Source organism: Notothenia rossii, assembly GCF_949606895.1.
Source record: "Notothenia rossii genome assembly, chromosome: 8".
NCBI classification, from domain to species: Eukaryota; Metazoa; Chordata; class Actinopteri; order Perciformes; family Nototheniidae; genus Notothenia; species Notothenia rossii.
In genome coordinates this window covers 66,467,249-66,755,606 of record NC_136906.1, presented here as the reverse complement: position 1 = coordinate 66,755,606, position 288,358 = coordinate 66,467,249, and the positions used below count along the sequence as shown (strand labels likewise).

General features: G+C 40.3%; 10 protein-coding genes across 15 annotated transcripts; 3 read left to right on the top strand and 7 right to left on the bottom strand.

Annotated features, from left to right (window-relative positions):
- Positions 1 to 137,680: 137,680 nt before the first annotated feature.
- LOC307016251 (uncharacterized protein) lies at positions 137,681 to 140,136 on the bottom strand (the record flags this gene model as incomplete). Its single annotated transcript, XM_079645289.1, has 4 exons — positions 137,681 to 139,117; positions 139,334 to 139,406; positions 139,512 to 139,653; positions 139,758 to 140,136. 4 exons carry the CDS (start codon positions 140,134 to 140,136, stop codon positions 137,681 to 137,683), a joined length of 2,031 nt encoding a protein of 676 aa, XP_079501415.1.
- Positions 140,137 to 146,297: 6,161 nt separating this feature from the next.
- On the top strand, positions 146,298 to 193,870 carry LOC307014246 (disheveled-associated activator of morphogenesis 1-like). Of its 3 annotated transcripts, none has more exons than XM_079642103.1 (26): positions 146,298 to 146,451; positions 171,792 to 172,082; positions 174,223 to 174,312; positions 178,680 to 178,751; positions 178,879 to 178,973; positions 179,351 to 179,684; positions 179,787 to 179,897; positions 180,018 to 180,121; positions 180,884 to 180,950; positions 181,052 to 181,169; positions 182,025 to 182,163; positions 182,346 to 182,404; positions 182,514 to 182,701; positions 183,328 to 183,636; positions 183,719 to 183,826; positions 184,690 to 184,719; positions 185,017 to 185,114; positions 185,952 to 186,036; positions 186,647 to 186,753; positions 187,435 to 187,523; positions 187,812 to 187,980; positions 188,184 to 188,291; positions 189,083 to 189,143; positions 189,275 to 189,406; positions 190,932 to 191,102; positions 191,518 to 193,870. In XM_079642103.1, the coding sequence occupies exons 2-26, from the start codon at positions 171,897 to 171,899 to the stop codon at positions 191,728 to 191,730; spliced, it is 3,243 nt and encodes a 1,080-aa protein (XP_079498229.1). In that variant the 5' UTR covers positions 146,298 to 146,451; positions 171,792 to 171,896; the 3' UTR covers positions 191,731 to 193,870. The 3 variants fall into 3 exon arrangements, with proteins under 3 accessions (XP_079498229.1, XP_079498231.1, XP_079498230.1); XM_079642104.1 differs by lacking the exon at positions 146,298 to 146,451 and adding an exon at positions 161,095 to 161,440; XM_079642105.1 differs by lacking the exon at positions 184,690 to 184,719.
- Positions 193,871 to 195,758: 1,888 nt separating this feature from the next.
- l3hypdh (trans-L-3-hydroxyproline dehydratase) lies at positions 195,759 to 199,106 on the bottom strand. 3 transcript variants are annotated; one of them, XM_079642107.1, is made up of 6 exons: positions 199,031 to 199,106; positions 197,510 to 197,989; positions 197,272 to 197,441; positions 196,445 to 196,567; positions 196,235 to 196,372; positions 195,759 to 195,928 (listed from the first exon to the last, which is right to left on the bottom strand). In XM_079642107.1, the coding sequence occupies exons 2-6, from the start codon at positions 197,985 to 197,987 to the stop codon at positions 195,803 to 195,805; spliced, it is 1,035 nt and encodes a 344-aa protein (XP_079498233.1). In that variant the 5' UTR covers positions 197,988 to 197,989; positions 199,031 to 199,106; the 3' UTR covers positions 195,759 to 195,802. The 3 variants fall into 3 exon arrangements, with proteins under 3 accessions (XP_079498233.1, XP_079498232.1, XP_079498234.1); XM_079642106.1 differs by having other exon boundaries at positions 197,510 to 197,994; positions 199,031 to 199,105; XM_079642108.1 differs by having other exon boundaries at positions 197,272 to 197,466; positions 197,619 to 197,994; positions 199,031 to 199,105.
- An 870-nt stretch (positions 199,107 to 199,976) lies between these two features.
- LOC307014697 (voltage-gated delayed rectifier potassium channel KCNH5-like) lies at positions 199,977 to 217,344 on the bottom strand. The gene is made up of 13 exons (XM_079642790.1): positions 217,221 to 217,344; positions 215,668 to 215,805; positions 214,262 to 214,385; positions 213,555 to 213,661; positions 213,310 to 213,438; positions 212,123 to 212,238; positions 211,442 to 211,834; positions 211,253 to 211,339; positions 210,315 to 210,747; positions 206,233 to 206,432; positions 205,058 to 205,310; positions 204,600 to 204,796; positions 199,977 to 202,511 (listed from the first exon to the last, which is right to left on the bottom strand). The coding sequence occupies exons 2-13, from the start codon at positions 215,738 to 215,740 to the stop codon at positions 201,339 to 201,341; spliced, it is 3,285 nt and encodes a 1,094-aa protein (XP_079498916.1). The 5' UTR covers positions 215,741 to 215,805; positions 217,221 to 217,344; the 3' UTR covers positions 199,977 to 201,338.
- Positions 217,345 to 217,649: 305 nt separating this feature from the next.
- On the top strand, positions 217,650 to 226,383 carry LOC307016707 (sphingosine-1-phosphate phosphatase 1-like). Its single transcript, XM_079645955.1, has 3 exons — positions 217,650 to 218,732; positions 223,750 to 223,839; positions 224,546 to 226,383. The coding sequence occupies exons 1-3, from the start codon at positions 218,082 to 218,084 to the stop codon at positions 225,095 to 225,097; spliced, it is 1,293 nt and encodes a 430-aa protein (XP_079502081.1). The 5' UTR covers positions 217,650 to 218,081; the 3' UTR covers positions 225,098 to 226,383.
- Positions 226,384 to 228,344: 1,961 nt separating this feature from the next.
- On the top strand, positions 228,345 to 236,490 carry abcd4 (ATP-binding cassette, sub-family D (ALD), member 4). Of its 2 annotated transcripts, XM_079646294.1 has the most exons (19): positions 228,345 to 228,746; positions 229,024 to 229,142; positions 229,465 to 229,592; positions 230,111 to 230,250; positions 230,431 to 230,547; positions 231,331 to 231,456; positions 232,056 to 232,106; positions 232,367 to 232,461; positions 232,557 to 232,678; positions 233,323 to 233,414; positions 233,696 to 233,785; positions 233,963 to 234,168; positions 234,438 to 234,529; positions 234,654 to 234,690; positions 234,938 to 234,987; positions 235,173 to 235,225; positions 235,328 to 235,404; positions 235,581 to 235,696; positions 236,261 to 236,490. In XM_079646294.1, exons 1-19 carry the CDS (start codon positions 228,706 to 228,708, stop codon positions 236,354 to 236,356), a joined length of 1,848 nt encoding a protein of 615 aa, XP_079502420.1. In that variant the 5' UTR covers positions 228,345 to 228,705; the 3' UTR covers positions 236,357 to 236,490. The 2 variants fall into 2 exon arrangements, with proteins under 2 accessions (XP_079502420.1, XP_079502421.1); XM_079646295.1 differs by lacking the exon at positions 228,345 to 228,746 and having other exon boundaries at positions 229,470 to 229,592.
- A 153-nt stretch (positions 236,491 to 236,643) lies between these two features.
- Positions 236,644 to 250,336, bottom strand: acss1 (acyl-CoA synthetase short chain family member 1). The gene is made up of 14 exons (XM_079646293.1): positions 249,184 to 250,336; positions 248,264 to 248,360; positions 247,976 to 248,175; positions 247,039 to 247,214; positions 246,101 to 246,253; positions 245,246 to 245,393; positions 244,622 to 244,759; positions 244,059 to 244,151; positions 240,886 to 240,998; positions 239,651 to 239,777; positions 239,435 to 239,562; positions 239,153 to 239,216; positions 238,915 to 239,036; positions 236,644 to 237,082 (listed from the first exon to the last, which is right to left on the bottom strand). Exons 1-14 carry the CDS (start codon positions 249,494 to 249,496, stop codon positions 236,906 to 236,908), a joined length of 2,049 nt encoding a protein of 682 aa, XP_079502419.1. The 5' UTR covers positions 249,497 to 250,336; the 3' UTR covers positions 236,644 to 236,905.
- A 4,421-nt stretch (positions 250,337 to 254,757) lies between these two features.
- Positions 254,758 to 260,824, bottom strand: LOC307016964 (visual system homeobox 2-like). Its single transcript, XM_079646355.1, has 5 exons — positions 260,319 to 260,824; positions 259,724 to 259,814; positions 258,947 to 259,070; positions 256,545 to 256,725; positions 254,758 to 255,727 (listed from the first exon to the last, which is right to left on the bottom strand). Exons 1-5 carry the CDS (start codon positions 260,755 to 260,757, stop codon positions 255,405 to 255,407), a joined length of 1,158 nt encoding a protein of 385 aa, XP_079502481.1. The 5' UTR covers positions 260,758 to 260,824; the 3' UTR covers positions 254,758 to 255,404.
- A 16,116-nt stretch (positions 260,825 to 276,940) lies between these two features.
- eif2b2 (eukaryotic translation initiation factor 2B, subunit 2 beta) lies at positions 276,941 to 280,107 on the bottom strand. The gene is made up of 8 exons (XM_079641677.1): positions 279,797 to 280,107; positions 278,651 to 278,771; positions 278,123 to 278,274; positions 277,827 to 277,990; positions 277,633 to 277,728; positions 277,418 to 277,555; positions 277,270 to 277,336; positions 276,941 to 277,135 (listed from the first exon to the last, which is right to left on the bottom strand). Exons 1-8 carry the CDS (start codon positions 279,966 to 279,968, stop codon positions 276,978 to 276,980), a joined length of 1,068 nt encoding a protein of 355 aa, XP_079497803.1. The 5' UTR covers positions 279,969 to 280,107; the 3' UTR covers positions 276,941 to 276,977.
- Positions 280,108 to 281,222: 1,115 nt separating this feature from the next.
- tmed10 (transmembrane p24 trafficking protein 10) lies at positions 281,223 to 287,176 on the bottom strand. Its single transcript, XM_079644714.1, has 5 exons — positions 286,912 to 287,176; positions 285,784 to 285,904; positions 285,404 to 285,477; positions 283,113 to 283,239; positions 281,223 to 282,647 (listed from the first exon to the last, which is right to left on the bottom strand). The coding sequence occupies exons 1-5, from the start codon at positions 287,086 to 287,088 to the stop codon at positions 282,526 to 282,528; spliced, it is 621 nt and encodes a 206-aa protein (XP_079500840.1). The 5' UTR covers positions 287,089 to 287,176; the 3' UTR covers positions 281,223 to 282,525.
- Between the last annotated feature and the right edge of the window lie 1,182 nt (positions 287,177 to 288,358).

Below are 288,358 nucleotides of genomic sequence, written 5' to 3'. Positions count from 1 at the left end.
TCAGTATGAATCTATAGATGCCTGATATTTTCTTAGATATAATACAGGCAGACACTTTTGTCATTTAGAAACAGGAGCTAAACTGATAGAGAATAAACTTCTTATAAACATTCAAGGAGGTTTTTTCCCCAAGGGATCTCTGAATGTGATTTCTTCATTATAAACTTCACAGAATGTGGAACATTTTTACCATTTTCAGAGAACCTTCAGAGAGCGATACCTGAATGTGTGGTAACCTATTTGATAATGTTGTGCGGCAAGGATAATTAGAATGACATTAAGACAAATAAAATATATACAAATGAATATAGCCTATGAATGAACAGATGAAGTTCGATATCCAGAACTTTAACAAACTCAGTCTTCATCTCTTCAGCAGCTGCAGTGTTATTTCCCGCCACTAGATGCCACTCCAGTTTGCTGCTTGATGACGTCACATTTGTCGAATTCAAAAACCCTATGAGCAAGACTGTTTCTCGCCGGGTGCAGTGGCGCGCGCCTGTAATCCAAGTTACTGGGAGGCTGAGGCTGGCGAAGCGTTTGAGCTCAGGGGATCTGAGCTGCAGCGGACTATGCCGATCGGGTGTCCACACTAAGTTCGGTATCGATATGGTGCTCCTGGGGGAGCTCGGGACCACCAGGTCGTCTAAGGAGGGGTGAATCGGCCAAGGCCGGAGACGGAGCAGGCCAAAGCCCCCGTGCCGCTCAGTAGTGGGATCGCGCCTGTGAATAGACGCTGTAGAGCAGCCTGTGTAATACAGCGGGACCCAGTCTTTTTAACTCAAAAATAATATACTACAACAACTCAGACATGCAAACATTATATTTTTCCACCACACAGCAGCTTGATCGCTGCCTTTTGTTATCTTCTTATTTTCATGAAAAACCCTCGAGAAGCAGCTGATCTGCCTGTCCTACACGGCCTCCACCTGGAGGGAACCTGAAACTACATCAACAACACTGATAGTCAACTGTAGCCTACATTCAAAAATGCTGCAGCAGGACATACTTGTTGGTGGTTTATTATACTGAAATGTGGCACTGTAAAAACTATAGTCTTTGTTAGTCAATACGTAAAGTGTTTACACATTTCTCATCTGATTGTCTTCATCTTGTTCTTTATTGGGGCTTCAGTTCTCTGTAATCTGTGTGTACAATGTGGCTCTATTGGAAAAGGTACTTTGGTGAAGTGGCTCATGTGATCACAATTGCGCGGGTGAACAAAGTTCATGCAGAGCAGGAAACTAAATGAACATATCCGGCTTTTAAAAAAAACCTCATTCCAGTTTTGTATTGCTTTTAGCATATGTTAAGCTGCATTAAAATGAGTTTCAAAGCCTCTACGTGTAAATCCCGTCCAACCTATCGACAGCTTTACTATCACTGGTAGCAAGAACTGTAAAAAACAATGTTCCATAAATGTCTTGTTCGTCACTGCTGTGCTTCTTCTCTGTCTCTTCGGTTGCATTTACAGAAAGAGGCTCAGGTCACCATTATTCCTTTTTAGATTCTTTATTTCTGTCTATCACGTAGGCCTATACAAGAAGCTGCAAGCTCCTGGGTGTTAATAACTGTAGGTGCCAAATGAAAGTGCGTTTATCATCAGCATCACTTTTACAGAACATTTCATATTTCATGATGATTGTATTGACCTGATGCATTCCACTACTTTTCCTTTTGATTTTAGTGTTCAGTAACAACTGTCATGATGCTAAAATTAAACTCTTTATCTTTTGGTTTTAATTTGTCTGTCAATGGTCCACTTTAGTCATTATGTATCATTCTTCATCAGTAGCATGAACGTTGCTCTGTGACATGTAGAATCTTACTCAGTATAGCACCTTAGTAATGTTAACCCAACACTAGTCATTATTTATTGATTAACATAACAATTGATTAGTCTTATAACAAAACATCATCATTTATTGCATTTAAAACAACACAAGCAAGATATGAACTGTTTGGGACAGTACACATACAGTAGCCTTCATTTGAACATTGTAAATAGATGGGGTGGATGTGAAACTTCCAATTTCTTTACTGATATCTTCATTTGTTCTGCAATATAACATTTTCTGTCATTTCAGTATGAATCTATAGATGCCTGATATTTTCTTAGATATAATACAGGCAGACACTTTTGTCATTTAGAAACAGGAGCTAAACTGATAGAGAATACACTTCTTATAAACATTCAAGGAGGTTTTTTCCCCAAGGGATCTCTGAATGTGATTTCTTCATTATAAACTTCACAGAATGTGGAACATTTTTACCATTTTCAGAGAACCTTCAGAGAGCGATACCTGAATGTGTGGTAACCTATTTGATAATGTTGTGCGGCAAGGATAATTAGAATGACATTAAGACAAATAAAATATATACAAATGAATATAGCCTATGAATGAACAGATGAAGTTCGATATCCAGAACTTTAACAAACTCAGTCTTCATCTCTTCAGCAGCTGCAGTGTTATTTCCCGCCACTAGAGGCCACTCCAGTTTGCTGCTTGATGACGTCACATTTGTCGAATTCAAAAACCCTATGAGCGAGACTGTTTCTCGCCGGGTGCAGTGGCGTGCGCCTGTAATCCAAGTTACTGGGAGGCTGAGGCTGGCGAAGCGTTTGAGCTCAGGGGATCTGAGCTGCAGCGGACTATGCCGATCGGGTGTCCACACTAAGTTCGGTATCGATATGGTGCTCCTGGGGGAGCTCGGGACCACCAGGTCGTCTAAGGAGGGGTGAATCGGCCAAGGCCGGAGACGGAGCATGCCAAAGCCCACGTGCCGCTCAGTAGTGGGATCGCGCCTGTGAATAGACGCTGTAGAGCAGCCTGTGTAATACAGCGGGACCCAGTCTTTTTAACTCAAAAATAATATACTACAACAACTCAGACATGCAAACATTATATTTTTCCACCACACAGCAGCTTGATCGCTGCCTTTTGTTATCTTCTTATTTTCATGAAAAACCCTCGAGAAGCAGCTGATCTGCCTGTCCTACACGGCCTCCACCTGGAGGGAACCTGAAACTACATCAACAACACTGATAGTCAACTGTACATTCAAAAATGCTGCAGCAGGACATACTTGTTGGTGGTTTATTATACTGAAGTGTGGCACTGTCAAAACTATAGTCTTTGTTAGTCAATACGTAAAGTGTTTACACATTTCTCATCTGATTGTCTTCATCTTGTTCTTTATTGGGGCTTCAGTTCTCTGTAATCTGTGTGTACAATGTGCCAACTCAGTGGCTCTATTGGAAAAGGTACTTTGGTGAAGTGGCTCATGTGATCACAATTGCGCGGGTGAACAAAGTTCATGCAGAGCAGGAAACTAAATGAACATATCCGGCTTTTAAAAAAAACCTCATTCCAGTTTTGTATTGCTTTTAGCATCTGTTAAGCTGCATTAAAATGAGTTTCAAAGCCTCTACGTGTAAATCCCGTCCAACCTATCGACAGCTTTACTATCACTGGTAGCAAGAACTGTAAAAAACAATGTTCCATAAATGTCTTGTTCGTCACTGCTGTGCTTCTTCTCTGTCTCTTCGGTTGCATTTACAGAAAGAGGCTCAGGTCACCATTATTCCTTTTTAGATTCTTTATTTCTGTCTATCACGTATACAAGAAGCTGCAAGCTCCTGGGTGTTAATAACTGTAGGTGCCAAATGAAAGTGCGTTTATCATCAGCATCACTTTTACAGAACATTTCATATTTCATGATGATTGTATTGACCTGATTCATTCCACTACTTTTCCTTTTGATTTTAGTGGTCAGTAACAACTGTCATGATGCTAAAATTAAACTCTTTATCTTTTGGTTTTAATTTGTCTGTCAATGGTCCACTTTAGTCATTATGTATCATTCTTCATCAGTAGCATGAACGTTGCTCTGTGACATGTAGAATCTTACTCAGTATAGCACCTTAGTAATGTTAACCCAACACTAGTCATTATTTATTGATTAACATAACAATTGATTAGTCTTATAACAAAACATCATCATTTATTGCATTTAAAACAACACAAGCAAGATATGAACTGTTTGGGACAGTACACATACAGTAGCCTTCATTTGAACATTGTAAATAGATGGGGTGGATGTGAAACTTCCAATTTCTTTACTGATATCTTCATTTGTTCTGCAATATAACATTTTCTGTCATTTCAGTATGAATCTATAGATGCCTGATATTTTCTTAGATATAATACAGGCAGACACTTTTGTCATTTAGAAACAGGAGCTAAACTGATAGAGAATACACTTCTTATAAACATTCAAGGAGGTTTTTTCCCCAAGGGATCTCTGAATGTGATTTCTTCATTATAAACTTCACAGAATGTGGAACATTTTTACTATTTTCAGAGAACCTTCAGAGAGCGATACCTGAATGTGTGGTAACCTATTTGATAATGTTGTGCGGCAAGGATAATTAGAATGACATTAAGACAAATAAAATATATACAAATGAATATAGCCTATGAATGAACAGATGAAGTTCGATATCCAGAACTTTAACAAACTCAGTCTTCATCTCTTCAGCAGCTGCAGTGTTATTTCCCGCCACTAGATGCCACTCCAGTTTGCTGCTTGATGACGTCACATTTGTCGAATTCAAAAACCCTATGAGCGAGACTGTTTCTCGCCGGGTGCAGTGGCGCGCGCCTGTAATCCAAGTTACTGGGAGGCTGAGGCTGGCGAAGCGTTTGAGCTCAGGGGATCTGAGCTGCAGCGGACTATGCCGATCGAGTGTCCACACTAAGTTCGGTATCGATATGGTGCTCCTTGGGGAGCTCGGGACCACCAGGTCGTCTAAGGAGTGGTGAATCGGCCAAGGCCGGAGACGGAGCAGGCCAAAGCCCCCGTGCCGCTCAGTAGTGGGATCGCGCCTGTGAATAGACGCTGTAGAGCAGCCTGTGTAATACAGCGGGACCCAGTCTTTTTAACTCAAAAATAATATACTACAACAACTCAGACATGCAAACATTATATTTTTCCACCACACAGCAGCTTGATCGCTGCCTTTTGTTATCTTCTTATTTTCATGAAAAACCCTCGAGAAGCAGCTGATCTGCCTGTCCTACACGGCCTCCACCTGGAGGGAACCTGAAACTACATCAACAACACTGATAGTCAACTGTACATTCAAAAATGCTGCAGCAGGACATACTTGTTGGTGGTTTATTATACTGAAATGTGGCACTGTAAAAACTATAGTCTTTGTTAGTCAATACGTAAAGTGTTTACACATTTCTCATCTGATTGTCTTCATCTTGTTCTTTATTGGGGCTTCAGTTCTCTGTAATCTGTGTGTACAATGTGCCAACTCAGTGGCTCTATTGGAAAAGGTACTTTGGTGAAGTGGCTCATGTGATCACAATTGCGCGGGTGAACAAAGTTCATGCAGAGCAGGAAACTAAATGAACATATCCGGCTTTTAAAAAAAACCTCATTCCAGTTTTGTATTGCTTTTAGCATCTGTTAAGCTGCATTAAAATGAGTTTCAAAGCCTCTACGTGTAAATCCCGTCCAACCTATCGACAGCTTTACTATCACTGGTAGCAAGAACTGTAAAAAACAATGTTCCATAAATGTCTTGTTCGTCACTGCTGTGCTTCTTCTCTGTCTCTTCGGTTGCATTTACAGAAAGAGGCTCAGGTCACCATTATTCCTTTTTAGATTCTTTATTTCTGTCTATCACGTAGGCCTATACAAGAAGCTGCAAGCTCCTGGGTGTTAATAACTGTAGGTGCCAAATGAAAGTGCGTTTATCATCAGCATCACTTTTACAGAACATTTCATATTTCATGATGATTGTATTGACCTGATGCATTCCACTACTTTTCCTTTTGATTTTAGTGTTCAGTAACAACTGTCATTATGCTAAAATTAAACTCTTTATCTTTTGGTTTTAATTTGTCTGTCAATGGTCCACTTTAGTCATTATGTATCATTCTTCATCAGTAGCATGAACGTTGCTCTGTGACATGTAGAATCTTACTCAGTATAGCACCTTAGTAATGTTAACCCAACACTAGTCATTATTTATTGATTAACATAACAATTGATTAGTCTTATAACAAAACATCATCATTTATTGCATTTAAAACAACACAAGCAAGATATGAACTGTTTGGGACAGTACACATACAGTAGCCTTCATTTGAACATTGTAAATAGATGGGGTGGATGTGAAACTTCCAATTTCTTTACTGATATCTTCATTTGTTCTGCAATATAACATTTTCTGTCATTTCAGTATGAATCTATAGATGCCTGATATTTTCTTAGATATAATACAGGCAGACACTTTTGTCATTTAGAAACAGGAGCTAAACTGATAGAGAATACACTTCTTATAAACATTCAAGGAGGTTTTTTCCCCAAGGGATCTCTGAATGTGATTTCTTCATTATAAACTTCACAGAATGTGGAACATTTTTACCATTTTCAGAGAACCTTCAGAGAGCGATACCTGAATGTGTGGTAACCTATTTGATAATGTTGTGCGGCAAGGATAATTAGAATGACATTAAGACAAATAAAATATATACAAATGAATATAGCCTATGAATGAACAGATGAAGTTCGATATCCAGAACTTTAACAAACTCAGTCTTCATCTCTTCAGCAGCTGCAGTGTTATTTCCCGCCACTAGAGGCCACTCCAGTTTGCTGCTTGATGACGTCACATTTGTCGAATTCAAAAACCCTATGAGCGAGACTGTTTCTCGCCGGGTGCAGTGGCGTGCGCCTGTAATCCAAGTTACTGGGAGGCTGAGGCTGGCGAAGCGTTTGAGCTCAGGGGATCTGAGCTGTAGCGGACTATGCCGATCGGGTGTCCACACTAAGTTCGGTATCGATATGGTGCTCCTGGGGGAGCTCGGGACCACCAGGTCGTCTAAGGAGGGGTGAATCGGCCAAGGCCGGAGACGGAGCAGGCCAAAGCCCCCGTGCCGCTCAGTAGTGGGATCGCGCTTGTGAATAGACGCTGTAGAGCAGCCTGTGTAATACAGCGGGACCCAGTCTTTTTAACTCAAAAATAATATACTACAACAACTCAGACATGCAAACATTATATTTTTCCACCACACAGCAGCTTGATCGCTGCCTTTTGTTATCTTCTTATTTTCATGAAAAACCCTCGAGAAGCAGCTGATCTGCCTGTCCTACACGGCCTCCACCTGGAGGGAACCTGAAACTACATCAACAACACTGATAGTCAACTGTAGCCTACATTCAAAAATGCTGCAGCAGGACATACTTGTTGGTGGTTTATTATACTGAAATGTGGCACTGTAAAAACTATAGTCTTTGTTAGTCAATACGTAAAGTGTTTACACATTTCTCATCTGATTGTCTTCATCTTGTTCTTTATTGGGGCTTCAGTTCTCTGTAATCTGTGTGTACAATGTGGCTCTATTGGAAAAGGTACTTTGGTGAAGTGGCTCATGTGATCACAATTGCGCGGGTGAACAAAGTTCATGCAGAGCAGGAAACTAAATGAACATATCCGGCTTTTAAAAAAAACCTCATTCCAGTTTTGTATTGCTTTTAGCATATGTTAAGCTGCATTAAAATGAGTTTCAAAGCCTCTACGTGTAAATCCCGTCCAACCTATCGACAGCTTTACTATCACTGGTAGCAAGAACTGTAAAAAACAATGTTCCATAAATGTCTTGTTCGTCACTGCTGTGCTTCTTCTCTGTCTCTTCGGTTGCATTTACAGAAAGAGGCTCAGGTCACCATTATTCCTTTTTAGATTCTTTATTTCTGTCTATCACGTAGGCCTATACAAGAAGCTGCAAGCTCCTGGGTGTTAATAACTGTAGGTGCCAAATGAAAGTGCGTTTATCATCAGCATCACTTTTACAGAACATTTCATATTTCATGATGATTGTATTGACCTGATGCATTCCACTACTTTTCCTTTTGATTTTAGTGTTCAGTAACAACTGTCATGATGCTAAAATTAAACTCTTTATCTTTTGGTTTTAATTTGTCTGTCAATGGTCCACTTTAGTCATTATGTATCATTCTTCATCAGTAGCATGAACGTTGCTCTGTGACATGTAGAATCTTACTCAGTATAGCACCTTAGTAATGTTAACCCAACACTAGTCATTATTTATTGATTAACATAACAATTGATTAGTCTTATAACAAAACATCATCATTTATTGCATTTAAAACAACACAAGCAAGATATGAACTGTTTGGGACAGTACACATACAGTAGCCTTCATTTGAACATTGTAAATAGATGGGGTGGATGTGAAACTTCCAATTTCTTTACTGATATCTTCATTTGTTCTGCAATATAACATTTTCTGTCATTTCAGTATGAATCTATAGATGCCTGATATTTTCTTAGATATAATACAGGCAGACACTTTTGTCATTTAGAAACAGGAGCTAAACTGATAGAGAATACACTTCTTATAAACATTCAAGGAGGTTTTTTCCCCAAGGGATCTCTGAATGTGATTTCTTCATTATAAACTTCACAGAATGTGGAACATTTTTACCATTTTCAGAGAACCTTCAGAGAGCGATACCTGAATGTGTGGTAACCTATTTGATAATGTTGTGCGGCAAGGATAATTAGAATGACATTAAGACAAATAAAATATATACAAATGAATATAGCCTATGAATGAACAGATGAAGTTCGATATCCAGAACTTTAACAAACTCAGTCTTCATCTCTTCAGCAGCTGCAGTGTTATTTCCCGCCACTAGAGGCCACTCCAGTTTGCTGCTTGATGACGTCACATTTGTCGAATTCAAAAACCCTATGAGCGAGACTGTTTCTCGCCGGGTGCAGTGGCGTGCGCCTGTAATCCAAGTTACTGGGAGGCTGAGGCTGGCGAAGCGTTTGAGCTCAGGGGATCTGAGCTGCAGCGGACTATGCCGATCGGGTGTCCACACTAAGTTCGGTATCGATATGGTGCTCCTGGGGGAGCTCGGGACCACCAGGTCGTCTAAGGAGGGGTGAATCGGCCAAGGCCGGAGACGGAGCATGCCAAAGCCCACGTGCCGCTCAGTAGTGGGATCGCGCCTGTGAATAGACGCTGTAGAGCAGCCTGTGTAATACAGCGGGACCCAGTCTTTTTAACTCAAAAATAATATACTACAACAACTCAGACATGCAAACATTATATTTTTCCACCACACAGCAGCTTGATCGCTGCCTTTTGTTATCTTCTTATTTTCATGAAAAACCCTCGAGAAGCAGCTGATCTGCCTGTCCTACACGGCCTCCACCTGGAGGGAACCTGAAACTACATCAACAACACTGATAGTCAACTGTACATTCAAAAATGCTGCAGCAGGACATACTTGTTGGTGGTTTATTATACTGAAGTGTGGCACTGTCAAAACTATAGTCTTTGTTAGTCAATACGTAAAGTGTTTACACATTTCTCATCTGATTGTCTTCATCTTGTTCTTTATTGGGGCTTCAGTTCTCTGTAATCTGTGTGTACAATGTGCCAACTCAGTGGCTCTATTGGAAAAGGTACTTTGGTGAAGTGGCTCATGTGATCACAATTGCGCGGGTGAACAAAGTTCATGCAGAGCAGGAAACTAAATGAACATATCCGGCTTTTAAAAAAAACCTCATTCCAGTTTTGTATTGCTTTTAGCATCTGTTAAGCTGCATTAAAATGAGTTTCAAAGCCTCTACGTGTAAATCCCGTCCAACCTATCGACAGCTTTACTATCACTGGTAGCAAGAACTGTAAAAAACAATGTTCCATAAATGTCTTGTTCGTCACTGCTGTGCTTCTTCTCTGTCTCTTCGGTTGCATTTACAGAAAGAGGCTCAGGTCACCATTATTCCTTTTTAGATTCTTTATTTCTGTCTATCACGTATACAAGAAGCTGCAAGCTCCTGGGTGTTAATAACTGTAGGTGCCAAATGAAAGTGCGTTTATCATCAGCATCACTTTTACAGAACATTTCATATTTCATGATGATTGTATTGACCTGATTCATTCCACTACTTTTCCTTTTGATTTTAGTGGTCAGTAACAACTGTCATGATGCTAAAATTAAACTCTTTATCTTTTGGTTTTAATTTGTCTGTCAATGGTCCACTTTAGTCATTATGTATCATTCTTCATCAGTAGCATGAACGTTGCTCTGTGACATGTAGAATCTTACTCAGTATAGCACCTTAGTAATGTTAACCCAACACTAGTCATTATTTATTGATTAACATAACAATTGATTAGTCTTATAACAAAACATCATCATTTATTGCATTTAAAACAACACAAGCAAGATATGAACTGTTTGGGACAGTACACATACAGTAGCCTTCATTTGAACATTGTAAATAGATGGGGTGGATGTGAAACTTCCAATTTCTTTACTGATATCTTCATTTGTTCTGCAATATAACATTTTCTGTCATTTCAGTATGAATCTATAGATGCCTGATATTTTCTTAGATATAATACAGGCAGACACTTTTGTCATTTAGAAACAGGAGCTAAACTGATAGAGAATACACTTCTTATAAACATTCAAGGAGGTTTTTTCCCCAAGGGATCTCTGAATGTGATTTCTTCATTATAAACTTCACAGAATGTGGAACATTTTTACTATTTTCAGAGAACCTTCAGAGAGCGATACCTGAATGTGTGGTAACCTATTTGATAATGTTGTGCGGCAAGGATAATTAGAATGACATTAAGACAAATAAAATATATACAAATGAATATAGCCTATGAATGAACAGATGAAGTTCGATATCCAGAACTTTAACAAACTCAGTCTTCATCTCTTCAGCAGCTGCAGTGTTATTTCCCGCCACTAGATGCCACTCCAGTTTGCTGCTTGATGACGTCACATTTGTCGAATTCAAAAACCCTATGAGCGAGACTGTTTCTCGCCGGGTGCAGTGGCGCGCGCCTGTAATCCAAGTTACTGGGAGGCTGAGGCTGGCGAAGCGTTTGAGCTCAGGGGATCTGAGCTGCAGCGGACTATGCCGATCGGGTGTCCACACTAAGTTCGGTATCGATATGGTGCTCCTTGGGGAGCTCGGGACCACCAGGTCGTCTAAGGAGGGGTGAATCGGCCAAGGCCGGAGACGGAGCATGCCAAAGCCCACGTGCCGCTCAGTAGTGGGATCGCGCCTGTGAATAGACGCTGTAGAGCAGCCTGTGTAATACAGCGGGACCCAGTCTTTTTAACTCAAAAATAATATACTACAACAACTCAGACATGCAAACATTATATTTTTCCACCACACAGCAGCTTGATCGCTGCCTTTTGTTATCTTCTTATTTTCATGAAAAACCCTCGAGAAGCAGCTGATCTGCCTGTCCTACACGGCCTCCACCTGGAGGGAACCTGAAACTACATCAACAACACTGATAGTCAACTGTAGCCTACATTCAAAAATGCTGCAGCAGGACATACTTGTTGGTGGTTTATTATACTGAAATGTGGCACTGTAAAAACTATAGTCTTTGTTAGTCAATACGTAAAGTGTTTACACATTTCTCATCTGATTGTCTTCATCTTGTTCTTTATTGGGGCTTCAGTTCTCTGTAATCTGTGTGTACAATGTGGCTCTATTGGAAAAGGTACTTTGGTGAAGTGGCTCATGTGATCACAATTGCGCGGGTGAACAAAGTTCATGCAGAGCAGGAAACTAAATGAACATATCCGGCTTTAAAAAAAAACCTCATTCCAGTTTTGTATTGCTTTTAGCATCTGTTAAGCTGCATTAAAATGAGTTTCAAAGCCTCTACGTGTAAATCCCGTCCAACCTATCGACAGCTTTACTATCACTGGTAGCAAGAACTGTAAAAAACAATGTTCCATAAATGTCTTGTTCGTCACTGCTGTGCTTCTTCTCTGTCTCTTCGGTTGCATTTACAGAAAGAAGCTCAGGTCACCATTATTCCTTTTTAGATTCTTTATTTCTGTCTATCACGTATACAAGAAGCTGCAAGCTCCTGGGTGTTAATAACTGTAGGTGCCAAATGAAAGTGCGTTTATCATCAGCATCACTTTTACAGAACATTTCATATTTCATGATGATTGTATTGACCTGATTCATTCCACTACTTTTCCTTTTGATTTTAGTGGTCAGTAACAACTGTCATGATGCTAAAATTAAACTCTTTATCTTTTGGTTTTCATTTGTCTGTCAATGGTCCACTTTAGTCATTATGTATCATTCTTCATCAGTAGCATGAACGTTGCTCGGTGACATGTAGAATCTTACTCAGTATAGCACCTTAGTAATGTTAACCCAACACTAGTCATTATTTATTGATTAACATAACAATTGATTAGTCTTATAACAAAACATCATCATTTATTGCATTTAAAACAACACAAGCAAGATATGAACTGTTTGGGACAGTACACATACAGTAGCCTTCATTGGAACATTGTAAATAGATGGGGTGGATGTGAAACTTCCAATTTCTTTACTGATATCTTCATTTGTTCTGCAATATAACATTTTCTGTCATTTCAGTATGAATCTATAGATGCCTGATATTTTCTTAGATATAATACAGGCAGACACTTTTGTCATTTAGAAACAGGAGCTAAACTGATAGAGAATACACTTCTTATAAACATTCAAGGAGGTTTTTTCCCCAAGGGATCTCTGAATGTGATTTCTTCATTATAAACTTCACAGAATGTGGAACATTTTTACCATTTTCAGAGAACCTTCAGAGAGCGATACCTGAATGTGTGGTAACCTATTTGATAATGTTGTGCGGCAAGGATAATTAGAATGACATTAAGACAAATAAAATATATACAAATGAATATAGCCTATGAATGAACAGATGAAGTTCGATATCCAGAACTTTAACAAACTCAGTCTTCATCTCTTCAGCAGCTGCAGTGTTATTTCCCGCCACTAGATGCCACTCCAGTTTGCTGCTTGATGACGTCACATTTGTCGAATTCAAAATCCCTATGAGCAAGACTGTTTCTCGCCGGGTGCAGTGGCGCGCGCCTGTAATCCAAGTTACTGGGAGGCTGAGGCTGGCGAAGCGTTTGAGCTCAGGGGATCTGAGCTGCAGCGGACTATGCCGATCGGGTGTCCACACTAAGTTCGGTATCGATATGGTGCTCCTGGGGGAGCTCGGGACCACCAGGTCGTCTAAGGAGGGGTGAATCGGCCAAGGCCGGAGACGGAGCAGGCCAAAGCCCCCGTGCCGCTCAGTAGTGGGATCGCGCCTGTGAATAGACGCTGTAGAGCAGCCTGTGTAATACAGCGGGACCCAGTCTTTTTAACTCCAAAATAATATACTACAACAACTCAGACATGCAAACATTATATTTTTCCACCACACAGCAGCTTGATCGCTGCCTTTTGTTATCTTCTTATTTTCATGAAAAACCCTCGAGAAGCAGCTGATCTGCCTGTCCTACACGGCCTCCACCTGGAGGGAACCTGAAACTACATCAACAACACTGATAGTCAACTGTAGCCTACATTCAAAAATGCTGCAGCAGGACATACTTGTTGGTGGTTTATTATACTGAAATGTGGCACTGTAAAAACTATAGTCTTTGTTAGTCAATACGTAAAGTGTTTACACATTTCTCATCTGATTGTCTTCATCTTGTTCTTTATTGGGGCTTCAGTTCTCTGTAATCTGTGTGTACAATGTGGCTCTATTGGAAAAGGTACTTTGGTGAAGTGGCTCATGTGATCACAATTGCGCGGGTGAACAAAGTTCATGCAGAGCAGGAAACTAAATGAACATATCCGGCTTTTAAAAAAAACCTCATTCCAGTTTTGTATTGCTTTTAGCATCTGTTAAGCTGCATTAAAATGAGTTTCAAAGCCTCTACGTGTAAATCCCGTCCAACCTATCGACAGCTTTACTATTGTAGCGTGAGACATTTCTGCAGCACGTTATATCAGTCACCAATGTGGTTAGCTAGCTATATTCACGGAGAGAAATCACACACAACCATCATCTCTTTGGTCGGAGTTCACAAGACCGTTTATTGTGCGCATGCTCGCAACAGCATCCCAGTGTGCCCAGTGTGCACGCAGGCAACACATGTTCCAAATGTAACTAATGTGATTGGCTTAACATGGCTTTGTCATATAACTAAATATGCTCAACACTCCCACTCAAAGACATGTGTATAGCTCTCTATAATGGTAAATAAAACCAAAAATACAAAAACTCAAAAAAAAAATAAAACATTTGGCATACTGGCAGTGTTCTTAAGACTTCAAAACATTTACATCTGCCAGTTCACATTACTCTCCAAACAAATATCCCTTGAAACTCTCAAACTTAGCCTTTGTCACTGGCTTGGTAAAGACATCCGCTACCATGTTTGCAGTAGGACAGTATTCTATACATATTTTCCCTTCTGTGTGTGCAGACCGTACAAAGTGATACTTTATGTCAATATGTTTGCTTCTCTGTCTGCATACTGGGTTCTTAGATAAAGCTATCGCCCCCTGGTTGTCCTCATATATCTTGACTGGTACATGCTGGTTACAACTATCTATTCCTCTTAGTAGTTGTACAAGGTACATACTCTCTTGAGTAGTGGCTGCTAGTGCCATATACTCAGCTTCGCAGGTGGATAATGCCACCGTTGGCTGTTTCCTGCTCTTCCACGATATAACTGGACCATTCTCAGTTAAGCTGAAACAGTATCCAGTTGTGCTCCTCCTATCATCCCTATCGGCTGCCCAATCAGCATCACTGTACCCCTCCAGCTTTAGAACGCTTTCCTCACATTTCTGGTAGTGTAGCTCTTGATCTATAGTACCCTTTAAGTACCTCAGTAGGTGTTTGGCTGTAGCCCAATGCTGCTGCTTTGGTTCTGCTAGGTATTGAGATAGTTTACTAACCACCCAGCTCAGGTCAGGTCTAGTACATGTCATAATGTATATCAAGCTACCTACTATCTCTCGGTATCCTGTTGAATCAATCACTTCACCCTCACTGTCAAAGTTTAACTTTTGCTCACATGGGGTGGATCTCGGTTTGCATTCAGACATTCCAAATTTTGCTAACATCTTCTCTATATGTCTCTTTTGAGTCATTTTGATCTCTCCATCACTCTGTCTGAAATCGATACCAAGGAAGTGTTTAAGTGGACCCATATCCTTCATCTTAAAACTTTTGTTCAACATTTCTTTGACATCAGTGAGTAAGGTGTTGTCACTCGCTGCTATGATTAAGTCATCCACCCATACTAACAGAATCACTTTCTCATTCTCAGTATTTCTGCTGTAGACACAATGATCAGCATCATTTTGCACAAAACCGTTCTCTGTAAGGTGATCATGCAGTAACATGTTCCAGTTACGTCCGGACTGTTTTAAACCATACAATGACTTGTTTAGTTTACACACTAAGTGTTCCCCTGTTTTTGATTTGATTTCAAAACCTTCCGGCTGCTCCATATATACCTCACAGTCGATTGGAGCATGGAGGTAAGCAGTCTTCACATCCATTTGGTGTAAAGTAAGATCCTCCTGTACAGCCACCTGCATTAATGCTCGTACAGAGGTCATGTTGGCTGTTGGTGAAAAGGTCTCTTTATAATCAATCCCTTCAACTTGACTATACCCCTTTGCAACATATCTGGCTTTACAAATCTCAGATCCATCTGGGCTCTCTTTCACTGCATATACCCAGCGACCTCCCACTGCTTGTTTGCCTCTTGGCAGTGGAGTCAGAGTGAAAGTTTCATTCTCGGTCAAAGAATTAATCTCCTCTTTCATCGCATCAGCCCACATTTTTGACTTCTTAGAGTCCATTGCCTCTTTAAGTGTATTAGGTACACCATAAGCTACTCTGTAGAAATAATCTACATTCTCACTTTCGTCACCATCACACTCAGCTTTACACTGGTACTCCTTAAAGTATTCTGGAGCCTTTCTCTGTCTCGTAGGGTATCTCCTTTCTCCCTCTTCTCTCTCAGTACTATCTATCTGGGTAGGACCTGCCTCAGCAGTCTCTTCACCACTGGACTCTTTACGCTCCTTAGGCTGTCCCTGTACCTGGTTGACTCTCTTTGGTGGTGTATCTGCATAACTCTCAAAGTCTTCCCCCATGTCACAATCTGTCTGAGTCTGTCTATCTGCACTACCTTTGGTGATGAATTTCACCAGCCTATGTTTTAGGACTTTTCCTGTCTCAGGATAATACACATTGTATGCTGGACTGTATTTGTCATAGCCTACAAGGATCCCCTTTTCACATCTAGAATCCAGCTTCTTTTTATCCTGCTTATATACATAGCATTCAGAGCCAAATATCCTCATGTTAGATAGGTTAGGTGTTTTTCCTGTGAAAACACAGTAAGGTGTCTGCTCTAGCCGCTTACTGTAGCACCTGTTGCGGATTTGAGCTGCTGTCTGTACAGCATATGTCCATAATTGCTTTGGGAGGTTACTCTCCAATAGCATGCATCGTGACATCTCAAATAAGGTTCTCCAACCTCTTTCGGCAGTTCCATTCTGATGAGGTGAGTAGGGTGCACTCTTCTCATGCCTTATCCCGTTACTCCTAAGTAGAGACTGGAACTCTTGTCCCGTAAACTCTGTGCCGTTATCAGACCTTATGCACTTTATCTTTCCATATGGCGCTACATCTGCTATGAATTTTTCAGTAGCTTTTGTCGCGTCACTCTTTGCTTTGATAAAGTATGGAAAAATCATCCCACTGTAATCATCAGTAAATGCTATTGCATATCTGTACCCATCTTTATCTGCTGGTTCTATACGACCGCATAGGTCTGTGTGAACTAGCTCTAACACAGTTGTAGCTTTAGCATCTGCATGCCTGTTTCTGCTTTGTGTAAATTTGCCCTGTGTGCATATTTCACAGTTTTGATTGGACATGTCATGTTTCCCTTTTATAGACATCCCTTCAACCACCTTCTCTAATTTTGCAACATCATCAAAATTGCAATGACCAAGTATCCTATGCCACGTTTGAATGTCATGACACCCATACATTTGATCAACATTTTCATCCTCTACTGTGCTAAGGTAATACAGCCTACCATACACGTCCATTTTGAACTTGGTACCATTCTTGTTGACCAGCCAGTCATTACCGTCCTTGAAGTGGACCTCAGCTCCGTTGGCTGTCGCTGCTTTGACTGAAAAGATGTTTTGTGGAAAAGATGGGATGTAGAGCGCTTGCTTGAGCCTCGTTTTCACCTGTCGTCCTTCGCTGTCCAGCAAACAGACTTCAGCGTCTCCCCTCATCTTCGCCATCCCGCTCACCTTGGATCCGTCGGCCAGCTCGATCATGTGGTCCTCGGGTCTGAAGCTCTTGTCAACTGTTTTGAACTTTGTGGCGTCGTTGATCATGTGTGCTGTGGCGCCGCAGTCGACCATTAGACCTTTCTTGTTCCCTCTCTGTGTAGGGCAGTCACTCATCCTGAAGAAACTGAAAGATGTTGGCTCTGCCTCCGTCTCTTCATCAGCTTTCTTCATATGGTCACGGCCTCGTCCTCGACTGCGCCCCATTCCTCGCTGTGGTGTGTCCCATTTTCGTTCCTCTCTTCTCACGTGGTACCCGTCAGGACATATTCTGGCCATGTGTCCCTTTTTACCGCACGTGTAACACTCAACATCAGCCAGGTCCATTTTCTTTCCTCTTCCTCGTCCTCGTGACCTCGTTGCCCCGCTAGATTTCATCACGTTGTCTTCTTCAACATTCACGTCACTCTTCCCATATTTTTCTGTACTCTCATAACTTCGCAGTTTCGTTTTAAACTCGCCAAACGTTACAGTGTCATTCGTCTGGGTGATGTGCACGACGAATGGCTTGTATGAATCAGGTAGCCCCTTAACTACCATAGCTATCTGAAGCCCATCACTAATGTGCTCTTCTGCTCTTCTCAATGACGTGAATATAGTTTCTGCTCGAATAATATAGTCAGTGACCGTTTCATTACTAGCCTTATGGACCGAGGAAAGTTCACAGTACAAACTCACCACGCGGGGTTTGTCTTTTCCTGCATAGTGCTCGCGAAGAATATTCAGTGCTTTTCTTCCATCACGTTTCGCGTCCCTCATTACTAACGACAAGCTCTTGTTGTCCAGACATTGCACTAGCTCTGCATATGCCTCACCGTTCTTGGTTTCATCTTCCGCGAGAGTTTCTTCGTCATACCCATCTATCTCCGGGTCTTCCGAGATAACTTCTCTGAGACCACGTAACTCCATGTGCGCGAGGAACCTCGTCTCCCAGAGCTCGTAACTTTTCTCTTCACCGTCGAATAAAAGTCTGAACCACCTTTGGCCTGCATGACTGGGCCCATAACCTGTAGCGTGAGACATTTCTGCAGCACGTTATATCAGTCACCAATGTGGTTAGCTAGCTATATTCACGGAGAGAAATCACACACAACCATCATCTCTTTGGTCGGAGTTCACAAGACCGTTTATTGTGCGCATGCTCGCAACAGCATCCCAGTGTGCCCAGTGTGCACGCAGGCAACACATGTTCCAAATGTAACTAATGTGATTGGCTTAACATGGCTTTGTCATATAACTAAATATGCTCAACAACTATCACTGGTAGCAAGAACTGTAAAAAACAATGTTCCATAAATGTCTTGTTCGTCACTGCTTTGCTTCTTCTCTGTCTCTTCGGTTGCATTTACAGAAAGAGGCTCAGGTCACCATTATTCCTTTTTAGATTCTTTATTTCTGTCTATCACGTAGGCCTATACAAGAAGCTGCAAGCTCCTGGGTGTTAATAACTGTAGGTGCCAAATGAAAGTGCGTTTATCATCAGCATCACTTTTACAGAACATTTCATATTTCATGATGATTGTATTGACCTGATGCATTCCACTACTTTTCCTTTTGATTTTAGTGTTCAGTAACAACTGTCATGATGCTAAAATTAAACTCTTTATCTTTTGGTTTTAATTTGTCTGTCAATGGTCCACTTTAGTCATTATGTATCATTCTTCATCAGTAGCATGAACGTTGCTCTGTGACATGTAGAATCTTACTCAGTATAGCACCTTAGTAATGTTAACCCAACACTAGTCATTATTTATTGATTAACATAACAATTGATTAGTCTTATAACAGAACATCATCATTTATTGCATTTAAAACAACACAAGCAAGATATGAACTGTTTGGGACAGTACACATACAGTAGCCTTCATTTGAACATTGTAAATAGATGGGGTGGATGTGAAACTTCCAATTTCTTTACTGATATCTTCATTTGTTCTGCAATATAACATTTTCTGTCATTTCAGTATGAATCTATAGATGCCTGATATTTTCTTAGATATAATACAGGCAGACACTTTTGTCATTTAGAAACAGGAGCTAAACTGATAGAGAATACACTTCTTATAAACATTCAAGGAGGTTTTTTCCCCAAGGGATCTCTGAATGTGATTTCTTCATTATAAACTTCACAGAATGTGGAACATTTTTACCATTTTCAGAGAACCTTCAGAGAGCGATACCTGAATGTGTGGTAACCTATTTGATAATGTTGTGCGGCAAGGATAATTAGAATGACATTAAGACAAATAAAATATATACAAATGAATATAGCCTATGAATGAACAGATGAAGTTCGATATCCAGAACTTTAACAAACTCAGTCTTCATCTCTTCAGCAGCTGCAGTGTTATTTCCCGCCACTAGAGGCCACTCCAGTTTGCTGCTTGATGACGTCACATTTGTCGAATTCAAAAACCCTATGAGCGAGACTGTTTCTCGCCGGGTGCAGTGGCGTGCGCCTGTAATCCAAGTTACTGGGAGGCTGAGGCTGGCGAAGCGTTTGAGCTCAGGGGATCTGAGCTGCAGCGGACTATGCCGATCGGGTGTCCACACTAAGTTCGGTATCGATATGGTGCTCCTGGGGGAGCTCGGGACCACCAGGTCGTCTAAGGAGGGGTGAATCGGCCAAGGCCGGAGACGGAGCAGGCCAAAGCCCCCGTGCCGCTCAGTAGTGGGATCGCGCCTGTGAATAGACGCTGTAGAGCAGCCTGTGTAATACAGCGGGACCCAGTCTTTTTAACTCAAAAATAATATACTACAACAACTCAGACATGCAAACATTATATTTTTCCACCACACAGCAGCTTGATCGCTGCCTTTTGTTATCTTCTTATTTTCATGAAAAACCCTCGAGAAGCAGCTGATCTGCCTGTCCTACACGGCCTCCACCTGGAGGGAACCTGAAACTACATCAACAACACTGATAGTCAACTGTACATTCAAAAATGCTGCAGCAGGACATACTTGTTGGTGGTTTATTATACTGAAGTGTGGCACTGTCAAAACTATAGTCTTTGTTAGTCAATACGTAAAGTGTTTACACATTTCTCATCTGATTGTCTTCATCTTGTTCTTTATTGGGGCTTCAGTTCTCTGTAATCTGTGTGTACAATGTGGCTCTATTGGAAAAGGTACTTTGGTGAAGTGGCTCATGTGATCACAATTGCGCGGGTGAACAAAGTTCATGCAGAGCAGGAAACTAAATGAACATATCTGGCTTTTAAAAAAAACCTCATTCCAGTTTTGTATTGCTTTTAGCATCTGTTAAGCTGCATTAAAATGAGTTTCAAAGCCTCTACGTGTAAATCCCGTCCAACCTATCGACAGCTTTACTATCACTGGTAGCAAGAACTGTAAAAAACAATGTTCCATAAATGTCTTGTTCGTCACTGCTGTGCTTCTTCTCTGTCTCTTCGGTTGCATTTACAGAAAGAGGCTCAGGTCACCATTATTCCTTTTTAGATTCTTTATTTCTGTCTATCACGTAGGCCTATACAAGAAGCTGCAAGCTCCTGGGTGTTAATAACTGTAGGTGCCAAATGAAAGTGCGTTTATCATCAGCATCACTTTTACAGAACATTTCATATTTCATGATGATTGTATTGACCTGATTCATTCCACTACTTTTCCTTTTGATTTTAGTGGTCAGTAACAACTGTCATGATGCTAAAATTAAACTCTTTATCTTTTGGTTTTAATTTGTCTGTCAATGGTCCACTTTAGTCATTATGTATCATTCTTCATCAGTAGCATGAACGTTGCTCGGTGACATGTAGAATCTTACTCAGTATAGCACCTTAGTAATGTTAACCCAACACTAGTCATTATTTATTGATTAACATAACAATTGATTAGTCTTATAACAAAACATCATCATTTATTGCATTTAAAACAACACAAGCAAGATATGAACTGTTTGGGACAGTACACATACAGTAGCCTTCATTTGAACATTGTAAATAGATGGGGTGGATGTGAAACTTCCAATTTCTTTACTGATATCTTCATTTGTTCTGCAATATAACATTTTCTGTCATTTCAGTATGAATCTATAGATGCCTGATATTTTCTTAGATATAATACAGGCAGACACTTTTGTCATTTAGAAACAGGAGCTAAACTGATAGAGAATACACTTCTTATAAACATTCAAGGAGGTTTTTTCCCCAAGGGATCTCTGAATGTGATTTCTTCATTATAAACTTCACAGAATGTGGAACATTTTTACCATTTTCAGAGAACCTTCAGAGAGCGATACCTGAATGTGTGGTAACCTATTGATAATGTTGTGCGGCAAGGATAATTAGAATGACATTAAGACAAATAAAATATATACAAATGAATATAGCCTATGAATGAACAGATGAAGTTCGATATCCAGAACTTTAACAAACTCAGTCTTCATCTCTTCAGCAGCTGCAGTGTTATTTCCCGCCACTAGATGCCACTCCAGTTTGCTGCTTGATGACGTCACATTTGTCGAATTCAAAAACCCTATGAGCAAGACTGTTTCTCGCCGGGTGCAGTGGCGCGCGCCTGTAATCCAAGTTACTGGGAGGCTGAGGCTGGCGAAGCGTTTGAGCTCAGGGGATCTGAGCTGCAGCGGACTATGCCGATCGGGTGTCCACACTAAGTTCGGTATCGATATGGTGCTCCTGGGGGAGCTCGGGACCACCAGGTCGTCTAAGGAGGGGTGAATCGGCCAAGGCCGGAGACGGAGCAGGCCAAAGCCCCCGTGCCGCTCAGTAGTGGGATCGCGCCTGTGAATAGACGCTGTAGAGCAGCCTGTGTAATACAGCGGGACCCAGTCTTTTTAACTCAAAAATAATATACTACAACAACTCAGACATGCAAACATTATATTTTTCCACCACACAGCAGCTTGATCGCTGCCTTTTGTTATCTTCTTATTTTCATGAAAAACCCTCGAGAAGCAGCTGATCTGCCTGTCCTACACGGCCTCCACCTGGAGGGAACCTGAAACTACATCAACAACACTGATAGTCAACTGTAGCCTACATTCAAAAATGCTGCAGCAGGACATACTTGTTGGTGGTTTATTATACTGAAATGTGGCACTGTAAAAACTATAGTCTTTGTTAGTCAATACGTAAAGTGTTTACACATTTCTCATCTGATTGTCTTCATCTTGTTCTTTATTGGGGCTTCAGTTCTCTGTAATCTGTGTGTACAATGTGGCTCTATTGGAAAAGGTACTTTGGTGAAGTGGCTCATGTGATCACAATTGCTCGGGTGAACAAAGTTCATGCAGAGCAGGAAACTAAATGAACATATCCGGCTTTTAAAAAAAACCTCATTCCAGTTTTGTATTGCTTTTAGCATCTGTTAAGCTGCATTAAAATGAGTTTCAAAGCCTCTACGTGTAAATCCCGTCCAACCTATCGACAGCTTTACTATCACTGGTAGCAAGAACTGTAAAAAACAATGTTCCATAAATGTCTTGTTCGTCACTGCTGTGCTTCTTCTCTGTCTCTTCGGTTGCATTTACAGAAAGAGGCTCAGGTCACCATTATTCCTTTTTAGATTCTTTATTTCTGTCTATCACGTATACAAGAAGCTGCAAGCTCCTGGGTGTTAATAACTGTAGGTGCCAAATGAAAGTGCGTTTATCATCAGCATCACTTTTACAGAACATTTCATATTTCATGATGATTGTATTGACCTGATTCATTCCACTACTTTTCCTTTTGATTTTAGTGGTCAGTAACAACTGTCATGATGCTAAAATTAAACTCTTTATCTTTTGGTTTTAATTTGTCTGTCAATGGTCCACTTTAGTCATTATGTATCATTCTTCATCAGTAGCATGAACGTTGCTCTGTGACATGTAGAATCTTACTCAGTATCCTTAGTAATGTTAACCCAACACTAGTCATTATTTATTGATTAACATAACAATTGATTAGTCTTATAACAAAACATCATCATTTATTGCATTTAAAACAACACAAGCAAGATATGAACTGTTTGGGACAGTACACATACAGTAGCCTTCATTTGAACATTGTAAATAGATGGGGTGGATGTGAAACTTCCCATTTCTTTACTGATATCTTCATTTGTTCTGCAATATAACATTTTCTGTCATTTCAGTATGAATCTATAGATGCCTGATATTTTCTTAGATATAATACAGGCAGACACTTTTGTCATTTAGAAACAGGAGCTAAACTGATAGAGAATACACTTCTTATAAACATTCAAGGAGGTTTTTTCCCCAAGGGATCTCTGAATGTGATTTCTTCATTATAAACTTCACAGAATGTGGAACATTTTTACCATTTTCAGAGAACCTTCAGAGAGCGATACCTGAATGTGTGGTAACCTATTTGATAATGTTGTGCGGCAAGGATAATTAGAATGACATTAAGACAAATAAAATATATACAAATGAATATAGCCTATGAATGAACAGATGAAGTTCGATATCCAGAACTTTAACAAACTCAGTCTTCATCTCTTCAGCAGCTGCAGTGTTATTTCCCGCCACTAGATGCCACTCCAGTTTGCTGCTTGATGACGTCACATTTGTCGAATTCAAAAACCCTATGAGCGAGACTGTTTCTCGCCGGGTGCAGTGGCGCGCGCCTGTAATCCAAGTTACTGGGAGGCTGAGGCTGGCGAAGCGTTTGAGCTCAGGGGATCTGAGCTGCAGCGGACTATGCCGATCGGGTGTCCACACTAAGTTCGGTATCGATATGGTGCTCCTTGGGGAGCTCGGGACCACCAGGTCGTCTAAGGAGGGGTGAATCGGCCAAGGCCGGAGACGGAGCAGGCCAAAGCCCCCGTGCCGCTCAGTAGTGGGATCGCGCCTGTGAATAGACGCTGTAGAGCAGCCTGTGTAATACAGCGGGACCCAGTCTTTTTAACTCAAAAATAATATACTACAACAACTCAGACATGCAAACATTATATTTTTCCACCACACAGCAGCTTGATCGCTGCCTTTTGTTATCTTCTTATTTTCATGAAAAACCCTCGAGAAGCAGCTGATCTGCCTGTCCTACACGGCCTCCACCTGGAGGGAACCTGAAACTATATCAACAACACTGATAGTCAACTGTAGCCTACATTCAAAAATGCTGCAGCAGGACATACTTGTTGGTGGTTTATTATACTGAAATGTGGCACTGTAAAAACTATAGTCTTTGTTAGTCAATACGTAAAGTGTTTACACATTTCTCATCTGATTGTCTTCATCTTGTTCTTTATTGGGGCTTCAGTTCTCTGTAATCTGTGTGTACAATGTGGCTCTATTGGAAAAGGTACTTTGGTGAAGTGGCTCATGTGATCACAATTGCGCGGGTGAACAAAGTTCATGCAGAGCAGGAAACTAAATGAACATATCCGGCTTTTAAAAAAAACCTCATTCCAGTTTTGTATTGCTTTTAGCATCTGTTAAGCTGCATTAAAATGAGTTTCAAAGCCTCTACGTGTAAATCCCGTCCAACCTATCGACAGCTTTACTATCACTGGTAGCAAGAACTGTAAAAAACAATGTTCCATAAATGTCTTGTTCGTCACTGCTGTGCTTCTTCTCTGTCTCTTCGGTTGCATTTACAGAAAGAGGCTCAGGTCACCATTATTCCTTTTTAGATTCTTTATTTCTGTCTATCACGTATACAAGAAGCTGCAAGCTCCTGGGTGTTAATAACTGTAGGTGCCAAATGAAAGTGCGTTTATCATCAGCATCACTTTTACAGAACATTTCATATTTCATGATGATTGTATTGACCTGATTCATTCCACTACTTTTCCTTTTGATTTTAGTGGTCAGTAACAACTGTCATGATGCTAAAATTAAACTCTTTATCTTTTGGTTTTAATTTGTCTGTCAATGGTCCACTTTAGTCATTATGTATCATTCTTCATCAGTAGCATGAACGTTGCTCTGTGACATGTAGAATCTTACTCAGTATAGCACCTTAGTAATGTTAACCCAACACTAGTCATTATTTATTGATTAACATAACAATTGATTAGTCTTATAACAAAACATCATCATTTATTGCATTTAAAACAACACAAGCAAGATATGAACTGTTTGGGACAGTACACATACAGTAGCCTTCATTTGAACATTGTAAATAGATGGGGTGGATGTGAAACTTCCAATTTCTTTACTGATATCTTCATTTGTTCTGCAATATAACATTTTCTGTCATTTCAGTATGAATCTATAGATGCCTGATATTTTCTTAGATATAATACAGGCAGACACTTTTGTCATTTAGAAACAGGAGCTAAACTGATAGAGAATACACTTCTTATAAACATTCAAGGAGGTTTTTTCCCCAAGGGATCTCTGAATGTGATTTCTTCATTATAAACTTCACAGAATGTGGAACATTTTTACCATTTTCAGAGAACCTTCAGAGAGCGATACCTGAATGTGTGGTAACCTATTTGATAATGTTGTGCGGCAAGGATAATTAGAATGACATTAAGACAAATAAAATATATACAAATGAATATAGCCTATGAATGAACAGATGAAGTTCGATATCCAGAACTTTAACAAACTCAGTCTTCATCTCTTCAGCAGCTGCAGTGTTATTTCCCGCCACTAGATGCCACTCCAGTTTGCTGCTTGATGACGTCACATTTGTCGAATTCAAAAACCCTATGAGCGAGACTGTTTCTCGCCGGGTGCAGTGGCGTGCGCCTGTAATCCAAGTTACTGGGAGGCTGAGGCTGGCGAAGCGTTTGAGCTCAGGGGATCTAAGCTGCAGCGGACTATGCCGATCGGGTGTCCACACTAAGTTCGGTATCGATATGGTGCTCCTGGGGGAGCTCGGGACCACCAGGTCGTCTAAGGAGGGGTGAATCGGCCAAGGCCGGAGACGGAGCAGGCCAAAGCCCCCGTGCCGCTCAGTAGTGGGATCGCACCTGTGAATAGACGCTGTAGAGCAGCCTGTGTAATACAGCGGGACCCAGTCTTTTTAACTCAAAAATAATATACTACAACAACTCAGACATGCAAACATTATATTTTTCCACCACACAGCAGCTTGATCGCTGCCTTTTGTTATCTTCTTATTTTCATGAAAAACCCTCGAGAAGCAGCTGATCTGCCTGTCCTACACGGCCTCCACCTGGAGGGAACCTGAAACTACATCAACAACACTGATAGTCAACTGTAGCCTACATTCAAAAATGCTGCAGCAGGACATACTTGTTGGTGGTTTATTATACTGAAATGTGGCACTGTAAAAACTATAGTCTTTGTTAGTCAATACGTAAAGTGTTTACACATTTCTCATCTGATTGTCTTCATCTTGTTCTTTATTGGGGCTTCAGTTCTCTGTAATCTGTGTGTACAATGTGGCTCTATTGGAAAAGGTACTTTGGTGAAGTGGCTCATGTGATCACAATTGCGCGGGTGAACAAAGTTCATGCAGAGCAGGAAACTAAATGAACATATCCGGCTTTTAAAAAAAACCTCATTCCAGTTTTGTATTGCTTTTAGCATCTGTTAAGCTGCATTAAAATGAGTTTCAAAGCCTCTACGTGTAAATCCCGTCCAACCTATCGACAGCTTTACTATCACTGGTAGCAAGAACTGTAAAAAACAATGTTCCATAAATGTCTTGTTCGTCACTGCTGTGCTTCTTCTCTGTCTCTTCGGTTGCATTTACAGAAAGAGGCTCAGGTCACCATTATTCCTTTTTAGATTCTTTATTTCTGTCTATCACGTATACAAGAAGCTGCAAGCTCCTGGGTGTTAATAACTGTAGGTGCCAAATGAAAGTGCGTTTATCATCAGCATCACTTTTACAGAACATTTCATATTTCATGATGATTGTATTGACCTGATTCATTCCACTACTTTTCCTTTTGATTTTAGTGGTCAGTAACAACTGTCATGATGCTAAAATTAAACTCTTTATCTTTTGGTTTTAATTTGTCTGTCAATGGTCCACTTTAGTCATTATGTATCATTCTTCATCAGTAGCATGAACGTTGCTCTGTCACATGTAGAATCTTACTCAGTATAGCACCTTAGTAATGTTAACCCAACACTAGTCATTATTTATTGATTAACATAACAATTGATTAGTCTTATAACAAAACATCATCATTTATTGCATTTAAAACAACACAAGCAAGATATGAACTGTTTGGGACAGTACACATACAGTAGCCTTCATTTGAACATTGTAAATAGATGGGGTGGATGTGAAACTTCCAATTTCTTTACTGATATCTTCATTTGTTCTGCAATATAACATTTTCTGTCATTTCAGTATGAATCTATAGATGCCTGATATTTTCTTAGATATAATACAGGCAGACACTTTTGTCATTTAGAAACAGGAGCTAAACTGATAGAGAATACACTTCTTATAAACATTCAAGGAGGTTTTTTCCCCAAGGGATCTCTGAATGTGATTTCTTCATTATAAACTTCACAGAATGTGGAACATTTTTACCATTTTCAGAGAACCTTCAGAGAGCGATACCTGAATGTGTGGTAACCTATTTGATAATGTTGTGCGGCAAGGATAATTAGAATGACATTAAGACAAATAAAATATATACAAATGAATATAGCCTATGAATGAACAGATGAAGTTCGATATCCAGAACTTTAACAAACTCAGTCTTCATCTCTTCAGCAGCTGCAGTGTTATTTCCCGCCACTAGATGCCACTCCAGTTTGCTGCTTGATGACGTCACATTTGTCGAATTCAAAAACCCTATGAGCGAGACTGTTTCTCGCCGGGTGCAGTGGCGCGCGCCTGTAATCCAAGTTACTGGGAGGCTGAGGCTGGCGAAGCGTTTGAGCTCAGGGGATCTGAGCTGCAGCGGACTATGCCGATCGGGTGTCCACACTAAGTTCGGTATCGATATGGTGCTCCTTGGGGAGCTCGGGACCACCAGGTCGTCTAAGGAGGGGTGAATCGGCCAAGGCCGGAGACGGAGCAGGCCAAAGCCCCCGTGCCGCTCAGTAGTGGGATCGCGCCTGTGAATAGACGCTGTAGAGCAGCCTGTGTAATACAGCGGGACCCAGTCTTTTTAACTCAAAAATAATATACTACAACAACTCAGACATGCAAACATTATATTTTTCCACCACACAGCAGCTTGATCGCTGCCTTTTGTTATCTTCTTATTTTCATGAAAAACCCTCGAGAAGCAGCTGATCTGCCTGTCCTACACGGCCTCCACCTGGAGGGAACCTGAAACTACATCAACAACACTGATAGTCAACTGTAGCCTACATTCAAAAATGCTGCAGCAGGACATACTTGTTGGTGGTTTATTATACTGAAATGTTGCACTGTAAAAACTATAGTCTTTGTTAGTCAATACGTAAAGTGTTTACACATTTCTCATCTGATTGTCTTCATCTTGTTCTTTATTGGGGCTTCAGTTCTCTGTAATCTGTGTGTACAATGTGCCAACTCAGTGGCTCTATTGGAAAAGGTACTTTGGTGAAGTGGCTCATGTGATCACAATTGCGCGGGTGAACAAAGTTCATGCAGAGCAGGAAACTAAATGAACATATCCGGCTTTTAAAAAAAACCTCATTCCAGTTTTGTATTGCTTTTAGCATCTGTTAAGCTGCATTAAAATGAGTTTCAAAGCCTCTACGTGTAAATCCCGTCCAACCTATCGACAGCTTTACTATCACTGGTAGCAAGAACTGTAAAAAACAATGTTCCATAAATGTCTTGTTCGTCACTGCTGTGCTTCTTCTCTGTCTCTTCGGTTGCATTTACAGAAAGAGGCTCAGGTCACCATTATTCCTTTTTAGATTCTTTATTTCTGTCTATCACGTATACAAGAAGCTGCAAGCTCCTGGGTGTTAATAACTGTAGGTGCCAAATGAAAGTGCGTTCATCATCAGCATCACTTTTACAGAACATTTCATATTTCATGATGATTGTATTGACCTGATTCATTCCACTACTTTTCCTTTTGATTTTAGTGGTCAGTAACAACTGTCATGATGCTAAAATTAAACTCTTTATCTTTTGGTTTTAATTTGTCTGTCAATGGTCCACTTTAGTCATTATGTATCATTCTTCATCAGTAGCATGAACGTTGCTCTGTGACATGTAGAATCTTACTCAGTATAGCACCTTAGTAATGTTAACCCAACACTAGTCATTATTTATTGATTAACATAACAATTGATTAGTCTTATAACAAAACATCATCATTTATTGCATTTAAAACAACACAAGCAAGATATGAACTGTTTGGGACAGTACACATACAGTAGCCTTCATTTGAACATTGTAAATAGATGGGGTGGATGTGAAACTTCCAATTTCTTTACTGATATCTTCATTTGTTCTGCAATATAACATTTTCTGTCATTTCAGTATGAATCTATAGATGCCTGATATTTTCTTAGATATAATACAGGCAGACACTTTTGTCATTTAGAAACAGGAGCTAAACTGATAGAGAATACACTTCTTATAAACATTCAAGGAGGTTTTTTCCCCAAGGGATCTCTGAATGTGATTTCTTCATTATAAACTTCACAGAATGTGGAACATTTTTACTATTTTCAGAGAACCTTCAGAGAGCGATACCTGAATGTGTGGTAACCTATTTGATAATGTTGTGCGGCAAGGATAATTAGAATGACATTAAGACAAATAAAATATATACAAATGAATATAGCCTATGAATGAACAGATGAAGTTCGATATCCAGAACTTTAACAAACTCAGTCTTCATCTCTTCAGCAGCTGCAGTGTTATTTCCCGCCACTAGATGCCACTCCAGTTTGCTGCTTGATGACGTCACATTTGTCGAATTCAAAAACCCTATGAGCGAGACTGTTTCTCGCCGGGTGCAGTGGCGCGCGCCTGTAATCCAAGTTACTGGGAGGCTGAGGCTGGCGAAGCGTTTGAGCTCAGGGGATCTGAGCTGCAGCGGACTATGCCGATCGGGTGTCCACACTAAGTTCGGTATCGATATGGTGCTCCTTGGGGAGCTCGGGACCACCAGGTCGTCTAAGGAGGGGTGAATCAGCCAAGGCCGGAGACGGAGCAGGCCAAAGCCCCCGTGCCGCTCAGTAGTGGGATCGCGCCTGTGAATAGACGCTGTAGAGCAGCCTGTGTAATACAGCGGGACACAGTCTTTTTAACTCAAAAATAATATACTACAACAACTCAGACATGCAAACATTATATTTTTCCACCACACAGCAGCTTGATCGCTGCCTTTTGTTATCTTCTTATTTTCATGAAAAACCCTCGAGAAGCAGCTGATCTGCCTGTCCTACACGGCCTCCACCTGGAGGGAACCTGAAACTACATCAACAACACTGATAGTCAACTGTACATTCAAAAATGCTGCAGCAGGACATACTTGTTGGTGGTTTATTATACTGAAATGTGGCACTGTAAAAACTATAGTCTTTGTTAGTCAATACGTAAAGTGTTTACACATTTCTCATCTGATTGTCTTCATCTTGTTCTTTATTGGGGCTTCAGTTCTCTGTAATCTGTGTGTACAATGTGCCAACTCAGTGGCTCTATTGGAAAAGGTACTTTGGTGAAGTGGCTCATGTGATCACAATTGCGCGGGTGAACAAAGTTCATGCAGAGCAGGAAACTAAATGAACATATCCGGCTTTTAAAAAAAACCTCATTCCAGTTTTGTATTGCTTTTAGCATCTGTTAAGCTGCATTAAAATGAGTTTCAAAGCCTCTACGTGTAAATCCCGTCCAACCTATCGACAGCTTTACTATCACTGGTAGCAAGAACTGTAAAAAACAATGTTCCATAAATGTCTTGTTCGTCACTGCTGTGCTTCTTCTCTGTCTCTTCGGTTGCATTTACAGAAAGAGGCTCAGGTCACCATTATTCCTTTTTAGATTCTTTATTTCTGTCTATTTCGTATACAAGAAGCTGCAAGCTCCTGGGTGTTAATAACTGTAGGTGCCAAATGAAAGTGCGTTTATCATCAGCATCACTTTTACAGAACATTTCATATTTCATGATGATTGTATTGACCTGATTCATTCCACTACTTTTCCTTTTGATTTTAGTGGTCAGTAACAACTGTCATGATGCTAAAATTAAACTCTTTATCTTTTGGTTTTAATTTGTCTGTCAATGGTCCACTTTAGTCATTATGTATCATTCTTCATCAGTAGCATGAACGTTGCTCTGTGACATGTAGAATCTTACTCAGTATAGCACCTTAGTAATGTTAACCCAACACTAGTCATTATTTATTGATTAACATAACAATTGATTAGTCTTATAACAAAACATCATCATTTATTGCATTTAAAACAACACAAGCAAGATATGAACTGTTTGGGACAGTACACATACAGTAGCCTTCATTTGAACATTGTAAATAGATGGGGTGGATGTGAAACTTCCAATTTCTTTACTGATATCTTCATTTGTTCTGCAATATAACATTTTCTGTCATTTCAGTATGAATCTATAGATGCCTGATATTTTCTTAGATATAATACAGGCAGACACTTTTGTCATTTAGAAACAGGAGCTAAACTGATAGAGAATACACTTCTTATAAACATTCAAGGAGGTTTTTTCCCCAAGGGATCTCTGAATGTGATTTCTTCATTATAAACTTCACAGAATGTGGAACATTTTTACTATTTTCAGAGAACCTTCAGAGAGCGATACCTGAATGTGTGGTAACCTATTTGATAATGTTGTGCGGCAAGGATAATTAGAATGACATTAAGACAAATAAAATATATACAAATGAATATAGCCTATGAATGAACAGATGAAGTTCGATATCCAGAACTTTAACAAACTCAGTCTTCATCTCTTCAGCAGCTGCAGTGTTATTTCCCGCCACTAGATGCCACTCCAGTTTGCTGCTTGATGACGTCACATTTGTCGAATTCAAAAACCCTATGAGCGAGACTGTTTCTCGCCGGGTGCAGTGGCGCGCGCCTGTAATCCAAGTTACTGGGAGGCTGAGGCTGGCGAAGCGTTTGAGCTCAGGGGATCTGAGCTGCAGCGGACTATGCCGATCGGGTGTCCACACTAAGTTCGGTATCGATATGGTGCTCCTTGGGGAGCTCGGGACCACCAGGTCGTCTAAGGAGGGGTGAATCGGCCAAGGCCGGAGACGGAGCAGGCCAAAGCCCCCGTGCCGCTCAGTAGTGGGATCGCGCCTGTGAATAGACGCTGTAGAGCAGCCTGTGTAATACAGCGGGACCCAGTCTTTTTAACTCAAAAATAATATACTACAACAACTCAGACATGCAAACATTATATTTTTCCACCACACAGCAGCTTGATCGCTGCCTTTTGTTATCTTCTTATTTTCATGAAAAACCCTCGAGAAGCAGCTGATCTGCCTGTCCTACACGGCCTCCACCTGGAGGGAACCTGAAACTACATCAACAACACTGATAGTCAACTGTACATTCAAAAATGCTGCAGCAGGACATACTTGTTGGTGGTTTATTATACTGAAGTGTGGCACTGTAAAAACTATAGTCTTTGTTAGTCAATACGTAAAGTGTTTACACATTTCTCATCTGATTGTCTTCATCTTGTTCTTTATTGGGGCTTCAGTTCTCTGTAATCTGTGTGTACAATGTGCCAACTCAGTGGCTCTATTGGAAAAGGTACTTTGGTGAAGTGGCTCATGTGATCACAATTGCGCGGGTGAACAAAGTTCATGCAGAGCAGGAAACTAAATGAACATATCCGGCTTTTAAAAAAAACCTCATTCCAGTTTTGTATTGCTTTTAGCATCTGTTAAGCTGCATTAAAATGAGTTTCAAAGCCTCTACGTGTAAATCCCGTCCAACCTATCGACAGCTTTACTATCACTGGTAGCAAGAACTGTAAAAAACAATGTTCCATAAATGTCTTGTTCGTCACTGCTGTGCTTCTTCTCTGTCTCTTCGGTTGCATTTACAGAAAGAGGCTCAGGTCACCATTATTCCTTTTTAGATTCTTTATTTCTGTCTATCACGTATACAAGAAGCTGCAAGCTCCTGGGTGTTAATAACTGTAGGTGCCAAATGAAAGTGCGTTTATCATCAGCATCACTTTTACAGAACATTTCATATTTCATGATGATTGTATTGACCTGATTCATTCCACTACTTTTCCTTTTGATTTTAGTGGTCAGTAACAACTATCATGATGCTAAAATTAAACTCTTTATCTTTTGGTTTTCATTTGTCTGTCAATGGTCCACTTTAGTCATTATGTATCATTCTTCATCAGTAGCATGAACGTTGCTCGGTGACATGTAGAATCTTACTCAGTATAGCACCTTAGTAATGTTAACCCAACACTAGTCATTATTTATTGATTAACATAACAATTGATTAGTCTTATAACAAAACATCATCATTTATTGCATTTAAAACAACACAAGCAAGATATGAACTGTTTGGGACAGTACACATACAGTAGCCTTCATTTGAACATTGTAAATAGATGGGGTGGATGTGAAACTTCCAATTTCTTTACTGATATCTTCATTTGTTCTGCAATATAACATTTTCTGTCATTTCAGTATGAATCTATAGATGCCTGATATTTTCTTAGATATAATACAGGCAGACACTTTTGTCATTTAGAAACAGGAGCTAAACTGATAGAGAATACACTTCTTATAAACATTCAAGGAGGTTTTTTCCCCAAGGGATCTCTGAATGTGATTTCTTCATTATAAACTTCACAGAATGTGGAACATTTTTACCATTTTCAGAGAACCTTCAGAGAGCGATACCTGAATGTGTGGTAACCTATTGATAATGTTGTGCGGCAAGGATAATTAGAATGACATTAAGACAAATAAAATATATACAAATGAATATAGCCTATGAATGAACAGATGAAGTTCGATATCCAGAACTTTAACAAACTCAGTCTTCATCTCTTCAGCAGCTGCAGTGTTATTTCCCGCCACTAGAGGCCACTCCAGTTTGCTGCTTGATGACGTCACATTTGTCGAATTCAAAAACCCTATGAGCAAGACTGTTTCTCGCCGGGTGCAGTGGCGCGCGCCTGTAATCCAAGTTACTGGGAGGCTGAGGCTGGCGAAGCGTTTGAGCTCAGGGGATCTGAGCTGCAGCGGACTATGCCGATCGGGTGTCCACACTAAGTTCGGTATCGATATGGTGCTCCTGGGGGAGCTCGGGACCACCAGGTCGTCTAAGGAGGGGTGAATCGGCCAAGGCCGGAGACGGAGCAGGCCAAAGCCCCCGTGCCGCTCAGTAGTGGGATCGCGCCTGTGAATAGACGCTGTAGAGCAGCCTGTGTAATACAGCGGGACCCAGTCTTTTTAACTCAAAAATAATATACTACAACAACTCAGACATGCAAACATTATATTTTTCCACCACACAGCAGCTTGATCGCTGCCTTTTGTTATCTTCTTATTTTCATGAAAAACCCTCGAGAAGCAGCTGATCTGCCTGTCCTACACGGCCTCCACCTGGAGGGAACCTGAAACTACATCAACAACACTGATAGTCAACTGTAGCCTACATTCAAAAATGCTGCAGCAGGACATACTTGTTGGTGGTTTATTATACTGAAATGTGGCACTGTAAAAACTATAGTCTTTGTTAGTCAATACGTAAAGTGTTTACACATTTCTCATCTGATTGTCTTCATCTTGTTCTTTATTGGGGCTTCAGTTCTCTGTAATCTGTGTGTACAATGTGGCTCTATTGGAAAAGGTACTTTGGTGAAGTGGCTCATGTGATCACAATTGCGCGGGTGAACAAAGTTCATGCAGAGCAGGAAACTAAATGAACATATCTGGCTTTTAAAAAAAACCTCATTCCAGTTTTGTATTGCTTTTAGCATCTGTTAAGCTGCATTAAAATGAGTTTCAAAGCCTCTACGTGTAAATCCCGTCCAACCTATCGACAGCTTTACTATCACTGGTAGCAAGAACTGTAAAAAACAATGTTCCATAAATGTCTTGTTCGTCACTGCTGTGCTTCTTCTCTGTCTCTTCGGTTGCATTTACAGAAAGAGGCTCAGGTCACCATTATTCCTTTTTAGATTCTTTATTTCTGTCTATCACGTATACAAGAAGCTGCAAGCTCCTGGGTGTTAATAACTGTAGGTGCCAAATGAAAGTGCGTTTATCATCAGCATCACTTTTACAGAACATTTCATATTTCATGATGATTGTATTGACCTGATTCATTCCACTACTTTTCCTTTTGATTTTAGTGGTCAGTAACAACTGTCATGATGCTAAAATTAAACTCTTTATCTTTTGGTTTTAATTTGTCTGTCAATGGTCCACTTTAGTCATTATGTATCATTCTTCATCAGTAGCATGAACGTTGCTCTGTGACATGTAGAATCTTACTCAGTATAGCACCTTAGTAATGTTAACCCAACACTAGTCATTATTTATTGATTAACATAACAATTGATTAGTCTTATAACAAAACATCATCATTTATTGCATTTAAAACAACACAAGCAAGATATGAACTGTTTGGGACAGTACACATACAGTAGCCTTCATTTGAACATTGTAAATAGATGGGGTGGATGTGAAACTTCCAATTTCTTTACTGATATCTTCATTTGTTCTGCAATATAACATTTTCTGTCATTTCAGTATGAATCTATAGATGCCTGATATTTTCTTAGATATAATACAGGCAGACACTTTTGTCATTTAGAAACAGGAGCTAAACTGATAGAGAATACACTTCTTATAAACATTCAAGGAGGTTTTTTCCCCAAGGGATCTCTGAATGGGATTTCTTCATTATAAACTTCACAGAATGTGGAACATTTTTACCATTTTCAGAGAACCTTCAGAGAGCGATACCTGAATGTGTGGTAACCTATTTGATAATGTTGTGCGGCAAGGATAATTAGAATGACATTAAGACAAATAAAATATATACAAATGAATATAGCCTATGAATGAACAGATGAAGTTCGATATCCAGAACTTTAACAAACTCAGTCTTCATCTCTTCAGCAGCTGCAGTGTTATTTCCCGCCACTAGATGCCACTCCAGTTTGCTGCTTGATGACGTCACATTTGTCGAATTCAAAAACCCTATGAGCGAGACTGTTTCTCGCCGGGTGCAGTGGCGCGCGCCTGTAATCCAAGTTACTGGGAGGCTGAGGCTGGCGAAGCGTTTGAGCTCAGGGGATCTGAGCTGCAGCGGACTATGCCGATCGGGTGTCCACACTAAGTTCGGTATCGATATGGTGCTCCTTGGGGAGCTCGGGACCACCAGGTCGTCTAAGGAGGGGTGAATCGGCCAAGGCCGGAGACGGAGCAGGCCAAAGCCCCCGTGCCGCTCAGTAGTGGGATCGCGCCTGTGAATAGACGCTGTAGAGCAGCCTGTGTAATACAGCGGGACCCAGTCTTTTTAACTCAAAAATAATATACTACAACAACTCAGACATGCAAACATTATATTTTTCCACCACACAGCAGCTTGATCGCTGCCTTTTGTTATCTTCTTATTTTCATGAAAAACCCTCGAGAAGCAGCTGATCTGCCTGTCCTACACGGCCTCCACCTGGAGGGAACCTGAAACTACATCAACAACACTGATAGTCAACTGTAGCCTACATTCAAAAATGCTGCAGCAGGACATACTTGTTGGTGGTTTATTATACTGAAATGTGGCACTGTAAAAACTATAGTCTTTGTTAGTCAATACGTAAAGTGTTTACACATTTCTCATCTGATTGTCTTCATCTTGTTCTTTATTGGGGCTTCAGTTCTCTGTAATCTGTGTGTACAATGTGGCTCTATTGGAAAAGGTACTTTGGTGAAGTGGCTCATGTGATCACAATTGCGCGGGTGAACAAAGTTCATGCAGAGCAGGAAACTAAATGAACATATCCGGCTTTTAAAAAAAACCTCATTCCAGTTTTGTATTGCTTTTAGCATCTGTTAAGCTGCATTAAAATGAGTTTCAAAGCCTCTACGTGTAAATCCCGTCCAACCTATCGACAGCTTTACTATCACTGGTAGCAAGAACTGTAAAAAACAATGTTCCATAAATGTCTTGTTCGTCACTGCTGTGCTTCTTCTCTGTCTCTTCGGTTGCATTTACAGAAAGAGGCTCAGGTCACCATTATTCCTTTTTAGATTCTTTATTTCTGTCTATCACGTATACAAGAAGCTGCAAGCTCCTGGGTGTTAATAACTGTAGGTGCCAAATGAAAGTGCGTTTATCATCAGCATCACTTTTACAGAACATTTCATATTTCATGATGATTGTATTGACCTGATTCATTCCACTACTTTTCCTTTTGATTTTAGTGGTCAGTAACAACTGTCATGATGCTAAAATTAAACTCTTTATCTTTTGGTTTTAATTTGTCTGTCAATGGTCCACTTTAGTCATTATGTATCATTCTTCATCAGTAGCATGAACGTTGCTCTGTGACATGTAGAATCTTACTCAGTATAGCACCTTAGTAATGTTAACCCAACACTAGTCATTATTTATTGATTAACATAACAATTGATTAGTCTTATAACAAAACATCATCATTTATTGCATTTAAAACAACACAAGCAAGATATGAACTGTTTGGGACAGTACACATACAGTAGCCTTCATTTGAACATTGTAAATAGATGGGGTGGATGTGAAACTTCCAATTTCTTTACTGATATCTTCATTTGTTCTGCAATATAACATTTTCTGTCATTTCAGTATGAATCTATAGATGCCTGATATTTTCTTAGATATAATACAGGCAGACACTTTTGTCATTTAGAAACAGGAGCTAAACTGATAGAGAATACACTTCTTATAAACATTCAAGGAGGTTTTTTCCCCAAGGGATCTCTGAATGTGATTTCTTCATTATAAACTTCACAGAATGTGGAACATTTTTACTATTTTCAGAGAACCTTCAGAGAGCGATACCTGAATGTGTGGTAACCTATTTGATAATGTTGTGCGGCAAGGATAATTAGAATGACATTAAGACAAATAAAATATATACAAATGAATATAGCCTATGAATGAACAGATGAAGTTCGATATCCAGAACTTTAACAAACTCAGTCTTCATCTCTTCAGCAGCTGCAGTGTTATTTCCCGCCACTAGATGCCACTCCAGTTTGCTGCTTGATGACGTCACATTTGTCGAATTCAAAAACCCTATGAGCGAGACTGTTTCTCGCCGGGTGCAGTGGCGCGCGCCTGTAATCCAAGTTACTGGGAGGCTGAGGCTGGCGAAGCGTTTGAGCTCAGGGGATCTGAGCTGCAGCGGACTATGCCGATCGAGTGTCCACACTAAGTTCGGTATCGATATGGTGCTCCTTGGGGAGCTCGGGACCACCAGGTCGTCTAAGGAGTGGTGAATCGGCCAAGGCCGGAGACGGAGCAGGCCAAAGCCCCCGTGCCGCTCAGTAGTGGGATCGCGCCTGTGAATAGACGCTGTAGAGCAGCCTGTGTAATACAGCGGGACCCAGTCTTTTTAACTCAAAAATAATATACTACAACAACTCAGACATGCAAACATTATATTTTTCCACCACACAGCAGCTTGATCGCTGCCTTTTGTTATCTTCTTATTTTCATGAAAAACCCTCGAGAAGCAGCTGATCTGCCTGTCCTACACGGCCTCCACCTGGAGGGAACCTGAAACTACATCAACAACACTGATAGTCAACTGTACATTCAAAAATGCTGCAGCAGGACATACTTGTTGGTGGTTTATTATACTGAAATGTGGCACTGTAAAAACTATAGTCTTTGTTAGTCAATACGTAAAGTGTTTACACATTTCTCATCTGATTGTCTTCATCTTGTTCTTTATTGGGGCTTCAGTTCTCTGTAATCTGTGTGTACAATGTGGCTCTATTGGAAAAGGTACTTTGGTGAAGTGGCTCATGTGATCACAATTGCGCGGGTGAACAAAGTTCATGCAGAGCAGGAAACTAAATGAACATATCTGGCTTTTAAAAAAAACCTCATTCCAGTTTTGTATTGCTTTTAGCATCTGTTAAGCTGCATTAAAATGAGTTTCAAAGCCTCTACGTGTAAATCCCGTCCAACCTATCGACAGCTTTACTATCACTGGTAGCAAGAACTGTAAAAAACAATGTTCCATAAATGTCTTGTTCGTCACTGCTGTGCTTCTTCTCTGTCTCTTCGGTTGCATTTACAGAAAGAGGCTCAGGTCACCATTATTCCTTTTTAGATTCTTTATTTCTGTCTATCACGTATACAAGAAGCTGCAAGCTCCTGGGTGTTAATAACTGTAGGTGCCAAATGAAAGTGCGTTTATCATCAGCATCACTTTTACAGAACATTTCATATTTCATGATGATTGTATTGACCTGATTCATTCCACTACTTTTCCTTTTGATTTTAGTGGTCAGTAACAACTGTCATGATGCTAAAATTAAACTCTTTATCTTTTGGTTTTAATTTGTCTGTCAATGGTCCACTTTAGTCATTATGTATCATTCTTCATCAGTAGCATGAACGTTGCTCTGTGACATGTAGAATCTTACTCAGTATAGCACCTTAGTAATGTTAACCCAACACTAGTCATTATTTATTGATTAACATAACAATTGATTAGTCTTATAACAAAACATCATCATTTATTGCATTTAAAACAACACAAGCAAGATATGAACTGTTTGGGACAGTACACATACAGTAGCCTTCATTTGAACATTGTAAATAGATGGGGTGGATGTGAAACTTCCAATTTCTTTACTGATATCTTCATTTGTTCTGCAATATAACATTTTCTGTCATTTCAGTATGAATCTATAGATGCCTGATATTTTCTTAGATATAATACAGGCAGACACTTTTGTCATTTAGAAACAGGAGCTAAACTGATAGAGAATACACTTCTTATAAACATTCAAGGAGGTTTTTTCCCCAAGGGATCTCTGAATGGGATTTCTTCATTATAAACTTCACAGAATGTGGAACATTTTTACCATTTTCAGAGAACCTTCAGAGAGCGATACCTGAATGTGTGGTAACCTATTTGATAATGTTGTGCGGCAAGGATAATTAGAATGACATTAAGACAAATAAAATATATACAAATGAATATAGCCTATGAATGAACAGATGAAGTTCGATATCCAGAACTTTAACAAACTCAGTCTTCATCTCTTCAGCAGCTGCAGTGTTATTTCCCGCCACTAGAGGCCACTCCAGTTTGCTGCTTGATGACGTCACATTTGTCGAATTCAAAAACCCTATGAGCGAGACTGTTTCTCGCCGGGTGCAGTGGCGTGCGCCTGTAATCCAAGTTACTGGGAGGCTGAGGCTGGCGAAGCGTTTGAGCTCAGGGGATCTGAGCTGCAGCGGACTATGCCGATCGGGTGTCCACACTAAGTTCGGTATCGATATGGTGCTCCTGGGGGAGCTCGGGACCACCAGGTCGTCTAAGGAGGGGTGAATCGGCCAAGGCCGGAGACGGAGCAGGCCAAAGCCCCCGTGCCGCTCAGTAGTGGGATCGCGCCTGTGAATAGACGCTGTAGAGCAGCCTGTGTAATACAGCGGGACCAAGTCTTTTTAACTCAAAAATAATATACTACAACAACTCAGACATGCAAACATTATATTTTTCCACCACACAGCAGCTTGATCGCTGCCTTTTGTTATCTTCTTATTTTCATGAAAAACCCTCGAGAAGCAGCTGATCTGCCTGTCCTACACGGCCTCCACCTGGAGGGAACCTGAAACTACATCAACAACACTGATAGTCAACTGTACATTCAAAAATGCTGCAGCAGGACATACTTGTTGGTGGTTTATTATCCTGAAATGTGGCACTGTAAAAACTATAGTCTTTGTTAGTCAATACGTAAAGTGTTTACACATTTCTCATCTGATTGTCTTCATCTTGTTCTTTATTGGGGCTTCAGTTCTCTGTAATCTGTGTGTACAATGTGCCAACTCAGTGGCTCTATTGGAAAAGGTACTTTGGTGAAGTGGCTCATGTGATCACAATTGCGCGGGTGAACAAAGTACATGCAGAGCAGGAAACTAAATGAACATATCCGGCTTTTAAAAAAAAACCTCATTCCAGTTTTGTATTGCTTTTAGCATCTGTTAAGCTGCATTAAAATGAGTTTCAAAGCCTCTACGTGTAAATCCCGTCCAACCTATCGACAGCTTTACTATCACTGGTAGCAAGAACTGTAAAAAACAATGTTCCATAAATGTCTTGTTCGTCACTGCTGTGCTTCTTCTCTGTCTCTTCGGTTGCATTTACAGAAAGAGGCTCAGGTCACCATTATTCCTTTTTAGATTCTTTATTTCTGTCTATCACGTAGGCCTATACAAGAAGCTGCAAGCTCCTGGGTGTTAATAACTGTAGGTGCCAAATGAAAGTGCGTTTATCATCAGCATCACTTTTACAGAACATTTCATATTTCATGATGATTGTATTGACCTGATGCATTCCACTACTTTTCCTTTTGATTTTAGTGTTCAGTAACAACTGTCATGATGCTAAAATTAAACTCTTTATCTTTTGGTTTTAATTTGTCTGTCAATGGTCCACTTTAGTCATTATGTATCATTCTTCATCAGTAGCATGAACGTTGCTCTGTGACATGTAGAATCTTACTCAGTATAGCACCTTAGTAATGTTAACCCAACACTAGTCATTATTTATTGATTAACATAACAATTGATTAGTCTTATAACAAAACATCATCATTTATTGCATTTAAAACAACACAAGCAAGATATGAACTGTTTGGGACAGTACACATACAGTAGCCTTCATTTGAACATTGTAAATAGATGGGGTGGATGTGAAACTTCCAATTTCTTTACTGATATCTTCATTTGTTCTGCAATATAACATTTTCTGTCATTTCAGTATGAATCTATAGATGCCTGATATTTTCTTAGATATAATACAGGCAGACACTTTTGTCATTTAGAAACAGGAGCTAAACTGATAGAGAATACACTTCTTATAAACATTCAAGGAGGTTTTTTCCCCAAGGGATCTCTGAATGTGATTTCTTCATTATAAACTTCACAGAATGTGGAACATTTTTACCATTTTCAGAGAACCTTCAGAGAGCGATACCTGAATGTGTGGTAACCTATTTGATAATGTTGTGCGGCAAGGATAATTAGAATGACATTAAGACAAATAAAATATATACAAATGAATATAGCCTATGAATGAACAGATGAAGTTCGATATCCAGAACTTTAACAAACTCAGTCTTCATCTCTTCAGCAGCTGCAGTGTTATTTCCCGCCACTAGAGGCCACTCCAGTTTGCTGCTTGATGACGTCACATTTGTCGAATTCAAAAACCCTATGAGCGAGACTGTTTCTCGCCGGGTGCAGTGGCGTGCGCCTGTAATCCAAGTTACTGGGAGGCTGAGGCTGGCGAAGCGTTTGAGCTCAGGGGATCTGAGCTGCAGCGGACTATGCCGATCGGGTGTCCACACTAAGTTCGGTATCGATATGGTGCTCCTGGGGGAGCTCGGGACCACCAGGTCGTCTAAGGAGGGGTGAATCGGCCAAGGCCGGAGACGGAGCAGGCCAAAGCCCCCGTGCCGCTCAGTAGTGGGATCGCGCCTGTGAATAGACGCTGTAGAGCAGCCTGTGTAATACAGCGGGACCCAGTCTTTTTAACTCAAAAATAATATACTACAACAACTCAGACATGCAAACATTATATTTTTCCACCACACAGCAGCTTGATCGCTGCCTTTTGTTATCTTCTTATTTTCATGAAAAACCCTCGAGAAGCAGCTGATCTGCCTGTCCTACACGGCCTCCACCTGGAGGGAACCTGAAACTACATCAACAACACTGATAGTCAACTGTACATTCAAAAATGCTGCAGCAGGACATACTTGTTGGTGGTTTATTATACTGAAGTGTGGCACTGTAAAAACTATAGTCTTTGTTAGTCAATACGTAAAGTGTTTACACATTTCTCATCTGATTGTCTTCATCTTGTTCTTTATTGGGGCTTCAGTTCTCTGTAATCTGTGTGTACAATGTGCCAACTCAGTGGCTCTATTGGAAAAGGTACTTTGGTGAAGTGGCTCATGTGATCACAATTGCGCGGGTGAACAAAGTTCATGCAGAGCAGGAAACTAAATGAACATATCCGGCTTTTAAAAAAAACCTCATTCCAGTTTTGTATTGCTTTTAGCATCTGTTAAGCTGCATTAAAATGAGTTTCAAAGCCTCTACGTGTAAATCCCGTCCAACCTATCGACAGCTTTACTATCACTGGTAGCAAGAACTGTAAAAAACAATGTTCCATAAATGTCTTGTTCGTCACTGCTGTGCTTCTTCTCTGTCTCTTCGGTTGCATTTACAGAAAGAGGCTCAGGTCACCATTATTCCTTTTTAGATTCTTTATTTCTGTCTATCACGTATACAAGAAGCTGCAAGCTCCTGGGTGTTAATAACTGTAGGTGCCAAATGAAAGTGCGTTTATCATCAGCATCACTTTTACAGAACATTTCATATTTCATGATGATTGTATTGACCTGATTCATTCCACTACTTTTCCTTTTGATTTTAGTGGTCAGTAACAACTGTCATGATGCTAAAATTAAACTCTTTATCTTTTGGTTTTCATTTGTCTGTCAATGGTCCACTTTAGTCATTATGTATCATTCTTCATCAGTAGCATGAACGTTGCTCGGTGACATGTAGAATCTTACTCAGTATAGCACCTTAGTAATGTTAACCCAACACTAGTCATTATTTATTGATTAACATAACAATTGATTAGTCTTATAACAAAACATCATCATTTATTGCATTTAAAACAACACAAGCAAGATATGAACTGTTTGGGACAGTACACATACAGTAGCCTTCATTTGAACATTGTAAATAGATGGGGTGGATGTGAAACTTCCAATTTCTTTACTGATATCTTCATTTGTTCTGCAATATAACATTTTCTGTCATTTCAGTATGAATCTATAGATGCCTGATATTTTCTTAGATATAATACAGGCAGACACTTTTGTCATTTAGAAACAGGAGCTAAACTGATAGAGAATACACTTCTTATAAACATTCAAGGAGGTTTTTTCCCCAAGGGATCTCTGAATGGGATTTCTTCATTATAAACTTCACAGAATGTGGAACATTTTTACCATTTTCAGAGAACCTTCAGAGAGCGATACCTGAATGTGTGGTAACCTATTGATAATGTTGTGCGGCAAGGATAATTAGAATGACATTAAGACAAATAAAATATATACAAATGAATATAGCCTATGAATGAACAGATGAAGTTCGATATCCAGAACTTTAACAAACTCAGTCTTCATCTCTTCAGCAGCTGCAGTGTTATTTCCCGCCACTAGAGGCCACTCCAGTTTGCTGCTTGATGACGTCACATTTGTCGAATTCAAAAACCCTATGAGCAAGACTGTTTCTCGCCGGGTGCAGTGGCGCGCGCCTGTAATCCAAGTTACTGGGAGGCTGAGGCTGGCGAAGCGTTTGAGCTCAGGGGATCTGAGCTGCAGCGGACTATGCCGATCGGGTGTCCACACTAAGTTCGGTATCGATATGGTGCTCCTGGGGGAGCTCGGGACCACCAGGTCGTCTAAGGAGGGGTGAATCGGCCAAGGCCGGAGACGGAGCAGGCCAAAGCCCCCGTGCCGCTCAGTAGTGGGATCGCGCCTGTGAATAGACGCTGTAGAACAGCCTGTGTAATACAGCGGGACCCAGTCTTTTTAACTCAAAAATAATATACTACAACAACTCAGACATGCAAACATTATATTTTTCCACCACACAGCAGCTTGATCGCTGCCTTTTGTTATCTTCTTATTTTCATGAAAAACCCTCGAGAAGCAGCTGATCTGCCTGTCCTACACGGCCTCCACCTGGAGGGAACCTGAAACTACATCAACAACACTGATAGTCAACTGTAGGCCTACATTCAAAAATGCTGCAGCAGGACATACTTGTTGGTGGTTTATTATCCTGAAATGTGGCACTGTAAAAACTATAGTCTTTGTTAGTCAATACGTAAAGTGTTTACACATTTCTCATCTGATTGTCTTCATCTTGTTCTTTATTGGGTCTTCAGTTCTCTGTAATCTGTGTGTACAATGTGCCAACTCAGTGGCTCTATTGGAAAAGGTACTTTGGTGAAGTGGCTCATGTGATCACAATTGCGCGGGTGAACAAAGTTCATGCAGAGCAGGAAACTAAATGAACATATCCGGCTTTTAAAAAAAACCTCATTCCAGTTTTGTATTGCTTTTAGCATATGTTAAGCTGCATTAAAATGAGTTTCAAAGCCTCTACGTGTAAATCCCGTCCAACCTATCGACAGCTTTACTATCACTGGTAGCAAGAACTGTAAAAAACAATGTTCCATAAATGTCTTGTTCGTCACTGCTGTGCTTCTTCTCTGTCTCTTCGGTTGCATTTACAGAAAGAGGCTCAGGTCACCATTATTCCTTTTTAGATTCTTTATTTCTGTCTATCACGTATACAAGAAGCTGCAAGCTCCTGGGTGTTAATAACTGTAGGTGCCAAATGAAAGTGCGTTTATCATCAGCATCACTTTTACAGAACATTTCATATTTCATGATGATTGTATTGACCTGATTCATTCCACTACTTTTCCTTTTGATTTTAGTGGTCAGTAACAACTGTCATGATGCTAAAATTAAACTCTTTATCTTTTGGTTTTAATTTGTCTGTCAATGGTCCACTTTAGTCATTATGTATCATTCTTCATCAGTAGCATGAACGTTGCTCTGTGACATGTAGAATCTTACTCAGTATAGCACCTTAGTAATGTTAACCCAACACTAGTCATTATTTATTGATTAACATAACAATTGATTAGTCTTATAACAAAACATCATCATTTATTGCATTTAAAACAACACAAGCAAGATATGAACTGTTTGGGACAGTACACATACAGTAGCCTTCATTTGAACATTGTAAATAGATGGGGTGGATGTGAAACTTCCAATTTCTTTACTGATATCTTCATTTGTTCTGCAATATAACATTTTCTGTCATTTCAGTATGAATCTATAGATGCCTGATATTTTCTTAGATATAATACAGGCAGACACTTTTGTCATTTAGAAACAGGAGCTAAACTGATAGAGAATACACTTCTTATAAACATTCAAGGAGGTTTTTTCCCCAAGGGATCTCTGAATGGGATTTCTTCATTATAAACTTCACAGAATGTGGAACATTTTTACCATTTTCAGAGAACCTTCAGAGAGCGATACCTGAATGTGTGGTAACCTATTTGATAATGTTGTGCGGCAAGGATAATTAGAATGACATTAAGACAAATAAAATATATACAAATGAATATAGCCTATGAATGAACAGATGAAGTTCGATATCCAGAACTTTAACAAACTCAGTCTTCATCTCTTCAGCAGCTGCAGTGTTATTTCCCGCCACTAGAGGCCACTCCAGTTTGCTGCTTGATGACGTCACATTTGTCGAATTCAAAAACCCTATGAGCGAGACTGTTTCTCGCCGGGTGCAGTGGCGTGCGCCTGTAATCCAAGTTACTGGGAGGCTGAGGCTGGCGAAGCGTTTGAGCTCAGGGGATCTGAGCTGCAGCGGACTATGCCGATCGGGTGTCCACACTAAGTTCGGTATCGATATGGTGCTCCTGGGGGAGCTCGGGACCACCAGGTCGTCTAAGGAGGGGTGAATCGGCCAAGGCCGGAGACGGAGCAGGCCAAAGCCCCCGTGCCGCTCAGTAGTGGGATCGCGCCTGTGAATAGACGCTGTAGAGCAGCCTGTGTAATACAGCGGGACCCAGTCTTTTTAACTCAAAAATAATATACTACAACAACTCAGACATGCAAACATTATATTTTTCCACCACACAGCAGCTTGATCGCTGCCTTTTGTTATCTTCTTATTTTCATGAAAAACCCTCGAGAAGCAGCTGATCTGCCTGTCCTACACGGCCTCCACCTGGAGGGAACCTGAAACTACATCAACAACACTGATAGTCAACTGTACATTCAAAAATGCTGCAGCAGGACATACTTGTTGGTGGTTTATTATACTGAAGTGTGGCACTGTAAAAACTATAGTCTTTGTTAGTCAATACGTAAAGTGTTTACACATTTCTCATCTGATTGTCTTCATCTTGTTCTTTATTGGGGCTTCAGTTCTCTGTAATCTGTGTGTACAATGTGCCAACTCAGTGGCTCTATTGGAAAAGGTACTTTGGTGAAGTGGCTCATGTGATCACAATTGCGCGGGTGAACAAAGTTCATGCAGAGCAGGAAACTAAATGAACATATCCGGCTTTTAAAAAAAACCTCATTCCAGTTTTGTATTGCTTTTAGCATCTGTTAAGCTGCATTAAAATGAGTTTCAAAGCCTCTACGTGTAAATCCCGTCCAACCTATCGACAGCTTTACTATCACTGGTAGCAAGAACTGTAAAAAACAATGTTCCATAAATGTCTTGTTCGTCACTGCTGTGCTTCTTCTCTGTCTCTTCGGTTGCATTTACAGAAAGAGGCTCAGGTCACCATTATTCCTTTTTAGATTCTTTATTTCTGTCTATCACGTATACAAGAAGCTGCAAGCTCCTGGGTGTTAATAACTGTAGGTGCCAAATGAAAGTGCGTTTATCATCAGCATCACTTTTACAGAACATTTCATATTTCATGATGATTGTATTGACCTGATTCATTCCACTACTTTTCCTTTTGATTTTAGTGGTCAGTAACAACTGTCATGATGCTAAAATTAAACTCTTTATCTTTTGGTTTTCATTTGTCTGTCAATGGTCCACTTTAGTCATTATGTATCATTCTTCATCAGTAGCATGAACGTTGCTCGGTGACATGTAGAATCTTACTCAGTATAGCACCTTAGTAATGTTAACCCAACACTAGTCATTATTTATTGATTAACATAACAATTGATTAGTCTTATAACAAAACATCATCATTTATTGCATTTAAAACAACACAAGCAAGATATGAACTGTTTGGGACAGTACACATACAGTAGCCTTCATTTGAACATTGTAAATAGATGGGGTGGATGTGAAACTTCCAATTTCTTTACTGATATCTTCATTTGTTCTGCAATATAACATTTTCTGTCATTTCAGTATGAATCTATAGATGCCTGATATTTTCTTAGATATAATACAGGCAGACACTTTTGTCATTTAGAAACAGGAGCTAAACTGATAGAGAATACACTTCTTATAAACATTCAAGGAGGTTTTTTCCCCAAGGGATCTCTGAATGGGATTTCTTCATTATAAACTTCACAGAATGTGGAACATTTTTACCATTTTCAGAGAACCTTCAGAGAGCGATACCTGAATGTGTGGTAACCTATTGATAATGTTGTGCGGCAAGGATAATTAGAATGACATTAAGACAAATAAAATATATACAAATGAATATAGCCTATGAATGAACAGATGAAGTTCGATATCCAGAACTTTAACAAACTCAGTCTTCATCTCTTCAGCAGCTGCAGTGTTATTTCCCGCCACTAGAGGCCACTCCAGTTTGCTGCTTGATGACGTCACATTTGTCGAATTCAAAAACCCTATGAGCAAGACTGTTTCTCGCCGGGTGCTGTGGCGCGCGCCTGTAATCCAAGTTACTGGGAGGCTGAGGCTGGCGAAGCGTTTGAGCTCAGGGGATCTGAGCTGCAGCGGACTATGCCGATCGGGTGTCCACACTAAGTTCGGTATCGATATGGTGCTCCTGGGGGAGCTCGGGACCACCAGGTCGTCTAAGGAGGGGTGAATCGGCCAAGGCCGGAGACGGAGCAGGCCAAAGCCCCCGTGCCGCTCAGTAGTGGGATCGCGCCTGTGAATAGACGCTGTAGAACAGCCTGTGTAATACAGCGGGACCCAGTCTTTTTAACTCAAAAATAATATACTACAACAACTCAGACATGCAAACATTATATTTTTCCACCACACAGCAGCTTGATCGCTGCCTTTTGTTATCTTCTTATTTTCATGAAAAACCCTCGAGAAGCAGCTGATCTGCCTGTCCTACACGGCCTCCACCTGGAGGGAACCTGAAACTACATCAACAACACTGATAGTCAACTGTAGGCCTACATTCAAAAATGCTGCAGCAGGACATACTTGTTGGTGGTTTATTATCCTGAAATGTGGCACTGTAAAAACTATAGTCTTTGTTAGTCAATACGTAAAGTGTTTACACATTTCTCATCTGATTGTCTTCATCTTGTTCTTTATTGGGTCTTCAGTTCTCTGTAATCTGTGTGTACAATGTGCCAACTCAGTGGCTCTATTGGAAAAGGTACTTTGGTGAAGTGGCTCATGTGATCACAATTGCGCGGGTGAACAAAGTTCATGCAGAGCAGGAAACTAAATGAACATATCCGGCTTTTAAAAAAAACCTCATTCCAGTTTTGTATTGCTTTTAGCATATGTTAAGCTGCATTAAAATGAGTTTCAAAGCCTCTACGTGTAAATCCCGTCCAACCTATCGACAGCTTTACTATCACTGGTAGCAAGAACTGTAAAAAACAATGTTCCATAAATGTCTTGTTCGTCACTGCTGTGCTTCTTCTCTGTCTCTTCGGTTGCATTTACAGAAAGAGGCTCAGGTCACCATTATTCCTTTTTAGATTCTTTATTTCTGTCTATCACGTATACAAGAAGCTGCAAGCTCCTGGGTGTTAATAACTGTAGGTGCCAAATGAAAGTGCGTTTATCATCAGCATCACTTTTACAGAACATTTCATATTTCATGATGATTGTATTGACCTGATTCATTCCACTACTTTTCCTTTTGATTTTAGTGGTCAGTAACAACTGTCATGATGCTAAAATTAAACTCTTTATCTTTTGGTTTTAATTTGTCTGTCAATGGTCCACTTTAGTCATTATGTATCATTCTTCATCAGTAGCATGAACGTTGCTCTGTGACATGTAGAATCTTACTCAGTATAGCACCTTAGTAATGTTAACCCAACACTAGTCATTATTTATTGATTAACATAACAATTGATTAGTCTTATAACAAAACATCATCATTTATTGCATTTAAAACAACACAAGCAAGATATGAACTGTTTGGGACAGTACACATACAGTAGCCTTCATTTGAACATTGTAAATAGATGGGGTGGATGTGAAACTTCCAATTTCTTTACTGATATCTTCATTTGTTCTGCAATATAACATTTTCTGTCATTTCAGTATGAATCTATAGATGCCTGATATTTTCTTAGATATAATACAGGCAGACACTTTTGTCATTTAGAAACAGGAGCTAAACTGATAGAGAATACACTTCTTATAAACATTCAAGGAGGTTTTTTCCCCAAGGGATCTCTGAATGGGATTTCTTCATTATAAACTTCACAGAATGTGGAACATTTTTACCATTTTCAGAGAACCTTCAGAGAGCGATACCTGAATGTGTGGTAACCTATTTGATAATGTTGTGCGGCAAGGATAATTAGAATGACATTAAGACAAATAAAATATATACAAATGAATATAGCCTATGAATGAACAGATGAAGTTCGATATCCAGAACTTTAACAAACTCAGTCTTCATCTCTTCAGCAGCTGCAGTGTTATTTCCCGCCACTAGATGCCACTCCAGTTTGCTGATGGATGACGTCACATTTGTCGAATTCAAAAACCCTATGAGCGAGACTGTTTCTCGCCGGGTGCAGTGGCGCGCGCCTGTAATCCAAGTTACTGGGAGGCTGAGGCTGGCGAAGCGTTTGAGCTCAGGGGATCTGAGCTGCAGCGGACTATGCCGATCGGGTGTCCACACTAAGTTCGGTATCGATATGGTGCTCCTTGGGGAGCTCGGGACCACCAGGTCGTCTAAGGAGGGGTGAATCGGCCAAGGCCGGAGACGGAGCAGGCCAAAGCCCCCGTGCCGCTCAGTAGTGGGATCGCGCCTGTGAATAGACGCTGTAGAGCAGCCTGTGTAATACAGCGGGACCCAGTCTTTTTAACTCAAAAATAATATACTACAACAACTCAGACATGCAAACATTATATTTTTCCACCACACAGCAGCTTGATCGCTGCCTTTTGTTATCTTCTTATTTTCATGAAAAACCCTCGAGAAGCAGCTGATCTGCCTGTCCTACACGGCCTCCACCTGGAGGGAACCTGAAACTACATCAACAACACTGATAGTCAACTGTAGCCTACATTCAAAAATGCTGCAGCAGGACATACTTGTTGGTGGTTTATTATACTGAAATGTGGCACTGTAAAAACTATAGTCTTTGTTAGTCAATACGTAAAGTGTTTACACATTTCTCATCTGATTGTCTTCATCTTGTTCTTTATTGGGGCTTCAGTTCTCTGTAATCTGTGTGTACAATGTGGCTCTATTGGAAAAGGTACTTTGGTGAAGTGGCTCATGTGATCACAATTGCGCGGGTGAACAAAGTTCATGCAGAGCAGGAAACTAAATGAACATATCCGGCTTTTAAAAAAAACCTCATTCCAGTTTTGTATTGCTTTTAGCATCTGTTAAGCTGCATTAAAATGAGTTTCAAAGCCTCTACGTGTAAATCCCGTCCAACCTATCGACAGCTTTACTATCACTGGTAGCAAGAACTGTAAAAAACAATGTTCCATAAATGTCTTGTTCGTCACTGCTGTGCTTCTTCTCTGTCTCTTCGGTTGCATTTACAGAAAGAGGCTCAGGTCACCATTATTCCTTTTTAGATTCTTTATTTCTGTCTATCACGTAGGCCTATACAAGAAGCTGCAAGCTCCTGGGTGTTAATAACTGTAGGTGCCAAATGAAAGTGCGTTTATCATCAGCATCACTTTTACAGAACATTTCATATTTCATGATGATTGTATTGACCTGATGCATTCCACTACTTTTCCTTTTGATTTTAGTGTTCAGTAACAACTGTCATGATGCTAAAATTAAACTCTTTATCTTTTGGTTTTAATTTGTCTGTCAATGGTCCACTTTAGTCATTATGTATCATTCTTCATCAGTAGCATGAACGTTGCTCTGTGACATGTAGAATCTTACTCAGTATAGCACCTTAGTAATGTTAACCCAACACTAGTCATTATTTATTGATTAACATAACAATTGATTAGTCTTATAACAAAACATCATCATTTATTGCATTTAAAACAACACAAGCAAGATATGAACTGTTTGGGACAGTACACATACAGTAGCCTTCATTTGAACATTGTAAATAGATGGGGTGGATGTGAAACTTCCAATTTCTTTACTGATATCTTCATTTGTTCTGCAATATAACATTTTCTGTCATTTCAGTATGAATCTATAGATGCCTGATATTTTCTTAGATATAATACAGGCAGACACTTTTGTCATTTAGAAACAGGAGCTAAACTGATAGAGAATACACTTCTTATAAACATTCAAGGAGGTTTTTTCCCCAAGGGATCTCTGAATGTGATTTCTTCATTATAAACTTCACAGAATGTGGAACATTTTTACCATTTTCAGAGAACCTTCAGAGAGCGATACCTGAATGTGTGGTAACCTATTTGATAATGTTGTGCGGCAAGGATAATTAGAATGACATTAAGACAAATAAAATATATACAAATGAATATAGCCTATGAATGAACAGATGAAGTTCGATATCCAGAACTTTAACAAACTCAGTCTTCATCTCTTCAGCAGCTGCAGTGTTATTTCCCGCCACTAGAGGCCACTCCAGTTTGCTGCTTGATGACGTCACATTTGTCGAATTCAAAAACCCTATGAGCGAGACTGTTTCTCGCCGGGTGCAGTGGCGTGCGCCTGTAATCCAAGTTACTGGGAGGCTGAGGCTGGCGAAGCGTTTGAGCTCAGGGGATCTGAGCTGCAGCGGACTATGCCGATCGGGTGTCCACACTAAGTTCGGTATCGATATGGTGCTCCTGGGGGAGCTCGGGACCACCAGGTCGTCTAAGGAGGGGTGAATCGGCCAAGGCCGGAGACGGAGCAGGCCAAAGCCCCCGTGCCGCTCAGTAGTGGGATCGCGCCTGTGAATAGACGCTGTAGAGCAGCCTGTGTAATACAGCGGGACCCAGTCTTTTTAACTCAAAAATAATATACTACAACAACTCAGACATGCAAACATTATATTTTTCCACCACACAGCAGCTTGATCGCTGCCTTTTGTTATCTTCTTATTTTCATGAAAAACCCTCGAGAAGCAGCTGATCTGCCTGTCCTACACGGCCTCCACCTGGAGGGAACCTGAAACTACATCAACAACACTGATAGTCAACTGTACATTCAAAAATGCTGCAGCAGGACATACTTGTTGGTGGTTTATTATACTGAAGTGTGGCACTGTCAAAACTATAGTCTTTGTTAGTCAATACGTAAAGTGTTTACACATTTCTCATCTGATTGTCTTCATCTTGTTCTTTATTGGGGCTTCAGTTCTCTGTAATCTGTGTGTACAATGTGCCGACTCAGTGGCTCTATTGGAAAAGGTACTTTGGTGAAGTGGCTCATGTGATCACAATTGCGCGGGTGAACAAAGTTCATGCAGAGCAGGAAACTAAATGAACATATCCGGCTTTTAAAAAAAACCTCATTCCAGTTTTGTATTGCTTTTAGCATCTGTTAAGCTGCATTAAAATGAGTTTCAAAGCCTCTACGTGTAAATCCCGTCCAACCTATCGACAGCTTTACTATCACTGGTAGCAAGAACTGTAAAAAACAATGTTCCATAAATGTCTTGTTCGTCACTGCTGTGCTTCTTCTCTGTCTCTTCGGTTGCATTTACAGAAAGAGGCTCAGGTCACCATTATTCCTTTTTAGATTCTTTATTTCTGTCTATCACGTATACAAGAAGCTGCAAGCTCCTGGGTGTTAATAACTGTAGGTGCCAAATGAAAGTGCGTTTATCATCAGCATCACTTTTACAGAACATTTCATATTTCATGATGATTGTATTGACCTGATTCATTCCACTACTTTTCCTTTTGATTTTAGTGGTCAGTAACAACTGTCATGATGCTAAAATTAAACTCTTTATCTTTTGGTTTTAATTTGTCTGTCAATGGTCCACTTTAGTCATTATGTATCATTCTTCATCAGTAGCATGAACGTTGCTCTGTGACATGTAGAATCTTACTCAGTATAGCACCTTAGTAATGTTAACCCAACACTAGTCATTATTTATTGATTAACATAACAATTGATTAGTCTTATAACAAAACATCATCATTTATTGCATTTAAAACAACACAAGCAAGATATGAACTGTTTGGGACAGTACACATACAGTAGCCTTCATTTGAACATTGTAAATAGATGGGGTGGATGTGAAACTTCCAATTTCTTTACTGATATCTTCATTTGTTCTGCAATATAACATTTTCTGTCATTTCAGTATGAATCTATAGATGCCTGATATTTTCTTAGATATAATACAGGCAGACACTTTTGTCATTTAGAAACAGGAGCTAAACTGATAGAGAATACACTTCTTATAAACATTCAAGGAGGTTTTTTCCCCAAGGGATCTCTGAATGGGATTTCTTCATTATAAACTTCACAGAATGTGGAACATTTTTACCATTTTCAGAGAACCTTCAGAGAGCGATACCTGAATGTGTGGTAACCTATTTGATAATGTTGTGCGGCAAGGATAATTAGAATGACATTAAGACAAATAAAATATATACAAATGAATATAGCCTATGAATGAACAGATGAAGTTCGATATCCAGAACTTTAACAAACTCAGTCTTCATCTCTTCAGCAGCTGCAGTGTTATTTCCCGCCACTAGATGCCACTCCAGTTTGCTGATGGATGACGTCACATTTGTCGAATTCAAAAACCCTATGAGCGAGACTGTTTCTCGCCGGGTGCAGTGGCGCGCGCCTGTAATCCAAGTTACTGGGAGGCTGAGGCTGGCGAAGCGTTTGAGCTCAGGGGATCTGAGCTGCAGCGGACTATGCCGATCGGGTGTCCACACTAAGTTCGGTATCGATATGGTGCTCCTTGGGGAGCTCGGGACCACCAGGTCGTCTAAGGAGGGGTGAATCGGCCAAGGCCGGAGACGGAGCAGGCCAAAGCCCCCGTGCCGCTCAGTAGTGGGATCGCGCCTGTGAATAGACGCTGTAGAGCAGCCTGTGTAATACAGCGGGACCCAGTCTTTTTAACTCAAAAATAATATACTACAACAACTCAGACATGCAAACATTATATTTTTCCACCACACAGCAGCTTGATCGCTGCCTTTTGTTATCTTCTTATTTTCATGAAAAACCCTCGAGAAGCAGCTGATCTGCCTGTCCTACACGGCCTCCACCTGGAGGGAACCTGAAACTACATCAACAACACTGATAGTCAACTGTAGCCTACATTCAAAAATGCTGCAGCAGGACATACTTGTTGGTGGTTTATTATACTGAAATGTGGCACTGTAAAAACTATAGTCTTTGTTAGTCAATACGTAAAGTGTTTACACATTTCTCATCTGATTGTCTTCATCTTGTTCTTTATTGGGGCTTCAGTTCTCTGTAATCTGTGTGTACAATGTGGCTCTATTGGAAAAGGTACTTTGGTGAAGTGGCTCATGTGATCACAATTGCGCGGGTGAACAAAGTTCATGCAGAGCAGGAAACTAAATGAACATATCCGGCTTTTAAAAAAAACCTCATTCCAGTTTTGTATTGCTTTTAGCATCTGTTAAGCTGCATTAAAATGAGTTTCAAAGCCTCTACGTGTAAATCCCGTCCAACCTATCGACAGCTTTACTATCACTGGTAGCAAGAACTGTAAAAAACAATGTTCCATAAATGTCTTGTTCGTCACTGCTGTGCTTCTTCTCTGTCTCTTCGGTTGCATTTACAGAAAGAGGCTCAGGTCACCATTATTCCTTTTTAGATTCTTTATTTCTGTCTATCACGTAGGCCTATACAAGAAGCTGCAAGCTCCTGGGTGTTAATAACTGTAGGTGCCAAATGAAAGTGCGTTTATCATCAGCATCACTTTTACAGAACATTTCATATTTCATGATGATTGTATTGACCTGATGCATTCCACTACTTTTCCTTTTGATTTTAGTGTTCAGTAACAACTGTCATGATGCTAAAATTAAACTCTTTATCTTTTGTTTTTAATTTGTCTGTCAATGGTCCACTTTAGTCATTATGTATCATTCTTCATCAGTAGCATGAACGTTGCTCTGTGACATGTAGAATCTTACTCAGTATAGCACCTTAGTAATGTTAACCCAACACTAGTCATTATTTATTGATTAACATAACAATTGATTAGTCTTATAACAAAACATCATCATTTATTGCATTTAAAACAACACAAGCAAGATATGAACTGTTTGGGACAGTACACATACAGTAGCCTTCATTTGAACATTGTAAATAGATGGGGTGGATGTGAAACTTCCAATTTCTTTACTGATATCTTCATTTGTTCTGCAATATAACATTTTCTGTCATTTCAGTATGAATCTATAGATGCCTGATATTTTCTTAGATATAATACAGGCAGACACTTTTGTCATTTAGAAACAGGAGCTAAACTGATAGAGAATACACTTCTTATAAACATTCAAGGAGGTTTTTTCCCCAAGGGATCTCTGAATGTGATTTCTTCATTATAAACTTCACAGAATGTGGAACATTTTTACCATTTTCAGAGAACCTTCAGAGAGCGATACCTGAATGTGTGGTAACCTATTTGATAATGTTGTGCGGCAAGGATAATTAGAATGACATTAAGACAAATAAAATATATACAAATGAATATAGCCTATGAATGAACAGATGAAGTTCGATATCCAGAACTTTAACAAACTCAGTCTTCATCTCTTCAGCAGCTGCAGTGTTATTTCCCGCCACTAGAGGCCACTCCAGTTTGCTGCTTGATGACGTCACATTTGTCGAATTCAAAAACCCTATGAGCGAGACTGTTTCTCGCCGGGTGCAGTGGCGTGCGCCTGTAATCCAAGTTACTGGGAGGCTGAGGCTGGCGAAGCGTTTGAGCTCAGGGGATCTGAGCTGCAGCGGACTATGCCGATCGGGTGTCCACACTAAGTTCGGTATCGATATGGTGCTCCTGGGGGAGCTCGGGACCACCAGGTCGTCTAAGGAGGGGTGAATCGGCCAAGGCCGGAGACGGAGCAGGCCAAAGCCCCCGTGCCGCTCAGTAGTGGGATCGCGCCTGTGAATAGACGCTGTAGAGCAGCCTGTGTAATACAGCGGGACCCAGTCTTTTTAACTCAAAAATAATATACTACAACAACTCAGACATGCAAACATTATATTTTTCCACCACACAGCAGCTTGATCGCTGCCTTTTGTTATCTTCTTATTTTCATGAAAAACCCTCGAGAAGCAGCTGATCTGCCTGTCCTACACGGCCTCCACCTGGAGGGAACCTGAAACTACATCAACAACACTGATAGTCAACTGTACATTCAAAAATGCTGCAGCAGGACATACTTGTTGGTGGTTTATTATACTGAAGTGTGGCACTGTCAAAACTATAGTCTTTGTTAGTCAATACGTAAAGTGTTTACACATTTCTCATCTGATTGTCTTCATCTTGTTCTTTATTGGGGCTTCAGTTCTCTGTAATCTGTGTGTACAATGTGCCGACTCAGTGGCTCTATTGGAAAAGGTACTTTGGTGAAGTGGCTCATGTGATCACAATTGCGCGGGTGAACAAAGTTCATGCAGAGCAGGAAACTAAATGAACATATCCGGCTTTTAAAAAAAACCTCATTCCAGTTTTGTATTGCTTTTAGCATCTGTTAAGCTGCATTAAAATGAGTTTCAAAGCCTCTACGTGTAAATCCCGTCCAACCTATCGACAGCTTTACTATCACTGGTAGCAAGAACTGTAAAAAACAATGTTCCATAAATGTCTTGTTCGTCACTGCTGTGCTTCTTCTCTGTCTCTTCGGTTGCATTTACAGAAAGAGGCTCAGGTCACCATTATTCCTTTTTAGATTCTTTATTTCTGTCTATCACGTATACAAGAAGCTGCAAGCTCCTGGGTGTTAATAACTGTAGGTGCCAAATGAAAGTGCGTTTATCATCAGCATCACTTTTACAGAACATTTCATATTTCATGATGATTGTATTGACCTGATTCATTCCACTACTTTTCCTTTTGATTTTAGTGGTCAGTAACAACTGTCATGATGCTAAAATTAAACTCTTTATCTTTTGGTTTTCATTTGTCTGTCAATGGTCCACTTTAGTCATTATGTATCATTCTTCATCAGTAGCATGAACGTTGCTCGGTGACATGTAGAATCTTACTCAGTATAGCACCTTAGTAATGTTAACCCAACACTAGTCATTATTTATTGATTAACATAACAATTGATTAGTCTTATAACAAAACATCATAATTTATTGCATTTAAAACAACACAAGCAAGATATGAACTGTTTGGGACAGTACACATACAGTAGCCTTCATTTGAACATTGTAAATAGATGGGGTGGATGTGAAACTTCCAATTTCTTTACTGATATCTTCATTTGTTCTGCAATATAACATTTTCTGTCATTTCAGTATGAATCTATAGATGCCTGATATTTTCTTAGATATAATACAGGCAGACACTTTTGTCATTTAGAAACAGGAGCTAAACTGATAGAGAATACACTTCTTATAAACATTCAAGGAGGTTTTTTCCCCAAGGGATCTCTGAATGTGATTTCTTCATTATAAACTTCACAGAATGTGGAACATTTTTACCATTTTCAGAGAACCTTCAGAGAGCGATACCTGAATGTGTGGTAACCTATTTGATAATGTTGTGCGGCAAGGATAATTAGAATGACATTAAGACAAATAAAATATATACAAATGAATATAGCCTATGAATGAACAGATGAAGTTCGATATCCAGAACTTTAACAAACTCAGTCTTCATCTCTTCAGCAGCTGCAGTGTTATTTCCCGCCACTAGATGCCACTCCAGTTTGCTGCTTGATGACGTCACATTTGTCGAATTCAAAAACCCTATGAGCAAGACTGTTTCTCGCCGGGTGCAGTGGCGCGCGCCTGTAATCCAAGTTACTGGGAGGCTGAGGCTGGCGAAGCGTTTGAGCTCAGGGGATCTGAGCTGCAGCGGACTATGCCGATCGGGTGTCCACACTAAGTTCGGTATCGATATGGTGCTCCTGGGGGAGCTCGGGACCACCAGGTCGTCTAAGGAGGGGTGAATCGGCCAAGGCCGGAGACGGAGCAGGCCAAAGCCCCCGTGCCGCTCAGTAGTGGGATCGCGCCTGTGAATAGACGCTGTAGAGCAGCCTGTGTAATACAGCGGGACCCAGTCTTTTTAACTCAAAAATAATATACTACAACAACTCAGACATGCAAACATTATATTTTTCCACCACACAGCAGCTTGATCGCTGCCTTTTGTTATCTTCTTATTTTCATGAAAAACCCTCGAGAAGCAGCTGATCTGCCTGTCCTACACGGCCTCCACCTGGAGGGAACCTGAAACTACATCAACAACACTGATAGTCAACTGTAGCCTACATTCAAAAATGCTGCAGCAGGACATACTTGTTGGTGGTTTATTATACTGAAATGTGGCACTGTAAAAACTATAGTCTTTGTTAGTCAATACGTAAAGTGTTTACACATTTCTCATCTGATTGTCTTCATCTTGTTCTTTATTGGGGCTTCAGTTCTCTGTAATCTGTGTGTACAATGTGGCTCTATTGGAAAAGGTACTTTGGTGAAGTGGCTCATGTGATCACAATTGCGCGGGTGAACAAAGTTCATGCAGAGCAGGAAACTAAATGAACATATCCGGCTTTAAAAAAAAACCTCATTCCAGTTTTGTATTGCTTTTAGCATCTGTTAAGCTGCATTAAAATGAGTTTCAAAGCCTCTACGTGTAAATCCCGTCCAACCTATCGACAGCTTTACTATCACTGGTAGCAAGAACTGTAAAAAACAATGTTCCATAAATGTCTTGTTCGTCACTGCTGTGCTTCTTCTCTGTCTCTTCGGTTGCATTTACAGAAAGAAGCTCAGGTCACCATTATTCCTTTTTAGATTCTTTATTTCTGTCTATCACGTATACAAGAAGCTGCAAGCTCCTGGGTGTTAATAACTGTAGGTGCCAAATGAAAGTGCGTTTATCATCAGCATCACTTTTACAGAACATTTCATATTTCATGATGATTGTATTGACCTGATTCATTCCACTACTTTTCCTTTTGATTTTAGTGGTCAGTAACAACTGTCATGATGCTAAAATTAAACTCTTTATCTTTTGGTTTTCATTTGTCTGTCAATGGTCCACTTTAGTCATTATGTATCATTCTTCATCAGTAGCATGAACGTTGCTCGGTGACATGTAGAATCTTACTCAGTATAGCACCTTAGTAATGTTAACCCAACACTAGTCATTATTTATTGATTAACATAACAATTGATTAGTCTTATAACAAAACATCATCATTTATTGCATTTAAAACAACACAAGCAAGATATGAACTGTTTGGGACAGTACACATACAGTAGCCTTCATTGGAACATTGTAAATAGATGGGGTGGATGTGAAACTTCCAATTTCTTTACTGATATCTTCATTTGTTCTGCAATATAACATTTTCTGTCATTTCAGTATGAATCTATAGATGCCTGATATTTTCTTAGATATAATACAGGCAGACACTTTTGTCATTTAGAAACAGGAGCTAAACTGATAGAGAATACACTTCTTATAAACATTCAAGGAGGTTTTTTCCCCAAGGGATCTCTGAATGTGATTTCTTCATTATAAACTTCACAGAATGTGGAACATTTTTACCATTTTCAGAGAACCTTCAGAGAGCGATACCTGAATGTGTGGTAACCTATTTGATAATGTTGTGCGGCAAGGATAATTAGAATGACATTAAGACAAATAAAATATATACAAATGAATATAGCCTATGAATGAACAGATGAAGTTCGATATCCAGAACTTTAACAAACTCAGTCTTCATCTCTTCAGCAGCTGCAGTGTTATTTCCCGCCACTAGATGCCACTCCAGTTTGCTGCTTGATGACGTCACATTTGTCGAATTCAAAAACCCTATGAGCAAGACTGTTTCTCGCCGGGTGCAGTGGCGCGCGCCTGTAATCCAAGTTACTGGGAGGCTGAGGCTGGCGAAGCGTTTGAGCTCAGGGGATCTGAGCTGCAGCGGACTATGCCGATCGGGTGTCCACACTAAGTTCGGTATCGATATGGTGCTCCTGGGGGAGCTCGGGACCACCAGGTCGTCTAAGGAGGGGTGAATCGGCCAAGGCCGGAGACGGAGCAGGCCAAAGCCCCCGTGCCGCTCAGTAGTGGGATCGCGCCTGTGAATAGACGCTGTAGAGCAGCCTGTGTAATACAGCGGGACCCAGTCTTTTTAACTCAAAAATAATATACTACAACAACTCAGACATGCAAACATTATATTTTTCCACCACACAGCAGCTTGATCGCTGCCTTTTGTTATCTTCTTATTTTCATGAAAAACCCTCGAGAAGCAGCTGATCTGCCTGTCCTACACGGCCTCCACCTGGAGGGAACCTGAAACTACATCAACAACACTGATAGTCAACTGTAGCCTACATTCAAAAATGCTGCAGCAGGACATACTTGTTGGTGGTTTATTATACTGAAATGTGGCACTGTAAAAACTATAGTCTTTGTTAGTCAATACGTAAAGTGTTTACACATTTCTCATCTGATTGTCTTCATCTTGTTCTTTATTGGGGCTTCAGTTCTCTGTAATCTGTGTGTACAATGTGGCTCTATTGGAAAAGGTACTTTGGTGAAGTGGCTCATGTGATCACAATTGCGCGGGTGAACAAAGTTCATGCAGAGCAGGAAACTAAATGAACATATCCGGCTTTTAAAAAAAACCTCATTCCAGTTTTGTATTGCTTTTAGCATCTGTTAAGCTGCATTAAAATGAGTTTCAAAGCCTCTACGTGTAAATCCCGTCCAACCTATCGACAGCTTTACTATTGTAGCGTGAGACATTTCTGCAGCACGTTATATCAGTCACCAATGTGGTTAGCTAGCTATATTCACGGAGAGAAATCACACACAACCATCATCTCTTTGGTCGGAGTTCACAAGACCGTTTATTGTGCGCATGCTCGCAACAGCATCCCAGTGTGCCCAGTGTGCACGCAGGCAACACATGTTCCAAATGTAACTAATGTGATTGGCTTAACATGGCTTTGTCATATAACTAAATATGCTCAACACTCCCACTCAAAGACATGTGTATAGCTCTCTATAATGGTAAATAAAACCAAAAATACAAAAACTCCAAAAAAAAATAAAACATTTGGCATACTGGCAGTGTTCTTAAGACTTCAAAACATTTACATCTGCCAGTTCACATTACTCTCCAAACAAATATCCCTTGAAACTCTCAAACTTAGCCTTTGTCACTGGCTTGGTAAAGACATCCGCTACCATGTTTGCAGTAGGACAGTATTCTATACATATTTTCCCTTCTGTGTGTGCAGACCGTACAAAGTGATACTTTATGTCAATATGTTTGCTTCTCTGTCTGCATACTGGGTTCTTAGATAAAGCTATCGCCCCCTGGTTGTCCTCATATATCTTGACTGGTACATGCTGGTTACAACTATCTATTCCTCTTAGTAGTTGTACAAGGTACATACTCTCTTGAGTAGTGGCTGCTAGTGCCATATACTCAGCTTCGCAGGTGGATAATGCCACCGTTGGCTGTTTCCTGCTCTTCCACGATATAACTGGACCATTCTCAGTTAAGCTGAAACAGTATCCAGTTGTGCTCCTCCTATCATCCCTATCGGCTGCCCAATCAGCATCACTGTACCCCTCCAGCTTTAGAACGCTTTCCTCACATTTCTGGTAGTGTAGCTCTTGATCTATAGTACCCTTTAAGTACCTCGGTAGGTGTTTGGCTGTAGCCCAATGCTGCTGCTTTGGTTCTGCTAGGTATTGAGATAGTTTACTAACCACCCAGCTCAGGTCAGGTCTAGTACATGTCATAATGTATATCAAGCTACCTACTATCTCTCGGTATCCTGTTGAATCAATCACTTCACCCTCACTGTCAAAGTTTAACTTTTGCTCACATGGGGTGGATCTCGGTTTGCATTCAGACATTCCAAATTTTGCTAACATCTTCTCTATATGTCTCTTTTGAGTCATTTTGATCTCTCCATCACTCTGTCTGAAATCGATACCCAGGAAGTGTTTAAGTGGACCCATATCCTTCATCTTAAAACTTTTGTTCAACATTTCTTTGACATCAGTGAGTAAGGTGTTGTCACTCGCTGCTATGATTAAGTCATCCACCCATACTAACAGAATCACTTTCTCATTCTCAGTATTTCTGCTGTAGACACAATGATCAGCATCATTTTGCACAAAACCGTTCTCTGTAAGGTGATCATGCAGTAACATGTTCCAGTTACGTCCGGACTGTTTTAAACCATACAATGACTTGTTTAGTTTACACACTAAGTGTTCCCCTGTTTTTGATTTGATTTCAAAACCTTCCGGCTGCTCCATATATACCTCACAGTCGATTGGAGCATGGAGGTAAGCAGTCTTCACATCCATTTGGTGTAAAGTAAGATCCTCCTGTACAGCCACCTGCATTAATGCTCGTACAGAGGTCATGTTGGCTGTTGGTGAAAAGGTCTCTTTATAATCAATCCCTTCAACTTGACTATACCCCTTTGCAACATATCTGGCTTTACAAATCTCAGATCCATCTGGGCTCTCTTTCACTGCATATACCCAGCGACCTCCCACTGCTTGTTTGCCTCTTGGCAGTGGAGTCAGAGTGAAAGTTTCATTCTCGGTCAAAGAATTAATCTCCTCTTTCATCGCATCAGCCCACATTTTTGACTTCTTAGAGTCCATTGCCTCTTTAAGTGTATTAGGTACACCATAAGCTACTCTGTAGAAATAATCTACATTCTCACTTTCGTCACCATCACACTCAGCTTTACACTGGTACTCCTTAAAGTATTCTGGAGCCTTTCTCTGTCTCGTAGGGTATCTCCTTTCTCCCTCTTCTCTCTCAGTACTATCTATCTGGGTAGGACCTGCCTCAGCAGTCTCTTCACCACTGGACTCTTTACGCTCCTTAGGCTGTCCCTGTACCTGGTTGACTCTCTTTGGTGGTGTATCTGCATAACTCTCAAAGTCTTCCCCCATGTCACAATCTGTCTGAGTCTGTCTATCTGCGCTACCTTTGGTGATGAATTTCACCAGCCTATGTTTTAGGACTTTTCCTGTCTCAGGATAATACACATTGTATGCTGGACTGTATTTGTCATAGCCTACAAGGATCCCCTTTTCACATCTAGAATCCAGCTTCTTTTTATCCTGCTTATATACATAGCATTCAGAGCCAAATATCCTCATGTTAGATAGGTTAGGTGTTTTTCCTGTGAAAACACAGTAAGGTGTCTGCTCTAGCCGCTTACTGTAGCACCTGTTGCGGATTTGAGCTGCTGTCTGTACAGCATATGTCCATAATTGCTTTGGGAGGTTACTCTCCAATAGCATGCATCGTGACATCTCAAATAAGGTTCTCCAACCTCTTTCGGCAGTTCCATTCTGATGAGGTGAGTAGGGTGCACTCTTCTCATGCCTTATCCCGTTACTCCTAAGTAGAGACTGGAACTCTTGTCCCGTAAACTCTGTGCCGTTATCAGACCTTATGCACTTTATCTTTCCATATGGCGCTACATCTGCTATGAATTTTTCAGTAGCTTTTGTCGCGTCACTCTTTGCTTTGATAAAGTATGGAAAAATCATCCCACTGTAATCATCAGTAAATGCTATTGCATATCTGTACCCATCTTTATCTGCTGGTTCTATACGACCGCATAGGTCTGTGTGAACTAGCTCTAACACAGTTGTAGCTTTAGCATCTGCATGCCTGTTTCTGCTTTGTGTAAATTTGCCCTGTGTGCATATTTCACAGTTTTGATTGGACATGTCATGTTTCCCTTTTATAGACATCCCTTCAACCACCTTCTCTAATTTTGCAACATCATCAAAATTGCAATGACCAAGTATCCTATGCCACGTTTGAATGTCATGACACCCATACATTTGATCAACATTTTCATCCTCTACTGTGCTAAGGTAATACAGCCTACCATACACGTCCATTTTGAACTTGGTACCATTCTTGTTGACCAGCCAGTCATTACCGTCCTTGAAGTGGACCTCAGCTCCGTTGGCTGTCGCTGCTTTGACTGAAAAGATGTTTTGTGGAAAAGATGGGATGTAGAGCGCTTGCTTGAGCCTCGTTTTCACCTGTCGTCCTTCGCTGTCCAGCAAACAGACTTCAGCGTCTCCCCTCATCTTCGCCATCCCGCTCACCTTGGATCCGTCGGCCAGCTCGATCATGTGGTCCTCGGGTCTGAAGCTCTTGTCAACTGTTTTGAACTTTGTGGCGTCGTTGATCATGTGTGCTGTGGCGCCGCAGTCGACCATTAGACCTTTCTTGTTCCCTCTCTGTGTAGGGCAGTCACTCATCCTGAAGAAACTGAAAGATGTTGGCTCTGCCTCCGTCTCTTCATCAGCTTTCTTCATATGGTCACGGCCTCGTCCTCGACTGCGCCCCATTCCTCGCTGTGGTGTGTCCCATTTTCGTTCCTCTCTTCTCACGTGGTACCCGTCAGGACATATTCTGGCCATGTGTCCCTTTTTACCGCACGTGTAACACTCAACATCAGCCAGGTCCATTTTCTTTCCTCTTCCTCGTCCTCGTGACCTCGTTGCCCCGCTAGATTTCATCACGTTGTCTTCTTCAACATTCACGTCACTCTTCCCATATTTTTCTGTACTCTCATAACTTCGCAGTTTCGTTTTAAACTCGCCAAACGTTACAGTGTCATTCGTCTGGGTGATGTGCACGACGAATGGCTTGTATGAATCAGGTAGCCCCTTAACTACCATAGCTATCTGAAGCCCATCACTAATGTGCTCTTCTGCTCTTCTCAATGACGTGAATATAGTTTCTGCTCGAATAATATAGTCAGTGACCGTTTCATTGCTAGCCTTATGGAGCGAGGAAAGTTCACAGTACAAACTCACCACGCGGGGTTTGTCTTTTCCTGCATAGTGCTCGCGAAGAATATTCAGTGCTTTTCTTCCATCACGTTTCGCGTCCCTCATTACTAACGACAAGCTCTTGTTGTCCAGACATTGCACTAGCTCTGCATATGCCTCACCGTTCTTGGTTTCATCTTCCGCGAGAGTTTCTTCGTCATACCCATCTATCTCCGGGTCTTCCGAGATAACTTCTCTGAGACCACGTAACTCCATGTGCGCGAGGAACCTCGTCTCCCAGAGCTCGTAACTTTTCTCTTCACCGTCGAATAAAAGTCTGAACCACCTTTGGCCTGCATGACTGGGCCCATAACCTGTAGCGTGAGACATTTCTGCAGCACGTTATATCAGTCACCAATGTGGTTAGCTAGCTATATTCACGGAGAGAAATCACACACAACCATCATCTCTTTGGTCGGAGTTCACAAGACCGTTTATTGTGCGCATGCTCGCAACAGCATCCCAGTGTGCCCAGTGTGCACGCAGGCAACACATGTTCCAAATGTAACTAATGTGATTGGCTTAACATGGCTTTGTCATATAACTAAATATGCTCAACAACTATCACTGGTAGCAAGAACTGTAAAAAACAATGTTCCATAAATGTCTTGTTCGTCACTGCTTTGCTTCTTCTCTGTCTCTTCGGTTGCATTTACAGAAAGAGGCTCAGGTCACCATTATTCCTTTTTAGATTCTTTATTTCTGTCTATCACGTAGGCCTATACAAGAAGCTGCAAGCTCCTGGGTGTTAATAACTGTAGGTGCCAAATGAAAGTGCGTTTATCATCAGCATCACTTTTACAGAACATTTCATATTTCATGATGATTGTATTGACCTGATGCATTCCACTACTTTTCCTTTTGATTTTAGTGTTCAGTAACAACTGTCATGATGCTAAAATTAAACTCTTTATCTTTTGGTTTTAATTTGTCTGTCAATGGTCCACTTTAGTCATTATGTATCATTCTTCATCAGTAGCATGAACGTTGCTCTGTGACATGTAGAATCTTACTCAGTATAGCACCTTAGTAATGTTAACCCAACACTAGTCATTATTTATTGATTAACATAACAATTGATTAGTCTTATAACAGAACATCATCATTTATTGCATTTAAAACAACACAAGCAAGATATGAACTGTTTGGGACAGTACACATACAGTAGCCTTCATTTGAACATTGTAAATAGATGGGGTGGATGTGAAACTTCCAATTTCTTTACTGATATCTTCATTTGTTCTGCAATATAACATTTTCTGTCATTTCAGTATGAATCTATAGATGCCTGATATTTTCTTAGATATAATACAGGCAGACACTTTTGTCATTTAGAAACAGGAGCTAAACTGATAGAGAATACACTTCTTATAAACATTCAAGGAGGTTTTTTCCCCAAGGGATCTCTGAATGTGATTTCTTCATTATAAACTTCACAGAATGTGGAACATTTTTACCATTTTCAGAGAACCTTCAGAGAGCGATACCTGAATGTGTGGTAACCTATTTGATAATGTTGTGCGGCAAGGATAATTAGAATGACATTAAGACAAATAAAATATATACAAATGAATATAGCCTATGAATGAACAGATGAAGTTCGATATCCAGAACTTTAACAAACTCAGTCTTCATCTCTTCAGCAGCTGCAGTGTTATTTCCCGCCACTAGAGGCCACTCCAGTTTGCTGCTTGATGACGTCACATTTGTCGAATTCAAAAACCCTATGAGCGAGACTGTTTCTCGCCGGGTGCAGTGGCGTGCGCCTGTAATCCAAGTTACTGGGAGGCTGAGGCTGGCGAAGCGTTTGAGCTCAGGGGATCTGAGCTGCAGCGGACTATGCCGATCGGGTGTCCACACTAAGTTCGGTATCGATATGGTGCTCCTGGGGGAGCTCGGGACCACCAGGTCGTCTAAGGAGGGGTGAATCGGCCAAGGCCGGAGACGGAGCAGGCCAAAGCCCCCGTGCCGCTCAGTAGTGGGATCGCGCCTGTGAATAGACGCTGTAGAGCAGCCTGTGTAATACAGCGGGACCCAGTCTTTTTAACTCAAAAATAATATACTACAACAACTCAGACATGCAAACATTATATTTTTCCACCACACAGCAGCTTGATCGCTGCCTTTTGTTATCTTCTTATTTTCATGAAAAACCCTCGAGAAGCAGCTGATCTGCCTGTCCTACACGGCCTCCACCTGGAGGGAACCTGAAACTACATCAACAACACTGATAGTCAACTGTACATTCAAAAATGCTGCAGCAGGACATACTTGTTGGTGGTTTATTATACTGAAGTGTGGCACTGTCAAAACTATAGTCTTTGTTAGTCAATACGTAAAGTGTTTACACATTTCTCATCTGATTGTCTTCATCTTGTTCTTTATTGGGGCTTCAGTTCTCTGTAATCTGTGTGTACAATGTGCCAACTCAGTGGCTCTATTGGAAAAGGTACTTTGGTGAAGTGGCTCATGTGATCACAATTGCGCGGGTGAACAAAGTTCATGCAGAGCAGGAAACTAAATGAACATATCCGGCTTTTAAAAAAAACCTCATTCCAGTTTTGTATTGCTTTTAGCATCTGTTAAGCTGCATTAAAATGAGTTTCAAAGCCTCTACGTGTAAATCCCGTCCAACCTATCGACAGCTTTACTATCACTGGTAGCAAGAACTGTAAAAAACAATGTTCCATAAATGTCTTGTTCGTCACTGCTGTGCTTCTTCTCTGTCTCTTCGGTTGCATTTACAGAAAGAGGCTCAGGTCACCATTATTCCTTTTTAGATTCTTTATTTCTGTCTATCACGTATACAAGAAGCTGCAAGCTCCTGGGTGTTAATAACTGTAGGTGCCAAATGAAAGTGCGTTTATCATCAGCATCACTTTTACAGAACATTTCATATTTCATGATGATTGTATTGACCTGATTCATTCCACTACTTTTCCTTTTGATTTTAGTGGTCAGTAACAACTGTCATGATGCTAAAATTAAACTCTTTATCTTTTGGTTTTCATTTGTCTGTCAATGGTCCACTTTAGTCATTATGTATCATTCTTCATCAGTAGCATGAACGTTGCTCGGTGACATGTAGAATCTTACTCAGTATAGCACCTTAGTAATGTTAACCCAACACTAGTCATTATTTATTGATTAACATAACAATTGATTAGTCTTATAACAAAACATCATCATTTATTGCATTTAAAACAACACAAGCAAGATATGAACTGTTTGGGACAGTACACATACAGTAGCCTTCATTGGAACATTGTAAATAGATGGGGTGGATGTGAAACTTCCAATTTCTTTACTGATATCTTCATTTGTTCTGCAATATAACATTTTCTGTCATTTCAGTATGAATCTATAGATGCCTGATATTTTCTTAGATATAATACAGGCAGACACTTTTGTCATTTAGAAACAGGAGCTAAACTGATAGAGAATACACTTCTTATAAACATTCAAGGAGGTTTTTTCCCCAAGGGATCTCTGAATGTGATTTCTTCATTATAAACTTCACAGAATGTGGAAAATTTTTACCATTTTCAGAGAACCTTCAGAGAGCGATACCTGAATGTGTGGTAACCTATTTGATAATGTTGTGCGGCAAGGATAATTAGAATGACATTAAGACAAATAAAATATATACAAATGAATATAGCCTATGAATGAACAGATGAAGTTCGATATCCAGAACTTTAACAAACTCAGTCTTCATCTCTTCAGCAGCTGCAGTGTTATTTCCCGCCACTAGATGCCACTCCAGTTTGCTGCTTGATGACGTCAAATTTGTCGAATTCAAAAACCCTATGAGCAAGACTGTTTCTCGCCGGGTGCAGTGGCGCGCGCCTGTAATCCAAGTTACTGGGAGGCTGAGGCTGGCGAAGCGTTTGAGCTCAGGGGATCTGAGCTGCAGCGGACTATGCCGATCGGGTGTCCACACTAAGTTCGGTATCGATATGGTGCTCCTGGGGGACCTCGGGACCACCAGGTCGTCTAAGGAGGGGTGAATCGGCCAAGGCCGGAGACGGAGCAGGCCAAAGCCCCCGTGCCGCTCAGTAGTGGGATCGCGCCTGTGAATAGACGCTGTAGAGCAGCCTGTGTAATACAGCGGGACCCAGTCTTTTTAACTCAAAAATAATATACTACAACAACTCAGACATGCAAACATTATATTTTTCCACCACACAGCAGCTTGATCGCTGCCTTTTGTTATCTTCTTATTTTCATGAAAAACCCTCGAGAAGCAGCTGATCTGCCTGTCCTACACGGCCTCCACCTGGAGGGAACCTGAAACTACATCAACAACACTGATAGTCAACTGTACATTCAAAAATGCTGCAGCAGGACATACTTGTTGGTGGTTTATTATACTGAAGTGTGGCACTGTAAAAACTATAGTCTTTGTTAGTCAATACGTAAAGTGTTTACACATTTCTCATCTGATTGTCTTCATCTTGTTCTTTATTGGGGCTTCAGTTCTCTGTAATCTGTGTGTACAATGTGGCTCTATTGGAAAAGGTACTTTGGTGAAGTGGCTCATGTGATCACAATTGCGCGGGTGAACAAAGTTCATGCAGAGCAGGAAACTAAATGAACATATCCGGCTTTTAAAAAAAACCTCATTCCAGTTTTGTATTGCTTTTAGCATCTGTTAAGCTGCATTAAAATGAGTTTCAAAGCCTCTACGTGTAAATCCCGTCCAACCTATCGACAGCTTTACTATCACTGGTAGCAAGAACTGTAAAAAACAATGTTCCATAAATGTCTTGTTCGTCACTGCTGTGCTTCTTCTCTGTCTCTTCGGTTGCATTTACAGAAAGAGGCTCAGGTCACCATTATTCCTTTTTAGATTCTTTATTTCTGTCTATCACGTAGGCCTATACAAGAAGCTGCAAGCTCCTGGGTGTTAATAACTGTAGGTGCCAAATGAAAGTGCGTTTATCATCAGCATCACTTTTACAGAACATTTCATATTTCATGATGATTGTATTGACCTGATTCATTCCACTACTTTTCCTTTTGATTTTAGTGGTCAGTAACAACTGTCATGATGCTAAAATTAAACTCTTTATCTTTTGGTTTTAATTTGTCTGTCAATGGTCCACTTTAGTCATTATGTATCATTCTTCATCAGTAGCATGAACGTTGCTCGGTGACATGTAGAATCTTACTCAGTATAGCACCTTAGTAATGTTAACCCAACACTAGTCATTATTTATTGATTAACATAACAATTGATTAGTCTTATAACAAAACATCATCATTTATTGCATTTAAAACAACACAAGCAAGATATGAACTGTTTGGGACAGTACACATACAGTAGCCTTCATTTGAACATTGTAAATAGATGGGGTGGATGTGAAACTTCCAATTTCTTTACTGATATCTTCATTTGTTCTGCAATATAACATTTTCTGTCATTTCAGTATGAATCTATAGATGCCTGATATTTTCTTAGATATAATACAGGCAGACACTTTTGTCATTTAGAAACAGGAGCTAAACTGATAGAGAATACACTTCTTATAAACATTCAAGGAGGTTTTTTCCCCAAGGGATCTCTGAATGTGATTTCTTCATTATAAACTTCACAGAATGTGGAACATTTTTACCATTTTCAGAGAACCTTCAGAGAGCGATACCTGAATGTGTGGTAACCTATTGATAATGTTGTGCGGCAAGGATAATTAGAATGACATTAAGACAAATAAAATATATACAAATGAATATAGCCTATGAATGAACAGATGAAGTTCGATATCCAGAACTTTAACAAACTCAGTCTTCATCTCTTCAGCAGCTGCAGTGTTATTTCCCGCCACTAGATGCCACTCCAGTTTGCTGCTTGATGACGTCACATTTGTCGAATTCAAAAACCCTATGAGCAAGACTGTTTCTCGCCGGGTGCAGTGGCGCGCGCCTGTAATCCAAGTTACTGGGAGGCTGAGGCTGGCGAAGCGTTTGAGCTCAGGGGATCTGAGCTGCAGCGGACTATGCCGATCGGGTGTCCACACTAAGTTCGGTATCGATATGGTGCTCCTGGGGGAGCTCGGGACCACCAGGTCGTCTAAGGAGGGGTGAATCGGCCAAGGCCGGAGACGGAGCAGGCCAAAGCCCCCGTGCCGCTCAGTAGTGGGATCGCGCCTGTGAATAGACGCTGTAGAGCAGCCTGTGTAATACAGCGGGACCCAGTCTTTTTAACTCAAAAATAATATACTACAACAACTCAGACATGCAAACATTATATTTTTCCACCACACAGCAGCTTGATCGCTGCCTTTTGTTATCTTCTTATTTTCATGAAAAACCCTCGAGAAGCAGCTGATCTGCCTGTCCTACACGGCCTCCACCTGGAGGGAACCTGAAACTACATCAACAACACTGATAGTCAACTGTAGCCTACATTCAAAAATGCTGCAGCAGGACATACTTGTTGGTGGTTTATTATACTGAAATGTGGCACTGTAAAAACTATAGTCTTTGTTAGTCAATACGTAAAGTGTTTACACATTTCTCATCTGATTGTCTTCATCTTGTTCTTTATTGGGGCTTCAGTTCTCTGTAATCTGTGTGTACAATGTGGCTCTATTGGAAAAGGTACTTTGGTGAAGTGGCTCATGTGATCACAATTGCGCGGGTGAACAAAGTTCATGCAGAGCAGGAAACTAAATGAACATATCCGGCTTTTAAAAAAAACCTCATTCCAGTTTTGTATTGCTTTTAGCATCTGTTAAGCTGCATTAAAATGAGTTTCAAAGCCTCTACGTGTAAATCCCGTCCAACCTATCGACAGCTTTACTATCACTGGTAGCAAGAACTGTAAAAAACAATGTTCCATAAATGTCTTGTTCGTCACTGCTGTGCTTCTTCTCTGTCTCTTCGGTTGCATTTACAGAAAGAGGCTCAGGTCACCATTATTCCTTTTTAGATTCTTTATTTCTGTCTATCACGTATACAAGAAGCTGCAAGCTCCTGGGTGTTAATAACTGTAGGTGCCAAATGAAAGTGCGTTTATCATCAGCATCACTTTTACAGAACATTTCATATTTCATGATGATTGTATTGACCTGATTCATTCCACTACTTTTCCTTTTGATTTTAGTGGTCAGTAACAACTGTCATGATGCTAAAATTAAACTCTTTATCTTTTGGTTTTAATTTGTCTGTCAATGGTCCACTTTAGTCATTATGTATCATTCTTCATCAGTAGCATGAACGTTGCTCTGTGACATGTAGAATCTTACTCAGTATAGCACCTTAGTAATGTTAACCCAACACTAGTCATTATTTATTGATTAACATAACAATTGATTAGTCTTATAACAAAACATCATCATTTATTGCATTTAAAACAACACAAGCAAGATATGAACTGTTTGGGACAGTACACATACAGTAGCCTTCATTTGAACATTGTAAATAGATGGGGTGGATGTGAAACTTCCCATTTCTTTACTGATATCTTCATTTGTTCTGCAATATAACATTTTCTGTCATTTCAGTATGAATCTATAGATGCCTGATATTTTCTTAGATATAATACAGGCAGACACTTTTGTCATTTAGAAACAGGAGCTAAACTGATAGAGAATACACTTCTTATAAACATTCAAGGAGGTTTTTTCCCCAAGGGATCTCTGAATGTGATTTCTTCATTATAAACTTCACAGAATGTGGAACATTTTTACCATTTTCAGAGAACCTTCAGAGAGCGATACCTGAATGTGTGGTAACCTATTTGATAATGTTGTGCGGCAAGGATAATTAGAATGACATTAAGACAAATAAAATATATACAAATGAATATAGCCTATGAATGAACAGATGAAGTTCGATATCCAGAACTTTAACAAACTCAGTCTTCATCTCTTCAGCAGCTGCAGTGTTATTTCCCGCCACTAGATGCCACTCCAGTTTGCTGCTTGATGACGTCACATTTGTCGAATTCAAAAACCCTATGAGCGAGACTGTTTCTCGCCGGGTGCAGTGGCGCGCGCCTGTAATTCAAGTTACTGGGAGGCTGAGGCTGGCGAAGCGTTTGAGCTCAGGGGATCTGAGCTGCAGCGGACTATGCCGATCGGGTGTCCACACTAAGTTCGGTATCGATATGGTGCTCCTTGGGGAGCTCGGGACCACCAGGTCGTCTAAGGAGGGGTGAATCGGCCAAGGCCGGAGACGGAGCAGGCCAAAGCCCCCGTGCCGCTCAGTAGTGGGATCGCGCCTGTGAATAGACGCTGTAGAGCAGCCTGTGTAATACAGCGGGACCCAGTCTTTTTAACTCAAAAATAATATACTACAACAACTCAGACATGCAAACATTATATTTTTCCACCACACAGCAGCTTGATCGCTGCCTTTTGTTATCTTCTTATTTTCATGAAAAACCCTCGAGAAGCAGCTGATCTGCCTGTCCTACATGGCCTCCACCTGGAGGGAACCTGAAACTACATCAACAACACTGATAGTCAACTGTAGCCTACATTCAAAAATGCTGCAGCAGGAGTTTGTTGGTGGTTTATTATACTGAAATGTTGCACTGTAAAAACTATAGTCTTTGTTAGTCAATACGTAAAGTGTTTACACATTTCTCATCTGATTGTCTTCATCTTGTTCTTTATTGGGGCTTCAGTTCTCTGTAATCTGTGTGTACAATGTGCCAACTCAGTGGCTCTATTGGAAAAGGTACTTTGGTGAAGTGGCTCATGTGATCACAATTGCGCGGGTGAACAAAGTTCATGCAGAGCAGGAAACTAAATGAACATATCCGGCTTTTAAAAAAAACCTCATTCCAGTTTTGTATTGCTTTTAGCATCTGTTAAGCTGCATTAAAATGAGTTTCAAAGCCTCTACGTGTAAATCCCGTCCAACCTATCGACAGCTTTACTATCACTGGTAGCAAGAACTGTAAAAAACAATGTTCCATAAATGTCTTGTTCGTCACTGCTGTGCTTCTTCTCTGTCTCTTCGGTTGCATTTACAGAAAGAGGCTCAGGTCACCATTATTCCTTTTTAGATTCTTTATTTCTGTCTATCACGTAGGCCTATACAAGAAGCTGCAAGCTCCTGGGTGTTAATAACTGTAGGTGCCAAATGAAAGTGCGTTTATCATCAGCATCACTTTTACAGAACATTTCATATTTCATGATGATTGTATTGACCTGATGCATTCCACTACTTTTCCTTTTGATTTTAGTGGTCAGTAACAACTGTCATGATGCTAAAATTAAACTCTTTATCTTTTGGTTTTAATTTGTCTGTCAATGGTCCACTTTAGTCATTATGTATCATTCTTCATCAGTAGCATGAACGTTGCTCTGTGACATGTATAATCTTACTCAGTATAGCACCTTAGTAATGTTAACCCAACACTAGTCATTATTTATTGATTAACATAACAATTGATTAGTCTTATAACAAAACATCATCATTTATTGCATTTAAAACAACACAAGCAAGATATGAACTGTTTGGGACAGTACACATACAGTAGCCTTCATTTGAACATTGTAAATAGATGGGGTGGATGTGAAACTTCCAATTTCTTTACTGATATCTTCATTTGTTCTGCAATATAACATTTTCTGTCATTTCAGTATGAATCTATAGATGCCTGATATTTTCTTAGATATAATACAGGCAGACACTTTTGTCATTTAGAAACAGGAGCTAAACTGATAGAGAATACACTTCTTATAAACATTCAAGGAGGTTTTTTCCCCAAGGGATCTCTGAATGTGATTTCTTCATTATAAACTTCACAGAATGTGGAACATTTTTACCATTTTCAGAGAACCTTCAGAGAGCGATACCTGAATGTGTGGTAACCTATTTGATAATGTTGTGCGGCAAGGATAATTAGAATGACATTAAGACAAATAAAATATATACAAATGAATATAGCCTATGAATGAACAGATGAAGTTCGATATCCAGAACTTTAACAAACTCAGTCTTCATCTCTTCAGCAGCTGCAGTGTTATTTCCCGCCACTAGATGCCACTCCAGTTTGCTGCTTGATGACGTCACATTTGTCGAATTCAAAAACCCTATGAGCGAGACTGTTTCTCGCCGGATGCAGTGGCGTGCGCCTGTAATCCAAGTTACTGGGAGGCTGAGGCTGGCGAAGCGTTTGAGCTCAGGGGATCTAAGCTGCAGCGGACTATGCCGATCGGGTGTCCACACTAAGTTCGGTATCGATATGGTGCTCCTGGGGGAGCTCGGGACCACCAGGTCGTCTAAGGAGGGGTGAATCGGCCAAGGCCGGAGACGGAGCAGGCCAAAGCCCCCGTGCCGCTCAGTAGTGGGATCGCGCCTGTGAATAGACGCTGTAGAGCAGCCTGTGTAATACAGCGGGACCCAGTCTTTTTAACTCAAAAATAATATACTACAACAACTCAGACATGCAAACATTATATTTTTCCACCACACAGCAGCTTGATCGCTGCCTTTTGTTATCTTCTTATTTTCATGAAAAACCCTCGAGAAGCAGCTGATCTGCCTGTCCTACACGGCCTCCACCTGGAGGGAACCTGAAACTACATCAACAACACTGATAGTCAACTGTAGCCTACATTCAAAAATGCTGCAGCAGGACATACTTGTTGGTGGTTTATTATACTGAAATGTTGCACTGTAAAAACTATAGTCTTTGTTAGTCAATACGTAAAGTGTTTACACATTTCTCATCTGATTGTCTTCATCTTGTTCTTTATTGGGGCTTCAGTTCTCTGTAATCTGTGTGTACAATGTGCCAACTCAGTGGCTCTATTGGAAAAGGTACTTTGGTGAAGTGGCTCATGTGATCACAATTGCGCGGGTGAACAAAGTTCATGCAGAGCAGGAAACTAAATGAACATATCCGGCTTTTAAAAAAAACCTCATTCCAGTTTTGTATTGCTTTTAGCATCTGTTAAGCTGCATTAAAATGAGTTTCAAAGCCTCTACGTGTAAATCCCGTCCAACCTATCGACAGCTTTACTATCACTGGTAGCAAGAACTGTAAAAAACAATGTTCCATAAATGTCTTGTTCGTCACTGCTGTGCTTCTTCTCTGTCTCTTCGGTTGCATTTACAGAAAGAGGCTCAGGTCACCATTATTCCTTTTTAGATTCTTTATTTCTTTCTATCACGTAGGCCTATACAAGAAGCTGCAAGCTCCTGGGTGTTAATAACTGTAGGTGCCAAATGAAAGTGCGTTTATCATCAGCATCACTTTTACAGAACATTTCATATTTCATGATGATTGTATTGACCTGATGCATTCCACTACTTTTCCTTTTGATTTTAGTGGTCAGTAACAACTGTCATGATGCTAAAATTAAACTCTTTATCTTTTGGTTTTAATTTGTCTGTCAATGGTCCACTTTAGTCATTATGTATCATTCTTCATCAGTAGCATGAACGTTGCTCTGTGACATGTATAATCTTACTCAGTATAGCACCTTAGTAATGTTAACCCAACACTAGTCATTATTTATTGATTAACATAACAATTGATTAGTCTTATAACAAAACATCATCATTTATTGCATTTAAAACAACACAAGCAAGATATGAACTGTTTGGGACAGTACACATACAGTAGCCTTCATTTGAACATTGTAAATAGATGGGGTGGATGTGAAACTTCCAATTTCTTTACTGATATCTTCATTTGTTCTGCAATATAACATTTTCTGTCATTTCAGTATGAATCTATAGATGCCTGATATTTTCTTAGATATAATACAGGCAGACACTTTTGTCATTTAGAAACAGGAGCTAAACTGATAGAGAATACACTTCTTATAAACATTCAAGGAGGTTTTTTCCCCAAGGGATCTCTGAATGTGATTTCTTCATTATAAACTTCACAGAATGTGGAACATTTTTACCATTTTCAGAGAACCTTCAGAGAGCGATACCTGAATGTGTGGTAACCTATTTGATAATGTTGTGCGGCAAGGATAATTAGAATGACATTAAGACAAATAAAATATATACAAATGAATATAGCCTATGAATGAACAGATGAAGTTCGATATCCAGAACTTTAACAAACTCAGTCTTCATCTCTTCAGCAGCTGCAGTGTTATTTCCCGCCACTAGATGCCACTCCAGTTTGCTGCTTGATGACGTCACATTTGTCGAATTCAAAAACCCTATGAGCGAGACTGTTTCTCGCCGGGTGCAGTGGCGTGCGCCTGTAATCCAAGTTACTGGGAGGCTGAGGCTGGCGAAGCGTTTGAGCTCAGGGGATCTAAGCTGCAGCGGACTATGCCGATCGGGTGTCCACACTAAGTTCGGTATCGATATGGTGCTCCTGGGGGAGCTCGGGACCACCAGGTCGTCTAAGGAGGGGTGAATCGGCCAAGGCCGGAGACGGAGCAGGCCAAAGCCCCCGTGCCGCTCAGTAGTGGGATCGCGCCTGTGAATAGACGCTGTAGAGCAGCCTGTGTAATACAGCGGGACCCAGTCTTTTTAACTCAAAAATAATATACTACAACAACTCAGACATGCAAACATTATATTTTTCCACCACACAGCAGCTTGATCGCTGCCTTTTGTTATCTTCTTATTTTCATGAAAAACCCTCGAGAAGCAGCTGATCTGCCTGTCCTACACGGCCTCCACCTGGAGGGAACCTGAAACTACATCAACAACACTGATAGTCAACTGTAGCCTACATTCAAAAATGCTGCAGCAGGACATACTTGTTGGTGGTTTATTATACTGAAATGTGGCAATGTAAAAACTATAGTCTTTGTTAGTCAATACGTAAAGTGTTTACACATTTCTCATCTGATTGTCTTCATCTTGTTCTTTATTGGGGCTTCAGTTCTCTGTAATCTGTGTGTACAATGTGGCTCTATTGGAAAAGGTACTTTGGTGAAGTGGCTCATGTGATCACAATTGCTCGGGTGAACAAAGTTCATGCAGAGCAGGAAACTAAATGAACATATCCGGCTTTTAAAAAAAACCTCATTCCAGTTTTGTATTGCTTTTAGCATCTGTTAAGCTGCATTAAAATGAGTTTCAAAGCCTCTACGTGTAAATCCCGTCCAACCTATCGACAGCTTTACTATCACTGGTAGCAAGAACTGTAAAAAACAATGTTCCATAAATGTCTTGTTCGTCACTGCTGTGCTTCTTCTCTGTCTCTTCGGTTGCATTTACAGAAAGAGGCTCAGGTCACCATTATTCCTTTTTAGATTCTTTATTTCTGTCTATCACGTATACAAGAAGCTGCAAGCTCCTGGGTGTTAATAACTGTAGGTGCCAAATGAAAGTGCGTTTATCATCAGCATCACTTTTACAGAACATTTCATATTTCATGATGATTGTATTGACCTGATTCATTCCACTACTTTTCCTTTTGATTTTAGTGGTCAGTAACAACTGTCATGATGCTAAAATTAAACTCTTTATCTTTTGGTTTTAATTTGTCTGTCAATGGTCCACTTTAGTCATTATGTATCATTCTTCATCAGTAGCATGAACGTTGCTCTGTGACATGTAGAATCTTACTCAGTATAGCACCTTAGTAATGTTAACCCAACACTAGTCATTATTTATTGATTAACATAACAATTGATTAGTCTTATAACAAAACATCATCATTTATTGCATTTAAAACAACACAAGCAAGATATGAACTGTTTGGGACAGTACACATACAGTAGCCTTCATTTGAACATTGTAAATAGATGGGGTGGATGTGAAACTTCCAATTTCTTTACTGATATCTTCATTTGTTCTGCAATATAACATTTTCTGTCATTTCAGTATGAATCTATAGATGCCTGATATTTTCTTAGATATAATACAGGCAGACACTTTTGTCATTTAGAAACAGGAGCTAAACTGATAGAGAATACACTTCTTATAAACATTCAAGGAGGTTTTTTCCCCAAGGGATCTCTGAATGTGATTTCTTCATTATAAACTTCACAGAATGTGGAACATTTTTACCATTTTCAGAGAACCTTCAGAGAGCGATACCTGAATGTGTGGTAACCTATTTGATAATGTTGTGCGTCAAGGATAATTAGAATGACATTAAGACAAATAAAAGATATACAAATGAATATAGCCTATGAATGAACAGATGAAGTTCGATATCCAGAACTTTAACAAACTCAGTCTTCATCTCTTCAGCAGCTGCAGTGTTATTTCCCGCCACTAGATGCCACTCCAGTTTGCTGCTTGATGACGTCACATTTGTCGAATTCAAAAACCCTATGAGCGAGACTGTTTCTCGCCGGGTGCAGTGGCGCGCGCCTGTAATCCAAGTTACTGGGAGGCTGAGGCTGGCGAAGCGTTTGAGCTCAGGGGATCTGAGCTGCAGCGGACTATGCCGATCGGGTGTCCACACTAAGTTCGGTATCGATATGGTGCTCCTTGGGGAGCTCGGGACCACCAGGTCGTCTAAGGAGGGGTGAATCGGCCAAGGCCGGAGACGGAGCAGGCCAAAGCCCCCGTGCCGCTCAGTAGTGGGATCGCGCCTGTGAATAGACGCTGTAGAGCAGCCTGTGTAATACAGCGGGACCCAGTCTTTTTAACTCAAAAATAATATACTACAACAACTCAGACATGCAAACATTATATTTTTCCACCACACAGCAGCTTGATCGCTGCCTTTTGTTATCTTCTTATTTTCATGAAAAACCCTCGAGAAGCAGCTGATCTGCCTGTCCTACACGGCCTCCACCTGGAGGGAACCTGAAACTACATCAACAACACTGATAGTCAACTGTAGCCTACATTCAAAAATGCTGCAGCAGGACATACTTGTTGGTGGTTTATTATACTGAAATGTGGCACTGTAAAAACTATAGTCTTTGTTAGTCAATACGTAAAGTGTTTACACATTTCTCATCTGATTGTCTTCATCTTGTTCTTTATTGGGGCTTCAGTTCTCTGTAATCTGTGTGTACAATGTGCCAACTCAGTGGCTCTATTGGAAAAGGTACTTTGGTGAAGTGGCTCATGTGATCACAATTGCGCGGGTGAACAAAGTTCATGCAGAGCAGGAAACTAAATGAACATATCCGGCTTTTAAAAAAAACCTCATTCCAGTTTTGTATTGCTTTTAGCATCTGTTAAGCTGCATTAAAATGAGTTTCAAAGCCTCTACGTGTAAATCCCGTCCAACCTATCGACAGCTTTACTATCACTGGTAGCAAGAACTGTAAAAAACAATGTTCCATAAATGTCTTGTTCGTCACTGCTGTGCTTCTTCTCTGTCTCTTCGGTTGCATTTACAGAAAGAGGCTCAGGTCACCATTATTCCTTTTTAGATTCTTTATTTCTGTCTATCACGTAGGCCTATACAAGAAGCTGCAAGCTTGTTAGGGTGTTAATAACTGTAGGTGCCAAATGAAAGTGCGTTTATCATCAGCATCACTTTTACAGAACATTTCATATTTCATGATGATTGTATTGACCTGATGCATTCCACTACTTTTCCTTTTGATTTTAGTGGTCAGTAACAACTGTCATGATGCTAAAATTAAACTCTTTATCTTTTGGTTTTAATTTGTCTGTCAATGGTCCACTTTAGTCATTATGTATCATTCTTCATCAGTAGCATGAACGTTGCTCTGTGACATGTATAATCTTACTCAGTATAGCACCTTAGTAATGTTAACCCAACACTAGTCATTATTTATTGATTAACATAACAATTGATTAGTCTTATAACAAAACATCATCATTTATTGCATTTAAAACAACACAAGCAAGATATGAACTGTTTGGGACAGTACACATACAGTAGCCTTCATTTGAACATTGTAAATAGATGGGGTGGATGTGAAACTTCCAATTTCTTTACTGATATCTTCATTTGTTCTGCAATATAACATTTTCTGTCATTTCAGTATGAATCTATAGATGCCTGATATTTTCTTAGATATAATACAGGCAGACACTTTTGTCATTTAGAAACAGGAGCTAAACTGATAGAGAATACACTTCTTATAAACATTCAAGGAGGTTTTTTCCCCAAGGGATCTCTGAATGTGATTTCTTCATTATAAACTTCACAGAATGTGGAACATTTTTACCATTTTCAGAGAACCTTCAGAGAGCGATACCTGAATGTGTGGTAACCTATTTGATAATGTTGTGCGGCAAGGATAATTAGAATGACATTAAGACAAATAAAATATATACAAATGAATATAGCCTATGAATGAACAGATGAAGTTCGATATCCAGAACTTTAACAAACTCAGTCTTCATCTCTTCAGCAGCTGCAGTGTTATTTCCCGCCACTAGATGCCACTCCAGTTTGCTGCTTGATGACGTCACATTTGTCGAATTCAAAAACCCTATGAGCGAGACTGTTTCTCGCCGGGTGCAGTGGCGTGCGCCTGTAATCCAAGTTACTGGGAGGCTGAGGCTGGCGAAGCGTTTGAGCTCAGGGGATCTGAGCTGCAGCGGACTATGCCGATCGGGTGTCCACACTAAGTTCGGTATCGATATGGTGCTCCTGGGGGAGCTCGGGACCACCAGGTCGTCTAAGGAGGGGTGAATCGGCCAAGGCCGGAGACGGAGCAGGCCAAAGCCCCCGTGCCGCTCAGTAGTGGGATCGCGCCTGTGAATAGACGCTGTAGAGCAGCCTGTGTAATACAGCGGGACCCAGTCTTTTTAACTCAAAAATAATATACTACAACAACTCAGACATGCAAACATTATATTTTTCCACCACACAGCAGCTTGATCGCTGCCTTTTGTTATCTTCTTATTTTCATGAAAAACCCTCGAGAAGCAGCTGATCTGCCTGACCTACACGGCCTCCACCTGGAGGGAACCTGAAACTACATCAACAACACTGATAGTCAACTGTACATTCAAAAATGCTGCAGCAGGACATACTTGTTGGTGGTTTATTATACTGAAGTGTGGCACTGTAAAAACTATAGTCTTTGTTAGTCAATACGTAAAGTGTTTACACATTTCTCATCTGATTGTCTTCATCTTGTTCTTTATTGGGGCTTCAGTTCTCTGTAATCTGTGTGTACAATGTGGCTCTATTGGAAAAGGTACTTTGGTGAAGTGGCTCATGTGATCACAATTGCGCGGGTGAACAAAGTTCATGCAGAGCAGGAAACTAAATGAACATATCCGGCTTTTAAAAAAAACCTCATTCCAGTTTTGTATTGCTTTTAGCATCTGTTAAGCTGCATTAAAATGAGTTTCAAAGCCTCTACGTGTAAATCCCGTCCAACCTATCGACAGCTTTACTATCACTGGTAGCAAGAACTGTAAAAAACAATGTTCCATAAATGTCTTGTTCGTCACTGCTGTGCTTCTTCTCTGTCTCTTCGGTTGCATTTACAGAAAGAGGCTCAGGTCACCATTATTCCTTTTTAGATTCTTTATTTCTGTCTATCACGTATACAAGAAGCTGCAAGCTCCTGGGTGTTAATAACTGTAGGTGCCAAATGAAAGTGCGTTTATCATCAGCATCACTTTTACAGAACATTTCATATTTCATGATGATTGTATTGACCTGATTCATTCCACTACTTTTCCTTTTGATTTTAGTGGTCAGTAACAACTGTCATGATGCTAAAATTAAACTCTTTATCTTTTGGTTTTCATTTGTCTGTCAATGGTCCACTTTAGTCATTATGTATCATTCTTCATCAGTACCATGAACGTTGCTCGGTGACATGTAGAATCTTACTCAGTATAGCACCTTAGTAATGTTAACCCAACACTAGTCATTATTTATTGATTAACATAACAATTGATTAGTCTTATAACAAAACATCATCATTTATTGCATTTAAAACAACACAAGCAAGATATGAACTGTTTGGGACAGTACACATACAGTAGCCTTCATTGGAACATTGTAAATAGATGGGGTGGATGTGAAACTTCCAATTTCTTTACTGATATCTTCATTTGTTCTGCAATATAACATTTTCTGTCATTTCAGTATGAATCTATAGATGCCTGATATTTTCTTAGATATAATACAGGCAGACACTTTTGTCATTTAGAAACAGGAGCTAAACTGATAGAGAATACACTTCTTATAAACATTCAAGGAGGTTTTTTCCCCAAGGGATCTCTGAATGTGATTTCTTCATTATAAACTTCACAGAATGTGGAACATTTTTACCATTTTCAGAGAACCTTCAGAGAGCGATACCTGAATGTGTGGTAACCTATTGATAATGTTGTGCGGCAAGGATAATTAGAATGACATTAAGACAAATAAAATATATACAAATGAATATAGCCTATGAATGAACAGATGAAGTTCGATATCCAGAACTTTAACAAACTCAGTCTTCATCTCTTCAGCAGCTGCAGTGTTATTTCCCGCCACTAGATGCCACTCCAGTTTGCTGCTTGATGACTTCACATTTGTCGAATTCAAAAACCCTATGAGCGAGACTGTTTCTCGCCGGGAGCAGTGGCGCGCGCCTGTAATCCAAGTTACTGGGAGGCTGAGGCTGGCGAAGCGTTTGAGCTCAGGGGATCTGAGCTGCAGCGCACTATGCCGATCGGGTGTCCACACTAAGTTCGGTATCGATATGGTGCTCCTGGGGGAGCTCGGGACCACCAGGTCGTCTAAGGAGGGGTGAATCGGCCAAGGCCGGAGACGGAGCAGGCCAAAGCCCCCGTGCCGCTCAGTAGTGGGATCGCGCCTGTGAATAGACGCTGTAGAGCAGCCTGTGTAATACAGCGGGACCCAGTCTTTTTAACTCAAAAATAATATACTACAACAACTCAGACAAGCAAACATTATATTTTTCCACCACACAGCAGCTTGATCGCTGCCTTTTGTTATCTTCTTATTTTCATGAAAAACCCTCGAGAAGCAGCTGATCTGCCTGTCCTACACGGCCTCCACCTGGAGGGAACCTGAAACTACATCAACAACACTGATAGTCAACTGTACATTCAAAAATGCTGCAGCAGGACATACTTGTTGGTGGTTTATTATACTGAAATGTGGCACTGTAAAAACTATAGTCTTTGTTAGTCAATACGTAAAGTGTTTACACATTTCTCATCTGATTGTCTTCATCTTGTTCTTTATTGGGGCTTCAGTTCTCTGTAATCTGTGTGTACAATGTGCCAACTCAGTGGCTCTATTGGAAAAGGTGCTTTGGTGAAGTGGCTCATGTGATCACAATTGCGCGGGTGAACAAAGTTCATGCAGAGCAGGAAACTAAATGAACATATCCGGCTTTTAAAAAAAACCTCATTCCAGTTTTGTATTGCTTTTAGCATCTGTTAAACTGCATTAAAATGAGTTTCAAAGCCTCTACGTGTAAATCCCGTCCAACCTATCGACAGCTTTACTATCACTGGTAGCAAGAACTGTAAAAAACAATGTTCCATAAATGTCTTGTTCGTCACTGCTGTGCTTCTTCTCTGTCTCTTCGGTTGCATTTACAGAAAGAGGCTCAGGTCACCATTATTCCTTTTTAGATTCTTTATTTCTGTCTATCACGTATACAAGAAGCTGCAAGCTCCTGGGTGTTAATAACTGTAGGTGCCAAATGAAAGTGCGTTTATCATCAGCATCACTTTTACAGAACATTTCATATTTCATGATGATTGTATTGACCTGATTCATTCCACTACTTTTCCTTTTGACTTTAGTGGTCAGTAACAACTGTCATGATGCTAAAATTAAACTCTTTATCTTTTGGTTTTCATTTTTCTGTCAATGGTCCACTTTAGTCATTATGTATCATTCTTCATCAGTAGCATGAACGTTGCTCTGTGACATGTAGAATCTTACTCAGTATAGCACCTGAGTAATGTTAACCCAACACTAGTCATTATTTATTGATTAACATAACAATTGATTAGTCTTATAACAAAACATCATCATTTATTGCATTTAAAACAACACAAGCAAGATATGAACTGTTTGGGACAGTACACATACAGTAGCCTTCATTTGAACATTGTAAATAGATGGGGTGGATGTGAAACTTCCAATTTCTTTACTGATATCTTCATTTGTTCTGCAATATAACATTTTCTGTCATTTCAGTATGAATCTATAGATGCCTGATATTTTCTTAGATATAATACAGGCAGACACTTTTGTCATTTAGAAACAGGAGCTAAACTGATAGAGAATACACTTCTTATAAACATTCAAGGAGGTTTTTTGAATTTGATTTCTTCATTATAAACTTCACAGAATGTGGAACATTTTTACCATTTTCAGAGAACCTTCAGAGAGCGATACCTGAATGTGTGGTAACCTATTTGATAATGTTGTGCGGCAAGGATAATTAGAATGACATTAAGACAAATAAAATATATACAAATGAATATAGCCTATGAATGAACAGATGAAGTTCGATATCCAGAACTTTAACAAACTCAGTCTTCATCTCTTCAGCAGCTGCAGTGTTATTTCCCGCCACTAGATGCCACTCCAGTTTGCTGCTTGATGACGTCACATTTGTCGAATTCAAAAACCCTATGAGCAAGACTGTTTCTCGCCGGGTGCAGTGGCGCGCGCCTGTAATCCAAGTTACTGGGAGGCTGAGGCTGGCGAAGCGTTTGAGCTCAGGGGATCTGAGCTGCAGCGGACTATGCCGATCGGGTGTCCACACTAAGTTCGGTATCGATATGGTGCTCCTGGGGGAGCTCGGGACCACCAGGTCGTCTAAGGAGGGGTGAATCGGCCAAGGCCGGAGACGGAGCAGGCCAAAGCCCCCGTGCCGCTCAGTAGTGGGATCGCGCCTGTGAATAGACGCTGTAGAGCAGCCTGTGTAATACAGCGAGACCCAGTCTTTTTAACTCAAAAATAATATACTACAACAACTCAGACATGCAAACATTATATTTTTCCACCACACAGCAGCTTGATCGCTGCCTTTTGTTATCTTCTTATTTTCATGAAAAACCCTCGAGAAGCAGCTGATCTGCCTGTCCTACACGGCCTCCACCTGGAGGGAACCTGAAACTACATCAACAACACTGATAGTCAACTGTACATTCAAAAATGCTGCAGCAGGACATACTTGTTGGTGGTTTATTATACTGAAATGTGGCACTGTAAAAACTATATTCTTTGTTAGTCAATACGTAAAGTGTTTACACATTTCTCATCTGATTGTCTTCATCTTGTTCTTTATTGGGGCTTCAGTTCTCTGTAATCTGTGTGTACAATGTGCCAACTCAGTGGCTCTATTGGAAAAGGTGCTTTGGTGAAGTGGCTCATGTGATCACAATTGCGCGGGTGAACAAAGTTCATGCAGAGCAGGAAACTAAATGAACATATCCGGCTTTTAAAAAAAAACTCATTCCAGTTTTGTATTGCTTTTAGCCTCTGTTAAGCTGCATTAAAATGAGTTTCAAAGCCTCTACGTGTAAATCCCGTCCAACCTATCGACAGCTTTACTATCACTGGTAGCAAGAACTGTAAAAAACAATGTTCCATAAATGTCTTGTTCGTCACTGCTGTGCTTCTTCTCTGTCTCTTCGGTTGCATTTACAGAAAGAGGCTCAGGTCACCATTATTCCTTTTTAGATTCTTTATTTCTGTCTATCACGTATACAAGAAGCTGCAAGCTCCTGGGTGTTAATAACTGTAGGTGCCAAATGAAAGTGCGTTTATCATCAGCATCACTTTTACAGAACATTTCATATTTCATGATGATTGTATTGACCTGATTCATTCCACTACTTTTCCTTTTGACTTTAGTGGTCAGTAACAACTGTCATGATGCTAAAATTAAACTCTTTATCTTTTGGTTTTCATTTTTCTGTCAATGGTCCACTTTAGTCATTATGTATCATTCTTCATCAGTAGCATGAACGTTGCTCTGTGACATGTAGAATCTTACTCAGTATAGCACCTGAGTAATGTTAACCCAACACTAGTCATTATTTATTGATTAACATAACAATTGATTAGTCTTATAACAAAACATCATCATTTATTGCATTTAAAACAACACAAGCAAGATATGAACTGTTTGGGACAGTACACATACAGTAGCCTTCATTTGAACATTGTAAATAGATGGGGTGGATGTGAAACTTCCAATTTCTTTACTGATATCTTCATTTGTTCTGCAATATAACATTTTCTGTCATTTCAGTATGAATCTATAGATGCCTGATATTTTCTTAGATATAATACAGGCAGACACTTTTGTCATTTAGAAACAGGAGCTAAACTGATAGAGAATACACTTCTTATAAACATTCAAGGAGGTTTTTTCCCCAAGGGATCTCTGAATTTGATTTCTTCATTATAAACTTCACAGAATGTGGAACATTTTTACCATTTTCAGAGAACCTTCAGAGAGCGATACCTGAATGTGTGGTAACCTATTTGATAATGTTGTGCGGCAAGGATAATTAGAATGACATTAAGACAAATAAAATATATACAAATGAATATAGCCTATGAATGAACGGATGAAGTTCGATATCCAGAACTTTAACAAACTCAGTCTTCATCTCTTCAGCAGCTGCAGTGTTATTTCCCGCCACTAGATGCCACTCCAGTTTGCTGCTTGATGACGTCACATTTGTCGAATTCAAAAACCCTATGAGCGAGACTGTTTCTCGCCGGGTGCAGTGGCGCGCGCCTGTAATCCAAGTTACTGGGAGGCTGAGGCTGGCGAAGCGTTTGAGCTCAGGGGATCTGAGCTGCAGCGGACTATGCCGATTGGGTGTCCACACTAAGTTCGGTATCGATATGGTGCTCCTGGGGGAGCTCGGGACCACCAGGTCGTCTAAGGAGGGGTGAATCGGCCAAGGCCGGAGACGGAGCAGGCCAAAGCCCCCGTGCCGCTCAGTAGTGGGATCGCGCCTGTGAATAGACGCTGTAGAGCAGCCTGTGTAATACAGCGGGACCCAGTCTTTTTAACTCAAAAATAATATACTACAACAACTCAGACAAGCAAACATTATATTTTTCCACCACACAGCAGCTTGATCGCTGCCTTTTGTTATCTTCTTATTTTCATGAAAAACCCTCGAGAAGCAGCTGATCTGCCTGTCCTACACGGCCTCCACCTGGAGGGAACCTGAAACTACATCAACAACACTGATAGTCAACTGTACATTCAAAAATGCTGCAGCAGGACATACTTGTTGGTGGTTTATTATACTGAAATGTGGCACTGTAAAAACTATAGTCTTTGTTAGTCAATACGTAAAGTGTTTACACATTTCTCATCTCATTGTCTTCATCTTGTTCTTTATTGGGGCTTCAGTTCTCTGTAATCTGTGTGTACAATGTGCCAACTCAGTGGCTCTATTGGAAAAGGTGCTTTGGTGAAGTGGCTCATGTGATCACAATTGCGCGGGTGAACAAAGTTCATGCAGAGCAGGAAACTAAATGAACATATCCGGCTTTTAAAAAAAACCTCATTCCAGTTTTGTATTGCTTTTAGCATCTGTTAAACTGCATTAAAATGAGTTTCAAAGCCTCTACGTGTAAATCCCGTCCAACCTATCGACAGCTTTACTATCACTGGTAGCAAGAACTGTAAAAAACAATGTTCCATAAATGTCTTGTTCGTCACTGCTGTGCTTCTTCTCTGTCTCTTCGGTTGCATTTACAGAAAGAGGCTCAGGTCACCATTATTCCTTTTTAGATTCTTTATTTCTGTCTATCACGTATACAAGAAGCTGCAAGCTCCTGGGTGTTAATAACTGTAGGTGCCAAATGAAAGTGCGTTTATCATCAGCATCACTTTTACAGAACATTTCATATTTCATGATGATTGTATTGACCTGATTCATTCCACTACTTTTCCTTTTGACTTTAGTGGTCAGTAACAACTGTCATGATGCTAAAATTAAACTCTTTATCTTTTGGTTTTCATTTTTCTGTCAATGGTCCACTTTAGTCATTATGTATCATTCTTCATCAGTAGCATGAACGTTGCTCTGTGACATGTAGAATCTTACTCAGTATAGCACCTGAGTAATGTTAACCCAACACTAGTCATTATTTATTGATTAACATAACAATTGATTAGTCTTATAACAAAACATCATCATTTATTGCATTTAAAACAACACAAGCAAGATATGAACTGTTTGGGACAGTACACATACAGTAGCCTTCATTTGAACATTGTAAATAGATGGGGTGGATGTGAAACTTCCAATTTCTTTACTGATATCTTCATTTGTTCTGCAATATAACATTTTCTGTCATTTCAGTATGAATCTATAGATGCCTGATATTTTCTTAGATATAATACAGGCAGACACTTTTGTCATTTAGAAACAGGAGCTAAACTGATAGAGAATACACTTCTTATAAACATTCAAGGAGGTTTTTTCCCCAAGGGATCTCTGAATTTGATTTCTTCATTATAAACTTCACAGAATGTGGAACATTTTTACCATTTTCAGAGAACCTTCAGAGAGCGATACCTGAATGTGTGGTAACCTATTTGATAATGTTGTGCGGCAAGGATAATTAGAATGACATTAAGACAAATAAAATATATACAAATGAATATAGCCTATGAATGAACGGATGAAGTTCGATATCCAGAACTTTAACAAACTCAGTCTTCATCTCTTCAGCAGCTGCAGTGTTATTTCCCGCCACTAGATGCCACTCCAGTTTGCTGCTTGATGACGTCACATTTGTCGAATTCAAAAACCCTATGAGCAAGACTGTTTCTCGCCGGGTGCAGTGGCGCGCGCCTGTAATCCAAGTTACTGGGAGGCTGAGGCTGGCGAAGCGTTTGAGCTCAGGGGATCTGAGCTGCAGCGGACTATGCCGATCGGGTGTCCACACTAAGTTCGGTATCGATATGGTGCTCCTGGGGGAGCTCGGGACCACCAGGTCGTCTAAGGAGGGGTGAATCGGCCAAGGCCGGAGACGGAGCAGGCCAAAGCCCCCGTGCCGCTCAGTAGTGGGATCGCGCCTGTGAATAGACGCTGTAGAGCAGCCTGTGTAATACAGCGGGACCCAGTCTTTTTAACTCAAAAATAATATACTACAACAACTCAGACATGCAAACATTATATTTTTCCACCACACAGCAGCTTGATCGCTGCCTTTTGTTATCTTCTTATTTTCATGAAAAACCCTCGAGAAGCAGCTGATCTGCCTGTCCTACACGGCCTCCACCTGGAGGGAACCTGAAACTACATCAACAACACTGATAGTCAACTGTACATTCAAAAATGCTGCAGCAGGACATACTTGTTGGTGGTTTATTATACTGAAATGTGGCACTGTAAAAACTATAGTCTTTGTTAGTCAATACGTAAAGTGTTTACACATTTCTCATCTGATTGTCTTCATCTTGTTCTTTATTGGGGCTTCAGTTCTCTGTAATCTGTGTGTACAATGTGCCAACTCAGTGGCTCTATTGGAAAAGGTGCTTTGGTGAAGTGGCTCATGTGATCACAATTGCGCGGGTGAACAAAGTTCATGCAGAGCAGGAAACTAAATGAACATATCCGGCTTTTAAAAAAAACCTCATTCCAGTTTTGTATTGCTTTTAGCCTCTGTTAAGCTGCATTAAAATGAGTTTCAAAGCCTCTACGTGTAAATCCCGTCCAACCTATCGACAGCTTTACTATCACTGGTAGCAAGAACTGTAAAAAACAATGTTCCATAAATGTCTTGTTCGTCACTGCTGTGCTTCTTCTCTGTCTCTTCGGTTGCATTTACAGAAAGAGGCTCAGGTCACCATTATTCCTTTTTAGATTCTTTATTTCTGTCTATCACGTATACAAGAAGCTGCAAGCTCCTGGGTGTTAATAACTGTAGGTGCCAAATGAAAGTGCGTTTATCATCAGCATCACTTTTACAGAACATTTCATATTTCATGATGATTGTATTGACCTGATTCATTCCACTACTTTTCCTTTTGATTTTAGTGGTCAGTAACAACTGTCATGATGCTAAAATTAAACTCTTTATTTTTTGGTTTTCATTTGTCTGTCAATGGTCCACTTTAGTCATTATGTATCATTCTTCATCAGTAGCATGAACGTTGCTCTGTGACATGTAGAATCTTACTCAGTATAGCACCTTAGTAATGTTAACCCAACACGAGTCATTATTTATTGATTAACATAACAATTGATTAGTCTTATAACAAAACATCATCATTTATTGCATTTAAAACAACACAAGCAAGATATGAACTGTTTGGGACAGTACACATACAGTAGCCTTCATTTGAACATTGTAAATAGATGGGGTGGATGTGAAACTTCCCATTTATTTACTGATATCTTCATTTGTTCTGTAATATAACATTTTCTGTCATTTCAGTATGAATCTATAGATGCCTGATATTTTCTTAGATATAATACAGGCAGACACTTTTGTCATTTAGAAACAGGAGCTAAACTGATAGAGAATACACTTCTTATAAACATTCAAGGAGGTTTTTTCCCCAAGGGATCTCTGAATGTGATTTCTTCATTATAAACTTCACAGAATGTGGAACATTTTTACCATTTTCAGAGAACCTTCAGAGAGCGATACCTGAATGTGTGGTAACCTATTTGATAATGTTGTGCGGCAAGGATAATTAGAATGACATTAAGACAAATAAAATATATAAAAATGCATATAGCCTATGAATGAACAGATGAAGTTCGATATCCAGAACTTTAACAAACTCAGTCTTCATCTCTTCAGCAGCTGCAGTGTTATTTCCCGCCACTAGATGCCACTCCAGTTTGCTGCTTGATGACGTCACATTTGTCGAATTCAGAAACCCTGTGAGCGAGACTGTTTCTCGCCGGGAGCAGTGGCGCGCGCCTGTAATCCAAGTTACTGGGAGGCTGAGGCTGGCGAAGCGTTTGAGCTCAGGGGATCTGAGCTGCAGCGGACTATGCCGATCGGGTGTCCACACTAAGTTCGGTATCGATATGGTGCTCCTGGGGGAGCTCGGGACCACCAGGTCGTCTAAGGAGGGGTGAATCGGCCAAGGCCGGAGACGGAGCAGGCCAAAGCCCCCGTGCCGCTCAGTAGTGGGATCGCGCCTGTGAATAGACGCTGTAGCAGCCTGTGTAATACAGCGGGACCCAGTCTTTTTAACTCAAAAATAATATACTACAACAACTCAGACATGCAAACATTATATTTTTCCACCACACAGCAGCTTGATCGCTGCCTTTTGTTATCTTCTTATTTTCATGAAAAACCCTCGAGAAGCAGCTGATCTGCCTGTCCTACACGGCCTCCACCTGGAGGGAACCTGAAACTACATCAACAACACTGATAGTCAACTGTACATTCAAAAATGCTGCAGCAGGACATACTTGTTGGTGGTTTATTATACTGAAATGTGGCACTGTAAAAACTATAGTCTTTGTTAGTCAATACGTAAAGTGTTTACACATTTCTCATCTGATTGTCTTCATCTTGTTCTTTATTGGGGCTTCAGTTCTCTGTAATCTGTGTGTACAATGTGCCAACTCAGTGGCTCTATTGGAAAAGGTACTTTGGTGAAGTGGCTCATGTGATCACAATTGCGCGGGTGAACAAAGTTCATGCAGAGCAGGAAACTAAATGAACATATCCGGCTTTTAAAAAAAACCTCATTCCAGTTTTGTATTGCTTTTAGCATCTGTTAAGCTGCATTAAAATGAGTTTCAAAGCCTCTACGTGTAAATCCCGTCCAACCTATCGACAGCTTTACTATCACTGGTAGCAAGAACTGTAAAAAACAATGTTCCATAAATGTCTTGTTCGTCACTGCTGTGCTTCTTCTCTGTCTCTTCGGTTGCATTTACAGAAAGAGGCTCAGGTCACCATTATTCCTTTTTAGATTCTTTATTTCTGTCTATCACGTATAGGCCCCTACAAGAAGCTGCAAGCTCCTGGGTGTTAATAACTGTAGGTGCCAAATGAAAGTGCGTTTATCATCAGCATCACTTTTACAGAACATTTCATATTTCATGATGATTGTATTGACCTGATTCATTCCACTACTTTTCCTTTTGACTTTAGTGGTCAGTAACAACTGTCATGATGCTAAAATTAAACTCTTTATCTTTTGGTTTTCATTTTTCTGTCAATGGTCCACTTTAGTCATTATGTATCATTCTTCATCAGTAGCATGAACGTTGCTCTGTGACATGTAGAATCTTACTCAGTATAGCACCTGAGTAATGTTAACCCAACACTAGTCATTATTTATTGATTAACATAACAATTGATTAGTCTTATAACAAAACATCATCATTTATTGCATTTAAAACAACACAAGCAAGATATGAACTGTTTGGGACAGTACACATACAGTAGCCTTCATTTGAACATTGTAAATAGATGGGGTGGATGTGAAACTTCCAATTTCTTTACTGATATCTTCATTTGTTCTGCAATATAACATTTTCTGTCATTTCAGTATGAATCTATAGATGCCTGATATTTTCTTAGATATAATACAGGCAGACACTTTTGTCATTTAGAAACAGGAGCTAAACTGATAGAGAATACACTTCTTATAAACATTCAAGGAGGTTTTTTCCCCAAGGGATCTCTGAATGTGATTTCTTCATTATAAACTTCACAGAATGTGGAACACTTTTACCATTTTCAGAGAACCTTCAGAGAGCGATACCTGAATGTGTGGTAACCTATTTGATAATGTTGTGCGGCAAGGATAATTAGAATGACATTAAGACAAATAAAATATATAAAAATGCATATAGCCTATGAATGAACAGATGAAGTTCGATATCCAGAACTTTAACAAACTCAGTCTTCATCTCTTCAGCAGCTGCAGTGTTATTTCCCGCCACTAGATGCCACTCCAGTTTGCTGCTTGATGACGTCACATTTGTCGAATTCAAAAACCCTATGAGCAAGACTGTTTCTCGCCGGGTGCAGTGGCGCGCGCCTGTAATCCAAGTTACTGGGAGGCTGAGGCTGGCGAAGCGTTTGAGCTCAGGGGATCTGAGCTGCAGCGGACTATGCCGATCGGGTGTCCACACTAAGTTCGGTATCGATATGGTGCTCCTGGGGGAGCTCGGGACCACCAGGTCGTCTAAGGAGGGGTGAATCGGCCAAGGCCGGAGACGGAGCAGGCCAAAGCCCCCGTGCCGCTCAGTAGTGGGATCGCGCCTGTGAATAGACGCTGTAGAGCAGCCTGTGTAATACAGCGGGACCCAGTCTTTTTAACTCAAAAATAATATACTACAACAACTCAGACATGCAAACATTATATTTTTCCACCACACAGCAGCTTGATCGCTGCCTTTTGTTATCTTCTTATTTTCATGAAAAACCCTCGAGAAGCAGCTGATCTGCCTGTCCTACACGGCCTCCACCTGGAGGGAACCTGAAACTACATCAACAACACTGATAGTCAACTGTACATTCAAAAATGCTGCAGCAGGACATACTTGTTGGTGGTTTATTATACTGAAATGTGGCACTGTAAAAACTATAGTCTTTGTTAGTCAATACGTAAAGTGTTTACACATTTCTCATCTGATTGTTTTCATCTTGTTCTTTATTGGGGCTTCAGTTCTCTGTAATCTGTGTGTACAATGTGCCAACTCAGTGGCTCTATTGGAAAAGGTACTTTGGTGAAGTGGCTCATGTGATCACAATTGCGCGGGTGAACAAAGTTCATGCAGAGCAGGAAACTAAATGAACATATCCGGCTTTTAAAAAAAACCTCATTCCAGTTTTGTATTGCTTTTAGCATCTGTTAAGCTGCATTAAAATGAGTTTCAAAGCCTCTACGTGTAAATCCCGTCCAACCTATCGACAGCTTTACTATCACTGGTAGCAAGAACTGTAAAAAACAATGTTCCATAAATGTCTTGTTCGTCACTGCTGTGCTTCTTCTCTGTCTCTTCGGTTGCATTTACAGAAAGAGGCTCAGGTCAACATTATTCCTTTTTAGATTCTTTATTTCTGTCTATCACGTATACAAGAAGCTGCAAGCTCCTGGGTGTCAATAACTGTAGGTGCCAAATGAAAGTGCGTTTATCATCAGCATCACTTTTACAGAACATTTCATATTTCATGATGATTGTATTGACCTGATTAATTCCACTACTTTTCCTTTTGATTTTAGTGGTCAGTAACAACTGTCATGATGCTAAAATTAAACTCTTTATCTTTTGGTTTTCATTTGTCTGTCAATGGTCCACTTTAGTCATTATGTATCATTCTTCATCAGTAGCATGAACGTTGCTCTGTGACATGTAGAATCTTACTCAGTATAGCACCTTAGTAATGTTAACCCAACACGAGTCATTATTTATTGATTAACATAACAATTGATTAGTCTTATAACAAAACATCATCATTTATTGCATTTAAAACAACACAAGCAAGATATGAACTGTTTGGGACAGTACACATACAGTAGCCTTCATTTGAACATTGTAAATAGATGGGGTGGATGTGAAACTTCCCATTTATTTACTGATATCTTCATTTGTTCTGTAATATAACATTTTCTGTCATTTCAGTATGAATCTATAGATGCCTGATATTTTCTTAGATATAATACAGGCAGACACTTTTGTCATTTAGAAACAGGAGCTAAACTGATAGAGAATACACTTCTTATAAACATTCAAGGAGGTTTTTTCCCCAAGGGATCTCTGAATGTGATTTCTTCATTATAAACTTCACAGAATGTGGAACATTTTTACCATTTTCAGAGAACCTTCAGAGAGCGATACCTGAATGTGTGGTAACCTATTTGATAATGTTGTGCGGCAAGGATAATTAGAATGACATTAAGACAAATAAAATATATAAAAATGCATATAGCCTATGAATGAACAGATGAAGTTCGATATCCAGAACTTTAACAAACTCAGTCTTCATCTCTTCAGCAGCTGCAGTGTTATTTCCCGCCACTAGATGCCACTCCAGCTTGCTGCTTGATGACGTCACATTTGTCGAATTCAAAAACCCTATGAGCGAGACTGTTTCTCGCCGGGAGCAGTGGCGCGCGCCTGTAATCCAAGTTACTGGGAGGCTGAGGCTGGCGAAGCGTTTGAGCTCAGGGGATCTGAGCTGCAGCGGACTATGCCGATCGGGTGTCCACACTAAGTTTGGTATCGATATGGTGCTCCTGGGGGAGCTCGGGACCACCAGGTCGTCTAAGGAGGGGTGAATCGGCCAAGGCCGGAGACGGAGCAGGCCAAAGCCCCCGTGCCGCTCAGTAGTGGGATCGCGCCTGTGAATAGACGCTGTAGAGCAGCCTGTGTAATACAGCGGGACCCAGTCTTTTTAACTCAAAAATAATATACTACAACAACTCAGACATGCAAACATTATATTTTTCCACCACACAGCAGCTTGATCGCTGCCTTTTGTTATCTTCTTATTTTCATGAAAAACCCTCGAGAAGCAGCTGATCTGCCTGTCCTACACGGCCTCCACCTGGAGGGAACCTGAAACTACATCAACAACACTGATAGTCAACTGTACATTCAAAAATGCTGCAGCAGGACATACTTGTTGGTGGTTTATTATACTGAAATGTGGCACTGTAAAAACTATAGTCTTTGTTAGTCAATACGTAAAGAGTTTACACATTTCTCATCTGATTGTCTTCATCTTGTTCTTTATTGGGGCTTCAGTTCTCTGTAATCTGTGTGTACAATGTGCCAACTCAGTGGCTCTATTGGAAAAGGTGCTTTGGTGAAGTGGCTCATGTGATCACAATTGCGCGGGTGAACAAAGTTCATGCAGAGCAGGAAACTAAATGAACATATCCGGCTTTTAAAAAAAACCTCATTCCAGTTTTGTATTGGTTTTAGCCTCTGTTAAGCTGCATTAAAATGAGTTTCAAAGCCTCTACGTGTAAATCCCGTCCAACCTATCGACAGCTTTACTATCACTGGTAGCAAGAACTGTAAAAAACAATGTTCCATAAATGTCTTGTTCGTCACTGCTGTGCTTCTTCTCTGTCTCTTCGGTTGCATTTACAGAAAGAGGCTCAGGTCACCATTATTCCTTTTTAGATTCTTTATTTCTGTCTATCACGTATAGGCCCCTACAAGAAGCTGCAAGCTCCTGGGTGTTAATAACTGTAGGTGCCAAATGAAAGTGCGTTTATCATCAGCATCACTTTTACAGAACATTTCATATTTCATGATGATTGTATTGACCTGATTCATTCCACTACTTTTCCTTTTGACTTTAGTGGTCAGTAACAACTGTCATGATGCTAAAATTAAACTCTTTATCTTTTGGTTTTCATTTTTCTGTCAATGGTCCACTTTAGTCATTATGTATCATTCTTCATCAGTAGCATGAACGTTGCTCTGTGACATGTAGAATCTTACTCAGTATAGCACCTGAGTAATGTTAACCCAACACTAGTCATTATTTATTGATTAACATAACAATTGATTAGTCTTATAACAAAACATCATCATTTATTGCATTTAAAACAACACAAGCAAGATATGAACTGTTTGGGACAGTACACATACAGTAGCCTTCATTTGAACATTGTAAATAGATGGGGTGGATGTGAAACTTCCAATTTCTTTACTGATATCTTCATTTGTTCTGCAATATAACATTTTCTGTCATTTCAGTATGAATCTATAGATGCCTGATATTTTCTTAGATATAATACAGGCAGACACTTTTGTCATTTAGAAACAGGAGCTAAACTGATAGAGAATACACTTCTTATAAACATTCAAGGAGGTTTTTTCCCCAAGGGATCTCTGAATGTGATTTCTTCATTATAAACTTCACAGAATGTGGAACACTTTTACCATTTTCAGAGAACCTTCAGAGAGCGATACCTGAATGTGTGGTAACCTATTTGATAATGTTGTGCGGCAAGGATAATTAGAATGACATTAAGACAAATAAAATATATAAAAATGCATATAGCCTATGAATGAACAGATGAAGTTCGATATCCAGAACTTTAACAAACTCAGTCTTCATCTCTTCAGCAGCTGCAGTGTTATTTCCCGCCACTAGATGCCACTCCAGTTTGCTGCTTGATGACGTCACATTTGTCGAATTCAAAAACCCTATGAGCAAGACTGTTTCTCGCCGGGTGCAGTGGCGCGCGCCTGTAATCCAAGTTACTGGGAGGCTGAGGCTGGCGAAGCGTTTGAGCTCAGGGGATCTGAGCTGCAGCGGACTATGCCGATCGGGTGTCCACACTAAGTTCGGTATCGATATGGTGCTCCTGGGGGAGCTCGGGACCACCAGGTCGTCTAAGGAGGGGTGAATCGGCCAAGGCCGGAGACGGAGCAGGCCAAAGCCCCCGTGCCGCTCAGTAGTGGGATCGCGCCTGTGAATAGACGCTGTAGAGCAGCCTGTGTAATACAGCGGGACCCAGTCTTTTTAACTCAAAAATAATATACTACAACAACTCAGACATGCAAACATTATATTTTTCCACCACACAGCAGCTTGATCGCTGCCTTTTGTTATCTTCTTATTTTCATGAAAAACCCTCGAGAAGCAGCTGATCTGCCTGTCCTACACGGCCTCCACCTGGAGGGAACCTGAAACTACATCAACAACACTGATAGTCAACTGTACATTCAAAAATGCTGCAGCAGGACATACTTGTTGGTGGTTTATTATACTGAAATGTGGCACTGTAAAAACTATAGTCTTTGTTAGTCAATACGTAAAGTGTTTACACATTTCTCATCTGATTGTTTTCATCTTGTTCTTTATTGGGGCTTCAGTTCTCTGTAATCTGTGTGTACAATGTGCCAACTCAGTGGCTCTATTGGAAAAGGTACTTTGGTGAAGTGGCTCATGTGATCACAATTGCGCGGGTGAACAAAGTTCATGCAGAGCAGGAAACTAAATGAACATATCCGGCTTTTAAAAAAAACCTCATTCCAGTTTTGTATTGCTTTTAGCATCTGTTAAGCTGCATTAAAATGAGTTTCAAAGCCTCTACGTGTAAATCCCGTCCAACCTATCGACAGCTTTACTATCACTGGTAGCAAGAACTGTAAAAAACAATGTTCCATAAATGTCTTGTTCGTCACTGCTGTGCTTCTTCTCTGTCTCTTCGGTTGCATTTACAGAAAGAGGCTCAGGTCAACATTATTCCTTTTTAGATTCTTTATTTCTGTCTATCACGTATACAAGAAGCTGCAAGCTCCTGGGTGTCAATAACTGTAGGTGCCAAATGAAAGTGCGTTTATCATCAGCATCACTTTTACAGAACATTTCATATTTCATGATGATTGTATTGACCTGATTCATTCCACTACTTTTCCTTTTGATTTTAGTGGTCAGTAACAACTGTCATGATGCTAAAATTAAACTCTTTATCTTTTGGTTTTCATTTGTCTGTCAATGGTCCACTTTAGTCATTATGTATCATTCTTCATCAGTAGCATGAACGTTGCTCTGTGACATGTAGAATCTTACTCAGTATAGCACCTTAGTAATGTTAACCCAACACGAGTCATTATTTATTGATTAACATAACAATTGATTAGTCTTATAACAAAACATCATCATTTATTGCATTTAAAACAACACAAGCAAGATATGAACTGTTTGGGACAGTACACATACAGTAGCCTTCATTTGAACATTGTAAATAGATGGGGTGGATGTGAAACTTCCCATTTATTTACTGATATCTTCATTTGTTCTGTAATATAACATTTTCTGTCATTTCAGTATGAATCTATAGATGCCTGATATTTTCTTAGATATAATACAGGCAGACACTTTTGTCATTTAGAAACAGGAGCTAAACTGATAGAGAATACACTTCTTATAAACATTCAAGGAGGTTTTTTCCCCAAGGGATCTCTGAATGTGATTTCTTCATTATAAACTTCACAGAATGTGGAACATTTTTACCATTTTCAGAGAACCTTCAGAGAGCGATACCTGAATGTGTGGTAACCTATTTGATAATGTTGTGCGGCAAGGATAATTAGAATGACATTAAGACAAATAAAATATATAAAAATGCATATAGCCTATGAATGAACAGATGAAGTTCGATATCCAGAACTTTAACAAACTCAGTCTTCATCTCTTCAGCAGCTGCAGTGTTATTTCCCGCCACTAGATGCCACTCCAGCTTGCTGCTTGATGACGTCACATTTGTCGAATTCAAAAACCCTATGAGCGAGACTGTTTCTCGCCGGGAGCAGTGGCGCGCGCCTGTAATCCAAGTTACTGGGAGGCTGAGGCTGGCGAAGCGTTTGAGCTCAGGGGATCTGAGCTGCAGCGGACTATGCCGATCGGGTGTCCACACTAAGTTTGGTATCGATATGGTGCTCCTGGGGGAGCTCGGGACCACCAGGTCGTCTAAGGAGGGGTGAATCGGCCAAGGCCGGAGACGGAGCAGGCCAAAGCCCCCGTGCCGCTCAGTAGTGGGATCGCGCCTGTGAATAGACGCTGTAGAGCAGCCTGTGTAATACAGCGGGACCCAGTCTTTTTAACTCAAAAATAATATACTACAACAACTCAGACATGCAAACATTATATTTTTCCACCACACAGCAGCTTGATCGCTGCCTTTTGTTATCTTCTTATTTTCATGAAAAACCCTCGAGAAGCAGCTGATCTGCCTGTCCTACACGGCCTCCACCTGGAGGGAACCTGAAACTACATCAACAACACTGATAGTCAACTGTAGGCCTACATTCAAAAATGCTGCAGCAGGACATACTTGTTGGTGGTTTATTATACTGAAATGTGGCACTGTAAAACAATAGTCTTTGTTAGTCAATACGTAAAGTGTTTACACATTTCTCATCTGATTGTCTTCATCTTGTTCTTTATTGGGGCTTCAGTTCTCTGTAATCTGTGTGTACAATGTGCCAACTCAGTGGCTCTATTGGAAAAGGTGCTTTGGTGAAGTGGCTCATGTCATCACAATTGCGCGGGTGAACAAAGTTCATGCAGAGCAGGAAACTAAATGAACATATCCGGCTTTTAAAAAAAACCTCATTCCAGTTTTGTATTGCTTTTAGCCTCTGTTAAGCTGCATTAAAATGAGTTTCAAAGCCTCTACGTGTAAATCCCGTCCAACCTATCGACAGCTTTACTATCACTGGTAGCAAGAACTGTAAAAAACAATGTTCCATAAATATCTTGTTCGTCACTGCTGTGCTTCTTCTCTGTCTCTTCGGTTGCATTTACAGAAAGAGGCTCAGGTCACCATTATTCCTTTTTAGATTCTTTATTTCTGTCTATCACGTATACAAGAAGCTGCAAGCTCCTGGGTGTTAATAACTGTAGGTGCCAAATGAAAGTGCGTTTATCATCAGCATCACTTTTACAGAACATTTCATATTTCATGATGATTGTATTGACCTGATTCATTCCACTACTTTTCCTTTTGATTTTAGTGGTCAGTAACAACTGTCATGATGCTAAAATTAAACTCTTTATCTTTTGGTTTTCATTTGTCTGTCAATGGTCCACTTTAGTCATTATGTATCATTCTTCATCAGTAGCATGAACGTTGCTCTGTGACATGTAGAATCTTACTCAGTATAGCACCTTAGTAATGTTAACCCAACACTAGTCATTATGTATTGATTAACATAACAATTGATTAGTCTTATAACAAAACATCATCATTTATTGCATTTAAAACAACACAAGCAAGATATGAACTGTTTGGGACAGTACACATACAGTAGCCTTCATTTGAACATTGTAAATAGATGGGGTGGATGTGAAACTTCCAATTTCTTTACTGATATCTTCATTTGTTCTGCAATATAACATTTTCTGTCATTTCAGTATGAATCTATAGATGCCTGATATTTTCTTAGATATAATACAGGCAGACACTTTTGTCATTTAGAAACAGGAGCTAAACTGATAGAGAATACACTTCTTATAAACATTCAAGGAGGTTTTTTCCCCAAGGGATCTCTGAATGTGATTTCTTCATTATAAACTTCACAGAATGTGGAACATTTTTACCATTTTCAGAGAGCGATACCTGAATGTGTGGTAACCTATTTGATAATGTTGTGCGGCAAGGATAATTAGAATGACATTAAGACAAATAAAATATATACAAATGAATATAGCCTATGAATGAACAGATGAAGTTCGATATCCAGAACTTTAACAAACTCAGTCTTCATCTCTTCAGCAGCTGCAGTGTTATTTCCCGCCACTAGATGCCACTCCAGTTTGCTGCTTGATGACGTCACATTTGTCGAATTCAAAAACCCTATGAGCAAGACTGTTTCTCGCCGGGTGCAGTGGCGCGCGCCTGTAATCCAAGTTACTGGGAGGCTGAGGCTGGCGAAGCGTTTGAGCTCAGGGGATCTGAGCTGCAGCGGACTATGCCGATCGGGTGTCCACACTAAGTTCGGTATCGATATGGTGCTCCTGGGGGACCTCGGGACCACCAGGTCGTCTAAGGAGGGGTGAATCGGCCAAGGCCGGAGACGGAGCAGGCCAAAGCCCCCGTGCCGCTCAGTAGTGGGATCGCGCCTGTGAATAGACGCTGTAGAGCAGCCTGTGTAATACAGCGGGACCCAGTCTTTTTAACTCAAAAATAATATACTACAACAACTCAGAGATGCAAACATTATATTTTCCCACCACACAGCAGCTTGATCGCTGCCTTTTGTTATCTTCTTATTTTCATGAAAAACCCTCGAGAAGCAGCTGATCTGCCTGTCCTACACGGCCTCCACCTGGAGGGAACCTGAAACTACATCAACAACACTGATAGTCAACTGTACATTCAAAAATGCTGCAGCAGGACATACTTGTTGGTGGTTTATTATACTGAAATGTGGCACTGTAAAAACTATAGTCTTTGTTAGTCAATACGTAAAGTGTTTACACATTTCTCATCTGATTGTCTTCATCTTGTTCTTTATTGGGGCTTCAGTTCTCTGTAATCTGTGTGTACAATGTGCCAACTCAGTGGCTCTATTGGAAAAGGTGCTTTGGTGAAGTGGCTCATGTGATCACAATTGCGCGGGTGAACAAAGTTCATGCCGAGCAGGAAACTAAATGAACATATCCGGCTTTTAAAAAAAACCTCATTCCAGTTTTGTATTGCTTTTAGCCTCTGTTAAGCTGCATTAAAATGAGTTTCAAAGCCTCTACGTGTAAATCCCGTCCAACCTATCGACAGCTTTACTATCACTGGTAGCAAGAACTGTAAAAAACAATGTTCCATAAATGTCTTGTTCGTCACTGCTGTGCTTCTTCTCTGTCTCTTCGGTTGCATTTACAGAAAGAGGCTCAGGTCACCATTATTCCTTTTTAGATTCTTTATTTCTGTCTATCACGTATACAAGAAGCTGCAAGCTCCTGGGTGTTAATAACTGTAGGTGCCAAATGAAAGTGCGTTTATCATCAGCATCACTTTTACAGAACATTTCATATTTCATGATGATTGTATTGACCTGATTCATTCCACTACTTTTCCTTTTGATTTTAGTGGTCAGTAACAACTGTCATGATGCTAAAATTAAACTCTTTATCTTTTGGTTTTCATTTGTCTGTCAATGGTCCACTTTAGTCATTATGTATCATTCTTCATCAGTAGCATGAACGTTGCTCTGTGACATGTAGAATCTTACTCAGTATAGCACCTTAGTAATGTTAACCCAACACTAGTCATTATTTATTGATTAACATAACAATTGATTAGTCTTATAACAAAACATCATCATTTATTGCATTTAAAACAACACAAGCAAGATATGAACTGTTTGGGACAGTACACATACAGTAGCCTTCATTTGAACATTGTAAATAGATGGGGTGGATGTGAAACTTCCAATTTCTTTACTGATATCTTCATTTGTTCTGCAATATAACATTTTCTGTCATTTCAGTATGAATCTATAGATGCCTGATATTTTCTTAGATATAATACAGGCAGACACTTTTGTCATTTAGAAACAGGAGCTAAACTGATAGAGAATACACTTCTTATAAACATTCAAGGAGGTTTTTTCCCCAAGGGATCTCTGAATGGGATTTCTTCATTATAAACTTCACAGAATATGGAACATTTTTACCATTTTCAGAGAGCGATACCTGAATGTGTGGTAACCTATTTGATAATGTTGTGCGGCAAGGATAATTAGAATGACATTAAGACAAATAAAATATATACAAATGAATATAGCCTATGAATGAACAGATGAAGTTCGATATCCAGAACTTTAACAAACTCAGTCTTCATCTCTTCAGCAGCTGCAGTGTTATTTCCCGCCACTAGATGCCACTCCAGTTTGCTGCTTGATGACGTCACATTTGTCGAATTCAAAAACCCTATGAGCAAGACTGTTTCTCGCCGGGTGCAGTGGCGCGCGCCTGTAATCCAAGTTACTGGGAGGCTGAGGCTGGCGAAGCGTTTGAGCTCAGGGGATCTGAGCTGCAGCGGACTATGCCGATCGGGTGTCCACACTAAGTTCGGTATCGATATGGTGCTCCTGGGGGACCTCGGGACCACCAGGTCGTCTAAGGAGGGGTGAATCGGCCAAGGCCGGAGACGGAGCAGGCCAAAGCCCCCGTGCCGCTCAGTAGTGGGATCGCGCCTGTGAATAGACGCTGTAGAGCAGCCTGTGTAATACAGCGGGACCCAGTCTTTTTAACTCAAAAATAATATACTACAACAACTCAGACATGCAAACATTATATTTTTCCACCACACAGCAGCTTGATCGCTGCCTTTTGTTATCTTCTTATTTTCATGAAAAACCCTCGAGAAGCAGCTGATCTGCCTGTCCTACACGGCCTCCACCTGGAGGGAACCTGAAACTACATCAACAACACTGATAGTCAACTGTACATTCAAAAATGCTGCAGCAGGACATACTTGTTGGTGGTTTATTATACCGAAATGTGGCACTGTAAAAACTATAGTCTTTGTTAGTCAATACGTAAAGTGTTTACACATTTCTCATCTGATTGTCTTCATCTTGTTCTTTATTGGGGCTTCAGTTCTCTGTAATCTGTGTGTACAATGTGCCAACTCAGTGGCTCTATTGGAAAAGGTGCTTTGGTGAAGTGGCTCATGTGATCACAATTGCGCGGGTGAACAAAGTTCATGCAGAGCAGGAAACTAAATGAACATATCCGGCTTTTAAAAAAAACCTCATTCCAGTTTTGTATTGCTTTTAGCATCTGTTAAGCTGCATTAAAATGAGTTTCAAAGCCTCTACGTGTAAATCCCGTCCAACCTATCGACAGCTTTACTATCACTGGTAGCAAGAACTGTAAAAAACAATGTTCCATAAATGTCTTGTTCGTCACTGCTGTGCTTCTTCTCTGTCTCTTCGGTTGCATTTACAGAAAGAGGCTCAGGTCACCATTATTCCTTTTTAGATTCTTTATTTCTGTCTATCACGTATACAAGAAGCTGCAAGCTCCTGGGTGTTAATAACTGTAGGTGCCAAATGAAAGTGCGTTTATCATCAGCATCACTTTTACAGAACATTTCATATTTCATGATGATTGTATTGACCTGATTCATTCCACTACTTTTCCTTTTGATTTTAGTGGTCAGTAACAACTGTCATGATGCTAAAATTAAACTCTTTATCTTTTGGTTTTCATTTGTCTGTCAATGGTCCACTTTAGTCATTATGTATCATTCTTCATCAGTAGCATGAACGTTGCTCTGTGACATGTAGAATCTTACTCAGTATAGCACCTTAGTAATGTTAACCCAACACTAGTCATTATTTATTGATTAACATAACAATTGATTAGTCTTATAACAAAACATCATCATTTATTGCATTTAAAACAACACAAGCAAGATATGAACTGTTTGGGACAGTACACATACAGTAGCCTTCATTTGAACATTGTAAATAGATGGGGTGGATGTGAAACTTCCAATTTCTTTACTGATATCTTCATTTGTTCTGCAATATAACATTTTCTGTCATTTCAGTATGAATCTATAGATGCCTGATATTTTCTTAGATATAATACAGGCAGACACTTTTGTCATTTAGAAACAGGAGCTAAACTGATAGAGAATACACTTCTTATAAACATTCAAGGAGGTTTTTTCCCCAAGGGATCTCTGAATGGGATTTCTTCATTATAAACTTCACAGAATATGGAACATTTTTACCATTTTCAGAGAGCGATACCTGAATGTGTGGTAACCTATTTGATAATGTTGTGCGGCAAGGATAATTAGAATGACATTAAGACAAATAAAATATATACAAATGAATATAGCCTATGAATGAACAGATGAAGTTCGATATCCAGAACTTTAACAAACTCAGTCTTCATCTCTTCAGCAGCTGCAGTGTTATTTCCCGCCACTAGATGCCACTCCAGTTTGCTGCTTGATGACGTCACATTTGTCGAATTCAAAAACCCTATGAGCAAGACTGTTTCTCGCCGGGTGCAGTGGCGCGCGCCTGTAATCCAAGTTACTGGGAGGCTGAGGCTGGCGAAGCGTTTGAGCTCAGGGGATCTGAGCTGCAGCGGACTATGCCGATCGGGTGTCCACACTAAGTTCGGTATCGATATGGTGCTCCTGGGGGACCTCGGGACCACCAGGTCGTCTAAGGAGGGGTGAATCGGCCAAGGCCGGAGACGGAGCAGGCCAAAGCCCCCGTGCCGCTCAGTAGTGGGATCGCGCCTGTGAATAGACGCTGTAGAGCAGCCTGTGTAATACAGCGGGACCCAGTCTTTTTAACTCAAAAATAATATACTACAACAACTCAGACATGCAAACATTATATTTTTCCACCACACAGCAGCTTGATCGCTGCCTTTTGTTATCTTCTTATTTTCATGAAAAACCCTCGAGAAGCAGCTGATCTGCCTGTCCTACACGGCCTCCACCTGGAGGGAACCTGAAACTACATCAACAACACTGATAGTCAACTGTACATTCAAAAATGCTGCAGCAGGACATACTTGTTGGTGGTTTATTATACCGAAATGTGGCACTGTAAAAACTATAGTCTTTGTTAGTCAATACGTAAAGTGTTTACACATTTCTCATCTGATTGTCTTCATCTTGTTCTTTATTGGGGCTTCAGTTCTCTGTAATCTGTGTGTACAATGTGCCAACTCAGTGGCTCTATTGGAAAAGGTGCTTTGGTGAAGTGGCTCATGTGATCACAATTGCGCGGGTGAACAAAGTTCATGCAGAGCAGGAAACTAAATGAACATATCCGGCTTTTAAAAAAAACCTCATTCCAGTTTTGTATTGCTTTTAGCATCTGTTAAGCTGCATTAAAATGAGTTTCAAAGCCTCTACGTGTAAATCCCGTCCAACCTATCGACAGCTTTACTATCACTGGTAGCAAGAACTGTAAAAAACAATGTTCCATAAATGTCTTGTTCGTCACTGCTGTGCTTCTTCTCTGTCTCTTCGGTTGCATTTACAGAAAGAGGCTCAGGTCACCATTATTCCTTTTTAGATTCTTTATTTCTGTCTATCACGTATACAAGAAGCTGCAAGCTCCTGGGTGTTAATAACTGTAGGTGCCAAATGAAAGTGCGTTTATCATCAGCATCACTTTTACAGAACATTTCATATTTCATGATGATTGTATTGACCTGATTCATTCCACTACTTTTCCTTTTGATTTTAGTGGTCAGTAACAACTGTCATGATGCTAAAATTAAACTCTTTATCTTTTGGTTTTCATTTGTCTGTCAATGGTCCACTTTAGTCATTATGTATCATTCTTCATCAGTAGCATGAACGTTGCTCTGTGACATGTAGAATCTTACTCAGTATAGCACCTTAGTAATGTTAACCCAACACTAGTCATTATTTATTGATTAACATAACAATTGATTAGTCTTATAACAAAACATCATCATTTATTGCATTTAAAACAACACAAGCAAGATATGAACTGTTTGGGACAGTACACATACAGTAGCCTTCATTTGAACATTGTAAATAGATGGGGTGGATGTGAAACTTCCAATTTCTTTACTGATATCTTCATTTGTTCTGCAATATAACATTTTCTGTCATTTCAGTATGAATCTATAGATGCCTGATATTTTCTTAGATATAATACAGGCAGACACTTTTGTCATTTAGAAACAGGAGCTAAACTGATAGAGAATACACTTCTTATAAACATTCAAGGAGGTTTTTTCCCCAAGGGATCTCTGAATGGGATTTCTTCATTATAAACTTCACAGAATATGGAACATTTTTACCATTTTCAGAGAGCGATACCTGAATGTGTGGTAACCTATTTGATAATGTTGTGCGGCAAGGATAATTAGAATGACATTAAGACAAATAAAATATATAAAAATGCATATAGCCTATGAATGAACAGATGAAGTTCGATATCCAGAACTTTAACAAACTCAGTCTTCATCTCTTCAGCAGCTGCAGTGTTATTTCCCGCCACTAGATGCCACTCCAGTTTGCTGCTTGATGACGTCACATTTGTCGAATTCAAAAACCCTGTGAGCGAGACTGTTTCTCGCCGGGAGCAGTGGCGCGCGCCTGTAATCCAAGTTACTGGGAGGCTGAGGCTGGCGAAGCGTTTGAGCTCAGGGGATCTGAGCTGCAGCGGACTATGCCGATCGGGTGTCCACACTAAGTTCGGTATCGATATGGTGCTCCTGGGGGAGCTCGGGACCACCAGGTCGTCTAAGGAGGGGTGAATCGGCCAAGGCCGGAGACGGAGCAGGCCAAAGCCCCCGTGCCGCTCAGTAGTGGGATCGCGCCTGTGAATAGACGCTGTAGAGCAGCCTGTGTAATACAGCGGGACCCAGTCTTTTTAACTCAAAAATAATATACTACAACAACTCAGACATGCAAACATTATATTTTTCCACCACACAGCAGCTTGATCGCTGCCTTTTGTTATCTTCTTATTTTCATGAAAAACCCTCGAGAAGCAGCTGATCTGCCTGTCCTACACGGCCTCCACCTGGAGGGAACCTGAAACTACATCAACAACACTGATAGTCAACTGTACATTCAAAAATGCTGCAGCAGGACATACTTGTTGGTGGTTTATTATACCGAAATGTGGCACTGTAAAAACTATAGTCTTTGTTAGTCAATACGTAAAGTGTTTACACATTTCTCATCTGATTGTCTTCATCTTGTTCTTTATTGGGGCTTCAGTTCTCTGTAATCTGTGTGTACAATGTGCCAACTCAGTGGCTCTATTGGAAAAGGTGCTTTGGTGAAGTGGCTCATGTGATCACAATTGCGCGGGTGAACAAAGTTCATGCAGAGCAGGAAACTAAATGAACATATCCGGCTTTTAAAAAAAACCTCATTCCAGTTTTGTATTGCTTTTAGCATCTGTTAAGCTGCATTAAAATGAGTTTCAAAGCCTCTACGTGTAAATCCCGTCCAACCTATCGACAGCTTTACTATCACTGGTAGCAAGAACTGTAAAAAACAATGTTCCATAAATGTCTTGTTCGTCACTGCTGTGCTTCTTCTCTGTCTCTTCGGTTGCATTTACAGAAAGAGGCTCAGGTCACCATTATTCCTTTTTAGATTCTTTATTTCTGTCTATCACGTATACAAGAAGCTGCAAGCTCCTGGGTGTTAATAACTGTAGGTGCCAAATGAAAGTGCGTTTATCATCAGCATCACTTTTACAGAACATTTCATATTTCATGATGATTGTATTGACCTGATTCATTCCACTACTTTTCCTTTTGATTTTAGTGGTCAGTAACAACTGTCATGATGCTAAAATTAAACTCTTTATCTTTTGGTTTTCATTTGTCTGTCAATGGTCCACTTTAGTCATTATGTATCATTCTTCATCAGTAGCATGAACGTTGCTCTGTGACATGTAGAATCTTACTCAGTATAGCACCTTAGTAATGTTAACCCAACACTAGTCATTATTTATTGATTAACATAACAATTGATTAGTCTTATAACAAAACATCATCATTTATTGCATTTAAAACAACACAAGCAAGATATGAACTGTTTGGGACAGTACACATACAGTAGCCTTCATTTGAACATTGTAAATAGATGGGGTGGATGTGAAACTTCCAATTTCTTTACTGATATCTTCATTTGTTCTGCAATATAACATTTTCTGTCATTTCAGTATGAATCTATAGATGCCTGATATTTTCTTAGATATAATACAGGCAGACACTTTTGTCATTTAGAAACAGGAGCTAAACTGATAGAGAATACACTTCTTATAAACATTCAAGGAGGTTTTTTCCCCAAGGGATCTCTGAATGGGATTTCTTCATTATAAACTTCACAGAATATGGAACATTTTTACCATTTTCAGAGAGCGATACCTGAATGTGTGGTAACCTATTTGATAATGTTGTGCGGCAAGGATAATTAGAATGACATTAAGACAAATAAAATATATACAAATGAATATAGCCTATGAATGAACAGATGAAGTTCGATATCCAGAACTTTAACAAACTCAGTCTTCATCTCTTCAGCAGCTGCAGTGTTATTTCCCGCCACTAGATGCCACTCCAGTTTGCTGCTTGATGACGTCACATTTGTCGAATTCAAAAACCCTATGAGCAAGACTGTTTCTCGCCGGGTGCAGTGGCGCGCGCCTGTAATCCAAGTTACTGGGAGGCTGAGGCTGGCGAAGCGTTTGAGCTCAGGGGATCTGAGCTGCAGCGGACTATGCCGATCGGGTGTCCACACTAAGTTCGGTATCGATATGGTGCTCCTGGGGGACCTCGGGACCACCAGGTCGTCTAAGGAGGGGTGAATCGGCCAAGGCCGGAGACGGAGCAGGCCAAAGCCCCCGTGCCGCTCAGTAGTGGGATCGCGCCTGTGAATAGACGCTGTAGAGCAGCCTGTGTAATACAGCGGGACCCAGTCTTTTTAACTCAAAAATAATATACTACAACAACTCAGACATGCAAACATTATATTTTTCCACCACACAGCAGCTTGATCGCTGCCTTTTGTTATCTTCTTATTTTCATGAAAAACCCTCGAGAAGCAGCTGATCTGCCTGTCCTACACGGCCTCCACCTGGAGGGAACCTGAAACTACATCAACAACACTGATAGTCAACTGTACATTCAAAAATGCTGCAGCAGGACATACTTGTTGGTGGTTTATTATACCGAAATGTGGCACTGTAAAAACTATAGTCTTTGTTAGTCAATACGTAAAGTGTTTACACATTTCTCATCTGATTGTCTTCATCTTGTTCTTTATTGGGGCTTCAGTTCTCTGTAATCTGTGTGTACAATGTGCCAACTCAGTGGCTCTATTGGAAAAGGTGCTTTGGTGAAGTGGCTCATGTGATCACAATTGCGCGGGTGAACAAAGTTCATGCAGAGCAGGAAACTAAATGAACATATCCGGCTTTTAAAAAAAACCTCATTCCAGTTTTGTATTGCTTTTAGCATCTGTTAAGCTGCATTAAAATGAGTTTCAAAGCCTCTACGTGTAAATCCCGTCCAACCTATCGACAGCTTTACTATCACTGGTAGCAAGAACTGTAAAAAACAATGTTCCATAAATGTCTTGTTCGTCACTGCTGTGCTTCTTCTCTGTCTCTTCGGTTGCATTTACAGAAAGAGGCTCAGGTCACCATTATTCCTTTTTAGATTCTTTATTTCTGTCTATCACGTATACAAGAAGCTGCAAGCTCCTGGGTGTTAATAACTGTAGGTGCCAAATGAAAGTGCGTTTATCATCAGCATCACTTTTACAGAACATTTCATATTTCATGATGATTGTATTGACCTGATTCATTCCACTACTTTTCCTTTTGATTTTAGTGGTCAGTAACAACTGTCATGATGCTAAAATTAAACTCTTTATCTTTTGGTTTTCATTTGTCTGTCAATGGTCCACTTTAGTCATTATGTATCATTCTTCATCAGTAGCATGAACGTTGCTCTGTGACATGTAGAATCTTACTCAGTATAGCACCTTAGTAATGTTAACCCAACACTAGTCATTATTTATTGATTAACATAACAATTGATTAGTCTTATAACAAAACATCATCATTTATTGCATTTAAAACAACACAAGCAAGATATGAACTGTTTGGGACAGTACACATACAGTAGCCTTCATTTGAACATTGTAAATAGATGGGGTGGATGTGAAACTTCCAATTTCTTTACTGATATCTTCATTTGTTCTGCAATATAACATTTTCTGTCATTTCAGTATGAATCTATAGATGCCTGATATTTTCTTAGATATAATACAGGCAGACACTTTTGTCATTTAGAAACAGGAGCTAAACTGATAGAGAATACACTTCTTATAAACATTCAAGGAGGTTTTTTCCCCAAGGGATCTCTGAATGGGATTTCTTCATTATAAACTTCACAGAATATGGAACATTTTTACCATTTTCAGAGAGCGATACCTGAATGTGTGGTAACCTATTTGATAATGTTGTGCGGCAAGGATAATTAGAATGACATTAAGACAAATAAAATATATAAAAATGCATATAGCCTATGAATGAACAGATGAAGTTCGATATCCAGAACTTTAACAAACTCAGTCTTCATCTCTTCAGCAGCTGCAGTGTTATTTCCCGCCACTAGATGCCACTCCAGTTTGCTGCTTGATGACGTCACATTTGTCGAATTCAAAAACCCTGTGAGCGAGACTGTTTCTCGCCGGGAGCAGTGGCGCGCGCCTGTAATCCAAGTTACTGGGAGGCTGAGGCTGGCGAAGCGTTTGAGCTCAGGGGATCTGAGCTGCAGCGGACTATGCCGATCGGGTGTCCACACTAAGTTCGGTATCGATATGGTGCTCCTGGGGGAGCTCGGGACCACCAGGTCGTCTAAGGAGGGGTGAATCGGCCAAGGCCGGAGACGGAGCAGGCCAAAGCCCCCGTGCCGCTCAGTAGTGGGATCGCGCCTGTGAATAGACGCTGTAGAGCAGCCTGTGTAATACAGCGGGACCCAGTCTTTTTAACTCAAAAATAATATACTACAACAACTCAGACATGCAAACATTATATTTTTCCACCACACAGCAGCTTGATCGCTGCCTTTTGTTATCTTCTTATTTTCATGAAAAACCCTCGAGAAGCAGCTGATCTGCCTGTCCTACACAGCCTCCACCTGGAGGGAACCTGAAACTACATCAACAACACTGATAGTCAACTGTACATTCAAAAATGCTGCAGCAGGACATACTTGTTGGTGGTTTATTATACTGAAATGTGGCACTGTAAAAACTATAGTCTTTGTTAGTCAATACGTAAAGTGTTTACACATTTCTCATCTGATTGTCTTCATCTTGTTCTTTATTGGGGCTTCAGTTCTCTGTAATCTGTGTGTACAATGTGCCAACTCAGTGGCTCTATTGGAAAAGGTACTTTGGTGAAGTGGCTCATGTGATCACAATTGCGCGGGTGAACAAAGTTCATGCAGAGCAGGAAACTAAATGAACATATCCGGCTTTTAAAAAAAACCTCATTCCAGTTTTGTATTGCTTTTAGCATCTGTTAAGCTGCATTAAAATGAGTTTCAAAGCCTCTACGTGTAAATCCCGTCCAACCTATCGACAGCTTTACTATCACTGGTAGCAAGAACTGTAAAAAACAATGTTCCATAAATGTCTTGTTCGTCACTGCTGTGCTTCTTCTCTGTCTCTTCGGTTGCATTTACAGAAAGAGGCTCAGGTCACCATTATTCCTTTTTAGATTCTTTATTTCTGTCTATCACGTATACAAGAAGCTGCAAGCTCCTGGGTGTTAATAACTGTAGGTGCCAAATGAAAGTGCGTTTATCATCAGCATCACTTTTACAGAACATTTCATATTTCATGATGATTGTATTGACCTGATTCATTCCACTACTTTTCCTTTTGATTTTAGTGGTCAGTAACAACTGTCATGATGCTAAAATTAAACTCTTTATCTTTTGGTTTTCATTTGTCTGTCAATGGTCCACTTTAGTCATTATGTATCATTCTTCATCAGTAGCATGAACGTTGCTCTGTGACATGTAGAATCTTACTCAGTATAGCACCTTAGTAATGTTAACCCAACACTAGTCATTATTTATTGATTAACATAACAATTGATTAGTCTTATAACAAAACATCATCATTTATTGCATTTAAAACAACACAAGCAAGATATGAACTGTTTGGGACAGTACACATACAGTAGCCTTCATTTGAACATTGTAAATAGATGGGGTGGATGTGAAACTTCCAATTTCTTTACTGACATCTTCATTTGTTCTGCAATATAACATTTTCTGTCATTTCAGTATGAATCTATAGATGCCTGATATTTTCTTAGATATAATACAGGCAGACACTTTTGTCATTTAGAAACAGGAGCTAAACTGATAGAGAATACACTTCTTATAAACATTCAAGGAGGTTTTTTCCCCAAGGGATCTCTGAATGTGATTTCTTCATTATAAACTTCACAGAATGTGGAACATTTTTACCATTTTCAGAGAGCGATACCTGAATGTGTGGTAACCTATTTGATAATGTTGTGCGGCAAGGATAATTAGAATGACATTAAGACAAATAAAATATATACAAATGAATATAGCCTATGAATGAACAGATGAAGTTCGATATCCAGAACTTTAACAAACTCAGTCTTCATCTCTTCAGCAGCTGCAGTGTTATTTCCCGCCACTAGATGCCACTCCAGTTTGCTGCTTGATGACGTCACATTTGTCGAATTCAAAAACCCTATGAGCAAGACTGTTTCTCGCCGGGTGCAGTGGCGCGCGCCTGTAATCCAAGTTACTGGGAGGCTGAGGCTGGCGAAGCGTTTGAGCTCAGGGGATCTGAGCTGCAGCGGACTATGCCGATCGGGTGTCCACACTAAGTTCTGTATCGATATGGTGCTCCTGGGGGACCTCGGGACCACCAGGTCGTCTAAGGAGGGGTGAATCGGCCAAGGCCGGAGACGGAGCAGGCCAAAGCCCCCGTGCCGCTCAGTAGTGGGATCGCGCCTGTGAATAGACGCTGTAGAGCAGCCTGTGTAATACAGCGGGACCCAGTCTTTTTAACTCAAAAATAATATACTACAACAACTCAGAGATGCAAACATTATATTTTCCCACCACACAGCAGCTTGATCGCTGCCTTTTGTTATCTTATTATTTTCATGAAAAACCCTCGAGAAGCAGCTGATCTGCCTGTCCTACACGGCCTCCACCTGGAGGGAACCTGAAACTACATCAACAACACTGATAGTCAACTGTACATTCAAAAATGCTGCAGCAGGACATACTTGTTGGTGGTTTATTATACCGAAATGTGGCACTGTAAAAACTATAGTCTTTGTTAGTCAATACGTAAAGTGTTTACACATTTCTCATCTGATTGTCTTCATCTTGTTCTTTATTGGGGCTTCAGTTCTCTGTAATCTGTGTGTACAATGTGCCAACTCAGTGGCTCTATTGGAAAAGGTGCTTTGGTGAAGTGGCTCATGTGATCACAATTGCGCGGGTGAACAAAGTTCATGCAGAGCAGGAAACTAAATGAACATATCCGGCTTTTAAAAAAAACCTCATTCCAGTTTTGTATTGCTTTTAGCATCTGTTAAGCTGCATTAAAATGAGTTTCAAAGCCTCTACGTGTAAATCCCGTCCAACCTATCGACAGCTTTACTATCACTGGTAGCAAGAACTGTAAAAAACAATGTTCCATAAATGTCTTGTTCGTCACTGCTGTGCTTCTTCTCTGTCTCTTCGGTTGCATTTACAGAAAGAGGCTCAGGTCACCATTATTCCTTTTTAGATTCTTTATTTCTGTCTATCACGTATACAAGAAGCTGCAAGCTCCTGGGTGTTAATAACTGTAGGTGCCAAATGAAAGTGCGTTTATCATCAGCATCACTTTTACAGAACATTTCATATTTCATGATGATTGTATTGACCTGATTCATTCCACTACTTTTCCTTTTGATTTTAGTGGTCAGTAACAACTGTCATGATGCTAAAATTAAACTCTTTATCTTTTGGTTTTCATTTGTCTGTCAATGGTCCACTTTAGTCATTATGTATCATTCTTCATCAGTAGCATGAACGTTGCTCTGTGACATGTAGAATCTTACTCAGTATAGCACCTTAGTAATGTTAACCCAACACTAGTCATTATTTATTGATTAACATAACAATTGATTAGTCTTATAACAAAACATCATCATTTATTGCATTTAAAACAACACAAGCAAGATATGAACTGTTTGGGACAGTACACATACAGTAGCCTTCATTTGAACATTGTAAATAGATGGGGTGGATGTGAAACTTCCAATTTCTTTACTGACATCTTCATTTGTTCTGCAATATAACATTTTCTGTCATTTCAGTATGAATCTATAGATGCCTGATATTTTCTTAGATATAATACAGGCAGACACTTTTGTCATTTAGAAACAGGAGCTAAACTGATAGAGAATACACTTCTTATAAACATTCAAGGAGGTGTTTTCCCCAAGGGATCTCTGAATGTGATTTCTTCATTATAAACTTCACAGAATGTGGAACATTTTTACCATTTTCAGAGAACCTTCAGAGAGCGATACCTGAATGTGTGGTAACCTATTTGATAATGTTGTGCGGCAAGGATAATTAGAATGACATTAAGACAAATAAAATATATAAAAATGCATATAGCCTATGAATGAACAGATGAAGTTCGATATCCAGAACTTTAACAAACTCAGTCTTCATCTCTTCAGCAGCTGCAGTGTTATTTCCCGCCACTAGATGCCACTCCAGTTTGCTGCTTGATGACGTCACATTTGTCGAATTCAAAAACCCTGTGAGCGAGACTGTTTCTCGCCGGGAGCAGTGGCGCGCGCCTGTAATCCAAGTTACTGGGAGGCTGAGGCTGGCGAAGCGTTTGAGCTCAGGGGATCTGAGCTGCAGCGGACTATGCCGATCGGGTGTCCACACTAAGTTCGGTATCGATATGGTGCTCCTGGGGGAGCTCGGGACCACCAGGTCGTCTAAGGAGGGGTGAATCGGCCAAGGCCGGAGACGGAGCAGGCCAAAGCCCCCGTGCCGCTCAGTAGTGGGATCGCGCCTGTGAATAGACGCTGTAGAGCAGCCTGTGTAATACAGCGGGACCCAGTCTTTTTAACTCAAAAATAATATACTACAACAACTCAGACATGCAAACATTATATTTTTCCACCACACAGCAGCTTGATCGCTGCCTTTTGTTATCTTCTTATTTTCATGAAAAACCCTCGAGAAGCAGCTGATCTGCCTGTCCTACACGGCCTCCACCTGGAGGGAACCTGAAACTACATCAACAACACTGATAGTCAACTGTACATTCAAAAATGCTGCAGCAGGACATACTTGTTGGTGGTTTATTATACTGAAATGTGGCACTGTAAAAACTATAGTCTTTGTTAGTCAATACGTAAAGTGTTTACACATTTCTCATCTGATTGTCTTCATCTTGTTCTTTATTGGGGCTTCAGTTCTCTGTAATCTGTGTGTACAATGTGCCAACTCAGTGGCTCTATTGGAAAAGGTACTTTGGTGAAGTGGCTCATGTGATCACAATTGCGCGGGTGAACAAAGTTCATGCAGAGCAGGAAACTAAATGAACATATCCGGCTTTTAAAAAAAACCTCATTCCAGTTTTGTATTGCTTTTAGCATCTGTTAAGCTGCATTAAAATGAGTTTCAAAGCCTCTACGTGTAAATCCCGTCCAACCTATCGACAGCTTTACTATCACTGGTAGCAAGAACTGTAAAAAACAATGTTCCATAAATGTCTTGTTCGTCACTGCTGTGCTTCTTCTCTGTCTCTTCGGTTGCATTTACAGAAAGAGGCTCAGGTCACCATTATTCCTTTTTAGATTCTTTATTTCTGTCTATCACGTATACAAGAAGCTGCAAGCTCCTGGGTGTTAATAACTGTAGGTGCCAAATGAAAGTGCGTTTATCATCAGCATCACTTTTACAGAACATTTCATATTTCATGATGATTGTATTGACCTGATTCATTCCACTACTTTTCCTTTTGATTTTAGTGGTCAGTAACAACTGTCATGATGCTAAAATTAAACTCTTTATCTTTTGGTTTTCATTTGTCTGTCAATGGTCCACTTTAGTCATTATGTATCATTCTTCATCAGTAGCATGAACGTTGCTCTGTGACATGTAGAATCTTACTCAGTATAGCACCTTAGTAATGTTAACCCAACACTAGTCATTATTTATTGATTAACATAACAATTGATTAGTCTTATAACAAAACATCATCATTTATTGCATTTAAAACAACACAAGCAAGATATGAACTGTTTGGGACAGTACACATACAGTAGCCTTCATTTGAACATTGTAAATAGATGGGGTGGATGTGAAACTTCCAATTTCTTTACTGACATCTTCATTTGTTCTGCAATATAACATTTTCTGTCATTTCAGTATGAATCTATAGATGCCTGATATTTTCTTAGATATAATACAGGCAGACACTTTTGTCATTTAGAAACAGGAGCTAAACTGATAGAGAATACACTTCTTATAAACATTCAAGGAGGTTTTTTCCCCAAGGGATCTCTGAATGTGATTTCTTCATTATAAACTTCACAGAATGTGGAACATTTTTACCATTTTCAGAGAGCGATACCTGAATGTGTGGTAACCTATTTGATAATGTTGTGCGGCAAGGATAATTAGAATGACATTAAGACAAATAAAATATATACAAATGAATATAGCCTATGAATGAACAGATGAAGTTCGATATCCAGAACTTTAACAAACTCAGTCTTCATCTCTTCAGCAGCTGCAGTGTTATTTCCCGCCACTAGATGCCACTCCAGTTTGCTGCTTGATGACGTCACATTTGTCGAATTCAAAAACCCTATGAGCAAGACTGTTTCTCGCCGGGTGCAGTGGCGCGCGCCTGTAATCCAAGTTACTGGGAGGCTGAGGCTGGCGAAGCGTTTGAGCTCAGGGGATCTGAGCTGCAGCGGACTATGCCGATCGGGTGTCCACACTAAGTTCTGTATCGATATGGTGCTCCTGGGGGACCTCGGACCACCAGGTCGTCTAAGGAGGGGTGAATCGGCCAAGGCCGGAGACGGAGCAGGCCAAAGCCCCCGTGCCGCTCAGTAGTGGGATCGCGCCTGTGAATAGACGCTGTAGAGCAGCCTGTGTAATACAGCGGGACCCAGTCTTTTTAACTCAAAAATAATATACTACAACAACTCAGAGATGCAAACATTATATTTTCCCACCACACAGCAGCTTGATCGCTGCCTTTTGTTATCTTATTATTTTCATGAAAAACCCTCGAGAAGCAGCTGATCTGCCTGTCCTACACGGCCTCCACCTGGAGGGAACCTGAAACTACATCAACAACACTGATAGTCAACTGTACATTCAAAAATGCTGCAGCAGGACATACTTGTTGGTGGTTTATTATACCGAAATGTGGCACTGTAAAAACTATAGTCTTTGTTAGTCAATACGTAAAGTGTTTACACATTTCTCATCTGATTGTCTTCATCTTGTTCTTTATTGGGGCTTCAGTTCTCTGTAATCTGTGTGTACAATGTGCCAACTCAGTGGCTCTATTGGAAAAGGTGCTTTGGTGAAGTGGCTCATGTGATCACAATTGCGCGGGTGAACAAAGTTCATGCAGAGCAGGAAACTAAATGAACATATCCGGCTTTTAAAAAAAACCTCATTCCAGTTTTGTATTGCTTTTAGCATCTGTTAAGCTGCATTAAAATGAGTTTCAAAGCCTCTACGTGTAAATCCCGTCCAACCTATCGACAGCTTTACTATCACTGGTAGCAAGAACTGTAAAAAACAATGTTCCATAAATGTCTTGTTCGTCACTGCTGTGCTTCTTCTCTGTCTCTTCGGTTGCATTTACAGAAAGAGGCTCAGGTCACCATTATTCCTTTTTAGATTCTTTATTTCTGTCTATCACGTATACAAGAAGCTGCAAGCTCCTGGGTGTTAATAACTGTAGGTGCCAAATGAAAGTGCGTTTATCATCAGCATCACTTTTACAGAACATTTCATATTTCATGATGATTGTATTGACCTGATTCATTCCACTACTTTTCCTTTTGATTTTAGTGGTCAGTAACAACTGTCATGATGCTAAAATTAAACTCTTTATCTTTTGGTTTTCATTTGTCTGTCAATGGTCCACTTTAGTCATTATGTATCATTCTTCATCAGTAGCATGAACGTTGCTCTGTGACATGTAGAATCTTACTCAGTATAGCACCTTAGTAATGTTAACCCAACACTAGTCATTATTTATTGATTAACATAACAATTGATTAGTCTTATAACAAAACATCATCATTTATTGCATTTAAAACAACACAAGCAAGATATGAACTGTTTGGGACAGTACACATACAGTAGCCTTCATTTGAACATTGTAAATAGATGGGGTGGATGTGAAACTTCCAATTTCTTTACTGACATCTTCATTTGTTCTGCAATATAACATTTTCTGTCATTTCAGTATGAATCTATAGATGCCTGATATTTTCTTAGATATAATACAGGCAGACACTTTTGTCATTTAGAAACAGGAGCTAAACTGATAGAGAATACACTTCTTATAAACATTCAAGGAGGTGTTTTCCCCAAGGGATCTCTGAATGTGATTTCTTCATTATAAACTTCACAGAATGTGGAACATTTTTACCATTTTCAGAGAACCTTCAGAGAGCGATACCTGAATGTGTGGTAACCTATTTGATAATGTTGTGCGGCAAGGATAATTAGAATGACATTAAGACAAATAAAATATATAAAAATGCATATAGCCTATGAATGAACAGATGAAGTTCGATATCCAGAACTTTAACAAACTCAGTCTTCATCTCTTCAGCAGCTGCAGTGTTATTTCCCGCCACTAGATGCCACTCCAGTTTGCTGCTTGATGACGTCACATTTGTCGAATTCAAAAACCCTGTGAGCGAGACTGTTTCTCGCCGGGAGCAGTGGCGCGCGCCTGTAATCCAAGTTACTGGGAGGCTGAGGCTGGCGAAGCGTTTGAGCTCAGGGGATCTGAGCTGCAGCGGACTATGCCGATCGGGTGTCCACACTAAGTTCGGTATCGATATGGTGCTCCTGGGGGAGCTCGGGACCACCAGGTCGTCTAAGGAGGGGTGAATCGGCCAAGGCCGGAGACGGAGCAGGCCAAAGCCCCCGTGCCGCTCAGTAGTGGGATCGCGCCTGTGAATAGACGCTGTAGAGCAGCCTGTGTAATACAGCGGGACCCAGTCTTTTTAACTCAAAAATAATATACTACAACAACTCAGACATGCAAACATTATATTTTTCCACCACACAGCAGCTTGATCGCTGCCTTTTGTTATCTTCTTATTTTCATGAAAAACCCTCGAGAAGCAGCTGATCTGCCTGTCCTACACGGCCTCCACCTGGAGGGAACCTGAAACTACATCAACAACACTGATAGTCAACTGTACATTCAAAAATGCTGCAGCAGGACATACTTGTTGGTGGTTTATTATACTGAAATGTGGCACTGTAAAAACTATAGTCTTTGTTAGTCAATACGTAAAGTGTTTACACATTTCTCATCTGATTGTCTTCATCTTGTTCTTTATTGGGGCTTCAGTTCTCTGTAATCTGTGTGTACAATGTGCCAACTCAGTGGCTCTATTGGAAAAGGTACTTTGGTGAAGTGGCTCATGTGATCACAATTGCGCGGGTGAACAAAGTTCATGCAGAGCAGGAAACTAAATGAACATATCCGGCTTTTAAAAAAAACCTCATTCCAGTTTTGTATTGCTTTTAGCATCTGTTAAGCTGCATTAAAATGAGTTTCAAAGCCTCTACGTGTAAATCCCGTCCAACCTATCGACAGCTTTACTATCACTGGTAGCAAGAACTGTAAAAAACAATGTTCCATAAATGTCTTGTTCGTCACTGCTGTGCTTCTTCTCTGTCTCTTCGGTTGCATTTACAGAAAGAGGCTCAGGTCACCATTATTCCTTTTTAGATTCTTTATTTCTGTCTATCACGTATACAAGAAGCTGCAAGCTCCTGGGTGTTAATAACTGTAGGTGCCAAATGAAAGTGCGTTTATCATCAGCATCACTTTTACAGAACATTTCATATTTCATGATGATTGTATTGACCTGATTCATTCCACTACTTTTCCTTTTGATTTTAGTGGTCAGTAACAACTGTCATGATGCTAAAATTAAACTCTTTATCTTTTGGTTTTCATTTGTCTGTCAATGGTCCACTTTAGTCATTATGTATCATTCTTCATCAGTAGCATGAACGTTGCTCTGTGACATGTAGAATCTTACTCAGTATAGCACCTTAGTAATGTTAACCCAACACTAGTCATTATTTATTGATTAACATAACAATTGATTAGTCTTATAACAAAACATCATCATTTATTGCATTTAAAACAACACAAGCAAGATATGAACTGTTTGGGACAGTACACATACAGTAGCCTTCATTTGAACATTGTAAATAGATGGGGTGGATGTGAAACTTCCAATTTCTTTACTGACATCTTCATTTGTTCTGCAATATAACATTTTCTGTCATTTCAGTATGAATCTATAGATGCCTGATATTTTCTTAGATATAATACAGGCAGACACTTTTGTCATTTAGAAACAGGAGCTAAACTGATAGAGAATACACTTCTTATAAACATTCAAGGAGGTTTTTTCCCCAAGGGATCTCTGAATGTGATTTCTTCATTATAAACTTCACAGAATGTGGAACATTTTTACCATTTTCAGAGAGCGATACCTGAATGTGTGGTAACCTATTTGATAATGTTGTGCGGCAAGGATAATTAGAATGACATTAAGACAAATAAAATATATACAAATGAATATAGCCTATGAATGAACAGATGAAGTTCGATATCCAGAACTTTAACAAACTCAGTCTTCATCTCTTCAGCAGCTGCAGTGTTATTTCCCGCCACTAGATGCCACTCCAGTTTGCTGCTTGATGACGTCACATTTGTCGAATTCAAAAACCCTATGAGCAAGACTGTTTCTCGCCGGGTGCAGTGGCGCGCGCCTGTAATCCAAGTTACTGGGAGGCTGAGGCTGGCGAAGCGTTTGAGCTCAGGGGATCTGAGCTGCAGCGGACTATGCCGATCGGGTGTCCACACTAAGTTCGGTATCGATATGGTGCTCCTGGGGGACCTCCGGACCACCAGGTCGTCTAAGGAGGGGTGAATCGGCCAAGGCCGGAGACGGAGCAGGCCAAAGCCCCCGTGCCGCTCAGTAGTGGGATCGCGCCTGTGAATAGACGCTGTAGAGCAGCCTGTGTAATACAGCGGGACCCAGTCTTTTTAACTCAAAAATAATATACTACAACAACTCAGAGATGCAAACATTATATTTTCCCACCACACAGCAGCTTGATCGCTGCCTTTTGTTATCTTCTTATTTTCATGAAAAACCCTCGAGAAGCAGCTGATCTGCCTGTCCTACACGGCCTCCACCTGGAGGGAACCTGAAACTACATCAACAACACTGATAGTCAACTGTACATTCAAAAATGCTGCAGCAGGACATACTTGTTGGTGGTTTATTATACTGAAATGTGGCACTGTAAAAACTATAGTCTTTGTTAGTCAATACGTAAAGTGTTTACACATTTCTCATCTGATTGTCTTCATCTTGTTCTTTATTGGGGCTTCAGTTCTCTGTAATCTGTGTGTACAATGTGCCAACTCAGTGGCTCTATTGGAAAAGGTGCTTTGGTGAAGTGGCTCATGTGATCACAATTGCGCGGGTGAACAAAGTTCATGCAGAGCAGGAAACTAAATGAACATATCCGGCTTTTAAAAAAAACCTCATTCCAGTTTTGTATTGCTTTTAGCCTCTGTTAAGCTGCATTAAAATGAGTTTCAAAGCCTCTACGTGTAAATCCCGTCCAACCTATCGACAGCTTTACTATCACTGGTAGCAAGAACTGTAAAAAACAATGTTCCATAAATGTCTTGTTCGTCACTGCTGTGCTTCTTCTCTGTCTCTTCGGTTGCATTTACAGAAAGAGGCTCAGGTCACCATTATTCCTTTTTAGATTCTTTATTTCTGTCTATCACGTATACAAGAAGCTGCAAGCTCCTGGGTGTTAATAACTGTAGGTGCCAAATGAAAGTGCGTTTATCATCAGCATCACTTTTACAGAACATTTCATATTTCATGATGATTGTATTGACCTGATTCATTCCACTACTTTTCCTTTTGATTTTAGTGGTCAGTAACAACTGTCATGATGCTAAAATTAAACTCTTTATCTTTTGGTTTTCATTTGTCTGTCAATGGTCCACTTTAGTCATTATGTATCATTCTTCATCAGTAGCATGAACGTTGCTCTGTGACATGTAGAATCTTACTCAGTATAGCACCTTAGTAATGTTAACCCAACACTAGTCATTATTTATTGATTAACATAACAATTGATTAGTCTTATAACAAAACATCATCATTTATTGCATTTAAAACAACACAAGCAAGATATGAACTGTTTGGGACAGTACACATACAGTAGCCTTCATTTGAACATTGTAAATAGATGGGGTGGATGTGAAACTTCCAATTTCTTTACTGATATCTTCATTTGTTCTGCAATATAACATTTTCTGTCATTTCAGTATGAATCTATAGATGCCTGATATTTTCTTAGATATAATACAGGCAGACACTTTTGTCATTTAGAAACAGGAGCTAAACTGATAGAGAATACACTTCTTATAAACATTCAAGGAGGTTTTTTCCCCAAGGGATCTCTGAATGGGATTTCTTCATTATAAACTTCACAGAATATGGAACATTTTTACCATTTTCAGAGAGCGATACCTGAATGTGTGGTAACCTATTTGATAATGTTGTGCGGCAAGGATAATTAGAATGACATTAAGACAAATAAAATATATACAAATGAATATAGCCTATGAATGAACAGATGAAGTTCGATATCCAGAACTTTAACAAACTCAGTCTTCATCTCTTCAGCAGCTGCAGTGTTATTTCCCGCCACTAGATGCCACTCCAGTTTGCTGCTTGATGACGTCACATTTGTCGAATTCAAAAACCCTATGAGCAAGACTGTTTCTCGCCGGGTGCAGTGGCGCGCGCCTGTAATCCAAGTTACTGGGAGGCTGAGGCTGGCGAAGCGTTTGAGCTCAGGGGATCTGAGCTGCAGCGGACTATGCCGATCGGGTGTCCACACTAAGTTCGGTATCGATATGGTGCTCCTGGGGGACCTCGGGACCACCAGGTCGTCTAAGGAGGGGTGAATCGGCCAAGGCCGGAGACGGAGCAGGCCAAAGCCCCCGTGCCGCTCAGTAGTGGGATCGCGCCTGTGAATAGACGCTGTAGAGCAGCCTGTGTAATACAGCGGGACCCAGTCTTTTTAACTCAAAAATAATATACTACAACAACTCAGAGATGCAAACATTATATTTTCCCACCACACAGCAGCTTGATCGCTGCCTTTTGTTATCTTCTTATTTTCATGAAAAACCCTCGAGAAGCAGCTGATCTGCCTGTCCTACACGGCCTCCACCTGGAGGGAACCTGAAACTACATCAACAACACTGATAGTCAACTGTACATTCAAAAATGCTGCAGCAGGACATACTTGTTGGTGGTTTATTATACCGAAATGTGGCACTGTAAAAACTATAGTCTTTGTTAGTCAATACGTAAAGTGTTTACACATTTCTCATCTGATTGTCTTCATCTTGTTCTTTATTGGGGCTTCAGTTCTCTGTAATCTGTGTGTACAATGTGCCAACTCAGTGGCTCTATTGGAAAAGGTGCTTTGGTGAAGTGGCTCATGTGATCACAATTGCGCGGGTGAACAAAGTTCATGCAGAGCAGGAAACTAAATGAACATATCCGGCTTTTAAAAAAAAACTCATTCCAGTTTTGTATTGCTTTTAGCATCTGTTAAGCTGCATTAAAATGAGTTTCAAAGCCTCTACGTGTAAATCCCGTCCAACCTATCGACAGCTTTACTATCACTGGTAGCAAGAACTGTAAAAAACAATGTTCCATAAATGTCTTGTTCGTCACTGCTGTGCTTCTTCTCTGTCTCTTCGGTTGCATTTACAGAAAGAGGCTCAGGTCACCATTATTCCTTTTTAGATTCTTTATTTCTGTCTATCACGTATACAAGAAGCTGCAAGCTCCTGGGTGTTAATAACTGTAGGTGCCAAATGAAAGTGCGTTTATCATCAGCATCACTTTTACAGAACATTTCATATTTCATGATGATTGTATTGACCTGATTCATTCCACTACTTTTCCTTTTGATTTTAGTGGTCAGTAACAACTGTCATGATGCTAAAATTAAACTCTTTATCTTTTGGTTTTCATTTGTCTGTCAATGGTCCACTTTAGTCATTATGTATCATTCTTCATCAGTAGCATGAACGTTGCTCTGTGACATGTAGAATCTTACTCAGTATAGCACCTTAGTAATGTTAACCCAACACTAGTCATTATTTATTGATTAACATAACAATTGATTAGTCTTATAACAAAACATCATCATTTATTGCATTTAAAACAACACAAGCAAGATATGAACTGTTTGGGACAGTACACATACAGTAGCCTTCATTTGAACATTGTAAATAGATGGGGTGGATGTGAAACTTCCAATTTCTTTACTGATATCTTCATTTGTTCTGCAATATAACATTTTCTGTCATTTCAGTATGAATCTATAGATGCCTGATATTTTCTTAGATATAATACAGGCAGACACTTTTGTCATTTAGAAACAGGAGCTAAACTGATAGAGAATACACTTCTTATAAACATTCAAGGAGGTTTTTTCCCCAAGGGATCTCTGAATGGGATTTCTTCATTATAAACTTCACAGAATGTGGAACATTTTTACCATTTTCAGAGAGCGATACCTGAATGTGTGGTAACCTATTTGATAATGTTGTGCGGCAAGGATAATTAGAATGACATTAAGACAAATAAAATATATACAAATGAATATAGCCTATGAATGAACAGATGAAGTTCGATATCCAGAACTTTAACAAACTCAGTCTTCATCTCTTCAGCAGCTGCAGTGTTATTTCCCGCCACTAGATGCCACTCCAGTTTGCTGCTTGATGACGTCACATTTGTCGAATTCAAAAACCCTATGAGCGAGACTGTTTCTCGCCGGGTGCAGTGGCGCGCGCCTGTAATCCAAGTTACTGGGAGGCTGAGGCTGGCGAAGCGTTTGAGCTCAGGGGATCTGAGCTGCAGCGGACTATGCCGATCGGGTGTCCACACTAAGTTCGGTATCGATATGGTGCTCCTGGGGGACCTCGGGACCACCAGGTCGTCTAAGGAGGGGTGAATCGGCCAAGGCCGGAGACGGAGCAGGCCAAAGCCCCCGTGCCGCTCAGTAGTGGGATCGCGCCTGTGAATAGACGCTGTAGAGCAGCCTGTGTAATACAGCGGGACCCAGTCTTTTTAACTCAAAAATAATATACTACAACAACTCAGACATGCAAACATTATATTTTTCCACCACACAGCAGCTTGATCGCTGCCTTTTGTTATCTTCTTATTTTCATGAAAAACCCTCGAGAAGCAGCTGATCTGCCTGTCCTACACGGCCTCCACCTGGAGGGAACCTGAAACTACATCAACAACACTGATAGTCAACTGTACATTCAAAAATGCTGCAGCAGGACATACTTGTTGGTGGTTTATTATACTGAAATGTGGCACTGTAAAAACTATAGTCTTTGTTAGTCAATACGTAAAGTGTTTACACATTTCTCATCTGATTGTCTTCATCTTGTTCTTTATTGGGGCTTCAGTTCTCTGTAATTTGTGTGTACAATGTGCCAACTCAGTGGCTCTATTGGAAAAGGTGCTTTGGTGAAGTGGCTCATGTGATCACAATTGCGCGGGTGAACAAAGTTCATGCAGAGCAGGAAACCAAATGAACATATCCGGCTTTTAAAAAAAACCTCATTCCAGTTTTGTATTGCTTTTAGCATCTGTTAAGCTGCATTAAAATGAGTTTCAAAGCCTCTACGTGTAAATCCCGTCCAACCTATCGACAGCTTTACTATCACTGGTAGCAAGAACTGTAAAAAACAATGTTCCATAAATGTCTTGTTCGTCACTGCTGTGCTTCTTCTCTGTCTCTTCGGTTGCATTTACAGAAAGAGGCTCAGGTCACCATTATTCCTTTTTAGATTCTTTATTTCTGTCTATCACGTATACAAGAAGCTGCAAGCTCCTGGGTGTTAATAACTGTAGGTTCCAAATGAAAGTGCGTTTATCATCAGCATCACTTTTACAGAACATTTCATATTTCATGATGATTGTATTGACCTGATTCATTCCACTACTTTTCCTTTTGACTTTAGTGGTCAGTAACAACTGTCATGATGCTAAAATTAAACTCTTTATCTTTTGGTTTTCATTTGTCTGTCAATGGTCCACTTTAGTCATTATGTATCATTCTTCATCAGTAGCATGAACGTTGCTCTGTGACATGTAGAATCTTACTCAGTATAGCACCTTAGTAATGTTAACCCAACACTAGTCATTATTTATTGATTAACATAACAATTGATTAGTCTTATAACAAAACATCATCATTTATTGCATTTAAAACAACACAAGCAAGATATGAACTGTTTGGGACAGTACACATACAGTAGCCTTCATTTGAACATTGTAAATAGATGGGGTGGATGTGAAACTTCCAATTTCTTTACTGATATCTTCATTTGTTCTGCAATATAACAATTTCTGTCATTTCAGTATGAATCTATAGATGCCTGATATTTTCTTAGATATAATACAGGCAGACACTTTTGTCATTTAGAAACAGGAGCTAAACTGATAGAGAATACACTTCTTATAAACATTCAAGGAGGTTTTTTCCCCAAGGGATCTCTGAATGTGATTTCTTCATTATAAACTTCACAGAATGTGGAACATTTTTACCATTTTCAGAGAGCGATACCTGAATGTGTGGTAACCTATTTGATAATGTTGTGCGGCAAGGATAATTAGAATGACATTAAGACAAATAAAATATATACAAATGAATATAGCCTATCAATGAACAGATGAAGTTCGATATCCAGAACTTTAACAAACTCAGTCTTCATCTCTTCAGCAGCTGCAGTGTTATTTCCCGCCACTAGATGCCACTCCAGTTTGCTGCTTGATGACGTCACATTTGTCGAATTCAAAAACCCTATGAGCGAGACTGTTTCTCGCCGGGTGCAGTGGCGCGCGCCTGTAATCCAAGTTACTGGGAGGCTGAGGCTGGCGAAGCGTTTGAGCTCAGGGGATCTGAGCTGCAGCGGACTATGCCGATCGGGTGTCCACACTAAGTTCGGTATCGATATGGTGCTCCTGGGGGAGCTCGGGACCACCAGGTCGTCTAAGGAGGGGTGAATCGGCCAAGGCCGGAGACGGAGCAGGCCAAAGCCCCCTTGCCGCTCAGTAGTGGGATCGCGCCTGTGAATAGACGCTGTAGAGCAGCCTGTGTAATACAGCGGGACCCAGTCTTTTTAACTCAAAAATAATATACTACAACAACTCAGACATGCAAACATTATATTTTTCCACCACACAGCAGCTTGATCGCTGCCTTTTGTTATCTTCTTATTTTCATGAAAAACCCTCGAGAAGCAGCTGATCTGCCTGTCCTACACGGCCTCCACCTGGAGGGAACCTGAAACTACATCAACAACACTGATAGTCAACTGTACATTCAAAAATGCTGCAGCAGGACATACTTGTTGGTGGTTTATTATACTGAAATGTGGCACTGTAAAAACTATAGTCTTTGTTAGTCAATACGTAAAGTGTTTACACATTTCTCATCTGATTGTCTTCATCTTGTTCTTTATTGGGGCTTCAGTTCTCTGTAATTTGTGTGTACAATGTGCCAACTCAGTGGCTCTATTGGAAAAGGTGCTTTGGTGAAGTGGCTCATGTGATCACAATTGCGCGGGTGAACAAAGTTCATGCAGAGCAGGAAACCAAATGAACATATCCGGCTTTTAAAAAAAACCTCATTCCAGTTTTGTATTGCTTTTAGCATCTGTTAAGCTGCATTAAAATGAGTTTCAAAGCCTCTACGTGTAAATCCCGTCCAACCTATCGACAGCTTTACTATCACTGGTAGCAAGAACTGTAAAAAACAATGTTCCATAAATGTCTTGTTCGTCACTGCTGTGCTTCTTCTCTGTCTCTTCGGTTGCATTTACAGAAAGAGGCTCAGGTCACCATTATTCCTTTTTAGATTCTTTATTTCTGTCTATCACGTATACAAGAAGCTGCAAGCTCCTGGGTGTTAATAACTGTAGGTTCCAAATGAAAGTGCGTTTATCATCAGCATCACTTTTACAGAACATTTCATATTTCATGATGATTGTATTGACCTGATTCATTCCACTACTTTTCCTTTTGATTTTAGTGGTCAGTAACAACTGTCATGATGCTAAAATTAAACTCTTTATCTTTTGGTTTTCATTTGTCTGTCAATGGTCCACTTTAGTCATTATGTATCATTCTTCATCAGTAGCATGAATGTTGCTCTGTGACATGTAGAATCTTACTCAGTATAGCACCTTAGTAATGTTAACCCAACATTAGTCATTATTTATTGATTAACATAACAATTGATTAGTCTTATAACAAAACATCATCATTTATTGCATTTAAAACAACACAAGCAAGATATGAACTGTTTGGGACAGTACACATACAGTAGCCTTCATTTGAACATTGTAAATAGATGGGGTGGATGTGAAACTTCCAATTTCTTTACTGATATCTTCATTTGTTCTGCAATATAACATTTTCTGTCATTTCAGTATGAATCTATAGATGCCTGATATTTTCTTAGATATAATACAGGCAGACACTTTTGTCATTTAGAAACAGGAGCTAAACTGATAGAGAATACACTTCTTATAAACATTCAAGGAGGTTTTTTCCCCAAGGGATCTCTGAATGTGATTTCTTCATTATAAACTTCACAGAATGTGGAACATTTTTACCATTTTCAGAGAGCGATACCTGAATGTGTGGTAACCTATTTGATAATGTTGTGCGGCAAGGATAATTAGAATGACATTAAGACAAATAAAATATATACAAATGAATATATCCTATGAATGAACAGATGAAGTTCGATATCCAGAACTTTAACAAACTCAGTCTTCATCTCTTCAGCAGCTGCAGTGTTATTTCCCGCCACTAGATGCCACTCTAGCTTGCTGCTTGATGACGTCACATTTGTCGAATTCAAAAACCCTATGAGCGAGACTGTTTCTCGCCGGGTGCAGTGGCGCGCGCCTGTAATCCAAGTTACTGGGAGGCTGAGGCTGGCGAAGCGTTTGAGCTCGGGGGATCTGAGCTGCAGCGGACTATGCCGATCGGGTGTCCACACTAAGTTCGGTATCGATATGGTGCTCCTGGGGGAGCTTGGGACCACCAGGTCGTCTAAGGAGGGGTGAATCGGCCAAGGCTGGAGACGGAGCAGGCCAAAGCCCCCGTGCCGCTCAGTAGTGGGATCGCCCCTGTGAATAGACGCTGTAGAGCAGCCTGTGTAATACAGCGGGACCCAGTCTTTTTAACTCAAAAATAATATACTACAACAACTCAGACATGCAAACATTATATTTTTCCACCACACAGCAGCTTCATCGCTGCCTTTTGTTATCTTCTTATTTTCATGAAAAACCCTCGAGAAGCAGCTGATCTGCCTGTCCTACACGGCCTCCACCTGGAGGGAACCTGAAACTACATCAACAACACTGATAGTCAACTGTAGATTCAAAAATGCTGCAGCAGGACATACTTGTTGGTGGTTTATTATACCGAAATGTGGCACTGTAAAAACTATAGTCTTTGTTAGTCAATACGTAAAGTGTTTACACATTTCTCATCTGATTGTCTTCATCTTGTTCTTTATTGGGGCTTCAGTTCTCTGTAATCTGTGTGTACAATGTGCCAACTCAGTGGCTCTATTGGAAAAGGTGCTTTGGTGAAGTGGCTCATGTGATCACAATTGCGCGGGTGAACAAAGTTCACGCAGAGCAGGAAACCAAATGAACATAGGCCTATCCGGCTTTTAAAAAAAAACTCATTCCAGTTTTGTATTGCTTTTAGCATCTGTTAAGCTGCATTAAAATGAGTTTCAAAGCCTCTACGTGTAAATCCCGTCCAACCTATCGACAGCTTTACTATCACTGGTAGCAAGAACTGTAAAAAACAATGTTCCATAAATGTCTTGTTCGTCACTGCTGTGCTTCTTCTCTGTCTCTTCGGTTGCATTTACAGAAAGAGGCTCAGGTCACCATTATTCCTTTTTAGATTCTTTATTTCTGTCTATCACGTATACAAGAAGCTGCAAGCTCCTGGGTGTTAATAACTGTAGGTTCCAAATGAAAGTGCGTTTATCATCAGCATCACTTTTACAGAACATTTCATATTTCATGATGATTGTATTGACCTGATTCATTCCACTACTTTTCCTTTTGACTTTAGTGGTCAGTAACAACTGTCATGATGCTAAAATTAAACTCTTTATCTTTTGGTTTTCATTTGTCTGTCAATGGTCCACTTTAGTCATTATGTATCATTCTTCATCAGTAGCATGAACGTTGCTCTGTGACATGTAGAATCTTACTCAGTATAGCACCTTAGTAATGTTAACCCAACACTAGTCATTATTTATTGATTAACATAACAATTGATTAGTCTTATAACAAAACATCATCATTTATTGCATTTAAAACAACACAAGCAAGATATGAACTGTTTGGGACAGTACACATACAGTAGCCTTCATTTGAACATTGTAAATAGATGGGGTGGATGTGAAACTTCCAATTTCTTTACTGATATCTTCATTTGTTCTGCAATATAACAATTTCTGTCATTTCAGTATGAATCTATAGATGCCTGATATTTTCTTAGATATAATACAGGCAGACACTTTTGTCCTTTAGAAACAGGAGCTAAACTGATAGAGAATACACTTCTTATAAACATTCAAGGAGGTTTTTTCCCCAAGGGATCTCTGAATGGGATTTCTTCATTATAAACTTCACAGAATGTGGAACATTTTTACCATTTTCAGAGAGCGATACCTGAATGTGTGGTAACCTATTTGATAATGTTGTGCGGCAAGGATAATTAGAATGACATTAAGACAAATAAAATATATACAAATGAATATATCCTATGAATGAACAGATGAAGTTCGATATCCAGAACTTTAACAAACTCAGTCTTCATCTCTTCAGCAGCTGCAGTGTTATTTCCCGCCACTAGATGCCACTCTAGCTTGCTGCTTGATGACGTCACATTTGTCGAATTCAAAAACCCTATGAGCGAGACTGTTTCTCGCCGGGTGCAGTGGCGCGCGCCTGTAATCCAAGTTACTGGGAGGCTGAGGCTGGCGAAGCGTTTGAGCTCAGGGGATCTGAGCTGCAGCAGACTATGCCGATCGGGTGTCCACACTAAGTTCGGTATCGATATGGTGCTCCTGGGGGAGCTTGGGACCACCAGGTCGTCTATGGAGGGGTGAATCGGCCAAGGCCGGAGACGGAGCAGGCCAAAGCCCCCGTGCCGCTCAGTAGTGGGATCGCCCCTGTGAATAGACGCTGTAGAGCAGCCTGTGTAATACAGCGGGACCCAGTCTTTTTAACTCAAAAATAATATACTACAACAACTCAGACATGCAAACATTATATTTTTCCACCACACAGCAGCTTCATCGCTGCCTTTTGTTATCTTCTTATTTTCATGAAAAACCCTCGAGAAGCAGCTGTCCTACACGGCCTCCACCTGGAGGGAACCTGAAACTACATCAACAACACTGATAGTCAACTGTAGATTCAAAAATGCTGCAGCAGGACATACTTGTTGGTGGTTTATTATACCGAAATGTGGCACTGTAAAAACTATAGTCTTTGTTAGTCAATACGTAAAGTGTTTACACATTTCTCATCTGATTGTCTTCATCTTGTTCTTTATTGGGGCTTCAGTTCTCTGTAATCTGTGTGTACAATGTGCCAACTCAGTGGCTCTATTGGAAAAGGTGCTTTGGTGAAGTGGCTCATGTGATCACAATTGCGCGGGTGAACAAAGTTCACGCAGAGCAGGAAACCAAATGAACATAGGCCTATCCGGCTTTTAAAAAAAAACTCATTCCAGTTTTGTATTGCTTTTAGCATCTGTTAAGCTGCATTAAAATGAGTTTCAAAGCCTCTACGTGTAAATCCCGTCCAACCTATCGACAGCTTTACTATCACTGGTAGCAAGAACTGTAAAAAACAATGTTCCATAAATGTCTTGTTCGTCACTGCTGTGCTTCTTCTCTGTCTCTTCGGTTGCATTTACAGAAAGAGGCTCAGGTCACCATTATTCCTTTTTAGATTCTTTATTTCTGTCTATCACGTATACAAGAAGCTGCAAGCTCCTGGGTGTTAATAACTGTAGGTTCCAAATGAAAGTGCGTTTATCATCAGCATCACTTTTACAGAACATTTCATATTTCATGATGATTGTATTGACATGATTCATTCCACTACTTTTCCTTTTGATTTTAGTGGTCAGTAACAACTGTCATGATGCTAAAATTAAACTCTTTATCTTTTGGTTTTCATTTGTCTGTCAATGGTCCACTTTAGTCATTATGTATCATTCTTCATCAGTAGCATGAACGTTGCTCTGTGACATGTAGAATCTTACTCAGTATAGCACCTTAGTAATGTTAACCCAACATTAGTCATTATTTATTGATTAACATAACAATTGATTAGTCTTATAACAAAACATCATCATTTATTGCATTTAAAACAACACAAGCAAGATATGAACTGTTTGGGACAGTACACATACAGTAGCCTTCATTTGAACATTGTAAATAGATGGGGTGGATGTGAAACTTCCAATTTCTTTACTGATATCTTCATTTGTTCTGCAATATAACATTTTCTGTCATTTCAGTATGAATCTATAGATGCCTGATATTTTCTTAGATATAATACAGGCAGACACTTTTGTCATTTAGAAACAGGAGCTAAACTGATAGAGAATACACTTCTTATAAACATTCAAGGAGGTTTTTTCCCCAAGGGATCTCTGAATGGAATTTCTTCATTATAAACTTCACAGAATGTGGAACATTTTTACCATTTTCAGAGAACCTTCAGAGAGCGATACCTGAATGTGTGGTAACCTATTTGATAATGTTGTGCGGCAAGAATAATTAGAATGACATTAAGACAAAAACAATATACAAATGAATATAGCCTATGAACAGAAGAAGTTCGATATCCAGAACTTTAACAAACTCAGCCTTCATCTCTTCAGCAGCTGCAGTGTTATTTCCCGCCACTAGATGCCACTCCAGCTTGCTGCTTGATGACTTCGCATTTGTCGAATTCAAAAACCCTATGAGCAAGACTGTTTCTCGCCGGGTGCGGTGGCGCGCGCCTGTAATCCAAGTTACTGGGAGGCTGAGTCTGGCGAAGCGTTTGAGCTCAGGAGATCTGAGCTGCAGCGGACTATGCCGATCGGGTGTCTGCACTAAGTTCGGTATCGATATGGTGCTCCTGGGGGAGCTCGGGACCACCAGGTCGTCTAAGGAGGGGTGAATCGGCCAAGGCCGGAGACGGAGCAGGCCAAAGCCCTCGTGCCGCTCAGTAGTGGGATCGCGCCTGTGAATAGACGCTGTAGAGCAGCCTGTGTAATACTGCGGGCCCCGGTCTTTTTAACTAAAAAATAAAATACTACCACAAAACAACCCTCAAAGTTTCAAACATTATATTTTTCCACCACACAGCAGCTTCATCACTGCGGCAACTTGTCTCTATTCTCCGTTCTTAAACTGATTCTATAATTTAGTAGGGGAGAGCGGGGTAATGTGAGACATTTTTTACATTTGCTCTCCTGTAGGCGAGCTAAAATGATATATCAGTAAAATGTACACATTTCCCATTAATTCAGGATGTTTCCTAGCACTGGAAATGATCAGAATGTCTTCAGGACAAAGGGCAGTGAAAATATGATTGTTTTTTAAAAAGTGGTCTTGTGTCTCACTTTACCCCAGCTAAGGGGTGAACTGAGACAGACTAGAGAAATCAAGGGGGTAAAGTGAACCACTTACCTTTTCCACTTTTAAACTACCAAAACAACACATGTTGTAACAGTTAGAATCCTGACAGATAGATTGACAACCACACATTCCAAAAATAATGTCGGATGCGCAACATAATCATGGGGATTGGTCAATTTAGCACATTTTTTAAACAAAGTAACTCCAAACAAAGTCAAATACAACATAATATATTTCAAAGTGCTTTAATAAACATTCAATTAACCATTTAACCAGTTAGATTAGAACACGATATGATATGAACATCAGCCGCATATTTAAACAAGGCCTACTCTACATTCCAGCCCTGAAGGTTACAGGGAAAGGTGAAGAGTTGCTCTCTCCGTGTTGTTCCTCCAGGCCTATTAGGTTGAGGCAGCTTCTTCACCACATCACCTTTAGGAACATGTGCCACATCCTTTTCTTTCATAGCAAACGTGGGTCTCTCCCACTCTCTGTTGTTTCCCTGGATTTTTCTGAGGAATTGGGTTAGTATTTCGTCCCCCTCAACCTTCTCAACCATGCCAACATAACGGATACTTCGGTGTTTTGTGGCAAAATTGACGAGGACGAAGTCACCCACGGACAGATCTTTGTTTCCGGGGTCACTCCTCTCATCTTCAGAGCTCTCAAAATCATCCTCAAATGGGACAGGGTCATCACTCTCCTCCGAGCTGCTATCTATGATTTTCTTCTTGGGTGCCTTCTTTTTCGGTTTTCCCTTTTCTTTGCTATTTTGCTTTTTCCCTGCCAGTTTCTTTTGTCTCTCTTCATAAGCCTGTTCTATGATTTGCTTCTCTGGAGTATCTGTTAAGATGGCTGTCTTCACACGCTTTCGTTTTGTTTGTCCTCTGGGGGGACATTTTGGAAGTGGTATGATTTCCTGAGGAGACACATATCCAGGTCGTGAGACAGCTGGCGAGGCACATCCATGTGGACCATGCAAAGTGGATGGAATAGCATCAGCGAGTGGAATAGCATCTGCAGCAGGTGGTTCATCTGCAGGGGGTGGATCATCTGCAGGCCGTGGACCATCCGGATCATCTGAAGTGGATGGACCAGTGGATGCAGGCCGCAGCTCAGGGTTTGGCCGGTCTGACACCATGGATGGTGCAAACGCCTCCTCAGGGAAAATATCTCTGTTATATGGGAAGATCCCAGTGGACTTGAAGCCAGAGGTGATATTGCGTGGTGTCACTGCTGACAAGAAGGCCTCGTTCACAAATCCTGTAATCTGATAGATGGAGACTGTTTTACCAGGGTTAGATCTCATCCACCCATCAAGAGCTCGGCTGTATAGGGTCTTGAACGGGCCATACACTGTCACGTCGAGAGGCTGCAAGCGATGGGATGTGTGGGGTGGGAGGGTGAGCAGAACAATACCATTACTCTTTGCTTTCTCCACTGCCTTGAGTGAGATGTGAGCTCTCAGATTATCCAGGATTAGCAGCATGGGATGGTCAGGAGTGCACTTAGTGTGCTTTATCAAGTGATCGAGGAACTCAGGCCAGGTGTCTTCGTTCATCCATCCTGTTCTGGTGGAGGCACCTTTGGCTCCTGGAGGTGCTCCTATCATGAAGTCGTCCTTAAACCTAACTCTGGGGAAGACAAACATGGGAGGTATGGCATTCCCAGCAGCATTCACTGCACACACCACAGTCACCAGTTCTCCTCTCTCAGCTGATGTGATAGAACCAACTTGCTTTTTCCCTTTCTCTGTCACAACCTGAATCAAGTAGAAAGTTTAGAATCAATGGCATGTGCAATCAGTAGGCTACTATTGGTCTAAAGGTACATTTTATTTTGTTGCAGTCCATTCATTTTTTTCTAGTTCACAGGCTCACAACATTACTAATAGCATTAGTTTCAGCATTCTGCCAATAGCTAGCTGGTCATTATCACAAGCCACTCAGTATCAGTCTGCTGCTCTCTAGTAGCTTACCTGCCGTGGCTTTTGTACTGTAAAGACGCCTGTTTCATCCACATTGTAAATCATGTGTGGAGGAAATGTGTGTCTGTTAAAGAAGAGAGGCAAGGGAAGAACCTTATCAGAATCAAAACCAAATCTTACAGGTAAAACCTCCATAAAACATTTGCAACTAAAGAATTAATTCTGTCACCTGTCCATCACTACAGCCAGATTTGTAAAGAACTCCCCCACTGTAGTCTTATTGAAGGCTGTAGCCCTTCCCAGGGATGTTGCCTCCGGAGTTCGGACAAAGAGATGGCGACGGGCTAGAAAGCTGCCAAACCACTCTACTCCTAAAGAGTGGACAATTCGTTATTATAAGATAAGCTTTGTGGCAAGATCAGTTGGCCTAAGTTGACCTACAGAATCATGTGATCTCTTGCGCACCCTAGCCTACCTGCACATTGTTCCTCCATCCAATTGGCAGGGACAGGGATATGGTTTTTGTCTGCATATTCAAATGCCAGTTCACGGCACTTAACTGGAGCAAGGCCATGGAACTGGTCAGCCAGTTGTTTTAAATGTTGGGCAAGCTCCTCCTCCATCTCATCTGTCAGTATTCTTTTTGCCTCAGCTACTGCACCCCAGGCTACTGATTTAACTCTCCCTTTCTCTATTTTCTTAATGAATCTTTGGAGGGTTGTCTTGTCGATATTTCTTTCCTTTCCTGCTTGTCTTAAGGACTTCTTTCCTTGCATGACCTCTGCAGCTGCACTCTCCATCTCTGTGAGGGGTGTTTGGCCCCAAGCTGTCTTCCTGATGTATCGTCTTGACATGATGACTTTTCTACAATGTTTATGACATTAAAATTAAAACATATGTATTGTAATATTACACTAAAATATATATAAGACTAAACTTAACTTGTGCTTCATGTCGGGGTAAAGTGAGTCAGCGTCTCACTTTACCCCACAGCATCTGTCTCACTTTACCCCACAGCCACCATTTTAGAAAAAACAACATCTCTAGGCAATTCAGGCTAATCTTTAACTAGCATCAATCACATGGTTTTATATGTTGGAAGTTCATCAACATGTATGATATAAGTTTTTCAACCTGAATCAATTTGCTTTGATATTACAGTTGATTACGTTCGCAGTAAGAAAATTTACTTTTACATGCAACAAACACATTTTTGTGAAAAAAAATACTTACCACAGAACCAGCACCAACTTCTCCTTCATGACAAGTGGGGGGTGGGAGGGGCTTGAAAACATTATGGTCACATGACCGCAAATTTGTTTCTTTGCCTAGTTACAGCGGGTGTCTCACATTACCCGGTGTCCCACATTACCCCGCTCTCCCCTACAGTGGTTCCCAACCTTTTTTCCCAAGATTCCCCCAAAATGACTCCTGTTGGAAGTTGCGGCGGTAATTAAAGTTTCAAAGTCTCAAAAATGCTACAACTACTGTCACAAACTGGATGAATGTGAAGTATTTTGTTAAAGGAGGATGAAAGCGTAATTAAGGAGCACTATTGGAGTGACTTTGATGGTTATTTGGACTCAGGATTCATTCATTTGGATTCCCGCTTTATGAAGAAATTAAAGGACGACGCAAGTGGAAACAATTCACAAAGGGATAAACTGTTTAAAATTCATGCTCAAAGTAAGCCGGATTTTGCCGATGTGTTAATGTGGATTCAAAAGTTGTAAATAATCTACAAAATGGAGGAGACCGATCTGATCGGAGCAATTGTGACAAATAATCCAACTGAAACCGGCATGGACAATGACTATGTTTTAGAAATGCGCTTATCGTTTTCCAGACAAGCCTGGTTTGGACACTTTACGGGCAGAATAAACATTTTGCATTGCTGTCTTTTTATGCCTTTAATAGCTACTAACTTGAATTTTTATTCAAATTAATTAATCAATTATTTTTTATATTTTATTGTAATGTAGAGACAAGGCTTTTAGTGACAATCATGTATTGCGTTACAATTATATACACATTTTTTTTTTTTTTTTTTAAAGTCTAAATCTGATATTTGGCCTTAAATCATCTGAGTCCTGGCGCCCCCCCTGCGATCTTTGGCGCCCCCCGTAAGGGGGGCGCGCCCCCCAGGTTGGGAACCACTGATTTAGGGTATACATTTCACATCAACAAAACATTACAAAAAAAGTGTTCTTTCTCAATTGAACAATCTGTGGTTCAAGTTAGTATATTCCTCAGTGTAACATATCCACTAGTTGCAAATCTTAAACATGTTTTTTATTTTAAGGGAAAGGATGTTTTCACTACTCAGTTTGTCAACTGTGTTACGGACGAACTTGATGTCATTACAATAGTTTGATTAAGTCCTGCACTTCAAGTAAAATCCAATTTGAAAGGCTCTTGAGTCTATTCTACCATATATCCAATGATTTTTAAAAGTTTAAAAATTAATTGTATTAAAGTTTTGTTTTTTCATGTGATATGTTCAGCACTGCCATTAAGGATAGGGATACTTTTTATTATAAAACTACCATACAGCTCATGTTGAAACTCCAACCTGATATCAGAAGCACTATTTTAGATATTTTAAATTTGAAAAAATGAGGTGCTACATAGTTGACAATGAAAGTCAAACATTTGACGCACATAACATAGTTGACTGGACACATTATTAACCATCAGTACTATGTTCATTTCAAGGCAGAAGTGCAAAATTCAATTGATAATGATGTGCAAGTTGCTGTCTACATGTCATACAAATTGTCAACTAGGTTACCTGTCAACTAAGTTACTACAGTTATTACAGTACTGGGTAACTTAGTTGACATGTCACCTAGTTGACAATTTCCATATTTTGACTATGATTTTGACCCATCATTTCAATTGTAGGCCTTGCCTGGATGACCACATGTCATTTTCTTGAACAGGTTAACATCACATTTGAACATATAATTGAACTAAAATCATTAAACAATTGTAAACCATAACAATGTACGTAACATTGTTGATGGTCAATTAATATACTCATTGACAATGTGCTATTATACATACAATATTGTAAAAAATTTGAGAACAATCACCACAGTGTGTTCAAAATGTCTGCCAAAGAGGAACATGACATTATGTGATGCTGGTGACATGGTATTGGGACAAACCCTTTTTGAGTTAAAGGGGGGAGTTCTGTTAGTAACATAGTTGACAGAACTTTTGCGGACATTCATATATTAAGACATTTAAATTATTTACCGACTACAATAACCAAAACCTCCAAGACTATGAAAGATTTAGTATTTACTAACAAAGCTGACAGAATGGTTAAAACATACAACTTCCTGACTGGTCTTTCTGACCATAAATCTTGTTCTTTTTGCCAGGAATCTCACAAAAAAAAGGTTCATGGCCACACCTAAAACCCCTGCCTTGGGTTCACGCTTCATCCCCAAAAACCTGCAACAACATTTTATGGATGCAGTGAAAATGATTAATTGGGGGGACACTCTGTCCTCTGAAGATATTGGGGAAAACAGTGATCTGTTTATATCTCAAACTAATGATACAATGTCTTCCTTCTCAAGAAGAGGGTGCCTTAGGGACAGGAAGGTACATCTTCTTCCCTGGCTGAATCTACAGTGCAGGAATTTAATGAAATCTAGAGACCAACTATTAAAGCAGAGCTTGAAATCCGGACTATCCACTGACAGACAGAAATTCATTCATTACATTACATTGCTTTTAGCTGACGCTAAGTCACGTTAATAAGTGCGTTCGACCAACAAAATACAAACTTGAAGAAAACAGAATCATATAAGTACATCAGGTTTCATAGAGCTAAAACATTTCAAGTGCTACTCAACTGGCTTTAGATAAGCCAGTCCTTTATTAGTATATAAGTGCTTTGTTAATAATTATATCGCTCATTCATGCTCGTAACAAAGGTAACACAAACAATAAGACAGGCCAAAGCAAACTTTTTCATCAATATAATTAAAGGTGCGAAAGGTAAAGGTAAAAAAGTTTGGCAAATCTTAAATAAACTATTAGGTAAACATACCAAACAGGAAAATAATGTTCTAGAATTAAAAAATCAATGATAAGGTAACACAAACAATAAGACAGGCCAAAGCAAACTTTTTCATCAATATAATTGAAGGTGCGAAAGGTAAAGGTAAAAAAGTTTGGCAAATCTTAAATAAACTATTAGGTAAAAATACCAAACAGTAAAATTATGTTCTAGAATTAAAAATCAATGATGCCCTGATAAAAGATCCTGCAGTGTTGGCCAACTCTCTAAATTAGTATTTCATGAATAGTGCTCTGGACATTACAAAGCTCTTCCCTCCATCTGAGGTCTCACCTAGCCCGACTATGGATACACACCCCGTTTTTGACCTGGAGGAAATCACAGAGGTGGAGGTAAAACATAATAATCTTAGGGTTAAGAGGTTCTAAGGCTATATGCAGATGGTTTAGACACCAACTTTATAAAGATACATATCGACGGTCTAATAAAACCAATTACTAGTAAATCAATTTATCAGCACGAGGGAAGTTCCATCATCCTGGAAGGTGGCCACGGTGACACCGATCTTTAAATCTGGGGATAAGACAATAATGTCCAATTATAGACCTATCAGTATCCTCCCCTGTGTCTCTGGTAGCTGAGAAATGAGTGTCAAAACCAATCACCAAACATTTAGACAAAGGTTTCGCTCCACTGCCAAATGTATGTCCTGAGTTGAATGTGCAAATGTATGCCGATCATGCGGTCACCTTTGCACATGAGAAAACCACTGAAATGATCTCATCCTGTCTCTCAAATGCTTTGGGCAAGGTTCAACACTGGCTGAACAACATTTGCTTACAGTTCAATGCAAAAAAAACAGTATGCATGATGTTCAGTAAACGACCAGTCAAAATTAAAGGATCCAATGTGTTTTGAAACGGAGCAGAAATAGAACTAGTACCCCACTTCAAGTATCTTGGAGTCATAATGGACTCGAACTTGACTTATAAGAAACATATTAAGAAAGTATCCAATACCGTTAAATTAAACTTGCAACATTTTAAACAAATTAGACCCTTCTTAACTGTCAATGCTGCAAAGTTATACCTCCACTGTATGATTCTATCCCACATTGAATACTGTTTGACAAACTGGTCGTTTGCTTGTGCCACAAACCTGAAACCCATAGAACAGCTGTACAAGAGTGCTATCGAGGTGTTTGACAGAAAGCCAAATTCATACCACCATCCTTGAAAAACACAATTTCTTGAGTTTTGACAATTTTAAGTCTTTTAAAAGTATGTGATATTTTTATAAAATGTTTACATGGACTGGCTCCCCCCACCCTTAGGGGAATTCATCCACAAAAAAAACACTGGACGCTGCACTAGGACAGAAGCCAGAGGAGACTATGAAGTCCACCATAGACGGACAACTTTTGGACAAAATGTCCTCTCCATTAAAGGCAGCTCATTGTGGAATAGCCTTCCTACTGAGATACGGGATTGTCCCACTCTCAATAGTTTTAAAGGACAACTTAAAGAATGGTTGAGCAACAAACAGACGTGTAATCACCGCTAAATGCACTTTAACACAGGGGTATCTCCTCTTGCACTTTATGTAGCACTTTTATCTTATCTTGCACTTTATATATCATAGCTGCTACATTGTACTGCCATGTGGTAAATGCTTGTATGCTGCTCATGCTCTTTCTGCATGTCATGTATTTATTTTTGCTATGTATATAAATGTCATTTTCTCTTATGTTGTATGTGACTACGGATGGAAATTAGCTCAAAGCTAAAAATCCGGCTCATTTACACTTGTAAGCATTATTTAGTTTTAAAGTGTTCATCAATGTGCACTGTCCCGGTTCAAATAAACGATTAAATGAAATAAATGTAAAAGAGGAAATACATTTTAAAAATATTATTATTCTTTATTTAGACTTTTGAAATAAATGAATAATAGTTTGTATTTACTTTAATGGTTTTATTCATTATTTTGAAACCAAAACACCCTCAACTGAAAAACGGACATAGCAAAAACTGACAATTTAAGAAAGTCATGACACATTTCAAGCTATATAAAGCATAGGATGCACATAATGTTTGTGTGATATTATAACATGCTTTCCAATAATAGGCTAAATATGATATTTTTGAAGAAAATAGTTAAAATAATTATAATTATCATAAATGGACATCAATGGACATGGAATGTAATGTACCCTAAATTGTAGAATCACTAAATTAGAAAATGATTGGTATTTCTAAGGTTTATGTGAAGAGCGTTCTTGACATCCTACTACACTATGTAATTTACTATTGTAGTACTGTCTACTAGTCCTATTTTGTTACGCTACGTATTCTTCTTTCTGTTTATTTGTATGCACCATTTATACCAAAGCAAATTCCTCGTATGCTTAAAGCTAATATAACCGGTTCTGATTCAGAAGACTACTACTACCATGATGCTCTCTGGGCTAACAAATACACACCTGCACATTGACTGCTTGCTAAACGCTGTATGTCATGGGGAAAAGTGACAGTGACAAGTGTGGGAACTGTGGAGTTAGGGAAAATGTGGAACACATTTTATTACATTGTGTCCCCTATAGAGTTGAAAGAGGAAAATTAAGGGATAAAGTTTTAGAGGCAGAGAGGGAGTGTAATGTAGCTTGTATTCTTTCTGGGAACAGAAGGAGAAGGAGTAAGAGCTACCAGAAAGGCACTGTCACCTTTTTGAGGGAAACTGGGATAGAGAAAATAATCCAACAGTAGCTTAAAATAGACCATGGATGATCTTTTTTTTGTTTTTGTTTTGTTTTATTTTATGGTTTCTTAGTTTTATGTGTTTCGATATGCTGGTTTAGAGGGATGACATGATGATACACACTCGTGTACAGTAGATGGCGGTATGCAACCAAAAGCTTTTTGCGATCCGCCATTAAAAAGAGAAGAAGAAGAAGAAGAAGAAGAAGACTGCTTGCTAAAACCATGGCTAAAACCGATGACGTCATGAGCAGCCCGGACCAACCAGTCTGTTGAATCATCTCTGTGCCGTCTGGACTCTGTGGTTTTCTCCACTTTTCTACTTACCTGATGAACTCGTGCACACGATTACCGAGAACAATGGTCAACGTGACGAGGTAAGGACGATATCGTTAGGACAATAACTCTGACCATAACGACTGAAACAAAACACGCTGAATATCCACCAAACCGTCTGGTTGTGATGGTGACCTCCGTACCGGTGTGGCCGGGTCAACACAACAGCGAGTTTACGGAAGCTCTTTTGTTGTATTACCCGGTCTTCAGTGTCCTAAACCCGGGGCTGAAAGGAGACAGGAGTCGGTTGACATTTGCATCTCTTTTGCAAATTGTTTTTGTTTTGTCTGTGGGGGAAGCCGACCTGTCCACACATGGAACCGCCTGTTCAACGGCTCCTCCACCCCTGTTAAAGCCTAAACGAAGTTATCTAGAAACGGCAGTAGATACACGGGGGTCCCGGGGACCTCCAGGGTCTTCTCCAGGCGGAAATGAGACAACATTGAAGACAATATATTCACTAGTGTAGATATGAGAGGTGTGGATGGCTCACTGTTATCATTAATGTCTCACAGACTTATGTAACCAAATCTGAATCCTATCTGTTGCCAACTAGATGTTCACAAGGAATACACTTTGGTGTTATAGTAGTGCATAGACAAGAAACATAATTTGTCCAAATATTTGTTTTAACTAAGACTTATCTACAGTGTAGACCTAACTGATACAAAAACAAAAATATATATTTTTGTATAGTGTGTGCAAAAGTTACTATTAAGATTAAAACGTTTTAGTACTTTACACTGAGTTATTACATAAGGCTTGAAGGTTGGCAGAAGAGTGTTAATGTATGAAAAGATTTGCGGTTTATGGGGTTAATTTTGGAATGGTAGGGAAAGCATAAAGCTCATAAGAGTCTGAATTGTGACTTTGGTTAATAAGTAATTTGTTGACCCAGTTGCACAGCCCCACTGATACTTGATATGTGAGGTCCACCTGTGTTAATATTTGGAATTTCAAATCATTCAAAAACAACATACAAAACTGACAGTTTGAGAACTCTGACCAACGTGGTACATTTCTCACTTGAACATGTCAGTGTTTTTGAGTTGGCAACCTTTGTTACTTTGGTATTGCTGCTCTGTAATTTCTTTTACTAAATAAATGCCAACACCAACATGGCTGCATTAAGCTAATATTGTTGAATATATCTGCTTGGCACAATTTATCAGGGAAGCTGAGGCACACAGGTCCACAAATGCTTGATAACCTTTAAACAGATTTTTGTGTGGATAGCGTTTCGATTTTAGCTGTCAAATGTGCTAAGATAACCACACTTTGCACTTTTTCTCATCAAAATTGTGTTTATGTCCCTCTTTTGTCATCCATGATGGACAAATGTAGTTCACATATGCCTTTAGGACTCAAACTGCCACATTACCCTAGATAAAAGGGCCCGCGTCTGTGGCTTTCAGACATTTGATACTTCACCTGTTCTGAGTTAATATTCACTTTTATCGCTGTGCTGAGAAGTGGAATAACTCACTTGTGAAAGCCGTGAAGTTAGTGGTCAGTCAGAGAGCTGAACACAGAGATTATCACAGCATTATCATTGTAGGGGTAGGCTTATTCCCAGTTAGGCGCTTATCAGAAAAGACTTGCATTCCCGAGAATTAAAATGCTCTTAATCATCGAGGGGCCTGTACGTGCTTGTAATGGGCCGCTGCCTTGTGAGAGGGCTTACTGCTGCGGTGAGATCTGCAGACATGTTTTCACTGTAAACATTGGAGAAGCCTTACGTGATGTACCATGCTGTTATTTTGTCCACAGTGTTAATGCTCAGACAGGGAGTTGGCTGGTCACAGATCAGCATCAACAGGCCCTGACATTTCAATTGCATGCCTTGTTGTGCTGAATAGATGTACATTGCAGATAATGATTGTTTGTTGGAACTGCATGGTTTCCCATGGTATGACCTTTAAGCCTTCCTATTAGAGCTTGACATGTATATAGTAACATATTATTGGCTGATGAGTTGTATCAATATATTGACATATTTGAAGATGGTTGCCTGTAAGTTCCAAGTAAAGTATAACCCCGTTTGATGCTGTTCACACTTACAAAGCCTGTTCTGACATGAACCAGTATTCAAGTCAATATCGTTAATTCATGTAAGCCAAATATCATCAACATCAGAATGTGGCCTCAAGGGGCTTCACATTGACACTAATTATTTGTTGTGCAAAGGTTTTCTAATGGTTAACCCTTGCACCAACCCTCTTTAGGCAAAATGACGGTTCAGCAAACACAAGGCATTGCATGTAGCTTGTTGTGTTGTCAAAAAATCAATACTAAATATTTACTTATTTAAATGTATTGATACTAGGGTACTAGCTGCTCTCTATTATTGTGAACAGCAAGTTGACACACACACACAGCTATATACCTTTTTTAATTAAAATCTAAATATATATTCACTTATTATCACTGGAAAAAATCCTCATGATGTCAAAAGTGCTATTGATCAATATTTTTCAATGTTGTATCAAGTTTAAAAGCTATCCTGACAACACTAATACCTTGATAAGCTTGTAGCTTATTAAGCAACTTTACCAGTTCACTTTAACAATCATAACCACATTAATGATTGCATTCTGGCGTGGCTCTCTCTGCACAAGGACAGCCTTGGGCTACAGCTTCTGCTGCTTCACTTTGTTGGCACTGGTCATTTGTTGATATTTCTTGTGATCCTGTGCACAATCTGCTCTGCTACCGGAATCTGAGTTTGACAAAAAGTTTTCTTGGTGAAACTCACTGCAGCGTTGTGACTCAGTTTCATTTGGCACTGGTGGACAACTGGAGCACATCGATCAATAGTGTATGTGGTGATATAATCCTCTCTGTCTTCACATTTCCTCAGTGGAGACTAACATGATCCGACAGCTGATTGAGCTTAAATGACCTTAAAGAAAATGAATACATTTGAACTTAGTCATTCTTTCACATTGGCAGTAGACATTGGCTGATACAACTGGCATTAAGAGGTGGTATTTGAAGATGGTAGGCTGATATATTGGTCATTCCCTTGATCTTATCTTCGGTTCAGTTCTTGCTCCCCACAACAAAGCACCAACCCCTAAGTGGCCAGTCCATAAACGGTGTGAGTGTATTGTACCTGCTCTTCTGTCTGTCAGCACACACTGCTGAAGCTCTCAGGGAACTGGGTTAATGAACTGAGTGTTACGTTTTCACAGGCCTGGCCTCTTTACTGTGCACTGCACTGCACAGTAAAGAGTAAACGATGGCGCCAACAACAGGGGGGGAGGTATAGACTAATTATTTTTTCAATGGTAGATGTCATTAAGGAGTGGCTGTAACACAGCTGAGCCCTTTAAAGTGGGCCATATGTCAGCATGCTTTCTGGATGTGTTGGTGGCATTAATGCACAGAGGCAGGTGACGGACCACAGCTGATGACTGTTTTCCCAGTGAGGATAATAAAAATGTCCATCCTTATTTAGGCTGTCATTTGTTATGTTGGCTTTCTCTGTAGCATGCAGGGCCATTTGAGGGGTATACATTGTGTTGTAAATCCTGCACTGTTGAAACCTGATCTTCTATCTTACATGTTTGACATGTGTAATTGCTGGGGTTAAGCATTTAGTGGATGTTTACACTGCATTGTCAGCCAAAGAAAACTTATAGTATGAGAAGATAGCAAATCCAGTTAGAATACATACCATAGCTACTTCACATAGTTAACATATTGACTCACGCTGCATGTGTTACATACCCTTTATTGTATTCTCTTGAACAACATGACAAGGTATACTGTGAGATGGGGCTGCTCGATTATGGCAAAAATCATAATCTCGATTATTTGGGTCAATAATTGTAATTGCGATTATTCATTGACTTTGAAAACATCCATTTATTCGAGAAAAAAAATGTGAACAGTATGTTTTTAACAGTTGATTACCCTGAACTTTAAGTATAATTCAACTGAAAAACAAAAACAAAAACATTATTTAAAAAAGAAATAATAATAAAAAAATAATCGTTTTATTTAGATTACGTTGTTTTCGTAATCGTTGCAAGCCATAATCGTAATCGCGATTAAAATACGATTAATTGAGCAGCCCTACTGTGAGATGATGTGTGTCTGTGAAGCCATTTTAAGTCAGACCGATCCAGTGATGTTTTTGTTGATAAAGTGATCTAGAAAAGTCCTTGAATTTTTTGCGGGATGGTTCTTCCGGGTCAGTATGGTGGATCTTCATGCTTTCAGATGCATTTCTCTCTGTATGATGTGTAGGGGATCCTGTGGGATAGACGGTGGACCTGCAGCGCTCTGCTGGCCCGCCACAACAATAGGCCTGTATGACTGTTTGAATGTGCCATTCTTTGTGCGGTGTGCTTCACTTGGGCCAGACAATAGCTTCATTTAGCATCCCTGCTCTATCGAGGCTGCTCCGTCGCCATGGCACCCCTGCCCTGCCACACCCTGCCCCCAGTCTGGCCCGGCTTTGCACTTCTCCTCTCTGCCGGGACAGCTGGGCTTAGGCAGCCGTTGTTGGCCACACCCAGGACCCAACCTCACATTTTGAGGATCGTTACTTTGTGGCAGAGCTGAACCACCTCTCAGATTTACAATTTGCATGTTTGAAAAGTTGAGTAGTATAAACCAAAGGCCGATCTAGCCCCTAACTTTGCTCTTGACGGAGACCTGCAAGTATTATTTACTGTAGAGATAACCAATAGAGAGGCTAAGGATGCAGGCCACCTCGACTGAAAACAGAACACCCTCTACATTCTCTATCAGAAAAAATGAATACACTTTTTAAGAAGTAAACACTACACGCTGTAACTAATACTTCAAAGCTACATTCATAACATTGCCATTCAAATTATGGATCGACATTTGAATGCTACGTGTCCTTCTTTCTTTTGTTTTGTTTACATTAAATCACTTTATCCTATACTCCTATCACATTCTTCAATATGAGCCAAGGCCAAGACTTGGAGTGCTTACTTTATACTGCCTGCTCATTTCAGCAATAGAAAAGCCCACCCTAAACACTTGCGTTTTCAGATGGGTTTAGATGCCTACTGGACAAATGCACACTGCTTGTCCCCTCCCAGCGCCGTTGACTCTTGACCTCCCCGATTGTTGGGAGGTGAAAGGGCAGTGCGCCCTGTTTCCAGCTCAGCCACTCACTGCTGGCACATTTTTAATTAATGGGCTTATGGTTGGCAGCCCTCGGACCCTATGGTGAGTTATTGATCCTTCACAGCAACTCATTCACTCTCACTGTTTTATTAGCAGTTAAAAATGCATCACAAATACATTAAGATGTTTTGTAAAGGGCTAGACAATATATGTTATATCATTGTCGTGATGTGAGACATGTTTTTGTCATAGATTTGGGAATAAAGTAATGTATTTCCTGGTTTTAAAGGGTTATACTAGTTCAGCCCAGTCACTGTTGTTGCAGCACGGACTCATCTCCACAGAGCGGCTCCCTGCAGTACTCTGGTTCTATAACTAGAACAGGGTCACCTAGGAAATTATATTTTGGGCCAATCTGAACTTATTGCAGTTGCACAGTACAAGCTGTGCTACTTCTGAAGCCTGCAGTGATACCTCTTTTTCAAACGTTTTAAAGACAAAGATATACATTTTAAAACGCTGCACCCAGTCTTAAAAATTTAGTGAAAAGACCATTTTAAGCATATTATGTTTCTTATAGATCGTAGTTTGTTTGTTTGTTAGCAGGACTATGGAAAAAACACTGGCCCGATTTTCATGAAACTTTGCTTAAGGACGTAGATTGGGAAAAAGAAGAAGTCATTAAATATTGAAGCAGCTCCGAATCACAGAACGGATTTTAAGTTGGCTGCCTTGGCTGAGGTCTGCGCTCTCAGTGGTGCCCTGTCAGTCATTACTCGTTTTGTCTTTTAGCCAGTATAAGTGAATCTATCTTTGAAGTTGTAGAACACATCGCAGAGTTGGTAAGATCTCCAGTAAAGTTACGTAAACAGAGGAGAAAGCAATCAAGGGATTTTGCGCATACTGAGCTGTAATTTTCTCCCAAAGCTGCAAAGATGAAGTCCTCTTACTGCTCCGTCCTAGCACAGTGACGAATGCCCTATACACTCTGAGAAACATAACATTTTAGGAAATAGTCATCCTTGGTTACGTGCCGTCTCATTTGGAGTGACATAATTGTCTCAGGCTGTTACAGTATGTCACACGACACAGCCTATATTTATACTTGCTTGGTTGTGTTTCTGACTGAAGTCTTTCAATCCGGTAATACTCTACAGCGTGTGTAGTTTCTTAATGAAAAGCCTTGCTTTGCTTTTCCTGCTCTAGGGTGGCGTTAACAAAGTTAGAAAGTGAATGATCTCTCGCCAGAGCGATAGAATTAAGGCAAACCTCAGATTACCATGACAATGAGCATCAACATTAATTACTTGTGTGCTGCCTTAGCCGCAAGATGTGGAAAGAGGGTGTGTGTGTTTGTAGCCGTGCTGCGGTTCAAACAAAGGGAGCATGTGGGTCCTGTACGTGTGTGGGGGAGTCCCATAACCCGAAATGTTGGTTTGGGAGGATGGGAGGGGGTTTATGGGCCAAGTGGGATTCAAGTTTCAATCCCTGCTCGCCTCCATCCCCTTTGTCTAGGTCAGATTATCAATGCTAATTCCCATAGCAGAGACGCTAGAAATAAGATGTCTTTTCTAATGAGTTAGCAGTTTTGGAGGGTGTGACCCCTACGTGCTGTGTGTTTGTTTCAGGAGAGCTTCCAGCTGGTTGAATGCCAGCGTTTTTGTCTTTAAGAAAATGTGCGCATTCATCAGTTCAAGCTGCTACTTGTAGTTTTGGTAATAACAGCTCAATCACGGAAATCAAATGCATGTTCCTATCAAACCAACATTAATGAAGCTCAACAATACAGCCTCGTTACGGAAGCATTCCTACCGTCAAATCCAGAAGATTTAATGTAAGTGATATCTTATCGGGGCACAAAGAGGATGTATCTCAAAAGATGGTAACTGTGGCGGTATCCAGGTGCAGACTTTTCCATCTGACTTTGAGCTGCTAAACGACACTGCTTGTTTTGACGTTTATCCCAGACAAAGCTCAACGCTAACCTGATGACCTCACAACACACTGTTTTTCTAAATTCAAGCCTTGAGGGTACGTATTAACCATTTTGAAAAAAAGACATGTTAGCAGTGACTCCTGGATTGGCAGAACATGCAGTTCATCATGTTTGATTATTTTCTGTGATTGGAACAGGTCACGTGCAAACATGTTTAGCAGGTATTCAAACAGCAGACAGATATCAGATTCAGCTGCCAGAGCACGGCATGCTTTATCCTGCTCCTGAAATGCAGCCCCACCCGACAAAAAGGGCACTCAAGTTCTAACAAGTCTAACGGCAAAGCCAGAAACCAAATATGTTTATGCTACATCTTTGTATCTTTCTTTCTACCTTGAATGGATGCAACTTGATCAAATCAAGAGTTCACAAAAGCATCAGGCCACTTTAAGAGTTGGCTAGAGTTTCATTTCTTTGACCTGATCATGTTTGCGGTTAACTCCCTTTATAAATGGACTGCCTTGATTTGTCATTATCCTCTTTAGTAATGCAGGCTCGTTTAACGAATCCTCTTTCTCTTAAACTGAGATGTTATTATTTTTTTACCATGGTAATAGAATTTCCCGATAAGTGAGTTGGCGCCTCGGAGCATGTAATGTCTGTCATGCACATTCTTATTGAATGTTTGATTGTTTCAAAAAGCATCTTTGTTTCTTTGTCGTTTTTATAGTGAGGCACATTGTGACTTTTTACAATTAACATTCACAAAGTAACAGCTAAAAGTGCTGCCTTCATGCTTTCCTGATGCCGTATGCTATGTTTCTGTTTATCTAAAAGATAGCCACAGTAGCCACATACCTCCCTCCAGGAACAGAAAGTATCCTGGTTGCTTTGGGAAGTGTTTCGGGCTGCTTCTACGAGGAGCAGGTTCCCACAGTATAACATATCTGTGTGATAACATTACTGTAGAAATACCGTCAAAACAAGTATGCAGTCAGACGAAACCAGCTGCATCAACAGCTAAAATGTTCCTCGGGAGTTATTGTATTACAGAATTTTAGTGGCGACCATCGTCGGTGTCCGTTTTTCGTTCTTTTCTCTCCGTTATGTTTTATTTCCACCAATGTTATGATTTAGAGGTGATCCATTAGAACAACTGGCTCATCTTTCAGAGCTGTAACCCGTACAGTAGAGTGCCATTTGAGGGGGTGTTTGAAGCAGAATGGCGGTGATATGAGCACCACTGTTGTTTGTGTCCCATCAGTTTGCACAGTTGATAGCGGAGAGGCCGCAGGGCAGAGGCTGCCAGGTCGATCCTGTTAAACAGCAGGTGTCCTTGTTAACGTCCCCAAACATCCTCTTTCTGCTGCTTGTGTTTTGGTTTAATTTTTCACTGCCCTGCCACGCTTTTAGTTTCTGATTCCCCAGCAGATTTTCCTAGCTTTAATATTTAGTTTTGGCTCGTCTGGGCTCAGGTTGTTTTTTCCTGTCGCTGAGATTATGACACACAGATAAGCAGCTTGTAGCTCAGCCATGCAACCATGCAAGATGGCCGCCTACTGTATAACAGCTTGGTTTGACTTTAGACTTTGCCTCTGTGTCTGTCAGTCATGCGTCCATTTGGACATAAGCCAGCCTCATATCAGTGTTGGCAGTCACATATAAGGCCGAGCCCTCAGACCTTTTCATATGGATTTAGTCTGAGGAGCTCATTCTCAGAGCAGCCATGTGTGACGTAAGCTAATGGCCATGTACGATGTTTTGACGCTGTCTTCACCCTCAGAGCAGACTGATTGGATTATTGTTACTCTATTTGTTTGTTTAACATGTTACCTCTACTGTAGTACTTATGCAGCCCCTCTTTATTATCTGTGCTGAAACCACTAACCAGTGATTTCTCTGCGCATTGAGCTTGACCTACATCCGGACGGATCAACAAGTTAAGCCAGAGCCTTTTAACCCTCAAATTCTGTCAATCAAGCACGTTCACTGCAGCTTTCCACTTCATAATATTTATCCCTCCTTCCAAAGAGGGAACTCTTAGATCTTACACCACTGATTTTTGTACGAGTCAATTATGCATTTTATACTAATATTAAACATTATACATTATATTAAATGTGCTGTAGCGGCTCCAGGAGGCTTGATCATTATTCAAGGGTTGTATCATTGTTTTTTCAAGACAACAAGGCAAGAAAAGGACCCAAAACATTGGTTAATATGATGGGTAAGGCTCAGATGTCTTTAAATAATCATCATATTAAGGAACGTTTTACTAGCTTTCTTCCAGTGCGTTCATTAAATTCTCACCTCCATCCACTGAGGAAGATTGTGAAAAGCCGACTGAATAAAGCTTATTTAAGGACAACACTGAACTTTCACTCAAAAACACTCTTCATGATGTTGGTTGATCGCCATTTTAATGCTTTTAATCGATTACAGGAAATAGAGGCTTTCTGATGATATGAGTCGAGGGAACATCACACTCCATGACGTACACATTGAGGAAACCCATCCCTCCCATTAGATCAATGTTATTATCTCTACCGCAAATTAAAGTTGACCACATCTATCCTTAGAAAAACACTTCCTTCTTCTCTCCTTTTATCTCAAAGTGTTGTATCCTTACTTGGCCTTCCTTTTCATGATTGCTGCTCCTTGGCTTGGCGTTGTAGAGATAAGTGGATACAGAAAGTTGGTGGCCCCTTCTGGGATGGACTTTTCTATTCCAGGGGTTAATTACAAGCTTTCCAGAGGGTGGGTAGAGACCAATAGGATCTTTTTCAATCCTGGCATTTCGTTTGTGAAAGTTAGGGTCTCCTGAAAGGGAAGGGCTGCTTGGGTGGAATTTATGGATTACGCCCCACCCTGCAAGAAACATATGTACGGTGTGGCCCTGTTCCCCTCCACCACATGATACGAGCCGTAATATAGCGTTCCCCTTTCACACATTCCTTGGCAGCAGTCTGAGAAACAGTTTTTTCAAATTAAATCTGTCAGTCATGATTCTGCTGAAAATATACTTTTCATTAGCCCGCAGGCAGCAGAACTTTGTTTTTCCACTATTTCTATCATCTCATGTTTGTGGCATTTGACCTCATGTCTCACACTGTAAGCACAGAGTTTAACATTTCACCAAAATCCTTTTTATTTCCTGACAGTCTGTCAACAGGCTTGTAATCACAGCTGAACGGTTCAGGGTCATCCACAATCTGCAGCCAATCAGATTGCCATGTTTCCTTGTTCCCCTGCTGATGCCTTGCGAAGTGTTTCAGAGCTCCAGCAGCTTTCACCACTTCATTCTTGTCTTGAATCATTGGGGAGGATTGCAAGTTTGTGTATGATATATCATGTTTTGTTTATGACATTACACAAATTCATAAAAGTCCAAAGCAACAGAGAAATAGGTCATTTCTGTTGATAAAACAGTAAGAAAAGACTAAAGTTGAGTTTTTTTGTCTGCGTGTTCAATAATAAACAGATTAGTGCAATAAAGTTCACACACAATTTATTGCCCGAGTTTCTCTTTCAGTCTGAGAAGTTTTAATAGTGTGTCTCAGCAACACGCTCTCGTGATACAGTGGGGCAAAAAAGTATTTAGTCAGCCACCAATTGTGCAAGTTCTCCCACTTAAAAGGATGAGAGAGGCCTGTGATTTTCATCCTTGGTATACCTCAACTATGAGAGACAAAATGAGAAAAAAAAATCCAGAAAATCACATTGTCTGATTTTTAAAGACTTTATTTGCAAATTATGGTGGAAAATAAGTATTTGGTCAATAGCAAAAGTTCATCTCAATACTTTGTTATATACCCTTTGTTGGCAATGACAGAGGTCAAACGTTTTCTGTAAGTCTTCACAAGGTTTTCACACACTGTTGCTGGTATTTTGGCCCATTCCTCCATGCAGATCTCCTCTATAGCAGTGATGTTTTGGGGCTGTCGCTGGGCAACACAGACTTTCAACTCCCTCCAAAGATCTTCTATGAGGTTGAGATCTGGAGAATGGCTAGGCCACTCCAGGACCTTGAAATGCTTCTTACGAAGCCACTCCTTCGTTGCCCGGGCGGTGTGTTTGGGATCATTGTCCTGCTGAAAGACCCAGCCACGTTTCATCTTCAATGCCCTTGCTGATGGAAGGAGGTTGTCCCTCAAAATCTCACGATACATGGCCCCATTCATTCTTTCCTTTACACGGATCAGTCGTCCTGGTCCCTTTGCAGAAAAACAGCCCCAAAGCATGATGTTTCCACCCCCATGTTGACTGTTTGAGGTTGTGGACAGGTGTCTTTCATACTGATAACAAGTTCAAACAGGTGCCATTAATACAGTTAACAAGTGGAGGACAGAGGAGGCTCTTAAAGAAGAAGTTACAGGTCTGTGAGAGCCAGAAATCTTCTTTGTTTGTAGGTGACCAAATACTTATATTCCACCATAATTTGCAAATAAATTCTTTAAAAATCAGACAATGTGATTTTCTGTATTTTTTTTTCTCATTTTGTCTCTCAAAGTTGAGGTATACCTAGGATGAAAATTACAGGCCTCTCATCTTTTTAAGTGGGAGAACTTGCACAATTGGTGGCTGACTAAATACTTGTTTGCCCCACTGTATATGGCAACACACATTGCTTCTCTTTCTGTTGCTTTGTTAAGCCAAATGTTGTCAGTCCTTGAAGATAATTTTCGTAATGATATTAGCTATGTAAATAAAAAATAGTGTTGCAAAAGAAAATATGAAAACATAAGGCTGTGGCAACCTAAGAGAAAGCAAATGTAAACCATATCATACCATTGGTGAATGCAGCATCTGTTGTTATAAAGCATCTCTGCTTTAAATCTTAGTTTAAACACAGAAAGGCCCGACAACGCCTTTTTATACCTGGAGTCGCAGCATCCACAGTGCACCATACATTCCTTGCTGTATGTACCTGTGGCCTTTGAGGTCACCAAAACATCAGTCCGGCTTTTATTGACACGGATGATCAATCCCAGCAGAACAGAAGCCCTGCATGGGAATAGGACCTGTCTGTTGTTCCAGCTGCAGGACGTTCTTTACAGAGGCAGCTACCCAGGACTGCACAGCTTCCACTCTTATCCACACATGACTACACCGGCGCGGATCGCCACTGATGTCTGCAACACCAGACCTGTGGAGATAAACTGTTTCACACAGACCCCGTTTCTGGGATCAAGCTACAGTCTCAGATACGGCAATTCAGAATCAAAGCAGAACGTTTTTAAGAAGATTAGACAATTACAAGATTGTATTATTTCAGCGAGCATGACATGTTACTTGGAAGTGGTCCAGAAATGTTATGGCTGCAGGCACTTTACAACGCTGGCAGCAAGAGAGGCAGCTGTTTAAAACTTTGAAGTTTTAATTACCCAAAAAATCATGTGAAGTGACCTTAATGGTCCATAAAAATAATAATCCTTAATGGAAAGTGGTTGGTTTGTGCTTTTTGTGGTTAAGGGATGAAGCAAGGAAGCATTTCTAACACTGAGGGGTATTGAATGCTCACTCACAGCTGTTGAGGATAAGGTTTTGCTTGTAGGTTGGATTTGTGACTTTATTCTGGCAGAGCAGTGTTTCGAGTCTTGGCGAGGAGCGTAAATCCATTGTCTCTGTCAGTCTCCGTTACAGAACATTTGATACCCTACTCTGTGTTTTTGCCGCTTCTCGTCACTATGTGCTGATAGTATAATTTACAAAAAAGCACTATGATGTGTTGTTATTGTGATACCCTTCAGTAACACTTCACCCACTTCTGAAGAACAGGAAGTTGATGAGGTCTAGGTGACACTTATTCTGTCAACAACAAGACCTGTCTGGCCTGAATCAAGTAGATGACTTCTGTTTTCTTATGAGAACATGTTCTGATTTTCTCACCAAAGTAATTGGTTTGGGATGTTATAGCCTCAAGATACAAGAGTTGATTCATCACCCTCTCATGTAGTGTCAACTATACCCTTGCATTTGAAACCTCTTAATGTAGGGATGAGCGGATACTGAGTTCTTGAGATATTGTGTATTTGGTACCAACAGCAACTTAGTTACAAAAAGCACACAAAATGACATAAAAACGAACCATTTGACGACTATCCAATTCAAAACCAATGAATATGTTTACTTTAACAGGAAGTATGCGAGTCCTGTAACTAGCGTGACTCTTTCCCACAGAAGTTTTATCACACTTCTGTGGGAAGTATATAAGCACTCGGGACACTTACAGTGATGTCACAGAGTGAGGCTTCTTCAACCTCATAAACAATCTTTGGTTGGATACAGACACCGGCTTGCAGAGAGCACACAAATCCTTCAGCAGTCAAGCCTAATGTTGGCCTGCCATCAACTCACTCACAAAATAAACGTTAATTAGCGACAGCTGATATGATGTACCGCCTTTTTCCTTTTGGAGTTTCTCACAGTGAAACCTATAGTTTTGACAGTGGTTGATAATTGAGTTTTCTGTCGAGACAATAACTTGGGCCTTCTCTAAAGTACTTAGAAGAATGACATGAAATGATACTGACGGAAATCTGTCTTTCATTGTTTTTCATTGTTCATTGTTGACGTTTGGGAAATCTTGCAGCAAAAGGCCAAATTTCTGTCACTTTGGGTATATTTATTTCAAGTTAAATGCTTTTTTGTTAACCATCCTCTATAGACAATCCCTTTGCTACAGTCCCAAAAAATATCACTATGTTGCAGCGATGTTTTATGGATGCTGAGTCAGTAATTAGCTGGGATTCAGGAGTGATGCTAGGGCTGTAAATCACGAAGGAGTGTCTTGAATTGTTTAGATGAAAATCCTCTGGATATTCTGTCAGCTGTCACGTCTTCGCCAGACGGTTTGGATGGGATATGTGCAGCTCGGGCTGAAGGTTTTAATGATAAACAGGACGTGTTTAAAGGAATACTTTATTTCCAACATGTTCATTTGAAAATCAATTACCCACTCTTTGTTACCTTGAAATCATAATTAAATCTTTTAGTTTTCTTCGCATGCGTTCAAAAGATTTAAAAATGGAGAAATATCTTCAGTCTGAAGTAAATGTGGGCCGCGTTAAACAACAGCAGCATCAAAGCTCACACAACTCTTGTGGTATAGTCACAGTAAAGTCTTATTTATCAGGTCATATGTTCCATACTTCAAAAACATGCATTTTCACTACATTCTACAATTCTTCAAATGTTTCCTATTTTGGATTCTTTGTTTCCTTACCACTTGTAGGTAAAACAGGATGAGTATGTGACATACACTGACCATTTGAGGGTAGAAGTATTCCTTTAAGGTAAGAAATGGGCGTGTGCAAAACTCCTCTGTTTTTTCTCATTTTATGTTTTTGACATGTCTCCAGTTGCCTTGTCACGCTTTCACTTCCTCCCATCTATCTCCCTCCCACACCCACATTTACACATTTTAGCTTTGTTTCCCTCCTGCAACTCTCCGAACAAACCTTTTCCAAACAAACCCAAAGCAAGTTGTCCAAAGGCAGCGTAGGGGGGAGGGGGTGAGCTGGGCGGTGGCCACGGCTCGGCTGCATCCTATTAGGACTGGGAGTGTTGAAAAGGGGTGTGGCCTGCAGCCAGTAACATCTGTGCCTGTCCTCTCTGCCCCCGGCATTCTGCAGAGAAAGGCAGAGAGAGAGAGAGAGAGGTTAGGGAGGGAGTGGATATATATACGCCGAGGAGAAGTTCTCGCCATGATCTCAAACATGATCTCATGCTGTACAGCGACTTCATTCCCTGCCTGCCCCCCCTGCCATCAGAGCAAAACTGCCTTCATCTGACTGGGAGTTTCCTCTCGGGCTGATTTTTGACAGCCTCTGGGAATCAAGGTGCTTATTAGCAACGACTTTGAACCTGCGTGGATTACATACCTTCGCGCAGGAAATGCTGTTGTGTTTTTCTGTCGACGGTGCAGAAATCTGGATGCTGCAGTGAGGATATAAAGGGAATGCAACAGAGGCGAGCTGGACAGGGTAAGACGAGCTCCATGGATCTGTGTCTATCCTACCCTGTAATCAAATGAGCAAAAGGAGAGCAGGAAAAGCCGGCTGCTGATCGGAATGTGTGTGTGGACTGCATGTGACCGGCTGATAGTGTGTGTGTGTGTGTGTGTGTGTGTGTGTGTGTGTCAGTGTCACTCCCCAGCCAGGATACAGGCTGGATTCCTCTCCCCGAGACGTAGGTGATTGTGTCACGTCTGTCTTATTAGGAGGTGTCGGTGCGGAAAAACGATGTTGCCTTAGTAACCGGCTGGGGGGGATGGGAGGGGAGGATGACAGGGTGCTCCCATCAGGCCCTGGGGCTGATTTGGTGGTGAGAGAGTTGTCCTGTGTATGCTGGGAATGCCCCGTAATGACAAGGCTGGGAGGTAGGGTGAGGCGGCGGTGGAAATATGTGTTGGTGCACAGAGGCTATACGGGCTGCTACCTCCCACCAGCAAATGCAGCCCGTTATCAGGGTTAAGTGAGTGTGTGTGTGTGTGTGTGTGTGTGTGTGTGTGTGTGAGAGGATGGCATACTTTTTTCCATCATGAGGGGCGGAGAACAGATAATCAGGTCAATGAAAAGGAAAGTCACCTTGAGCAGAGAGGGGTCTGCTCGCTCACCTCGCCTCGTTTCCTGCCCATCCTTCTCAGGTTCCACTTCCCCCCCCCCCCCCCCCCCCCCTGGAGAGTGCTCTATATCGCATGTAAATACTACACACACCGATGGATTACAAAGTCTAGTCTTTGGAGCTCTGCAGGATTTCAGTGCCCGCTGAGTGACTGCAGGCTACATTTTACCCTGTAATCCTAAATGTTTTTTTGTTATTTGTTTTGTGTCCGCTGAATTAGAGGCAATCCTATTTTCTCCCCCATAAACATCCAGAGCAGATTAAAAAGGGAGGGTAACGTGCGCTTGAAAAGAGGCTTTACTTTGAATCACCAACCCAGTCTGCACCGGTCAACCCGCCGCTTCGGTTACCATAGCAACTGAGGAAGAGGTAGGGATTTTTGTTTTAAAAGGACAGACAGGCAGGGTATCTGAGGAGAGATTACAGCGCCCTCCCCGCCCCCTTATTGATGATCCGAGAGGTTATCAGTTTAACTGCTCAGAAATAGATTTGTGACTATTATGGGAGCGTGCCCAGCTGTGGGGCTCATAATGTTTACTGTTCCTATTCACATATACTCGGAGGGAGATCATGGTGATGGCTGTTAGTGCTTAATGATGCTTTAAAAGTCAACAGCTTATATCTGACATCTTCTTCTTGCTATTATTTTTCTGATATACAGCAGTGTCTCCCCTGTTTCCCAGTATTGACTGCATATTAACAGTGAGTGATGCTGATCTTCTAATAGTCACATCTTTTAATGTTGATAGTATCACAGTCCTAATTCGATGACAGTACTCTTCCCTTCCTGCTGATAGCCAAGGATTTATTGATTCTCTGCTTCAGTAGTCTCCAATTTTTTCCTGTCAGATGTTACACACACAGTCATATCAGATGAGCTTAAGTTGACCTCACTTGTCAGGTTACAAATCTGTTCATTTGTACTCATTTTTAGACGGATGTCATTTATTTTTAATACAATTAACTCTATGAGTTTTTGGGATAATTTGTCCATGTTGTATTCTGTTCTAATTCAGATTATAGAGGCAGAAGATTCAACTTTTTTCTAATTACTTTTCTATATTATGACTTTTACTGCATTACTAATACTTTTAGTTACTCATGTCTACCATTTACCCATAAGTTCGACTGTGTATCCATGACTTGTTAGCTGTGTTAAACAATGCCCTTTTTTGTTCAGATATTTCCCTTGAATTATGAAACGCATGATATGGGCTATTTTTAAACCAAACTGATCTTTTCAGTGTTTTGGATCAAAGCCAACAAACCGAATCCAGATGACTAAACTCTGGCGAAGATGTTGTCGCCTGTTTCCTTCGTTGCCCCGAGTCTAACCTCCCTCCTCTTGAAGGGTTGACCCGAGGAAGAATGCTAACACGTTTAAGAGTGGGGGGGTTGGAGAGTCTGTCTGCAGAACGAGTTTGACAACCTTGCCTATGGAAAGAGCAGCAGCCTTTAGCCTGCTTTTTAATCTCTGTCCTCCCAACATTTCAGCCACACACTCCCAAGTCCTACACGTCAGTTTTTAGTTTTGTGCTATCATTCATGCATGTAAGAATTTAAAGGAGGATACCGCTAAATTACTTTTGAAGTTGTGGAACAGTTCAGTGGCTTTTTGATAACATTCACTCAGAAGTAGTTTTTTTTTTCATCTAATCTGTCACCATAGGCAATAACATGATCATGAATTCTCCTTAGAATTTAATTTGGTAGACTTCAAAGAAATAATTCTACAGATAAGATGATTGGTTTTGGTGCAAAACTTGCTACTGTAACACACAAGCTAAAACAAACATCAGGCGGCTCTGCCAGGAAAGTGACCATCTCTAGGTTACCACACACTATTAACCAGGGATTGAATCTCTCCCAGGCAACAAAACAATTTAAGTGACAAACATGTCTTCATTAGCATTAGGTTTGCACAACCCTTTGTTCATGAAATATTGTTGTGGCATCAGCACGCGAAATAAACAGAGATTTATTCTGCTTCCACTAACCACATCCTTTATCTCTTGTTCCTGTTAGCTGAACATTTTTGACCAGATGATGAACCTCTATTGATGAAAACAGGCGCGGCTGAGATACAGAGGCCTGAGCTAATATGAGTCATCCCAGACTGATAATGTATATGTCTGAAATGTGTGAAGACCACGAGTCGGTTTAATAAGGAAGGATGTGGAAAACAATTAGATTATGTCGATGTGACGTGGATAATAGAGTTCCCTGTTTTCAGTTACAACAGACACTGCAGTGTTTGTGTGTCGGTAACAGAGAACAGGATGGTATGTAGCTTTATTCTGTAGCATTAAATATTACAGTTTTGATACTGACCCAACCATTTTATAAATGTTTCAAAGACAATATCTGCAACTTTTTGAGAAGCTGGGCCCAGAGTCTGAACTATGAATCTCCTTTTGAAATAGTTGGCCCTGTACTGAAATGCTGTAAAGTAACTTCAAACTTATTATGGTGTCATCTTAAAACTGGAATAACTACCACGCATAAAGACTCACATTAAATTCCTGTTTATAAATGTTTCGCACAACAGTCACAGCGCAGTCACTTTGTAATCCACTGTGACTAGGGATTGGCATCATTAGCATTGTATCGATACCGATACTGCGATACAGGTATTTTTCGATACTCTTATCAATACTTTTCAATAATTTGGTTACACAGAGACATTGGATTAACCGTTTTTATGCCCTTGAACACAACTTTTGATCACAAAACACTAGCAAAGGTAAGACATAATCATCATGGCTACGTAAAGTGAAGTTGTTTTCTTGCTCTTTCCTGGCTGCTAGTTCAGTGAGGTTTGGTTGTACAGTGATGAGACTTATACCAATGGAATCTGTGGAATCTCAGCGTTCATGTATTATGTCGTTTGTGCAGATAAAACGACGTAGAAAATATCGTTTTTGCCAGTTATGTGCTAAAGTAGCCATTAGCCCGTTTTGCTAAGTGTTGATTTAGACTCTTGGTGTTGGACTTCTGTTCTGTGTAGGTAAAATGGTTAATATCGTCTGTTAGCTGAGTTTATTGCATCATTAATAGGTTGTTAAATGTTAGTAAGCCTTGAGACGCTGTTTCTTGCATGATGTTGCGTCTGCCCCAGTGCGCTGTTAGGAGAGATGACGAGTGGTATTCACAGTGGCCAATCAGAGTGGTACTCAAACCGGATACGTCACACGGGATGAGGGTTCCCAACCAACCAGAATTGTTTAAACTAAGGAAGTAGCGTAATTCATATACCGATAGCAGCACCGTTTGTCAAGCGGCTTAACTGTATACCGATACCGTCCAATCCAATCGGCTACCGGTACTGATTTAGTACCGGTTCTCGATACCCATCCCTTACTGTGACTACTTCAAAGTCCTACAGCAAGATGTGAACTGTTTGAACCCCAGACATGAGACATGAAGTGTAAAATGTATCAGCTGGTGGAAGAAATGCTTCCTTTGTGTGTCTCTGCGCTCTCCCTGTATGTTAAACCTGTAATCTGAAAGCCACTTCAGCCCTTCTCCCTCAGCCATGTGACATTAATGCTCCGAAGGCGAAGCGTTTGTCATATCTCTACACTAAATCCTGTCAAGTAAATACACATAGGCACACAGAAAACTCTCCTACTGTAACTCTGCTGCTTTCGTGCTGACGGCAGTGTTGACTGTGGTCTAACTGGTTGATTCTAATCTCCTCTTTACCTGCCAGTCAGCATTTTTATCATATTGCAGTTATCTTCTGATGTGTGGCCAAGTCTGTGTGTGTTTACTCATTGTGTAATTGGGGCGCCATTACATAATTGGCAGAATGAGCATAATTATGTATGCTATCCAGCTGTGGAAGACAACACCACTGTGCCGTTTGTACCATAGCTAAACCAGAAACAATTGTAGAATGTGACATGTTCAACGTTATAATTATGAATAACATATGGCGGGTTTACTTTCATTTAGCAGTTATTAATGTGGGCTTTGAGGAAAAGCATGAGGGAGCGTTGAGTTTTCTCTATTGTGAAAAAGCTTAGCCTTTTATGCCCTGCAGCTACATTTAGAGATAGCTTTATTCCTTTTGACTGTTGTTGCCATCGAGCATTTTGTGGTTGAATCAACAGAGTTTTGAGTTTCACAGGTTAAGCAACTGCTCCGTGTCCAAACACTGGGTTGCTGATTGATTTTCAGCTGGGCAGCTCCCAGCTGAAAGGACCTCCACTATCCCTCCCTGTGTGACTCCCGGGCCTTTTGTTTGCAGCTGTCCAAATTGATCCAAAATAAATTATCAAGTGCAGTGCACACCAGTCACGGGGGTTTCCAAATGTTCATAAACCTCTTGTGTGAAGCACACTGCAATCCCTAAACAATGTTCTAATATAAAGACACTTTTGTTTAGTCAGTGAGAGAAAAACAAATATAGAGGCTTCATATGAAACTGCACTAATGTGGAGCTGAAGGGGAAAATCCTTCTGTGAGATGATCATCAAATTGCAAGTCTGATCCACCCCAAATCCTAAATCAGAAAAGAAGATTAAACTTCTGTGCTCCAAATGCCTTTCTGGTCCGCCTATATCACAGCTGCTGCTATAAACATTTTCATTTGCTTGGTTACAACTGAAACCATAACAGCACGTGAGTTATGAAGGTTTGAAAGCATGAATGAACGGGTGCTATCTTTGGTTGAAGGAACAACATGATGTAAGTTTGATAATTAATGTTTTATGTCAATTGATTGGTTCATTTTTCCATGACCAATTTTATTTTCTTTCGCCGGCTGCTCTTAAAGGTCAGGGTCAGACAGAGTGAAGTTCCTGGAGCAGGGAGGGAGTCGAGGACCTTTTTAAAAAAAGGAGATACTTCTAATTAGCGCTGGAGCCAAAGAGACTCTGTATCTGTTCTCAAAACAAATCAAGGTGACGCAACCCTTCTGCCTCAGATTTATTAAAATGACTGCTCTAATAACCACTTTCTCATTCAACGTTTCCTCTGTTATCTTTCGCCGTAGATCTTCTTTGCTCAATTAGTAGCATAGGAGATTTGTTCTGCTGGATCTTGTCCCAACATTAGTGCTGATGATGAATCAATCATTTTAGATGTAGCTATCAGAAAATAGAGTAATCCTCAGTGCCAGAGAGTGATGATAGATGCCAGCTGGTGCTGAAGAAGGTATTTCACACATCTGCTTTCAATACACTACTGTCCACTGTGTTCTCTCTCAGAGGATGGATTCCAACGGAGGTACCTTTTGGCTTATTAGCATCTGCTTTATTTGTTAGGATAAATATTATACACAAAGCCACCTATTCACAACAGCAGTAATTCCTTCGGTATAGGAACAGATCTTAATGTTTGGCAGTATTTAGTGCTTTGATTTGCGGTAATTGACTGTTTTAAGGCACCTATACTGCAAACTTGACTAAGTAGGGCCTCCTTGATGGTAAAGTTTGGGGAATTTAAGATAATATAAGGGATTAAATAAAATGTTGTTCTCCAAATGACATCTTCAAATGTCCCATTCGTTCAACAACTCAAAAACATAGTCATAGTTGAGTGAAAAAAGCAGAAAGTAATGACAAGATATTTTGTGCTTTTCTTTTTTCAAGTAATCAAACCCACATCATTTTTACTAGATTGTTCATCATCAATATCAATGCCGTTCATTGCATTGTATATTCAAAGCAAATAAGATCAGTAAAATGTACAAAAGAACAATGAAGACGGCTGAAGGAAAAGTGACAGATCATGTTTGACTTCTTGCTCTCTGTTTTTCATTCTTCTTCGCACATGTTAAGTAACGTGAGCGCCCCTCTTGTTTAGCTTAAGATGCTCCTCTCTGCTTCTGCCTTTTCTCCAGCGGACATGACACTTGTGCAGGTTTTAGCGGAGAGATCTTGGGCAGGCACCACACTCGGTCTTAGACTCACTTTACAAACACTGGGATTCTTTTTACAGTGTGGACTCACGCCAGGTCACCCGCTAAACCACATGGTCAGGAAAACAACAAGGCTATCCAAGGATAGAAATCTCGTACGGACAAAGACAGAAGTGTTTGTAGATATATGGTAGGGCGGGTTTAATTATTGGATGTGTATGAATGAAGGAGAAGGAATAGAATCTGCCTCGTGTTGTAAGCAGCAGTCCACAAAAGTCACAATGTTTCTCCAGTCCGAGCGTGGATTTATGTCAGTATAAACACCATCTGTCTTGATTATATGGAAAGTGCAGCTGTTACATGGCATTATTATCAACATGCGGACTGTTAACATGCCTACAACAAGGATAATTCCTGGAATCAACCATTTATTCAGATTTAACTTTTACTTGCCTCGACAGCTGAGGGTCAGTTTGACTGGGTGAGTCTTACATGCTTTTGTGATCCAAAGTCATTTGTGTTTCTTCTCAGTTGTGACAGGGGAAGGGGTTGTTTGTACGGGTGTTGTTCAGGGTCACAACGCTCACCTGGCTATGAAAGGAATGCCTTCTTGTTCTAACAAGTCTCTGTTGTGTTGGGACCTTGACCGTCTGACAGACAACCTCCGGGGGCGATATGTTGGAGCACTCAGGTCTCACAGGTTAACAATTACACCACAAACACCAAGTCTTAACAGTGTCACAGTCTGTGTGTTCTAACCTTAAACCCACCCTTTGTGTCTCTTCATGGCCGAGCCGTGGTACACCCGCAGGTCGCTGTAGTTGGCCGCTCTCCCACTCTGGCTCACGAGTTTATACAAAGTTTACAGCTCCCTTTAGCTAATGGAAAGATGGGCAGTTTTGTGGACTAATATGGTCAAAGGAAGGCTTTGAATTACTTCATCCTTTCATGCTAGAATAGATGGTGAGTGTGAAGCCAAGCAGCTGCTGCGGAGGCCTCTGGTAGTCTATTTGGAAAAGTCAAGGATGTGTCAAAATAAATACACTAGTCGGTGTGCAAGGAAGGGTGGGCTGCTGTGTATTTTATCCCATGTGTGGCCCTAAGGCACCTTGTCCGTGTATTTTGCTAAAAGCTCTTTATTTATGAATATCTATTTGATGTATTTATTTAGAGAAGACTGACTATTCTGGTTATGGAATAAAGTTGGCTATTTTTTGTTTTGCTTGACAGTTTGCCCAATTGTTACTAGTTTGTTGGACACCAAGAGACACGAGGTTATATTGACTAATGTCTTGTGTGTCTGACAATCTGACCATTGCAACAAACTATCATTAACACATTTACCTTGGAACAAGATGTTAGGTGATTACCGGTATATTCATTTTCGCGATTTACTTATTTTGGCATCAGCATATTAAAGAGCATTTAAAACAAAGGTTATGACAACTTAGAGGTTATATATATATAAAAAGCCAGACAGATTCAAGATCTTCTGTTGGTTGGAAAAAGTCTCCAACAGCCCTAGTTGCTTTTCCAAATTTGAAAAGTACAGCTGCTGGATGGCAGATGGACCAAAAAATGGACTAAAATGGGAAAATTATGGCATCAGGCTTTATTTAGGTAGACCACAAAATGGATTTTTAGTGTCTCTACTTAGACAAAGTTGCCACAGGAAGTGTCCTCACTTTCCCTTTTTCCACTTTAGCTGTCCACTAACCATAGTGACACGCAATCTTTGAAAACAGTCACGTATGGTTGGTGCAACATGACCAGGTTACATTTTGACTGCATCACAGAGTAAATTATATATTTAGATGTATTTAAAACGTCCTGGTTCAGGACCCTTCATACAATTCTCTCTGGGCGCAATGTCTGACTTTTAGAAAAACACTGGGAAAGGTCAAGAAAACTTGGTTATGTTCAGAGGGATGTGGGTCAACAAGAAAAGATGTCCAGAAATTCCTGCAAGTCAGCGCAGCGTCTCCGTGGTTATGATACATGGCATCAAATTGCTCGGCACATCAGGAGGAAAACTGTCGAGCAGTTTTGGTGACATGTGGCCGGCGTGTCCTTGTGGATAACTGAGCACCAGGTCTTTATTTGCCAAGCAGCCGAGAGGTCTTGTGCTCTTCATTACTCCTGCTTGGCGTGGAGCCAGCAGGTTTGAGAGCACGCACTGCAGCTGTCTCCGCTCTTACTATGTTTGTGTGAATTAGTAGTTACAAATCAAACGTGTTTATGTTTTCACTGGTCGGAATCTAGGTATGTCTTTCCTCAAACTGTAGTTTTTTAGCTTTAGCAACAAGGTAACATCTCTTTGAATGTTTGAATAGCTGTAACCAAGATGCTTTATCTAACCCCGGGTCAGAATAGAGAAGACTTGAGGGTTGTAACCATAGACTGTGTATATAAAGGTTGTAACAAGACTAACAATATACAGCCATACTTTCTGCTCTGTGAGGATGTACACGCTGTTAGCTAAAGCTAGCATATGCTAACGTGAAGATGTTTAGCTTGTTGAATGTTTACAATTTCCACCATCTTAGTTTGATTTTAACAGACTAACAGTTAGCTTATTAGCACTAAACACAACCTTAAAGGGATTTCATAATTTTGGCTATTAACCAAAGTATTACAGAAATTGAAATTCCTATCTGATGGTTGCTATAAATGAGTAGAACATTGATCAATCATCATGATTCATCCTCACAAGAACATGAATGTCTGCACAGAATGTAATCCATGTGGTTCTTAAGATAACATTGCTATGCCTAGATTTCTACTGCTAGCTTGACTTAAACCAGCCCCCAAATATTCTTTAGAAGTTTTTCCCCCACATTAGTTCTTCCCTTGGCTCAATGTGATGCGCTCAACCCTCCTCATCAATGGTGTTCATGACAGCTGACCTCTGTGTATTTGTATCTGTGATATAGAGGCAGGGCAGATGGTAGCAACAGAATCGCAAACATCTCTGACAATACTGGTGGAAATACTGCAGCTGGAGAGCTGTGTGGAATCATGTCTGCAGTCGGAGAGCCAGGGAGGGAAAGTCTGCCGCTGATGGTTATCGGGATGATGGAGGCAGTGTATGTTAGAGTTTGACATGAACTCCACATGCTGTAAATCCCACCTGTCATGGGAACAACATGCAGTCTGACTTACACTTATGAGGGTTTAACAAAGAAGGCCTGTTTCTGCTCTTTACCCATGATGACCAAGCCAGTCCTCCAAACCACAAAAGGCCCCTCACACCTCTCACCCCCGTCATTGTAAACACCCCCCTCTAATCACTCCTCTTTAGGTCTTTAGAGGAAAGCCGATGCTGAATAGGAAGGAAGGGCAGACGAAAAGGCCTGAATACACTAATCCTGGCAAATTATGTTCTCCATTTCAAACATCACACTCTCACGGGACCGTTGTATCAACAATATCATGAAAACTTTTGGTGTTTAGCCTAACTGATACAGTGCATTGTGCTTTCCTTAAAAAATGGTGACCTTACATCATTAACCATATCCCGGGCAGTAGGTTAGGTCATAACAGTGGGAAATTGTTCCCTTCATAGATGTTATGTCCTCTAGCTGCTAATATGTAACAGTTCTTGTCAGAGCCGGTTTGTCCTGGTTGTTGCTGTAGGGATTTTCATATAATGTGAAAGACGGAAGTATTCATCTCTTTGTATTCAGTGACATTTGTTGGGCATGTCTTAGTATTTGGGTACCATGTTATGTTCTATCTCTAAGAAAATGTGCTTAAGGCCAGTATAAAAAGCAGAAACCTCTTTGCGAAGACTTAACTCAAATGTTTAATGTAAAACTCACCATGTCCCCTCTCCATGTCCACAGTACTCTCTGACGGAGGCCAAACTCTGAGGTGGAGGAGGTTGTAAAGAGGCCCTGAAGGAGCCTCCCCCCCCTCCCTACCTGACCAGACGGACGCATCGGACAGCCATGGCTCCTCGGAAACGTGTCGGCGGCGGCCGCGGTGGCCTCTCCTTCATCTTCTGCTGTTTTAACAGCAGCGATCACCCGGAGATCACCTACAGGCTGAGGGAGGACTTCGCCCTGCAGGCCATGGAGCCCTCACTGCCGATGCCCGGATACGACGAGCTGGACGGCATGTTCTCCGAGTTGGTGGTAAGACTTTTTTTCTATTCTTTTATATCACTTTGCTGCTGTGAATACTCACACGATCACCAAACGTTTATTAATCTCCAGCTGAAAATAGAACCCATCAAATGTTTGTGTAATGTTTACAAAAAAACTAAAGTGCCCTAGACATTTTTACAGTTAGTTTAACAAGGTTTATGTTTCGATTTAGTTGGAGACAAGCCATCAAACACGTGAATTAAATATTTGTGTTTAAACATTCATGTTAAACATCTTGCATGACACTTCAAAAACGTATGAAGATGTCTTCTAAATATAATCTTACCACATTGTTTACTTGCTCATTTAAGACATTCCCAAACTAACCTCCTCCCAGTTTACACTATCTTGTGAGCACCGAGGCCGAGCAACTATTCTTTCTTTTGTCTTATTGTCACTTCTAATTTGTCGTGCTCTCCTCTCGCTCCTGCCCCCATTCCCCCCTTCCGTGGTTGCCACAGTAATCTAAGCATGACATTTTTGCACATCAATGGACCTCATTCAGGAACTTTTAGTGTATCGACCTCCTCCGTCTGCTAATTGCTTGTTTTGTCTCCCACCCTTTATGAAGACATAATTGAGTGAGTTGAGTGTGACTACAAGGAGGCTTTCAGTTGCTCAGTTTACCCCAAAACAGCCACATGCTTTCTCTTCCTGCCAGTATGAGCCACCATGTGCATGTATAATCAGGATTGGCTTGCTGGAAAAAGACTTTGTGGAATAAGTTGGGGCCCATGATCAATTAACCTTGACCTTTGAACTTGAGATTCATTGAGGAAAGTTTTCCAGGAAGACCTGCCTGTCCAGGTGAAGCTTCATTTGCCTTCCTACATTATAAACAACAAATCTGTTGCAGCATTACAATAAGCAATACAAACATGAATTAGTTTCCGTTTCCCTGTCAGAGATCAATAGGAGTCAACACAACCATTAATCATTGCACATATTGATTCCCAGGGCTTAATGGCTTTAGCAAAGAACATCTAGCAGAATAGTCGGGCTGAAAGATTTTGCCATCAATCTGTTGGTTAAACCACATGAACTGAATCCCCATTGAGGATAAACCTGTGTTCACACACTTCCTATTGTATTGTCCCTGATGTATTTCCTGAAAACCCTTCTTGTGATTTTCCACATGAAGCTCATTAAACCATAATTGCTTTAGGATTTGGCTAATGTGGATTAACACATGAAATGCCACCAGAGTTAAACTTTCAGCCCAAATCTATAATGACCGTGCTGGGATGTAGAATGCTTCAAATGTTGATTTCCAACCAACATTTGAAGGTTCTTTTTTATTCTTGAATTATACCTTGTTAATATGTTTTCTCTGGTATTCATCCTTCCCAGCAGCACCCTTTGTGTGCCTCCGTGTATCGTCGGTTATACAATGTGACGCATGTTGTCTCCAGATGTTTGTTACCACATGTTGAGCAGACAGGCCACGCCTTATCTCTTTTCCCATTACTCACATGTTTAAAGCCTGCAAGACATCTGATTTGACTTTGTCATATTGAAGGTGACTATGAGAACACCCGGTGATATTGACCTGATCATAAAGAGATTTAGCTCGAACCTATTTCAAACGTACAGCAGAGCTCTGGAGAAACTCTTCTGGGCACATGTTTTTGTATTTGGGGAAAAACAGAATTGATTTATGTGGATATTTTGTTACAGCATGATGATTTGATAGCTTGTCTGTACTCTGTGAGCTGAGGATGATTTTCATTTTGTATACATTGAATAGTATCTTATCCACACAAGCACAACTATTCAATTAATCGGCAACCATTTTCACAATTGATTGATAGGTTTTTATCATTCTTAATAATCTCCAAATAAATATGAGACAATGTATCCTGGTGTATTAATCTTTTTATGACTTTGAGTCGTAGACAAAACAAGACATTGGAGTACATTTCTGACTTTTTATACACCAAACGACTCATCAATATATACAGAAAATAATCGACAAGTAAATCAACAATAAAATAAATCTGTAGTTGCAGCCCTACATTTATCAACAAATGATTTTGAAGACATAATATGTGAATTGTTTCCTTTTTCCTCTGAACCCTTCTCACCCACATTTCTTAACATTAGTTTTCTTTTTTCCTCCATTTCATAGGACGAGCTCGACCTTTCAGAGAAACACAGGGAAGCCATGTTCGCTCTGCCTGCAGAGAAGAAATGGCAAATCTACTGCAGCAAAAAGAAGGTAAGAGACCCACTGCTTTATGTCGAACTCCACAACATCCTCCACAAGCTTGCTGCAGACCAGCTGAATAATATCCGCTGATATCCTGCCAAGTTTGTGTAATCGCCTCGCTCATTGATTTGTTGATACCTGATGCTGTGAGTTTTCTAAAAACAGACCACACAACCATGTACCTCTGTATTGCTCTTCTCACAACAGGCAGGAAAGTGTTTGAAATGTGGTTCTGTGTCCTTTCCATCTGTAAAAAAAACCCAATTGACCATTTCTAAACACATTTCTAACCTGTTTTACCTTGAATCTTTTGAAGAGATGTGTTGTTTTCACATAAATGTAGCAGCACACTGTAGAACTAAACCTCCTATGGTGTACTGTAATGGAAAATATCCTATTAGTAAACAAATGATACGCAGAGGATTACTTACACATGTCCACTCGAGCACCAAGAGCACTTCCTAAAGACTGTATTCCCCTGTCTGTTACGGCCCGTCCACAGAGCAGCTTTGAAAAAATCTTGAAAATCTTGGAGGTGGGCGTGTCTGAAAGCTTGGGGATTTTTTGCAAGCAACGCGACCAACAACCAATCACATGAATATCCCGCCCGGACAAACAAAGCAATAGCAATGTTAAAACGAAGTAAACTGGATTAAACTCCCCAAACAGGCGAAAACCTACAAGTTTGACCCACTGTCTCTGCCACCTCCCTCCATGCCTGGTTCCTCCGGTTTGTATCCCGGTAAATAGTTCTGGTCGTAAAGAACCGGGTGATTTGCTACCGTAATTTCTCGTTTGGAATATGAGGAAATGAACTGCGGTATGTCTCTCCCAGCTTACACGTGGTTTGATTGGCTAGCCCTTGTACTGCCAGATTTGCATAAACGGGATTTGATTGGCTGACGATTCCAGCTGAGCTTCAAAAGTTGAACATTGCTCAACTTTTGAATCCTAAAAATCGTGAAAATCCTGGAAATCTTCGCTTCGCTTCCCCACAATGCAGTTCGGCGAAAAGCGAGGCTAAGTGACGTCACCCCCATTCAAAGTCAATGGGCAGAGAAGCGTTGGAAGCGTCGGAAGATTTTTTTTAAGCTGCTGTGTGGACGGGGCGTTACTTATCTCTACCCTTTCTAAAAAATAAGTCTGTGCTGCTTCTTCAAAGCTCCCCCATGAATAACTCACCCAAGTGGATGTTACACAAGGTGGATATAAAAATAGTGATATGTAGAGGGAGTGACACACACCTTAAATCCAGCCTGTTCCATTAGATGATCCAAAGAAGGCTGTGTCATGAATTATGAGTAATGAAATATAAGACTGAAAAGACTCTTATTTCGTATTCAGTGTGTTTTCTCCCCCAGTCTCATTGTTCTATTGTCCTCCCTAGATTAAAGAGTTTGAATCTTGCGGCCTCTCCTTGTAGATAATACACCCATCAAAGCATTGGTGTAGCCAAAACATTCTGTACTCCTCTGAGTCAAATTTAATTATGTCTCTCCTGCATGATGTAAGGTCTGTCAGCTGTCCCTCCTTTCCCCTATAAATTATTTCCTCTCGTACATGCGGGAAAACGCAGATGCTTGGTCTAGTTTTGTAGCCTCCACTGCCCTCACATTTTAACAGCACTGGTTCTGAAGGCCGTGCGTATGAGTGTGTGGGATATCCTGTCCTGACTCATATGCAGGCAGGGTAAACTTTACCTACGTCCGGTTAGCAACTGGAGGTGAGGAGTGTTGGGATTTGGTGTGAGGGATGGATAGTTTGCATGTCAGTGTGCAGAACAGCTACTCAGGAAACACAGCTGCAGAAATCCATCATACATGCAAGCTGTTGCAGCGTTTATCCATTTTTGTGTTGTTTGAATTAAGCAAAGTGAGTCTTTAACTGCGCTTTTGATTTCAAATAATAGCTCCAAAGAATGTTTGGTCATCCCGAAAAATCTATGTATTATTAAAGAAATAGTTTAACATTTTGGTAAAAGATTAGGTGAGTTTAAGAAGTGTTGATAGGTCAATCTTTGGATGGAGCCATGCTAGCTTTTGCCTCTGCTAATCTTTATGCTAAGTTGTTTCCTTATATTTACCAGTCATGCGGGTGTTATAGATTTATTCTTGTAATTCTCAGGAAGAAAGCTTATTTCTCAAATAGCTAAACTTTTCTTTATAGATCCATAAGTATGTGCTGATATTGTGGATTTTAACCCCATTTTATTACAACATTTAAAATGTTTCATCAACAGCCACAATGAATTATTCCCTTTGCTGAAAACTCACTTTGTTTAAGTATTGATGCACATGCACTTATGAATTTGGCTGCGTGCAGTAGCCAGCAGCAACAAGACCAGAGAAAGTGGTGAAAATGCAAACGGCACGATGTGTGCTCCCATTTCTCTACCGTGTCCCAATTAGTGGCCTCATTACGAGTCGTCTCGGAGCCAAGGTAGCCTCGTAAAGCATTTTGAAAATGAACCCCTGAATGTTCAGCTTTTCAGACATCAGGCAAGGTTGTTTCAGTGTTAGTGTGAAGGTGGAAACAAATCTTAATGTGCCGTATCGACCCGCAGACGGGGGGAGGAAGAAGTGACAGAAAGGCATCAATATTGCTGACTCTGCAGCAGGCTTTGGCCCCAACCTGTGTGTGTGTGTGTGTGTGTGTGTGTGTGTGTGTGTGTGTGTGTGTGTGTGTGTGTGTGTGTGTGTGTGTGTGTGTGTGTGTGTGTGTGTGTGTGTGTGTGTGTGTGTGTGTGTGTGTGTGTGTGTGTGTGTGTGTGTGTGTGTGTGTGTGTGTGTGTGTGTGTGTGTGTGTGTGTGTGTGTGTGTGTGTGTGTGTGTGTGTGTGTGTGTGTGTGTGTGTGTGTGTGTGTGTGTGTGTGTGTGTGTGTGTGTGTGTGTGTGTGTGTGTGTGTGTGTGTGTGTGGAGGCAAAGGAAGCGGCCGGTTGTCCAATGCAAACAGGAAGGCTCCGCTGCAACAGGTGCAGCTTTTGTGTGTCTAGTAGCGGGGATGATGATGATGATGATGAGGAGGAAGGTGGGGTCATAAACAGGGCGCTCTGGGCGATGAGCAGGCTTTTTTTTGCCAGGGGTTGGTTGGCTTCAGAAGTCGGGCCTGGGGAGATAAGTCAGTCGGAGCAGCAAAGCTTCAGCTGTTTGCTTTGGCCGGGCACCTGAGCCGATGAAATCACGCTGCTGAGCTTCCTCCTCCTCCAACAGGCAGATTTACTGATCCGGTTGTTAGCAGAGATTTTTGCAGTTAGGCTTCAAATTTCACCCGAATAATAAACCCCTTTCATTTGTGAGAGGACAGAGCTGTAAGGTCTCTTTCAAGCAACCTCCAAATAACTTGTCTCCCTGATGTGCCTTTGATGTTCACTTTCTCGAATGTGGAAAAAATAAACCCCGAGAAAAATACACTCCCAGCTTTTCTCTCTCATCATGACCCTAAATAAACCATCAGCGTTTGAAGAGGGCTGACTTCCGAGGTGAAAGATGGACTTTTTAAGATGCAAAAGAAAGTGGTTTTCACCTCTCAGCTGCTCCTCGAATGGACTGAACTTCTTCCAGCACCCTGTTGGTCAGGCTGGCAGCAGCCATGAGAGAAACAGATCTGCTCTCAGACCTGCCAAGGCCCACAGCTTCTATCAGAGCCAAACTCTACAGGCCGCTTTATTAACTGACGCCCAATTAGTTTCTGATGGTCACAGCTCACTTGTGCTTAATGGAGCTAAAGTTCAAATGAAAGCTGGGGCCCTTTTATGTGCAAGCCAAGTTCGCGGTCAAGCCCTTTTACTCCTCTGTTTTTCCATTGAGGTAGAAAACTAAATCATGTCAGAAATGGCGTTTTTTTTCTCCACTTGATAAACAAACGTGCCTGTCAGGGGATTAATCTCTGCCATGTCCTTAATCCGCAGTTTAAACTCTCATTTGCTAATCTCAAGATTTTCTCAAGCAGCTGTTCTCTCTTTTCTGCGCTCCTCGCCTCCTGCTGAAACTCAGTGAAGCGCTCCTTAATAAAATAGGATATCCGTGCCGCCCTACTTTGAGTTCCTGCTCCATCCTTTGGCTTCTGGCTATTTACTCCCCGGACCTTGTGTTCCCCGTGTGTTTGTATGTTTCATGTCTCTCAAAGTCAATGGGTGGAAAATGCATGCAAAACATGTGATCCATATAACATCTTGTCCACCCATGTGACTTTATTAAATGTCAAAACAACAATTTGATGTAATTTTTTTAACTTCCAAACACTTAATATTCATATGTCAAACACATTTTCTTTCTAATTGACTTATCTTGTTGTTTCAATTATCATTCTTGAAAAACAATGCCTTCAATGATCACTGCACAGCGTCGTTTATGCCTGTTATTCTCTTTTCTTCCAGGAACAAGAAGAAAACAAAAGTGCAACTAGTTGGCCCGAATACTACATTGATCAGCTTAACTCAATGGCAGCTGTAAGTAATAACATTAACTACAACAAATAACATTACTTTTCATTTCACTTATTTCCTCTTTTTTATTGTGTTGGCTGTAAATTGTCAGGCTTCAGACTCTTCATGATGTCTAATCTTTTTCCGACAGAGAACGACGCTCCTCGCTCTGGAGAAAGAAGACGAGGAGGAGAGGAACAAAACCATCGAGAGCTTGAAGACGGCTCTGAGGACACAACCTATGAGGTGGACAAATACTTTATCTCCTTCGTGTCCTTCACACAAAACCTCACCCGTCAGCACATCTCCTCTCATTTGACCTCCTCTCGCCCTGCCTTTGACTCCTTATAGTTCCTCCCAGCACAGTCACTGCCGTTTTAGTTAAAGATTTTTGTATTGACGGGAATGTGCATCAAAGCATTTCCATTCCGAGAACCTTTACAAAGCAAATGTTATGAGTTATTCATGACATTTAATTAAAATGATTCGGGACTAGCAGAAGAAAAATCAGAGTCCACAAATAAAAACATATTTAGCTATTTGTTTTATGAGACGACAGTATACTTATATTTCTAATCAAACTAGTTTTCCAAACTGATACGATTTCTCTCCTCTCCTCTCAGGTTCGTGACGCGCTTCATTGACCTGGACGGTCTGACATGTATCCTAAACTTCCTGAAGAGCATGGACTACGAGACCACCGAATCGCAGATCCACACGTCTCTGATTGGCTGCATCAAAGCGCTGATGAACAACTCGCAGGGCCGCGCCCACGTCCTCTCTCACACCGAGAGCATCAATATCATCGCTCAGAGCCTGGCCACGGAGAACATCAAGACCAAGGTGGCCGTGTTGGAGATAATGGGCGCCGTGTGCCTGGTGCCCGGCGGACACAAGAAGATCCTGGAGGCCATGCTGCATTACCAACGCTTCACCTGCGAGAGGACGCGGTTTCAGGTGGGTGGGAGCAAGCCAGGTGCTGAGTTATGGTTAGAAAGTAGTTTAAAAACAACGTTGGGTGAAGATATTTAACTCCTGTAATGACCTGTCATCCTGCAGACTCTTATAAACGATCTGGACCGGAGTACGGGGCGATACAGAGATGAGGTCAACCTGAAAACAGCCATCATGTCCTTTATCAACGCTGTGCTGAGTCAGGGCGCTGGAGAGGTGAATTATACACATTAGACAGCTTTTATGATTCTCTTCCCGTCCGTAGGTCATATTGTCCCTAAGCCACTCTTTCATGCTATGCTTTCTGCTAATTCATATCTTTTTCATCACATACAGACAAGTTTGGAATTCCGTATCCACCTACGATATGAGTTTCTCATGTTGGGGATCCAACCTGTGATCGATAAGCTGCGCTCTCATGAAAACTCCACGCTAGACAGGTGAGATAAATATGATGTCTCCACCTGACGCCGATTACCGTTTATTGGTCAGAATAATAACAACATAGAATTAGAAAAAAATAAGGGATACATTTGCAAGATCTTTTTTTTAATTTATTTTTTACATTACGAACTTAAAGAAAATAACATTAGACCATTACTCAAATAGATAAATAATTAAACCAAATGTTAAATATTTAAATACTTATTAAAAACGTAGCTACATAAATAGATAGCGTATGTAGTTATCTTGTTACCCTTGTATCTTGCAATACTTAAGACATGTCTTAATTTGTCATAAAGTGAAATATAATAATATAATCAAATGCCTTCCATTTACCTTTACAAATATCAGTGATCTTCTCTAATGAGTCTCCGTATATCTTAAAAGATACAAGAAACATATGAGACACTAAGCATGGAGAAAGCAGATTTTAATTAAAGCATTTACTTTTATTGGGATAATATCTTTCCGTTGTAAAAACAACTTAGTGTTAAGATTATTTTGCGTTTGATACCTAACTCCAAAATGGTGTAATCCCCCCCCCCCCCAAACTCCCAAAACTGTGAGATTTGCATTCAGAAATAGTTTTTTCTAAATGTACATATCCATAAAAAAATGTAATCATGCAAAAACCAGCCGATCCTACCTACAACACAAACTCTATTTCAACTCTAGTTTCCAGAGAGATCTTAAAGTAAATCTGTGGGTATATAAATGCATCACTCTTGCCTCTCTAATCCATCCCTCTCCCCCCTCAGGCATTTAGACTACTTTGAGATGCTGCGGAACGAGGATGAGCTGGCTCTGTCCAAACGTTATGAGTCGGTAAGGAAACCTCTCCTGACCTGATTCCTGCATATTATTTCTGACTGAAATATTCAGCAGAAGCATTTATGGGACTTGTTGTTTCCTTTCTTCTCCTCCAGGTACATATAGATACCAAAAGTGCCACCCAAGTTTTTGATCTCATCCGCAAGAAGATGAACCACACAGACGCACACCCGCACTTTATGTCTGTCCTGCACCACTGTCTCCTCATGCCACGTAAGAGATTTCTAATCATGACTAGATTATGAAATTGAAATGTTTAGACTCATAGTCACACTTCAAAATACTTTCTGCTGTAAAAGCGATTTGTGTTTAAAATATACTGAAATATAACGAGGCTCCAGGTAGTATTAGTCCTCCTGGTTTCAGGCCAGAAAGATAAGGACTTGTTGACTTTTTCCAGGCTCTATTTTCTCACAGCTGAAGACTTTTAATATTTTGAATTCAATTTAGTTGAAAACCTTTTTTTTATGCAAAAGAAAATGCATCAAGGCAGATTACACTGAGCTAGTTTGTCTTGAAAACAAAAGGTCACCAAAGGACAAAGGATTCTTTTTCTTCAACACTTACCTCGTCCTATAAGTGGCTTTTTAATGAGACCACCCCCCGTCACTTCCTTGAGGCATTAAGAGCATAATAACCACTTAAGCCTCAAATCCACGTGTGGCCATTCTGAGTTAATAAAGTGCTAGCTTGTGATGGCACTTCATTAGAAAGAGGAAATTACTGAGCATGATGTTATCCTTGTAAAGAGGCATATCAGGATGTTTTTGATCACTTATGTATCTCAGTGTGTTTTTCCAAGCTAAATAGCATCACTAAAGTAAACATGTTGCCCCCTATTATAGATGCAGACTAACCGATCAGTAACACTGTAATGTGTAAACATGCTGTAACCATAGGTGTCTTTATGTTCTCATGAGCAGCTAGAATACTCATTTTGAACAATAATAAAAAGTCATTCATATTCAAACCATTGCTGTGGATCCACATGTTTCTGTACTTTCTGAGATATAATAGAGATACGATCCCTCTGCTCTTTAATGGGACTGTTCATTCGTCTCTCCTCAGACAAGAGAAGCGGTAACACGGTGCAGTACTGGCTGCTGTTGGACCGCATCGTCCAGCAGATGGTCCTGCAGAACGACAAAGGTCACGACCCCGACGTCGCACCACTGGAGAACTTCAACGTGAAGAACGTAGTCCGGATGTGAGTGCCTCTGAAACAGCCCATCGAGTGCTCGGCTGCCAGATTAAACAATGTAGAACAAATTGATTTTACAAGACATTAAAAGCCACATAGCTCAACGGTGCTGGCTTAAAAATAACTTTCAAAGTTCAGAGGAACAATGACTGGAGCTGTTCACTGAATATGTGTCATCCTCTCTGCAGGCTGGTTAATGAGAATGAGGTCAAACAGTGGAAAGAGCAGGCAGAGAAAATGAGAAAAGGTTTGTAACACTTAAATATATCTACCTGAAATAGATTAACATGTCAAATCAAATCATGGTTTTAGTCAACTCTTTATGGCGAACATAACTTTGACTTTAACCCCCACAGAGCACCACGAGCTGCAGCAGAAGTTTGATAAGAAGGAGCGAGAATGTGATGCAAAGACTCAGGAGAAGGAGGACATGATGCAGACGCTGAACAAGATGAAAGAGAAGCTGGAGAAGGAGAGCACGGAGCACAAGAACGTCAAGCAACACGTGTCCGAACTCACCGCCCGCCTGCACGACCTCAGCCTCGTACGTTCCCCTTCGTATTCACTGAGCCACTTTATTATATACACATGATGGTAAAGCCTGTAAATAAAACCAAAACAACCATCACTGAGTTCACATAATAGACAACGACCCAGATCAGAGTCAAAGTCAACTTTAGTGTTTATCCTTTGTGTGTGTGGTACAGACAGGCTGATGGAAATTCTGATTCTCACCATCCCAAAGAATACAAAAATATAAGAAATATATACACACACATACTAACTTAGACATAGACACATATACACACATTACGAGGTATAAATAAAAAGAAGGAACAGGAAATATACAAATATAACGGTCACTGGTGTGATGGAAATTAATTTTAATATATTACAACAGTACAAATATATACAGTATTGCAAACAGCTGTCCATAGCAGATAAAAAGCAGATATCCAACATTTGTGTGTATCATTTCTTTCATTTTGGATATTGATTTTACGTTGCTGTTGTCTGAAATAGTAGCACTTTTCCCCTTTATTGTAATTTCCTATGTTTTATATTTCGATATTGACAGTTTTTAACATGTTTAAATGATTTTAAATGTATGACGCATTTTCTCCTGTAATATTAGCAACATGTTCACATTGTGTAACTCTCTCTCTGCAGAGGCAGGCAGCGGTGGTTCCTGGAGGTCCTCCGCTCCCCCCCGGCCCCCCCGGTGGTCCCATGCCTCCCCCGCCCCTATCAGCTTTTGCGGGGCTGTGCCCACCTCCCCCGCCTGCCCCCGGGGGCATGATGCCTCCTCCGCCTCCCCCACCCCCTCCTCCGGGTGGACCCCCGCCTCCTCCTGGACGCATGCCCATGGGAGGCATCCCACCCCCGCCGGGAGGCCCCCTGGGACCCTCCCTGAAGCAGAAGAACATCCCCCAGCCAGCCAATGCGCTCAAGTCCTTCAACTGGTCCAAGTTAGCTGAGGTAGGAGCTGGATGTGTAATATTTAATGACGTAATGTTTGTTTACAACTCCAGATATTCATGTGTTGTTGTCCTCTGCTCAGAATAAGCTGGAGGGCACTGTGTGGATGGACGTGGACGACGCCAAGGTCTTTAAAATCCTGGATCTGGACGACATTGAGAAGACCTTCTCCGCCTATCAGAGGCAGCAGGTACTGAGGGCCAAGCACTTCCTCTCCACAGCAACACACGTCTTGTATCAGAGGGCGGGGGCGGGGGGGCTGGTCCAGTGGCTCAGGGCTCCTCTGCTTGTATTCTTGGATTTAGAATTGGCTTGAGATTTTCTGCAAATTCCCCCTGTTTTGCAACTTTTAAATTCTGAAGCTAAGCTGGGGAAGGGAAGAGGGGAGAGGTCAAGTAAACAAACTAAAGCCAGCTTAGTCATAAGAGTAGAGGGGGGGAATTGCCAGATATATTTGGGGGTTTATCGATGCAAAATGTTCATGCTTGAATCTTAAACGCTTTTTTCATTTGAATGGAATGCTATTTTTGTTTGTGGTTTGGATCATTTTGCCATATGTGATTGAAAATGCATGAGTGAGCTGCTCAGAATTGTCTCTTTCTTTTTTTTAAATGTTTGCAATGATTTTAGTTCTAGATATTCACAATAAATAGCGTCTTTATTAGTTGCAAACAGTGAATGAGCATGTCTTTAAAATGTACAGAAGCATGAACAACACCTATAATAAGATGTAAAAACAAAATAATTAATAATTGGAATTGTCTCTTTTCACAAACACAACATTTACTACATTTACATCCTCCATGTTGACCTGATTAGTTCAAACAGAAGTATGATTTATTAACGTGCACAGCATGTGAACTATTGGCACGTATTGATCACCCGAACACCCACTCACGTCTCACTGCTGCTCACTTCATTACTCCGTCGTCGTCTAAGTGCCGAATGATCTGTGAATCATCTGCTGTTTGTTTTGATGGGCTGCAATCACGTAACTGCTTTACTTATTCTAATGAGTGCTTACATCTTCCCTGCTTCCTGCCTGCATTTTAGGACTTCTTTTTGATCAATAACAGCAAACAGGTGAGTCCTCTTACAGTACAGTAGATTTGTGTGTCACTCCTTAGACTTTATGTATGTGTCATGTACTATTGTCCTGTGTTAAGTGAATGTGTGTCCGATAGATTGTACGGTCTGTGATTTGTGTGGGATGTTTGCATGTACTCATGAATGTCTGTTTTCAAAGTCTTGGTAGTTCTTGTTTGGGATTTAAGGTTGTTTTGTCGTCTTTGTTTTTGTGTGCCTGTGGGTGAAATGAATCGGTGCGAGTTAAAACAGCCTGATGGTGCGCTCTAACCTCTTCATTACTTTTGCTCGCAGAAAGAGGCGGAAGACGACACGCTGAGCTCTAAAAAAGTCAAGGAGCTGTCAGTCATTGATGGCCGTCGAGCTCAAAACTGCAACATCCTGCTCTCGAGGTAAGATTTCTATCAAAATCATAACACTTATATTCCCCATTGTCTAAAAATGAATACTGATTTCTGTTTCTCAAAAATATCAATAAGAGATAGGGCTGCTCGATTATGGCAAAAATCATAATCTCGATTATTTGGGTCAATAATTGATATCACGATTGTTAAAATCGATTATCCATTTACTTTGAAAACATCAATTTATTGGAGAGAAAAACTTTGAACAGTATGTTTTTAACAGTTGATTACCCTGAACTTTAAGTATAATTCAACTGAAAAAAAAAAAAAAAAAAAAGGAATTACAAAAAAAAAAAAAAGTAATAATAATAAAAAAATCATCGTTTTATTTCGATTACGTTGTTTTTGTAATCGTTGCAAGCCATAATCGTAATTGCGATTTAAAATATGCTTAATTGAGCAGCCCTAATAAGAGATGCTAAATATAAACACTTTAAAATATAAATAATAGCATGAAAACATACAAAAAATCCCATATATGCAAACAAAGCTTCAAACCAACCAAACTACCAGGGGAAATAAAGTGAAGTCAACGGTACCTAACTAAGCAGAGCAATATACAAACAGATGAGAACAAAGATATCAAAATAAAAGATGAAGATAAATACAGTTGCAAACATAAACAGGTACATTTGAGGTTTAACAACCAAGATGTCTTGAAGTGATATATCTCACTTTCACTCTTTTTTTATGACAGCCCATGCCATATTTTCATAGGGAAACGTTATGCAAAAGAAAACATGGTAATTATGTCTTAGTGAGTTTGATGATTTGAATGTGAGTAGTCCAAGATAAAGTAATGCTTATGTTTGTGTTGTGCTGCAGGCTGAAGCTTTCAAACGAGGAGATGAAGAGAGCCATCCTCACCATGGACGAACAGGAGGACCTTCCCAAAGACATGCTGGAGCAGGTACTGACGGAGGATCAAATCTGTCGTCATTTAGTGATTGGCTGCTTCCTAAAAATAGCAGCATAGGGAATTCATGACACTTTCATGTTTTTAGAGCAAGGTAACAAACATCAGCATGAGATTTTCTTGATTTTGTTTTGGAGAAAGACAATGAGATGCCAGTCGAGTTTAATTCTAGCAATTTACTTTGGAAGGCGTAGACTCAATGTGCTTCAAAATCAAAGCATGATAAAAATGCAAATCCATACATGATGAGTCATACATGATTTGTATGATAGATAAGGAGGTACAAATAATAAAAAGGATAAGATAAGAAGGCATAGAATATAATAGGGAGGGATGAGACCCTCTTTAATGGTCACACATGCAGAGCACACAGCGCACACACGGTGAAATGTGTTCTCTGCTTTTAACCCATCCTAGTACAAGGAGCTAACTATTATATTAAAAAAATAAATAAATAAAGATGATATAATAAAGGTTTTACCCAATAACAACACACTGAAAACCTAATTAAGAGCTTGCAAAAATATATAACAACTTGCTTTCACAGACAGAACAGCACAGAGGCATGTTTGAAATATTAACTGGTGTTTTCCTGCGTCATCAGCTGCTGAAGTTTGTCCCAGAAAAAAGCGACGTGGATCTCCTGGAGGAGCACAAACATGAGCTGGACCGAATGGCAAAACCCGACCGCTTCTTCTACGAGATGAGCAGGTACAGGTTTTTTCTCATTTGTTACCTTATTACATTCTGTATGAAACACATTCAGCTTTAGATCAGTGCAGCACTCTGTATATCGGCTGACCATGACCATTGTTTGCTCTGAGTCAGGGCAGGGAAATGACACATGGGTTTCCACTTACCCCAGGAACAATAGCTGAATGTGTGAATCACTATTAATTGTGTTGGTGAATACATTGCTCCGTAATGTAATAACTATAATGTGATAAGACCTGTTGGTGGAAGGAACAAAGGCAACATGTTGCAACTCAACCACTGACTGCATAAATGGCCTGCTAAGCGAAGATTGGAAAGTAACTGACGCCCCTTCAGTATAGAAACAACAGAACGTTCTGTTAACTTGATAATTAGCTGTAGTTTGCCAGTATTTTGCCATTTGGAGCTGACTGAGAGCAGTAGGACTGGAGGACAGATGTCACTGGTATTCATTAGCCGCACAGTCTATGGTTTATACGCTGAAATGTGAAACGCTGCCAAAGATAAGCGTCATTACCACAACTTTATATGTGCCATTTAGTAAGCTTGAACTTCTATTTTTCTTAAGCACAATGTCCATGTTTGTGGCTTTTGTTTAAACCGTTGGGTTTCCCTGTTTATAATCTATTACTTTTGTCTATTTCTGTTCTCCTCTTACACACATTTTCCATCCTCCAGAATAAACCACTACCAGCAGCGGCTGCAGTCTCTGTACTTCAAAAAGAAGTTTGCAGAGAGGATAGCTGAGATCAAACCCAAAGTTGAAGGTAGGGAACGTTTTGTAGTTTTATACACAACTGACATTACCTTAAACATGTTTAGTTTTGTATAAATAACTGAAAATGATATTTGTATTCTGTTTTATTTTAACCATGGAAAGCCATCTGTGTTATGTGGGATGAGCATTCTGAAGCATGTAGTCCTTCCTGTTAGACTCTTAAACTCTAATGCTTTGTATTTTCAGCTTTTCATATTGGCCTAGCTACCTAAAATAAATCCGTCAGCTCCTTGAATTACCCTCTAACATTTGTTTACTTGTTGCTTCTCTGTCCCAGCTCTGAGCAGGGCGTCTAAGGAGATTCTGCACAGCAAGAACCTGAAGCAGCTGCTGGAGGTGGTGCTGGCCTTTGGGAACTACATGAACAAAGGGCAGAGGGGCAACGCTTACGGCTTCAAGGTGTCTTCACTCAACAAGATCGCTGACACCAAATCCAGTATCGACAAGTAAGAAAAACTATCAATTGTAAGGAGAGAAGGCGCGTAAAATGCATGAAAGTCACATCAGGAAGAGGGAATGCGATATAGACAAGCGTCCATATGGTTATTTATATCGGAACGTAAATAACAAAAGCCATATATATTGCACATTTGACAAGTTTTCAGCCTTGAGAGTCGCTTTGCCTCAGTGTGTCTGTTTCTGTTTGCAGGAACATCACTCTCCTGCACTACCTGATCACCATCCTGGAGAAGAAATACCCCAAAGTCCTGATGTTCCAGGAGGACCTGAAGAGTCTCTCAGATGCAGCCAAAGTCAAGTAGGTGGAGCTGCGGAGAACCTGCTGTTTTCTCTACATGTTATATTTATAAGGGGCGCTCCATTGTTTATACCAGTGTTAAATGAATGAGCTGTATCCCTAAAAGTGACTGAGATCTTAATTTTATGGGTAATGTGGCGGCTCAATTCCCATTTCAATTTGAGTGGCCAAGAGGCTAAGCTTGGCTTTATGCCGTGATGAGGAACGTTCATACTGAAGTTTAAGAAACGGTTGATGATATTTAATAAACAAAATCAAACACACAATAACTTGGCAGGACCAAAATGGAAGTTCACCCTCTGTCATCCGCACACGATATGAAACAGGGGACCTAAATACACAAACCACGCTCATCTGACGATTGCCGGAAGTGATCAACAAATACAAATAAAAGTGACATAAAAATAATAATTATACAAATAATAAACTCAGGCTAAGTAGCATTTTGGCTCCTACAGGTAATGCAACATCAGGATTGAGTTAAACATTGCTTTCCTGACTTACAAAACTAAATAAATACATAGATATAAATGAGTAGTTATTTGTAAATTAAATAATAAATCCTACATTTTCAAAAAACCCTCTATTTTAACCTTTTTAAATGGAGCTACAAATTACTCAAACCTTAATCAGAAATTCTTATTCCACTATATAATGTAAATAAACATTTTCACTCATACCCGATCAACCTGTTGGAGTCATCCCTAAGCAGATGCATATCTTAGTAGATGTCTTGGTGTTTTGTTGCATAACCTTAAACTGAACCATTGTTTGTTTTTGTATTTTTGCAGCATGACTGAGATGGAAAAAGATATCGGCAACCTGCGCAGCGGCTTGAAAAATGTGGAGAGTGTGAGTCACAACAGATCGATTACATAATACATGTTATGGATTGGTCATGCTGTTACACAATGCTCCGAGCAGGTCTTTCTGTGCTTTCTCTCTAACCTACTTTTCCTGGCCTGGATAACTTTCTCTCGTAGGAGCTGGAATTCCAGAAGAATCGACCGCAGCAGCACGGCGACAAGTTTGTGTCGGTGGTGAGTCAGTTCATCACCGTGGCCAGCTTCAGCTTCTCCGACGTGGAGGACTGTCTCATCGAGGCCAAGGAACTGGTACGTCCTGGTCATAAAAACTGAGCGTGTGCAGACGATGAAAGCTCGCATCCCATTTCCTCTCTCTGCACATTGACCTCATCTGTCACCTCTGTAGGAAAGCTAGCAGCAGGAGAGTGTTTCAGCTTCCTGTCGCAGCACCTCTGACGCTTTATTGGTCATCCTGCTCGCTGCCATGTGCGCAGGTCAAGAGACAGAACCAGAAGCAGAGGATATTATTTTACACCACATTGTTTGACCTTTTTTATATTGGGAATATTTTCTGTAAATGCAACATACTCATACATTTTAATGTGGGTGGCTTTTGAGTACATTAGAGTCCCATTTCCTCATTGCTAAAGTGAAGTAAAAGAGGAAACAAACCTGGATTTTGCCGCCATCTTTTACTGCCAGAAACCTGAGAATATTCACCTTTTTGAGGAGCGTTTGACACCCTGAATTTATGTGTCTGCCCACATTTATTGCTGCAGGCTTTTTATCTCAATCTGGTGTTTTTTTACCCCACGGTGTGTGCTCATTGTGCTCGGCTGGTCACATGGCAGCCATTAGTTTCTGTGAATCATTTACGGTGTCCCACAGTGAAATATGTGAACGTGTTTACAGGAGTCCTCGGTGCTCATTATTGGGAGCCAGAGAACATGCTGACCCTTAAAACAGCTCTGTGCATCTGGATTGTGTGTCGCAGGGCATAAATACCAAGATGTAGGAAAAGTGACATTTTCCTCACAGAGATCGTGTTTCATTGATGAAGTAAAAAGAAATATCAAATCTGAATGCACTAATTAACTTTATAGCTACAACGATAAGTCAAGTTATCTATTAGTTGATCGACAGAAAGAATATACCTATTATTTTTGACATTCGATTCTTTTTTTAAAATAATTTTTAATGCAGAATGGCAGAACATTGAATTTCCAACATCTAAATTATGGAGACTTCCTGCCTTTCTCTGTTTTGTATTATAATAAACTTGAATATATTTAGATCTTTGAGAACTTAGGATGGCTTTTTTCACTATCTAATGTCATTTTATAGATCAACCAATATGTCTACAAAATAACCTGCTAATTATTGATATTTTAAATATTCATTAGTTGCAGCAGTAACAGATTCATAATTTAACTGACTACAAATAATTTCAGTAACTCATCATCTTTGCTCCCCTTCATGTGTCTGATTTGTTGAAAGCATGCGTCTCATGTACAAATCTCCACACATCTCACAAGGTGTATGTTCTCACATCTGGATGTTGTCCTTTTTAACTCACCGTGGAAAACCCTCCACAGACACGTTGCCTTAATTTGTGCTCTGGCTCCAGCCTCTGGCCTCGGCTGTAATCAGTAGTCGGTCAGAAATGGGTTAACACCGGCTTCAAAGCCCGACCACTGGTACCCTGCTCTTATTTCAAAGAGGGGGGACGTAACGACTCTCCTGTAAAACAGTGGAAGACGGAGAGTAACACACAGTGCTGCTGGGTCCCGCTGTAAATCTAATCCCATGTGCCCCCTTCCCTTTGGTCCCACAGTTCCTGAGGGCAGTAAAGCACTTCGGGGAGGACGCCAGCAAGATGCAGCCAGATGAGTTCTTCGGCATCTTTGACCAGTTCCTGCAGTCGTTCGCTGAGGCGCAGCAGGAGAACGAGAACATGCGGAAACGCAAAGAGGAGGAGGAGCGCAGAGCCAAAATGGAAGCTCAGGTGTGTGATTGATTTCCTGTTTCCATACGACAAACAGAGACACAGTTATACAACACCCATAGTGTATTAACTATGGAGTATAATCTGCAATATTCCAGAGACTCAGAACTGAAATCAGAGTTACAACAACACTTTTGAAAAAAGGACACAACAAAAATCCTTTTTACAAGTTGATAGTTGAATTCAGTTCAGCCTTGCCAGTATCAAGTGTTGCTTTCAAGGAGCGGTTTAGCTTTAGTAGCTTCTTTGGTGAACGATAAGATCCATTCCATGATACGACAAAACCGCTCAGTATCTTGCCATCTATCTCTTGACAAGAAACCAAAATGTATTTTCCCCTAAATGTTGCCATGCTTAACAAATTCAGAGGGGATTATATGTCTAATAAATTGACTTTTAACCTCTGTGTCACCAGCTGAAAGAGCAGAGGGAGAAGGAGCGAAAGGCCCGGAAAGCGAAGGCCAACGGGGAGGACGACGGCGGCGAGTTTGACGACTTGGTGTCGGCGCTGCGATCGGGCGAGGTCTTCGACAAGGACCTCTCCAAGATGAAGCGTAACCGCAAGCGCATCAACAGCCAGAACACGGACGCGAGCCGAGAGCGACCGGTCACAAAGCTCAACTTCTGAGCGGGGCGTTTGTTTCGCTCGCCCATCATTAGTTTCCCTCTGGGTCAAACTGACATGCACATTCCTCCGCACCCTCCTCCCACCCAGCCTTGCATCACCGCTGCAGAGCCACACAAGGCACAACACATTCAGACCTTTCATCCTCCGAGGAGTTTGATGGTAAACGGAGCAGAAGCCAAAAGTTGTTAAAAAAAAACGACCAAATCAGATAATTCCCCCCCTGGAGGATCGGTGTGGTCACATGAAATGTTTTTAGACGATTGTCTTGCATGAGCAGGCTGATGGAGAAAGTTTCCCTCCGAGGTGTAAAAGATGCTCATGCTTGTTTGTTGGGAACCTATCTGTGCTGTTTTTGTACGTCAGAATCTATGCACAGAGTGAAGTGTGCAGCTAGCTTCTCCTTCAGGAAGATGATTCCATTAAAGACACAAGGGGCCATTTTATACGGAGCGGTTTCATAGATTGAGAGGACCTGCGCTCACGCCGGGAGTCGTCCAAGAGCGTTTTCTGGAGAAAGACTGAGTCTGAACATGCTGCCCTCCTGCAGTCAGGACCATCACTGGACAGAGCGCTGCGTTGTGACACAGACGTGGTTCTGACTGCGAGTGATGCAGCTCAGAAGTTTGTTTTCTACTCATCATTATTGACGTGCAGCATTTATATATCCCATCACTGTATGTTTTATTTTTCCTGTTAAGAGCTGGCCTTAACTGTTGTTTTAATTGTTGAGTGGGTACTCTCTAAGGCCTGGGCCTAATCTGCAATTTCTCAACATGTGTGGACACTCGTGTCATAGATTACATATATCTATATATAAGGTTGCGTGCTTGTTACACATGCACATATACATTCATAATTACTATGCTCAATGCCATTTAAAAATAACAAGTGGATGCAATACTATTGTCTTTCCCCTCTGAAGGGAGTGCCCTCCTTTATGTTTTATTGAATAGATGATATGTTTTCTGTACACTGGCTGGATTTACACTGCCCAAAAAAAAAGGCGCGAAGGGAAACTTTGACTTTAATCTCTGTGTGATGCACAGCACATGTGATGTTTTCATTCTTGTAGAAAACCTCACATGTGGACGTAAAACCAGAGTTCCCGTTAGCCGGTAATTACCGTACTATGACCGGTAAAATATGCTGAAGACCCGCAAATCTAAATCTCTCCGGTCAAAGTGTCCGGTCAAAAATAATTTCCCCTTAGCGCAATACCGCATCAGTTGCGCCACTTATGCGACAGACAAGAATAGTATGTGACAGGCAAAAGAGTATGTGACAGACAAGAATAGTCAATTCTAATGTCTAACACGTAATGTGGAGAAAAAGATGTCCTGTATGGGTTGATAGTGCGTTGATCTGTTGGTAATGCCTCGGGGTTCCGGTGGGCATGTAAACAAATGCAGAGCGCTATACTTTGCGGCCTCACCCGGTTGCATAGCGACGCTTATTGTTTAGGTGTCTTTTAATAAGCAGGAAGTAATATCATTAGCTAGAACTAGCTAGATCTGATCGATATGGACATAAACGTGAGTAAAGTCTAATCTGAAGGGAGGGAGAGAGAGATCAGCTGCTGCTGACGAGTCGACACGCAGCTCTGCATGATCACATGCAGCGGTGAGCGGAGCAAAACAGACACTTCAGATTAGAATATCACACGTAGCTATTTTAATTACCTCTCAAACTACCTAAACTAGTTTTAGATATGTTTATTTTTACTGTCGCGTCACTCATCACTGATCCGCGAGCTGCATGATACTGACGAACTGTCAGGAGAGGGAAAGAGCGCTCCGTTTATTATTCCCGTGTTATTGTAAATTACTGTACACTTTTGAATAGTTAATCTACTATTATTAGTTTGTTTAATATCGAATCATATCAATTTGTTTTAAAGCTCAATAAATAACAAAGAAGACCTTTGACCGGCACTTTTCAAATGTTGTCCGGAAGATTTAAACTTTATGTGACATGTTGACTGGCGAAACAATATTCTAACGGGAACTCTGCGTAAAACCTTTGATTTGAATTTGTTCCCTTGGCTGTGTGAATCCAACCAGTGTCAAACACCTCCATTTTATAATTTAAATATTTCCTTTCATTGTAAAATGACCTGATGATAATAAATGGGAGAAAAACATGTATGAGTTTTCGTATTTATCGAATAAGCACACATGCAATTGAGTGAATTCTCATTGCATATTAACCTTGGTTTAAAACGTCATTTGTTATCACCGCGAACCCTGAAAGCGGACAGGAAATATATAATGGTAGAATTTGTTTTTGTTTTTGTTTCTTAAGTATTGAACAACAGAGGCTCTGATAACCACCATGTACAGTGGGGCAAAAAAGTATTTAGTCAGCCACCAATTGTGCAAGTTCTCCCACTTAAAAATATGAGAGGCCTGTAATTTTCATCCTAGGTATACCTCAACTATGAAAGACAAAATGAGAAAAAAAAATCCAGAAAATCACTGTCTGATTTTTAAAGAATTGATTTGCAAATTATGGTGGAAAACAAGTATTTGGTCACCTACAAACAAACAACATTTCTGGCTCTCACAGACCTTTGACTTCTTCTTTAAGAACCTCCTCTGTCATCCACTTGTTAACGGCACCTGTTTGAACTCGTTATCAGTATAAAAGACACCTGTCCACAGCCTCAAACAGTCACACTCCAAACTCCACTATGGCTAAGACCAAAGAGCTGTCAAAGGACACCAGAAACAAAATTGTAAACCTGCACCAGGCTGGGAAGACTGAATCTGCAATAGGTAAGCAGCTTGCTGTGAAGAAATCAACTGTGGGAGCAATTATTAGAAAATGGAAGACATACAAGACCACTGATAATTTCCCTCGATCTGGGGCTCCACGCAAGATCTCACACGGGGGGACCTAGTCAATGACCTGCAGAGAGCTGGGACCAAAGTAACAAAGGCTACCATCAGTAACACACTACGCCGCCAGGGACTCAAATCCTGCAATGCCAGACGTGTCCCCCTGCTTAAGCCAGTACATGTCCAGTTCCTTCTGAAGTTTGCTAGAGAGCATTTAGATGATCCAGAAGAGGATTGGGAGAATGTCATATGGTCAGATGAAACCAAAATAGACATTTTTGGTAAAAACTCAACTAGATGTGTTTGGAGGAGAAAGAATGCTGAGTTGCATCCAAAGAACACCATACCTACTGTGAAACATGGGGGTGGAAACATCATGCTTTGGGGCTGTTTTTCTGCAAAGGGACCAGGCCGACTGATCCGTGTAAAGGAAAGAATGAATGGGGCCATGTATCGTGAGATTTTGAGTGACAACCTCCTTCCATCAGCAAGGGCATTGAAGATGAAACGTGGCTGGGTCTTTCAGCAGGACAATGATCCCAAACACACCGCCCGGGCAACGAAGGAGTGGCTTCGTAAGAAGCATTTCAAGGTCCTGGAGTGGCCTAGCCATTCTCCAGATCTCAACCCCATAGAAGATCTTTGGGGGGAGTTGAAAGTCCGTGTTGCCCAGCGACAGCCCCAAAACATCACTGCTCTAGAGGAGATCTGCATGGAGGAATGGGCCAAAATACCAGCAACAGTGTGTGAAAACCTTGTGAAGACTTACAGAAAACGTTTGACCTCTGTCATTGCCAACAAAGGGTATATAACAAAGTATTGAGATGAACTTTTGTTATTGACCAAATACTTATTTTCCACCATAATTAGCAAATCAATTCTTTAAAAATCAGACAATGCGATTTTCTGGAAAAAAAATTCTCATTTTGTCTCATAGTTGAGGTATACCTAGGATGAAAATTACAGGCCTCTCATCTTTTTAAGTGGGAGAACCTGCACAATCTGTGGCTGACTAAATACTTTTTTGCCCCCCTGTATATGTCCATTGTTAGTCGTGATAGTGACCAGAGTCAGGGCTCCACCAAGTGGTAAGTAATTGCAACCACAAAAATACTGGCTCAGGAAATGTAAGGTATCACGAGTCCGAGTACAGGATTGACTTGTTGACAAACTATGTTGAAAACATAAATGTTAACATGTAAAACACTCTTTAATAACACCCTTTAATTGAGTAATCATTTCAGCAGGAAACCATGTGTCAACTTGTCCTCCGGCTCCTGCACGAAGCGCGAAACTCCGGTGTAAAAGGCTCTGCCAGAAACTTCCACCACGACAGCCTTGAAGTCTCCACACTTAGTCTCCTGGAGAGAAACACAGAGAAGAATCCCAAACATGCCGACGTGAACAGAAGTTTGTAAGTTGTATTTTTAGAAATGAACACCCTCAACCTCAATAACAAAACATTTCTTATAACCAGTGTGACTTCTTTTAGGATGATCTTCTTGTCATGTTTATCCAGTTAAAAGGCCATAAAGACCGACATGAAAAATACATTTCTACAACGGAAAACAAAGCCTATACTTTCTAATTTAGTGTCAATGCTCCCATCTATTTAAAGTTTGATGTTAGATTTTATATTAAGGCAGTGACTGGTGAAACTCTGCTACCTCGACGGCTCTCCCTGTGAACTGGGACCCTGTGGCTCCACTCTGAAACGTCCTGGTCTGGTTCAGCTGGATGAGACCTCTGTGATACTGCAGAGCCACTCTGGCCGTAACACCTGAACCAGTGGGGCTCCGGTCCACCTGAAAACAGGTTCAAACCGGTTTCAGAGAGCTTTCCTTAAAGTAACAACTGACGAGGTGTGTGTAGAGTACCTGAGCTTCAGCAAACACACACATATTGGCAGTGGGGTCAGAGGAATAATCATCTTTGCCATCAGTGAGGATGGTGCCATAGAGGAAGGCCAGATCATCACTGGTTGGGTGGTGCAACTTCACCTAGCAGAGAAAAACACAAACATTTTATTAAATGTAAAATCAACAAGAGACGGTAGGAAAAATGTCAGCTGACTGCTCTTTACCATTCTCTACTTGTACAACTTTTGGCCCGGGGGCATTGTTAATGTTTTTGACATAGAAGAGCCCTGGCCATGTATTATACATTTAAGATTAGTAATGACTAAGCCACATGCAAATGTGATGTCTGGCAAAAAGTGGACACTACTGTAACTGCTGCACCACTTGGATTTTGCATTGACCTTATTGGTGTAAACTGAGTTTTTGCATGTATCCTCATTGAAGACATATTCATTGATTGTTTCATACAGTCTTAACTGACCTCTAGGGGCTGTAAGTTATTTAAAGAAACTGCTTTAGTACTCTACACTTTGAGCCATTCCCTAAGCTTAAAACAAGCCTTGCCTTGTCTGTTGCAGGCTACATTTTGGCCTTTTGTCTCCCATAGAAAAGCTTAACAATGTTTGTCTGCACAAAACTCCAAATACGAAATGGTATAAACCACTCCAGTAAGACATGAATCAAGATAAATATAGGCTATCACCCGGGACAATTGATAGAGATGTAACTCTACTTGTTAGGGAGGGGAGAAGGAGACACCCCTGATCTCACTTTTCTAGTCTTTATACTTTGTGTAGTAATCAAACACACGATTTCCCGTCAGCTGCACAATACAAACTTCCTACCTGGGATTTGACAGCGTTGGTCACCGCTGTGGCTGCGTCTACCAGGTCTCGAGTCCTGGACGTGGTCACGTCCAGCCCAAACCTCTTTGCGTCCACAAAGGCGTAGAAGGCTCCTCCGTAGCTTATGTCGACCGTCACATCTCCAAACTTTTCCAAAGACACTGTAACATCTGTAGAGAAGCAAGTCAGCGAATCCTGCAGAATATCAAAACATTGGACACATTTTCCTTTATTGTACCTGTAGCAAATGTGAACGCAGGCACACTGAGAAACCTCACTCCCCCAGTTTTCCCCTCAGAGTACTCCACGAACGCCTTCACCAGCCCACAGGGACAGTGGATGTTCACCTGGGTCTCCGGGGACTGGGGCTCCTTCACCAGTTTGTAGTCCACAGCGAAGCGGCCCAGTGCGATGACGGCATGCCCACACATGGTGCTGTACCCCTCGTTGTGCATGAACAGGACCCCCAGGTCCGCCTCAAGCAGCTCACTGTCCACCACCAGGGCCCCGTACATGTCGTAGTGTCCCCGGGGCTCGAACATCAGCACCCTCCTGAGGTGATCCAGATTTTCCAACACGTAACGGCGTTTGGACAGCACGCTGTCACCTTTGACCTCTGGGTAGCCGCTATGGATGATCCGTAGAGGCTCTCCACCTGTGTGCATATCCACCACGGAGAGCTCGTCTCCCTCGTGAGGTGGGAGCTGCATTTCCATCTCTGTGCTGATTTAAAAAAAGAAAATGATAATAATAATAATTTAAACAAATCTTTATCAGAAAGCCTGTTTTCTAACATATTACATATTATTATTGTTTATTGTCTAGAACCTTATATGCCTGCAGGTGTATTATTACAACACTTGAAAAGCAGGACTGACCTCTTTTTATTACCTTTTTCACACAAATGTTGTTATAAATAGTCTGCTGTTTTTTATTGATTATTTTCAATAGCTTACCTGTCATGTTACCCAGTGACTACAAATCAATGAAATCTGAATTGTAATTCTACAATAGAGCAGTCAGACACCCCTCTTTTTTTTTAATTAAAACAGCTGAATGTTAATAACAATAGGTATAAATAAAAAGCACTAAGAAAAGGTCTTATTTGTGGTGTGTTAAATATAACTGTTAAAGGCCAAACAAACTGCGGAATGTAATAACAATATTCATGTAAAATTGAAAAAGCACCAAAATCCAATAGAAAGAGGTGTGTCTTATTTATCCATTGTATAAATCATATCTGGTTTGGATTTGGAGTCACTGGGCCACAGGGCATCGAATCACATTAGTTATAAAAGTTAGAACGAAGGTATGGACATAAAACATTGTTTTGTGTCACTCTGGGAACATGTATTTATGGTCCCGTAGTGACACCCTGTGGCTCAGATGTGAGCTCACCTTCCTCTGACTGTGTTTGACGCTGGAACCGGAGGGTCTAATATTCAACCAAAATTAACTTTACTGCGGTTTACTACCAAACTATGCATTATGCCAGAAATGATTTAGTTTGTCCCAAGCTATTTTATAAAGTCCATGGACCCAATACAAGAAAGTCAAATACAATATGCCAAAAATACCAGGTTTTACATAGCTATAATGCATCTCTGCACGTTCAATCTGGCTCGTGCTCTCCATTATTAAACTAAGGAGTGACGTCATCCGTTGTAACTCAACAGGCAGTAAACTCAACGCATTGAACCGTTTCTCGAGTAATGTTTGAAAAGCCCTGCGCTACTTTACTACAACGATTTAGTCCTACCGTAATGTTTGCTCTGTAGGGTTCAAACTTCAGCTCTCAAGACTGTTTTAGTTTTCTGCGCATGCGTGGTTCAGTTTTCAAAGGCAAACATTAGACATCAGTGCCACCCTGTGTTCAGGATGCTGGAAATATGTGTCTTCACCAGAGGTGGGAACTGAAGTAACTAAGTACATTTACACAAGTACTGTAGGCCTACTTATGTAAAATGTTGGGACAGTTGTACTTTACTTGAGTATTTCCATTCTATGCTACTCTGTACCTCTACTAAAATTCAGAGGTAAATTGTATACTTTTACTCCACTACTGTACATACATTTATTTAGCAGCACCTTTAGTTACTTTACAGATTTGGATTAATAATGTGAAATATAATCATTAGACAGGCACAAATAAGACTTAAGTTAAACCTGTATACAAAGTAAATACAACTAGCTGCACTTTTACCAGCTTTAATAAACACATTAAAGCATCAACAATTATAATCAAAACATATTATATATTACTCTGAAATGGACACATTTGCATAATGAGTACTTTTGGTACTTTTAAATATTTTGATGCCAATACTTTAGTAATTTTACTTGAGTAACCTTTTGAATGCAGGACTTTTACTTGTAAAAGAGTATTTATATATTCTACTTCTACTTTTACTCAAGTACAAGATCTGTTTACTTCTCCCACCTCTGAGTGCCACTCATTGTTTTCAAACAAGAACTGGCATATAGAAATCCTCCTTATCACCAATGATGAGGAAACCCTGTTTCTTTTCTGCCTCTAATGTTAGATAGAAATCCTTTAAACAAAGTATTAAACTGACAACTTTGACTTGAAAAGATACATGTTGAAGATTTAAAAAAGGTCTGCATGTTTTCAATGCTTTTGATTCACATAAAGACTGACTTTGTTGCGTAACAGAGGACACTAAACAACAGATGGTGAGCAGGCATTAGTTTTCATTATTCATTTCACTGTTGACAGGTTCGTTGGGTGCATGCAACGTCATTTATAGATGTAATATAAAATAGAATCAAATAACAGCCACATGCTTACATCCTCACAGTTCATACTCAAGCAGTCGCACAAAAAATTAGAAAACATCTTCAACTAAAACTGTAACCATACTGCTTGTCCATGTTCATCCTCCTATTATCTAAGCACAGTAAACAAATGTGAACGTTTGCATCGCTAAGTGCAGTGCTGGTTTATTTAGAGTTGCATAGCAGCGTGAAGTAACCCATCACTTATCCCAAATCTTCTACAGTCTAAAAGTGCGATTTCCATTACTATTTAATCATACAGTAGGCAAAAATGAAACTGTTCATAGTGAAATAAATAATTAAATTCAACATAAGAGCAAAATACCTGAGCCAGAGGCATAGTTACATGAAGGAATATACAATGAGGTCGCTGCAATTGCATCATTGTTTAAGGAAAATAAATATTTCACAAGTAAACTGAGATAATTCTAATTGGCAATACAAATATATAAATAAACCGCCATTATTGCACTCTACTCCTATTTCACATGCATGGGAATGAAGCTAAAACCATTTAAAGAGTTTGGAAAAAGTTCATTAAAATGAATGCATAGTGCAGTAACAGGTCAAAACACGAACAAGGTTAACATTTCCATTATAAAACATATGCTCCAAAATATACCATAGAGTTGATTTTGTCTCACCAAAACAACCCTGAACGAGGCTTTATTATTGTAAGGCACATATTATTACCTGACAACTAATAACTAAAAAGAGGGAGATATTTATTAAACATACGTGAAAGTTCCTGCTTTCTAGAACACATTATCAAATAATAGTTAGAATAAAATAAATAAATAACATTTAAATAAATAAATAAAAACTGTAAAAAGATAAGGAAACTCATAAAAATGATACAAAAATACTTAAATTAAAAAGAATGGAAATAATGTGACTCGACTTCAGCTCCTATCAGGCTAAAATGCTTTTTAAAAAAGCCTTCATCAGCTATGAGGTACGTATCTCTGCGTGTTTACAATGCTTCTAAAATGTTCAGCTTTCCTAATAGTTTGTTCATTAACAATTCTAACAATAAGTACTTTCCTAATAGTTTGTTCATTAATTGTTTCTATTTGGCATTCTCAAACATACACAGGGCCTCATAAGTGAAGACCCCTGTGTTTCTGTAGTGCTTAGGTAACGTTAAAAGGGGATTTCCGCATGCAGTCTAGTGTTTAATGCAAGTTTCTATGGCAGCCAGAGTCCAGCAGGACATGCAAACAGGTGCTTCATCAGTTCCTCAACAGATCCAGGTTTTATGATTAGTAAAATCAAAAGGGCCCGTCGTCAGCTTTGGGTGTGCCCTGGTTGGAGTCGGCGGCCGGCTCCTGGTGTCTCACTCTGGGCTTCGGGGAGCAGGTCGGTGGCAGAGAGAGTCGTCTTTTTAACGACAGCAGGCGGAGGATCTCGCTCACCTGAGACTCGAGCACCGACAGGCGGCCGCTCAGTTTCTGAATGTCTCCCTTCAGCTCCAGCTTGGCTTCGTGCAGGACGGCCAGAAGGAGCGCTTGTTCGGACACGGGCTGAACAAAAGAGTGTTTGAGGGGGTCAACCCCGAGGCTGTGCTCGAACAGGTTCCTCTCAAGAGGGCTCTTTTCCATCGGGCTCCTTTCGAACGAGCTTCTTGAATCTCCTGCTCGGTCGATGCGTAGGTCGCTCTTTGTGATTCCGCTGTCACAGGAGTCCGTTTTGTGCAGGGCGCTCGTCTCTTCCTCTGTCCCCTCCGCCCCGTTGCCCCCCTCTGTGTTCCCCATCTCTCCACCTTCCTCTGAGTTCTTGTTGGGGACTGCTAACTGCTCTGAGGACTCGGACCCTTTCGGCCACTCCTCGGCCTTCTGTGGAGTCTTTTCCGGCTCAGCAGCAGCAGCAGCAGCAGCAGCAGCAGTAGCAGCAGCAGCAGCAGCAGCAGCAGCAGCAGGAGGTGGTGGTTCGGCTGAAGCGGCACTTTTAAACTTTGCCCAGCCTCGAGCCCCTTTGATACCTGCAGTTCCACCGGCAGCAGTGACCTTTGCGGGGCTGTTGACCTTCAGACATAGCTGGTTTTCTCCACCGGGCCTCGCTATCGACTCCCCGGCTTCCTGTGTGCCGCTTTGCTCCGGCGCCTCAGTGTGGATGAGTGTTTGTGGAGGTGCCGCCATGCTCCCTGCGGACCCCCCTCCTGTGCAGGGGGCATTATTCTGCACCGAGGAGCTGTACTCCTGCTGCTGAGAGGGGACAGACTGACACTGTGTGTACAAGTTTGAGTCAGAGTTATGGTGGTGCAGCGGCTCCACCTGCACACAGTTGTGATCAAAGTAGGCCTCCCCCGGGGTCTGAGCGTCTCTCTGCAGCCTGAACCTCTGGAACAGCTTGCGGACCGGGTGGTCTTCGGGGATGGAGAGAGTCACCTCGTTCTTCTGGCGCTCCTGCTCCCTCTTAACGTCTGCAATCTTTCTGAAGATGACCTGCAACAGGGAGAATCTGTGCATGAGCACAATGATGGGGGACACTTACACCGAGGCTACTTTAAATACAACTATAGCTCTGCTTTGATGAAACATATATAATGCAGCTATAGAGCAAGTATTACCATCTAGACCTGTTGAAATATTAAAGGATTGAATGCAGCAATGCATGAGGGAAACTGTTTATGGAGCGATATCTAGGTCCTGAGGGTCTCTGGATTATCTCTGAAGACAAACAAAGGAAATTGATATGATTCTTAGCATCTCACTTGCACTCTAACACATTTGTTGTGGTAATAACTTAACTACCGTATATACAAAAACTTAAACTGATTTTACCACCGAATCCAATTCGCCATAATAACAATTGCTACTGCAGTAATATTTCAAAATATTATACCTCAACAATTAAGTCATCTATGGGTTCATCTGAACCCATAGATGACTTAGATTTGTATGTTTAAAGCCACAAAGAAAACCACTACTGCAAGTTTCTTGGTCATACTTTGATCTAAATGCTCAAGACCAACAAGCTGTAGCACACTTTAACAATAAAGAATCAATTGTTTTAGTCAAATCAGTGTCACAAACTGCAAAAAACTAAAACACATTAAAACTGAAAGATGAAAGTTCAAAATATTGCACTAGGTACATAACTCATATTCCATGTGTAGTAAATGTATATTCATGCACTTTAACCGAGTACATGAAGTAAAGAGGGCAGACAGTAAGTGTTAAAGCTAAGCAGCAACAAGCTCTTCTCTAAAGCTGCTGGAAATGAATAATAGATGACTTTGTTCTCATTGAATACATTTTAAGTACACGCCATAAATATTTCACAAAAATCCACAATTTGCCTTGAAATTGTTTAGATTTAGAGCTCCTTCAATGTTGGTTTTGGTTTAATTACATAATAACTTTTATTTAAATGGAGCTGCATCAAACTAGAACAACTTGAGAGTAAAGTTAAAGTACATGTTACTCGAAACATTATCAAATAATTATAAACCTGCATGTTTCTGTAAACACCCTGGTAGGGCTGTAGCTGGACTATTCTTGACCTTAGATACAGAAAATGTGTAATTTTAGTAAATGTGAGGAAGTTTCATTCCGTCATCAAAGTGCATATTCTTAATAAAAACATATCTTTAATTCCTATTCATCTGAGCTATTCCTGAACAAAGAGCACAACAGCACATATAGCAAATTGGCTTTAAACGGATTGTTCATTAAGAATGTATTTGATTTTTATCCCAGAGGATCAAATTACAGCGATATATGAGAATGTTGCGACCAATACTGGAAAGCTATTTATCTCAATGCTTTAATTGAATTACATTTAGTCCTGGAGAAGCTCCATCAAATATTAATTATAGTTTGGACTTATCTTGATATTTACACCAGATTAAGGATTGAACCACTTGAGAAAAACTGATTTTAAATTTGAACCTGCTTTACACAGTCTTAATTTCAATATCAGTGTCCATTTGTTTTGGACAGGAGGAGACCCCTGAGGATTATGTGTTATATAGGTTTGATTGCATGTAAGTGGTCTGCAAATGCTAAAATCCCAAAGTTCACGTGAGAGGGAGTTTCTCTCCCACACACTTCCTTCCCCCCCCTCCCTGCATGAAACCCCTCCATGGGACTTCTTTGTGTACATCACCATGTAACACTCATGCTTCTATTGGCTAGTGCTCCAACACATTGTACGTGATAGGCCAAAAGGCGGGACATCTCTGAGCGGTTGACAAATCACAACAGACCCAGCCAGCTAACCAATCAGAGCAGACTGGGCTCTGGTTTCAGACAGAGTGTGAAAAGAGGTGCTGCAGCACAGGCAGTATGAGAAAATAAAAGAGCTTTTTGAACATTAAAGCATGGAAACATGTCGTGGTAGAGGCACAGAATACAAATATGAACTTGAAAATTGGCCCCTTTAATGTCCACCCTCTAATAAAGCTAAACTTGTAATTGAATATCATCGGTTTATTGTTTAAGACTTAAAACAACCAATTATGTTTGACACTGAAAACTAACCTGAATGAAAGAAAGACAGATATTTCTTCCATTAAGTGTAATCTTTACCCGTTTCCGTAGATTGCAGGTGAGGATGAGGTTGCGGGAGAACGTGTTGGCGAACGCTGTGTAAAAATCCAGCACCCTCATTAGAGGCTCTTTCCTGATGACGTGCAGATCGCAGTAAGTCAGAGCTCGGACGTTCGCACAGGCCCGCGCCTGGGTGGTCTCTTTCCAGAACACGTCTCCAAACACGTCACCTTTACCTGGAGAAAGCCATACATGATCACTGGGTTTAATATAGGCAAAAAGAGTTGAATGATTGATATAAAACAGATGTAATTAGAGTACAGAGAGTTTCAGAAAGAGAACAACTTTTATCAGGAATAAAGGTGTCTATATTCAGTGCTAGTGAGTGGACTAAAACGCATCTTTGCACTAACACAACCTTTGCTCTGGTTTTATCTCCACCCAGAGGCACAGATAAAACGTAACCCGGTCAACCTAATCACAGTGCATAAGATTACCTAGAATTGCGATGACCTCATCATCTTGAATGACCTCTAGTGAACCGGAGACCACGAAGCACAGGGTGTCGACGCTCTCTCCGATGTGGAAGATGAGGTCTCCAGGGGCACAGTGGGTGGTCTGAAACTCCACGGCCAGAGAGCGCAGGCAGCCGTCGCTCGCCAGGCGGAATGCAGGGTGGTCGTTGAACACCTGCCTGTTGAGGTGCACGCAGATGTCCGCCCGCATGTCTTTGGGACAAATTGAGAGAACCTGACAGAGATATCAGAAAAGTGAATATGTATTTAAGGCAACCCGTATTAGCTCTACATCATATTTTTATCATTGGGGTCAACATTTTCCAAAGTCCAGGCTTTTGGGGAGGTGTTACAATATATTAAGATAAAACAAATGAATAATAAACGTTCTTATTTATAGCAGTCACAGCAAACCTTTAGTAGTATTTATAATCTTTAAATAATCTTTAGATCTGTGATATCAGAGCAAACTAATTGAGCCATAACGACAGTCTGAAGACCGAACAAGAAGACGTTTATGGATAGACGTCACACTGAATAGTAAAGTCATTTTTGTCAGGACCAATCCTGGTGCTCTTGGAGGGAAAAACAGTTTTTTGTTTTAAAAATAAATCTATTTCTCGGCCTCAGCCAAGACTTCATTCTCAAGGTTATGTTTAAAAACAAGGCTTTAATAAAAAAGGCTCATAAATGATCAATATAACAACATACACTTGGCTTTTTCTGGGTGATTTTCCTTTTTAAATGAACTATTTCAATTATTAAACTATCAATCTGCTGTCATTTTTACCGTAGCTCAGCAAAAATATGACCTACTAAAGCTTTCTGATTACAAATAACCTGGCATCTCTTCAGGTGTGAACCCCGAGCCAACGAGGGCACATCTGCTGTGACCTTTGAGGCTCTTTATTGTCCACCTGCCCACCTTGCTCATATATTTTGTATGATATTGTATAAATTAATAGCATTTTTACAGTACCAGAGCTGTGCATAAGTTTTACTTTGGACTCGAAAACCCTAGTGGCACTACTGACTTCTATCCAATCAGTGAATGGTGATCTATCAGAATACGCTATTTCCAACCAATTCTATTTGATTTGTTGTATATCTTATGTAAATTAGGAGTATAGGGATTTGTTGTAGTATATCAATGATACCTTATCTGTGTCTATGCCCCTTGACATGGCCCAGGTGGAGACGATGAAGTCCATGACCCGCTCACTGAGCCCTTTGGGAACCTGGTAGAGCTTCAGGAAGTCGCGCACGTTGTTGAGCATCTCGTGATATCGGTTTGTGTTGGTGTACATCTGCTGGAAGATGGTGGTGACGTTTCCAAAGATAGTCGCATATAGCAGCGCTGAAACAGAAGGGGGGAAAAAAGCAGCGTAACAAACACACTGACATGTGGGGCTGATTTATTCAGCAACATGAGACGGGAGGATATGCTTTACTCCAGGAAACCATGTGGGATCATTAGAAAGTTGGTTTATATTAAGGCTGAAACATTAACAATTTAAAGAAAATGTACAATAATAGGATTTTTATTACAAAATATTCACGTAGTTAAACCTAAGATCTGGAGTTGTGTAAATTAATGGATTAATTACATATATACAAATGTGTAATGGATTGTTTGAATGTTTTAAAGAGATAACTTATCTCAAAAGGATCACTAATTATCAATTGTGGTGCAAATTCAAGTGGACCTATCATGCTATATTTGAATAATATAGTGTAGGACCATACCTATATAAAGGCATATTTATACTTTTTATTTTTCAAAATACCAAACAGATCATGCATTTTAGCCATTCCTCATTTCGCTCAATTTAACACTGTCTTTGCATGGGCTGATTCTGTGAGAACAGCACCATCTACAGGCCTGGCATATGTACTACAGCGTCTCCAGCGCTTTCAAACGGCAATGTCCGTGGCTGTCCCAATAGCCTTAGCGCCACTTCTGTGACATCACAGAAGTGTTCAAATCTGGATCAGTCTGTATCAGATCCGTTGCAGCCCCTTTTTAAGAGATTTGGGTATGGAGGAAAATAGAGAGGGTTGTCTTTTCTGACACTTGGTGAGTTCCCTGGAACACCGGGGACACATATTCATGTATAAAAGACGCACAAAAATGCATTTTGCATGATAGGTCACCTTTAAGTTAATTAAGTTAACTAAACATTTTGTACCTTTAAAAAGGTATATTCATAATAAAATACCATATTATTTTTGTTTTCTCCTTAACAGTTTTGTGTGTTTTTGGTTATAAAGTTAAGATGAACCATTATCTACTCCTTTTTCTCCTCAGACTTGCATAACCTTAAATGCATCATTTGTTAAGGGTAAATCAATTTACATTAAACCTTGTGAAGCCTTATATGAAATAATGATCACAAAAAGTACAACTTGTTCAAATATGATGTGTTTAATGAGCCTTTCAAAATAGAAAACAAATATTATGTCATTTTAAATTGCATATAGGATTTTTTAAGGGTATCATTTAGCAGTGGATTGAGCGTTATAATGTATTTCCTAATGCACATTTCCTCTGTAAGTTCCGCGCTGCAGTGACCTCAAAGAGTCAGTCAGTATCTCTTATCGTGAGCTTTTACCCACTGAAGAGGAAAGAGTCGTCTCCAGTCGCCACAGCAGGATCACAGAGGTTAGGATACATATCTAACGTGATGGCTCATTGTCCTTTTACAACACTCGAGCCTGTAGGCAAACTCTCCCTTTCTTCTCTACCTCTCACATAATTACTGTATCTGTAGCAGGAGATTTATCGGCCGTAATTGAACCCGACACAAAAGCGTAACTAACTGTGTGATCTTCGTGTTTCGGGACAACACCAGAATAATGGGTGTTTAGTTTTGGATGTAGAGACCTAGAAGCGTGGCTGTCACACTGTGTTTGCCTCATTGTGTTTATTGCATCACTTTACATGCTGTTTTAGAGGAGTGGGCCAAAGGTTAGAGTAAAGGCGTGTCGTAACGGAGGAACTGTAAGTAAAGGCTGACAGTGGAGGCAGTGACACTGAAAGTGGAGTATTACTGTAACTGCATTGGGTGATGAAAATAATACAGACACGTGCATAAAAATAGATTTCTATTTTTATGAGGAGGCTCAAAGGGATTTAAATGAGGATGGTTTGTCTTATTGTTTTAGATAGAACAAGCACTGCATGACTTCCACAATACAGGACATGATCCAACTGCGAAAACACTACATCTCAAAACCATAACATAATTCAAGTGAAAAACGTATATTGTATGTTGTATTGTATTAGCTTTAAAATGAAAGTCCTCCAGATATAATGGTTTTCTTTGCTTTACTGTCACAGTTTACATTGTTTTAATGCATGAAAATAGTTGTGTCCCTATATGTTTCATTAAGCATCTGTGACTTCGTAAAAAAAGCATTCACTCCTTGAGTTCAAACAAACTATTTAAAGCAGAAAAAATGCCAAGATGATTTCAATATGAGTGAATTCACACGAAGACGATGCTTTGTGATGACCAACCTTCAGACAAAGCCCCATAGAGCAGGCTGTGATGTGCGCTGAACATGTCACTTTTTATTATCGACAAAGGCGAGTCTTAAACTCTCCCTAGAGAGCAACAGCGACTCTGCAGCTATATGTGGATTACACGAGAGGAGTGAAGAGAGACTGTAAACTACTGAATACTGTGGAGAGTGAAGATGTTCACGTTTTGTGTTGCCTTTTGTTGATTCTGATCAAATGATTTGATATCATTTGAATCTTTCCATTATTCAAATATTCATTTTAATAATGGATATTAACAAATAATGTTGATTTCTGCTATACCACATATTCATCAGTCAGAACCCGCTCTGTGTTGATAATTTTAAGCTTGAGTTTATTTGTATCTGTCTGTGTTTGCACTTAAACACCATATGTTGCTTAACTAGCAGCTGGGCTGTGGATAAATTAACGTGACTAGCATGCAAGTGAATGCATCCAGATTGTTTCTGCTTCTGCAAGGTTGTACTGGCATATTATGAATGGATGAACGCATGAATGAAAACAGCATCAAAGGATGTATATCGTCTGCGGAAGAGTGATGGGGGGATTGAGAAGAGGCTAACGCTGTACAGCTGATTGCATATTACTTCCCGTCTGTAACAGCAGACATAAAGCATGACAACAAGTGTCAGATAATCTCTATTTAGACTGCTTTCAGCGTTACACTAAACACTTTGTTGTAGCTAGCTGTGCTAGCAATAGCTACAATTAGCTCTGTAAGGCTTTGTTAAGGGAAGGTTTACATTTAAAAAAGATAAAACTGTGTATTAGTTTTGTGGTTGTATCGAGTTATTTTTTGATTCAGTTGATATTTGTCACATTTTAGGAGCTACAGTTTCATTGCACATCATCTTACTGCCTTTAGCAATAGGCTACCATAGCGGCTGAAATAATGACGTGCCTACTGGTGTATGTGTGTGTCTGTCACTGAGGTAAACTTTTCCTGTGATGAGAGAATTTACAATCATAACTGTGATGGAGTATTTTCTTTTCTTTTTTTTTTATTCCAAATGCTTCAGCCCACACTGACTTCACACTGAATGCTACAGAAACAACGGCAGAGCTGCTGCTCTTTCGTCCTCTGCTTGGATTGATTTAGACAAGGTTGGACTGTATGTCCATTGAAGAAGAAAAACAGCGGTCACTTTGATTTAAGCTGTTCTGAGAAGCTTCACTTTAATTTCTCTTGACAAACAGTCCACTGGCAATTGATACATGTAGGGTTTGTGCTTTTGGTACCAGGCTTGCAAGAGCAAGCGAGGATTGGAGGCCTTGTGTTAATCGGGGGCTGTGTGTGTGTGTGTGTGTGTGTGTGTGTGTGTGTGTGTGTGTGTGTGTGTGTGTGTGTGTGTGTGAGCTCATGTTATACAAAGAGCTTGTGTGTATCTGCATTAGACGGATGTGTGACTCCATTTACTGCTCCATTAACCAGTGCTCATACCAAGAAAATGTAGAGCTATGACATTATTTGTTGTGTAATATTAAATTTATGGCTGCAACTAAACATTTTTTTACTAACAATTAATCCACCTGTTATTTTCTAGATTAACAAATTAATTTCAGTAAAAATGTCAACTGATTGATTCTTCGACTAAATGTTACAGATCTCTACTGAATGATAACCGTTTAGCCAAGAAGATTTTATGAAATGTTTTTGATGAATATTAAACGGTGTTGGAAAGTGATTTTACTTACAGCCCACCATCATCATCGCCACGGAGAAAATCTTCTCTCCATCTGTGGCCGGAGCGATGTTCCCAAATCCGATGGTGGTGAGACTCGTCATGGTGAAGTAGAGGGAAGAAATGTACAGCGTGTCCTTGTTGGGACCCCCCTCCCACTGTCCTGTCCCGCTGGCGTTGTATCGGTAAGGAGTCCCGATGCTCAGGGCCAACTGGTAGAGCCAGCTGTCCGTCTTTATGGTGTTGGTGGTCTCATCGATGACCTCATAGTCCCCGATGCTGTACCAGATGCAGGCCAACCAGTGGGCCACCAGACCGAAGACGCACACCAGCAGAAGCAGGACAGCTGCTCCGTACTCCAGGTAGTGGTCCAACTTCCGAGCCACCCGGCCCAACCGGAGCAGGCGGATCACCTTCAGGGAGCTGAACAGGCTGCTGAGACCTTGCTGTGAGAAGCGGGAGCGAGGTGGGTCAAAATCTTCCCAAATGTTTATATATATTTTCTTGGCTTTGTAGTCTTTTATGATCATAAACTGAATATCTATGGGATTTTTGGCCCGAGCTCAACAAACAAATTAAATCTTTGACCCTTAATTGCATTATTTCTTCAAAACATAATCAACAGATTAATTGATAATGAAAATAACCACCAGTGGGAGCCCAACTGCATTCCTTTGTACTTTTGCAAAGAAGGTTTTTCTTTTCTTTTTTTGATATCAACTGACTGTTATATTATCTTGGTTTGCAAAGCTATTTTCCCACTCTTCAGTATACCACCAATCTACTCCATTACACTCACCAACTCTGTCTGTCTGCTGTCTGCGGTGGGAAAGTGATATTTCTTTATGGGTTTGTCCCTACAGTATAACTTGATTATTTGTCATGCTGTCATTACATCCCTTGTAAATATACAAAGCAATTGCTCAAAGCAGCTTTAAAAAATGTCCTTACTGGCAGAAACGAATCTTCTGTTCGTGTGGTATTCCTGTGGAAAGACTCCCGAAGATGACTTGTTTGAGTGGCAGAGGCGATGATATCCTACAAAAGAACAGTCAATCAGAAATGTGTTGATATTCATACGCAATGACAGGTACCAACACACGGGCCATTTTAGCAGTCAATTAATAAAAGCTCAATCACCTCATCTACATGTTCAAAGCCGTTGATGATGTCGTAGGGCAGACAGGACAGCAGGTCGATGACGAACCACGTCTTCAGGTAATTCATGCGTATGAGCCTGGCGTCTGAAACCACCTCCCCAGCAGGACCCACGAAGGTGGTGTGGAAGTTCAGCACGATGTCAATAAGGAAGACGACGTCCACGACGCTGTCCAGCACCAGCGAGGCCAAATTGCTTTGCTTTGTCTTAAAAGAGACGTTATACGGCACCATGATGGCGGTGTAGAAGGTGAGGATGAGGATGACCCAGTCCCAGGTCGTCTTGAAGGTGCAGTAGTGGAGGATGATGTGTGGGGGGGTCTTCGGGGCTTCCTGCTTGTACTGAGGGAGGATGTCTGATCCCAGCTGGAGAGCCTTTCATTGAGAGGGAATATTTAACATAAATAGTTTAGAATCAAGGAACAGTAATCCTGTCAGAAATCTTTTTATGTGTGCAAAATCTTGGAGAGTGTCCATTGCAGTTTTAGGGTGGATTTTTCACAATTTTCTTTTAATTGGGAAGCATTTTAATGTATTTATTGGAACAATATTTGTTTACAGACTCTACATGTTCTAATTTTAAGGCACTTTCTTTATTTAGCTTGAGGTATTTTTATTGCCAATGGAAACCAAATTCTTCTCTAACCCCTGGACGCTGCTCACCTCGGCCAGTCTGGACGGCTTGTGGCAGACCTCGGTGCTGTTCAGTGGAGCTAACTGCTGCACCACGTTGCGATTGTTTGTCAGAGCCCGTGTCAGTCTGGCAAACTTTGTCCATCCTGCACAGAGAAAACAAACAATAAAAAAAATGCAGGAACGCAGCACAAATATTCATAAAAAGATGCCTCAAATTACGTTTTTACGACAAATAACAATGATGTCAAAGCAGTGAACAATACAGAATAGTCATCTTTCAACATTGGCAATAACAATTTAATTATAATGTTCTTCTAGAAGAAAAAAAACTACATTTCTAATTTAATAATAAATTAAGTGTTTTCCACTGCTTGGAAAATGTTTTTTTCCCACCAGTATCGACAAGTATGCGAGGTAGGATTACAAGATACCCTCAGTTTTGAAAGAGAGTCATTTTTTCAATCCATATAGTGCATGAATGCCTCATCATGACAGACTTCTAACTGCATTTCTAAGCAGAAAGGAAGAAATACTAAAACCAAAAATGCTATAAAATTAATTTGTGAATAATTTGAAAATACTGTACTATTTAGTACATCACCCAAATACATTTTAAAACTGTGTCCATCTTTCATTTACAACATTACATGATTCAGCATGGCAAAGAAGAGGACATTATGATTGAACCTTCCCTTTAAAGCCTATTAAATGTTGCCAGCTTGCAATTTTTGTGTGAAAAGGCAATGATTTGTCTTTTATCCCCTCCATTTATGATCAATATGTATCATCTCTGTGGATGGTAATGGTGGCCCAAGTGTCCTTTGTTTCTGCTTGACGTATGTGAAAGTCTTAGTGGCACACATGATCCCCTGGGACATGGCACCCTCAGAGACCAGTGTTCACTGACCCGCACACACAACACCTGGACAGTTGTATGTTACATACCAGGAAACAAACGTCTGTTAAGTCACTCATGTGTGCTCGAGACTTTCGGCTGCGCTGCACCCTCCATGGTGTGTGAGGATACATTTAGCTTTGCTTACACTGCCTGGACCATTATGAGACATTTGACAATAATTTGATATGAATGTGAAGTAAATGTGCGTTCTCAGCCTTTAGTGCGTGGAATAAGAAACCAAAATGTAACTCCAACAGTGACAACGCTGAAACAATGATAGCAAGTTTAAACCATTTGGCTCATAAAGACGTCTCACCTTTAGTTGACTCTTCTTCTATCGGCTGTTTAAAAAGTGTAATGTCTCTGAAGGTGCAGAGGAAGAGCACCACCTTGTCGTTCTCATTTCTGATTGGAGCTACCTGCATGTAGAGCCATATTGGCAGTCCTATGGAAAACAGATTACATTTAAGCAGTGCGAAATCAAAAATTCTACATAAACACATTTTTATTATACAAATAACCGATTTGGTAAAACACATAGAATTCAATAAATGTACTCACTATTCTTTGTATAGAGCAGCACCTCATAGAACTGGGACTCGTAGTTATCAAAGGTCTGTCTGATTTTGTCTATTGTGTTCTTATCAGTCAGGTCACCATACATGAAACTGCAAAATAAGGGAGAGAGAAAACCAAGAAGCAAAATGGAGCATGTTAAAAGAAAGAAGAGAAGGCAGAAGGTCAAAGAGAGAAGATACTGAAGTGGATTGAATACTTTTTCTGCTGTTGCATTATTACATTACATTACGTTTAGCTGACACTTTTATCCAAAGCGACTTGCAATATCAGTTGCAATATAATGTTGCAAATCAGTGTTCACATTTCCTTGTGATGACAACAGAGTGTTGTATTTTTATTCCTGGTCCTCAGTCCAATTTTACCACTTCCATAATTAGTTGGACTTTTAAAGATATATTTCGTATGCATATAAAGATCAGAGATTTCAGGGTGCCTTTTTACTTTTTAACATCTAACAAGGGACACCAGATGAAAATAAGCCTTTGGGCCTAAATTTGGCTCATTTACAGTTGTTCTTCGTTCTTCTGTTGATCAATGAGTACAGTCCCTGTCAGATAACTACAAATGATAAATCCTTGCTCATCAGGAGGAGCTGGAGCTGTGATCCAAATTTCAAAAGTAAAAAGATTTGCACCCTCCAATCTTTGCTATATTCACTCATGTATGTTAGACAGAGACTCATATCTTACTTGCACGAGCTGCTCCTGTGCATGACTTCAGCTCGGTGGTATCCAGATAGCTTGCAGAATCCATCGTTGCTGTAAACGACCGGCCACTCCAAGACCTGTGCATTTCCCAACAGGAAACTGGTTTCTGCACCAAAATACAGCAACAATACAGCAGTGAGGAACGGAACTGCAAATCTGTACTTCCAATGATTGCAATTATTCAAATCACCCTAAAGCAAACTCTTCCACATCATTTTAATAACCATATAATGCATAATAGACACACGATCATTAATATAGAAAGAATCAGCAAACATTGGTATTCAGACGAGTCACTGGGTAGAAATAATTGTTGATAAAATGTTTATGTTCCAGTCCTAATGTTATTAAATATTGATGAGGAGCTGCAAACTTATCCAGCTTTACAGCCGTTTGGACAGAGCTGCTGTCTCGAGAGAAAAGACTGAGGACGTTTTCTGCTATTTACAGTCCGCATTAAAGCTGTCACACTCGAAGCTTCGGCTTGTTTATCTTGAACTTAACGTTTGTGTGTCGGATTAGTTTATGCTGTAATCAATGAGTCCACTCTGCGACCGTTTGCAGGAGAGAGACAATAATTTCTAAACTTTAGGTTATTGTTCCCGACTGAATTTGTATAAATTATTAATACATGGTTCATTTTCCGCCTTTACACAGTTTATACTACAGTTTGTCTTACACTGTGTACTTCTTCTGTAATGAAAACCATCCATCTCACACTTAGGCTCACTTTCATATAAATGAATGCATTTTTAATAACAGTACTACCTTTCTGTATAATACATAATAACAAATATTAATGAATACAATTATGATCACTTTAGGGTTTCATGTAAAATATAACAAAAATGGTCTGACTGATCAGCACCTCTGCAACATCTTCTGCTGAATTGTTATTGTGATTTATTTATTTATTTATTGTATAATGCACATACATAAAAGTACCCACACCACATTTTTGTTTCGACTAAAACGTGTTTTCCTATAGTTCTGAATCTACAATAGCTCATCAGAAATAAAGGACATATTAAAAAGAGCATTAAATCTTAAGCAGAACAAAAATTAAATGTACTTGGACAGATCATTAAACCTGTTTCTATGTATAAACAAGTGAAACAATATATGTATTTAGGGTGACAAGAATACTCTATTATGTGAATTACACTACACTATTTGAGTTTGTTAAGCAATTCATCAGTACATATATTTAATGTAAAGTTTAATAAAGAAAAACATGTGAAATCACCAACAAAGTGGAGCTGCTTCTCGTTAAATAACATAGAAACAACATGAGAGGTCTTACATCCAGTGCAGCCTTGTGCGCTACCTTCACTGACATGCCGGATTAACATCAATTAATTATTGTTTTTTCTTTAAGTAAAACTCACCGCTGGAGCGCCGGACAATATTTTCCAGAAAAGTGTTCTGCGGGGCCACCAGTCCTCTCTTGCCCCCATGCATTGTGAGTTTTCCGGACACACTCAGAACTGCTCGGTGGTCGTGCAAATACCCTCTCAGATCACTGCCTGGCCGGAGCGTGCACCACCACAGTTAAACTACCAGATTTTTAATAGGAACTTCCGGGCTGAAGTTTTAAAAATAAAAACCTTTTTCTGAACGTGACATTGTTTCAGTTTTACTCAACACAAATTGAAGATTATGAGATGTGGAACATGTGGTACATTTGATCTAATATCGTTAAACTGTTATATTTATATTTGAAATCCAGCCACGTTGGAATTTACTTGAGGCGTAAGTGACATGAGCTTAGTCCAAAACATGCAACAGATAAGATAAATAGATCCTTACCCACTAAATAACAATCATCTTTAATATACATCTTGTACATTTCATGGGTAAAATTCACATCAGCTTATATAAAATAAAAATAAAGAACATTAAATTCGATGCTTTTATTTTGAAAGGGAATGTCGCTGCTTTCGTGTGTTATTGTGGTCTCTGGATTTTCAGACTCGTAGCCTACACATTAATTAGACTGAATTTAAAGTACCTTTGTTGACATATAACGTTGATCATACATACACGAACCTGAGATTTCTATTACAATGTTGTAGAAATTAAGAAAATTATGTTTTTGTTTAAAATGGTAAATTATTTGGAATGTATTGATATGTATTCTCTTTGATTTTACATTTTAGTGATTATACATTCATCATTTAACTCAAGTTAAAATTAAGGACTTTTACTTGCAATATAATATTTTCAGTTTATTACTAGTATTTTAAGTAAATATTCTGAATACTTATTTTACCACCAGTGGTGTAAAAGTAACGTACATTTACTCAAGAATGTACTTTAATACCATTTAGAGAGACTTCTACTTTGTTGCTACTTTGTACTTCTACACACTTAAATTCGGAGCTAAATCGTGTACTTTTAGCCAACTACATTTATTTAGTACCTAATTACTTTGCCGATTTGGATTAATATAATGATGTGAAATATAATCAACACTTAAATAAGACTTTAGTTACACCTGCAGTACAATTCAAAAGCTACCCTGCAGTATACACAGTCATTAAAACTAGCTGCTCCTTTGCCAGCTTCGATAAACACTATAATGCATCAATAATTATAATACAAACATATTAAATATATTATTCTAAAATGGGCAAATTTGAATAATGAATCATTTTACTTTTGGTACTTTAAGTACATTTTGATGCTTGTACTTTAGTACTTTTACTTGAGTAACATTTTGATTGCTGGACTTTTACTTGTAACAGAGTATGCCGTCACTCTGTTTCTTCTACTTTTACAAGATCAGACAAAGTAGAAACAGAGCTGCACTTTCTGACAGAATGAACACAACTCAAACCAATCCGAACAAAAATATTTCCCCAAATGTAATAACAAAGATTCTGAATTTGACCACAATCCTGTTAGGAGAGCTCACTATAGCAGCAGAATATGTGTTTACCTGCCACAACCTCAGGAACAGTGAGTGAGTTAAGGTTTTTGCTGTTTGCCACATGTATCGTTCGTTACACTGGGGAAAGAAGGCTGCATTTGTGGGCCGCATTCGGAGGAGTCTTGTCTTTTTTTTTTAATTGGGACAGCCTTCGTCTGGCTGAAGTGACGTATGCGGTCTCCGAATGCATCCTCAGGAGGATGCGGCCGCTGAATTGGGACACAGCTAATGTATGTTGCTTAGTGTTCTTTTATTTTGTTAACACCTTGTACTACATGCTTTGGCAATGCTATATTTTTCATGGTCATGCCTATAAAACTCCTTTGAATTTGATCTGAGTACCTCTCCCCCCACTGTCTACCACTGGTCATCCAGCACAAGTACTTTTGAGGCAATCTTTTTTTATTTATGTGTAATTTATCGCAACTCCAGCAGGGGTGGTAACTCCAATATTTTTGATAGAGACCGACTAAAAATAAAGTCAAACGAAGAAGACACACATAATCGAAGTACTAGAAGAAGAACAACAACAAGAAGAAGAGTAGTGAAACAGGAATGACGGCCTGACTGACGCAGTTAGTTGGATGGAATGGGATTTACCGGAAAGTAATGGTTAACTGTAACGGACTTTGGATGCTGCCGCCTCCTCCGCTGTACAAGGTCTGTGTTTTGAATGCGGATAACAGGCAGTAGTGCCGCGTAGCTGCTCCGTGCTGTTAGCTCCCACACTGTTGTTTTATTTCGTTAAGAGGAATGCCACGGCCGCCGAGCTCCTCTTCCCTTTAATCTCGGTCTACGAACATGAACTCAATTTTTACGACGAAGCAGTTTTAAAAACAACCCGTTAAAAAAGCAACAGTTATTGTAGTCATGGCGACCGACCTTTTAAAGACGTTTGTACAGATGTGTAATTATCTCCAAGACCCCCGCCATGTAGCGAGGTTTCAAAAAGTGTGCGGCGTTAAAGGGACATTTCCGGTTAAACCGAGCGAGCCGGACAGCGGGGAGTCGGAGCCTGAAAGCCCCGGGCTGAGGAAGAGGGGACCGGACAGTAGTGTTGTGAATGGAGCAGCCGGGGATGCGAAGGGGATGCAGGGTGACATTACAGCCGGGCCTGAGGCTCCGTCCGTCGACCCGGACACAACCAGAGCGAAACCCCTGCGGAAAAACTCCCTGACCGGAGACGTAGGTCAGGAGTTCCTCATCCACAACAAGTTTCTGTTCTACCTGTTCACGTTTGGGACGGAGCTGGGCAACGAGATGTTCTTCATCGTCTTCTTCCCCTTCCTCTTCTGGAACATCGACGCCCTGGTCAGCCGGAGACTCATCGTGGTCTGGGCCTGGAACCTGTTCGTGGGACAGTCCACCAAAGACATGGTCCGCTGGTCCCGGCCCGCGTCCCCTCCTGTGGTCAAGGTGGAGGTCTTCTACAACTCCGAGTACAGCATGCCGTCCACGCACGCTATGACGGGGACAGCCATACCCTTCTGTCTCTTCATGCTCACCTATGGACGGTGGCAGGTGAGCACCCTTTTTAAACATAGAGCATCACTATAAAGCTTCAGATCTATATGAACATAACATATGTATGTGCTGTTGCTGCAGACAGAAGATGTGCAGTGTAGGTACAAGTGTGCAGAAGTTTAAAAAAAGGCCGATTTACTAACATCATGAGGGGTTGGCTGCCACACAGGCCCCATAAAGCTCCAAGTTGACTTTCAGAATCAAAATAAAGTTTATTGCCAAGTAGTTTAGTGTTCTCACTTCCAAGAAATCCCCATGGTGTTTGGTGGCGCATACAATAAACTATGCCTGTGAATTCCTTTTAAGAGAAATTAAAGATACAGGCATAGTACTTTTAAAAGTCATTATGTAAAATTTGACAATACAACTATGAAAAAGATACTTTAAAAACACAGATGCTTAAGTAAAATATTACAGTTTAGTGCAGGATGTGCAAAGATATTGATGGGGGAATACATATTTTTATAAATTGCAACACGATCAATATTCTTTTTACTTTTAGCGCTGAAATTATTTAGTGGATTAGTGTTTCCACCTTTCTGGTTTTTAGGTTAATATGATGCTTACAGGGTGCATGTGTGTTTTTAATTACACACCAACCAACACACTGCAGCACACCAGGGGAGTATTCCAGCTGATCTGATGGGTACTCAAACCCAGCAGGAAATACACATTTATTTGACATGTATAAAATACAATTTTAAACTCTCAAAGAGTGGGGGGAAGGGGAGGATTTGATAGCCCCCACAGTGTTAATCCATCTCTGAGGGCAATACACATGGCAGAACTAGGCCACAACCTTATCAATCTAAATCAACAAATATCTGGCTTTGATAACCCACTGGGAAGGTGGTCTGAATTAATAAAGTCCAACTTAAAAACACCAGCGATCATGAAACCCACAAAGCACTTGACCTTGTAAAATATCACAAGCTCCACGTGACACAAATGTCAGAAAACACAGTTGTCAGCCTCTTTTAATAAAGAGAGTTCCTGTTTTTACAGTTATACATCATTAAACTGAAGGTTCTGAGGTTTGGAACTGACAAAACTATACATCAAGACTATAACTAGAACAGGGGTTTTCAAAGTGTGGGTAGGTGAGCCTCCCCTCAGAGAACATAAGAACAGCCGCGCCCCCCCTCCCAATTATTATTGCTGTTATTATTATTATTATTATTATTATTATTATTATTGTTGTTGTTACTATAATGCAGGGGTATATTGCATTTCAAAGAGGTCCAGTAAGAGAAAATGTAATTTAAATGCTCTGTTTTCGCTGTCTACCTTCCGCCATTTGAAATTACTCCGACTGTTTCTCTCCTCTTGTCTCGTCTCTGTGTGTGTTTCAATCTATCGTGCTGACTGCACCGATTTGATTGGCTGGGTAGCGTCAGCTCCTTAAAACATTAAACAATAACTTTTTTAAACCTTTTTATTTGTATGTTTTAAACATATTGTATAAAACTCCCCCACTACTTGGACTATTCCTTGCACTAGAATAAGCCCGAATGGTCTCAACCATATTGCATCAGTAACGTGCACTTGTTATTATAACAAGATCGCAAGGACGCTGGAAGCGATCGGAAAATTGAGTGTTGTTCAGTTTGTGTGTTGTGGAACATGCGTGTCCGTGCATGAAAATATATATAATATACCACACACCCAATTACAATTACATGTTCAATTCACTACCCTGGAAGTTAATACAGTTGTTAAAGTTGGAACAGCCTGTGGACAGCCGTTCTTCCTTGCATGTCAGTCGCCTACACCTTCTTACAGAGGACAGGCACATCTAGCTGCAGCACGACCCGTATATTTCCGCAAGCCGTGTTCTCAAGACATATTTTTTTTAACATTTTCAACATGGTGGATAAATCCTTATATGCTCCCGGCAACACACTGAACGTCAACTTTGCCTCCTTATTACACTCACCCCTACTTTATTGGGAACAATGAGTCTGCGTCTTTGATGCACAGAGGAATAAACGCAGATCATCCTCTGGCTGCAGCCTTGACCGGTACTTGCTTTTGATCAAAGTCAATGCGGAAAACCTGCACTCACACACACAGGTAGGTGGAGGGGAAGGGAATGAGCACTTTTACAGCCTTTTTGGCGAGGTGGGGGAACTCACTGTCCACAGACAGCCACAAGTGGGCAAGTGTCACTTTACTCGTCTTTTTCTCGTTCTTTTGTGTCTCACGCTGCGCCTCCCCTGAAGCTCTCTGGCGCCCCCCAGGGGAGGTGCGCCTCACACTTTGAAAACCGCTGAACTAGAAGATTCATTAATAATAAAAACGAATTGTGAGTTGCAGCCCAAGTTACCATTATGCTCCTAAGTATCAATAGGCGCATTCACACCGGAGTACTTTTCCCGTTTGGTTCTGTTAGTACCCCTTATTTTGCGTTCACACCAAAAAGAGTACTTAGTGCCGGCAACTTTTACCCCCATTTGTAGTGCCTGCTTGAGAGGCGGTACTATCCTGGGGAGAAAAAAGTACCAATTTCTATTGGCTGGTCGAATTCCAAACCCAGTCAGTCCCCAAATCTATTGGCTGGGTGAATTCCAAACCCAGCCAGTCCCCAACTCCGGAGACTTCCAGCCGGGGACTTCGGGTGGCAGTATACGCCGTGAAGTTGTTTGCGGCCTGCCAGTAAACCCAAAGCAGAAGAAGACGAAGTGACGTCAGCGGCTCATTTGCGTAATCTTCCCTCAGGGAACTTATTCTGGTGTGAACGCGATCTGTACTTAGTTCCATGGGGGAACTAAGTGCTGGGGCACTAAGTGCCGGCACTAAGTACGGCAAAGTACTTGGTGTGAAAGCGGCTAATAGACCACAATGCAAATGAACAAAGTTATACAATCGTGGAAAACTGAACACAAATGTTCCTGTGAGTCTTTTCTGGTTACAATCAGAGGAAGCGGTTGGGAGGGGCACTTTACTCCTGAGGAGTTACAGAGAAAAACATAGTGTCGTACTGTGATATGAGCCAGACCAGAGAGCTCGAAGACATCACTTCACTTACTATGGCTGTCGCTGATCACTGTTAATCCCATGATTCACTTTATGGCAAGCCAAAATGATACTTGGCTGCATTTGGGCTTGTGTGCACTCTAAAATCATGTATGAAGCAATAACCTAACCTCCAAACGTTTGAGTTGTCGTCATTAATAACTTAAGTGTTCTCAAACCCGAATGGATTCACTTAGGGATTTGAATTGGTCAGAATGCTTTCCAACCATTGCCTAAAGCCTCTATGCTGTTTAAAGAGTGCAGCATTTATGAAACACCACCATGCATTCCTGCTCTTTGTTTGTTTCCCCACGTGCATCCTTCCTGTATTTCCACATTCTTGTCTTATCCCTTAGTTAACTCAGCGACCCTGCAATCTGCAAGTTATATCTCAAAAATGTTACCAACTTTTAAATACATGTGATGTGAGTGTAGAGCCCTGCCAAGTAGTACGCTGTATCAAGGACCCTTGATTCAAGTTCAGCCAGTTTTCTGAACTGCTTTGACCCTTTTGTTGTGTCATCAAGTTCACTGTTGTCAAGGTCGAGGATCTTTCTGAGGCAAAAGGTTACCAAAGATAAGATGCATACAGTAAACAGGTGTCCATCTTAATAGTGGTTAAATACCTTTGCTTATTATTATCAAATATCAATGATATTTGGTCCTCAATGCCCATCTCAATTTAATTTAATACTTAGGTTTATAACCAAATACTTTTAAAACCAATGAAATCTCATCTGCCTCAGCGTCACTTGGTGATTAGCGCTTATTGTCAGATGTCAACGTGACTCCTACTGAACGTCAGCATGTCAGCATTGTCATTGTGAGCATGTTAGTATGCTGATGTCAGCATTTAGCCCAAAGCTCTGCTCTGCAACAGCAGAGCCTCACAGAGCAGCTAGCATGGCCGTACATTCTTCTATCACACAGTGACCTTTGAGTGAATTCCTTCAAAGATATCAGCTCAATGTTTTCTTAACAGATTATACTCCGTGGTGTTTTACAACTAGTATTTCCACAGACATTGTCAAGGACAGGGGTGCCAAACTCAATTTCAACGTGGGCCACATCAGCATTATAGTTGCACTCAAAGGGCCGGTTGTAACTTTAAAGGTGGGGTAGGTCATTTTGGAGAAACCAGCTCGAGTGCGCTAGAATTTAAAAATACACAGCCGGAACAAATCTGCCACTTCCTTATAGAGCCCCTCCTCCAGCACACACGAACGTGCACATGACCAATGAGGGCACGAGATAAGTTTGTGCACAGATGGAAGGCTGACATGCAGGTAGGCCGTCCAGTTACTTTAGCCGGGCCGGCTAAAATGATTGGACGTGCTTTTTAAAGTACTACGGCTTCCACAGATGACATTTTTTTAATGGATTTTTGTCAAAGCACTTAAGATATTCATTGCTATCGGGATGTTAAGAGCATTCTCGAGCCGGTTTCTCAAACTTACCTACCCCACCTTTAAGACTATATAAATATATATAAAATAATGCATTATATTACATGATTGCCTCTGAATTGGATTATTATTGGATAGGGTAATAACTTCAGAATTAACTACGTCTGAAAGCAGAAGTCTGGGGTAAATATTTGCAAGTCTCTTCAGTGCGCATGTCACAAAATGAAATGCATTGTGGGACATGTAGTTTATTGGCAACATGCTTCTGTAAAGCGGTATGTAACCATATAATAAACGTATTATATTCTTTCAGAGCTCTTGCGGGCCGGATTTGGCCCCCGGGTCTTGAGTTTTCACACCTTTAGGATACTTTAAGTAATTGAAAACGTTGCAGTTAATGCCCTGCAATGTTCAGGAGCATCTACTTCTGTATGTTTGGTCATATTCAACAGGATGCTGAGGGGAAAAGTAGTCAAACTGGTTTCATGGACACACTGAAGATCTATTTTCTGGATGGTTTTTGCACACCCATTTTCTGCCACCTTTCTGATATCAATGCTATTTGTTTGATGCCATGTCTTTATCTCTCCTAGTACTCCTTCCTCTTCGGCTTCAGTGTGGCTCTCAGCTGGAGCGTCCTGGTCTGTGTCAGCAGAGTCTACATGGGGATGCATTCTATTCTGGTAACTACATCAATTACATGATTTCAAATAAATAATCCTTTAATAAAATCTAAATGAAAGATATAATATAGCATAATACTTTGCCTCCACAAACCAGCTCAGACACATAATATAGACCAAACTATAAATCCATTAATCTAGAAAATGATCCATAGATCAATCTATAATAAAATAATTGTAGCCCTACAGTAAACAAATCAAAGCCAGTAGATAAGACTCGGTAGCCAGGCAACTGGCGTTATTAGATGTGTTTGTGTTCTCTAGTAATACCTGGTTATCAGTCAGCAGCCTTTCTTTCATTTTTATATACGATGATATACAAACTGGTTGTGTTCCGAGTCTGAAAATATTTTGATTTGACTTCTCACTTTAAGTCTGCCAATAAAACATGGCTAATGAATCATACATGTGCTTGATAAGACTTTGGTTATTTCAAGCAAGTATTTTTACAGCTATCGGTAAAACATATCGACTTTGCACAGCTGGTCGTGCTGGAAGAGGGATCCCTCCTTTATTGCCCTCCCTGAGGTTTCTTCCATTTCCCCCCCTTTAATTGTGGAGTTTCTTTTGGGGAATGTTTACAGTCTGTATAGCTCCCGGAGACAGATGTGTAATTTTGATATTTGGCTGTATAAATCAAATGTGATTGATTCCCTTTCATGTTGTATACGCCTGGTTTCCACTGATAGATGTGCCTGTGTTGCAGGAGGTAATCACTGGGTTCCTGTACAGCCTTCTTATTCTAGCCTTTTTCCACCCACTTTTGGAGACGATTGACAGCTTCTACATGACGGACCACTTTGCTCCACTTGTGATTATCGTGTCACATGTGAGCCTGGGACTTGTGGCTTTCTCTCTGGACTCCTGGAGCACTTCACGGGGCGACACAGCTCAGGCTCTTGGCACCGGGGTAGGGGCTGCCATCGGCACCCACGTGAACTACCAGCTGGGTCTGCTGCTGGACCCCCCGCTGTCCTCCCTTCCTCTAACTTTACCACCCATCAGCTTCAGTTTGGTATTCCTCTCCCTGCTGCGCTTCGTCATTGGAGTTGCCGTAATCCTTGTCACGAGAATGGTCATGAAAGCAGTGACTATCCCGTCCTTATGTCGACTGTTCGGCCTGCCAACAGACGACGTGAGACAGGCGCGGCAGCACATGAAAGTAGAGCTGCCGTACCGTTACATCGTCTACAGTGTTGTTGGTTTTAGTTGTGTCAGTGTGGTGCCTCTCTTCTTTAAGATCTTCAGCCTTGCCTGAGTGTTGTGTGCTGCTGACATGTGACAGGTGAAGAGCACTGGGAAACCTGCTGCTTGCTTTAAAAGCTCTTTCTGGACAGCAGAAATTAATTTAAAGGATAGTGGTGATATTCTATATGTTTAGTTTTGTCAATATCCATCAGTGCTCCATTGTTGACTTCTGAAATACACATCAACAAGCCAAACTGTTGCACATCATTATAATGAGCATGGGCATTGTAGTTCGGCTCCTGCAGCCAGTGAACCAAATGATTATCAGTTGGTGACTGAAAATGAACACGGCTAATACAGTATTTCATCCTGTTCATATTAATGGACAAGCCGTTTTAGGCATTATTTCCTCTTTTAAAAACCAACCAATGGGCTCGGATCCCAGAACAACAGACTGACAGAAGTTGGAAAGTATCAAAAGAAGACTAAAGCATTATCGGTCTTGGTCTCTTTTGGGGGGATTTGTTGACAAAAACGAAACAATAAAGAGCATCACCTGCCTCGTCCTTTTAGATTCAGGTCGACTCATTTAAGGGTATACTGGAACTTTGCAATTATGAAAATCTATCAAATGTGATGTTTTGGTGCTTGTAATCATATTGATGAGAAATCTGTTGTACATTTACTTCATTGATCAAAATCTATATATTAACATGTTATCGGAGAGTTCAATGCTCTAAGAATAAACCAAACCATGAATCAGTAACGTTTGAAGTCACCTCACTTCTCTTTTGTCACTGTCCCGAATTCAACCTGAATTCATTCAAATACTCATTTTAGCTCACCGTGATGGTTCTCTTTTTTGTATTATAACGCCTTTTCAGCATTATGTCATCGCCATGGTCATCGCCCACTCTTTGTACATTTTTTGGGCTCGAGAGTAAGTTGTGTGCTAAAAATAATAATTTGATAATCATACAAAACAATTACATTTTTTTTGTATAAATTATTTTGCCACCTTTACTTACTTGGGCTGTATTCTTGCTCTATAGAAATACATTCTGAATCTATATTAATACTTGATTTCTAAGAAATAATATTCAGGCAACAAACACTGACCCTAATTCTGAATGTTTGAATTGTGTATTTGTTCTTAATTGTTTATTGTTCAGATATTGATTTGCTTTATTATTCATGTCATGAAATTAATGCCCAAGCATTTATTCTTACAGTATATCCTTAGTACAATATGTATAGGTCTATTATAACCATCCATTCCCACCCCTTTTTCTAGTATTCAAGGACTTTCATTTGGTGAAAATATTGAAACAAGGAGAATAAAACATTAAGAAAACATATTGTATGTATTTTTCTTTCTGAATTGCTCTATTTAAATCTTTCTTGCAAGGAAATATCAGAAAAGGGCCGTTAAATCAGCACATATGGGATTTTATTTTGAGTGCTCAAAATTTGTCAAGTTTGACATGAGATTATCTGTATGCTGGAAAACAACAGATTGCATTTATGTAAGAAATACTGCAACCAAATGGTAAATTGGTTCCTTGCTTAACCGGCGGCGGCGTGTTGCGCAGTGGATAGAGCCTTGGTCTGGGGATCAGATGATCACAGGTTCAAACCCCACTGCAATCAGCATGTCGTTGTGTCCCTGGGCAAGACACTTCACCCCAAATTACTCCTGTGGGGATTTGCCATATATGTAAGTCGCTTTGGATAAAAGCGTCTAACAAGTGACATGTAATGTTAACCTTTGAGCGCCATAGATAAGGGCTGTTGGTATTTTATCTGGTATGTAACCCAAGCCCAATCAGTGATCTTCTCTATGCTGTCCTTCAATTGTACTTTGAGTTATATCTGTGAAAGTCAGGTTATGTGCTGACTTCTTGGAAATGTTGGATTTAAGTGATAAAAATATCCCTTAAAACCAACATTTCCAAGAAGTCAGCACATAACCTGACCCTCACACTGCAATCTTAGATCCTTACCCATTCAGCATAATTAAATATTTAAAATGTAATTTGTGATATTTGGTTATATACATCATTTGATATAGATCCTTTTAGGTCATTCTTTGGCAGTTTCCATATTTCTTAATTTTTTGTGTGTGTGTGTGTGTGTGTGTGTGTGTGTGTGTGTGTGTGTGTGTGTGTGTGTGTGTGTGTGTGTGTGTGTGTGTGTGTGTGTGTGTGTGTGTGTGTGTGTGTGTGTGTGTGTGTGTGTGTGTGTGTGTGTGTGTGTGTGTGTGTGTGTGTGTGTGTGTGTGTGTGTGTGTGTGTGTGTGTGTGTGTGTGTGTGTGTGTGTGTGTGTGTGTGGTGAGCGAGGTATGTTTCTGGAAGTGAAACGAGGCAGCAGAAAAACAGAGGTCTGTGATGTTTTTTGTGAAACAGAAGAACAACTATATAAATGCAACGGCCTCCCAAGAAGAGCTCGCCTCTCTCCAGTCATTTAAGCTAAAGTGGGTTATTGAACCTGAGGCTTGTTGCTTCTGCCCTGGGAGACGACAGTCATCCCCCCTGTTTCCTCGACTACGATCTGGGAGCCGACAGGAAAGTCCAACACTGCATGACTGACAATAATGTTTCCAATGCGGAAAAGTTTTACTATAATGAGGTATTACTGGTGTCCAGGGCTCCAGGCTCTATATTTTTTATTTTCAATCCTTTCATGTATCGCCAAGCTCTCTAAGCTAGGCCACACCCAAGTACCCGCAACCATCAATAGCCTTTTATAGTCACAGAAACTCACTGAAAATACTTTTATTATACACAGTGGTGGACGTTTCCATTTCAAGCTATTTGATGTGTACTCCACTATATTTTAAAGATAAATATTTGTAACTACTCTACTCCATTTATTTGAGCTACAGGAGTGACAGGTATATGTAACACCTGATATTGTTTGCTATTTTTCTATACCTTGTCTTTTTAGTACATTTTGATGCCAATCCTTTTTTTTACTTTTATATAGCTAACCTTTTAAATCCAGGACTTGTTCTTGTAACAAAGTATATTAATCCATAGTATTGTTACATTAAATAAAAATAAAAATGTGTGGCCTAGTCAACCTCTTCTACCACTAATATAGGCAAGGAAACCATCATTTCTTGAGAGTAATTCCTCAATGGGACAGATATTTTGGCGGTTTTTCATGCATTAATGAATGTAACTAAGACCTGTAAAAACGTATTTTCGCCAAGAATTTAATTTAGAGTTCAGTGGATTGGCAAGAATGATATTTTTGTTTTTGTCTCACTCGACCTGGCATAAAAAGCTAGTGAAGCTTTTGTTTTGAAAACCTGAGTACATTACTGCGGAAGTCCGGGCTTTTACTTTACCTACCAAAACAAAAAGCTTCTGCGCAGAGTTTAATGGCAGGTCGATTCGACGATGCTGAAGTTGGGTAACATTTAACTCAATCAAAAGCAATGACAAGGCATACAAAGCAACGTTGTTTTTAATAGTTTTGAGGGTCTTTGTTCAGTATTTCCCTCGCTAGAACGTGTTAGCTGTTAGCTAACCGGTTTGGCTGCTTTAAGGTTAATCATCGGTTAGGGAAGTTACCTTGACCTGCTAGTAAACAGTTGTTAATCAATTCATAGAAACTTCTATGACTTTGTGGGTTGAAAAACAAGTTAACTTAAACATCTGCCGCCTGTGCAGATGCCTCGTTCAGAAAAGTCAAACGGAAGAGGGACAAAAAGGTAAGACTGAGACACATTTTCACTTTGTGTAATAATTGTGTACCTTACATGGAATCATTCAAGTGACACAGAAAACTGAAGAAACTCAAAAATACACCTTATAATACAACACTTGATTTTAGTTGAAATGTTCAAAGTGAAAGATGCAAAGTAATGCAATAATTTCACCATAACAAAAGTGTCATAGTTCATGCGTTTGACCACAGGATGTAACTTTAAACATTAAATCCAGATATTGCCATTTTCTAAAACAAATGTATTTCTTGTTTTGCTTCAGACTGAAATTGGACTGGACGTTTGTTCAGAGGTTCTGCAGCATCCAGAGGGTCCTGTTCCCATCATGGACCAGTCAAAGCGCTCTCATGTTTGCCACGCTGCTCGCTGTCACTCTGACAGGTAACTGCTGGAGTCTCATATGTATTTGTGCAACAGAAGAACAGTAACAAAAAGGGGAAATACATTGTCACATCAGATGAAGCAAGCTATCTAATGAAATGAAATGCCTGTTACACGAAGCCTCATAACGAGACACATTCCCTGTGTGTGAGACAATGCCTTTTGTGGCATTGTAAAATGACACTCCAGATAACACCAGAATGCGTACTGTGATTTTTTTTAAGCTCAAAGTTTGGTTTAAAGGTCGCCCAATTGTCTTGTGTTGTTAAATGAGACTGTTATCCTAACAATGTGCTAACTAACACATATTTTTCTGCTTCAGAGCAGCTGATCATTTACCAGGTGGGAGTCCTCCCCAGCCGCTTCTACAATGTGCTCGCAGACAAAGATAACTCCGGCTTCAAGAGTCTGGTGGGCACCGCCTTGATGCTCATCGTGATCAACTCCACAGTAAGACAAAGCAGTTGACCTCCACACTGATATTAGTTTTAACCAACAAAGTTAAAAAATAGTTTGACCCTCTGTGTGTCATGCTTACACTTTTGCTGTGCAGGGTGAGTCATTTAAGCATGGGACCCATTATATTAATAATAATATTACACCATATCCAGGAACTTGTTATTGTGTCTATTTAGGAATATCATTTATATTTCAAAATTACTTTCATCATAAAAAAAATCCTATATGTTCAATACTTCACATGATCTGCTTGGATTACATGTGTGCTGCTGAATCTAAATACATAGTCAGGTACATTATTTCCCATATTTGTATTGTATGACATCATGTTTGGTTTTGGATTGTTGTTATAATAGGTAATGGAACATTTATAAGGTCAGGTCAGCCGGAAATTTTCATTTTACAGCCTCCCCTAAGTCTCATGAAGATTGCTATAAAACTACTGTTTATTGTCTCTGTGTTCCCTATTGACAATCTCTCCCTTCTTTGTTCCTCTCTCCCTCTCCCAGTTGAAAAGTGTCGACCAGTACATTTGTAACCTGATGTATTTGAGCTGGAGGAGGACGCTGACTGAGAGCCTCCATACGTCCTACTTCCAGGGCCGAGTCTATTACACACTCAATGTCCTCCGAGAGGATATAGACAACCCGTAAGCTCTGATGCTTTTTCCTCTGAGTAGTCTCATATAATGCTGTTTCATTGAATGAAGACATAAACATTTATCAATACATCACCATACGGTTTGATGAGAAAATAATATAGAATATATTTATTAGGGTTAATTATGAACTTTCTTGAATTGAATTATTTTCTTTCTGTCTACTTGCAGAGACCAGCGGATCAGTCAGGATGCAGAGCGGCTGTGTAAGCAGATGAGCACCATGGCCAGTCGCTTGATTGTGTCACCGTTCACACTGACCTACTACACCTACCACTGCTTCCTTAGGTGTGTTTGTAGAGTGTCACACACTTTCACACATGTAATACCTACTCTTCAGAGACATTATGCTCTATCTGAAGATATCACTTTATCACAGCCACAGGTCCTTTTTTATTTATCACGTGTAGACATCCCCTCTTCTCTTTGTGTGTGGATGGTTAGGACTCGAGAAAGGCTAGCTGTTCTTATTAACTTTTATAGTAGCATAGATATCGGTTTTGCTTAAACTTATCATTGTGAAGTTAACGTCGATTGCACAATGTAATGGCTGTGTAATAATGAAAACATCTGCATTTCAACTGGTTCCCTTTTTAATATTCATAATGAAAAAAGAAATAGAAAAGCAGTGTGACATATGTGCAAAGTTGCCATCTCTTTTCCAATGGAATTAGCTAGCACTGGTCCAAAGGTCGCTAAAAGTAACGAGGTGATGTTGATAAACTTGATTATATTTCTTGATATTTACCTGATGGTCTGAATACCTTTTCTAAATGTGTCACAACTAGTAGGCTCTGAGGAAGAGGAGAGCGATTTGGTTGTTATTGAGACAACAGTGGTGGTTGATAAAGTTGTTAAACGCCACGTTTACATACACAGTAGACACAAACTTATATAAATGGTCCCTAAAAAGGTTTTTTATTGCCGTTTGTCAAATGTGAGTCTCTATTTTCCACTGTAACTGAAGCGAAATCACACTTTAACTTCGATTTCCTCGAGTGTTTCATTCTGTATAATTTTACCTTAGTGTTTTAAAAGGGATTTTCTAACTAAAATGGCGTTTCTTTGCAGCACCGGCTGGATCGGTCCTGTGAGTATCTTTGGCTACTTTGTGGTTGGAACCATTGCCAATAAAATCCTCATGGGGCCGATTGTGTCGACTCTGTTTGAGCAAGAAAAACTGGAGGGGGACTTCAGGTGAGTTCACTCAATATGTAAGACAAAGACAAACAATCAATGTATCCCGGTCAATAAAAAAGCAGATCAGAACTGACTAAAAAGTGTTGTCTTTAACAGAGTGGTTGGTCGGGTGTTTTGGGATCTGTTTCATGCAAATCCTTTCGGTGTTATTTTCTTTTGGAAATCAGTCCTTTGTCGAGAGGAAGCATCTTAGTATCCTGGCCCAGTGCCTTTTGCCTCTCAGGAAATGACACAGGATATGCGTCAGCTACAAAAGAGAAATTGTGGTTAAACTGTCCCAAGATAAACCTCGAGGGGCATTTGGAAAGTGACACACCAAGGCCAGGCGCTCTCTCGCAATGTTAACAAAAGTACAAAATCAATTCTGAGTCTACTCCATGTTATTGTGTTCTTCCCTAGCCCATCTCCACCTCACGACCACGTTTCATAAACATCAGTCCTGTAGTTTTTTTGTCTGTAATCCTGCCGATAGACGGACCAAAAAATACATCCGAAACATTACTCCCTGGCTGAGGTTATAATATGTTTTTCTGTTGACGGGCGAATGTGTTTAGACTTAAATTGTGTTGCTTAAGATACGTTTGTTGTGTTTTCAGGTTCAAACACATGCAGATCCGTGTCAATGCAGAGTCTGCAGCGTTTTATAGGTGAGGCTTAAACACATGACTTGTAAACCAACCTTTTTTCTCATTTGTTCTAACAGTCTTTTGAATATCGAATGTCTGAATTGCGTTCCTAAAAATGAAAATGCAGACACTTCTGGAACTTTTAGTATCAGTAAACCGCATATAAACTAAACTCTTGTTTTACTTTCCTGTGATTAATATTAAAAAAAACGACATTATCTGAAACATTCTTAATAATCAAATCACTGAGTTGTGAACATTGCTGCTGTCTGTGTTTTTAGAGCGGGTAAAGTGGAGCACATGAGGACAGACCGCAGACTGCAGGCTCTGCTAGAAACTCAGAAGAGTTTAATAAACAAGGAGCTCTGGCTTTATAGTAAGAGCACCTCACACATGACCACTCTCTCACTGACTCATATCTTTCCTTCATTGCTGTGATTAAACTTGTTAACCTCTGCCCTCTCCTCTCAGTCGGGGTAAACACCTTCGACTACCTCGGAGGCTTCCTCAGCTACATCATAATCGCCATTCCCATCTTCACCGGCCTCTATGACGGTCTTACTCCTGGAGAGCTCAGCGCACTCATCAGTAAGGTAAGCATGTGCTTTTATTTATTGTGTCCCTACTTCTCAGAACCTGCAGTTCTTAAGAAATGTTACTTTGTTCACATACAAAAAAATAATAATAATGTTTTTCTTTTCATGCGGTCAGCAGGTGTGTGAGTTTTACTCCCAGTTTTAATCAACGTTATTAATCAGTCTTAATTTGTCCTCAGGGACATAAATAAAATGAGGGGTAGACAATAAGAGAAAAAAAAGAGTACACTATTTTCAACATTTAAAAAAACTTAAATTGTGAGTTAGTGTATATAGAAAATGGAAAATTAAAATAGTATACATATATTCCTTTTACTTTTAAATTTAGTTGAGAGGTGACAGTGTTTGAAAGGTTTGCCATCAAATAATAGCCAATAAATAGCAAAAAGCTAACAAACATGGTGTAATTTAACCACAAGGTGGCAGCAAAAGCTTTCTCCTGATAAAACAGTCACAGCTTGAATGCCTGTTGATAAACATAGATTTCACTTCTAAAAGATAAGAGATATGTTGTAGCTCCAAACTGTCTCAAGAACATGTAGACAATCACTCATTGTTCCTTGTCCCAACGCTCCTCTTTAAATAATGGTGTCTCTTATTTACTCTCTGCTCCGGTTCTCCCTCTCCTTGTCCATATTCAGAACGCCTTTGTGTGCATCTACCTGATAAATGGCTTCACGCAGCTAATAGACCTGTCCACCACTCTGACAGACGTGGCTGGATACACCCACAGGTAGCACACTGCATACGTTCACTTCCTGGAGGACAGATGATGACAGCAGCGTTTGTGCATGCCATCCACTGAACGTGTGTGTGTGTGTGTGTGTGTGTGTGTGTGTGTGTGTGTGTGTGTGTGTGTGTGTGTGTGTGTGTGTGTGTGTGTGTGTGTGTGTGTGTGTGTGTGTGTGTGTGTGTGTGTGTGTGTGTGTGTGTGTGTGTGTGTGTGTGTGTGTGTGTGTGTGTGTGTGTGTGTGTGTGTGTGTGTGTGTGTGTGTGTGTGTGTGTGTGTGTCAGGATTGGGGAGCTGAGGGAGGTGATGGACGACATACTTCGCACGCAGTGTGACTATGACCCGGCATCAGGGGAGAGCTACGACTTTGACAGGTTTGTGGGAGCACTTTTACTTGAATCTCGGCTGCAATAAAGAACAGTTAAAGACTACAGGAACGTGTGAAGAGACACTTGGCTAAGATTAGATTTTAGAAAAGCAAATAAGATCATACAATGAATGTAAGGTGTTTTGAACAAAGGTTTTCAGCGTTTATTTATTTCTCCACTCAGTGACTTCAACGTCCACGCAGGCCCTGTGGACACCGCCTTCATCCTAGAACACCTCTCGTACAAATCTCCGTTCTCGGACAAGCTGCTGGTGGAGGATCTAAGTCTGAAAATCAGCCAGGGATCAAACCTGCTGGTGGTGGGGAACACAGGCACCGGGAAGACGTCACTCCTGAGGGTCCTCAACCGACTCTGGGAGGCAGAGAGCGGTGAGAGGGCAGCGAGACAAGGCTTTTTTTTAAATTATTGCACATTATCGTAAATTAACTTCATATATATAGCGCATTTTGAAGCTCTCAAAAACCTGTTTACAAACACAACTCAGCATTTACACACAAACTCACACCATGCCATCGTGAGAACTTTGGGGTTACGCTCCGCTTGGAGGACGACCATCGACCTCTCCACCTCAGCCCCATTAGTCAAATGATTCAGAAAACATTAGTAGCCTCATGACACCTGCGTCCTCTCTCCTCAGGTTTTGTCCAGATGACCACGTGTTTCGGGCCCAGAGGAACCCTCTTCCTGCCTCAGAAACCGTACCTCACCGATGGCACGCTGCGGGAACAGGTAGCTGTCTCCTCTTCTGTGTTGTGTCTCTATTGAGCCGGCAACGTGTTGGACAATTAATGTACAAGTGCTTGTTCCCGAAGGAATCAAATGTACCAAAAATTAACTAACTTTTCTCCGACAGGTCATCTACCCGTTGAAAGATATTTACCCTGCATCAGGTATCGGTTTTCACTCTCCCTGAACTGTAAATGTACCTCTTCAACATTTAACGGCTATATAACTTAATTGTTTAATATCAAATGTTTCCCAATAGAAAAAGGGTGTTTGATCAAAGCAGCTCTTTAATACAAAAATAATAATAATAATACATGTATCTTTGTATTATTCTAAACTTGAGTCTTGGAATTAGTTTGTAATCTGAGTTATATGGAGAGATATTCATAAAGTGAGTTTTGTTTTGTTTAGGGTCAGTGGACGATGACAGAATCATACAATTCTTGGAACTTGCTGGAGTGGTAAGTTCATCCCACTGTTATCCTGTAACCTCTTAGCATACAACTTCAAAATGTGCCTAACCTTGGATCAGTCTTCCTCCACTACAGCCTCTGAAAGACTAAGTGTTTGCTGAATTGGTTAAAATGCTTTTACGTTTGAATTAAACATCCATTAATCCTGATTTAAACTTCTATCTGGGCTCCAGTCCAGTCTCGTGGAGCGGACCGGCGGGCTCGATGCACAGGTGGACTGGAACTGGTAAGAGAGGGAAAAACTGGCAAAGCCAAGCAATAGATGTATGTATTACTTCTCCAAACATTCGATAAGGGGATGCAGGTCTGAACGAGTTTCTCTCTGCAGGTATGATAGTCTGTCTCCGGGGGAAATGCAGCGTCTTTGCTTTGCCCGACTCTTCTACCTGCAGCCAAAATATGCAGGTGTGTTCTTCTCGGTTTATGTCAGGCTGAGGGATCAAGACCGTTTCAGCCCACTCTAGCACCTACATCGAGCTTTTCAGATGTTATTATGTTATTATTATGCCAACTGTTAGGGGAGACTCAGGCCAAGTAATAACTCATATTTACATTTGTATTAAAAAAAACTCTTCTCTCAGTGCTGGATGAGGCCACCAGTGCTCTGACGGAGGAGGCAGAGGCTCAGCTGTACCGCACCTGTAAACAGCTCGGCATGACTCTGATCAGTCTGGGGCACCGCAGCAGCCTGGAGAAGGTACACTGGAAACACACACACACACACTCACACTCACACACACACACACACACACACACACACACACACACACACACACACACACACACACACACACACACACACACACACACACACACACACACACACACACACACACACACACACACACACACACACACACACACACACACACACACAATTTGCACCAAGCAATTTAGAGAATAAAAATTGAGAAATATGGAAACTGCCAAAGAATGACCTAAAATGATCTATATCAAATGATGTATATAGTCAAATATCACAAATGACAAACTTCCCCTCGGGGGTTTACAATCTGTACGGCATTCAACAAATTATTTAATGAGACACTTTGACAAGAAAAAACTACTAAATTAGACTCAGAGGAAGTAATAGGAATGAATTTGAAAACTTGTATTTATGATGTGTATTCAAAGCTTTTCCGTGTCAGATGATTTGGTTTCAATATGTCAATTGTCCTTACATTTGAACGCCTTGCTTTGTTTTCAAATCGTCCTGATATATTAAGGAAATGAACTCTGTCTGTCCCTCTGGTTCTCACAGTACCATGATGTCCAGCTGAAACTATGTGGAGGAGGCCAGTGGGAGATAACCAAGCTAAAGGGAGGCAGTGGGATTCTCAGAGAAGAAGCTCTGTGACATGCAGAGCCCTCTTCTTCAGTGTGGGAGACAAGGACAGACACACTCCTGAATTCCTGTTCACACACTCGCATTCTTTGATGTAAGGTCCTTTGTAAACCAAATCCTGCAGTGGAGGTGGAACACTGGGCTCTTCCAGTTTCGGTTTACTCATGGGTCATTGAGGCAGAGCTCAACCCAAATGTTCTGGATCCAAAAAGGTTTCGGGGGAGGAACGCTCTGAGTGAATTCACATATCATGAAAACACACGAGGAAAGAAAAAAAGACACTTTATACTCAGTTCATCTTGTGTGCCTTTTAAAGTTGTTTATTGTCTTATGTTTACAATCACTACATTGGGAAAATGAGTTCCAATAATGTGACTCCTTCCAAGATTACATTTGTGAATACCTGATTTCATAAAATGTCATATTTACAAAGAAAGCAAAGAGAAAGTTTGGCCTCTAAAATCATTTTTTATACAATTGCACACGCCTGGTTAAGTGACGGAGAGTATCGTGCGAGCGTCACATATTCTTCATTAGATGGGAATGTTTTCTGGGAACACTTCATGACGGTTGTTGTTTGCCACACAGCTCACGGTGACCTTGGATGATTTCCTGAACTGCTGCGGGGTCGTCCAGCGTGCTGAGGTCCCCCAGCCCGTCCAGGTCTCGCTCCACCACCTTACGCAGCACCCGCCGCATTATCTTTCCTGAGCGCGTCTTCGGCAGCCGCTGGACGAACTGTGAGAATAACATGAGGAAACTAGGTATAAGTTAGTCTAATAGAAATAGTTCCGATTGTTTGACTTTGGATTAGTAACTCATACACTTAATGTTTAACCTGCAGTTAATTATGGTCGCAGTTTAGAGAGAGTTTGTATCTTGTTGGTCGAACGCACTTATTGTAAGTCGCTTTGGATAAAAGCGTCAGCTGAATGCAATGTAAAGAGAAAGACAGAAGCAACAGCACAGGAGAAAAACGTTTAACCTTTGTGGACGGCTGAAGCAACTTAACGTATTTTGGCAACCCCAAGAAAACATGGCAGTTTGAAGTGTACGCTATATTACAAATATTTTCAAGACATAGTCATGAGACAGCCCTTTCCAAAAAGGAACTGAAACCGTTATCTAATGCTCTCTTTAAAGGAACCAGACTCCATTTTTAAAAAAAAAACTAAAAAAAAACATTTGACCCCAACTGTCAACTGATGCCAGGATTTTAGTTTATTTCTCTTATTGTGTGATTTTGTTGAATTAAAATCATGAAAAAATAACTTGGTATCATACCTAGAAAGGACTATCCGACAGCAAGATACAAGCAGTGAAAGTTTTCCAAAAATAGGTGGCTTAGACTTTGGTTGCTCCTGTGCCGGGACACCTGTTTCAGACCCGGTTCCAGAACAAAATCACTCAGGGTGCATCTGAGATTAGAGAGGGTGCAGTGGTAAAATGCTATTTTTATAAGTGGGGAGTGGACTTAACACCCTCTAGGGGGGTCCTCACCTCCTCTAGGCGGGTCCGGGGGCATGCCACCCCGGGGAGGACTTTTTTTTTAAATATTGAAGTGAAAAGCATCAATCTGGTGCACTTTGAGAGCAACATTAAGAGATATATGGATCTATGTGCTCTTTGCTTGATTCATGCCTTCCCAGTCTATTATCACGTGAAAGAGCATGGCGCCAGTTGTTGTAGCCAGTTTTGGTGAAGGCATCTGACTTACTCGAACCGAAATGTCTACATGCATAGCAGAAGATGGCATCTTTTTTACAGGAATATTCCAGCCAATCTCTGTTTTGAGACCATGAGCTGCAAAATGAGCGCCTTACCCCACTGTACAGGCGAGTTGGGTACTTTTTTTAAATATACCTGGGCAGGCTCTGTTTTACCAAGGTCCTCTGGCACTTGGGGGCCGCCGAGGGGTGGCGGTGTTTGGGGCAACGAAGGCGGCTGCTCCGCCTCCGTGGGCGAGGCAGGCAAAGCCGGGGAGTCGGCCGTTAGTGTCCACGACAGTGGCCGCGGGTAACGTAATGTCCCCATCATCTGAACTGTTATTACCTGCAGTAGATGCAGTGTTACTGCTGGCGATAAGGGCTGGTTGTTTTAACCATTTTCTGATGTCCATCACTGACTGCTGTGTAAACACTTTGCAAATGACGAACGTGTACCTGACATAATAACCATACTTACCGTTTAAATTCAAATAAATGCAGCAGACAATTTATTTAACCACAATTACAATTTATTTTATTCCAACTATATTCTTATTATTATTCTTATTATTATTATTATTATTATTACTACTACTATTATTATTATATATGTAATATTTTTCACTTTTTTCACTTTTCATTTTTCAAATGAGGGTGCATAACAACACAACTGAGGGTGCAATGCACCCTTATGCACCCCCGTAGAACCGGGCCTGACCTGTTTGCTTCTCTAAACTGGGGATGTGCCACCGTTTACTGCAGGTATAACACTATGGATAAGTACCTCGTACAACCCCACTTCAAACAACCTGTACTTTACCACTAATATTTGTTTGCGATTTAATGCCAGTGAGAGAGAGTTACCTGGATGAAATCTGCACAGGCGTACTTGGCGATCTTTTTCGACACCATGTTGTTTAGCTGCTGAGACAGATCTGCTTCCTGATCGTCCGCGTCCTTTTTTAGCACCACAAAGGCATACACACCTGACAACAAAGAGACAAATCCTTACTATGGTGGACATTATAAGTTAACATTGAGTATTCTTTTTTAATATAATGTTGGGAAGACATTTTTTGACTCAAAATATATTTTCTGCCACCTTGTCCTTTAATGTCATGCGAGTATCCGATGACAGCAGACTCGGCCACTGCAGAGCATTGATTCTGTTTCAGGGATCAAAAAAAGAAAATAGTTTGTACAAATCACTGCTAAAAACATTTTAAGAAATAACTTTATTTACTCCTTTAATGCTTTTATAAACAACTATGGACATATTGGCCATTTAGATAACTTTGTTCTTTATTTCAGCCCACTAAAAACATAGTTTTAGCTGTATGTTGGGGAAGAACAGACACACATGTTTATCATTGTTTTGACCTACCACCACGTCCTCTATCTCTGCTGTCCCAATCCTGTGACCGCTCACATTGATGACATCATCAAGGCGTCCAGTGATCTGGTAATACCCCTCCTTAGAGCGATAGGCGCCATCTCCTGTAAAGAAATAACCTATTGGCACAAAGAGTTATAGATTTAGAGACTGAGTTTTGGTCTTTACCAAAAACCAAAATCGTAAGAATTGAGTAACACGGTTTACCAGGATGAGGCTGACAGTAGGTCTCAATAAATCTCTGGTGGTTGTTGTGAATGGTGCGGGCCATACCAGGCCAAGGCTGAGCTAAACACAGAGCTCCTGATGCAGGGTTTGAGGTCACCACTTTTCCCTGAGGAGAATTTATGGTACCACTTTACAATAAAACTATCCTTATAAAGGGTTTACGAATAGTTTGTAATTAATTTATTAATTAGGTTGTGAACACTTTATAAATCCTTAATAAGCTTTTATAAGACGTGAAATAAACAGGGCAACTGTGACCGGTTGCTTGCCAAATAGTGAGCCCACATTTATCTGTACTGCTAAGCCTTATTAGAAATGGTAGTAACTCATGAATAAATGGGAATGTGTTTTACACTTTACAACAAGGCTCCCTTTTGGCAACTATAAATGTTGGTGACTCGTAAATAAATGGTCATAAGAGATGCCAAGAAACATCAAGATGGAAGGGGGGAATCAACTCCGTGAACAACAGATACCAAGGATACTGGCTGATGAAGAAAACGAAGTAAGCTAGGTAGCCAATATAAGGCTTAGTCATCTTGCCAATATTGCCCTATGTTAGAACTGGTTTATAAATGGTTCTTAATGATTAATAAAGTGTTTACAACCTAATTAATAATCTAATTATAAACCCTTTATAACCCTTTATTTACCCTTTTTTACTCCTTTATAAGGGTAGTCTTATTGTAAAGTGGTACCGAATTGGGTAAAAGGTGATCAACGTTTACACAAACAGTAAATGTCTAATATACAGAAAATCATTTTTGTGAGTGCAAAAAACATATTAAATTCCTGTCATGGTGAGGGAGATGTGATTGAGGTACAAACTAAACAAGAATGAAACAAAACCTACAGAATCTTCCTCTTAAATTAGGAAAACAGGCACAAGAAGAATGCCACAGTGAGGCCTGTGAAACCACTTTCCAAATGCTGTGTGTTTCTGTTTGAGAGGAAGCATGATGAGCTCAGCACACTCCAACTGTCTGCACAATCTGTGCGTTTCAAAAGCAACCGCAATAGCCACACAAAATACAATGACAGATTTTTTAATAGGGAGTTTGGCACAAACAGATTGGGCCTGACGGGTGGGAGCAGGGCGAGTATCAAAAGTGACACAGCTGGTGAGTATTTTATAATCCTAATCTGACCCTCGCTCAGGCCGTTCCCAGCCATAAAACCTTTTCAGGGACAACATGCCCCCCCCACACACACACCTCGGTGTCCATGAGCACGGGCTTAATGCCGAAGAAAGGTCTCATAGCCATTCCTGGGACAATCTCTGCGCCTGGGTCCGAAGGCCGTGGGGTGATGCAGATGCCACCTGTCTCTGAGAACACAGAGCAAAACAGGGCAGATTAGAAACCAGCTGTCAATTACTATATGTGTAATTATTATAATATTTATTCAATATGATCAACGAATCAATTAAAAAGCTATCCAGAAGAATGGGTATATCAAGGGTATATATTAAGACTAATCTGTTTGGAAAAACATAAATACAATCTGAATTGTATCAACTACATCTTGTATAGCACTGCAGATGCGCCAATACAGAGTGTAAAAATAAAAAAGTGACAGAAGGAAAGTATAGATGACAGAGCCAACTAACAGTCTGTAAATCTGGCATAAGCCTGTCTCATTGCTACAGATTTATATTTTGGAGTTACAGCCATACTAAGTAAATTAAATTAAATTAGGTCTGCCTAAACTTCAGGGGCCCCAGTAATCCGCCTGGTGGTGTTGGTTGCAACAGTGCCGGATACAGCAGAGGGGATCCGTTATAAAGTAGGACACAACAGATGATCCCACAGTAGCATTAGCAGCTAACATCCTGTTCAAATCAACTGTGGAAATTGTACACAACTATGATTTTAATGATTACTTGTTTAGCTTACTTCCTTTTACTGCAAGTTATTTTATATACCCTACTATAAAATGACATGATTGGGCTTTTTCTTTACAGTACTATGACCTTTTAGTCTTTTACAACATACTACAGTATGACTTATCTTTAATCAGAAACTATACTAACTTCTTTCACTTTTTTATGGCATTTTAGGGACGTAGTATACTATTACTTTGCATGGCTTGCTAATCTATGACTATCCTTTAACTTTCTATTTGCTGTTCTCTGCAGGATCTGATCACAAGTCCACAAGTTTGGCTTCAAAGGACTGAGAGCCTGTTAGTTGCAGGGCGCCATGGCAACACATTTTGCTCGCCTATTTCAACCGGCTCTGTGTCAGTGCAGTGTGAGCCTTGTGGGCAGCAAACAGCCCCCTAAAGGAGGCCCCCTTTCTCCCTGTGATGTTGATGGGAACAGTACCCACACTGTGATACAACTGAGCGGGTTGAAAATCTTCAAAGCATTTATTTATTGGTATTTGTTTACTAGGTTATGCTCCTCAGATGAAGTTGTATAGGGCGTGGTAAGAAGTTAGGTGCTTCTTCCTTTAGATCTGAAAACACCTGCTACTATCCTTCATGAACAGATTATATTAAGATCAATTGTTACTTATAAATTCCTGTAACAATATGTTACAGGCTATCAACTTTTTGTGTAGTTTTTTGCATATATTCGACATGCGATACGTTGTTTTTTTCTCATATTTTCTAAATACTACACTATGTAGCCACTTCTCATCCTCCTCCATACTCTCACCTCTGTAGTCCTGTGTGAACCAACATGTAGGCCGTATGCCAACAGCAGATCAAAATCAAATGTTCTCTCGTAACAGGCTACTTGCTACCAGATCAACCAAATGGCATTTATGAATAATACCACTTAGTCCTGATTGGAAAAACTGGTGCGGGAAAATAATATAATCCTTTTTACTGAAGTAGGGTATTTGGGTCATATCTGTGTCTGTAATTCTCAAGCTCATGATGTTCTAATGTTTAATTATCATCCATTAATTATAGATTTTTGACATGTGTATGGTAATTACCGCAGCTTTGCTCCATTTGGTCATTACTCAATCTAATTTAGGGGACTGAGGATAAAACACAGTGTCAGTGGGGTCGTTTGTTTATCCGCAAAATTGAATTTATTAGCAAAATCAGCTGATTTCAAACAAGTTGTCGTTAGTTCCCACCCTAAGCTGCTTTAGTAAGGGAATAGTTGTTATTTTTGCAGTGACATCCGTGGTAATCTAAACATGGAGGACAATTTTGTTGAGTCTCACAAAATGCAATTACTGTACATATACTTTCACTGTAATGTATTCTGACACAATTTAGTCAGTAAAATATACAGTGTATAATTTATTTCACTGTGTCGTCGTGAGCAATATAATTAAAAAAATATTTATATTTAAATGTTTCAATTTAATATCTTATTAAAGAGGGCATCAAATATCAAAAATAAATATATTATTACTTTGACAACTCATATATATTTTCTTTCCTATATCTCTATGTTCAATATGGAGGGAAGTTGAAGACCGTTTTTACATTTGACACCGTTCTGGGAGGAGCACAATCTGCATTATAGAGGAGTCTGATAGTGGGAAGTAGATAGAGTAATCTGAGTCACTCCAGGCAACCGTTTTTCACTTTGTTGTTTGGTTTTTATTGCACCCATAAATCTGCATTCCTTTGGTCAGATTTGATCCAAAGTTCAACTGGTTTATGTACGCTTTTCCGCAAACAAAATGCAGTGATGAATTTATTCCCGATGCACTTCTCCACAAGTTGAATGTAGTTCATGCCTTTGCTACCAAAATCACATCTTCGATTATAAGAGTAAAACATCTGGTTTAAATCAGGAGTCCAGAGGGAAGTGGGAACTCTGTTCCTCTTTGCGTGTGTGCGTGCGTGCGTGCGTGCTTGTGTGCGCGCGTGTGTGTGTGTACTCTATACACACCCGCATGCTTTAGCAATGTGTATATATAAGCAGTTGGAGAGTCATAGCTCTCCCCTTTAAGAGTGGCTGAAGGTCCATTTTAGGGCCTGCATACGTGGCTTTGTTTGAGGAAGAATTTGTGAACCTAACCCCCCCGACAAGCAATGCAATGCTACTGTGAGACTCAGAGCATGAGACAAAACCAAGCTCAATGTCAACACAATACATTTGATTAATTTAAATTGATGGAACACTTTTCTGGTTAGAAGGGAAACTAAAGGGAAATACTGTAAAACAATATGAGGCATTATTTAACTAATTAAGGGATTTTGGAGTAAACTGCAGACACAAATATATAAAGTTAGTAAAATAAACACTAAATGTGTATATTAGAAGTTTTCTTTGCACAAGGCGGAAAGAAGACGATGTTAAGAAAGCAAAATAGCTGTATAAAAACAGAGACCGAGAACAACAACATTTGTGTCGACCAAAAAGTGTCAGCAAAAATCTGATAGATCCCACAATTGAGGGTATTCCTGTTACCTGTTTGCCACCAGGTGTCCACCACAGGGCAGCGTCCGTCCCCCACCACTCGGTGGTACCACTCCCACGCTTCAGTGTTGATGGGCTCCCCCACTGCAGACAGCCAGGGACAACATCCATCATTATATATTACAATATATTATCGTTTGTGATTTAGCTGTAAGCTTCATGACTCGAATGAACAGGTGTGTGTGTGTGTGTGTGTGTGTGTGTGTGTGTGTGTGTGTGTGTGTGTGTGTGTGTGTGTGTGTGTGTGTGTGTGTGTGTGTGTGTGTGTGTGTGTGTGTGTGTGTGTGTGTGTGTGTGTGTGTGTGTGTGTGTGTGTGTGTGTGTGTGTGTGTGAGAGAGTGAGAGAGATCTCCTCCTCCGGCATGCTGGGCTTTGCTATGGCATGCTCACATACCAGCATAGGCTTGACTTTCAATATCCTTACAGTACGTAACACTTGTGTGCTTAAAGGACAGGAACTGTATGGTAACTTGGAATGTGTGTTTGTGTTATGTTCCTTTAATGCCCAGCTCTTGTGTACATGATAGTATTTCCAAGCGTCATGTTTGGCATACCAGAGCCGAGGGTTTTGAGGGTCGAGCGGTCATATTTCTGCACCCACTGGTCTCCGTACTTCAGCAGCAGGCGGATTGCTGTGGGAGCTCCGTAAAACTGGTTTATCTTAAGTCTCTGAACCATCTCCCAGTACCTTCCTATAGAAAAAAGTGTAAGTTATCATGGTCCAAAGACATATTATATAATATGTTGAGAAGGTATTGCATTCTCAGATAAAGCAGAGGCCTGAGAACTGAAGACTCTTTATTCCTGTTGTAGTTTCTCCTTGATAATAACAAGGTGACACACATGTAGTGACATGTGTAAGTTCTAATTGTAGTGTGGGTGATAAGCAGAGTTCAAATCCAACTGTAAGCAGTTATTCATAGACAAAGACACATGAGATCGCAGCGCTCTGAACAAAGGACAGGAATATTAAAAATGTCGGTGAACACCCTTTATACAGACATTTATATTACTATTATCATAAAAGGCTCATTATAATGATACCATTAAAGCTAATTCAAATGGTAAACATGTCGAATTTTACAACTATATCTTTTTGTTATTTTAAGATGAGTTTTCCTTTTATTATGAATTAGACATCCAGTCTGACAAATTCAGTTGTTTGCTGATTTTCATACCAGGGTCAGGGTAAATGGGAGTGCTTTCAAACAGGACCGTGGTTCCCCCGTTAGCCAGCGGCCCGTACACACTGTAGCTGTGTCCTGTTATCCAACCGATGTCCGCCACACAGCCGAACACATCTCCGTCCTCGTAGCTGAAGACATACTGGTGATGAGAGGGAACACTGATGGAATGATCGGATAAAAAGAGAAACAGATACTGTGTTTTGTTTCCATTTCCCCTCTGAAAAACCCTAAACAGCAAGCTGAAGAGGTGTGACTATATCTTGAACATTTACATTAACAACTTAACATAAATAAATAATGCTTAAACTAGAATAACTTCATTTGAAACACATCTTTCATTCAAGAAATGGAGAAAAAAGTGCTTCTCAAAAAGACAAATATACATTGAATGAATATTAGAGTGCAAAAGTGATGGAAAATAGATCAATAAATCACACTTAATAATAGAAAGAATAAGATAACGTAGAATGCATCCCATATGATGCAGCAGGTCTCCCTTGAGAAAGAGATCGATGATCTCAATGGGATTCACATGGTTAAATAAAGGTTTTGAAAATAAATAAAACCTGTTAAATAATTATAATTTAAAAAAAGAAAACCAGTTCCCATATTTGCCGCATTCACATTAAACACTGTAGCAACACCAACAAAAGGTATCCACTTTTTTACTTTGTTCTAATCTTTTTTTACAACGTTGATCGAGATATTCCGAGAAAAATGGCACTCGCTACCAAACAAATGGTCAAACAATAAATATTATGTCATATTTTGGCTGTCCAAGGCCGAGGTCATGAAATGCTTCCCACTCTGTATACATTGCAGGTGATGTTGTTGTTTGTTGTTTACCCTGTGTGTGAGGGCAGCGTACAGCAGGTATCCAGCCTGAGTGTGGACGACTCCTTTGGGCTTCCCCGTGCTGCCCGATGTGTAGAGCAGGAACAGAACGTCCTCACTGTCCATGGCCTCCGGCTCACACACCACGTCCTCCTTCAGCATCTCCTGCAGGACACAATGACTTTAGAGGATTTCATCTTTGTCATTCCTATCAAACACAGAAGAGTAGTAGAGCAATAGAATACATAGATTATTTTTGTTATAACTCTGCATTGGACGATTTAAATATTTCAAGTCATGGTTATCCTGGTCAAAATCATTGGGATTCTCGATATTATCCCAATGATTATCAGAATATGCCTAAAACTCTTAAAAAGACACTTCTATTATTATTTTTTAGGTTTTGTTAAGAAACAAATATTTGTATTGAACAACAGATACAACACACACACAATAGGGAGAATCCTTTTTTTTGAAAAACAAACACTAAATCTAATTGATTATCATAAATACCCAAAAATGCATGAATAAATAAACAAATAAATGTATTAATATCAAAAATAATAATAGTATAATAAAAAAATTGCAAATTTGTGGGATTCTTCAAAGAGAATATTCCTGTATTTTTTTAAATCAGTTTTTTTTCCGCAGCAGCTTTTCCAGGTTGATATGCAATACACTTGTTAATCATTCCAGCCCTGTTTAAAACATGGTGCAATTAAATGCAATCTTAATTTGTAGGATGCAAGAGGGGAACAGTCTAACATTCATATAAGTATTAGGATCAGTGTTTAAACGATTACCTGACAGAACAACCAAAGTCCAAATCAGTTGTAGTGAAGTTTTATTCCTAAAGTCTACATTTATTTCTCTTCTTCTGAATCCAGGAGAAAGTGACACAGTGTTGGCATTAATATCTCAATCAGCTGATTGGCTTTCTGCTCTCTCACCTCCTCCATGTCCATGTCCTTGGCTGTCATGGTGACCGGATTCTCTGTTCTCATGGTAACCAACACCTGCTGTACAGAGGGGCAGTCCTTCACGGCCGCGTCCACCGTCCTCTTCAGCTCCGTCACCTTCCCCGCTCTCACACCCTGGTTCACCGTGATCACCGTGCTGGACTGGGCTGAAAACATGTGGAGCATATTCAATAAAATGTACTGCCATTGTCAGTTGTTTATTGCTAGGTAAAAAGCATAAAGCACTCTTTAGTGCACCAGTCAATCCTCAAATTAAATAGAGTTAAATCCCAGATCAAGCGTACGGTAGAGGGCCTTGAACCCGTTTTCTCTTCAGTGATGAAACTGATGTAGCTTAGGAAATAGAGGTAATACTATCTAATTTAACAAACTGTATTTTTGACGACTTTCTATTGAGCTGCTAAGTTCTCACAAGATATAGTCCTTAAAAGGCTAAATGAGGATGTTGTTTTTTAAAGGCAATGATTATTCATACAACACAATCCCTCTCAATCATGATTTATGATGCAATAAGTGTCTGTATCTGTAGAGACCTTGTGACCCTCTGCCTGTATTTCCTCATATTTTCCAGTGTTTGTGTCATTTTGAGGGAAAAAACATGTTTGCGAACACTGTAGCCTTGTTGAGAAAGGAGGCCTGACTTTGAATGTTGTGTAAACTATGAATGTCTGTTGTTGGTGCTGTGCATATAATGTGTACAGTGGGTTCATTACATTTTTTGAAAACAGGGTTAATGAGAGCAGTGAGACCCTTCCAGTGAGGTTCCGGCCTTTAAAGTCAAAACAAGGAGCTGAAAGACTCTAAAATGCTTGTGAATAAAAAGTCATTATTCTCTGACGTAACACAGTCTATTGGTCCATTGTTAAAGAATGGATAAGTTCAGCTCTAAAGTGGGACATCCTCTCACCGTCTCTGATTCGCTCTGCGAGGGCTTCAGCGCTGAACCCGGCAAACACCACGTTGTGAGCCGCACCGATACGGGCACAGGCCAACATGGACGCCACAGCCAGAGGGCAGGGGGGCATGTAGATGGTGACACAATCCCCCTTCTTCACGCCATGCCGTCTCAACAGGTTTCCTAGGCGACATGTCATCTCCAGGAGCTGCCTGTAAAGAGATTATAAATGAAGTACTAACCCACATGAACAAGAGGAGCACGAACAACACACATATGTATTAAATCTAAGCTGCTGACCTGTAGGTGACCTTGATCTCTGACCCCGGTTCATCTCTTTCCCAGATCAGGGCCACCCTCTCAGGACAGGTGTGCACATGTCGGTCCAAGCAGTTCACTGTAGGCGCCATTAACAAACCAGAGACAAACAGATAGTAAATGTAACTTCATCTGCCAAGTCATCGTGCTGTGTTCAAGGAGTGCTTTAATTATATGTGCTGATCAAAACTGGTTGCATAATGATGCCTTCGCTGTCTCATGTTTCATTGAGAGGTTAGGCAAGCAGAGGTGGAAGAAGTACTCAGATTACTGACTCAAGTAAAAGTAGCAATACTACAGTGTAAAAGTATTCACTTACAAGTCAAAATATTGTCACTCAAAACATTTTACTCCATTGAAAGTAAAAAGGTATAAGCATGAAAGAATATTTTAAGTATCAAAAGGATGCGTTTTTTAAAATAGCCATTTTAAGCACCAGATTTTTGTATTATTATATTAAATGTATTCAAATCATTGGGTCATTAATGTGTTCATCACTTCAATGTTGCACTTGGTAAAGGTAGGGTTTATTTGAGTTACTTAAAACAGTACTGGGTTCGAGCTTAAGCTATAATAATATACTATAGGTTATATATAATGTGTGTTGACTTGATTTATATTTTGTATTAATAACCTAAATCTTCAAAGTAACTATGAATGTAGTGGAGTAAAAAGTTGAACATTTGCCTACACAATGTCGTGAATTCAAAGTTTAAAGTAGCTTAATGTCAAGTAAAGTAGAAGTATGTTTTAAGTACAGTACTTAGTTCCATTACACCACTGTTGGCATGTAGCTGTCTCCGATTAAGCCTTCGCTGCATCGATCAGTTCATTCTAACGATCAAATCTATTTCTATGAGTCTAATTATAAGTCATATTCTATTTTAAAGTGATTATATTACCAGACACATTGAGCTGTCCTCCCTCAAACCACTTGATCCTCCCCAGGCTCAGGTCGCAGTCCTGCACGGTGTGGAAGGGTTTGATCCAGCTCAGCCTGTGGCGCGCGGCCGCGGCCCAGAAGCTCGCGCTGTTGGAAACGGAAAACTCCTGCAGGGACGAGCAGTCCTTTACACCTTCAAACCCAACAGCCTCCGGCATTAACGCCGCTACATTACATTTCCATCGACCAAAAACACGGAAATACGACTTAAAGACCCGACGAGCATAGGAAGTAACGATGGTCTTTGAAGTGCACCCGCAGGGGAGCCACATACTGACAGTCAACGTATCCTGTGCAAACTGCGGCTATGTTTGCAAAGAATCTGACTTCGTTTTTACCTATGGTTTTTACGCAGTTTTGGAAGTTACTCTGCTCAACTTTACCGAGGGAAAAGTTGATAAACTTCGTGGACGAAGGGCAGGACGAGTGATGCGTTAAAGGGCGGTACAAAAACCCAATGTGTCGACACTTTTTGCTCCTTGAGCTGCAGCCAAGTTTCATAATCAGTTGTAAAAGAAAGGAAAACCTCTTTTTGTGCAACATGGTGGTTTTTGTTCAGGGGTTTGTTCCAGATATGTTCATGATGCATAATGAAAAATGCATTATGCACAATGATGCATAATGATGCAATACGGCTGACGTATAAGCTCACAGCTTGCCCTAAATGTAGAACTCATGAATTTGAAAATATCCAATGGTGAATAAACATTTCTGAAGTTTGACTACTGGACACAAGATTGGTTTCCAAGATTCAGATATCATGGAGTGGCGATTAGTCCCTCCCCTTCCGGTGGACCTCCATGGGACCTTATTTTGAAAATGGAGAGAGAAAGATTATCTTTCGATCCCGTTTGAATTGTGCCACGAATTAACATATGATGTTTGCCAATTTAAAAGATAATTTTGCAAGTCAAAAAAAATAAATAATGTGTCGTAAAACTGTGAAGTAACACATTTGTTGTTGTTTTGTTGTTAATGTGAAACGCTCAATGAACTACATCTCTGGTCTTGCAGAACAACACACGTCACCAACGTGGCCGTCACTACTGTCTTGTCATCAAAACGATTGACTACCCTCACTATCACCACAATGAAACACGTCCAGAAGAATGTCATGCAAAGCTGCCTGCTTGGCTGCCTGCCTTCCTTTGATTCTCTCTGAACTGCCTGGTCTCTTTAATGTTTAATGTCAACCATTTGTGCAGATAGCATGAAGTAGAAAAAATCGGCGATCGCCGATGCTAGTGTTAGCATTTCTCCCCCGGGCTTAAATTGTGTATTATAGAATGATCACACCGGTGACAGTACTCTTCAAAGGATTCACGAAATATTAATATAATATTAATTCATATTAATACTCTTACTGTTTAACATTTTGGGTTACTTAATATTACTTTGTGGTGACCACCTATTTAACCACTGGGACACAATTCAAACTAGGAACTACAGTTGCGGTTATTGTTCCCACACGGACATGTTATGGGTTACCTATATATAGTGTGTGCCCTCTTGGCTCTCTCTCTTGTCGACCCGGGCTGCGACCCGACAACATGTCCCTTGCAGCTTGTTAATAAATTACTATTTCTGCACCTTCCTTGCACCGCCTCTGACTCCATATCCTCGGCACTACACTGGTGACCCCGATACGTCTTGGGAAGTTTCCTGGACGGAGCCGAACACGGCAAAAGGAACCCGTTTTCCTTTCTCGAAATGCCGGGGTTTGATTGGAGACGTCCATGGCTGCCACCGGCACTGAGGCTCGGTGAGCGCTCCGCAGAAGGCTGGGGACGTTGCTCGCCGTTCCCGCATCGGCTTTCTATACAACAGGGGGACGATGCACGACCTGCTGGGTCGACCAGCAACCCCATTGCTACCTCGTGGGTTTGTTCTTCGGGGCGTGCGACTGCACATCCCGGCTGCTAACCACGTGGGGCTAACGACGGCTAGCAGCTACCCAAGGCTGCTAGCTAGCGGCTAACGGCTAGTGCTAACGGCTATCGGCCCTTCTGAGTTTTCTGGTGCCGGAGAGGAGGTTCGACCAGCCGGTTGACCTCATGTGGACACACTCACCTTTTTCACCACATCGACGGTGGTTCCAGACGCCACTCAGGTTTTCATCGATGCCTGGGTGGTGCACTCCTGGACCCCGTCTCGCCTTAACAGTTCCGGACGTCGCCCATGCTCCATCGACCCATGGGTGGCACGCTCCGGGACCCTGTCTGGCCTGTCCTGCTTCCCGGGGATTTCATGCCCGCCGCCGCGGCACGTCTGCCTGCGGCCGGGTTCCTCTCCTGCTTCCCGGGGACACCTCAGCGCCTGCTGAGGACTTCATGCCCGCCGCCGTGGCACGTCTGCCTGCGGCCGGGTTGCTCTCCTGCTTCCCGGGGACGCCTCAGCTCCTGCTGCTGCCCGCCCCCGGTGGGGGTGCCCTCGTTAGGACCCCTACCCGCTCCTGCGGCCCCCTTTCGTGGCCCGTTTCATGGCCCGGTCCTCACCTGCGACCACACCCTCGTAGGCCCCTATGGTGCTTCCTCCACTGGCACGAGGATTTATTTTGCCCCGTTTGAATTCTGGGGGGGCTTGTGTGGTGACCACCTATTTAACCACTGGGACACAATTCAAACTAGGAACTACAGTTGCGGTTATTGTTCCCACACGGACATGTTATGGGTTACCTATATATAGTGTGTGCCCTCTTGGCTCTCTCTCTTGTCGACCCGGGCTGCGACCCGACAACATGTCCCTTGCAGCTTGTTAATAAATTACTATTTCTGCACCTTCCTTGCACCGCCTCTGACTCCATATCCTCGGCACTACAACTTCATATTAACGCTAGAACCGCCAATGGGTAAATTTTACTCGCAGCTGTTTTTTTATTGTATGTAACTTTTTTTATATAACATATTAAAGTCTCCTAGTCCGTGACTTTTCCTGAAAGTGTGTTATGTAGCACCCTCTGTTGTTAAAAATTGTCAATAGGAAGTCAGATTGAAAAAATCGCCCGTTTATACCCATATCCGCCAGCGGGTAATATTTACCTCATAGAAAATGCAGCGTAAACATGACGTGTTGCTATAGCAACGCCTTTTGTCTACTGCGGTCCCTTATAGATAGAGAGATAGATAGAGAGAGATAGATATATTGATCGATAGGTAGAGATAGAGAGAGATAGATATATAGTTATACAGTGTTGGGTGTAACGCGTTACAAAAGTAACGGAGTTACAATAATATATTACTTTTTGCTGTAACGAAGTAATGTAACGCATTACTAATGAAATGTGGGTAATATATTACCCGTTACAATGCTCAGTAACGCAGTTACAACACATTTTAACCCGAAATTAAATGGTGTTTTGTTTTTTAAGAAGCGAGACATTGCGACACCGGACAAATTGTGCGGGTAGATTAGTAAACCTGGTGTTTACCCTTCAGGCTTCACGTTGAGATCTTCGGGGAAGTTGAACGTTATGCAACCATTCAAAAAAGAGAACGTAGCGAAAAATACTAACAACAAATTGTGTCAGGTGCGCGTGACCTGCTCCGCTGCGCGTGCATCATTTCCAAAGTGCTTCCACAGCAGTGACACACATCTGATCTGTGGATAATCATTTATACGAAAATGGTTAAAGCAACCATCACTAAACGCCAGCAACACTGCATCTACTGCAGACAGTAGCAACAGGTCAGGTGCGGACATCACGTTACCCTCCGTTGTGGACACTAGCTTACTCCCGCCTGACTCGCCGGCTCCGTAGCAGCAGTCTTCGTCGCCCGAAACTACGTCGCCCCTCTGCGGCCCGCAGGTGCCAGGTATATCTAAACAACTACCCGCCTGTACAGTGGGGTAAGGTGGTCATTTTGCAGCTTGTGGTATAAAAATAGACAATGGCTAGAATATTCATGTGAAAATAGTACCATATTCTGACATGCCTGTACAAATGTTGGGTCAAAAATAATGCATACAATAGAACAGATGCCTTCACCACGAATGGCTACAAAAATATCTCATATCCCAAGCTTATTATCAACGAGCTGATGTTGCAGCTGAAATGTTCTCCAGGTCACAAAGTCAACCTCACATGATGATGTGATACCAGTTTTCAAGAGCAGTAAATACTCTCTTCCCAGAGTATATGATGGGACCAAGGTGATGATGTAGTAGGCTACATGGTTTTAATAATACTTTTGCCTTTCAATGTTTGCCATTTCAAACCATGAGCATGGTTTAAATAATATTTGCCTTGATTTACAATATGTTAACCTTCATTATAGTCCTTGACAGCGGTCTGTAGGCTACTGCTGTATTAACAACGTGTCACATGTTAAGAATTTACAATCAGAATCGAGTATTTAACTAAGCCCTGTAATACAAGTTGTTAGTAGCCTTAAGGGCCTACACAGTTGTTATGCTATACCACATTGCCCTTCACTGGATGCATAATGAGCTGCACTAAACTACATTTTAGCATTTAAAATACCTAGCTATTCTTTTGCGGTTATTTTGGTGAAAGTAACTAAAAAGTAACTAAAGTAGTGTAACTCATTACATTTCAGAGACAGTAATATTGTAATGTAACTTATTACTTTCAAAAGAGAGTAATAAGTAATATGTAATATATTACATTTTGGAAGTAACTTGCCCAACACTGGTTATAGATAGTGTAACATTTTGGAGAATACAAGATCTTGGATGACTGAGCTCACGTTGAGGACGTAATGCACGTGTGCAGGTTACGTACCGATGGACACTCGGAATGAGAGAAGTAGTCCGCGTAGTCTGTTTATGTAGATAATTATATGTCCATAGAACAGAACATTACAGATGGATCGATAGATAGTTATAGATAGAGAGAGAGAGATTGAGAGATTTGTACCTAAACAAAACACAAGTCTAACACCAAGCGTTTAAATCAGCACTTGTAGCAATATTCTATACTTCATGCTATCTGCACAAACTATATCATATGAAAAGCTGAGAGTCCACAGATTCTATTGGTATAAATATCATCCCTGTGCGATCAAAACTCACTGTTCTGTATGATAAATAAAATAACATTGTACCTTGCAAATCAATAGCGGGTACATTTTACCCGTTGGCGGTTTTAGGTATACAGCGACCTCTGGCGGTTCTAGTGTTAAGGCTAATAAAAATGACAAGGCTGTAATGCTAACTAACGTGCTAGCTAGGTAGCTAACTTGATCCAGACACTCCTGGTCCTTTCATCAGAAGGGAAGCAAAAGAACTAGCAAGACCCATTGCTGCTATGATAACAACCTGGTACTAAGCACACAGGCATCTTGTTAAAGTTATCTTATCTTAGCACTGGCTACAATAAGATAACTTTAACAAGATGCCTGTGTGCTTAGTACACATAAATCAGGGTGATGTGCAGTACACTAAAAAGCTCAAACACAGTAAATCTCAAACACCAAGGAGAAGACAAATCAAATCAAAACCCATTTCTGAGCAGAGGGGCTTTAAATATCAGTACATTTTATTCAGGCTACAATTACATTTATACAGACACAGATCATTATTGTTAACTGTAGATAACAGTACTATTGGACAATATTTGCAGTATGTACATCACAAGAGTTGTAACACGAAAGATTTAATCTTGTAATCTTTTCACAGGACTGATTTTCAGTCACCCAGCTGAAATTCCAGGGAGGTCAGAAGTCACAATCATCTTCTTTTCAGCACCTTTTGAGCAGTTAGTCAATTTCTTGCTTCAGATGCTTGTTGAAAGAACCACACTGTTGCATAAAAGTAGCTGCCATGTCACAGAACTGTAAGGTTAATGATCTATTTTAAAGAAAATAAATATTTTATTTTTTTAACGTGGCTCCATAGCAGAAGATTTGCAGTAAATGTTAAAGAAACATGTCAGAGCTCGAATATCTCTTAGAGCTGTAATAATGTAATTGGCTGAGTTAGGAAACCACAGTTGTTGTAGCTAAATAACCTTTAGCAACCTGATAAGATCAAGAAAGGAAATACATTTTGATTTATTTATCTATGATTATGATGTTTGATCTGCAGGTCTTATCAACCGTTATCAGCGACTCAACATGCATCAAGGTCAGACTCAACCAATACAACAAGACTTCTGCCTCTGAAGTGCAATCTCCGCTCTGCAGGTATTTTCACCGTCGGTCTGTTTTCCTGCATCTTATTTCAGTCACACTTCTCCACCTCTGCCGTCTCCTGCTTCGTCACATTGTCCTCAGCTTGTTCTTTGTGCGTGGCATTTGTTCTTTCTGAAACTGTCCCGAGCACCTTGGCGCTGTGCTCCTGCGCCTTCGCTCGCAGCGCAGCGATACTGTTCTCCCTCAGTAACTCTTTAGAAATAGGTGTGTTAGTTGTGTCTTTCATCCTTTTCTCCGCCTCTTCCTCCATCACTTTGTCCATTGGTTTCTCCTGAGTTGGTGGGGGTGGTGTCAGGCTGCAGGGATTTCCAGGAGAGGTGTGTGGGATATCAACTGACTTCTTGTGCATTCCTGAAGGGAAAAGACATTCAGTTCAGTTAGAGTGTTTCCTTGTGACGTTTAAATGTCCTGATGCTTTTGGTTGATTGTGTACTGAGGTGGTTGACATTGGAATAAAGTGTGAAAGAGAAAGAGGATAGATCAGTGAATAGAACCTCTTATTCAATTAGAGGCAGCTAATTGATTCAAACCAATCAATTGACACGAGGGGAGCGGGGACATGTGGTCTAATCTGTCCTGATTAAGTGGGATTATCACTGTATCGACCCTTTATTGACATGCTGACACTTTTATTGGCTCCTAACATGAGCCGGGCTCAGCTCCCACTTCCTGTTAGAACCAATCCTAAGCTCTGCATCAAACACCACGAGACAGACTAATATAGAAAAATGATGTTCATGTCAACAAGAGCAGATTTCTCCAGGGAACACGCTCTCATCTTTGAAAAAAAAAAATGGGCAAATACTAAGTGTGTTTTAAAAAAATGAACAAAAATGTATATCTGCATCAGACAGACTGAGGACACTGAGGTAACTTCTTCAATCCGTGTAATACACAAGACAAAATCTAACGTTAATTCAATATTTATTCAATTAAAGCTCAGTACCTTCAATCTTTAGATACTTGTACGCAGGGCTGTTACTATATGAGAATGATGAGACCATATACAAAGTATTTATATGGGAATATGATTATTTTGGCAATCTTTGTGGAGGTTATATGATATGATATTAGTAGACCTAGTATTATACCTGTGGTTTTATTACTGATAAAAGGCCAATGGCTATCTGAAATTCTCCCATTGAACATGTTACAAACTCATATTTACCTAATAACCACGGGGCGTAGGAGTCTGTGACGCCCTCCTTGGCGGACTTGAGGATGGACTCGGGGAGGGGGATGGAGTGACGCACCATGGCTCCGTACAGGCCGTACTCCGCCATCACGCTGCTGCGACCCCAACACTTCTCCCTTTTCCTCCACTTGGCCCTGCGGTTCTGAAACCACACCTGGAGAAATGAAGGGCAGAGAAAGGATGAGTTTAGTTGATCACTGTAATGCTTGTTCTATGCAGTATGTATGGGACATTAATATATATACCCAACATTTATCATTCAGGCTACAACCAAAACATAAACAACCTTCCACTCAATAATCTCTCCATTTGAGCTACACTCTGCAGGATGATGTATGTGCAGAGTGTGACACTAGAAGGCTGTTTTCACATTCAACCACTAAAGGGAGAGTTTTTCTCCTTAAATCTTTAGAGTTTACAGTGTGTTTGTACCAGAAAGAAAACCTCCAGCTTACAAGTAAGTATGGGAGATATATTGATCAAGCTCAATGAATAACATTCCTTGTTTTTTGTCCAAAATATTTGTCTTTGCTAAGGTTAGAAAGGTAGTATTATAGACATTTCAATATTTACATATTTATAGCCTCTTGATTTTATTAAAAAGAGAGAAAAAGAGCTGATTTATTAACAATGAATTGTATTTTTTAAATACAGAGCTAAATCAGACAAATTATTATTCAAAGCAAAATGTTGCCTTTTTTTGGATGCATCCTAAAACCTGACATCTATCTATATCTATAATTAGGATTTAACTTTTTTTTAAATCCCAAGGAAACATCCCCTTTTCCTTTTGTAATCTCTTTGTAAAAGCGTTCTTAATTCTTCCTTGAAGCTGTAACAAAACAAAGTCACTGCTGTCTCAAAGAAGGAAGATTTTACCGTCTGGACAAGGAAATAAATATCAATGGAACAAGGACATCTGCTGGATGATTTATGAAAAGGGTTTTAATGAAGTACACTGGTTTTGAGATTCCCATTGGCCTTTACTCAGATTTTCTGGTAATAACCTGTATTTTTTACAAAAGCCCTGATATTTAGAGATAAATACTTCATTGCTTCATACAGTATAAACAACATGTTGACTTTTGTCAGTTGTTTGTGTGCATGCCTGTGCATTATTCTCCTCCTGTCTCCTCTACTGCCTAAATTGATTTCCACCAAGCCGGGCCTCCAACAGCCTCAGTCAGCTTGTGAATATGGATGAGGACAACAGGAAAGAAATGAGCATCCTAAAATGGGCGAGGAGGCAGGATGAGATTGTAGGGAATGGTTTGTGCTGGGTGTGTGTGCGTGTTTGCGCGTGTGTGTGTGCGCGTGCGTGTTCGCGTGTGTGTGCGTTTCACAGCCCTGGAATTAAAAACGATCAAAGCCGAGCCTGGAAAGCTATTCAGGTAGATCTGATGATAACCTCCATCTCATAAAAAGATGGGCCTCAGATGAGCAATCATGCTTTCTGACAGCAACAGTTTGAGTGTGCACGGCAGTGTGTGTGTGTGTGTGTGTGTGTGTGTGTGTGTGTGTGTGTGTGTGTGTGTGTGTGTGTGTGTGTGTGTGTGTGTGTGTGTGTGTGTGTGTGTGTGTGTGTTCACTCTGTGTGTGTGTGTGTGAAGTGCTTCCTGAGAGAGGTGACCCCGGGGGCGAAGAGGCTGATTGAAAAATAAGTTAATTTCCAGGGCCGATCGATGGGAGACAGGCGCTCAAATATCACGGGAAATTAAAATGCTCATAGCAGCGAGGCAGGGCCCTCTGCTCAGCTGCTGACCCCTGCTAATTAATTTCTATGTAGTTATCATTTCATCTCAGGGCCCGTCTCTCACAGGGAGAGAGGTGATAAGTTCTCCTCAATTAACTAATTACACTGAGAGGGTGAATTGGCTGCTAATGTGAAAGCAGAAGGCGGCGTGAGGATGATGATGGACAGCTCTACCTGAAGATCTGTTTCTTCATCATTTTCTAACCTGAATTCAGCATTCACACTGACACAGCATTCATTTTAGCCTTGAGAGTTTTAATTATTTACTATTGCAGGAAATATCTGAATGATTTGACTAAATACACTTTTTATTTAACCTTTTTTCTCTCTCTCTTACTAATTCTCTTTTATATCAATGAAAGCATATTTAGAATGTGAAATGTAAGGTACAAAAGCATGCATGTCCTATTTATACATATTTGGTCATTATGGTATATTCTTCTTACTTGCTGGTTTATTTCTATTTGAGATTTTATATTTTAGAATTGTATTTAATTTGTTATGTGCAATGCCTTGTTTTGTTTTATGCTGCTGCAACCATAAAAAAAATCCCAAATTGGGATTCATAAAGTAGGCTACATTTTATCTCATGTCTGCAAACTGCCCAGATGCTATTACACACCTGTATTCTGTCCTCTGGTAGCTCGGTCTTCATGGAGAGCATTTCTCGGGCGTACACATCTGGATAGTGGGCTTCATTAAAAGCTTTCTCCAGCTCCTCCAGCTGATAGGAGGTGAAAATGGTTCTGCAGGCAAAACAAAAAAAGGATAAATTATTGTTTAATCCATTTGTAATTTGGATTTCTCTGTGGCTTCTCACTTCAATTTTGAAGGCTAAATTTAAAAATATCAGTCAACAGCCCAAATGTAAAAATAAAAACGAAACAATACCCTTGCACTGAAATTTAAAATGAAATGAAGATGGCAACTTATAAAAAGTTTTTTTTTTGGAATACAAGTAGAAGTAGAAATGTAGACGTCAGAAACAAAAATGACCATAACAAGTCGTTCTTCTTTGTTTACAAAATTCATGTAAGAAAAAAATAATAATTTCATTTTCTTCCCCCTTTATAAAGGCCTTTTCATTATTATCTTTAACGAAATAACTGGCAATAATACGATTGTGTTATTTCTATATGCATTTCAGGCTAATACCATATTTAAAATAGCCTATTTAAAAAAATGGCATTAGCCTAACAGCGTATCAAAATCACACACACTTGGATTTAAATAGGCCTCGTGTGTTTTGTATGTTGGTGGTCTTAAATGTGACAGCATAAGAAAATAGTCAAATGATTTCCCTAAATAAAAAGGCTACATTTAGCATCACAAGTCACACGAATAAATACATATATAGACATCATTATATTATTTTGTTTTCATTTTCGTTGAGTTTTACCTGTGTCGTCTTTTCTTCCGTTTCTTGCTCTGACTCATGGATGATTTGGAGAACTTCTGATCACCGGAGGAGAGACTCATGTCATCGGAATCTGCGAGGAAACACATCAGAGAGCAACTCAAAATACGGCAAACAATAATAATAATAAAAATAATAAACTATACATTTAATTTATAAATGGTTATTTAAAAATAAAAGTCAGCTTTCATGCTTTAAATTATTTCCATTATTGGTTCTCCGTCGCGTATTCTCCCTATTCATTGGATAAGTGTAACCTAAACATTGACTACAATTAGTATGAAAAAACTATTTTAGAAATGACCCTATTTTGAAAACAAACGTTTCGATGCATTTAAAAAGAAAAAGATTAGTTGTTATCCCTGGTGAAATTAACTTTCAGTCTCAGCAGTCGTTATCACTCGATCCCATTACGCAGATGCTTTCCATTTTTATTTGCAAGAAAAGTCTGCTATCCCCTTATTTTAGACTGTTATCAATGAAGACATGATGAATAATATGGTATGTTAACACCTCCACCAGAACCCACATTATGTCCCAGAGTGACCGGGCCTCAGTGTGTGTATTCAGGACTCACCCGAGCTGGCGGAGTGATGCGCGTCCATCTGTGTGTCCATGCGCGGCGCGCGGTGCAGCGGCTGCAGGTGCACGTGCTGCGCCTCTGCCAGCACCTCCAGGAAAGCAGGTTGGCTGTAAAACGAGTGTATTCCCTCTGGTCCGAGCAAACCCATGCCAACCCCGAGACCCCCGAGACCCCCGTGTCCGAGGGCCGACCTGGCGGCCAGGACGTGCGTAGTGTGCGGCAGAGCCTCCAGCGGCCTCCGGGGCGCCGCCGGAGGATCCTTGGTGAGGCCGAGCAGCTCCTGGATCCCGAAGCCCGTGCGCCTGTGCACCGTGGGGGCCATCTTCCAGCCTGGATGCGGATGATGGGAAAGCCCGTGGTTCACACTGGTGTGTGATGCTGGTTTCTGTTTATTCTCAGTGTCAGAGAGCACAACTCCCTCCTTCCCTGTCATGGTGTTGACTATTTTGCTTTTCCTCTCCCTCCAAAACAAAAAAGAGTCCCAGACGAAATCAGCCCGGTGATGCTGCTTCTTTATCTCCCTGCCCTCCTCTCTGCTGCGCTTTTTAACCAGCAGGCAACAGGCGGCAGCCAATCACAGGAGGGGGAGACTCCAAGCTGAAGTTTGCACGAGCCCCCATGGTTTATTAAAGTAGATGACACTAGGCTACTTCTGCCATTTAATTGGGACAAAAATATCGATCATATTTATCTTTTTGCCAAGATATTGATGAGGATGTAGGTAGATTGTCCAACAAAAAACGAAAACTTAGATTGCCTCTTCAGGCAGCAGAATCATTAGGCCTTTTTCAGGAAAGCATGTTGTCTTAATTTCATTTTCAGTCATGATATCATAAAGTCATATTTATTTATGTATTAAGTCATCAAATACGAATCGAAAACATTAAGAGCTATGGGATATTTCTTTGCTGAAATGTAGATTTGTTTTTGGAGGTGAAGGGGCTTTAAAGTGATGTTCGCCAGTGAAGAAAAAACGAAATGTTTTACTTTCACCGTAACTCTCCGTGTTTCTGATCATCTGCTCCGGTAGTCCAACAGATCCAATCATCCGGATAAATCGAGGAGAAACGAGGAGCTTAATTTGCAGCACGTTTGTCCTAATTTAAACACTGCTAAAATGAAGACAGTGAGAAACCAGATTTATGGACTAAAAATACTTTAGCCAAAAATAAAATGGGCTAATTCATACTTAATAGCTATACAGCTCCTATTTTAGCAGATAAATGCAGAGTTGAAATGGTTATGATGACAAAGGAATAGTCTCATTAATAATATCAGCAAAATTATACCACTAAACGAATCTATTATGACACACATGCCAATAAAACCTATACGAATTTAAAGCATCGGATTACACCACAGTGCACTATTGTAAAAACAAGGGAAACGTGCAAATTAAACAGGTCACGGTTTTTTCAGTGGTCAAATTAAAATAAACAATCATAAACTCACATTAGCCAATTTCTCTAACAGTTAATTAATCAATTCAGCTTGTTATTAGGGAGACTGCCCACTGATTGATCCGTTAGCTCCCTCCCTAACGTCCCATATAACCCTCGCGGTGATTTGCATATTCTAATTAGGTTTGCGCACTCAACGTTTTGTCTTTGGCGACAGTCTGCGCATCTGTTGATAGGTTATTAAGCGTGTTTTATTCTGTGACGGGTCACAGGATAAAGAAAACAATATCCCAGTTCAGGGTATTTAGGACACACCATGGGTGGCAATTAAATATGAGACAAACAGTAATAGTGGAGCAAATGCCAGAGCACCAAACAACAACAGATTTGTTTACCTCCTGAGGTTCATCCTTTATCTCTTTGAGGGTCTAATAACAAACACAAAGCTGCAAACTGAAAGTTACAAAACGTTTCGGCGCAATAATCTGAGTGAAAGTGAGCAAAGACATGTTTGTATGTCAGGGGAAATCATCCTTTTCACTCGTTTATTAAAGCACAGATCAAATTCAAACGCACTGAAATGTGAAATGAAGTAAAAAATACTCTCATTTTCTCCCTGTTACCGAAAACCTAATCCTCCCTAATCAGCTGTTATTCAATTATTGCGGAGTTTCAATCGTTCAGGGATAATGTGCGGCACACTTTTGGACATCTGGACGGATAATTACGCAGAGGAGAGTTTATGGAGATGAGTGGACGCCTGCGATGGAAGCGCAGATACAGTCTCCATCAATGGGACATGTGGTGATGAATAAATAAAGAGGTAGCTGTTTGGCGGCCATGCGTCAGGCTGTCAGTGACGGTCAAACCCACAACAGATTTACTGCTGGTTTGTAATCTGAGATGTGATCAAGAGATGCAGCCTCACCCGGTCAAGTCAATTATGAGTTTCAATGTTGCTTTGTGTATCACTGCATCACCCTACGTGGAAAGAGACTGCAGACCATATATTTAGGGGGACAAAACGTGAAAATACTGCATTATTTAAAATAATAAAATATTATCTGTCATGTAAAACCGACATTGCTTCAATAATAATGTTTTTGGTTTTTTGCTAGTCAACTGAAATCTGGACCAGATGGAGAAAAAAAATGTTCCAAAATGTGCTCCAAAAATTCATTACAACAAATACAATTCTCCAGATGATAAAAACTAGAGGGAGAAAGAGAGAGGAGTGAAGCGACTTAAATTACCTTCAGCATCTCATGAGAAGCTATTAGAGAGACATTTCATTAGAGTTGAATGAAGAGATCAATGCCATACCAACAGCTATGCTAATGAGGTTTCCACACTACACACGCATGCACACACGCATGCACGCGCGCACACACACACACACACACACACACACACACACACACACACACACACACACACCTCTTGGATCAGGTTGCAGTATAGAAACACGTTTTTGCAGCATCACATCTCACCGCTTCTGAACAAAACTGCAGCTTCTTCAAAGCTCCTCAGCAAGGTTCATCTCCATCTCATTACAAACCTCTACAGGAAATAAAACATGATCAGAAGGCAAGAGAGAGAGAGGAAGTATAAATAGTACGATCATAAGATTCACGTTAATTTAGTGTCTAGAAATTGTGTGAAAACATATGGGAATTTAACAGTTCGTTTTTTAGTTTAAATTGTTTTGATATAATGCGCTTTGTGAACGTTTTTTAATTCTTATTTTTTTACATTTTCTATATAAATTGTGATTATGTGGTTAGTGTGATCTATTTTGGCCATGGTAATCCTGACATGAAAATCTGATATTGTTATAGACTAAAAGGTTCTGTCACTGACATCAATACACATGTTGGCAACCATAATGCAGAAATAACCAAACTAAAGCTCTATCACTGAGGTGAACATAAACATCTGTACTGCTGTTCACCGACTGTTCACCGACTGTTCACCGACTGTTCACCGACTGTTCACCGACTGTTCACCGACTGTTCACCAACTGATAAGAAACACAATAAAGAAAGAAAACACAGGTAACATCCGGATGAGCCAGATTCCTGAAGGAGAAACAGGACACCTGTCATGGAGATCCAACACCCCAACAGGGTCCACATTCATTTCTTATTACATGCTTAATGTATACAATAAAGTATGTATTGAAGTAAAACATTGAGATACTTGTACTTCATTTGAGTATTTTCGCATTATGCTACTTTAACCTATATACTCACATTTTGTAGGCAAAGGTTCTGCTTTTTACTCCACCACATTTATTTTACATTTTAGATTTAAGTTGTTAAAAGAAAAATATAAATTGACACATATTATAGGCTAACCCAGTAGTGTATAAAGTAATTAAAATGAACCCCACTGTTACAGTTCAACATTGAAGTGATGAATATAGCATCAATAATTTAGTAATTTTAATAAAATATAAAAAAAAAAAAATCTTGTAATTAAAAGTGACATTTTGCGTAACACATACTTTTACCCTGGGTGCTTAAAGTACTTTCTTTTTTGCCAATACGTTTTAACTTCTACTTAGGTATGCAGGACTTTTACTTGTAGCCTACCTGAGTATTTGTACACTGCAGAATTGCTACGTTTACTTAAGTAAAGTGAGTCATTCTTCCACCTGTGATTACATGTATGAGTATGAGTCATATGTATGAGTTATCTACTATTAAAGATATATTAATTCCCGACAACTATTGAAAAACATATTTGAGGTAGTATCAGTCTGGGTCAGGGATGGGGTTCTGCCGCGGTTCAGCTCTTTCTGTCTGATCCATCTTTGTCTTTGTTTGAGGCTCCAGAAATGGCTCTTCTAATCTAGCTAATTGCCGTTTCCCAGAGCTCGGCATTTAAAAAGAAGAGCTGGGTCACCAAACAGCCGTTGATCAAAACATCCTATTAAGGTGAAGAAACAAAAGGCTCTCACAGTCCTAACAATGTGCCAATGGTGATTCAACAGTTTGCTCCGTGGCCACAAAGCATTAATTAGGGCAATAACTTCATGCCATTGCCGTTCTATAGTCTCCATTTCTGTATGAGTGCATCTATTTGGGCTCTGAAGTTTGTCGGGGACTCTGACTTGCCGAGTGTGCCACATTCCCTTGTCCCATGTGCAGATGTGTTATTGGCGTAATGAGGAAAATACTTTGGGAAAACGTGGGAGAGAGGCCCCCATACCCCAAAACTTTCCTGACAAAATAATATTCCTCATTGCGGTTGCTACCTAACGAGAATTGACATAATTACTCGGGCCCATTTCTTGTCTAATTAGCACGCTTCCACAGCGGACAGGGCCTAGCAGCGAGACAGGAGAAGGGAATCGGACAGGCATAGCGGTAGCAACACAAAAAGGGGCCTCTGGTTCAGCGTAATTAGGTGAGACAATGCCCCTGACTGTTTTGAGCTATGGCTGGGCTCAGAGCTGGGGCCGAGCGGACGCCCCGAGAGCAACGTCTCCCAGAGACTCTAATAAGCCCCTAATTGTCTTTTTGTGATTCACAGGGGCAGCACTGGCAGACATGAAGACAGCCCACTCTTGATGTCCTGCAGAGAGCGTTTCCCTCGTCCAGCAGGACCGGAGATATTTGAGTTGACTCTCCCAGGACCTTCACTGTTTGGCCCTCAAACTCAGGACAACTTGTGTTAACGTCCTGCGACAGCTTCCCAAACCTGGAGAGCTGCCATCATGTTGAAGACAGGCTAGGTTTCTCAGGCAGCCATGGGTTGTCCACAGAAACATTTCAGATTATTTTTTCTGGTTTATTGGATGCTGGGAAAAAAATCTTCCAATCTTTGGATAGCCTTGATAATTGTGTGTGAACCCTTTATAATCATTTGAATATAGTTAGTCTTGGAATTACAAACAAGACTTACATCTTACACATCCAGCAGACAATGAGCATAAACAACTTCTATTTTAAACTCTTAATAATATTCGACTGTTCTTTAAGTTTTGGTTTGGTTTCCACCAACTCCTCAGGAAACATCTGTCTCTTTAGCTTCTAAATGCTACACTGTGTTCCCCGGCTATTTACTAGTTTGATGCTGGGCAATTAGGGCTAGTAAGGTTTATCCGTTTTTGTTTCTTTTGACCAAAAAACACCCCATAGAGCTGAGGTAAACTGCAGGGATGGTTGATAATCATCTGTGGGTTTGTCACTATATCGCAACCCCTTTGCTATCAAGTATGTTTGTATAGAAATACTAAAAAGTCAAACTTTAATTGTGGGATGACAATCTTTTTCCAGATTCTGCCTATTTCAATTTGAAACCATGTTTTTTTTCCCACACAATGTTGTTAAAGCCCAGGTGATGTTTGTTTTATATTAACGATATTAACTTAATTCAAATATTTAATTTTCTTATCCAGATCTGAACTATTTCTACGACTAGAATCACTTTCTTTTCCCCTTAAGCTTAAGAAAACACTTAACCACAAGCAGCTGGACTCTACAGGCTGAATTTCATCACAGTGTTTAACCACACACACACACACACACACACACACACACACACACACACACACACACACACACACACACACACACACACACACACACACACACACACACACACACACACACACACACACACACACACACACACACACACACACACACACACCATACACACCATACACCATATGTTTGAGGCCTCTTCAAATGGCAGGTGGTGTCCAGAAGACTCAATATTTCATCATTCCCTCTTTCTAACATCCCCTGCAGTCAAGGACTCTCCGATCAGAGGACCGTCAATCCGATGTGCCCTCACTCCTTTAATTAGCTGTCAATTAGTGCAAATGAATCAACTGTTCGCCTAATTAAGCAATGCCACCAGGCAGCTCTCAGATACAGGCCATTGTGTGGCAGCATGAGAAAACCCCAGCTAGCAAACTCACTTTGGATCAGGAGTGCAACTTAACGATCACACTTACACACTGTGTGCAGAGAGCAGAGTGTGTGTGTGTGTGTGTGTGTGTGTGTGTGTGTGTGTGTGTGTGTGTGTGTGTGTGTGTGTGTGTGTGACACACTTTATGCTACAATGATCTTGCAGAGCTTAATTATTTTCCTAAATCATGTTGAGTTATTTTGTGCATCTTGAGCACCATGGTGGCTGTAGTCCACACCGTTATGGATCAAGGGAAATATTCTTCTTTTAACTTCATCTACTGGCAGCTTCTGTTAATTGGCATATTCCAAATAATGGTATTTATTAGAGTATATAATTAACAAATACTATATGTTTTATTAGGAAATTGGGTGGTATCAATATTTTTGCTGAAATGAGCAAAAGTGATAATAACATGAATCCATTAATCAACATTTTAATAACCCTTACATAATGTAATTAAGTATCATCTATTTTTTTATATAATGAGTACATGAGTGCTTGTTGTACATATATTTGTATTTTTACTTTAGCAAGTTTAAGTACATTTTTAGGTTCAGGACCTTTACCAGAGTATTTCTAAACTATAGTACTTCTTAAAAAAAAGAAGAAGAGATCTGAAGCCCCGAATAACCTCGACCTCTCAAACTTTTCTGACCTCTTGCTCAGACATACGATAACTTTAGGTCATCCGACGCCCAACCTCCACACACCTCTCACCCCTTCCCATCTCCGGATGAGGGGGACAGGGTCTCCTCCTTTACTGACTCCTCCCTCTGGAACTCTCTCCCCCGACACCTCAAACACATTTCCCTCACCCGCCCTTTTTTTTACATTACAATACATTTCATTTGGCTGACGCTTTTATCCAAAGCGACTTTCAATAAGTGCATTGAAACCAACTCAAAAAGCAAGAATCCTGCAGGTACATTTCCTATCCAAGTATAAACCCAACCAGATTAAGTGCTACTGCATTAGCTTCACTTAAAGACAAATCCTTTCTAAGTACCATTTTTGTTCTAAATTGCACTCAAACGGTTTCTGTTTTTATCGTTTAAAATGGCCTTCGAGTAACTTCTAAGCGCTTTACAAAATACAAGTATTATTTTTAACCCACTTTCACATTTATACTAAACAGAACTAAAAACAGACTCCCACACAAGCACTTAACTCTCCCTTTAGGCCTTTAATGTTTTCTAATCTCCCAAAGAGTTTCATGTGTGACCCTCTGGAAAGATTTACTTTCACCAAACATGTCACCCGTCCCATGCCGGATTATTCAAACTCTCACTGTATTTGGTGATGCATTTAAAATATAAGCTCATGAGCATTTTCGGTATGACGGTTTTCCATCTTTGTCTATAACATTTGTCCTCCTGGTGTCTGACCCTTCCTCAGTGTTCGAGAACATTTCTCATTTGAGTGTGACATTTTTGACACTGATCAGAGTTGTGATTCATACTCTGAATTTCTATGACTTTCCTGGGACTCTTTGTTTTGCTCCCACTGAGATTGCAGAAAATGAAGTTGCCATGCAGTCCACACACTTCATTTACAGAGTTGAAATGTAATCTCTACAAACATCTGTTCCCTTCTGACTCTCAAGACAAGAGCCTGATCATCTTGTATTCTTAAGAAACAGATCTTCTTCTTTCTGTTGCGTGAATACAATTCTGACATGACATTGATTTCCATCAGAGGCATTGAATTAAGCGCTTACATTTTGTATATATACAGTTATATATGATGGTTGCTTTTTTAACGAGGATGGATTTATAACCACAAAATAAATTATAATTCTCACTAAAAAAAAAAGGGACATGCTTCTTTGCACTCATACACACAATGATAATGATTGATTAAGGAATCTGTTAAGGCGTTGAAAAAGGTCAAGTAGGCTACTAATTAAATGATCTACACCTCACTGTGCTTTTTTCTTTGTGTCAAGAGCATGAGCTGCATGTGTGACCTGAGCAGTTAGTGCAGTGATAAATCAATTAGTAAAACATTAGATGTAAAAATATACCAAATGTTTGTTTTGGAAAAGATGCAGAGCCCTAAATTCAGGATTTAATAAATGCTGACGTCATGAGGGGAGGCCACCCCAGACATGGGAAATAAATTGTTCAGAATATTAGGAATCAGTTATTAGATTTTGTTGTTAAATTCTACTTTTGCAAGCTTTATTGAAATTGGGAAGGACTTTTTTCACCTTGATTTCCTCAAAATCAACAGCAAAAGTCTATAGCGTCCAATAACTGCCTCTGATTAGTAAGGTACATGATTCTTTGCAGGAAATTAGAACAAAAGGTTTTGTTTACCTGCATCGAAAATGGTTGAAAAGCAGGTTAGTTGGTTTGACTCCAAGTTCATTAAAAGCTTTAATAAATGTTTGGTAAGAGGGTTAGGTTAGGTGTCAACTGTGTTTAGTATTTTTAGTAAAAAGTGTATACTTGTAGGATTCCTGAAATCAATTTTTGGTTTCCACATGTATTTCCCCTTTTTCATTTAAGAATTTCAGTTTAAGATTATGATTACTTTGTAACTGTCATTGTTTTAAAAAATGTTCAGGAAGGCTCCTGAGCTAACATCCTCTTGGAGTTGCAACAGTTACCAGTATGACTGGTTTGTTATATGTCCTTTTGCATGAGTAATCAAGCTAGTTTCCCCTTAGGGAAGTATTAAAGTTGTGCTATTCAACAAAAACAAAAAACATGTAAAAACCCCTCTCCACACAGCCAGGAAAACATACATTTGCCCTAAAATAGTGAAATTCAACATTTGAGATGAAATATACTGGAACAAGCCATAAAATCCTCCTCGGTAAATGTTTCCAATACTGCAGAACATCTCAAGATTCCCTCCATACTAAAACCCGTCCCATTTTCCACCATCATCACAAAGCTTCATTGAGTCTGAAGCTGGCTCCCTGAACCACAGTGATGAGGAGACGCTTTGTGTCATGAAGAAGCAAACTCATTTTCAGGCACGTGGGCAGTTCAGCCATGCTGCCTCCCTCCCTCCAGCAGCCACTCTGGACCATTACAGGCAGTAATTGTTATTTAATGGATTAAACATTCATCCTTCCTGTGCAAACCCCCAGAGGGCCCGACGACAGCCCCACCGTGTTCACACCGCTAAACATCCCCCCCACACACACTCCAGGCAGCGCTCATTTGACGGCAGTGTTTGTGCTTGAAATTCAATTACCCACTTATTGATAGCTCTCAGGGGTGCTAAAGAAGTGGACACGGTGCTGGTGGAGGTGTGGATGATTTCCCAGGAGGCCTCAGTCTGCTCCACACATCTCCAGCTGGATCTATTTCATGGCTTTACTCATCAGCGGCCGACGCAGATGGAGCAGAAGCAGCCGTCATACACCTGCACACACCAGCGCACGCAGACACAACACACAAACAAGTCATTTATTAATGTAGATGCTGACAGTCTTAGAGTCAGAAGACATTAAGTGAGCTATCTAATGGTCAAGAAAATGGCCTTTGAAAATATAAAATGAAATAAATAAAATATAAAAAGAAATGTATTCATATAAAAGAATATATCCCCAGAACAATTGACCTAACCTACAGCAGGAATATGTTTTATTTAAGGGTATAAACACACTGTACATATATTCTGAGTGTCACTCTTTAAATGTTAGCGTACATTGTTAGTGCATTGTGTGTAATGTTTGCATTTTATTTACCCAAGTCCACCATTATTTCTCCACATTGTTATTTTATTAGTCTTATCTATTTTTGTTCTTTAAAGATTATATGATATTTCTTGTACTTTTGTCCATCATGAAAGGGACATCTGTGATTTTGGGCAATGCAAGTAACATTTCCTTGACTAAATCTACGTTATAAAATAAATATTTAGTCCAAACATTACATACATTATATGATATCTAAAGAAAACACTACAAACGTTTGACCTGGGTGCACCACCCTGGCACATGAAGGCAGCCTTGACATACATTATGAATTCATTCCTTACAACAAAATCGACTCCTTGGTAATCCCACCCCTTCTCTGATAATGAGTGTAAAATTGATAATCTATAAAAACCTCCATAAATCTCCAAAGGTTTTAAGGGAAAACTGTTGGTTTTATTGCTGTGGCTTTAGCTCATCAGGGCTTGGCTCAGCACTGAAAGCCACAGGTAGCCCTACAGGTTAGCCACGCGTCTGAAAGTCCCCAGAGGAGCCTCGGCTTGCCGCTGGCCTCGTTCCCCCGCTAATTACAGCACTCATCTCCGCTCTCCCATGAGACGCAACCACTCTGATGACAAGACGCCGCACTGTTTGCAGCTCTGCATCAGCAGGCAACAGCTGGGGCCGCCGGCTGCACGTCAATACTCAGAGGGAGGGGGGGTCGAGAAGGGAGTAATGACAATGTGTGTGTATGTTGGTGGGGGAACCATGATGCATTCATTCACACCAAGCAGGGGTGATTATCCAACTCACTGTACCTTCTGCCCGCCTGACCACCATGGGGTCAAGAGCCTTCAGCCACTCGGCACCCCGTCTCTGGAACTCTCTCCCACAAGACATCCGCAATATGGACTCACTCTCAACCTTCAAATCCAGCCTGAAAACACACCTTTTTAAACTGGCATATTCAATATCTTAATAATTTTTCTAAGCTGATTGTTGTTTTTAAGTCTTTGTTTTTAACTCTTGTATTACTGTGTGATCTTCTTTGTTGCTTGTTTTTAATTATGCTCTGTAAGGTGTCCTGGAGAGCTTTGAAAGGCGCCCATAAATAAAATGTATTATTATTATTATTATGTTGCTTTTTGCAGATAACTCTTGCTACTATAGGCTGCCCCTTCTCAGATGATTAGGCAAGTCATTTGTCGCTTTACTCTTAAACAAGTATTTTCTTATGTTTTAACGCTGAATGACTTACAAGAAACTCAATAGCAAATCTTTGTGAGAGTCAAATTGGACAGACAACCATTGGTCAACAAAATGGTATAAATGTTAGTCGATTTAGATGTTTTTGAAGGAGAGGGCAGCCCTAATTTCTTCTCAATCTGTTGAGATGTATTTCTGCTTTGACTCCAGAACTCAAAAACATGCAGCCTGAGGTCAGCTATACCACATCATGTAATCCAACATGAGTTTTGATTGGAAAATAAAGATGAATCTTGTTGTCCTTTCATGTGACAGGGTCAGCTTACAGCCTACATGTCCCTAAGGATGTCAGGGGATCGATGAGCTCTGTACATACTGTACTCCTCGCAGTGTGATTGCACTGACTGTTCATTAGCAGGACGCTGGGCTTTAATGGTCTGCACGCTTCTGTCGGCCATAAATCTCCAAGACTCCACCCAGGTTTGCTCCCCTGTCTCATCAAAGGGCTGTGAAGAATGAAGTCAGTGTGATGAAAAAGAGAATGAGATTTATCTGCCTCCCTCCTCCTCCTCCTCCTCCTCCTCTTCAACGCACTAAGACGAGCTTGTGAGCGCAGAAAAATGACAAGTGGGATCTCGCCGAGACACACCCGTAGATGTGATGATGCCACTGGATGCGTTTGAGATGCTGATGAGCCTGCAGCTGGCCAAAAACAGGAAGGTCAGTGTGTCTTTCCGCCATGTCCAAAGTGTGTAAAGCGAGTAGTCAAGAGTAGAGACTCAAAGCAGAGGAAGAAAGACAGAAGTGAGGTTTACTTTGTCTGTTTAGACCAGGAGGAAGCAAGAGACAGGCAGCCGCCAAAAGGTACAAATCATGTGGTTGCAGCACAAATACATATAGAGACACAGTAAGTTTATCTAATATCCCTCCGGCATCACTTTACCCAAAAATCAAGCAAAGACCCACTATTTAAAAGAGATGCTAATTCCTTAACAGCACTTGGACAGCTGGCTGAAATTGAACATGCACCACTTCACAATTGTACTTTTTTCCACTTTTCTGTGTTTTTATTCCAAGTGTCCTTATTGTGACATTTCTGTATCTGTGCAAAAACTCCTTTAATAGCCTCTTAAAGAATGTTTTTTTTAGGGGACAACTTGACATTTGACTTCTATTATTACTCCTCCCTTCAAAGTTTGAATGTACTGTATTAGGGGCACCTTGTCTAATAAATATACGGTTTCGCACAAATGTTATCCTAAGGAATTTCTTCACGGTGGGGCGTCACAGTACCTGGTTTCCTCCAAAGAGTGTGTCCTTACTGCAGGGGCTCGGAGTCAAATCCTCCCAGTAACCCTCAGCTGCATGTCTTCGCCTCTCTCTCCAACTGTTCTATCAAATCAAAGATGAAAACAGAGAACAATATAAACAATAGAATGAAGTACCGTCATCAATGATCAGTTAGCCTGTTTTAAGTTAGATACTGAGCCACTTTCTTTGCTATTTTCCCCACAAAATATCTTTTCTTCTTTTATTTAATTGTTTTTTAAACCCTCTTTTAAATATACACCTTAATGATGATTGATGATTTTTTTGTCGGGACCATTTATCAGATACCTGAATCTTGTTTCATATATCTGCACCAGATCACATTTTTTGTTTTAATTGATCAATGATATTTTTATTTTCAAATATGAACAGCGCGCCCCTGTTGCTGGTCCTTCGTCAGTTTAAAGGCAATGTTGTAAATATTTCTTTATACGTTATTTCATTTCATATGTAAAAATTCAAAAATATTAATCATGATTAATTTTTTTGCAGCTAGAAGCAGAATGCTAATAAATAACCTTATTTATTGTCTGATAAAACAAGCTGACAGGGATGAAAGTGCTCCATTAAGAGTCAGATTGAATCTCTCTTTGTATATTCCACCAATAACTAACAGCCACAACCTATCAACACCAGTCGGATGAATCATTATGATTATCTATTATAAAAAGACACCAGATATGTTTCAATGCTGGTTGAAGGTCTAGCTATTCATCTTTTCAGAGGGGCTAATTGTGAGAAAATGTTGTTTGACAGTTGGGTGATGTCATGGTCTGTCCAGCGAGTGTGGGGCAGTGGAGAGTGAAGACATGTTGCTGCGACCCATTCATTCTGACCTTTTTCATGCAGTTCCAGGTCAAGAAATTTAGGTCAGAGAACAATGCACTCTCTCTGTTAGTCCGTAGCGGGGTGCCAGAGACCCTCTCATGCTCCCCTCTGACCCCCAAGCCTTCACATCCAACCACTCAACACAACGTAACTTGGCAGACACATGAAAACACCCTGTGGATTTTAGTTGGGAGAGATGTTTCAGACCTTTGAATAAAGCAGGGTGGGGAGGCACCTTGTGGTTAGATATCACAACTACACTATCTATCTTTCTATCTGTGGATGATGAAGTCAAGTCTTGTGTTTGTGGGAATGTGGGGGTCTCAAAAAGAGAATTACTTTCCATGATAAAAAAAATAACACATCATTAATAATATAGGCTGGTTCAGGTATTTATAAGCAGGCATATTTAAATATTTACCCACTTCAAGAGGAGACTAAACAGTATTCAATTAGCCTACATTTTGGTCTATAAAATGAACAATTACAATTTAGTTGTTTAGTTGACTGACATTGTCAGACTAATACATTTTAAAGCATGATTTACAGTGCTACAATTATTCAAGTAAATGCATTGTTACTTTGTAAAGATGTACAGATGGGTCATTTAAAATGTGGCCTGGTGGCCATTTTTAAAAGGGAGAGAGGGTAAAGAGTAAATGAAGAAAATATATAAAAAGGTGAAATTATAGTCCTGTTAAATTAAACAACACATTAAGGCTACCTACACAAGAGTATTCAAAATAATCCCAATGTACTGTATACAAACAGATCCCAAACAAACACTCTTCGTTTTCTACAGACCTAACGTGGCAGCCTAAGCATAAAACTGATAGATAAATAAAGATGTCTTTCCAATAGCTTTACCGGAGTTAACCAGAAGAGAGGACACTGCTCGGACATTAAACAATAAATAAATAGCGGCATTAAACCTCTCACATTTTAGCAGCAGAAGAAAGGATCACCATGTCAGACTTGAACATGTATAACAATAGAAACTCCACAGCTGGCTTATTGCAGCTGCAGGTTAGAGTACATATCCCAATGTGTTTGTTGTACTACTCACCTGTTTGATGAATGGCATGTTTTTAATGTTTTTAATCCTGCTCCAGGCTCAGTCATCTCGGCCTTTGAGTTTTTCAAACATTTTGAGCTGAATACATCTCTGCAGTCACAAATACAGAGTCCTCTCACAAACCTCTCTGAAGGGAAGGTTCTGCAGTGGACACAGGATCCATCTGAGGAACCACCGTTCACGTTAGGATTGTAGCCACACTACACCCACAATGCACCTGTTGGCAACGTATTTTTTTTTTGTCTTCTTCTTTATCGGTTTTATGGAGCTGTGTTCAGATTGTTTATGCAAAAGAGTGACAAATTACAGACAAATATAAACATGTTTTTTGGCTGCAGTTAAATTTCCCGCCACTAGATGCCACTCGTTTGCTGCTCGATGACGTCACGTTTGTCCAAGTCAAATACCCTATGAGCGAGACTATTTCTCGCCGGGTGCGGTGGCGCGCGCCTGTAATCCAAGTTACTGGGAGGCTGAGGCTGGCGAAGCGTTTGAGCTCAGGAGATCTGAGCTGCAGCGGACTATGCCGATCGGGTGTCCGCACTAAGTTCGGTATCGATATGGTGCTCCTGAGGGAGCTCGGGACCACCAGGTCGTCTAAGGAGGGGTGCACCGGCCAAGGCCGGAGACGGAGCAGGCCAAAGCCCCCGTGCCGCTCAGTAGTGGGATCGCGCCTGTGAATAGACGTTGTAGAGCAGCCTGTGCAATACAGCGGGACCCAGTCTTTTTAACAACAAAATAAAATACTACAACAACATAGACACTCAAAAATTATATTTGTCCACCACAAAGCAGCTTCATCACTGCCTTTTTATCTTCTTATTCTCATGAAAAACCCTCGTTAAGCAGCTGATCTGCGAGTCCTACACTGCCTCCACCCGGAGGAAACCTGAAACTACATCAACAACACAATACTTTTTTGGACATGACGCATTTCTCAGTAACCAAGCTTCCTATCGGATATGATGAGTTTGTTTCACTCATCCCGTTAAGTTATCCTGTTTTTCAAATCAAATCAAGTTTTATTTATATAGCATATTTATAAACGATTTTCGGTCGAGCCAAAGTGCTGTACATATAATAAAAATAGCCTACAGTAGAGACACTTATAGTTAATACAATAGCACAGATTGTTCAGAATATCAGTATGAGAAAAAACGACACCCTCTATCCAAAACATTTCCGGAGAAAACCCACAGTTTAAAGGGAAAAAATGGGTGAAACCTCAGGGAGAGCAACAGAGGAGGGATCCCTCTCCCAGGACGGACAGACGTGAAATAGATTCCGTGTGTAAATCGAATAGATAATACATTTTACAGCATAGGTAGTCCAAATGTTAGGAAATGCATGTGTCTGTAATAAGAAGATGAATCTACGAATATGTCAACTACAATCCTGTGGGAGCCTTCAGGGAGGCAGCATGACGAGACCCAGGCAGGACCGCAGAGACATGTTTAGCCACGATTCTCCAGTAGGGCCTGGCTCATTTCGTGGCATTTTGATCAGAATTTGGATATGGCGTTTACATAGAATATGAAAAACGTGTTCCTATCCGTGTATGAAGTGGTGGCATGTCAATAATTAGATTTACTCAAGAACTAAGCTTAAAAGTAAACTCTAGGCACTTGTACTTTTCTTTAAAATTATGTGCAACTTCATAACTTAACTACATTTCAAAAGGAAAAATGTGTAGTGCATATGATATATTCATATTGGTTTGTATTTGTATACACAGTAAAAAAAAAAAAAAACATCTCCACATTTGGTAATTTTTCCAATAAACTGAATGTTAGATGTTCTTTTATGGGTTGATAAACTTGGCTTACTTTTTCAGATATATAAACTATTAAAAAGAAATGTACTATTCAGAAAGGGGGAAAAATACACACATTTGACTGTAGTTTTAAATGCATGAACACACTGCTGCTAATGAAACGAAATCATTTCCCAATTTGGGATCAATAAAGTACCTATCTATCCATAATATAGTAATAGATTATAATTGCATTACTTTTAAAGATAGTCATTTCTATATAGCAGTATGATGCTGAAGAATGAATAGAAAGGTATAGAAGAAAAAAATGTTGCCCCAAAATACCTGAAAGTATTACAAAATATTAGCACGTTCAGAAACTCTCCCAGTAGAACTCATGTGATACAGCATAGTTTGCCCTCATCAAAAGAGACACCAAACACTGGATCAATCATTATTTAATTTATTTGTTGAATTACAATGGTTAAAGTTCGTGGTCTTCTGGGTGGTAAAGTTCGCTCATCAGACGGTAGATGTACGACGGTGCATGTCCTCCGATGTTAGAGATGAACAGTGTGATGAGTTCAGGGGGGACATAGTCAAAGACCGGACAGTGCACGTTCACCTTTGAGAGAATCTCACCTGAAATACAAATTGTAAAATGTGAGTTCCCCAGAAAATGTACTAAAAGAGGTACATACATTTTCAAAGTTTATTTTCTAGAAGTGAATAGTTCGTTGACTGTTAATAAGCACTTTGTAAGGAATGTCAGTTACCTTCAGTGAAAGGAAGCACTTCATGTGGAGAGACAAACTTATGGAAGGTATCTTCTTCATTCGGGAACTAAGGACACAAAATAGTTTTATCGTCATTTTGCTGTCAGCAGAAATTACAATAATCTGTCAAACTAGAGAGTGTTCTTACTTGAGGCGAGAGCTTGAACATGGGAGCACAAACAATCAGCGGTGTGGAGTGGTGCTTGGCGGCGAGGGCCAGAGTGTGCGTCCCGTTGACGGCCCTCAGACCTCCGTTGGCCAGAACTGTCTGCGTCCCGATGATCACCTGTAAGCAGATTTCCACGCAGGTTAAACCGCATGCTCCGACATGACTGTTTTAAAGCCTTCTTTGGTGTTAAATACCTTATTAACTCGAGACATGACTGCAAATATGGCAGCGTCTGCGATGACGGTTGTTTCAATTTCTGCTTTTGAGAGACTGGTTGCCATCTCATGTCCCTGAAGAGGTGAACAAATCAGATCAGGTAATCATTAATCTCAAAAACACTATTTGTTATTGTTTTTACTAGCTCAACGAAATCTCTTGATTTTCAAACCTGGCAGAACGGGGCGCACTCTGCCACAATGACGTGGAACTTGCGTTTGCGTGCAGCGTCCTTCAGGAAGGCCTCTACGGTGCGAGAGCGGCCGATGGTCATGATGACCTCGTTAGAGTGGATGTGCTCCAGGGCCTGCATCGAAATGTTGTCAGTGGTTCCCTCTGAAAAGCAAAGTGGTGAAGGGAGAAGCAGCAAAACGTTTTATCCTCACAGAATTAACACAGACATCACATCAATTGTATGAAAACCAGCTGACGGATAATGACCTGATTTAAAAAATAATAATAACATACCCAGCTCGGTCAGCAGCTCATTGATGGCCTCGATGACGTTTGCTTTCAGAGCGGAGAAATGCTGCCCAAAGTTCTCCTCGCTGAGTTCTCCAGACGTCAGCAGCTTGTGGAGAGATTCCTGCTGGTCCGTTTCTTCACTGCTGCCTCGAGATCTGCAAGAAATTATCAAATAAAATAAAAGAAATCTTATATCTCTTGTACTCTTTGAACATTAATTTCCTTTTATTTGATAAATATCTTCTTGTGAAAATTATAATGTCATAGAGACCAAACAACTTGTCTTAAAATTCATATCACAAACAAGAAGAAACCATAATAAAAGCAAAAATGTCCGATCAAATATAATGGGCATCACTTTGAATATAACTTATCAGCATCTACTCACATGATTCTTGAGTGTAGGTGCCTCTTATGTGCAATCAACTCAGATATATATTATAATATAGTGAGTGTGTATAACCAATGGCTTTAATCTTTAACCTCTCCAGCCCAGTGACTTTAACAACCGTCCTACTGTTTAATCCTCACCTGGCATATTCCTCTCTGATGATCTTTAACACCCGTCTGATCATGTTTCCAACAGTGGTCTCTGAAGGCTGGGCGGCAATCATTCTCCTCCCCTCTTTACGGAGTATTTCCATCAGATCACCTGAAACCAAGTTCATTAGTTTGGAAAAATGTATTCCGAAATGTTAAAACTTCTGAGGATTCAACTATTATAGATGACAGTATTAGTATCCATCATTGTTTACTCTTATGAGAAGGAAGTGTGGCCAACCCCATCTTTCTTTTTTAAATTTACAAAGTTACACCTAATTACCTACTATTATATTTATCATTGACTTTAAAAAGGTCCCCTATTATGCTGTTTTTCATCAATATATTATAGGTCTAAGATATACAAACATGTCTCTGAAGTGTTTGGCTCGAAATACCAAACAGATTATGCATTTTAGCAATCCCCTCGGTTTAAAAAATGCTGATTCTGTCTGTTACTTTAGATGAAAATAAGGAGCCACTCCCCACGCCCATCTGAGAGATATTTGGTTAAAAATAACACAATGGTGCTCTAGGAGGAGATTCAGGTGATAAGGTGTGTGTGGGGGGGGGGTTACATTGGTTGGTTATTGGCTAATGGTTACACAAGCCAAAAAAACCTTATGACATCATAAAGTGGCCAAAATCCGATCAGCTCATTTTCAGACAGGATTTTTTTTTCAGAAGCTTTTTTCTTGAAACTTTCAGAATCTATTTACACAGAGGGGACACATTTTTATGTATAAAAGACATGAGAAAGTGGATTTTGTCCAATAGTTGACCTTTAAGAATTAGAAATACTGGATACGTACTTGTTAACATCGTTTGGTTATCAAATTATCTAGATCTATATATCTATCTATCTATCTGAAAATATAGGTAACTACGTTTATTTGCTCGCTCAGCAGTTAATTGACAAACTCCTTCCCTTGAACAACAACTACATATTGTACTATATACTATTGAACTCACGAGAAGTTACTATAAAATAAGTAACCACATTCTTGACAGCTGTTGTCGTCGTCGCAACAGGTTTGACAGAAGTCCTCACTGTTCAGCTACGACAGCAGCAACTACGTTAGCTAGCTGTAATGTTGAGTTAAACAGTGAATCAACAAAGGGAGTAGCATTGATCACCTGCGCTGTTCCACCGAGGCTGGGCTGTGATTCTGCGGAGCAGGGACGTCGTTTCTCGGGCTGTCTCGGCCGAGCCCCGCAGCGGTCCTGTCCCGCAGCCTCCACGCTTCAGGTCGGACAGAAACGCTTCAATTCTCTCCGTCAGGTCTATTTCTTTGTCTGGGCCCGGCATAGTTGATATATAAAGGACTTGCTGTCAGTTTAAAGCCTCGACAACTGAAGTATTTCTACCATGCAATGTTTTGACCATGAGGAAGTACTTTCGGAGTACATCCGGGTGACTACAACTGCGCTTTCATCTGATTGGTGGACTGCTGCACGCATCAATTCTATGCTGTGTTAGCAAACAAGACATCCTGAACAGTGTTTAATGAGGTATTTGGGACTACCTTCGCTACAGTTAAATGTCAATACAATTACATTGTTGGTGTGAGTTTAATTGTTCGTGTTTTTGAATGTCTGACGAGGCCAGGCTAAACAAAACAAGCAGAGAATATAATGACAGCCAAACACCGTTGTAACATCAAATTCTGTAACTTCTTTATTTTTCTCTTTTGAAATAGATGCGAAGGAAAGGAAAAACATTGACGCATTTAATTTAACTAATCGAAACACATTTTAAAATTGTCCATGAGTGTTTTTAGATGTTTAGATATTTCAGTTTCATGAGTTTAGTTTAGTGCTTGGTTATGTTCATAAATGAAGTCTGATGGAGTTGTCTTTAGGGGCCCTTACCACCTATAATCCAGTTGTTTTGTGTGTATTAATATGTCTCTAATTTTCAGATTTATCTACTTGTGTCGAAAAGGGTAAGTGTGGGAAACTATTGACACGAAGGGCTGTGGTGGATGTTATAAACAGATAACTCATTGTAGGATTAAGGCAGAGTTGTTGTAACAGGTTAGGTAATTGAAGTCTATAATTTCCCTCAATCAAACAACTCCATGGTTTGCCAAACCAAATATTTGCTGGCAAATTGAGAAAGTAATGAGTCATTCATTTTCGGATTTCAGGCTTACCCATCCTTAAACCTAACCCAATGTTGCAATGTTCCTCTGAGGGTTCATCTTGAGACATCATTTGATCTAAATTGATGGGAAATAAAACACATTGGTCTATACCCAAATGTGTATTTGGTCCCTAGTTACTTTTCTGACCGACAACATGGATAGCTCTTATTTAATTCTTAAGTATATATTAATGGACCACTTAGACGCATCATAGTAAGAAAATAAGCTTACTCACCATGTATTGTGGAGCTGTGATAAAACATGAGCAGCATTGAGCAGCACCATCAAATAATTGTATTAAACACTGTCTTAATGTATTTTATTAATATTATGAATATTTTAAACTTGAATTCACAATAGTGCTATATTACAGCCTATGTTTGTTGTGGGATAAACAAGTTAGACCACACCATTACTAATGTAAATCCATCCAATATTTTATTGAGTAAAAGCCCAACACAAATTTACAAAATGTATCAGTCAACATAAAAATCATTGATTGCGCACAATGCGCATGTTCATTGTTAAAAATGTTCCCATGACAGATGCCTCAATTAATCCCTTTCTAAAACAATCTGAATATTTGCAACCACCCACCTTCTCATGTAACCCAAACCTCAAAAGTATTCTAAAGAAAAGAAGCACGCTGGATGGATCGCCACTGTAATTAGGATGTGATATTTCAAAAAATGTTAGATAATTAAATATACGAGTGTGTAAATAAAAAGGGGCGCACGACTGAAAGGGAATTTCATAAAGTGTTTGGATTGCCTTCTTCACATTTCCTGTCAAAAGCTTTATTTCTGATCCGACAAAAGAAACTTGCACAACTATATATGAATTGAATCATAAAAGTCAGGTGATTAAATTACTTATAGCCATGCAAACAGTATAATGCTGCAACCTCATCCTAAGGACAAGGTGTTATACTTTTGATCGATGACAAATTAATGATCAGGTGTTTCAAAAACAAAACTATAACGTGCATGAGATCATAGAAGTGACCTAATTCATAAATGAGAATATTGCTGACAACTCAAAATCTCCCCCCCCCCTCCCAAAATATACCTGTAGAAGCAACTAAGTAGCATTTACAATATGAAAACAAACTAAAGACACGGTTAAATTTAGCTACCAAACAAGTATGCAAATTAGGTGACATAACACAGAAGTTCAGTTGTTGCTAATTTTATCAACAAAGTAACAAACCACTTTTTCAAATAGCCTTCACTTGATAAAAGGGCAGCAAGGATGTAGTTTGCTTGGCATGGCAAAGAATGTGAATATTAACAGAAGGGCAAAAGACATTCACTCATGGCACATCCATTCAACTGAGCTCAAAATCAAACACAACTGTTCAACTGGTGGTTGAAGGAAAAAGTTCTTATTCAGTAGACTGCAACATTCAAAACAGTGCAGACAGAAAAGTGAAGTACCATGAGATGGATGCATCACACTAGTGCAGTGACATACGCCTGCCTGGTCTCACAGTGCATTTCTCCCTACAGCGCTTTTCATGTTTCAAAACACTAAATAAGCAGGTGATTAATTTTTTTCAGAGGACAACCTTGGTTTCTTTTACAGACCTTGAAACTAGAATTTGAGCCCCTCAACCCCACTCGTTGTTGTTTGCTGAAGCTAGTCCAAGGAGGGTGGATGTTGGGATGTGTTGACTGACTGGCAGGCAGCTTCCCGCGGTGTAAGGAGCCTCGAGCCGCTTTACTCGATCAGCTTCTTTGCCTTGAAGAAGCGCCGCAAGTAGAAGACCTGCCATGTAGCCAGGCCAATGAGACAACACATGGAGAATATGCTGAAGTACAGCACACGCGTGTTGGTGGACTCTAGAGTTTTGGGGGGGGGGGGGGGGGGGGAATGATAGGTAACAGTATTATTGATCGAGGACAAAAACATTGAATTTAAGTTTCATTCCCTAAAACCTGATACTTGTCAACACTGGACAGACACTTTGTTTTTATTAATCTTATATTTCGCTACTACTAATTCACGATTTAAGCTGCATGTTAAATACTAGTAATATGGGAAAAGCATTTTCAAACTGCAAGACTGTCAACCATAAACTCTGACATGCTAGAAATCATTGTCGAAGGAAAAAAATGTAGGCGCTGTGACCCCTCTTGAATTGTACATCAAACAACAACCATCAATAGGGCAGGAATGTACAGGTAGCTGTGGGCAAGCAAAACAGGATAAAAATCTGTCCGATTTAAGGAAACTAAAAACACATGCAAGGAAGATTTGTAAGTACTTGCTCAGCTCCAACTTCATGAATTGCATTGTTTTGTTACCATTGGTGTCCCGCATCTCCTCCTCTCTCTTCTTCATGTAAGCAAAGTCATTGACGATGGACTCCGACAGGTCCTCCAGTCGCCTCAGCTCCACCTCGAGAGGCTTCAGCTTCTCCACCTTGGCAATCTGGATCGACAAAACAGAAGTTCACAAATTCAGCAAAGTGATGGCAGAGATGTCAATGGTTAAAACGTTTAAGCAGTGCCATTATATACTTTGTCCAGCAGGGGTCGGTCTTGGGCTTTGTATTCAACTCAATTGTACCGACACATATTGCACATCAAAAATGTGCCTCAAGGGAGTGTACACACCTCGGGGTGTTAAAACAAAGTTTGTTTTGCTATTTGCTCCCATTTATTTACACTGGAGAGAAGGCTGCCTTTTAACTCTGGTGTGAACTGAACAGCTGCACCCACTGAGAAGGTGGAGCAGAGAACAGACCAACCACAGCATTATGAGATGCTGATGGACGTGTACAAATTAAACTGTGAATGTGAACTAACTTTTAGGCTAGTTGTGGCAAATATTTTCCCTCTAGAAGGAACTTTTCATCTGTGAAGTGTTGACAATGCAGGACAGGTTCCAAAACCTGTTCAGTGACTAGTTTACCTGTCAGTCCATGTGACTTATGTCAACTTGTGACATTTTTGTGTGCGAAGCGTAAAACTAAAAAACAGAAACACCACATTGGTCTCTCTTCCCTGGACTAAATTGACCTTACTCTAGCCTTGAATTGTGCAATAGCAACAGACATGGACATTTTCCAATTATTTAATTTGCAAAGGGAAATGTGCCTGATGTGGAGCATGCATCTGCCAATGAACACATGCAAAAACATTGTGTGACAGGCAGGAACTCTTTCAGGAAATGTACTAAATACCAAGATAACGTGTACCGGCCAGTTTGCAAATGTGCTCAAAAGTAACACACCCTCCTACGTAGGAGAATACAATCTCAGCTCCACCCTCTTGCCCAGAGACAGGAAAGCCCACTTGAGCTTTCCCTGAACATCCTCCTCCTACACACTTGCTCAGCGAGTGTGAAAGAACATCATTAGTGCACCATGTGTGGGAAGGGAGGCGATTCTCAGCAAACCGTGCTTTTCATCACTTCTCTGCTTATTAAGTATTGCCTAGACAGCCACAGTGGAAAGTGAAATCTATTCTCTGAAGAAATTATGATGCACAACAGTTGTGCCTATTTAGGAAAATATGAAATAATTTTTGAGGCAAAGAACCTCCTTCACAGATGTTCCTTTTTATACACACAGGGATTTCTTGATGTCATTATCATGTTTTAAGAATAGACGCATGCCAATGCCACTAACGCAGCCCTAGGCACCCACATTGCTGCCGTCAGCCACAAGTATTTAATGTGGCCAAAAGGTACCGGAGAAGAATGTTCTTGTTTACAATCCTCAACTTGATTTATTAATCTCATTAAGTCATTGCATAGTTTGATGTTGTGCCACAACAAGGAAACAGTGAAGGGATTGTATGTCTCTCGCATCTCTTCAATGGGAATTTATTTAGTTTGTAACGATAGTTTGATGAATGACTGCCTCTATCCTGACGAGGGATGGAGGCAGCAAATGTAACCAAGTGGTTGAGTCAGCAATTTTTGTATTTAGAACATTTGGGTGCATTCTCACACAGGCTCATAACATATGGCCATTGGTTTAAATGAGCCTCTAGCTTATTCGTTTTTCAAACCTGAATGTGTAGTGAAACCTAGGTTGCGATTAAAATTATTTTTATGCTTAGGAAGGTTCTAACCGTGTGAAATGAGCCAGAAATGTTAAGTCAAGGCCAGGAAAAGAGCAGGTCGAATTCTCTAAATGCTAAGTAAATGTGCTTCAATGCCTTGTGCCTTCTAGACCAGCCTTAACTAATAGAAAAACGATAATGCTGTCCCACAGTTCCTAGCGACCGCACACTTTAGGGGTGTGATTGTATATTGGTTAGGAATCCTTACTAGAATTGTACGCCATTGAGTGTGTCAAGGTATCTATTTTGTATGCATTATAATCAAGTTGCTCTAAAAATGAAAAACAGTTGCATAATTTAAGTGCAGTCGTATTAGCATAACAATATGGTTGGCTTCTTCTTATTCTTTATGAATTGTCACTCTCCAATCCTAATGTTTTTGACATCAAGGTCAAGGAAAAGCATTATATTATTATATTTGACTATTTTACCACAGTCCAGTAGCTGCAGACAGAACGTCTTTGTCTGCAGTGTTTGATTTATACAAACAAAAGCAAGCAAATTGTTTTGAATCCAACGCTTACCTCTTCATAGTTTTTGGCTTCCACACCATGCTTCATGTCCAGATTGACCAGCTGGTCAGGCACTCTTCCAGTCCCTGATTAAAAGAGCAGACATTTTAGCATATCATGCAATTAATTTGTGAAGAACATTTAAATTGCAAAGATGTTCTACCTTTCCTATGCAGATGTTAATATACATAAAACATGCCAACATTTTTGAATTTCTATCAAATCTTTCCATATGACCACAACAGAAATATCACCTAAGGGTTACATGTCACTGTATGTGTTGTTAGCAGTTGTAGAATGTATATCTATTATTGAAAGAATAATGTCATTGCATTTGTTCATAAATGTAGTGCACAAAAAAACATCCTGGTTTTCACGGTTAACACACTTACCCATGGGTGACTTGCTCTCAAAGCACACTTCAAACATGTCATAGTCCTCTGTGGTGAATGCAAACTTTCCTTTGATTGCATCTTCCTTGGAGTAAAGAGTGTGGCTGGAGGAATCTGTGATCTAGAAAGAAAGGCAAAATATGTACATTAATAAACTTCATTGCTGAAATCAATTCATATAAAATAAATCCTCCATCAAAAAACGCGAGGTCAATTATACTCTGGTTACAGCATTTGAAAACTGGGGATTTAATGATATTAATTTTATATAAGGTGAGGTGATGGCATAAAAAAAGCAATTTAAGGATTTCCTCTTCAATTCTTTGAAATTATATTGGGCATTTTGTTACATTTAGATTAAACTATTTACAAAAATTGTAAACAAATATAACTGACTTGCAGCCAAAATAAGCGGCATGAAACTATTGTCAAACTGAATACCGGAAAACCCAGAAATTATGGTTTACATTTCACAGCTGTTAGAACATGGGAGTCTATTTTATAGAACTACATCAGAAATGTTTGTACGATGATTTAACGGGTTCATAATGAAGTGAGGACAGATTCACTTGTATAATAAATGGAAGAAATCTTGAGACCTAAGCATTTAAATGGATAAATAAGAGTCTATTCAGGCTGTCATTGTAACTGAGGTGGCTAATGTGCTAATGCTAGCTTGTGACTGCATTAGCTGAATGGCCAGTAAGACTGACGTGTAACAGCAGAGACAGTGACGGGAATACTTCACATGATAAAACACAAAATAACTGTCACATTTACACCTACAATGTGTGATAAAGAGGACGTTAATTGGCGCCAGAGTAAATTGAGTTTATGTCAGGATGAATTCTTAAAGGATAAGGTTGGCAAGCCCTGACGTTAGCTAGCTTACTAGCAGCTAAAACCAGGAAGACGTGTTTTTCGGGGCCTTGGTTAGCTACAATGCTAACAACAGTTGCACACACTTCATCCGACCCCTATCGACAGTTAAGACTATATTAACAACATATATGGATAGTACTTGTAACTACTAGCGTGATAAAACATAGACTTTAACACACTGGCGTCATTTCGGCCTCAGCACAGGCTGGTTACGTTGACTGGAGCTAGCCGCAGGTCTGTGCTTACCTTCAGATTAGTTTTGGTGTTCGCCTGTTCGCTTATTTCATACTCCCCCGTGACGAGGACGTCTTTGTGGATCTCCTCCCGTAAACACTTTCTCGAGTTGACCGGTAAAAAGAAAGAAATTGAGAATACCGATTCAATAAGAACCGGTAACAACAGCAGCGCAGCAAGTCGAACCATGGCTACCCCTCAACCAACCGACCGACCAACCAGCCCGTGCCAGCCAAACAGTTTAACGCCGAGTTCCAGCTCACACAGCCGGCCGGATGGAGCTCTGCAGCGCCGCCACTGACCCGGAGGAAGAACTACCGTCTTTAACTAACGACTCTCCTAGGTTACATTGAGATCACACAGAGTAAGACCAATGCATTGTATGGACAGTTGTAGTCCAGCAGCCTCACATGTTAGTGATTTTAAACATTATTACAAATATCAAAACATAATTAAATTGGTAAGGTTTGAAAAAAATATCCAGTACATTAACTCATTGCTATTGTGGTACACTTTTGCTGTAGGCTACTTGCACCTCTTTTGGATACTTCCATTGTATGCTACTTATATATTCAGTGATGTAAAGTAATTAATTACATAATTTACTCAAGTACTGTCCTACTTATGTACAATTTTGAGGGACTCATATTTGCACTTTAATTGAGTTACTCAGGTCAGTTTAAAAAAAAAAAAAATGAAATTGGCAACGTTTGAAAAGAAAGCTCCAGCACATTTTCTCAAGTAGTCATGTGCTATTGTGGCCTACTTAATTAGGCAGTACGATACTTGCACTTCTTTTGAGTACTTACATTGTATGCTACTTCATTAATAGTAAAGGCTATTTTTAAATTCACCTCATTTAGATATATTATAAATGAAGTAATGAAACGTAGCCTGTGCTTTAGCCCGTCGAGCTGCAAAACTAGTGATGAACACATTTATTAATCACTCATTACAATTGTGTAATATAGCCGAATATACAGTATATGACTTTGACAAGGGGCATTCTTCAAAATTAGTACATTGTACTTTAATTGAATCCTTACACTTTATATTTGTTATACTTTGTACTACGATTTGAATACAGGGCTGTAACTTGTAACAATAAAACTTCCACTTAAGTTAAATATCTGAAGCTCTTTTTGACCTTTCAATCCCATCTCAATGTTTTCATCAGTAAAGATGGCTCCAGTGTTATCTCATGATGCCACATTAAACAAGTGGTCTTATGTGGCAGAGTTTGGAGGGAGGGATGATCTTTGGCTACTCTTTTATGTTAGTGTGGGGGGCCCACCTGAACAGAGGACAACATCTTGTCAAGGAGGAAGTTATCGACAAAAAAAAGTGTACACAGAAGGTACAAATATGTTCCACCATTATAGAAATATATTTACTAAAAAACACTTTGAGACAACCACAGGATTTTAGAACATTGAGCCCCCTAGTGGGTCACAAAAGG

What these genes read in the sequence shown, in the direction of transcription:
- l3hypdh (XM_079642107.1), bottom strand. Translation starts at nt 197,987, where the DNA reads ATGGAAATGCAGCTCCCACCTCACGAGGGAGACGAGCTCTCCGTGGTG. An exon ending in CCAACGCTGTCAAATCCCAG is followed by an intron (nt 196,568 to 197,271) that starts GTAGGAAGTTTG and finishes TTTCTCTGCTAG; the next exon opens with GTGAAGTTGCACCACCCAAC. An exon ending in TCACAGGGAGAGCCGTCGAG is followed by an intron (nt 195,929 to 196,234) that starts GTAGCAGAGTTT and finishes GTTTCTCTCCAG; the next exon opens with GAGACTAAGTGTGGAGACTT.
- eif2b2 (XM_079641677.1), bottom strand. Translation starts at nt 279,968, where the DNA reads ATGCCGGGCCCAGACAAAGAAATAGACCTGACGGAGAGAATTGAAGCG. An exon ending in TGAGCTGCTGACCGAGCTGG is followed by an intron (nt 277,991 to 278,122) that starts GTATGTTATTAT and finishes TTTGCTTTTCAG; the next exon opens with AGGGAACCACTGACAACATT. An exon ending in AGTGCGCCCCGTTCTGCCAG is followed by an intron (nt 277,729 to 277,826) that starts GTTTGAAAATCA and finishes TCACCTCTTCAG; the next exon opens with GGACATGAGATGGCAACCAG.
- LOC307016964 (XM_079646355.1), bottom strand. Translation starts at nt 260,757, where the DNA reads ATGACAGGGAAGGAGGGAGTTGTGCTCTCTGACACTGAGAATAAACAG. An exon ending in GCATCACTCCGCCAGCTCGG is followed by an intron (nt 259,815 to 260,318) that starts GTGAGTCCTGAA and finishes GTTTCCTCGCAG; the next exon opens with ATTCCGATGACATGAGTCTC. An exon ending in TACCAGAGGACAGAATACAG is followed by an intron (nt 256,726 to 258,946) that starts GTGTGTAATAGC and finishes TCATTTCTCCAG; the next exon opens with GTGTGGTTTCAGAACCGCAG.
- LOC307016707 (XM_079645955.1), top strand. Translation starts at nt 218,082, where the DNA reads ATGGCGACCGACCTTTTAAAGACGTTTGTACAGATGTGTAATTATCTC. An exon ending in TCACCTATGGACGGTGGCAG is followed by an intron (nt 218,733 to 223,749) that starts GTGAGCACCCTT and finishes TATCTCTCCTAG; the next exon opens with TACTCCTTCCTCTTCGGCTT. An exon ending in TGGGGATGCATTCTATTCTG is followed by an intron (nt 223,840 to 224,545) that starts GTAACTACATCA and finishes CCTGTGTTGCAG; the next exon opens with GAGGTAATCACTGGGTTCCT.
- LOC307014697 (XM_079642790.1), bottom strand. Translation starts at nt 215,740, where the DNA reads ATGCATGGGGGCAAGAGAGGACTGGTGGCCCCGCAGAACACTTTTCTG. An exon ending in CACAGGAGCAGCTCGTGCAA is followed by an intron (nt 213,662 to 214,261) that starts GTAAGATATGAG and finishes CTTATTTTGCAG; the next exon opens with TTTCATGTATGGTGACCTGA. An exon ending in AGCCGTCCAGACTGGCCGAG is followed by an intron (nt 211,835 to 212,122) that starts GTGAGCAGCGTC and finishes TCTCAATGAAAG; the next exon opens with GCTCTCCAGCTGGGATCAGA.
- abcd4 (XM_079646294.1), top strand. Translation starts at nt 228,706, where the DNA reads ATGCCTCGTTCAGAAAAGTCAAACGGAAGAGGGACAAAAAG. An exon ending in ACTCTGGGAGGCAGAGAGCG is followed by an intron (nt 234,169 to 234,437) that starts GTGAGAGGGCAG and finishes CTCTCTCCTCAG; the next exon opens with GTTTTGTCCAGATGACCACG. An exon ending in ATGGCACGCTGCGGGAACAG is followed by an intron (nt 234,530 to 234,653) that starts GTAGCTGTCTCC and finishes TTTCTCCGACAG; the next exon opens with GTCATCTACCCGTTGAAAGA.
- tmed10 (XM_079644714.1), bottom strand. Translation starts at nt 287,088, where the DNA reads ATGGTTCGACTTGCTGCGCTGCTGTTGTTACCGGTTCTTATTGAATCG. An exon ending in ACACCAAAACTAATCTGAAG is followed by an intron (nt 285,905 to 286,911) that starts GTAAGCACAGAC and finishes CTTTCTTTCTAG; the next exon opens with ATCACAGATTCCTCCAGCCA. An exon ending in AAGCCAAAAACTATGAAGAG is followed by an intron (nt 283,240 to 285,403) that starts GTAAGCGTTGGA and finishes TTGTCGATCCAG; the next exon opens with ATTGCCAAGGTGGAGAAGCT.
- LOC307014246 (XM_079642103.1), top strand. Translation starts at nt 171,897, where the DNA reads ATGGCTCCTCGGAAACGTGTCGGCGGCGGCCGCGGTGGCCTCTCCTTC. An exon ending in GCCTGCACGACCTCAGCCTC is followed by an intron (nt 182,702 to 183,327) that starts GTACGTTCCCCT and finishes CTCTCTCTGCAG; the next exon opens with AGGCAGGCAGCGGTGGTTCC. An exon ending in ACTGGTCCAAGTTAGCTGAG is followed by an intron (nt 183,637 to 183,718) that starts GTAGGAGCTGGA and finishes TCCTCTGCTCAG; the next exon opens with AATAAGCTGGAGGGCACTGT.
- acss1 (XM_079646293.1), bottom strand. Translation starts at nt 249,496, where the DNA reads ATGTGGCTCCCCTGCGGGTGCACTTCAAAGACCATCGTTACTTCCTAT. An exon ending in TCCCATTTACCCTGACCCTG is followed by an intron (nt 244,760 to 245,245) that starts GTATGAAAATCA and finishes TTTTTTCTATAG; the next exon opens with GAAGGTACTGGGAGATGGTT. An exon ending in CCTGTGCAGATTTCATCCAG is followed by an intron (nt 237,083 to 238,914) that starts GTAACTCTCTCT and finishes TTATTCTCACAG; the next exon opens with TTCGTCCAGCGGCTGCCGAA.